This window comes from Loxodonta africana, chromosome 7, assembly GCF_030014295.1.
Source record: "Loxodonta africana isolate mLoxAfr1 chromosome 7, mLoxAfr1.hap2, whole genome shotgun sequence".
Classification (NCBI taxonomy): Eukaryota; Metazoa; Chordata; class Mammalia; order Proboscidea; family Elephantidae; genus Loxodonta; species Loxodonta africana.
Genome location: NC_087348.1, coordinates 121,075,456 through 121,363,813, shown reverse-complemented (window position 1 = coordinate 121,363,813; position 288,358 = coordinate 121,075,456). Strand labels below are relative to the sequence as shown.

At 38.7% G+C, this 288,358-nt stretch overlaps 1 protein-coding gene across 1 annotated transcript; it reads left to right on the top strand.

The window, feature by feature from the left end:
- The first annotated feature begins 117,225 nt into the window (after positions 1-117,225).
- On the top strand, positions 117,226-272,746 carry TRPC6 (transient receptor potential cation channel subfamily C member 6). Its single transcript, XM_003415597.4, has 13 exons — positions 117,226-119,041; positions 207,732-208,506; positions 221,824-222,009; positions 224,297-224,461; positions 241,942-242,158; positions 248,406-248,639; positions 250,621-250,885; positions 252,508-252,703; positions 253,432-253,635; positions 256,799-256,873; positions 265,306-265,389; positions 269,955-270,030; positions 270,741-272,746. Exons 1-13 carry the CDS (start codon positions 118,881-118,883, stop codon positions 270,890-270,892), a joined length of 2,790 nt encoding a protein of 929 aa, XP_003415645.1. The 5' UTR covers positions 117,226-118,880; the 3' UTR covers positions 270,893-272,746.
- Positions 272,747-288,358: the final 15,612 nt, after the last annotated feature.

The following is a 288,358-nucleotide window of genomic DNA, read 5'->3' as shown; positions in this document are numbered from 1 at the left end:
ATCAGTTGTGGCGGGGCACCATCTAGTTCTTCTGGTCTCAGGATGATGTAAGTCTCTGGTTCCTGTGGCCCTTTCTGTCTCTTGGGCTCATACTTATCGTGTGACCTTGGTGTTCTTCAATCTCCTTTGATCCAGGTGGGTTGAGACAAATTGATGCATCTTAGATGGCCGCTTGTTAGCATTTAAGACGCCAGACGCCACACTTCAAAGTGGGATGCAGAATGTTTCCATAATAGAATTATTTTGCCAATTGACTTAGAAGTCCCCTTAAGCCATAGTCCCCAAACCCCCGCCCTTGCTCTGCTGACCTTTGAAGCATTCAGTTTATCCCGGAAACTTCTTTGCTTTTGGTCCAGTCTAGCTGAGCTTACCTTCCGTGTATTGAGTATTGTCCTTCCCTTCACCTAAAGTAGTTCTTATCTACTAATTAATCAGTAAATAACCCTTTCCCACCCTCCCTCCCTCCCTGCCTCGTAACCACAAAAGTATGTGTTCTTCTCAGTTTTTTCTATTTCTCAAGATCTTATAATAGTGGTCTTATACAATATTTGTCCTTTTGCCTTTGACTAATTTCACTCAGCATAATGCCTTCCAGGTTCCTCCATGTTATGAAATGTTTCACAGATTCATCACTGTTCTTCACGGATGCGTAGTATTCCATTGTGTGAATATACCACAATTTATTTAACCATTCATCTATTGAAGGACACCTTGGTTGCTTCCATCTTTTTGCTATTGTAAACAGAGCTGCAATAAACATGGGTGTGCATATATCTGCTTGTGTAAAGGCTCTTATTTCTCTAGTGTATGTTCCGAGGAGTGGGATTTCTGGGTTGTATGGTAGTTTTATTTCTAACTTTTTAAGAAAATGCCAGATAGATTTCCAAAGTGGTTGTACCGTTTTACATTCCCACCAGCAGTGTATAAGAGTTCCAATCTCTCTGCAGCCTCTCCAACATTGATTATTTTGTGTTTTTCGGATTAATGCCAGCCTTGTTGGAGTGAGATGGAATCTCATCGTAGTTTTAATTTGCATTTCTCTAATGGCTAATGATCGAGAGCATTTTCTCATGTATCTGTTAGCTGCCTGAATATCTTCTTTAGTGAAATGTGTGTTCATATCCTTTGCCCACTTCTTGATTGGGTTGTTTGTCTTTTTGTGGTTGAGTTTTAACAGAATCGTATAGATTTTAGTGATCAGGCGCTGGTTGGAGATGTCATAGCTGAAAATTCTTTCCCAATCTGTAGGTGGTCTTTTTCCTCTTTTGGTGAAGTCTTTAGATGAGCATAGGTGTTTGATTTTTAGGAGCTCCCAGTTATCTGGTTTCTCTTCATCATTTTTGGTAATGTTTTGTATTCTGTTTATGCCCTGTATTAGGGCTCCTAGGGTTGTCCCTATTTTTTCTTCCATGATCTTTATCGTTTTAGTCTTTATGTCTAGGTCTTTGATTCACTTCGAGTTAATTTTTGTGCATGGTGTGAGGTAAGGGTCCCTTTTCATTTTTTTGCAAATGGATATCCAGTTATGCCAGCACCATTTGTTAAAAAGACTATCTTTTCCCCAATTAACTGACACTGGTCCTTTGTCAAATATCAGCTGCTCATATGTGGATGGATTTATATCTGGGTTCTCAATTCTGTTCCATTCGTCTACGTGCCTGTTGTTGTACCAGTACCAGGCTGTTTTGACTACTGTGGCTGTATAATATGTTCTAAAATCAGGTAGATTGGGACCTCCCCCTTTCTTCTTCTTTTTCAGTAATGCTTTTACTTATCCAGGATCATATACTTTTTTAATACCTCCATAAGGCAGTGTCACTCCCATGGAGACTCATTGGGCTATAGTAACATTATCACAACGCTTTGTAAATCATTCAGAAAGATTAGATAAATAATTCGACAAGTTATTCTAGGTGCTTGTTAATTTAAATATAGCAGTTGCAAAGATATCTAAAGTCTCTCACAAACTTTGTAATCTAATTCTTAATTGGTGAGTATAGCACTTCACAAACCTCCATGAGAAAGAGTCTTCAGTTTCTACTTAAATTTCTCCAGGGCCTAGGGATTGACTACATTAAAAGGCAGTCCATTTACTGTTACAGAATCTTACTTTTAGAATGTCCTTTCATATTAGTGAACCTATTAAAAAAGAAAACCAAACCGTTGCCACTGAGTCGATTCCGAGTCATAGCAACCCTATATGTCAGAATAGAACTGCCCCATATGGTTTCCATATGCTGCCCCATATGGTTTCCAGGAGTGCCTGGTGGATTCAAACTGCTGGCTTTTTGGTTAACAGCCACCGCTCTTAACCACTGTGCCACCAGGGTTTCCAGTGAACCTGTTTGAATAACTAGATCTGCCTGCTTGAAGTGTCCAGGTGTAGAACAGAGCCCAGGTGTAGAACAGAGTTCAGGTGTACAGAGGAGGCAAACAAGTCAAATGAAGTTCTTTTTAGCTAAGGAGCCCTGGTGGAGCACCAGTTAAGCTCTTAGCTGCTAACTGAAAGGTTAGTGGTTCAAACCCACCCAGCAGCTCTGCAGGAGAAAGAGCTGGCAATCTGCTTCCATAAAGATTACAGTCTAGAAAGCCCTGTGAGGCCGCTCATCTCTGTCACATGGACTCACTATGAGTTGGAATCGATGCAGTGTCACCCAGTAATAACTTTTTAGCTCTATTTTTGTGCCTGTCTAGTACATGGCCTATTCTGTTGACTTGATTTAGGTTATCGCTCATATTACGGAGTTAGACAAATAGGTGGTTTTACCCAAACAGCATCTTTCAAGCCTGAGCTCCTATGTGATAGTCCAGATCTTACTTCTTGGGCCTCCCCCACATGTGAAACCATAGGACTTTTTCCAGCTGAATAGGTGTTACTCTTTCCAGGGCAAGAGTCCAAAGGAGGAGTCTACATCTCAAGCTGCTTTTTCTTCTCCCACCTTTTAAATGTCACTGTTTTCCAACCTGTCTTTTCAGCCTTCAGCCCTTACTCATCCATATGCGTGGCTTCACCAGCCACCTACATGCTGATTCCTGAGTCAACATAACCAGCTTAGACTTTTCTCTTTTGCTCAAGATCTGTTTATCTACCTTTCAACTGGATAGGAAGGGATATATAAGATTAAATGTGTTCAAAATCTAGACCTCTTCAGGTTTTGTTTGCTTTGTTTTACCTTGGTGATTATTTCAACATCCATTTAGTCACCCAAACCAAAAAACTGGAAGTAATATGATTTTTCTTGACCTCACAATTCACTTTCATTAATTTATTCAATTATATCAGAAATCTCTCTTAGCTGCCCTGGTTTCTCCAACTCCAATCTCAGTGCCTTCATAATGATGGTGCTCAGTAAATAATAGCTATTGTTTGCCAGGAACAGTGCTAGGCCTTTAAAAAAAATTATTATGGTTATATATATATATATATATATCCCAAACTTTCCATTTTAACCATTTTTAAGTGTTCACTTCAGTGACATTAATTACATTCAGCATGTTGTAAGACCATCACCACTAACCATTTTCAAAAGGTTTTCATCACTTCAAAAGAAACTCAGTACCCCTAAAACAACAACTCTCCATTTTTTCCTCTCACCCATCCCTAGTAATCACTAAAACACTTTGATCTCTATGCATTTGCCTATTCTAGATATTTCATATAAGTGGGGTCCTACGGTATTTGTCATTTGTGTCTGACTTATTTCACTCAGCATAATGTTTTCAAGGTTCATCCATGTTGTAGCCTATGTCCAAATTTCATTTCTCTTTATGAGTGAATAATATTTAGTTGTATGTATATATCACATTCTGTTTATTCATTTATCTGTTGACGGCACTTGGCTTGTTTCTACCTTTTGGCTATAATGAATAATGCTGCTACGAACATTGGTGTATAAGTAACTGTCTGAGTCCCTGCTTTTGAGTCTTTGGTGTGTTAGGCTTTTTACATGAAATTTTATTTAACCCTCACCAAATACTGAACAAAAGTAATATTATTTAATCTTACCAAGAAGAAACTAAGGCACAGTAAGGTAAAATAATTCCCTAAATGTCACTTATCTGGTAAGAAATGAAACTAGGATTGAAACTTAATTTATCCTTTCTCCAAATCCTGTTTTCAACTTTATCATCAACTCCCACCATGAGAACTGAAAAGAGAGAGTGGAGGGAGAGAGCGGGCTGTCTCATTAGGGGGAGAGTAATTGGGAGTGTGTAGCATTTTTTTTTTTTTTTTTTAGCAAGGTGTATATGGGTTTTTGTGTGAGAGACTGACTTGATTTGTAAACTTTCACTCAAAAAAAAAAGTTATTAAAAAGAAAAAAAAAAGTACTTTCCTAGTTCCCCTGACTCCCATTCATCTTTCCTCTAATCTCACCTCTACTTTGCAGTCAAAGTAATCTTTCTGAAATAAAAATCTGATAGTATGACTCCTGTTTTTAAAGTCTTTCAGCATCTCTGACTCTCTGCTATTTCAAGATAAAATCCAAGCTCCTTGGCTTAGCACACAAGGTAATTCATAAGGTGAACTCAGCCTAGCTTTCTAGCTTCATCAGCTGCTTTATCAAGGACAAGTACACCTCACTCCAGTTGCGGAAACAATTGGTAGTGCTCCAAATATATCATGCTATTTCACACCTCGGTGCCTTCAAATGGGCTTTTTGTTCCATCTGGGCCAACTCCCCCACCTTTCCTGCTTGGCCAATGTCTTCAAGATTTACTCGTGTCACCTTTTTTAAAGAAACCTTCCATGATAACCCTGTCTTTTATTTAGATATCTTCATTTTCTCCCATGACGCTCTGTGTATGCTTCCACTTTAGAATCTATGATATTACTTAGTTTGGATTCCCCCCAAAGAAGACCTCTGAGACAAGGATTCAAGTACAAGTAGTTTCTTCGGGATGTGAATGGAACACTGGCAGGGGAGTGGGGAAGTGATACAGGGAAGGGAAGTCAGGCTATAAAGGGTGTATGATCAACCACAGTGGGCCTGTGGAACTTAAATCCTGCAGGGAAACTTTTGGGAATTGGTACAAAACATACCTCTCAAAGCTAAGCCACCTGACAGGGGGAGGGAACTGGGGTATTATGCACCAACACCTGTCAGTCATTGATTGAGATTGTCTGGAAGGTGCTAATTCTCATATTCTTTGGGATTACTGCTCTGCAGACAGAGCAGACTTGTGTGGTTCCAGAAAAATCAATCAGATTCAGACATGCAGGGTTATGGTTAGGGTTAGGCAGTTGGAAGTCATCTGGAGCACAATGAAGAAAGAATATGAACTGAATACTGCCAGGCCTACTACACTCTTTTACTGTGACCTTTCATTTACTTGTCTGCCTCCCTTGCTAGACTATAATGCAAGAAACTACCATTATCTACCTCTACATTCTCAGCATTTAGGGTAGTAGCTGCCACAGGATGGATCACTCTCCAAAGGAGTGTTGGGTGGAAGAGTGAACAAACACGAGACTCATGGGATGTGCAAATAGGTACAGAAGCTCCAGGCACAACACAGAGGTTTAACACGAGCCCTTGCAAAGTTTTGTATCCACTAAGAAGAGTTCTTGTCCTTTGTGGATTCAGGGAATTTGTGAAATACCTGAAATTCTGTGCAAAAGTATTTGAAAGTGTGCTAGCATTTTTATGAGAAATGAGATTTACAGCTTTTATTAGAGTAGAAAAGGTCAAGCATTACTCTTCTAGAGTGTTTATTTTTAATTTTATGTCTTGAGTCGTATATTATGACTCACCTACTAAAGATGTTTAAATGGAAATTTTGCTTTGATAATTGTAACAACAGTATATTATACCTGCTTTATAGGACATAAAACTCTTTCATGATCACAACTGCATTGGATCATTGCAATAACCCTATGAGAAAGAAAGAGCAGGTTGGTATGTTTTTATTTTACAGATGAGAAAAGTAGAGTTCAGGGAAGTCATTTGCTCAAGGTCCTCATCTAGCAAGTAGCAGCCTATGTTCTGAATTTTCCGAGTCCAAATCCAGTGCTCTTTCCATTATATTCCACTGTTGTTATGATTAGCTTTGTCCAGATTCTTTGTTAGGAACCCTGGTGGTGCAGTGGTTAAGAGTTCATTGTTAACCAAAAGGTCGGTAGTTCAAATCCACCAGTCGCTCCTTGGAAACCCCATGGGGCAATTCTACTGTGTTCTACAGGGTCGCTGTGAGTTGGAATTGGCTCGACGGCAATGGGGGTGTGTGTTTATTAACCATTAACATTAAAGCTTAAATAGGTATGTATACGACTAAGACATAAACACTTTCATTGTCCAATTATTATTGGTGACATCTTCAGACATTAAAAAATTGTAATTCAGTTTGTCTTGAAGACTCTACTGTGACATTAGTTTCTACTCCTGTGACACAGAACAGACCTTACATCTCTTTGTGTGTTCAGAAAAACTCTTTATTATCTATCTCCTGCCTAACTTTCTGCCTCATTTCCAGTTCCTTTCTCTCAAAACGCACTATACTTTAAACAGGCTAGACAGTTCCCCAAACACAGGATACAATTTTGCTTCCTTCTGCTGTAGCACTTCCTCTTCCTTCAGGCTGGAATGATTTTCTTCTTTTTCTTGGCTTACTGAATAAATCCAAGAATGAACTCAAATGTCACTTCCTTTTAGTAGCTTTCTCTAAATGCCCTAGGAAGAAACTCATTGCTCCCTAAGCTATATTTCTAGAACACATCGTGGGAATGTGTCATAGCTCTTTTCACATTGTTTTATACAAGTTTATGTGTCTTTCCGCCTAGTTGAACTCAGTTTCTTGGGGGCAAAGACCATGTCTTTTTCATCTTTGTATTCTCAGTGTTTAGCTCCATTCCTAGCATGTCCCAGTGCTGTCAATCATGTCTGCCAAATTAACTGCTTAAAAATTGCACTGATTCTAAACCGCAGTGATTCCAGGCTATAAACTTACTTGAACTTTCTGTCCTTGGTATCTCTTACTCAACCTTGTTTAATGACTTTGTATTTGCCTTGCATTTTCCCCCAGGAAATTATCAGTTTTGCGTCTCTGTCTTTAGAAAACATAATTTTTTATTTACTATTAATTGCATTTTTCTTTTTAGTTAGGTGACAAAAATTAAGAACATACATTAATTTCAACTTTTAAGACTGTGCTTAAAATGGACACATTGAAGAATTTATTAGCTCATTCCTATCTCTGAGGATAAATTCCATTATTCTTAGAGATTCCTTTACATCAATGCTTGATATTTTACATATGTCTATCATAATAATTCAGAATTCCTCTTCATTTATTTGTCTTATCTGACTAAATACAGAATGGAAGTTGCTTTCCTTAATTTTTAATTGTGAATTTTCTGAAACAAGGTCCAATTATTTCTTTTTTTTCTAGAATATTGTTTTTTTTCCTTTCCATAGTTTAAATTTTATTGCTGTGTCCTTTATCAATTCTCTTTGCACGTGATATTTAACAACCTGTTGTTGTTAGGTGCCGTAGAGTCAATTTTGACTCCTAATGACCCCATGCGACGGAGTAGAACTATCCCATAAGGTTTCCTAGACTGTAATCTTTGTGGAAGGCAACCCTCCAGGTCTTTCTCCTGTGTAGCTACTGGATAGGTTTAAGCCACCGACCTTCTGGGATCACCTTAAATGCCACAACGCTTAGAACATAATTATTAAACATTTTGATTTCACAGAATAAAAACAATGGGACATAGAGATCAGAGACAAACTGGCCTATTTTACTATCATTACACTTGTGAAACAGTGGATCAAGCTTTATCAGGTCCAACCAGGAAAACACCAATCACTCTTAAGCATTTAAATCGCAGGAATGAAATAATGTATTAATCGTAGAGGTGAGCAGCTGAGACGATACTGATGAGATAGTGAGGCAACTGAGAAATTAGCAACAGCTGGAGCTGCTCTTACCTCTTGGCTGAAGAAACAAAGGAAGGAGGTGTGTTATGAAGGCCAAGGGACAGGATCACTCAGCAGACATTGGACCCATGGCATCTTATCTAATGGGAGCTGAGCCACAGAAGGGATGCAGACTGAGGCAGAGAGAGAAGGCAAGAAATTGGCTTCTCCTTAACTCCCACCCAACGATCTACTGATAATATGCCTTAGTGTCCAAACCAAGTTGGAAGCCTGGGAAATACAGCTTGAAAGGGAGAAGGGGAAGGCAGAAGAATGGATGTGAGAGCAAATAACTGGGACCCACATTATTATTATTTTATATCATAATGTGTTTTTTTTTATTTTTATTGTGCTTTAAGTGAAAGTTTATAAATCAAGTCAGTCTCTCACATATAAACTTACGTACACCTTACTACATACGCCCATTTACTTTCCCCCTAATAAGTCAGCCTGCTCCCTCCTTCCAGTCTCTCCTTTCATGACCATTTTGCCAGTTTCTAATCCTCTCTACCCTCCCATTTGCCCTCCAGACAGGAGATGCCATCACAGTCTCAAGTGTCCACCTGATACAAGTAGCTCACACCTCATCCTCATCTCTCTCCAACCCATTGTCCAGTCCATTCCATGTCTGATGAGTTGTCTTCAGGAATGGTTCCTATCCCGGGCCAACAGAAGGTTTGGGGACCATGACCGCTGGGATTCTTCTAGTCTCAGTCAGACCATTAAGTCTGGTCTTTTTATGAGAATTTGGGGTCTGCATCCCACTGATCTCCTGCTCCCTCAGGGGTTCTCTGTTGTGCTCCTGTCAGGGCAGTCATTGGTTGTGGCCAAGCACCATCTAGTTCTTCTGGTCTCAGGATGATGTAAGTCTCTAGTTCATGTGGCCCTTTCTGTCTCTTGGGCTCATAATTATCTTGTGACCTTAGTGTTCTTCATTCTCCTTTGATCCAGGTGGGTTGAGACCAATTGATGAATCTCAGATGGCTGCTTGCTAACATTTAAGTCCCCAAACACCACACTTCAAAGTGGGATGCAGAATGTTTTCTTAATAGAATTTATTTTGCCAATTGACTTAGATGTCCCCTGAAGCCATAGTCCCCAAACCCCTGCCCTTGCTCCGCTGACCTTCTAAGCATTCAGTTTATCCAGGAAACTTCTTTGCTTTTGGTCCAGTTCAGTTGAGCTGACCTTCCCTGTATTGAGTGTTGTCCTTTCCTTTACCTAAGGTAGTTCTTATCTACTATCTAATCAGTAAATAACCCTCTCCCACCCTCCCTCCCTCCCCCCTCTCATAACCACAAAAGAATGTGCTCTTCTCAGTTTGTACTATTTCTCAAGATCTTGTAATAGTGGTCTTATACAATATTTGTCCTTTTGCCTCTGACTAATTTCACTCAGCATAACGCCTTCCAGGTTCCTCCATGTTATGAAATGTTTCACAGATTCGTCACTGTTCTTTATTGATGCGTAGTATTCCATTGTGTGAATATACCATAATTTATTTATCCATTCATCTGTTGATGGACACCTTGGTTGCTTCCATCTTTTTGCTATTGTAAACAGTGCTGCAATAAACATGGGTGTGCATATATCTGTTCGTGTAAAGGCTCTTATTTCTCTAGAATATATTCTGAGGAGTGGGATTTTTGGGTTGTATGGTAGCTCTATTTCTAACTTTTTAAGGAAACGCCAGATAGATTTCCAAAGTGGTTGTACCGTTTTACATTCCCACCAGCAGTGTATAAGAGTTCCAATCTCTCTGCAGCCTCTCCAACATTTATTATTTTGTGTTTTTCGGATTAATGCCAGCCTTGTTGGAGTGAGATGGAATCTCATCATAGTTTTAATTTGCATTTCTCTAATGGCTAATGATCGAGAGCATTTTCTCATGTATCCGTTAGCCGCCTGAATATCTTCTTTAGTGAAGTGTGTGTTCATATCCTTTGCCCAATTTTTATTCGGGTTGTCTGTCTTTTTGTGGTTGAGTTTTAACAGAATCATATAGATTTTAGAGATCAGGCGCTGTTTGGAGATGTCACAGCTGAAAAATTTTTCCAAATCTGTGGTGGTCTTTTTACTCTTTTGGTGAAGTCTTTAGATGAGCATAGGTGTTTGATTTTTAGGAGCTCTCAGTTATCTGGTTTCTCTTCGTCATTTTTGGTAATGTTTTGTATTCTGTTTATGCCTTGTATTAGGGCTCCTAACGTTGTCCCTATTTTTTCTTCCATGATCTTTATCGTTTTAGTCTTTATGTTTAGGTCTTTAATCCACTTGGAGTTAGTTTTTGTGCATGGTGTGAGGTATGGGTCCTGTTTCATTTTTTTGCAAATGGATATCCAGTTATGCCAGCACCATTTGTTAAAAAGATTATCTTTTCCCCATTTAACTGACACTGGGCTTTTGTCAAATATCAGCTGCTCATATGTGGATGGATTTATATCTGGGTTCTCAATTCTGTTCCATTGGTCTACATGCCTGTTGTACCAGTACCAGGCTGTTTTGACTACTGTGGCTGTATAATATGTTCTAAAATCAGGTAGAGTGAGGCCTCCCACTTTCTTCTTCTTTTTCAGTAATGCTTTTTTTTTTTATTTTTACTTATCCGGGGCTTCTTTCCCTTCCATATGAAGTTGGTGATTTGTTTCTCCATCATGTGAAAAAATGTCGTTGGAATTTGGATCGGAAGTGCATTGTATATATAGATGGCTTTTGGTAGAATAGACATTTTTCCTATGTTAAGTCTTCCTATCCATGAGCAAGGTATGTTTTTCCACTTATGTAGGTCCCTTTTAGTTTTTTGCACTAGTACTTTGTAGTTTTCTTTGTATAGGTCTTTTACATCTTTGGTAAGATTTATTCCTAAGTATTTTATCTTCTTGGGGGCTACTGTGAATGGTATTGATTTGGTGATTCCCTCTCCGATGTTCTTTTTGTTGATGTAGAGGAATCCAAGTGATTTCTGTATGTTTATCTTGTAACCTGAGACTCTGCCGAACTCTATTAGTTTCAGTAGTTTTCTGGAGGATTCCTTAGGCTTTTCTGTGTATAAGATCATGTCATCTGCACATAGAGGTAATTTGACTTCTTCCTTGCCAGTCCGGATGTCCTTTATTTCTTTGTCTAGCCTAATTGCTCTGGCTAGGACCTCTAGCACAATGCTGAATAAGAGCGGTGATAAAGGGCATCCTTGTCTGGTTCCCGTTCTCAAGGGAAATGCTTTCAGGCTCTCTCCATTTAGAATGATGTTGGCTGTTGGCTTTGTATAGGTGCCCTTTATTATGTGGAGGAATTTTCTTTCAATTCCTATTTTGCTGAGAGGTTTTATCATGAATGGATTTTGAACTTTTTCAAGTGCCTTTTCTGCATCAATTGATAAGATCACGTGGTTTTTGTCTTTTGTTTTATTTATATGGTGGATTACATTAATTGTTTTTCTAATATTGAACCAACCTTGCATACCTGGTATAAATACCACTTGGTCGTGGTGGATTATTTTTTTGATATTTTGTTGAATTCTATTGGCTGGAATTTTGTTGAGGATTTTTGCGTCTATGTTCATGAGGGATACAGGTCTGTAATTTTCTTTTTTTGTGGTGTCTTTACCTGGTTTTGGTATCAGGGATATGGTGGCATCATAGAATGAGTTAGGTAGCATTCCATCGTTTTCTATGCTTTGAAATACCTTTAGTAGTAGTGGTGTTAACTCTTCTCTGAAGGTTTGGTAGAACTCTGCAGTGAAGCCATCCGGGCCAGAGCTTTTTTTTTTTTGTTTGGGAGTTTTTTGATTACTTTCTCAATCTCTTTTTTTGTTATGGGTCTATTTAGTTGTTCTGCTTCTCATTGTGTTAGTTTAGGTAGGTAGTGTCTTTCTAGGAATTTACCCAACCATTTCTTCTAGGTTTGCAAATTTGTTAGAGTACAGTTTTTTGTAATAGTCTGATATGATTCTTTTAATTTCATTTGGGTCTGTTGTGATATGGCCCATCTCATTTCTTATTTGGGTTATTTGTTTCCTTTCCTGTATTTCTTTAGTCAGTCTGGCCAATGGTTTATCAATTTTGTTAATATTTTCAAAGAACCAGCTTTTGGCTTTGTTAATTCTTTCAGTTGTTTTTCTGTTCTCGATTTTTTTTTTTTTTTAGTTCATTTAGTTCAGCTCTATTTTTTATTTTTTGTTTTCTTCTGGTGCCTGATGGATTCTTTTGTTGCTCGCTTTCTATTTGTTCAAGTTGTAGGGACAGTTCTGTGATTTTGGCTCTTTCTTCTTTATGTATGTGTGCATTTATTGATATAAATTGACCTCTGAACACTGCTTTTGCTGTGTCCCAGAGGTTTTGATAGGAAGTGTTTTCATTGTCATTACATTCTATGAATTTCCTTATTCCCTCCTATAACCCAGTCTTTTATGAGCAGGGTATTGTTCAGTTTCCAAGTATTTGATGTCTTTTCCCTGATTTTTCTGTTATTGATTTCTACTTTTATGGCCTTGTGCTCTGAGAGGATGCTTTGTAATATTTCAATGTTTTGGATTCTGCAAAGGTTTATTTATGACCTAATATGTGATCTATTCTAGAGAATGTTCCATGTGCACTAGAAAAAAAGTATACTTTGCAGCAGTTGGGTGGAGTGTTCTGTATAAGTCTATGAGGCCAAGTTGGTTGATTGTAGCAATTAGGTCTTCCGTATCTCTATTGAGCTTCTTACTGGAAGTCCTATCATTCTTCGAAAGTGGTGTGTTGAAGTCTCCTACTATAATTGTGGAGGTGTCCATCTCACTTTTCAGTTCTGTTAAAGTTTGTTTTATGTATCTCGCAGCCCTGTCATTGGGTGCATAAATATTTAATATGGTTATATCTTCCTGGTAAATTGTTCCATTAATCATGTAGTGTCCTTCTTTATCCTTTGTGGTGGATTTAACTTTAAAGTCTATTTCGTCAGAAACTAATATTGCCACTCCTGCTCTTTTTTGATTGTTGTTTGCTAGATGTATTTTTTTCCATCCTTTGTGTTTTAGTTTGTCTGTGTCTCTAAATCTAAGGTGTGTCTCTTGTAGGCAGCATATAGACAGATCGTGTTTCTTTATCCAGTCTGAGACTCTCTTTACTGGTGCATGTAATCCATTTACATTCAGCGTAATTATATATAAGTATGAGTTTAGTGCTGTCATTTTGATGCCTTTTTGTGTGTGTTGTTGACAATTTCATTTTTCCACTTACTTTTTGTGCTGAGATGTTTTTCTTTGTAAATTGTGTGTTCCTCATTTTCATAGTAGTTGAATTTATGTTTGCTGAGTTGTTATGTTTTTCTTGGTTTTTATTTTGAATTATGGAATTGTTAGACCTCTTTGAGGTTACCTTAATATTTACCCCTATTTTTCTAAGTAAAAACCTAACTTGTATCATCCTATATTACCTTGTTTTCCTCTCCATATGGAAGATCTATGCCTCCTGTGTTTAGTCCCTCTTTTTGATTATTGTGATCTTTTACATAATGACTTCAATGATTCCCTGTTTTGAGCATTTTTTTTCTTTTTAAAATTAATCTTAATTTGTTTTTGTGATTTCCCTATTTGAGTTGATATCAGGATGTTCTGTTCTGTGACCTTGTGTTGTGTTGGTATCTGATATTATTGATTTTCTGACCAATTTCCTTTATTAATTCTTGTAGCTTTGGTTTGGTTTTTGCAAATTCTCTAAGCTTGTGTTTTTTTTGTGTGTTTATCTGTAAATGTTTTAATTTCTCCTTCATATTGGAGAGAGAGTTTTGCTGGATATATGATCTTGGCTGCCAGTTTTTCTCCTTCAGTGCTCTGTATATGTCATCCCATTGCCTTCTTGCCTGCATGGTTTCTGCTAAGTAGTCTGAACTTATTCTTATTGATTCTCCTTTGTAGGAAACCTTTCTTTTATCCCTGGCTGCTTTTAAAATTTTCTCTTCATCTTTGGTTTTGGCAAGTTTGATGATAATAAGCCTTGGTGATTTTCGTTTTGGATCAATCTTATATGGGGTTCGATGAGCATCTTGGACAGATATCCTTTCGTGTTTCATGATGCCAGGGAAGTTTTCTGCCAACAGATCTTCAACTATTCTCTCTGTATTTTCTGTTATCCCTCCCTGTTCTGGAACTCCAATCACTCGCAAGTTATTCTTCTTGATAAGATCCCACATGATTCTTAGGGTTTCTTCATTTTTTTAAATTCTTTTATCTGATTTTTCTTCAACTGTATTGGTGTCAATTGCCTTATCCTACACCTCCCCCACTCTGCATTCCAATTCCTCGAGTCTGCTCCTCTGACTTCCTATTGAGCTGTCTAATTCTGTAATTTTACTGTTAATCTTTTGGATTTCTACATGCTGTCTCTCTATGGAATCTTGCATCTTATTAATTTTTCCACTATGTTCTTGAATAATCTTTTTGATTTCTTCAACTGCTTTATCAGTGTATTCCTTGGCTTTTTCTGTAGATTGCCTTATTTCATTTCTGAGGTCATCCCTGATGTCTTGAAGCATTCTGTATATTAGTTTTTTATATTCTGCTTCTGGCAATTCCAGGATTGTATTTTGGGTATCTTCATTTGGGAAAGATTTTGATTCTTCAATTTGGGGAGTTGTAGAAGCAATCATGGTCTGCTTCTTTATGTGGTTTGATATCATCTGCTGTCTCCGAGCCATCTATAAGATATTGTAATGATTTATTTTATATTTGCTCACTGAGTCTTATCTTGTTTTGTTTTCTTTCAGTATACACAGATGGGCTACTAGATTGCGCTGTCTTGATTGTTGTAGCCTTTGAATTACTTATGCCCTATTACCAGCTGGTTTGGGATGTTACCAGATATATAACCCTAAGAGTCCATTCACTATTTTTGAATAGAGTCAGCTTAGGTGTTCTGATTTTGGGTCACCAAGTGTGTGGTGTAGACTGTCACTTATTAACTTAGAGGAGTAGTGGTGATAGTTGTGTGCACCAGATTCTAGTAGTATCAGGGGGTCACCCTCCGGGGGAGGGGGGAAGGATGCTGACAGCCTTCCCCCATGTGCCAGTGAGGTAGGTATGTCTCTATTCCTAAAGCATTTTGGTGGGTGGGCTCTGCAGCTGTACCTTAGGCACCCAATGCTTGTACCTCTAAAGATTGGTAGGTGTCAGTATCCTCAGACCCCTTTGGCAGGTGGCTAGGTGGTTTGGGTGGAGCTTTGGCCCTCAGTTCCCCATTGTGGATCAGTGAGGGCTCTGTTTAATAGGTAGAGATATCAGACCTGGAAAGCTTGTTTAAAACAATTACAGTCAGATCTCTATCAAAATTGCCTTTGCATTATAATAGCCACCTTGTTCCCTGTAGGGATGAAAGCCAAAGACTGTGGATCTCATATGCTTGGCTGCAGCTGGTTCTGTATTTTTATTCCAATTTAGAAAAGTCAGGGAAGGATTTTTCATATCTGGGTTTTTAGTAGCTACTTTTCTCAGGCCAGGAGAATGGGTTAGGAAAAGAAAAAAAAAAAAAAGAAAAAAACCTCACCCTTCAGAGCACATCACTCCCTGGCCCAGGAAATTCCAATGTTAATGAAGCCACCTGGGGCAGGGAGGGGAGGCATCAGGTAGATAGGAGAGAGGAGCACCCAGCAATATAGACAAAGTTACTTACCTTGCTTGGTGATGACTATTTTATCTGAGATTCCTGAGGGGCGTGTAGCCTGTGTGCGCTGGCTGGGTCTAGATTGCCCCTGAGGGTCAGGCTCGTGTCCTGCTTGTGCTGTATTAGAAGTGGTCAGCTCCTCTGCTCCCAGTCCAAAGCCCAGCGCCAATGTTCCCCAGCTGAGAAGCTGCACTCCAGGCTCCAAAACCAGTCGCTGCCACCCGGTGACTTCTCCTGTTAGCCACGTCGCTGTGCTGCCTGCCTGTGCTGGCTGGGCTTCCTCCGAGGTCACTTCAGGGGGCTAGGGCTGCGTCCCTTGTTTGCGTCATCTCAGGAAGCCGTGCTCAGCTCCCCTGTTCCCAGTCCAAAGCCCAGCGCCAAGGTTTTCTGACTGGTACGCTGGCTCCAGGCTCCAAAAACAGTTGCTCCTTCCTCATGGCTGCTTGTTCTCTCGTTAGCTGGGTCAGTGTGCAGCCTTCTTGCACTGGCTGAGTCTCTACTGAGGTTACTCCAGGGGGCTAGGGGTTAGGGCTGTGTCCCGTGCCTGCTGTGTCTCAGTAAGCCGCAATCAGCCCCGCCACTCAGCACCAGGGAACTGCGAGGGCTCAAGACTGTGGAGTGGGAAGCCGGTTCCAGAGGTGGTGGCTGCTTCAGGGTGCAGCTTTTCGCTCCCCTGTCACTCAGGTCAACTCTATAGATCTGTGTTTGATGGTGAGGGTTCATAGATTGTCATGTATGTGATCGATCCACTTGTTTTTCCGAGTCATTGTTGCAAGAGGGATCCAAGGTAGCTTCTACCTAGTCAGCCACCTTGGCCCTGCCTCCGGATCCATAGTGTGTTTTTTTTCTTTTTATTGTAATTTAGATGAAGGTTTACAGAGTAAACTAGTTTCTCATTAAACAGTTAGTACATATAATGTTTTATGACACTGGTTAACAACTCCATGACATGTGAATATCCTCCCTTCTCAGCCTTGGGTTCCATATTACCAGCTTTCCTCTTCCCTCCTGCCTTCTAGTCCTTGCCCCTGGGCTGGTGTGCCCCTTTAGTCTCGTTTTGTTTTATGGGCCTGTCCGATCTTTGGCTGAAGGGTGAACCTCAGGAGTGACTTCATTACTGAGTTGAAATGGTGTCCAGGGGCCATACTCTCAGGGTTTTTCCAGTCTCTGTCAGGCCAGCAAGTCTGATCTTTCTTTTTGAGTTAGAATTTTGTTCTATATTTTTCTCCAACTCTATCCAGAACCCTCTACTTTGATCCTTGTCAGTGCAGCCAGTGGTGATAGCCAAGCACCATCTAGTTATGCTGGACTCAGCCTGGTGGAGGCTGTGGTAGATGTGACCCATTAGTCCTTTGGACTAATCTTTCTCTCGTATCTTTAGCTTTCTTCATTCTTCCTTGCCCCTGAAGGGGTGAGACCAGTGGAGCATCCTAGATAGCCACTCACAGGCTTTTAAGACCCTAGACGCTACTCACCAAAGTAGAATGTAAAACATTTTCTTCATAAGCTATGTTATGCCAACTGAGCTAGATGTTCCCCGAGACCATGGTGGAACCCACATTATTTTTTAGTGCCTAAATTTACATGCTCTTAACATCTTATGAATTGTTTAGGCTTGGGACATGGATTGCCTGAGATATCAAATTTGCCGATTGCTAAAGTCTTTACAAGAACTTAGTAGAGCAAACTGCTTGCACGCTATACTTCTTTCATGTTTTCTAACCCTGTTTTTTGGTGACCATTATGAAATTGCAAATGATGGACTAAAATTAAAGTAAAATTTTACTGCAGAAATTATACATTTGACAAAGAATGCTCCCAAGCAGGGAAATGAGCCCCAAAGTCATAGGTCTAGTTAGTTCAAAATCTGCTATTTAAGAAATGTTATGTGAGCCAGTGTTCAAAATTGGATGCATTGTTCTCTTTTTGAATTTCAATTGTATTTTGTTACCTTTCATTCTAGTATTTGAGGGTGGTGGCACTTAAGAGTGACAATAGCAAGAACATATGTGGGTATTTTTATTATTATGTAATAATACTGAAAAAGATGCTTAAAAAGAAATATGTCCAATATGTTTATAAGTTATAAAGCATAATAATAAAAAGAATATGCCTGAAACCACTGTCCAACTTAAGAGCTAGAACATTGCCCCAATCACTGGAGCTACCCACGTGCTTCCTCCATATCCTAACCCACTGACTCACTCCCAAGATAAACATTCCCCACAACATGGTGTTTAAAATGTATGCTTTTAAAACTATAATTTACCATGTAAGTATGCATCACTGAACAACATATCATTAAGTTTGTTATTTATTTATTTTTTGAGGTTGTAAAAGTGACATCATGTTATATGTAGTCTTCTGTGAGTTTTCATTTTCATCATATTTTTCCTAGGATCCATCTATATTTTGGCATATACTATATAGTTCGTTCATTTTTGTTGCTGTACAATAATCCATTGAGTGTATGTGCCATACTTTATTCATCCAGTCTCCTGTGTCTGGATATCTAGGTAATTTTTGGTTTTCTTTGTTGATTTTTTTGAGCAGTGAAACTATGAACGTTTTTTGCATGTCTACTGATGAGCACGTGCAAGTATTTCTTTAGTAAGTGGAGTGGAATGGCTGAGTTATACAATAAGTGCGTATTCAAATTTACATGATAATGCCAAATTTTTTTCAAAGAGGTTGAACCAAATTATTAGGAACAAAAAGGTCTCTATGTAAGATCTATTTTGGCTGACAATAGTATTGCTACCCAGCTCTACTTGCTTCAGTATTTGATGATATTCATTTTTATCGTTTTACGTTCACTGTTTCCATGTCCTTATGGTTTTCAGCATGTGTCTTGTCGAGAGCGTATAGCTGGATTTTTTAAAATCCAATATAGTAAAATTGAACTATTTACATTTATTGTTTTTATTGGTACACATGGACTATTTTCTGTCATTTTATTTTGTATTCTTTATTTGTCCCCAATTTTTTTCATGCTTTTTTCTCCTTTTTTGCCTAAAACTGGTTAAGTTTAGTTTTCCTATTCTATTTTTTTTTCAAAACTGGTTTAACTTATATGCTCTATTTTATTTTTTTAGTATAAATACCTTATAATAGAATACTTAACCTTCAGTCACGATTCTACTGAGTCATAAGCTATCTTTGTCCAAATATTTTAATACTGCCTTTTTCTCCATAAATTAGACAGTATTTATTATTTCATACAAATAATATTTGTTTGTAATTATCTATAGCTTCAGAAATTTCTTTAACTCAAATACTCCTTCTGGGTAATTTCCCTTCTTGTAGACTACATAAATTTTGTTTTGTGAAGGTCTAGAAATCTGGACTTTTTCCCCCCTTGAGAGCCGGTGTACTAGTACACCACTGGCCTTGCTGTTTGTTTTACTCCCTGTATCTGTGGATTCATATCATTCATCCACACCATTCTGTAAAAGCCATAGGCGTTATCTCTTGAAATATTGCTTCTGTGGCATCCTCTATTGTCTCTTCTGGGACTCTGATTAAAGCTTATCTATTCTTTATGTCTTTTATCCTCTCATTCAAGACTTCATTCTCCTTGTCTTTCTGGGTAATTTCTTTATCCATTGAATTTTGATTTTAGTGATTATATTTTTCGTTTATATAAGTTCTATTTGGTTCTCTTTCAACTTTGCCAGGTCATTTTCATGGCTTTTTGCTTCTTGTTTATTGTATTTCTTTAAACATTTCGTAGTTAGTAATGTTCTGTATCTAATAACTCCAGTATCTGTATAATTGATAATCTAATTTTTCCTTTCATTCGCCATGTCTCTTACTAACTGTGGCTTGTTCCTTGTGTAGTTGGTAATTTTTATCATGATTTTCTGTTTGGTTGAACTTACTTTATGAAACTGGAAATTCTGAGGGCATACATTTTAGATGACTTCCTCCTAAAAGGATTTTTGTTAGTTTCTTCCTGCAGCCAGGGGTAATACTGATTTAGGGCACTTTTACTGTCTTCTGAAGACCCCTCATTCATAAGCCTCAAGTGTAGCTGCCAATGTTGCAGAAAGCCCATGGCTTGGTTCTCCAGCCCCAATGATACAGTAATGCTAAAGTTATTTGTCTCTAAGGGAAACTTAGCCTTATAGTCCTTAGAGCTTACCCTTCTCATTCCAGTTCACTGCTTATTATGGTTTTTACTGTTCTGATAACTAATTTGATTAACCCATGGGAGTTTTCTTTATTTATTTGTGGGTGTGATATACACTAAAATGTGCTTCTGTTTTAAGTTACATTGGATCCAATTTTTTTGTTTTTTGGTAAGAAAAAAAAAAAAGCTCTTTAGATAATTTAATCTGCCCTGCTGAGAGTAGAAGCCTCCAGAATATCTTTAAACAAAATAATATTTTATTGCTTCAAAAGACATGTTCATCTCTTACTTCTCTTTGTATTTTAACCACCTTACACTATATCAGCTGGTGATAGCAATGGACGGTGTGTTTTAAAAAATACAGTAGCAGAGAATGTAAATCTTCTCTTGGATGTTACTGGTAAGTACTTGACTATGTCTATCTTTCTACAAAATTAATAAACCCTGTAATTTTTATGACTACTGTGAATACTGTAAGGATTTTTTTTTAATCATTCATTTCGCTTCCTAGTATTCACCACCTGAGAGAATTTTATTCCGTCTTGAGTTCATGAGGCACGTCTTATGGCATAACAAGATTTTCCATCTACCATGGTTCATTTAGGATGAGGCACCGGCAGGCATTATTCATAGATTTTAATTTTATATACAAAATCAATAACCTGAGAAAGGCCTTGCTGCCTATATACAGTTATCAGTAATATTGCAGAGTTGAAACAAATGAAAAACTTTTAAATTGAATATAGTAAAATTGCTTTGTAAATGGAATTTCCTATAAATTTCTCCAAGTCAGCTCTTGACTAAACCAAATTTAAATTTTTTAGCCATTAAAATTTCCCAGGAAATGAGATTGCTTCATTGTATCTCATATAAATTAAGGAAGTAGTTTTTCATAGACTTCGGATGCAAACGCTGTCAATAAACAAGGTAAATAACTCTTAAAACTCACACAGGCTGAGCTGACTGTATTTATGGGAATAAATGCTCTCTCCTAGCTACTGATTAATCTAGACATACCATCCACTGTTCAGAACATATAGAATTTAAGGATGCTAAAAAAGTATTGTACAAGAGGTAGGGGGAAGCACCTTGAAAGGACTGTACCAAGTAGTTCACATCGTTTGGAAAGAGATTATTTGATTACTGAGATGTCTGTGAAACTGGGATAGTATATTATCAAGGGCCAGGACTGGATGCCTAAAGATATTCCTTGCGGTGTGAAACAGTAGTACTCCTGCAGGAGATCCAGTCCACCCTTCAGAGGTCTCCAGCTTAGCTATTTGTCTCCTACCCCACAAATCTTCAAAATTTATCAAAGACCCACCAGGATTTCAAGTACTCAGAGCCATGACCTAAGATGAGGGGCAAACCTGAGATAGACTAAATTTTTCCAAAACTACAACAGGCTGTAATTCATGGAAAGCAGGACCCATAGTACTGTCTAACAGAGGAAAGAAACATTACAAATTGCAGCAAAAAATAAAAATTACTAGACGTGAAAAGAGGCAAGACCATATGACAGATAACCAAGGGAAAAAACAAATGGTAGAAGCAGGCTATTGATCCAGATAGTGAAGTTAATAGGCAAGGACTTTAAAATAACAGTGATTAATATATTCAAGAAAATAGAGAAAAAGTGGCCTGAAGTAATTAAAAAATGGAGAATTTCATAAGAGAATTTGACTATGTATTAAAAAAATCTGTTGGACATTCTAGAATTGACTATTTGATTTATATATCCAAAATTAAGAACAAGTGGGTGTGTTTAAAAGCAGATTGGAAACAATAGCAGAAGAGATAGGAAAGCAAGTCACTGGAAATAACTCCAAGTGAAGCATGGAGGAGGAAACTGAAAGTAAAAACCAGATAGGAGTATAATAAACATAACACCTATCCAAAAACTCTAACATACGTATGATCAGAATCCCATGAAGATAAGAGAACAAATGCGGCAGCAGCAATATATGAAGAAATAATGGTTATGATTTTCAATTCAAAGACTCAAAAACTACATAGTGGCTTTCAGCAGTTTGACTATGCTATGCCTAAGACAAAGAGAAAAATCTTTAAAACATTCCAGAGAAAAAACACATTACTTTCAAAGGAGCAACTACAATGCTGACAGCTAACTACTTAACAGAAATGAGGGAATTCTGAAGATAATGATATCTTTAAATTCTGAAACAAAATAAATGCCAGTATAGAATTCTCTACCTAAAGAAAATATCCTCCTAAAATGAATGTGAAGTAAAGAATCTTTAAAAGAAACACAAGAGGGAAGTATTTACACCAGAAATCCAGACATAAAGAAATCCTAAGGGAAATTCTTCCAGAGTATTTCTCAACAGAAACTTGAAAGTGCAGGAGGAAATGAAGAACACAAGAAAGTGTGAAACTGTTAGTAAACATAAATTAATATTTTCTGCCTAAAACACTAATAGTTTAAATTATGAGTAGAAATAAAATGCATGGCAACAATAATGCAACAGGAGGGAGAACGTTTAAGACTATCAGGAAAGTGGTAAAAGCCATTTAGGCTATAAGAGGTGAAGAATTCATATTTTAATCTGTCTGATAACCACTAAATTTATATCTAACAAGTTAATTGAAGGGTATTTGATTAATGCAAATAAAACCAATTAAGAAGAGAAACCAAAACCAAAGAACTAACCCCATCGTTGTCAAGTCGATTCTAACTCATACTGACCCTATAGGACAGAGTAGAACTGCCCCAGACAGTTCCCAAGGCTGTAAATCTTTATGTAAGCAGACTGCCGCATCTTTCTTCTGCAAAGAGGAGAAAGGGGGCATCAAATAAGTGCATCTGACAGAAAACAATCAGTAAGATGGTAGATATCAATCCAACTATAAAAAAAAAAAAGTGATTAAATTAATTCTCCAAGAAAAAGACTAAGATATAAAACAATGCTCAACCAGGGGTGGATTATCCAACAGGCAAGGTAAACACAGTGCTTACCTTACTTGCCAGCTCGTCTGTGAACAATTTCACATTTTTTAGCACATGAAAGAGTCTGCTTCTAGGTATGACTAGCATCTGTCTCTCTCCCAACCCCACAGCACCTTCCTACAGTATCAAAGCCTCTTTTCAAATTTACAATCCCTGGCAAGGAGTAGAAGACCCAGTAAGCAAGGTAAGCATGGGTTTACTTGTACTTACTTACTAACCTGCAATGAACAGTTTCACATGGTTTTTCTGAAAGCCCTGTGAAATTGTTTACTACAGATGATCTGTAAGCAAGGTAAGCAGCGTGCTTACCTTGCCTGTTGGATAATCTGCCCCTGTGTTCAACTATGGTGGGCTGTATCGGCCCCAGAACTTCCCCTGACCTATTTCAGGGCAGAAGTTTCAATCTTCTATTTGTTTTGAGCTGAGAGTTCACAGTTAAGCCCTCCCCCCAGGTTGTTTATGTCAGCTGAAGAAAACCACTTTGCCCAGTGGTTCTCAAACTCCATCATGCACCAGAATCATTTGGAAAGTTTGTTAAAGCACAGATTGTTGGGTCCCAACTCTAGAGTTCCTGATTCAATGGGTCCTGTATGAGGCCCAACAATTTGTATCTCTAGCAACTTTCAGATGGTACTGATGCTGCTAGTCTAGTCCAAAGTTATACCCTTTTCCAGAGGATAGCTTTTATTCAATGAAGTTGGTAAATTTAGGGACATAATGGCCCGGCACCCTTGCCTCAGTTTGAGATAATTCTCTAGGGTCATCCACGCTTTTGTTGTGTCTTCGTTGCAGCCCACCCTTTCCCTCTGCTCAATCATGCTTTCCCCATTCTCGCATAGGTATTGTTCCCAAAAGCACTTCCCAATAAACTTCCTGCATACAAATTTCCATCACAGAGTCTTCTTTCTGTGCATCCAACTTCTAACACCATCTCTATGTTGCTTACAAAAGACACACTTTAAATACAGGGTCCATTTTTTTTATTAAATAACTGATGTGAGATACATGTCATGCTGATGATAAAAAGAAAGCCAGTGTAGTTATACTAGAACTTTAAGGCGAAAATCATTACTAGAGATTAAGAGGGACATTTTATAATGATAGAGGAGGTCAAACCACCATGAAAAAATAACAATTCTAAATCTGCATGTATTCAGTAAAATAGATTTAAAATATTTCAATGAAAAATTGGTAGAACTAAAAGGAGGAAATGCCTTCATTGTGAATTTGTCTACTAATATATCTCTGACAGTAATTAATAGAAAAAGAAAACAAAAAATCAACAGGGATGTAAAATATCTGAACATCATAATTAACTAACTTGGCCTAATTTATACAAATAGAAAACTGAATCCCAAACAATAGCATACATGTCATTTATAAAACACAAAGAACATTTAGCAAAATTAAATTCTTGAGACTTCATGATATTATAATTGTATCACTAATAGACTTGAGACATACTTTCTACTCTCCAAAATTAAAGCCTACTCCATTATCCAAGGTGTAATTGAGCCTCGATTGTGGAGACACAGGAATTTAATACATTTTCCTATTTGCATATCTTAAATATTCAGAATACATTTTAAGGGTGAAAAAGGCTCTACTTCTTTGTTGTTGTTGTCAAGTGCCCTCCAGTCGGTTCTGGCTCATAGCCACACTATGTACAACAGAAGAAGATACTACCCAGTCCTGTGCCATTCTCACAATCATTATTATGCTTGAGCCCACTGTTGCAGCCACTGTGTCAATCCAGCTCATTGAGGGTCTTCCTCTTTTTCACTGACCCTCTACTTTATCAAGCATGGTGTCCTCCAGGGACTGGTCCCTCTTGACAACATGTCCAAAGTATGTGAGAGGTAGTCACCATCCTTGCTTCTAAGGAGCATTTTGGCTGTACTTCTTCCAAGACGGATTTGTTTGTTCTTTAGTTTAGCCAAATATTTTATACACTTAGGTGGGATATCGTATTTACATTTATTTCTTTCTTGAAAGTTAAGGTGGTGACCCATAAGGAAAGTGTTAAACCCCAGCCCACAGGAAAGATTGTTACTTTAAGACTGAATGTGGCTGCCCCATGAGGACAGAGCTGTCCAGGATGTTTCAACCACCTCGTTAAAATGTAACTTCTTCACTTTGCCAAATTCTATTCTTCTGTGTTGGAATTGCACATTTTTTCTTTTGGATATGTGGGAACGCCACTCCAGAATGTACAACTAAGGAAGAGAATTCTGGAAACTCATTTAAACATGTCCATCCCTGTTATAATGGAACACACATAATGATGAAATAATGTTCAAGGAAAATGTTTATTCATGTGCATTTTTAAAAAATGTAGGGAATCACATTTTGGTTAGGACACTTTCCTAAGTCAGGGTGCAACACCCTCCACACTTTTCTTAATTCTGCCATGAAGCTAGCCTGTTTTCATAGTCAACCTGGAGAAAAACCAGGAACGTGGAGGAAGGGAAGTGGTGTTTTAATGCCCATTAGTTCGTGTAATTTTATACTTAAATGGTGACTATCCTCAATTCCTCGAGGGGAGCTATTTCAGTGCTTTTGTATTTATGGTTCACTGGGAGGCATTTCATTATTTCTTAGAAATAAAACACAGTGAATCATAAGATGCTGCAAATGTGTTTCTCCATTATGCATACTAAGAAAACAAGGAATATCACGTATGACGAGAACTATGGCCAAGGCAGAGAGTTTGTTTCTTAGCTTTCTCTCTCTCTTTTCCCTTCTTTCTCTGTCTCCAGTGAATACAAATTTTGGCTTATGAATTTAAACAGCTCACATACTTAGAATCCTCACTGAGATACTAGATACATCAAAACCGCTGCTGATTCATTACGTTATAATGGTAAACGAAACAATTTTAGCACTTTAAACTTAAACCCTTAAACCAATGAATTAAGAGGGGGTTTAGATTGTAGGTGTAAACCCTGTTAACCAAAGGGTCGGCAGTTCGAATCTGCCAGGCGCTCCTTGGAAACTCTATGGGGCAGTTCTACTCCGTCCTATAGGGTCGCTATGAGTCGGAATCGACTCCAGGGCACTGGGTTTTAGATTGTAGGTGGTTATTTTTCAAAATTTTCTTTTACATGGAAAAATGACCACCAAGAGAAAATTCTTATGAGATGAATTTAATTAACTTGGCTCTTGCCAGGCAACCCCTTTCCACTTCCCTAGAAAGTGACCTCAGCTTGCTAGGACTTGACCGCCTGTTCTGTTATCTGTCACAGGGCTCAACTTCAGTTTATCAAGCCAGCCAGGTTGCTTTGATATGAGTCCCAGGCAGGGCTTCAAACAAGTTCACTACAATTCCACCCCTGCTGAGAATCTGCATTTCTAACAAATTCCCAGAAAATTATACAAAAGGATCACCTAGGAATCTTGCTAAAACTTAAATTATAATTTGGTGTATCTGGGGTGGAAATGTAAATTCTCAGCAGGGGTTTGAACCAGAAGGAGCCAGTTCAAAGCCCTGGTCCCAGGTTTTATTCCTGCAAATGTTCCTGCCTCTGCACCTACTGGTCTCTGACTTCTTAAATCTTCTGCCTTAGAAGTCCTAGCCACTTTGATCTCCTCATCTGCCCTGCTTAGATCCATGTCCTTCAGTTTGGGAGCTTCTGTTAACCTGCCTTGAAATCCACAAAGACTGAAGGCAGTAGGCTTGCTGCATGTAGTCTTGATAGAATGTTTCCATTTAACAGAAACCAAAATTTCATCTGGGGTAAACCCAGGCATATGTCATCTCACATTAAGGGCAAATCCAGGGGTAGAGTTGGCCCTAGGGTTGCTTAATTGGCTGGTTCCATCAGATCTTTAAGAACCAAGGTTGTTTTGTTCCTCTGTTCAGCTCTCTTTGGCAGAGGCTTTAACCTCTGACTGGTACCAAGTTGGTGGTAGCAACTCCTGGCATCATTTCCAGACATATCCATATCCCAAGGATGAAGAGAATTCAGTCTTGTTTGGTTCTTTCTAAAAAGAGAAAGGAGGTTTTTTCAAAGCCCTTCCCACCTCCAGTGGATCTTCTACCAGATTTCCTCTCATATGTCACTGGCCAGAATCGAATCACAGTCCCACCCTATACCAGTTATTGTAAGAGGAACAGTGATGCCCTTTAATCAAACTAGCCACACTAAGTCGGAGATGAGGCCCACTTAATGTGAACTACATGGTGATATGGGGCCAGCGGACACATCAATAGCATTTAGATTTTATTAAGGAGGAAAAGGGAGGATGGATATTGGATAGACAACCAATAGTATCTACCTTGTCATTATGCACCTGTCTGTCATTCATAGACAAAGCCTGGGCTGGAGATCCAGGCAGACCTGGATTCAACCTCTAAATAAATCTTCTGTCTAGGTGACCTTGATCAAATGTCTTAACCTTAGTAAGGCTCAGGATTTTTTCATCTTTAAAGTTAATATAACTATCTTTCTGGGTTATTCCAAAACCAACCACACCTGTTACCATTGAGCTGATTCCAACTCATAGCAACCCTATAGGACAGGACAGAGCAGAACTACCTCAAAGGGTTTCCAATGAGTGGCTGGTGGACTTGAACTGTAAACCTTTTGATTAGCAGCCTGAGCTCTTAACCACTAGGCTGCCAGGGCTCCTTCAAGTTTATTAAACTGATTAAATAATAGTAGCAACCTTAACAATAAACAAAAAAATTTATAGAGTTACTGGCCTTAGTAAGTTCTCTATTTTCCCTGGCACTTTTTAACCTGACCAACACCACGCATCCACTCCCCCTGCACCTTCAGATTTTACAAATTATGTTCGTTGATTTTCTGCCAAAGATTTTCCTTGAGAAGCACAATGTTAAAGCTCTTCCCATAGCATCCCATTTCATTTCCTTTCTATTGAGTATGAAAGTGTTCACTGAGTTGGAGTTAACAAAATTTTTATCTATAAAATGAAATATTAGTGGTTATATAACCTGCCTAGCACCAAGACAGTATCACACTGTCTTGAGGAGGAAACTGTAAATTATGCAAAAATGTGACAGCCAGATAAACTAGATGTAACATGTGTGTCGACTTGTCAGAAAACCTGAAACAGGTACAGAACCACTCCAACACCATGAAATTTCATTTGACCTAGTTTCAAACAATGTTTTGAAGTAAAATTTGTCTCAGGCCAATCATTCCCAGATTGGATTGAGTGATAGCCCTGTAATGTAATCCCATACATATTTACCCTTGCAAATGAATCTGATGGTTCTCTCTAAAATATTTGACCTCACTCTTAATGAGTTGGAGCTCATTGAGTGGAAAGATGTAATATGTGATGAGTTATGAGGGTAGATTTAGGGGAGTCAGTCTTCCCAAGATTAAGAGCTGTAATACCTATTTTGGAAACCCTGGTTTTGTGTTGGTATAGTGCTTAAGAGCTACAGCTACTAACTAAAAGTTCAGCAGTTCGAATCCAACAGGCGCTCCTTGGAAACCCTATGGAGGCAGTTCTACTCTGACCTATAGGGTTGCTATAAGTTGGAACCGACTTGATGTTGATTTTTTTTTTTTTTAATTACCTATTTTGGTGATTTTGCTCTTTTTAGGTGTCGTCAAGTGGATTCCAACTCATAGTGACCCCATGTGATAGAGTAGAACTGCTCTACAGGTTTTTCTAGGTTGTAACCTTTACAGAAGCAGATTGCCAGTTCTTTCTCCTGTAGAGCCCCTGAGTGGGTTTGAACTGCCAATCTTTCAATTAACAGCAAAGCACTTAACCATTTGCACCACCAAGGATCCTTTTGGTGAGTTCGCTAACCACATTTAAAATTTTCTGGGAAATGTATTTCGAGAGTGCTACTTCCCTTCCTTTTCCAGGCTATAATTTTTACCTTTTCACTCTAGGGCAGTCAAACACTCAATCAGAGAATAAAATAAAATTAATAAAATAAAATAAGATAACTTTCTCCTTTTCCTGCTTTTGGGAGTATTGGAGTCTCAAGACTATGAAGAGGAAAGTGTTTTCCTATGGGCTCCTGTACAGACAGACAAAGCAGAGCGGGGAGGCAGCTTATCAGAGCCCTAGCTGGTCCTCAACAACTACCATCTCATTGGTGTAGGAGGCAGCTGCCTGTCAGAAACAGCTGTGTCCTCCAGGCTAGGACGTCCTTGAGGCTTGGCCTCACAAGCCACGCTTTGAACTTTCACTCTTACCTCTTTTCTCTAGCTTTTGTCCTGTTCCTCCTCTCTTCTGAGTCCCTTTGGATTAGTCCCTTTGGACTAACAAAGTTATATTCTTTCAATACCAGGTTCTCTTAATGATGGAGGTTCTTTCGTGTTGCTTTTACTTTAGGAGACAGTGCAGAGCCATGTAAAGATACCCAATCACCATGTTCCTCCAGGTTCTCCAGAAGCCAGCTCCTTTAGTCCAAGCCCTGCTCCAGTGTTCCTATTTGTGTTGGTGGGGGATTCGGCATAGCTAAATTGTAATAAATCATGGATACAGTGTGATGTTGGTTCTAGTCCCAATTCTGCTATTTTCTGTGTAATCATCAGCAGGTTGTACCCATTCTATAAGTCTAGACATCCTCATCTGTAAAATGGCAATAAATGGACTTACCTCACAAAGTTGTTGCTGTTAGCTGTCGTTGAGTTGGCCCCTAACTCGTGACAAACTCAAGCACAATGGGACAAAATGCTGCCAATCCTATATCATTCCCATGATCAATTGAGGATTGGACAGTTGTGCTCCATAGGGTTTTCAGTGGCTGGTTTTGGAAGTAGATAGCCAGGCCTTTCTTCCTAGTTCATCTTAGTCTGATAGCTCCACTGAAACCTGTTCAGCATCATTCCATTGATGTCAAATTGATCCTGACTCATAGCAACTGTACAGGACAGAGTAAAACTTCCCCATAGGGGTGGGATAGGGTTTCCAAGGCAGTAATCTTTACAGAAGTAGACTGCCACATCTTTCTCCCACAGAGCGGCTTGTGGGTTCGAACTCCTGACCTTTTGGTCAGCAGCTGAGTGTTTAACAACTGCACCACCAGGGCTCCTTCTTCAGCATCACAGAAACACACACATCTATACTGACAGGGGGGTGGTGGCTGTGCGTGAGGTGCATTGGCCAGGAATCTTACCCAGGTCTCCCTCATGCAAGGCAAGAATTCTACCACCAAACTACCAATGACTACTTCACAAGGTAAGCTTTATAGAGTTTGCGAATATCTTCTCATTCAATCCTCAAAACTGATACGTAAATAGAATGTACAATATTATTTGACTTTTAGTATAAGGGCGAAGTAATACCTAAATACACCCACCAATTCCCTCTTATTAGAGTACAAGGTTGAATTCTGGAAAAGCTGGGTATTGAAACTGTTATTCTATTGTGAGTATAAGCACCCTTACTGCTTGAAACATCATGATTTTATATCCTTGTGGACATTTACTATAGGCAATTCTTCTTCTGTATAAATGCAAAGGATGTAGAAGAAGAAAAAAAACCCTAAACCATTCTCATGTGTATTATTGTTTGTTAACGAGTCAGGAATTCACGACCTGCAACCAAGACACCTAAAGGTGACAGCCTTCCATCTGTTTCTGTCATAAAAGGCTCCTTTGTTTTGTCGTGAAAAACATTCACTCCAAGCTCAGGAGATAAAGGTCAAACTGTTCTAAGCTACCAGCAGACCTTCGGTATATACAGCAGCATTTCTAACTCCTAGAGGAATTATTATTATTTTTTTAACCATTGGTCCAATCATTCAACACACATTTACAAAGCATCTTCCATATTTCTGGCACTGTGGATAAAAAGACATAATTTCTGTCTTTAAGGACCTGGGATTCTGACAGAAAGTTAAAATGGTATGTGACAATGACACAGAAGGCTCAAAAACAGCATAAAGGCAGGTGAGTACTCCCTCTGGTATGAAGAGTAATGATCTGGGAATTGTTTTAGACTCAGGCTTTCAGGTGGCATGTGAAAAACTCTGAAATGAGGGGCCTAATCAGGTCATGCTGGAGATGGAGCCAAAGGTGTATAGGAGAGGATGGGCAACCAGAAGGGCTTATCTTTCAATTGGACATAAGATGACACTTTTATGACCTAGCAATTAAAACCTCCCCTGACTCATCCTGTACATGCTTAGGTCTATTTCTGGACTCTCTCTGAAGTTGCATTAATCTGTTGATTAGTAGAGATGAGATGGTGTGCTTCATGATTAAAGATGTAGACTCTGGAGTCAGATTGCCTGAGTTTCAATCCTGACTCTGTCTCTAGGACCTATGTGAACTGCGGCAAATAACTGAAACTCCCTGTGCCTCAGTTTCCTCATCATCACTATAATTGAAATAATAATAGTACCCACTTTATGACATAGCTAATTAAGTAAATTAATATATGTAAAACACATAGAAATATACACATAGATTTCATATTTAGCATTGGATACTGTATTATGTGTTTTCTATTATTATCTACCTATCTTTTTTGCTAATATTAAAAAAAATTACATTCTTTAAATTACTATACTTTCATAACAAAACTAGATATATGGTAAATAGAGTTGCCTACCCTTGTTCTTCTTTGTCAAAGTTGACCTACATATAGGCTTCTGCTTCCAGCCATGGTAGAGTAACAGGGTTTGGGTTTACCCTCCTGTCTTAAACAGTTAAGTATATAGAACAACAGTGTTTAGAGTGTGTGTGTATACATATATAGATTGATTTATTTTAAGGACTTGGGTCATTTGATTGTGGAGGCTGGCAAAAGTGTAGGGAAGATGACAGGCTGGAACCTCTCAGAGTCTTGAGTCTGAAATCCATAGGGCAGGTGGCTGGCTGGGAACTCAGGAAGGGTTTCTATGTTACAATCTTTAGGTGGAATTTCTCCTTCCACTTACACAGATTAAGTAAGTGTTTAGTAGTCTTTCCATCTATTTCACTTCTGCAGACATAACAATCAAGTAGCCAGTGCCAGTCAGATAGTTCTGATTACTGCTTTTACTCTCCTATCCATTATGGTAACCACACTCATTTTGTCTTTGGTGATTAAGTTGACTACTACCCCTGAATCTAATTATCCCCACTTCATTTGAGGATTGCAGTTCAGTGGCATAAGTTCCCACTCATCTTTTCTTTGGTGATTAAGTTGACTACTATCCTTGGATCTAATTATCCCCACTTCATTTAAGGATTGCAGTTCAGTGGCATAAGTTCCCGCTGTAATTCCTGACCTACAGAGAAGAGTGACCACAGAGCTCTTCAAGGATGTTGGGGCTCCTCTCATAAATTTATTCCTCACACTCGTGGTGAAAAGTGTGTCCTCTGGACCCTACCAAGTGTGAGTAAGTCTTATAAGATAAATTTATTCTAATGTTCTCATCTCCATAAACCTTTGGATACCTTCATCTACAGTATACCAAGGCAATTCTGGCATTTAAACTTAATTTAGCATAGGTCAACTTTTGGTCCATGTTTGAGCCAATCAACCAAACGGTTGGATCCCTTTCTAACCCTTCAAGCTGAAACAATGAATGCAGAATCTCTGCTTAGTGGGTCCATATCAAAAGTTTAGCTTGATTCAACTTCGTTTCTTCCACCACTATCCCACATCCTTAATATTCCTTCCCACACATGTATTCTCCAGATTTCTGTTTGTATAAATTGGAAAAATCAAGCAGTTCTTTTAGAGTGTAGTGTACCAACTCACAGGTCACACTATGTGCTTCACCTTTTGGGTCCTGTTGGGACTCGAGTCTAGTTATAGGTCTTAAAGCAAAGAGGGGAGTGGAGGCGTGTGTATTGAGAAGAATCAGAAATGTTTTGCAAGGCAACTACCATATTTTATGCAAATAACACACTTATTATACGTTTTTGCCAACCATGCCTTCTCCCACCCCATGAGGTATTTTCGTAAGTGTGCTATCCTAATTTTTTTACAGCAATATGTAAAAAAAAAAAAATTAGTGTACTATGCTTACAAAAATACCTTGTGGAGAGAGGGCGTGGTTGGCAAAAAAATGTATAACACATGCATTATTTGCATAAAAATACATGCCATTAAAGGTTCTTCAGGCAAAGCTGGATTAATCTCTTCAGATGGAGGTGGCTGTGCTACTTCTTCTGCAAAGAAGATTCAGCAGAATTTAGGGGTCCAATATTCCCAGCTTTATCAGGATCTGCCTATATGTCAACATTCCAATTTTCCATTCTATGTCTTCTCAATCAATGCTCCCATTTCAATAACCAACACACTGTGAAGTCGTGAATTTAGTTTGTGTTGTTATTCAGTCACTTGCAGGATGAGACTGCTGAGCTCTCTGCAATTTCAGCTCTGTGTGGCTACAGGAGGTAAGATTTTCTCTCAGGCAGACACAGAAATTTTCAGGTCATTTATCCAATGTTTGAGCTGGCAGTTTTAAGGCCTGAGCTCATCTTTTTCTTTCTTCACTTTGTTCAGTATAATTAGGAACAACCAGCCAATATCATTATACTTGTCAGTTTGACAAAAATGTTCTAAGATATCAAGTACATGGTCCCTTAGAATCTTGCCTCTTGTAAGTATTTCATTAAGAGTATCCACTGGTGATATTTTGTGTTTCAGTTGCCACGTCCCACCATGGACCATCGGTATCCTCTTTAGTACTTGAAATAGCATCATTAGTGCCTCTAATCTAACCAGATTAGAAAACCAATCCACAAATCCCAGTGGCAATTCAGAAGACTCATCCTTAAGATTCTATTTTTTCTAGAGTCACTCTCAGTACCAAAATCTGCACTAGTTTCCTGGGTGGCTTAAAACAACAGAAATTTATTATCTTAGAATTCTGGAGGCTAGAAGTCTGAAATCAAGGTGTCAGCAGGGGCATGATTTCTCCAAAGCCTCTAGGATAATTGCCTTCTTTGCCTTGTCCTAGCTCTGGTGGTTTCCAAAAGTCTTTGGCATTTCTTGGCTTGTAGATACATTGCTCCAATCTTTGTTTCCAATTTTACATGGCCTTCTTCCCTGTGTGTCTCTTCTCCTTGTCCTATAAGGACACCATTCATATTGGATTAGGTCTCTGGTGTGACCTCATGTTAACCGATAACATCTTCAAAGACTCTATTTCCAAACGAGGTCACATTCATAGATACTGGGATTAGGACTTCATACATCTTTCAGAGAGACATCCATAATAGACTTTAAAACAGTTATTACATAAATATTTTTTTAAAAGTAGAGGAAATTATGAGTATGTTAATAAAAGACAGGAAATATTTTTAAGAGATGAAAATCAAACTTCTAGAGATGAAAAATACAATGACCGAGAAGAAAAATACACTGGCTGGTATTAATAGCCTACTAGTCACTTTAGAAGAAAAGAGTAGTGAAACTTCAAGACGTAGTGATAGAAATGATTCAGAATTAAGTACAGATGAAAAAGGACAGAAAATAAATGAACAGCCTCAGTAAGCTGTGGGACAACTTTAAGCTACTAATATATATGCAATCATGGTTTCCCAGGAAAGGAAAGTTTGAGGAGGATGGGCAGAAAAAATATTGGAAGAAGTAATGACTGAAAATTTTTTCAAAATTGATGTAAACTATAAACTCAAAGATCTAAAAAAACAAAAACAAAAAAGCTCAACAAACCCCAAACACAGTTTTTAGTTATCTAGTGCTGCTACAACAGAAATACCACAAGTGGGTGGCTTGAACAAACAGGAATTTATTTTCTCACATTTAAGAAGCGACAAGTCCGAGTTCAGGGTGCCAGCTACAGAGGAAGGCTTTTTTTTTTTACCTGTCAGCTTTCGGGGCAGGTCCTTATCTCTTTTCAGCTTCTATTCCTCAGTTTCTTGGTGATCTTCATGTGGCCGGGTATCTATCTCCCCCTATCTTTGCTTGCTTCTCTGTACCCAGTCTGTATATATATCTCAAAGGTGGTTGGCTTAAGACACACCCTACACTGATATAGTTCACTAACATAACAAAGAAAACCCTATTCCCAGATGGAATTATAGCTATAAACATAGTGGTTAGGATTTACAACACATATTTGGGGGGAACACAATTCAGTCCATAGCACACAGGAAACATGAAGAAAACTTCACTAAGGCATGTCATAACTAATTGCTTGTAATCAATAAAAAGAAAATCTTAAAAACAGCACATTGTGGAAGGGAAAAAAGGCACATTATGAAAAGAGGAATGAATATAAGAATGACAGCTATTTCTCATCAGAAATAATAGAAACAATGCAAGCCAGGACATAGTGGCTCAACATTTTTAAAGATCTAGGAGGCGGGGACGGGGGGCAAGGGGAGGGAAACCTATTGACCTAGAATTCTATACACAGTAAGAATATCTTTCAAAAATGAAGGTGAAATAAAGACTTATTCAGACATACAAAAACTAGAAGAATGTAATACTAGAAGAATGCAGACCTGCAATACAAGTCCTTCAGGCTAATTAAAAATGATGCCAGATGGTAATCTGAATCTACACACAGGAATGAAAAGCTCTGGGGATGGTAAATATGTGAGTAAATCAATAGATGTTTTTTCTTATTAAAAAAAAATCTATTTTGGAGTTAACTGACTGTATAAGGCCAAATAATAATAATAATATATTATGGAATTCAAAGGCTAGGATTGGTGAAATGGAAGTAAACTGCTGTAAGTTTCCTATACTATAGATACTATACTATACTATAGATAAAGTGGTGTAATTCACTTGAAGGTAGACTGTGAAAAGTTAAAGGTATGTACTATCACCTCTAAATCAACCACTTAAAAAAAAGACACGTATCAAAGAAACCAATAAAAGAGAGAAAATGAAACGTATTAGTTTTCTATTGCTACATAACAAGTTATCACAAATGTAGTGACTTAAACAACACATACTTTCCTTCTAACAGTTTTTGTGGATGAAGAATCTGAGAATGGCTTAGTTTGATCCTTTGCATAGGGTCTGATATAGCTGAAATCAAAGGTTTGATCAGGCTGTGTCTGGAAGCTTGACTAGGGAAGAATCTGTTTCCAAGTTCATTACAGTTGTTGGCAGTATGTATTTCTGTCATGGATTGAATTGTGTCCCCCCAAAATATGTGTCAACTTCGTTAAGTTGTGACTCCCAGTATTGTCTGGTTGTCCTCCATTTTGTGACTGTAATTTTATGTTAAAGAGGATTAGGGTGGGATTGTAACACCCTTACTAAGGCCATATCCCTGATCCAATGTAAAGGGAGTTTCCCAGTGGTGTGGCTTGCACCACCTTTTATCTTACAAGAGATAAAAAGGAAGGAAAGCGAGCAGAGAGAGGGGACCTCATACCACCAAGAAAGCAGTTCCGGGAGCAGAGCATCTCCTTTGGACCTGGGCTCCCTGTGCGGAGAAGCTCCTAGTCTGGGCGAAGATTGATGAGAAGGCCAACAGAGAAAGCCTTCCCCTGGAGTTGACACCCTGAATTTGGACATTTAGCCTACTTTATTGTGAGGAAATAAATTTCTCTTTGTTAAAGCCATCCACTTGTGGTATTTCTGTTTTAGCAGCACTAGATAATGAAGATAATTTTCATGTGGTTTTATGGCTGAGATCATCATTTTCTTGCCAGTTATTGGCCATGGACCACTCTCAACCATCAGGTCCTTGTCATGTGGAGCTGTCACAGGCCTCATATTATGGCAGCTTATTTCTTCAAGGCCAGCAGAAGAATCTCTCTGGCTTCTAATATCTCTCTTCAGGGAAAGCCTTGATTTTCTTTTAAAGGATTCATCTGATTAGGTCCAGCCTACACTTTTGATTAAGTCAAAGTCAACCGATTAGGGTCTTAATTATATCTTCAAAATCTCTTTTATCTTTGATATATAATGTAACCTAATTTTTAATTATAGGAGTAATGTTCTATCATGTTCACGCATTTACACACTCTCAAGGAGAGAGAAATATACAGTGTATATACACTGGGGGCAGGAATCTTGTGCGTCTTCTCAGAATTCTATCTACCATGTGGAACAATTAAAAAACTTAATCCAAAAGAAGGCAGGAAAAGAAAGAAATGAATGAAGAAGAGATGGGACAAATAATATGATGTTATCTTGAAACCCAATCCTATAAAAAACAGTATTAAACTTACGTGGTCTAAAAACCCCAATTAAATGGCAGAGATTATTACATTGTACCAAAAACAAAAACAACAACAACAAAAAAAAAACACAAAGCCCAACTATCCGCTATCTAAGAGAAACCTGCCTTAAATAAAAAACAAAAAAACAGGTGTCATGGAGCCGATTTTGACTCATGGTGACCTCATGTGTGTCATAGTAGAACTGTGTTCCATAAGGTTTTCAGTGGGTGATTTTTCAGAAGTAGATTGCCAGGCTTTTCTTCTGAGGTACCTCTTGGTATACTTGAACTGCCAACCTTTCAATTAGCTGCTGAGCAAGTTAACCATTTGCACTACCCAGGGACTCGAAATATAAAAACAGAATAGATCAAAAGGATAGAAAAAGATATTTCATACTAACACTAAACAAAAGAAAGCTGGAATAGCTACATTTATAACAGACAAGGTAGATTTCAGAATCTCACTAGGGATACATAGGGTACTTTCATAATGATAAGAGGGTAAATTCATCCAGAGGACATAATAGTCCTAAATGTCAATGTACTTAATAACAGTGTTTCAAAATACATGAAGCAAAAACTGATAGAACTATAAAGAGACCAATCTCTAACTATAGTAAAATAATTCAACACCCATCTCTTGATAACAGATAGAACAAGTAAACGGAAAATCAGGAAGCACACAGAAGCCTTGAACAACACTGTCTTAGGCTAGGTTCTCTGGAGAAGCAAAACCTGTGCAGTATGTAAATACATACACCAAAAACAAAACAAAACAAAACAAAACAAAACAAACCCATTGCCATCAAGTTGATTCCAACTTATCGTGACCCTAAAGGACAGAGAAGAACTGCCCCATAGGATTTCCAAGGAGTGCCTGGTGGATTTGAACTGCTAACCTTTTGGTTGGCAGCTGTAGCTCTTAACCACTACACCAGCAGGGTTTCCATAAATATATAAAGAGAGCTTTATATTGAGGGAATGGCTCATGTGGTTGTAGAGGCTGAAAAGTCCCAAGTCTATGGGTCAGGCTGGAGGCTTCTCCTGACTCACATAGCCACAGGGGCTGGTGAACCCAGGATAGGCAGGTCAGACAGTAGGCCTCTGGCTCATGGGCTGTAGAGGCCAATGAATCCCAAGATCAGCAGGTAAGCCATTAGCTAAAGTCCCAAGAACTGGATGTCAGAAGAATAGGAGCCAGCTGCAGGATCAAGAGCGAGCAAAAGCCAGCAAGCCCTGCCAGGAAGTCCGCCTATATTGGATGCAGACCACACCCCCAAGGAAAATTCCTTTCAATTGATTGGCTGCTCACAACAGATCACATCATGCAGGTGATCACATTATATCAGATCTCATTTAGAGATAATTACATCATTAAATAGCTGTCAAACTACATCGTAACTGCTAAACCACTGAGTCAAGTTGACACACAACCTTAACCATCACAAACACTATCAATCAACATGATTGACTGTACCCAGTCATAGCAGGATACACATCTAAACCTTGGCACTACTGAAGCTGTCTTGTGTGTTATAGGGTATTTAGTTGCATCCTTGAGTCTTCACCCAATAGATGTCCATAGCACCCTTCCTCTAGCTGCAATGATCAAAAATGTCTCCAGACATTGCCAAATGTCCCCCATGGGGCAAAATTACCCTCAGTTTAGAACCATGGGTTAAGAAGATATCTCTGTGGTGAAGTGTATGTTTTGAGAGGAAAGGAAGGCAATGGGGGAAGTCTACCTAGCCTTCTCACTTTCATTCCACAATGTCAGTTTGGGTTTATTCATGGATCTGAATGATACGTTAATTAGAAATTGATAAATGATGAATCCAGCACTTTTAGCTCATTCATTTAATTTAATAAGGATTTATCAAGTGCCTACTATTAGCTAGTTGCTGTCCTAGTACTGGGAATACATACTTAAAGAAGAGAACAATGTACTTCCCTTAGCAGAGCTTACCTTTTAGTAGCAGGCATCAAACAATAAACAAGTAAACAAGTAAATGCATAGTGTATTCCATGATGATAAGTGCTATCATATGATAAAAGCATATGATTGGGAACTGATGGTACTGAAGGAAGAGGTCCAAGCCAAACTGAAGACATTGGTGAAAAACAAGGCTCCAGGAAGCGATAGAATACCAACTGAGACATTTCAACAAACAGATGCAGCACTGGAAGTGCTCACTTGTCTATGCCAAGAAATTTGGAAAACAGTTACCTGGCCAACCAACTGGAAGAGATCCAGATTTATGCCTTGTCCCAAGAAAGGTGATCCAACTGAAGGCAGAAATTATCAAGCAATATCGTTAATATCAAATGCAAGTAAGATTTTGTTGAAGATCGTTCAAAGGCAGATGCAGCAGTATATCGACAGGGAACTGCCAGAAATTCAAGCTGGATTCAGGAGATGTGGAATGAGAGATATTGTTGCTGATATCAGATGGATCTTGGCTGAAAGCAGAGAATACCAGAAGGATGTTTACCTGTGTTTTATTGACTATGCAAAGGCATTCAACTCTGTGGAGCATAACAAATTATGGATAACATTGTGAAGAATGGGAATTCCAGAACACTTAATTGTGCTCATGAGGAACCTGTACATAGATCAAGAGGCAGCTGTTTGAACAGAACAAGGGGATGCTGTGTGGTTTAAAGTCAGGAAAAGCGTGCATTAAGATTGTATCCTTTCACCATACTTATTCAGTCTGTATGCTGAGCGAATAAACCAAGAAGCTGGACTATATGAAGAAGAATGGGGCATCAGGGTTGGAGGAAGACTCATTAACAACCTGCATTATGCAGATGACACAACCTTGCTTGCTGAAAGTGAAGAGGACTTGACGCACTTACTGAGGAAGACCAAAGGCCACAGCCTTCAGTATAGATTACACCTCAATATAAAGACAACAAAAGTCCTTACAGCTGGACCAATAAGCAACATCATGATAAAAAGAGAAAAGACTGAAGTTATCAAGGACTTCATTTACTTGTATCCACAATCAATACCCATGGAAGCAGCAGTCAAGAAATCAAATTATGCATTGCATTGGGCAAATCTACTGCAAAAGATCTCTAAAGTGTTGAAAAGCAAAGATGCCACCTTGAGGACTCAGGTGTGCCTGACCCAGGCTATGGTATTTTCAGACACGTCATATGCATGTGAAAACTAGATGATGAATAAGGAAGATTGAAGAATTGACACTTTTGAATTGTGGTGTTGGTGAAGAATACTGAATATACCATGGACTGCCAAAAGAACAAACAAATCTGTCTTGGAAGAAGTACAACCAGAATGCTCCTTAGAAGCAAGGATGGCAAGACTGCATCTTACATACTTGGATATGTTGTCAGGAGGGGTAAGTCCCTGGAGAAGGACATCATGCTTGGCAAAGTGCAGGGTCAGCGGAAAAGAGGAAGACCCTCAATGAGATGGACTGACCCAGTGGCTGCAACAATAGGCCGAAGCATAAGAAAGGTTGTGAGAATGGTGCAGGACTGGGCAGTGTTTTGTTCTGTTGTATATAGGGTTGCTATGTGTTGTAACCAACTAGATGGCACCTAACAACAAGTGTTATGTAGAAAAGCAAAGCAGACTTAGAAAGACCAGAGGTTAAGTGGGAGGAGGTGTTCAGTGACAGTGACAGTAATAAAGTGACAAAGAATTGAGGGAGTGAGTAACGTAGATTTCTGCGTTCCCATTTCAGGTAGAAGGAAAAACAACTGCAAAGGCCTTGAGGCAAGAGCACAAGTGAGAGTGTTCTAGGAAGAACAACAAGACCAGTGTGAGTGGAGCAGAGTGAGTGAGTCAGAAACTGGTAGTAGAGGAGGTAAGAGAAGTAGCAGGAGGGCAGATCATGAAGATCTTCCAGGTCATTTTAAGGAATCTGCCTTTTGAGTGAAGTGGAAAGCCATTGCAGACTTTAGAGCAGAGAAGTGATACAACATTTCTTATATCTTAAGACAATCTCTCTGGTTTTTGGGTTGTGTCTAGATTGTAGTGGAACAAGGGTTCCAATTTAGGTGGTTGTTTTAATATTTCAAGTGAGTGATGATGGTGACTCCATCCTGGGTGGTAGCAGGGAAGGTGATAAAAAAGTATTGGATTTTGGATTTATTTTGGAGGTCCAGTAAACAGAATTTCCAAGAGTGGAGCTACAGTGGCCCTTTACTGTATGGCAATGGCAGAAAATGTAGGGAAAATGGCAGAAGGGCTATGATAAATTTGAGATGTCTTTTAGGCATTTAGATGAAAATGTCAAGTGAGATGTTGGCTACAACAACGTGGAGTTTAGGGAACAAGTCTGAACCAGAGAAATATTTTTGGAAGTCGTAAGTGTTTAGCTAGTATTTAAAGCCAATATTTGAAGCCATGAAACTGGTAGGCTGTCCTTAAGGATGAGGATAGATAGGGAAGGAAAAATATTCTAGAGATGGGTCCTGGGGCAGGCTAATATATATAGAGGCTGGAGTGAACAAGACTGTATCAGTTTTCCTATTGTTGCGGTAACAAATTATCACAAATTTAGTTGCTTAAAACAACACCAATTTGTTCTCTTACAGTTCTGCAGGTCAGAATTCTAAAACCAAGGGATTGGCAGGGCTGTGTTCCTTCTAGAGGTTTCAAGTGAGAATTCATTCCTTTGCCTTTTTTAGCTTCTAAGAGCCTGCCTGAATCCCTTCGTTCATGGCTCCCTCCTCACATTACTTCAGACTCTTGTTTCCATAGTCATATCTCCTACCACTATTCTCATCCTTCAGTCCCCCTCTTAAAAGGATCCTTGTGATTACATTGGGCTCATCCAGATAATCCAGGATAATCTGCCTATCTCAAGATCCGTAATCACATCTGCAAAGTCCTTTTTACTATGCAAAGTAGCATATTCATAGGTTCCGTGCATTAGGACACGGTCATCTTTGGGTAGCCAATATTCAGCCTACTACAAGGAAGAATCAGCAAATAAACACTAAAGGGAGAGCATCCAGTGACGTCGACAGAGAACGCAGGGAAAGTGGTGATCTGGAACTAGGTAAAGGCTGCTTCAGGAAGGAGGGAGTGACCAACTCTGTTAAATACCATCATGAATCCAATAAAACAGAAGGAGAATTGACTATTAGATTTAAACTAATGGAAATCAGTGCTGACATTGACAGAAACTATTTTAGTGTAATTGCTGGAGAGTGAGAGCCTGATTGGTTCAGAAGGTACCCACACGTGGGTTAATGCCCTGGTGTCATTAATTTGAAATTCTGAATAGTTGTTAAACAAGGGTCCTGTACTTTTTTTTTACACTGGGTCCCACAAATCGTGTAGCTAGTCCTACAATGCAAGAAGAGGAATTGGAGACAGTGATATGGACAACTGTTCAAGGAATTTCATAGTAAACAGGATCAGAGAAAAATGGAACCAGAGAATGTGGGATCAAGGAGGGTTTTTAAATTTAAGATGGTTGTTCTCCAGTATTGTGCTTACTGTGCAAAATGGAGAGCCATTGCTAAGGACCTGCGTTTCCTATTGACAGATGTCCCACGTGTGATTTTGGATTAGCTATCAGAGTTTTTTCATCAAAGCCCTGTATAGGAGGACATACCTGTTTCCCTGGCTTGCCTTCATTATTTTTCCAGTGGGTTGGGGGTATCACACAGGGAGGATCAAAATCCATATAAAGTCAAACTCCAACACATCTTCCTAATCTACCAAGCCTCCTGTCACTCTGAACACTGGCACCAGAGATTCATTTTCCAGGCTTTGTTCTTCACAAAGCCATGTTCTTTTAGAAACATTTGCAAATTGATTTTATCATGGCCTGTTCTAGCATTTTCCCAGTTAAGCTGACACAGGGCCAGAGCCATTCATTGCTGTCCTTAGGAAAGGCACGCTGTTGGCATTCAGTCATGCTACAGGCATTTCTCCCATCTATCATTGTCACTGGAAATGAACTTCACTATGAAGGGCTGCTAACTACACTTAACAAATAACCATCCAAAGAGTTGCACCAGAGCACCAGAGCAGCAAACATATCAACCCTCTCTTCTACAAAGTGAGCAAACTATAACACCCCTTCCTTGTGACCCTGTATAATAATTTTATTTTGACCATTATAGGTTAGAGACTCTCCAAAATTGCTGAGATGAATGCTATTGAAATTATGAACTGGAAAAAGAAATGACGAGTCTCTCAAATCATCTTCAATACTTCCCTACAAGTGCTCATCTTGTTGGTGCATATTATTTTTTTGTGTCACTTTTTTAATTTTGCATAAATGATAACTAATCTTCAATGCACTCTACATTAGCAATTTTAATAAAGTTTAGATGAATTACTGGTATCTGATATTTGGGAATTTGAAATTTATACAGTACTTCTTTCCTCTTCCCTTAATTCCCAGCACTCACTGCAGTGCCTCCTCTTAGTACTTACTGTAAGTGTCTGAAGGTTGGAAGGCAACAAGGGGAAAAGAAGGGAAGAATAGACAAATGGATGGTTGCACAAGACTCAAGAAAACTGAAACAATTTTTTATTGATTCACTAAGTTGTTGATTGTATTATATACAGTGACACAAGGTTAGAAAATATAATTCTTGCAATCAAGGTGCTTATACTTTATTTAGGGAGACAGATAAATGAATAGCAAATTATGTACTGTAAGAGGTGCTATGTAAATGCACAAAGGACAATTAAGGGATAAAGGAGGCAAGAAGAACATAGAACTTTGAAAACATTCTGGAAACTTCAAAATCTTATATAAATGTAAGGAATTATTATAAATTGTGTATGCCCCTGAAGCAGGTGTTAATTTGGGGGTAGTTATGCCTGTAATCAAAGTCTGAGTGACTGGGACGCTCTCCTTCCTTCCCAGGTGTCCTCAATCTTGAATTTGCTCGTAGTGCTCAGACTTCTCTCCTTGGTTTAACTTCTCTTACTTTTCTTTTCCCTCCTTCTCACGCTTTCGCCGGTACTCCCCTGTTTCCATTTCATTCCTTCAAAGTCTTTATTCTTTATTCTGAATTGATAAGAAAAAAAAATATTCCTAATGTGCTTGGTAGAGGATCAGCAAAAAAGAGGAAGACTCTCAACGAGATGGATTGACACAGTGGCTGTAACAATGGGCTCAAGCATAACAGTGATTGTGAGGATGGTGCAGGACCGGGCAGAGTTTCATTCTGTTGTATATAGGGTTGCTATGATTTGAAATCAACTTGACGGCACCTAACAACAACAACATGTTAGTGAGTGTGTTATCCTTCGCAAATAACATAGTTATAAAATTTTAATTATCAATCTTAAAAGACGTTTTCCCATCCCAACATTCACTTAAACTTTAATGGTAACAACTTCAAGCATTTTGGTAGACAAATGAGGTATTCTAAAATAATTTATAGTCAGCCAGGACCAATTAATATTTGATTTGGGAACATATTCAATTGATGATAATTTCTTAAATTTATATAAGATTTTGAAATTTCCAAAAGTGATTTCAGGCACATTTTATCTTTTAAAACCATTCCACTCCCAAAAGCCAAGTTTCTGAAAGTACTTAGCCATGTATCTGATTTTAAAGAACAGAAGGAAGGAAAGTAAGAAAGGAGGGAGGGAAGGATGAAGGAAGCAAGGAAGGAAATAATGTAACTTTCAATTACTTAGCAATTAATGTAAGGTGAGCTTTGAACCAGGGGACTGAAGATGCTCTACTCCCAGTGTGGTACCAAAGAGGAGCTGTAAGTTTCTTCCATAGATTCTTCCTTTATTGCATTGCCCAGCATCAAGTCAAAAGTAAAAGGATCTAGTATATTAAAATGGTCGATTAAGTACAGAATTTTCTTTGTCATACAGAAGCTTGAATTAATAAATTTGAAAAGCAGCAGCTGGAGAGGCATCTGTAGCTTCATAGTCTAAAATCTGTAAAGCAGTATGGCGTATTTATCAGACGGATTAACTTAGGAGTGCACGTACAAAAGATTCACTGTGTGCTGTTTGATGGTCTTTGATCAAGACAGAATAGCTTTAGCTCTAAAAGATAAAATTAACAAAGTAGGTTTAATATATTATTCATATCAATAAAAAGAATGATCAGAAGTAGAAAAGTTCAGTGATTTGGGTACTAATCTATAAGGAACCTATTTTTGATCAAACTAACTTACACATGTCTTTTTTTTTCTTGTTTTTCATATGTTATTGAATTGACATCATAGATATCAGTATTATGCTTGTAGTTTCTTGTGTTAATTTTATTTCCCTCTTATGTACTTATCTTGGTGTCAATTGAATATACCATGGACTACCAGAAGAATGAATAAATCTATCTTGTAAGAAGTACAGTCAGAATGCTCCTTAGAAGCGAGGATGGCAAGACTCTGTCTCATGCACTTTGACCACGTTATCAGGAAGAATCAGTCCCTGGAAAAGGACATCATGCTTGCTACAGGGTCAGCAAAAAAGAGGAAGACCTTCAACAAGATGGATTGACATAGTGGCTGTAACCATGGGCTTAAACATAGCAATGATTGTGAGGACGGTGCAGGACCAGACAGTGTTCTGTTGTACATGGGGTCACTATGAGTCAGAACCAACTTGATGGTACTTAATAACCTGATGTCAGTGAGTTTTCAAAAGCTTTTTAGGAATGCCTGATAATATCTACTAGGTATTACATAAACCAGTTCAGAAGTATTTATTTTAATTGAAATGGATTAAAAATTTTGTCAAAAGAACAACTTTACTTCAAAGGAAAAAATCAAATAAAATCTCTTATGTTTCATCCTCTTTCTTATATAAGAAGACAGTTTCAACTAAACCTATCCATCAGAGTTGCCTGCAGTCATCTGATTTTATTTTTAACATTGCATACAGTAAAACTTCTTTAAACTAATATTGCTATTCCAATTAATTAATAACTAGGAAATGTGCCATTATTCCAAATAATTAATGACTAGAAAAGACGCTATTCCCTGTTGATTTGCCCTATTGTTCTTTAATAAAAATACTGATAATCTAAATTGACTTAATTCTAAACTTTTGTCTTATTTTCTGTTCTCTTAAATTTATGTCAGTATATTTTCATGAAATATCTTTTTGGGGGTGATCAGCAGTGTTATTACTTAACTTAAACAAAATGGTCTTTTTCCCTGAAATTAACTATCATCTTCAAAGTAAGTTACTTTGTGGAATAGCTACTGCTTTACATAGTGATAAACAAACTAATGACAAATGAATATATATTTTCTTTTAAAATGAGAACATTTGGTCGGTTATATTTAATCATCTTGCTGACACCTTAAATACATGAGGAAAGTCCACTTCAGAAAACTAAAATGTCTGTTTGGACGTTTACATTTTTTCATATATCTGTATTAATAGAGAAGCTTAAAAAGAGGTTTATCAAGTTGGATATAGCTCTAAATCTAAGCTGATAAATTTATAAATATTTTAAGTAGCAACTTGGAACGACTGATAAGAACAGTTGGATTTGGCTAAAAAACCGGTAATAATGAACTCAGTTATTTAATTTTTCAATATCATCTTGTCAAATAATTATGTATCATTGCTTTACTTTCAAGATGTTTTGTTTTTCTGTCCTAAGAGAAAGAAAAATATTATCCTGTACAATGTACCTAATGGATTATACAAACATAGACTGTAAACATTTAAGCATTTCTCCATTTTAGGCAATATATCTTTTTAGGACTAACTTATCTTGTGACTTGAAGGGTACATTCATATTAAATGAACCAGATTTCCACTCTAAGTAGGAAAATTTGATCATATATTTAAAAATTATTAGCTACTAGAACTTTTTTTTTTTTTTTTAATCAAGTTTCTGATTAGAATTAGCTCAGTGAACCAAGAGGCGAGAACTGTAGGTTTCTGTCCCAGTTCCCCGCACCCTACGGTGTGATATGGTGGCAGCACAACCTGGTTCTCTGATTTCACTAAGATGCAAAGCTCCTTCCTATGACCTGTGATGTTGACATCACAGTTCTGCCCTTCATTTTGTGTTCATCTTCATTGTAAGTAGTCTAACATACTTTCAAGATAAAAAAAAACGACAACAAATTCAATCCAAACTGCCAGACTGCGTAAAAGCTATCTTAAACAAGCATAACGTGTAGGCTATAATAGAAAGATAATCTTATTTGTGTCTCTCATTATCCTTTTAACATTTGTTCAGTCGGGTGAATTTTGTACTTGTGCCTGGATGAAATATTTGTCTCAGGCAGGCCCTATAACTGTTCTGGAACCTTGAGGTGGCATCAGGATCCCTGGGTGAAGAGTTCAGGAGTTAGGAAACTGGGTGTTGTACTCCGGCACCTCATTTGGGCACACAGCTTCCATCGTATCACAGTATTTTGGTGGAAACCTCAATGTTAACATCCTATTTCACTGGTTTCCTACAGCTGTCAGGATTGATAAAGGTAACAAACTATAGCAGGTGGGTAATGAGAGGAAGTACAGCCAGGAAGGACCAATCCCTGGAGAAGAATATCATGCTAGGTAAAATTGAGGGTCAACGAAAAAGAAGACAACTTTCAATGAGATGGATTGAAACAGTGACTGCAGCAGTGGGCTAAAACACAGCAACGATGATGAGGATGGTGCAGGATCCGGAAACATTTCATTCTGTTATACATGGTGTCACGATGAGTAGGAGCTGACTCGATGGCACCTAACAACAATAATGTGCTTCATGAATCTTGAGTTTGGCTTAGAGATGCCCTCGTTTCTTTTTAACTCTGCCTCAAACCCCAGCATCTTCTCAGTCCAGGACTCTCTTTATTTCCCTGAATGCCACCCTAATTCTCCATACGGTGCAAGGTGGTACCAGCTGTGTTCTCTGGGTAGCCAAAAAAAATCAGCTTTGTTTTTTGTTTTAAATAAAAAAAAAAAAAATGCAATTTTCAGATTCGATTAATTCTATTTCTCAGCTATGTGGGAAACCCAAGGCCCATAAGACAGATTATACCATTTAGATTCTTACAGTTTAGTTTGTCTATTAATCCAACAAAACTTTACCAGTGTTTTATTGTAGAAATATATGCAGGTATAAGAATATTAGAAAAAATACACATACACAAAATATGCTTTAAGTAGTAAAATATTTGGGGCAAGTGTTGGTAGCTATGGAAGAGGAGAGAGAAGAATGTACAGTCAGTGATGGAAAGAGCACTATATCTAATCTAGAAGTTTGCCAAAATGTGGTCCACATGGACCAGCAATGTTGGCATCACTTGGAGCTTGTTAGAAAGGCAGAATCTCAGGATCCACCCTACGGCTACTGAATCAGAATCCATATTTTAACAAATTCACATTTAAAGTTTGAGAAGCACTGCTCAAGAAAACTTGGATCTAAGTTCCTTTGTATCCTTTCTTGAGTGTATGGTCATGAACTCCTGTATGATGGGAACGGCTAATGTCCGCTTGCAGGATTACAATGAGGCTCAAATTCAAGACAGTGAATACGAAAGCTCTTTATAAAGAGACAAATGATATACATTTTAAAGTTACCTGTATTTTCAGAAAAAATTTCAGTGTAGAACCTGAGAATTAGCTGTGTAATAAGCTTGCAACCTGAAGATCCCTTTTGGTTCCCAGCTTTCGTTTAGCTAACCTCTCTTTTTCTCTCCTAACGTCATACTCTTTGGCCTACATTCCTGAGTTCTTATTTGAGGTGTTTTTGTTTTTCCATTCTAGAACTTGTAAGCCATTCTACCACTCCTAGAAGAGTCAGCACAATCATTCAAAAAAAAAAAAGTTTTATAGTTCAAGACTCAGCAATTAACTATTAACATTAATGTGGATAATTACTTAAACAATCATATCAGAAAGTTATCACATACTGAAGCTCAGGAAATGGGAGTAATAGAGCACAAATGTGTGTGACTCATACATTCTAATGCATTACAAATTCAGACACATACAGAAATTTAATATTAGTAAAATTAATATTACATCCCATTGGTATGTTGGTATGTGGTGAACAACATCTGATTCGTTCTGTCAATTTCTTCCTCTCTACTTCTGACTACATCAACTTCTTTTGAAGGTAGAAAAAAATATTAAAAACTCATACCATCACTGACAACTAAGAATGATGGTGAACTTATTGCCGGAATATGAAGAAATTTCCCACTAACCACATGGCTTATGGAATGGAACTACGATTTACAGTTGCTGGCTAAAGTATCTTCCCATTCAAATAATTTATGTCCAGAGTCTCACAGAATGTTAAGGACCACAATACCAATTTTCCTAGTTATTTGTTATTTTTTGGATGCAGGATGGAGGAAGAGGCAGAGGCTGCCATATGTCACACATTGGAGGCAAGCTTGATAAAATTTCTAGTTAAAAAAAAAAAAAATTGAAACCCAGATAATTAAGCTGCATGTCAAAAGGCTTGTTTTAGTGTAAGTATTGGACTGACAACTAATGCTTTCCATATTTCATCTCTAACTGGGACATAGTGGGTGTAATTGACATACTCAGAAAGAGTGCTTCTTGAAAAAAAATTTTAGTACCCTAAATTAAATATATACTTTGATCCTCATTCTTCCTTCCTCCTGTGTATTACCTCAAAAGGAAGTGGATGTATCTCTGTTGTCTCTGGCTCTATGACATTTATATTACCTAGTTATTATGACCAAGAGAACAAGTACGTTAGATGTGATATGATGCATTTGTCTGCGGTGTCATTGTTATATCTGTGTTTATTAGGTCATTTTCCCTTTTTCAATACCACTGAGAGGTGAGGAGCTACTGAACTGAATTGCTCACGTTTGGAAAATCAAGATACATCCAATGTTTTGTTTTCCTTAAGAAAACTGTTTATTTAATAGAAATACTTGCTTTCAAGATTTTTCTGTCCCTGGAACCTGAAATTTTTTAACTATGTTAATTAATGCCAATGCTTTGCAGTTCCATGGCACCCTTTCGTCTGAGAATCTCAATGTTTACTTTAATCTTCATCATATTGTTGGGGAGCTGTGAATCTGGGATGTTTTCTTTTCTGCTTCCTCCTTTTTGAACATAAAAAAGCACATTAATTAAAAACATCTACTTTTCGTCCAGCACTATATTTGCATGGTATATTGCAAAAACAAAAAGGAGGGTCTCACTCACCTATTGTCCTCAAAGAGCCTGACTGGGCTCTAACTACACTCCTGCCTGACTTTGGTGAAAGTACCAGTGAGGTTTACCAGTGAAGGCAGAGCTAGAAGTGGTGGTTAGTAAGCAGACAAATGCATTTGAAAAGCTTCTAGTGAGTAAAGATCATACCTTTACTTTTTAATGTTTATTTAATATATTTCACATAATAGTGATGTCAAGTAACTATGAACCTCATATGTGCACATCCCACTGGATAGTGAAGTAATTTGTAGGCTAAGATGAACTACAACCATGGAAAAATTTGAGAACCACCGCTTAAGTCTAGCTTCCTTACATTAGTTATTTATTGCTATGTAACTAATTACCACAAACCTAGGGGCTTAAAACAGCACATATTTATTATCTCACCATTTCTTTGGGTCAGAAATCCGGCCATAGCTTAGCTGGTTCTCTGCTTAAGCTCTCAAAAGACTGTTATTAAAGAATCAGATAGTTACCCTGTTGCTATCAAGTCGATTCTGACTCATAGCGACCCTATAGGACAGATTAGAACTGCCCTATACAGTTTCCAAGGAGTGCCTAGTGGATTCAAACTGCTGACCTTTTGGTTAGCAGCCTTAGCTCTTAACCACTGTGCCACCAGGGTTTTCAGCTAGATGGTTAGCCGGGCTGTATTTTCATCTGGAAGTTGGCTGGGGAAGAATCTACTTCAAGTTTATTCAGAATTCATTTCCTTGTGATTGTAGGACCGAGGGCCCTGGCTTTTTGCTGACTGTGGCTGGAGGCCATCTCAGCTCCTTGTGACATGGACCTTCTATCATCGCCACTTACTTCTTCAAAGCCACCTAGGGAGGCAGAGTCTTTGGAGGGAATCTGCTAGCAAGACACAGTCTTGTATAATGTGACATAATCATGGGAATGAAATCCTTTCACTTTACTTTTGCCATTTCCTATTAGCAGGTAGTGACAGGTCCAGCTCAAACTCAAGGGAAGGGGATTGCACAAGGGTGGGAGCACCAGGAGGTCAGGATCATGGTGTAGGGGAGAACCCTAGAGTCTGCCTACCTCACTTCTTAAGATGTCTATGTCAATTCAGATTAGGGAGAGCTGCATTTCATGAAAAAGCCAAGTTAACAGCCACTAAAGCAAAATAGAACTATAGTTGAGAACCACTGGATTAAGGAGAAGACCATTCCCAGGAAAGGCAACAGCCAGTACAAAGGTATATCACTGGGGATTATTCTGATGTTTCCAAAGAGCAGAAGAAAGAGTAGTATGTCTGTGGCATAGTGGTCAAACAAACAGTGACTGATACTCAATGCAATAAGAGAGATAGGCAAGGACCATGTGAAGAAGGGATTGTAAACTAGAGTAAGAATTTTGGGTTTTGTTCTAAGTCTACTGGGAAACCATTAAAAATTTCAAGTAGTGGTAAGATATGATGAGATTTACATTTTAAAGAATTATTCTTGTTGTTTTATAGACAATTAATTATAGGGAAAGCAGGAGTGACCATTAGATCCCATGGTGGCTTGAGCTAAGGTGGTGGTGAATATAGTGAGGAAAGGAAGGATTTGAGATTTATTTTGGAGATAGAATAGACAGGAGTTACTCAGAGAATGGATGTGGAGGTAAGAGAAAAAATAAGCAACCGTGGTAATTTTTAGATTTTTGTCTGAGTAATTTGGTAATAGTGAGATCATTTATTGAAATGGGCAAGACAAATGAGGAGCAAGTTCAGGAGGAAAACACGAGTTCTAGTCTGGCCTTGTTAAGTCTTGGCTGTCTATTAGACCCCACAGTAGAGTTGAGATGTAGGATAGTGGATATAGGGAAAAGACAGGACTGCAAATACAGACATAGAAGTCATAGTTTTTATGTGATTTTTAAAGTAAGGGATGAGACTAAAAGAGATCACCTACGACACCGTGTAAGAAGAGAAGAAACAAAAGCCTAGCACTGTGCTTTGAATATTGCACCATTTAGAAATTAACCAGAAGAGCAACCAGCCAGGGAGTTATGAAGGAATTGCACATGAGGGATCCCAAGGAAGTGTGGAGTCGCAGAAGGCAAGAGGGGAAAGTTGCTACTGCTCTCACACCAAAGCTTTTATGCCGCCCACTTAGTTACACCGAAATGTTCTTCCTGGGTCTTGTAAAAGTTCGGATTGTGGAATCAGGGCTTGGGATCACACCCTGACACCAATACTTGTTGTTGGCCTTGGAAAACTTGATTTCTTTGTATCTCAGTTTGTCATCTGTAAAGTAGGAATAATCATAGCTCCTACATTTTGGAGTTATTATTAAACTGAAATGTGGACCGAAAAAAAAAAAAATTGCATTGCTGTCAAGTTGATTCAGACTCATAGTGACCCCCGATAGGACAGAGTAGAACTGCCTCATAGGGTTGCCAAGGCTGTAGTCTTTATGGAAGCAGCAGGTCACATCTTTCTCTCAAAGAGTGGCTGGTAGCTTCAAAATGCCAACCTTTCTGTTAGCAGCCAAGTGCTTTAACCACTGTGCTACCAGGGCTCCTTAAATGTAGACAATAGTGTAAAATGCTTATGAACAACTCCTGGCAAATTTTCAAAAATGTTAGCTTTTATCATCATCATTGTTATCGCTTATACTCAAATTTTTAGCTAAAATGTGAGGAAAATCCTACATTTGGGTAAAGAGAAAAATGTTTGTTCTGTATGAGTGTGAACGTATATTGGTGTGTGTTTTTTTTTTTTTTTTTTTAAGTGTAAGCAACCAAATACTTACAGTGACTATTTCAGGGTGGTGAGATTAAGGGTAACCTTTAAAATTTTTCTTCTTTCTAGATTTTTTGTTTGTTTTACCTTTTGGAATTTTTTTTTTTTTTTTTCTCTTTTGCACTGTATAAGATTTTCTCTTACAGGAAAAAAAGAAACACAAAGATGTATTACAAAAAATGGAGAAAAAGGAACGTGACAGGCTGCCTCTAAGCATCTCCCCTCTGCAGACAGAGGTTAACGACCCTTCACCATTACACAGAGGAGCCGCTGCTCTTACTAATCTTTTTTGTTTTTGTATTTATTTTTGCAACAAGATTAAGTATTACTCAAGACTAGGTTTATTAAAGGTCCGTCTAAGCAAGGATGGAGCCAAGTGTAGCTTGTAGTTACAGGGAACTGGAACTTGAGATAAGCTAACGAGAGAAGAAAGAAACAGGCCACTGAAGATGTCTGCCTGTCGCTGAGGTATAAATTTTTTCACCAATTACTTCTCTTCTGCCAGCTGTGCTCTGTGACCCAGTGCTTTCCCCAGGAGACCTTCTATGTTCAGTGGATTTTGGTAGTGCAACTGTTCACTCAGGCAGAAGTGTTCATATGTTTCCAAAGAGGGGCATTATTCAAGTTCAAGAACAATACGACTTCTATACTGTCCTGATCTCTTCTTTGTGTACACACACACTAAAAGCATGCTCATTTATTATGAAGACAAAATACACCAGACTGATTCTGCTAAAGGAAGTCAGACAAATTATTATATGACTATATTTATCCTGTTTTTCAATTTTACTATACTCCAGGGTAATTAATAATGTGTCTAAACTGCAGTCTAATATGTATTGCAGTACAGTACATTTTGTACTAATATGTTATACTAGACCATGACTTTTGGAGCCAGAAACACCCGGATTCAAATTCCAAGTTCTACCTTTCCATAAGCAGTGGGATCTTTCTTCCCCATCAGATTCCTCATCTGTTAAATTGGGATAATAATAGAGTGAAGCCTGTGAGAGCCAGAACTCGATGGGACTGCCTTGTTTTTCTGGGTCTCACAAGTTTTCTGTCTTTGACAGGGTGCACAGTCTTACTTCTTTTCTATAGCTCTCTATTGAAAATATATGACTTTTCTTTCTTTGACAGGTTTCCGCCTTACATAGGTTCTGGCTTTCTCAGGTTTTACTGTACCTGTTATGTAGCTTTTTTGTAATCATTAGAGATCATTCTTAAGGTGTTGGGCATGTAGTATGTATGCCATAATTTTAAATCTAATTTTCTTTTTTAACCAACCAACATGCATTATAAATTTATAGAGCCAGTCATTACATATCAAAAGTCCACTACTGATAGTGACTACTAGTGTGTGTGTGTGTGTGTGTGTGTGTGTAAACATGCACCATTAATGAAATTAAGAAGGAATTTAGAGAATTTGGGGGATTGTTTCAATTTGGCATCTTTTTTTTTTTTTTAATTTCCATGGTAACATGGAGCTGTGCAGTCACTTGGAAGGAGCAATGGACTTGGGGTCTTGGGTTTTAGTCCCAGCTCTCACGTTGATTAGAGGTGTAATCCCATAAACCAAAAGCAAAAAACACAAGCAAAACCAGTTGTAGTCTAGTCTATTCTGTCTCATGTCAACTCTATGTGTTACGGAGTAGAACTGTTCCGTAGGTTTTCTTGGTTATAATCTTTATGGAAGCAGACCTTTAGGTCAGCAGTCAAGTGCAAACACTTTGCACCATCCAGGGACCCAGGTGTAACCCCTCAAAGTTATAAAATTTCTGTGGACCTCAATTTCTCAAATCTAAAATGAAGATGAAAAACTTGCTCACGGTACTTCCTGGGGAATTGTGAAAATCAAATGAGAACACATGTGATAAAGTGTTTTACAACTTTCAATAGAAATATTAGGGAGGTAGTAGAATTGACGAGTCTCTGAGTGGTACAAATGGTTAACATGATTGGCTGCTAACAAAAAGTTGGAGGTTTGACTCCATTCAAAGATGCCTTGGAAGAAGGTCCTGGCAACCTTCTTCTAAAAAGTCGGCTATTGAAAACCATATGGATCACAGTTCTACTATGACACACTTAGGGTTGCCATGAGTCGGGATCCACTCAACAACAACTGGTTTGGAGTCCTTGGGTATTGCAAACAGTTAGGATAAAAGATCCTGCCTGAACCAGAGAAGTTTGGGTTTAAACACAGGCTCATGTGTATTACATTCTTCTTTCTCTTGAGAACAGAGTTAATTTATGAAATAGGGAACTGGTGAAATGCAAAGTCAACAGGTGGTAAAAGACTGCGTTCTCAACAGTCAGTCCTGAGTCTAAGATAACAGGCAACGGAATGGAGTTGGATATCCCTTGGGAACAGGTGAGTTGAGGTATTGGGAGGAAGTCCAAGCAGGCCAGCATACCATGATTTCAATGGTAACACATGAGAGGCTGAAGTCTAGGCAGACACCATGGGATAACCCATGGAAGTGCTTGGCAGGCTGTTGATCACTGATTTCAAGAGCTGAACACATGCAAATCCAGGGCACTTGGAACAGGAATCAGAATTGAATGGCAAAAATTAGCACAGCCCAGCTAAGAGGTCAGGACCAAACCCCAAAGTCTATGGGACTAAAAAATAGCAAGGCAGGGACAGTGTGGGAGGATGTGAGGCACTAAGCAGCTAGTGGCACAAGAGCTTGGGATAGGATTTGCGAGATTTGGTGCAAGGTTAAAAAAAAAAAAAAAAGCCACCACTTTAACAGGGGAACAATATCAGATACAATAACAAGATGACCTAGATGTTATGTCACTGAGCAAAAACCAGAGCTTCTTAATTGCTTGAGACCAAATGCCAAGATTGGACCTAAAAACAGATCTTAAGGAAGCATTCACCAGTTAAATGTTAATTGAGAGTTGTATCTAGGAATACACAATGAACGCAGGCCTTCTGGGAAATAAAACTAAAATCTGAATAGTGGCCTTGTGCTCTGTGATCTGGTCTGCATCAATTTTGTGAAGATAGAAAGACATAAATATCATCATGAAACCAAAACACTTGATTGATTTTTAGTGACAAAATGACACCGCCCAAAGAAACTGCCATGCCTGAAGGTCACCATTCCTTCATGAATGAATTTGGCCACCTACGATTGCAGGCAGCGAATGGTAACATGGGGGTATTACTATTGCACATGGTTTGTTGGAGTCTTTAGATGTTTAACCTTAACTTATCAGTTGATAATATATGTCACCTTTCCCTTCCCAGTCTCGGGGGAATTCTCCAAAGCAGAAATTGTACAATCGTAGGCATTCTGAAAGGTCACCGTTGCCCAAATAATATTAAATAGTATTAAGCTACCATCAGAGACCTTTACATAGGATTAAACATTGTACTATTACAAGTCGTTGGTAAGTATTCTGGAAGGCTTTAGACAGTAAGTCAATAGCACTTCAGCGTGAATATGCTTACTCATTGTATTAGTTATCTAGAGACATAAAGCAAAATATTCCAAAATTCAGGGGTTTAAAATAATGAACATTTATCATCTAATAATTTCTATTGGTCAGAAATCTAGGAGTGACATAACTGAATGCCTCTACCTCAAGTTTTCTCATGAGGTTACAACTAAGCTGTTGGCCAGAGTATCAGTCATCTCAGGCCTTGACTGAAACTGAAGGAATTACTTCCAAGATCACTCATGTGATTGTTGACAGGCCTCAGTTCCACACTGAAATGAATCTTATAATATCCACCATTATAGAATTTATTATAAATCTGGAAACACATTGAAATCATGGGCGTAATCAAACACGAGCCAGAAACTATCTTGTGGAATCTAAATCTTCATACAAAAATAGATCTTCAAAGGTTGCAGAATGTATACAGAGATTATTTTTAAAAATTGCCATGACAATAGCTTTATAAACAGGAGTTGTAAAAATATTTCTCAGAATATAAACAATTTAAAGTACAATATCTTAATACATTCATAGCTCACATGCCTTATCCTAATTATATTAGTAAAGAGAATAGTAATCTAATTTTTTTTTCTTAAAGAAATAAACCCTCTAAACTGATATCATATTAATAGCTACTTTCTTAGAATAACACCTTAGATAAAAAAAAAAAAAAAAAATTTTTTTTTTTTTTTACATAGGCCCCAAATAAATCCAGTAAATGTCTATGCCATGTTAATTTCATATTCCATGTCTCGGAATACTTTTAGCAAGGGGTTGGTTACAGTACACAAGCAATGAGATATTCAGGGTGTTAATAAGTTGATAAAATTTGAAATAAATGAGAGGAAGTAGTAAGGATCCTTGAGAAGGGAACAACATACAGAAATCAAGTCCAAACAGGTCATTACAAATTCAGGTTTCCTCTAGGTTGGTCATCAAAAGATATACAAGGTTGAGTAAAACCAAATCAAACCCATTGCCATCAAGTCGATTCCTGCTCATAGCGACCCTATAGAACAGAGAAGAACTGCTCCACAGGGTTTCCAAGGAGCACCTGGTAGATTCAAACTGCAGACATTTTGGTTAGCAGCCAAACTCTTAGCTACTACGCCACCAGGGTTTCTCTATGCCACCAGGGTTGAGTAGCGTCTTAGTTATCTAGTGCTGCTATAACTGAAATACCACAAGTGAGTAGCTTTAATAAACAAATTTATTTTCTCACAGTTTAGGAGGCTAGAATTCTGAATTCAGAGCTCTGGGTCTAAGGAAAGGCTTTCTCTCTCTCTCTCTTTGTCAGCTCTGAGGGAAGGTCCTTATCTCTTTTCAGCTTCTCTTTCTCATTTCTTTGGTGATCTACAAGTGGTATGGCATCTATCTTCCCCCATCTCTGCTTGCTTGCTTAATTTGCTTTTTTGTATTTCAGAAGAGATTGACTGAATACACACTCTACGCTAATACTGCCTCATTAACAGAACAAAGAAAACCCATTCCCAAATGAGCTTATAACCACAGGTATACCCGTTGCTATAGAGTCAGTTCCAAGTCATAGCAACCCTATACGGCAGAGTAGGACTGCCCCATATGCTTTCCAAGGTGTAATATTTACAGAAGCAGACTGCCACATCTTTCTCCTGAGGAGTGGCTGATGAGTTTAAACCACCGACCTTTTGGTTAGCAGCTGAGAGCTTAACCACTGCACCACCAAGGCTCCTTTAACCACAGGTATAGGGGTTGGGATTTGCAACACAAATTTTGGGGGGACACAATTCAATCCATAACAGATAGTCAGCCTGGGATGAATGAGGCAAGGTGTGTGTGGAGTGTTGGGCATGTCAATGTCAGATACCAAGGTATCTTAAAGTGGGAGAAACAAGTCAGTGAGAAAAGATAGGATCTAACCCTCATTTTCCTATGGTTTCAATAATGAGTATCAGTCTCCTTTGCTCGTCCTTTATTTTTGGCTTGTACTCTAAAAATTGCAATGCCTCAAGGTTGGATCCTAAGTCCTCTTCACCTCTTTACCTACGTTCTCTCCGGAGGCAATCTTATCAAACTCCATTATTTTAAATATCACTGTATTATAATGACCTCCATACTAAATCCCCGCATTTGACACCTCTCCTAAATTTCAGACTTACATGTCTAACATCCTTTTCAACATTCCTACTTGGGTACTAGTAAGAGTCTCAAATTTAAATGGCCAATATAACACTCTAAATTACTCCTTTCCTAAAATCTGTTTCTCCTCCAGGCTTCTAGTCTCAGTGAATGACATCATTGACCCAATCACTCAATCCAAAAACTAGGAGTTATCTTCACCTCTCATAACCAGACTATAAGTAAGTCATGTTGGTTTTGTATCTGGTACTGCCCTTAGACCTAGGCAGGTGGGGGCTCTTATCCTATTCCTATTCCTCAGGGGATCTCACAAAAAATATTTGCCTGGGAAATTTTCTAGGTCCCCCTTTAGTGCCTGGGACAAGCCTGGGCTGGCTTGGGTGGCCCAAACCCAGGCCTGGATGCATATGAATCCCAGTCCCTATTTCTCTCCCTTGTGGGCACTCTTCACTCCTTTAACCTCTCCAGCATATCAGTTGGGCTTCATGAGTTGCCCCTCATAACTTCTGGAACTTGCACTTACAGGGTAACCCAAGGCTCCATGGCCAGGCTTTGATTCCAGTAGATCACCTGTAATTCCAATCTGGCAAACAGATCTCTCCCACAGGCTTTAGGGTTGGTCCACCAGAATTATGGTGACATACTGCTTTGGGGTAATTCTCGCTCAAGTTGGACATAGGACAAATTCAGGGTTTGAGCTGTGTTGTTGTGTTGGTGCACTGGCTCTCACTGTGTTCTGACCAAGCTGCTGCCTCCAGGCTACAGTGCCTGAGGATGCCAGGGGAGCAGCAGGCACTTTTTACCCTGTATGTCCCCATTGCTAGGACCCAGAGTGTTAAACTATCCCTTCTGCAGGCTCCATGACACATGTCAGGCAGTGGTCCCGGAATGGCTGTGCCTATTGCTTCCTAGGGCCTTTAGGACTGTTGCTCCACAACATCAATAATTGATATCTCTCATGGATTGAATTGTGTCTCCCCAAAAATCTGTCAGCTTGCCTAGGTTTTTTCTATACCATCTTTTTAGTTTTTAGTTTTTAGTGTAATGATCTTTCATATCTTTTGTGAGATCTGTGCACAGAAAATTGATGTTTTAATGTTCTCTTAAGTGGCCTCATTTGATTTTCTAATAGTTTATTGATGTTATACATCAAAAACTTTGTGCATTTCGTCTGGAATGATTATATGATTTTTGTATTTCATTTGGGACTGTCATGATTTTTCTCCTTTATTATTTTAATGCCGTCAAAGGTGTAGATTACTTTCCGTTAAACCAATCTTGTGTTACTGGGATAAATATAATTTAGATGTGATGTGTTACCTTCTTATTACTAAATTTTATTTGCTAATATTTGCTGCATTATGCAGATGATACAACCTTGCTTGCTGAAAGTGAAGAGGTCTTGAAGCACTTACTGATGAAGACCAAAGACCACAGCCTTCGACATGGATTACACCTCAACATAAAGAAAACAAAAATCCTCACAACTGAACCAATAAGCAACATCAGGATAAACGGAGAAAAGATTGAAGTTGTCCAGGATTTCATTTTACTTGGATCCACAGTCAACACCCACTGAAGCAGCAGTCAAGAAATCAAAAGACGCATTGCATTGGGCAAATCTGCTGCAAAATGCCTCTTTAAAGTGTTGAAAAGCAAAGATGTCACCTTGAGGACTAAAGTGTGCCTGACCCAGGTCATTGTGTGTTCAATTGCCTTATATGCCTGTGAAAGCTGGACAGTGAATGTGAAAGATCTAAGAAGGATTGACACCTTTGAATTGTGGTGTTGGCGAAAAATATTGAATATACCATGGACTGCCAAGAGAATGAACAAATCTGTCTTTCAAGAAGTAAAACCAGGATGCTCCTTGGAGGCAAGCATGGCAAGACTACGTCTCACATACTTTGGACATGTTATCAGGAGGGATCAGTTCCTGGAGAAGGACATCATGCTTGATAGAGCATATCAATAAGATAGGTTAACACAGTGGCTGCAACAATGGGCTCAAGCATAACAACCATTGTGAGGATGGCACAGGACCAGGCAGTGTTTTGTTCCGTTGTATATAGCGTTGCCGCTATGAGTTGGAAGCGACTCGATGACACCTAACAACAACAATATTTACTTAGAAATGTTGCATTCCTATTTTTTTTGGATATTAGTCTATAATTTTCATTTCCTTTTCTATTACGTTGATGTTATTTCTTCCTAAAGTATTTTTGAAAGAACCAGTGGTTAAAGCCATTGGACCCAGAAATTTCTATGCAGTAAGGTTTTTAGTGGAAACCCTGGTGGCGTAGTGGTTAAGTGCTACAGCTGTTAACCAAGAGATTGGTTTTTAGTTACTTTGAAATCACTAATAGCTATATAACTATTCAGGTTTTCCTGTTTCTTCCTTGGTCAAGTATGGCAAACTGCATTTTTCAAAACATTTGTCCATTTAATCTAACATTTCACTTTTTGGCATTATTTTTAAAAATAATATTCTCATATAATCTTTTTAATATCTGTAGGATATGTTGGGGTAACCCCTTTTTGCAGTGTCAATATTGGCAATTCGTGTTTTTTCTCTTTATTTCTTATGGGCATATCAACTTGATTAGTCTTTTTAAAGAAACAACTTTTGGCTTCATTGATGTTCATTTGTTTTCTGTTTCATGGGATTCTTATTATTTTTTTCTAGTTTCTTTGAGCTTATTTTATAGTTTGCTTTCTATCTTCTTAAAATGGATAATTAGATCATGGATGTTCAGTCTTCTTATCTAATATTGCATTAAGGCACAGTGAGACTGTCAAAAACTCAAGCCTTGCTAGTCTGTCAACTGCCATTAGTGAATTGGCAAAGTACCTGGAGGAGACAACCAACACAGAATGTCCGGTTTACCTCTCCTTGCTACGTTGCTCTTTGTTATCTTGGCCACTCAAGTGTTGGTTGCTTTGTTAGTGCTTGTATATTTTCAGATACATATCTTAAAATATTTTACCCAGCTTTGTCAGTTGTTCTTATCTGTAAGATTGGTCTGATACAAGCTAATCCTCTGTAGACCAAAGCAGAGTTTCCTATGAGCCTTTTTCTACAAAGCAGCCAAATAATCATTACAAATCGTGAATGAGATCAAATCACTTTTCCAATTAAGATATTCTGAAGGATTTTCAGAGCACTTGGGATAAAATCCAAACTCCTTACCATATGAGGAACCTAACATGACCTGCTCCTTGCTTACCCCCTGATCTCATCCAAGACTATCTTCCTCTTTTATGATGCTCCAGCCACTATGGTTTGCTTTTTGTTCTCAAATGCACCAAACTCTTGCCTGCCTTAGAATCTTGTGTTCTGTTCACCTGGAATACACCAGAAGGCTGTGTGGATAATATCTTCTTGTTATCCAGGACTCCAATCAAATGTCATCTCTCCAGAAAGGACCTTTCCTGTCAACCCAGGGCTTCTGTGCAGCACAGCTCAAGGGAATAAGATTCACATTACAGCCTATGCAAATGGCACTGGAGTTGACCAGTGCACAGCCTGTTGTAGCTTTATGCATCCATCTTGGATCACTGTGTCTAAAATTGTTCCCCCATCACTCTTGGGCATAGGATCTTATCACTATCTGAAATTATGTTATTTATTCATTTTTATCCCAAGAAGGTAGGAACCTTGTCTCTGTTGTTCACTGCTATATTTATAGAATTTAGAACAGAAACTGAAACATGGTTTGGCACTTAATACATATTTGTGAAATTAATATGGGTTGTAAAGGTATCTGTATGTGATCAAAAGTCATGTCTCCCATGTCTTGTTTGCTTGGCTTCTATAAGGAGCTCAGATTGGTTTCTTGTACCAGGTTGTTGTCGTTAGTTGCTGTTGAATAAGCTCCAACTCATGACCACCTTATGTACAACAGAATGAAGTATTGCCTGGTCCTACATCACCCCCACAATCGCCAGCATGTTTGAGTCCATGGCTGCAGCTCTTGTGCCAGTGCATCTCACCAAGTGTCTCCCATGCCCTACAAATAACTGATTGGCCCCTACTTCACCAAAAGTGATGTCCTCTTCCAGTGATTGATCCCTCTTGATGATGTGTCCAAAGCGAGTGAGTCAGGCAATGTTCTGTTGTGCTCCATAAGGTTTTCATTGGCCAGTAATCAGAAATAGATCACTAGGCCTTTCTTCCTATTCTGTCTTAGCCTGGAAGTTCTGCTGAAACTTGTCCACCATGGATGACTCTGCTGGTATTTAAAATACCGGAGGCATAACTTTCAGCATCATAGCAAAATGCAAGCTAGCATAGTATGACAAACTGACAGATGGGTGGTAGTCTTGTCCCAGGTATCAGATGATTAATAAATATTTATGGAATAAAATTACTATAAAAATACAGTAATTAAGATGCTATGGTATTGGTTCAGGATAACTAAATAGATCAGTGGAACAGAATAGAGACTCCAGAAATAGAACACACAAATGTAGATACTTGATTTTTTAAAAGATATCAATGTAATTAAAGGAAAAATGAGAGGTTTATCAATAAATGGTACTGGAGAAACTGGATATTCATATGGAAAAAAATGACCCTTTACCCCATAACTTATGCCATATATAAAAATTAATTTGAGATGGGTCATAGACCTAAATGTGAAAGCTTATTATGAGTTTCTAGAAGAAAAAGTAAGAGAATAACTTTAAGACTTGAGGTATTCAAAGGTTTCTTAAACAGGAAACCAAAATCCTTAGATGTAAGAGGGGGGGAAAAGATACATTAGATATCATCAAAATTGAAATCTTTTATTCATCAGAAGGCACCATTAAGAAAGTAAAAAGGCAAGCTACAGACTGGGAGAAGGTATTCATAATACATACATCTGACAAGGGTCTCATATCTAGAATATATAAAGAAAATAAAAACAACCCTATTTTTCAAACATAAGCAGAATACTTAAAAAGGAATTCACAAAAGATATCCATATAAGGAAATTTCAATATCATACGTCACCACAGAAATGCAAATTAAAACCACAGTAATATACCAGCACATGCCCACCTAAATGACTAAAATTTAAATGGCCGACCACAGAAGAATGTTTCCAAGAATGTGGAGCAAACAGAAACTTTTCTTTATAATAGCCCCAAACTGGAAACAACCTTAAGTGTTCATCAACCAGAAAATGGATACTGGTGAAGCAGTGATTAAGAGCTCAGCTGCTGACCAAAAGGTCAGCAGTTCAAATTCACCAGTCACTCATGGGAAACCTTATAGAAAGTTCTAGTCTGCCTATAGGGTGGCTATGAGTTGGAATTGACTCCACAGCAATGAGTTTGGTGTTTCTTTGGGTAAATGTGCTACAAATAACTGATACATGCAACCATATGGAAGAATCTTAGAACATTGCATTGAGTGAAAAAGCCAAAAAAGTCCATAGTACATGATTCTTTTTATAAAGATCAAGAACAGGCAAAACTGATCAGTTACGGTTATTGATTGGGAAAGTGTGCAAGGATGTGATGAGAAGGTTCTATATTTTTATTTGGTTACTGTTACATGGATGTATACTTTAGAAAAATTCATTGAGTTATGCAATTAGGACGTACGCATTTTATTGCATATAAATTATAGTTCATAACATTAAATAGTAACATTAAATTTAAAAATATTAAGTGAAAGAATAATTTAATATACAAAAAAATAAGTAATGAAGGATGTGATAATTTTTTTCTTTAGAACCACATTCTTTTCTGTTGATTTTCAAACATACATTAATGCTGCATATTGTTTTAAATAGTAATTATACATGTTAAAGAATCAACATCAATTTCTATTCAAAATTCCAAGCCCAAAGTTTAAATTCTTTTTCACTGAAGAAAGAAAACCGTGATGTCCAGTCTATAAACAACGGAAATTGCCCTTAAGTCAGACTATTGCACAGACTATATTATATTGTGGATGGGAGTTATGAACCTATAGTAACAGCAAGATGACCTTCCCTTCTGGTTTCATGAGATAAACAGCTTAACATCCTAAATAAGTTACACAAATGCTTATCTCTGGTAGCAGCAAAAATGGAACATATTTATAAACCATGCTTTGTATGTTTCACATTCTTCTCTTTATGGGTTTCAAATTCTGTCATTTTCCTTCTCACTGTGTCTCTCATATTCACTCCCTACTTCCGAATTCCCAGGGTCACACCATAATGCAAGACCTTAAACATTTCTCTTGGAGAGTGATGATGGTATAATAAATAAGCATGGCAACACTCCCCAAATTATCATTTGATTCTACTTTCAATAATGGCATCCCCAGCTTGAGGAGCCATTCAACTGACCCTACTAAGCATATGTTATGAGCATGACCCAGGATATTAAACCCTTTCCCCATTTTATTACCCATATTTTTCACATGTATCGTCCTTTAAGCACTCATAACATTGTTATCCCAACCTTTTTCTTTATAACCTGATGATTTTTTCTCATTTTTCTCATGCCTCTCTCAACCATGCTCTACAATTCAAGGCAATGCTTTCCTGTTGAATTTTCTATTGGTGCCTTTTCATTAGGTCTTCCTGAATTTGTCTAGTTTTCTACTGTCCTTCAAACACACTTATTATCTTGACAGATGGTATAAATATAGGATCACCTAATGTTTTGGATATATCTGTTTGCCTCTCCAAGCTCACTCTCTGCTTTTGTCATGGACTCTGTGCCTTGGGAGGCTGACCTTTATAACTGTATCAATAACACTCCCTTGCTCTTCAGCTTCTGGTTGGATTTTATAGGTGACTTTTATTGGCCAGATTTTGCCAAATGGGAGGAGGGAGAGATGGGTGTATTTATTTTGGGGGTTTTCTGGTGGCTGCATTCCTCTGTCTAAGACCACACTATTGTCAGGTGGCCCCTCTCCCATAGCTATGGTTTTGGCTGAGTTCTATTAACAGCAACCTCACTTTGACCCTCAGACCAAAGAAGGGGTAAAGGCTTCCTGCCATTTCTAGTTGTAGGATGCTTCACTATTCCTTGTAGGTTTCTATAACTTGCCCACAGACTTTCAAATTGTCTTATCAATTTTTTTTGCTTTCCTGTTTGGATTTACTATCTGTTACCTCCCAAGACCCTGACTGATACACCTAGTTAATGAAAAAAAAAAAAAAAAAGGCTTGAATACATGACCATCTAAGATGACATGGGTTATTTTCCTCTGTTAAAAAAAAAACAAAAAAACTTGTCTCTTCCCATGCATCTATGGTCAACTGACTTTTGAAAAGGGTGCCAAGTCCTTTTCATGGGGAAAGAAGGGCATTTTCAATAAACGGTGCTGGGAAAACTGGATTTCCGCATGCAGAAAAAGGAAACTGAATCCATACCTCATACCATACATAAAAATAAATTCAAAATGTATTAAAGTCCTAAATGTGCAAACTAAAACCATGAAATTCTTAGAAGAAAAAGCAGGGGCAATGCTGTTAGGCCTAGCTTTTAGCAATGGATTATCTAATATAATAACAAAAGCACAAACAACAAAAGACATGATAAATAAATAGAACTTCATATAAATTAAAAATTTTTGTTCATGAAAAGACTTTACCAAAAAAGTGAAAAATGAAAAGACAAGCCACTGACAGGGAGAACATCTTCAGAAACTGTATATCCAACAAGAATATAACAACCAAAAAATTATATATCTATATATCTTTGACAACTTAACAACCAAAAGACAATTAAACCAATCATAAAATGGGCAAATGACTTAAATAGATATTTCATCAGAGAAGGCATTCAAACAGCCACCAAACATGTGAAAAGATGCTCAGAGTCATTAGCTATCAGAGAAATGCAAATCAAAACTGCAAGGAAATACGAAGTCACTCCCACTAGGATGGCTAAGATTAAAAAAAAAGAAAAAACTGAAAATAACAAACATTGACCAGGATGTGGGGAAATTGGAACTTTTAGCCATTGCTGGTGGGAATGCAAAATGATAGAGCTGTTGTGGAAAACAGTGTTGTGGTTCCTCAAAAACTAAAAATAGAATTACCATATGACCCAACAGTTTCACTTCTAGGTATATACCTAAACAACTTGAAAGCAGAGACTCAAAAAAAGACTTGTACACCAATGTTCATTGCAACATTATTCACAATAGCCAAAAGGTGGAAACAGCATGAATGCCCATCGACAAATGAATAGATAAACAAAATGTGGTCCATACATACAACAGAGTACTACTTAGCCAGTAGGAGAAATGAAGTCTTGATACATGGTACAATATGGATGGATCTGCAAGACATTATTCTGAGTAAAATAAGCCAATCCCAAGTGGACAAATATTGTGTAACCTCGCTTATATAACAAGATAAGAAAAGGCAAATGTATAGAGACCAAAGTTTATTAGTGGTTACCAGGGATGGGAGGGAGGAGGAAAGGCAGCGGTTAACAGTGATAGAAATATAGCATTGATTAAGGGTAGGGTTGCACAGCTGATTATTGTAATTTCTGTCAATACGTTGTACAAAAAGGTGAATTGGCAAAAGTTGTGTGATACACTTACATCAACAACAACAAAAGAGTAGCTGTTGAGGCTGCTTATGTACAACCGAAAACCTCATGCGATTTGCTTCCTTGGTTTGGAGGTATAAGGTCATAGTTTCATGGGACATCCCCATTAATTGGCCTAGTAACATGTTTAGTGCTTCTGTCCTACCACCTAGTTGGTTGCATAGTGCCTGGGGTCATAAAAGCTTGCAAGAGACAATCCAAGGCACGATAATTGGTCTCTCCTGTTCACCTGGAGCAACAGAAGTAGAAAGAAAGTCAGGAATAACCTGGAACAACAGAAGTAGAAAGAAAGTCAGGAATAGGAGGGGGACATGTAATGTGTGGCTAATTGCCTCCATGAACAACTGTCTCCTTTGCCATGAGACCAGAAGAACTGGATAGTGCCAGGCTACCATTACCGAATGTTTTGATCAAAGATTCTATAGAAGAATCCTGATCAAAAGTGGGAAAATGCAGAACAGAATTGCAAATTCCTGGAGTCATGAAATTTGAATAAACTCCTGAAACTATTGCCCTAAGATAATCTTCATACCTTAAAACAAAAACATCCCCTGAAGTCTTCTTAAAACCGAACAATAGTTTAGCTCAACTAGTAAAAAATATCTACCTTGAGCATTATGCTCAACTGTATGGGATCAAATTGATAAAAACAACTCTAAAGATTAGATTGGAACCTTAGGGAACAGTGAATTTACGTTAATGGAGCAAGAATAGAGGGTGAGAATGGTTGCACAATTTGATGAATGTAATCAATGTCACTAAATGGTACATGTAGAAACTGCTGAATTGGTGTATATTTTGCTGCATATATTGTTAACAACAACAGCAAAATAAATAAAATAATAATAATAAAAAAAGACATCTCTTTTGTATTTCTAGAGGGTGTATGTGGTAAGAGCACTCTGGCTGTACTTCTTTCAAGACAGACTCGTTCATTCTTCTGGCAGTCAGTTTATGGTGTATTCAATATTCTTCACCAACACCATAGTTCAAAGACATCAATTCTTTTTTGGTCTTCCTTATTCATTGTTCAGCTTTTGCATGCATATGAAACAACTGAAAATATCACGGCTTGGGTCAGAGGCACTGTAACCCTCAAAGTGACACCTCTGCTCTTCAACACTTTAAAGAGATCGTTTGCAGCAGAACAGCCAGAGTGCTCCTTGGAAGCGAGGATGGTAAGACTTCATCTCACATACTTTGGACATGTTATCAGGAAGGATCAGTCCCTGGAGAAAGACATCATGCTTGGTAATGCAGAGGGTCAATGAAAAAGAGAAAGGCCCTCATTTAGATGGATTGACACAGTGGCTGCAACAATGGGCTCAAGCATAACAACATTCATGAAGATGGTGCAGGACTGGGCAGTGTTTTGTTCTGTTGTACATAGGGTCGCAATGAGTTGGAATTGACTCATTCCAACAACAACAACAACAACATATGTAGTAGAGCTCAACTCTTGCATAGAAGCCTCCGGGACTCTGTCTAGCATTCTGTTAAGCTGAGGATTTACCCATTCTGAAGGTTTGGGTTCCAGATTCATTGGAGTTTTGAATCACAGAACCATGGAATCAGACCCAGGAGAGACTTCAATGACCATCTAACGTATACTGATTTTCAGCTATATTCACTAGAAGCAGGTAGAGACCTAAACTGTGAGGCTTATGCAATATCTGGGTAGAAAACATTCCAGCATTTCATGCAAACCCCTCTCTGTGAGTAGCTCCACCTTTATCTATTTTACAGCATAAGCTTTTACAAATATTTCAGTTTGAAGGAAGGATTATACTTTTAAAATGGAAATGAAAGCTACTGATATTATCTATTCCTTTTATTTTACAGAGGTGGAAACCAAGCAGAAAATTTAGGACTGGCCATTCCTGATAATGAAACATGGATGAGTGCTTTCTTCACTAAAACTTTGTTTTTAGTATTTTGCATGATCTTGTTAGCACTTAATAATCTCTATGAAGTTGGGGTTATTTTTATCCCCATTTTACAGTTGAGGAGACAAGCTCAGAAAAGATTGCACTCAACCTAGGTCTTGTTACACTATTTGCCACAGTCTTTCTACTCAATGACACTGCTTATCTTGACCCACGTACCTCAAAGTACCTCCCTATGGCAGGAGACAGTAAAAGAGCCATAGCTTGTCAACCAAAACAATAATGAGGAAACACTAGATTTGGAGCCAGAAGAGTTGGGTCTGAGTCCTGGCTCTGCCACTTGCTTGGGCAAGACAACTTCCTCTCTGAGCACTAGTTTGCTCATCAGGGAAAAGAAACGATTGAACAAACATTTATGCAGTGTTTACTATGTTCCAAACACTGTTCCACACTTTAAGTATATTATCTCCTGTAATCCTCACAATGAGCTGCCATTTTACAGATGGCAAGCCATTTAACCAATCTGTGCCTCAGTTTCACAAGGTTACACAGGAAGTAAATGTTAGAGCCTGGATTCAAACCCAGACAGCCTGTCTCCAGACTCCACATTACTAATTTCCATGTGCCTTGAAAGATTGTCCCACGGTAATGCTTGGTCTCAGTTTCAGACAATAACAGAAAGGGCTGCAACTATCTCCACTCTGTTGGAGACAATTCAACAAGCCTCAGTGCTTTTGCACTGTAGTAGCCCCCTCAAATCACTCCAAATCAGGAACATTTTCAACCCATTCAGTTTTAATGACGAGGCTTGGAGGCAGAAGGAAAGGAAAGAGAGAATAACTAAAAATGAATGATTGTTTAGTGTGGATAAAATATGTAGCATAAACCTGTTGCCGTCAAGTCCATTTCAACTCATAGTAACCCTACAGGACAGGGTAGAACTGCCCCATAGGGTTTTCTAGGCTGTAATCTTTATGGAAGCAGGCTGCCACATCTTTCTCTTGCAGAGCGGCTGGTGGGTTCGAACTGCCAAACTTTCAGTCAGCAGCTGAGCACTTAACCACTGTACCACCAGGGTTCTGTGCTCCCCACAGAATTGATCTGCACATACACACTTGCCTAAAAGTTGACCTACGTATACTTTGAAAGCAAGCAATTCTTACCTTGAAGGAAATACAAAGCATTTATATAAACACTGTCATGGAAGTTTGGGATGATAAAAAAGAAGACTAAAATTCCAGATTTGAGCTCCTTTCATACTTCTGCTTCTTGTGAAACTAACAACAATATATCCTAAAATAACGAACAACATAGAAAGAATATATAGCTATGAAAAGAACTCGTGATTGCTTTTCAAGCTATCCTTCAGGATTAAATTCATGAGATCATCATCGTCAGATTCATGAGATTACCTCAGCAGTTCCACAGGTTAGAGGTGGGAAATTAATCCTGACGTTATCTCAAGATTCCTTTTATTACCATTGGCATGGGGATCCATTAGGCCTCCTCCTAGAAGGACTTTTGCATGTACTATGTCATTTAAGGTCAAAACTCTGGACACAAATTTATAGAAATAGTAATAATGTCTGATATTTATGAAATGCTTACTGTACACTGGGATAACTGCTTTGCATTCATTATATCATTTAATTATGACTCTTAAAAAAGCTTACCTTAGACTCTGAGGATTGCTATGCATTTGAGTGTATAACTCTACACTGTAATGTTTGGTCCCTTTGGTTGACAGTCAACTGTCAAGAGAATGAGAGAATGGAAAAGGCACATATCAACATATCTTTAAAACTTATTTATTGGAAATGTTTTATTTCTCTAATTCAGTCACCTGAAACAGTATACAGAGATGAATTTTCTTCATGGTAAACTAACTTATGATTACAGATTTTTTCAACAAATACTGAACATTTATTGCATATCTGCTATGTGTGAGGTACTGCTCTGTTAGGAATAGAAAGATGAACAAGGGAAAGCTCATGTCCTCAAAGAGCTTACAAACATGAACACAAAGTGGCCATACAAATATAAAGTGCTACCTGGATCCCCAGAGTTTAGTTTATGATAACCAAAAAGACCCCAAACCCATTGCCGTCAAGTTGGTTCTGACTCACAGTGACCCTATAGGACAGGATAGAACTGCCCCATAGAGTTTCCAAGGAGTGCCTGGCGGATTTGAACTGCTGGCCTTTTGGTTAGCAGCCATAGCACTTAACCACTATGCTACCAGGGTTTCCAGTACATCCTTAGAAACTATCTAATCCATCTGTGACATTTCAGGTTGTATGTCAACTTGGCTGGCCATGATTCTCAGTGGTTCAGTAGTTACGTAATGATGTAGTTTGGCAGTTATGTAATGATGTAGTTATCCTCCATTTTGTGATATAATGTAACCACCTCCATGATGTGATTTGATGTGATCAGCCAATCAGTTTTAAGGGGAGCTTCCCTGGGGTTGTGGCCTGCATCCAATATACATGGACGTCTGGCAAAGCTCACTGGCTTTTGCTCACTCTGGATCCTGTATCCAGCTCTTTATCATCTGATCTCTGCTTCTTGGGACTTGAGCCAGTGGCCTGCTATATTGCCTGCTGTTCTTGGAATTTGTCAGCCTCTACATACTATGAGGAAGAAGCCTACCCTCTTACCTGCCAATCTTGGACTCAGTCTGTCACCTGATTTGCCAATCTAGGGTTCACCCCCGCAGCTAGGTTAGTCAGGAGAAGCCTCTATCTTGCACCAGACCCATGGACATGAGACTTGCCAGTGTCTACAACTGCATAAACCATTTCCTTGAGATAAACTCTTTCTCTCTCTCTCTCTCCACACACACACACACACACACACACACACACGCTTCACCTAAGACACCACTACTCATTCTGTTCATGAAACCCACCTATAAACTGCTTATGTAGTCCTCAGATTTTCTGAATCCTTGGGGCACTTTTTGTCTAAATTTCACATTGAAATGGCTGGAGGTCCCCATCCCATGCATTGAGGAGTCACACATCTTGCCCTATGACTGTTTTGTCCTGTTTCACTGATCAGCCTATCTCTGAGCTGATCAAGGCATGGAGCACTGTCCTCCCTCTGTGGTACCTTCAAAGCATCACCCACAAAAAGCAGCCAGTCAGCAGTTTTGAGGGAAAGGGGAGATACATTGCAGCACACCAAACCACAGAAAAAACTCGTTGCTGTCAAGTTGATTCTGATTCCTAACGACCGTATAGACAGAGTAGAACTGGTCATATGGTTTCCAAGGTTGTAATCTTTGTGGAAGCAGACTGCCACATCTTTCTTCCATGGAGCAGCTGGTGGGTTCAAACCACTAACCTTTTGATTAACACCCAAGCACTTCACAACTGTGCCACCAGAGCTCCGTCCAAACCACATACAATTTAATATTAGCATCCTGGTACGTAAAAGTCACTTGGACATTCCATACATGAGGAATTATGTGAAAGAAATAGCATAATGAGCCAGACCTCAAAGAACAAAATGATTTTTCCAGTTAGAAGTTGAGAGAAAAGGCATTCAGAAATGATATAGTAAGAGCAAAATACAAATAGGGCATGGAGCATGAACAAAGATCTTTCCCAAACATGCCTTTCAGATTGTCCACTACAATTGACTTGATGGCAACGGGTTTCGGGTTACCCTTACACTGTTCATCTGCCACAACAGGGTCCTGAGCCAGCTCAAAGAATGGTGGCTAAATTGAGTGAGTTCTCTGGATAAATCTCAGAGAGGTGGTTTGGGGGGAAATAATGGACAGCTAGCAAAATTGAATTTGCATTGCGTTTGGTAGCCAGATGGAAGCCTATGAAGATTTTTTGAACAGTTGAGTGCTGCGGTCAAACCTAGGCTATAGAAATATTAACATGGAAATAATGTGTGTAATGGGTTACAATGGGGAGAAGGTGAAGGGAGGGAGGTAGTGTGGTGAACAATGGAATGTGCTCCCATGTCCCCCCTTCATTGCTGCTGGGAGTGCTGTTCATAGACAGGTGTCAGATGCTGTGGATTGCCTCAGCTGCAGAAAGCTACCTTAGCCAAGGTCAGGCCTCTTGCAGGAGCTTCTTGCATCCAATGATTGATTTACGCAAAGGCTTCTACATCTTGTCCCAACTCAGGAAAACTCTGAAGAATCATCCTAACTTCAAAGCTTCCATTGTGATAGGGGTGGACCAATGCTGTTCTTGGACTCAACTGCAGCCTAACTTCTCTTTCTGCCTACTTTTACTTCATTGCCCTCCCTTCCACATATGTTAATCCTAAGAACACTCTTTAATAAATATCCTGCACTATACACTCCATCTCAGGGTCTGTTTTCTAGGAAACCCAGTCTGTGATATTAGTCAGAACATGATTACAGGAGGGGCTATAAGGATACAGGTTAGAATAGTGTCATCTGGAGTAGGGTTTCTCCAGCTTAAACACCTGGCTGCTAACCGAAAGGTTACTGATTTGAGTCCACCCAGAGGTGTCTCTGAAGAAAGGCCTAGTAATCTACTTCTGAAAATTCAGCCATCAAAAGCCCAATGAAACAGTTTTACTCTGACACACATGGAATCACCCTGAGTTGGAATTTACTTGGTGACAAATGGTCTTTTTTTTTTTTTTTTTAGATCTATAATAGAAAGGTCAGACAAAAGGAAGGAATAAGCTCCTCCATGAAACAGTTTTGCTGTCGTGTAGATGTAGTTGGGAGTCCTTCTGGCCCAGTGGTTAAGAGCCCAGGCTGCTAACCAAAAGGTCGGCGGTTTGAATCCACCAGCCACTCCTTGGAAACTCTATGGGGCAGTTCTACCCCATAGAGTCAACTCGAGGACAACAGGTTTTTTTTAGATAGTTAGGGATTCTGTAACAAGGATTTCACTAGGGCTGAGACTATGTGACTGCAAGAATGATTCAGCCTAGCCCATTCAAAGCATTTGTGAAAACCTAAATGAGTGATTAAATCAATGAATGAATCAATTAGTGCAGCAGATGTGGTAAGTCCATTTATAGTCCCATGAATAGAGTGAGTCCAGAAATACTGGTTCGACTGTTCGTAGGGCTATAGCAACACGACACAGAGAAGCTGACGGACTGTCATCACGTCTGATTTCTGCTGTACTTGTATATACAAAGACTGTGATGAGGGAAGCAGTGCAATGAATTTTCAATGTAAAATTTACTGTGCTATGATTGCAAGTCCCATGAATGCTGATCAGGGGTTTGAGATACCCTAAATAGGTACATCTCACCACAGCCTACTGTGTCTACAGTCAGCTGGAAGACATTAAATAGCCCTTCGTTTCCCATTTAAGGCACCAGATTTATAAAAGGGTACATACACTGAAGCTTCATCTAACCAGACCTCAAATATTTGTAACTTTGAATCAGCTAAGAAATTTTTTTCAATTGATAATTTGATTTTATGAGCTAGTAAAAATAAAATACAGTGGTACAAAGAATTTACTGTAAATGAGCTTGTTCTGTTGTGGTTTTTCTCTTTCTGCTAAAAATAGAGAGCAAATAAAACCTGGTTAATATTAAATATTAAATATTGTTAGCTGCGTATTGGCTAATTGGCTTTTTATCCTATTAAAAAAAGGCAGTTCAGGTCTAATTTCTACACTGATGCAGGCAGCTTCCTTGCTGAGCATGTCCATAGCCCAAACACAACAGTCCTCTGACACTGAAATACACTTAGTCTCCAAAGAACTAATTTTTGCTCAATATGTTATCCTTATCAAGGCAATTTTTATTAATTCTACAAATATTTATTGAGTGATAGCCATGTTCCAGATACCATGCTAAGCAAGGGGAGTTTAAGATTATGAAAGAATAAAATCACCTAGGGAGAAAGAGAGAAAGCAGGAGGAAGGAAAAAAGAGTGATGTCAAGAAGGAAAGGATTCCTGACAGTGTCAATATTCCTGAGAGTTAAAATAACATAAGAACAAAAAAGCATCCATAGGGCTTAGTATATCATTCATCATAATAACTTCTGCAAAAGCAGTTTCTGCAGGATGGAGGCCAAAACATGATGGGTTCATATCAAGAGAAGGAAGTGGACACAGCAGGTTGAATAGCCTTCAAGAAGCTTGATATGAAGCAAAAGAAAAATGCAGGGTGAGAACTTGGAGGTGACTGTTCCAAGTCTGCTCAGCATGGCCATAGAGACAGGAAACTGGTGAAAGCGAAAGAAGAAGCTTTGATTTGGTTGGCCAAGCAAAGGAGAACACCGGAACTTGGGTAGCCAAGATAGCTCCTAGAACAATAGCTGAAGGGTTTTATATGTGCGAAGTAAATCGGCTCTGGGGTCTTCAGGAACACCTCAAGGCAGGGCCAGGTTGCTGATTGGTGTGGCCCAAAATGGTGTTCCTGGGGCAGTCCAGCCTTTCCGAGCTTGCTCAGTGTAAAGAGGGAGGTCTCTCAAACCGGATCTTAGGCTGGGACCCCTTGCTTCTGAAAGCCTGCCCCCAATCTTGGGCCACTAAAGTTTGGTTCCATTGGGTAGGAGAAGAGTTCTGGGGTCATCCAGAGGATGGGATCGATGGTTCTGTGCACGTCAGGCAGGCCAGATCAGGTTCTTGCTAGTTTTAGCTGGTTCTGTGACCCCAGTCTCTTGTTTTCCTCAACTGGGCCAGGAGTTAGATCCTATTTCACAGAAGATGGTGGGCGGAATGCTGGTTTCAGAAAAATAGATGAAGCAGAGGAAGAAGGATTTTCTCAGGTGTAAGAAAATTGACCTTATATGCTGAAAGGAAAGAACTACTAAAGAGGAACACGTGAATTTTAGAAGCGAGAAGAGATAAGTGATGAAGTATGGTCCCTGAAAAGGCAGCCTGAGATGGGACTTTGAGCACAGGTGATAGGATCAGGTTTGGTCAACCACAATAACATCAAGAATTAAAGCAGATCTGCCTTGAGCATTGTGCACTTTTAAGGTCTGTCTAGAAACTCTGGTGGTTCAGTGGTTAAGCACTCAACTGCTAACTGAGAGGTTGGCAGCTTAAACCCACCAGCCACTCCTCAGGAGAAAGATGTGACAAACTACTTTTATAAAGATTTACTGCTTTGGAAGCCCTGTGGGTAGCTCTGCTCTGTCCTACAGGGCTGCTATGAGTCTCAATCAACTCGACAGCAAGGGTTCGTTTTTTAAATTTATCCATATGGGATTAAATTGACAACAGCAACTCAAAAGATTAGATAGGAAGCTAATGTTAACGTTAATGAGGAAGGAACAACTCAGAAAAGGAGGGTGAGAATGGTTGCACAATTCAAAGAATGTAATCAGTGTCACTGAACTGTATGTGTAGAAACTGTTGAATTTATATAAAAACATGTAAAAATAATATCAATAATAATAACTAATAAGTATTATTATGTGCCACAGCATGTAAATACTGTATATGTTACTTAATCCTTCCCTATAAGCATTATTAGATGCGTATCGTTATGACCTCATTTTTACGGCTGAGGAAATTGAGACACAAAGAAGTGTGTAGATGTTGACATGTTTGTAAGTGGGGAAATAAATTAAGGTATTTACTGCTTGTGGACCTCAGTTTGTGCCAAAGGTGAGTAAATCATCTGAGAATGAGGAGGAAGCTGATATAATAAAGGACTGAAGTTGAGTTGTGAAGGCGTAAAATAGTTATGGTGGAGTCGGCAGTGAGATCTAATTAGAAATGAGAGGAGACTTCATGAGCAGCTCTGGAGCCAGATAAGGTTCAAAGTCATGGATTTTGACTAGTTCCAATCAGCTTAGCTGATTTTCTTCAACAATGTTTGGTCCCTAGGAGCATAAATAGACTCTTGACCTTGGTACCTTGGCACCAGGATCACAGTCTTTCTCTGCACCTCTAAGAAATTCCAACATCCTGGGTGACATCAGTGTCCTCACAATGGCCCATAGAATACTCTCTATCACCAAAGTTCCTTGACACTTTCTATTCCAATGATCTTCTCTCCACCCCATTTCCTCCACTTCCTCTGTGATTCATACCATAACCTTTTCCTGGGATGCAGCAGTTAAGAAATTAAATGACATATTGCATTGGGCAAATCTCCAAAAGACCTCTTTGAAGTTCTAAAAAGTAAAGACGTCACTTTGATGACTAAGGTGCAGCTGACTCAAGCCATGGTCTTTTCAGTTGCCTCAGATGCCTGAAAAAGCTGGACAACGAAAAAGGATGACAGAAGAAAAACTGATGATCCGTGAAGAATATTGAATATACTGTGGACTGTCAGAAGAACAAACAAATCAGTCTAAGAAGAAATGCAACCAGAATACTCCTTAGAAGTGAGAATCGTGAGACTTCAGCTGGCTTATGCTGGACGTGTCATCAGGAAAGACCAATCACTAGAAAAGGGAATTAGAGTTGGTAAGATAGAAAAAAAAAAAAAAAAAAAGATAGAGGGTCACAAAAATGAGACAAACCCTCAATGAGATGAATTGATACATCAGCAGCAAAGGACTCAAACATACCAACAATCATGAAGATGGTGCCAGACCATGCAATAAAAGGTTATACAGGAGGTCACCATGTATAGCCTGACTCAAGGGAATGAACAAATCTGTCTTGGAAGAAGTACAACAGTATCATAACCTTATTCACATGATATATATTCTTGGATTTCATTAAGACTTTCGGTAAACTTAATCTGTCTTTTCCCAATCCATGAGATTCCCCCTAGCTAGCCCTGGTCCCAATATTCACCATTTTAATGACTCATTGATGCTGTCCAAACTATTGTCACCCTACATCCCTGCACATGCTCCTCCCTCTGTTTCATGTGTGCTTTTCCTACTTTCCTTGCCAGGCAAAAGCTGTACCATATTTCAAAATTAGCTCAATGTCAGCTCCTCTAGGAAGCCCTGCTTGATATTCCACAACCTTATGCATGTCTTAGTTATGTCTCCTACTGCTCCCTCCCATGTGACTTCTCACATCCTGTAAAGTGATTATTATGTAATTATTATTGTATGGTCTCCCACACAACTAAATCATGAGCCTCTCAAAGACAGGGATTGTGTTTTTGTTTAATGTCTGTATACATACAAGCTGGCATAGTGACTCATGAAGAAATTAATAAAGGCTTGAAAACATTTCTTCTTAACATCCGTTTAAAAGTGGACAATTATTCCTCAGCTCAATATTTCTTAAGAACTTGAAAATAATCGAAGTCTGAATGCAGAGACATATTCATTGTGTAAGGATTTATGGTGATGCAGTGGTTAAAGCACTCAGCTGCCAACTCAAAGGTTGACGGTTTGAGCCCACCAGCCACTCCATGGGAGAAGGGTGTGCCAGTCTGCTTCTATAAGGATTTATAGGCTTGGAAACCCTATGAGGAAGTTCTACTCTGTCCTGCAGTGTCACTATGCATCAGAATTGACTTGAAGGCAAGGGATTTTTGGGTTTAGACTAACATACTAATTTTCAGTAACTCACTTCAGCTTTAGAAATCTTAAGTCTGTGTTTATCCTCTTATTTATGGCTTCATAGACAGTGATGCATCACACATCATTCCTGAGACAGTATATCAATATGAATAGGAATGATGTTAGAACTTGACTAACAAAATTACCCTTTTTCAAGTAAGATATTAAAGAAGGAATAATTTTTAGGTTCCAAAGCTTTGTGTTAGTTAAATTTTGCAACCACAGAGAAATTGACTATGAGATCCGGACAGGCCCAGCTGCGTTCTCTGCATTCCTTTTATCTTGGTGTTGCTCAAGTTTTTCTTCAAGGGAGCTAGAACTTTGTTTTTGTAAATTTGCTGTTTAAAAGTGGTGATACAGCAGTCAGTCTTTGAAAGTTAAACTCTCAGTGATTGAAGTGTTACATAGCATTTCTAAGACAAAAGTAACAGTAGAAATAACCTAGAATTCAGGTTTTAAGAAGGTTAGAACTGTATCATTTAAATCTGTAAATTCAGAGGAAGCCACCAGATTATTTTATGTTACCTCATCTCATCCTCACACACTACTGCAATGTAAGTATTCCCTAAAATTTAGAGAAGGAAACCGGCCGGCTTTATTAATTAGAAGCAGTGAGGTAATGGACTGATTTATGTCTCCCCAAAAGTTATGCTGAAGTCCTAACCTCTGTGCCAGTGAATGTGACCTTGTTTGGGGAAACAGGGTTTTTCTTTGCAGATGTTCTCAGTTAAAATAAGGACGTCACATCAAAGTAGCGTGGGTGCTAACCCTAATCCCTTCTGAGTGGTATTTTATAAAAGAAAAGGATAAATACAGAAACGGAGCCACACAAGGGGCCAGACAACATCTACAAGCAAAGGAACGCCAAGGATTGCCAGTAACCACTAAAACATAGGAGAGAGTCGTGGAACAGTTCCTTTCTCAGAACCCTCAAAAAGAATTGGCACAGCTGAGACACTGATTTGGACTTCTAGCTTACATACCTGTGAAAAAATGAAGTTCTGTTCTTCTGGTATTTTGTTTTGTCAGCCCCAGAAACTAAGCTAATCATGGACCATTGAAAGGGGCACAGGCTTTGGATTCAAGCACTAACCCAGCTATTTGCCAAGATAATCACCTTGTACAAATCACTTACCCTTTCTAATTCCCAGTTTTTTAATTTGTAGATGAGGATAATAAATACCTACTTTAGTGCACAGTTGGGAAGGTTAAAGGTAACATCCAAAGCATTTGGCATGGTGCCAGGCACATAGTTAGGACTAAACAGATCTACATTAGTAAAAAAAAAATGTATGTAAACTTATTTACACTCTAACATCATTCTAGGCAATAGCAAAGTTAACTCCAGTCTCCAAAGTCCATGACCCTGACCCTCTACAATTCCATATGACCTCACTAAACACACCATAACCCATGCAGAACGCACTTCTCATTAATGCCTATGATTGGTGGGGCTGCTTGTTTTAGTCGAAAGTACAGAGGATTTAGAATGTGAAGGCATGTAAGTCTCATCTCTGGTACTTGCCAACCTGATCTTGAGCAAGGGACTTAACTTACACAAGTTTTTGTTCCCTCGTGTGAAAGATGGCGACAATATAAATATTGATCTAGTTAGATAATTTATATAAAATTAATTGTAATAATAATATTTCAGGGTCTTCCACAGATTATTATTACTGCGTTTTATATCTACTATCAAAAAACCCGTTGCCATCTAGTCAATTCCAACTCATAGCAACCATATGGTTTCCAACGGGTGGTTGGTAGATTCAAACTGCCAACCTTTTGGTGAGCAGCCAAGCTCTTAACCACTGTGCCCCCAGGGCTCCTATCTACTACTAGTGTTTCTATAACCACGCCAAGAACTGTCTATACACTCTCTCAATCAAACCTCACCGGAAACCCAAACCGGTTGCCGTCGAGTAGACTCCAACTCATGGCAGCTCCATGTATGCAGAGTAGAACGGCACTACATAGGCTTTTCAAGGCTGTGACCTTTTGGAGGCAGATTGCCAGGCCTTTCTTATGAGGCACTTGTGGGTGGGTTTGAACCACCAACCTTTCAGTCAGTAGTCACACAGCTTAACCGTTCATACCGCCTAGGGACTAAACCTCCCGGAAACCTCATGTAATTACCTTTATTATCCATATTTTACAGATGAAGAAATTGAGGCTGAAGGAGTTTGGGTAACACAGATATGAAGTGGTAGGGCTGGGATCTGAACCTGAACGTGCTACTCTAACCTGGTACAGAAAGGCACTATACAAATTAGTTTGCCAGAAGACAGACATGATGTGAGCAGAAGAGAATTGTATCCTGTAGCAGAATATTCCTAGGTGGGCATTTACAAATTTTCTCAAGAATCCAGATTGAGGCTACATCCTTCAGAATTAGCAAAACCTGGGAGTGCTTATGAGCATCCCGTTATCATCGCTCAGTCTGGAAGGAGAAAATGTCCACTGCTAAGGCAATAGGAGGGAAACTGTCACAACATGCCCAGAGCAGCGAGGGCGCAGACTTTGATGGAGGCCGTGTCAGGTACTAGAAAGAGCCCCCACCTTGATTCAGACACAAATGGCCCGGAAACCAGCTTTACCATCTTATGACTTTAGTAAGTTAGCATTCTGTACTTCATTTCTCTTAACTATAAAATGAGAAAGACTGTATATCAGTGACTTCATTAACTTGATAGTACAGTGATTCATAGCCATAAAATTTCCAAGGCATTAACTAAAAGGCCAGGGTAAGTGTGCAAGTCCTCATCAGGCAGGTATCATCAAAATAATCACTCATCGGTACAGGCCACCTTATGATCCAAATATCCAATATTGAACTAAAACCCCAAAAACCAAGCCCCTTGCTGTAAAGTCGATTCCGACTCATGGCTACCCTGTATTGAATTAGGGCTAGTGGAGAAGTGTTTTTAAGACGAAGACCTGAGACTAGTAGCAGGCCCACTCCCTTTGTTTGGAGTCAAGATTCACAAAGAAACTTCTTGATTCAGTCGTAGATCTTCCTACATAGGAAAAGTGTGTTGACCAAAGGTCTTGAGATATTTCTGTTCCCTAAAGCAGAGATATTCATGGCTTCTCAACAGCTTTACATGTTGCTTACCACCGGAAGATAATGTCTTAACTCGTGTCTTCTGCGTCTGTGGCAGTTGCTTCTCGCTGGGTGACACTGGTCTTTTGTGTATTTTAGAAAGCATGAGTCAAGTTTCCAGGGTGTGATCTCCTCAAGGCCCTGACCCGTACATGTTTCTGAGCCTTCAAAGCAGAAAGCTATGTCCAGCAGCATTTTCTCGGAAGGCATTGCTCCCACACATGTCAGCTAACTCCCACACGCAAAGCAGGCAAATCTTTGATGAGAAAAATAAATTTTGGAGAACAGCTTGGATGCTGTGGAAAGAAATCTTAGAAATCTTAGAAATCAGCATGTGATTGCCCAGAAAAATGGCAAGGGAATGAGCTCTTAAAAAAAAAAAAAAATCCTTTTTTGCCCAAGGCCCAAACCAAAACCAAACCCAGTGCCGTTGAGTCGATTCCGACTCATAGTGACCCTATAGGACAGAGTAGAACTGCCCCATAGAGTTTCCAAGGAGCGCCTGGCGGATTTGAACTGCCCACCCTTTGGTTAGCAGCTGTAGCACTTAACCACTACTCCACCAGTGTTTCCAAGGAAAAAGTGACCTATACTCTGTAATACTTCCCGTCATTCCCTTTTTAATTTTTTGGGGGCTTTAAGTGAAAGTTTACAAATCAAGTCAGTCCCTCATACAAAAATTTGCTATATACTCCTAACTGCTCTTCCCCTAATGAGACAGCACATTCCTTCCCTCCACTCCCTCTTTTCATGTCCATTCCAACAGCTTCTGACCCCCTCCACCCTCTCATCTCCCCTCCAGGTAGGAGAAACCAATACAGTCTCATTCTTCTACTTGATCCAAGAAGCTCATTCTTCACGAGCATCATTTTCTATCTCATTGTCCAGTCCAATCCCTGTCTGAAGAGTTGGCTTTGGGAATGGTTCCTGTCTTGGGCTAATAGAAGATCTGGGGACCATGACCACTAGGGTCCTTCTAGTCTCAGTCAGACCATTAAGTCTGGTCTTTTTACGAGAATCTGGGGTCTGCATCCCACTGCTCTCCTGCTTCCTCAGGGGTTCTCTTTTGTGTTCCCTGTCAGCGCAGTCATGGGTTGTAGCCAGGTACCATCTAGTTCTTCAGGGGTTATGCTGATGTAATCTCTGGTTTATGTGGCTCTTTCTGTCTCTTGGGCTCATAATTACCTCATGTCTTTGGTGTTCTTCATTCCCCTTTGGTCCAGGTGGGTTGAGACAAATTGATGCGTCTTAGATGGCCACTTGCTAGCGTTTAAGACCCCAGATGCCACTCTCCAAAGTGGGATGCAGAATGTTTTCTTAATAGATTTTATTACGCCAATTGACTTAGATGTCCCCTGAGACCATGGTCCCCAAACCCCTTCCCCTGCTACACTGGCCTTTGAAGCATTCAGTTTATTCAGGAAACTGCTTTGCTTTTGGTTTGGTCCAGTTGCGCTGGCCTCTCCTGTGTTGTGAGTCTCTTTCCCTTCACCTAAAGTAGTTCTTATCTATTAACTAATTAGTGAATACCTCTCTCCCTCCTTCCCTCCCTCCCTGCCTCCCTCCCTCCCTCCCCCCTCTCATAAAAATCAAAGAATATATTCTTCTCTGTTTAAACTATTTCTCCAGGTCTTACAATAGTGGCCTTATACAATATTTGTCCTTTTGCAACTGACTAATTTCACTCAGCGTAATGCCTTCCAGATGCCTCCATGATATGAAATGTTTCACAGATTCCTCACTGTTCTTTATCGATGCATAGTATTCCATTGTGTGAATATACCGTAATTTATTTATCCATTCATCTGTTGATGGGCACCTTGGTTGCTTCCATCTTTTTGCTATTGTAAACAGTGCTGCAATGAGCATGGGTGTGCACATATCTGTTCGTGTAAGGGCTCTTACTTCTCTAGGACCTATTACCGGGAGTGGGATTTCTGGATCGTGTGGTACGGTAGTTCTATTTCTAGCTTTTTAAGGAAGTGCCAAATCGATTTTCAAAGTGGTTGTACAATTTGGCATTCCCACCAGCAGTGTAGAAGTGTTCCAATCTTTCCACAGCCTCTCCAATATTTATTATTTTGTGTTTTTTTGGATTAATGCCAGCCTTGTTGGAGTGAGACGGAATCTCATTGCAGTTTGGATTTGCATTTCTCTAATGGCTAATGATGGTGAACATTTCCTTACGTATCTGTTACCTACCTGAATGTCTTCTTCAGTGAAGTGTCTGTTCATATCTTTTGCCAATTTTTTAATTAGGTTATTTGTCTTTTTGCAGTTGAGTTTTTGCAGTATTATGTAGATTTTAGAGATCAGACGCTGATCAGTAATGTCATAGCTAAAAACTTTTTCCCAGTCTGCAGGTAATCTTTTTACTCTTTTGGTGAAGTCTTTGGGTGAGCATAGGTGCTTAATTTTTAGGAGCTTCCAGTTTCTGATTTCTCTTCTGCATTGTTGGTTATGTTTTGTACACTGTTTATGCCATGTATTAGTGCTCCTAGCATTGTCCCTATTTTTTCTTCCATGATCTTTATCGTTTTAGATTTTGTATTTAGGTCTTTGATCCATTTTGCATTAGTTTTTGTGCATGGTGTGAGGTATGGGTCTTGTTTCATTTTTTTGAAGATGGATATCCAGTTATGCCAGCACCACTTGTTAAAAAGACTGTCTTTTCCCCCATTTAACAGATTTCGGGCCTTTGTTAAATATCAACTGCTCATATGTGGATAGATTTATGTCTGAATTCTCAATTCTGTTCCATTGGTCCGTGTATCTGTTGTTGTACCAGTACCAGGCTGTTTTGACTACTGTGGCGGTTTAAGAGGTTCTAAAATCAGGTAGAGTGAGGCCTCCCACTTTGTTCTTCTTTTTAAGTAATGCTTTACTTATCCAGGGCCTCTTTCCCTCCTATATGAAATTGGTGGTTTGTTTCTCCATCTCATTAAAAAATGTTGTTGGAATTTGGATCAGAATTGCATTGTATCTACAGACTGCTTTTGGTAGAATAGACATTTTTACAATGTTAAGTCTTCCGATTCATGAGCAAGGTATGTTTTTCCACTTATGTAGGTCTCTTTCGGTTTCTTGCACAAGTGTTTTGTAGTTTCCTTTGTATGAGTCTTTTACATCTCTGGTAAGATTTATTCCTAAGTATTTTATCTTCTTGGGGGCTACTGTAAATGATATTGATTTTGTGATTTCCCCTTCGATGTTCTTTTTTTGATGTAGAGAAATCCAACTGATTTTTGTATGTTTATCTTGTATCCTGATTCTCTGCTGAACTCTTCTATTAGTTTCAGTAGTTTTCTTGAGTATTCCTTAAGGTTTTCCGTATATAAGATCATGTCATCTGCAAAGAGAGATACTTTTACTTTTTCCTTACCAATCTGGATGCCCTTTATTTCTTTATCTAACCTAATTGCCCTGGCTAGGAACACCAGCACAATTTTGAATAAGAATGGTGATAAAAGGCATCCTATTCTGGTTCCTGATCTCAAGGGGAATGCTTTCAGGCTCTCTCCATTAGGATAATGGTGGCCATTGGCTTTGCATAACTGCCCTTTATTATATTGAGAAATTTTCCTTCTATTCTTATTTTGCTGAGAGTTTTTATCATGAATGGGTGTTGAACTTTGTCAAATGCCTTTTCTGCATCAGTTGGTAAAATCATGTGATTCTTGTGTTTTGTTTTATTTATATGATGGATTACATGAATTGTTTTTCTAATGTTGAACCTTCCCTGCATACCTGGTATGAATCCCACTTGGTAATGATGAATTATTTTTTTTGATATGTTGCTGAATTCTATTGGCTAGAATTTTGTTGAGGATTTTTGCATCTACGTTCATGAGGGATATAGGTCTGTAATTTTCTTTTTTTTGTAGTGTCTTTACCTGGTTTTCTTATCTGGGATATTCTGGCTTCATAGAATGAGTTTGGGAGTATTCTGTCCTTTCCTATGCTCTGAAATACCTTTAGTAGTAGTGGTGTTAACCTTTCTCTGAAAGTTTGGTAGAGCTCTGCGGTGAAGCTGTCCTGACCAGGGCTTTTTCTTGTTGGGAGTTTTTTGATTATCTTTTCGATTTCTTCTTTTGTTATGGGTCTATTTAGTTCTACCTCTGTTTGTGTTAGTTTAGGTAGGTAGTGTGTTTCTAGGAATTCATCCATTTCTTCTAGGTTTTCAAATTTGTTAGAGTACAATTTTTCATAGTAATCTGATATGATTCTTTTTTAATTTCAGTTGGGTCTGTTGTACTATCGCCCATCTCATTTCTTATTCGGGTTATTTGCTTCCTCTCCTGTTTTTCTTTTGTCAGTTTGGCCAATGGTTTATCAATTTTGTTAATTTTTTCAAAGAACCAGTTTTGGTCTTCTTAATTCTTTCAATTGTTTTTCAGTTTTCTATTTCATTTAATTCCACTCTAATTTTTATTATTTGCTTTCTTCTGGTGCCTGAGGGTTTCTTTTGTTGCTCTCTTTTTGTTTGTTCAAACTGTAGGGTTAATTCTTTGATTATGGCCCTTTCTTCTTTTCGGATGTGTGCATTTATTGATATAAATAAATCAATTGATATAAATAAATCACTGCTTTCGCTGTGTCCCCAAGGTTCTGATAGGAAGTGTTTTCATTTTCATTGGGTTCTGTGAATTTCTTTATTCCATCCTTAATGTCTTGAGTAATCCAGTCCTTTTTGAGAACGGTATTTTTTCAGTTTCCAAGTGTTTTATTTCTTTTCCCTGCTTTTTCTGTAATTGATTTCTACTTTTATGGCCTTATGGCAGGAGAAGATGCTTTGTAATATTTCAACATTTTGTATCTTGCTAAGGCTTGCTTTATGAACAAATATGTGGTCTATTGTAGAGAATGTTCCGTGTGCATTAGAAAAGAAAGTATACTTGACTGCTGTTGGGTGGGTGGAGTGTTCTTTCTATGTCTATAAGGTCAAGTGAGTTGATTGTGGCATTTAGATCTTCCGTATCTTTATTGAGCTTCTTTCTGGATATTCTTTCCTTCACCAAAAGTGGTGTGTTGAAGTCTCCTACTATTATTGTGGAGCTGTCTATCTCACTTTTCAATGCTGTTAGAGTTTGTTTTATGTATCTTGCAGCCCTGTCATTGGGTACATAAATATTAATATTGTTATATCCTTCTGGTATAGTGTCCCTTTAATCATTATATAGTGTCCTTATCCTTCGTGGTGGATTTAATTGTAAAGTACATTTTGTCAGAAGTTAATATTGCCACTCCTGCTCTTTTTTGATTGTTGTTTGCTTGATGTATTTTTTTCCATCGTTTGAGTTTTAGTTTTTTTGTGCCTCTAAGTCTAATGTGTGTCTCTTGTAGGCAGCATATAGACGGATCATGTTTTTTAATCCATTCTGCCACTCTCTGTCTCTTTATTGGTACCTTCAGTCCATTTACATCCAGCGCAGTTATGGATAGGTATGAATTTAGTGCTGTCATTTTGATGTCTTTTTTCTGTGTGTTGTTGACAGTTTATTTTTCCCACTTACTTTTTTGCTGATTATCTTTACATATTGTCCTTTCGTCATATTTGTTGTTTTTGATTTTGTTTCTGCTGAGTCTTTATTTTTTTCTTGTCTTTCATTTTGATGAGTAGGATAATTTGTCTCCTTTGTGGTTACCTTATTATTTTACCCCTATTTTTCTAAATTTAAACCTAACTTTTATTTCTTTGTATCACCTTGTCTTCCTCTGCATATGAAAGGTCTATGACTACATTTCTTACTCTTTATTGTTTTAATGTTGCCTTCTTTTACATAATGACATCATTGTTTCTCTGTTTTGAGCTTTTTTTAATCTTGATTTATTTTTCTGATTTCCCTGTCTAGGCTGACCTCTGATGGCTCTGTCCAGTGTTCTAGTCTTGGGTTCATACCTGATATTATTGATTTTCTAACCAAAGAATTCCCTTTGGTATTTCTTGTAGTTTTGGTTTGGTTTTTACAAATTCCCTAAACTTTTGTTTATCTGGAAATGTCCTAATTTCACCTTCATATTTGAGAGACAGTTTTGCTGGATATATGATTCTTAGCTGGCAATTTTTTTCCTTCAACTTTTTAAATATGCATCCCATTGCCTTTTTGCCTGTATGGTTTCTGCTGAGTAGTCTGAGCTTATTCTTATTGGCTCTCCTTTGTAGGTGACTTTTCATTTATCCCTCGCTGCTCTTATAATTCTCTCTTTATCTTTGGTTTTGGTAAGTTTGGTTATAATATGTCTTGGTGACTTTCTTTTAAAATCTATCTTATGTGGAGTTCGATGAACGTCTTGGATAGATATCTTCTCATCTTTCGTGATATCAGGGAAGTTTTCTGCCAACAAATCTTCAACAATTCTCTCTGTATTTTCCGTTATCCCTCCCTCTTCTGGTATTCCAATCTCTCGTAGTTTGTTTCTCTTGATAGAGTCCCACATGATTCTTAAGGTTTCTTCATTTTTTAAAATTATTTTATCTGATTTTTCTTCAAATATATTGGTGCCAAGTGCTTTATCTTCACGTTCACCAATTCTGCCTTCCACTTGCTAAATTCTGCTCCTCTGACTTTCTATTGAGTCGTGTACTTCTGTAATTTTATTGTTAATCTTCTGAATTTCTGATTACTGTCTGTCTATGTGTTTTTCCAGCTTATTAAATTTTTCATTATGTTCCTGAATAACCTTTTTAATTTCTTCATCTACTTTATCTGTGTTCCTTTGGTTGTTCTGCGTATTGCCTGATCTCCTTCCTAATTTTGTTACTGATGTCTTGAAGAGTTCTGTATGTTAATCTTTTGAATTCTGCATCTGGTAACTCTGGGAAGGTTCCTTCATCCAGAAGATTCACTGGTTCTTTATTTTAAGAGCTTGTTGAGGCGATCATGATCTGTTTCTTTATGTGACTTGATATTGACTTTTGTCTTCCAGCCATCTATGTTATTGTATTAGTTTATGTTTGCTTACTGTATCCTAGCTTCTTGCTTTGTTTTGTTTTGGTATATTCCCATCGGTTGCTTGAGTGAGGTAGCTTGATTATTTTAGCCTTTGGAGCTCGGACGTCCTGTCCCCAGATGGCTAGAGCTGTTATCAGGTATATCAGTCTAGGAGTCCATTCACTTTTCTTGTATGAATTCAGCTCAGATGTCCAGGTAGGTGGTCATCGAGTATGTGGTACAGGTTCTGTCCTACAGTCTTAGAGGGGCAGGTGTGATTGGTGTGGGTACCGGTATCTGGTTGCAACAGGAGCTCATTCTCTGAATAAAACAGGAGCTCATTCTCTGAATAAGGCAGGGGGATGTAAATCCAACCACAAGTGTCTCTGAGGATAGTGCATCTCTGTTCCCTACAGCATACAGGTGGGTGGGTTCTGCAGATGGACCACGGACACCCAATGTTTTTGGTTGTAAGGACTGGGGGGTACCAGTTATCCTTGGGCCCCTGTCACGGTGGCTTGGTGACCTGAGTGGAACTACCAGTCCTTAGGCCCCTGATGTGGGTAGGTGAGGTCCCTGTTTCATAGGCAAAGGGGTGTCAAACATCAAACACCCATCTCTTCACCGCACAGCTAAAACAGTTGTAGTCTCCCAACTAGGGCCTATTCTGAAATAGGCTCACACAGGTGCATGCAGTGGGGAAGGGTATTCAACATCCATGGACCATTTATGCCTGAACAGGAGCTGCTTCTGTCCTGAACTCCCCAGGCTAGTGGAGCTGGCAAATTATCTTTTCCTCCAACTGCAAATTTATTGCTTCTCCAAGGCCAGGAGGATGGCTCCAGGTGCTCAACAGGACCTATCTCAGGCCCAAGGAAATCAACAGCCACTGAAGCCAGCTAGGAAACGGGGGGCGTGGTAAAATATATGCAAGTACCTAGGTTTTGCTGAGAGCACCGTTCTTCTCTGGTTCTGGGGGTGTGAGTAGGCTGTGCGGCTGGCTGCTTCTCCCTGGGGAAACTGTGTCTGAACACTAGTACCAGCCTGCCGCAGTCACTTCTGGGAATGGTGCCTGAGGGATCCTGCAATTCAGGTCCGGCAACTCCTCCCCACTTCTGAACCGTATCTTCCTTCCCTTGCCGCTCAGTCCATTTTCTAACTTTGCCTTTGATGTTCAGGGCTCAGCTTGTCATAAATATACTCGTTTCACTTGCTTTTTGGGCTCTTAGTTGTAAGAGGGTTCCCTGGAAGCATCTGGCTATTCTGCCATCTTGGGCCCACCTCCTGTCATCCTCTTTTGAGACCTTGTTCCCACTTGCTGATTTCTCAGATTTGGGTGTGAACTAGAGTTGAGTTCAAGTAGTACAACAAAATTTCATGCAACAAAATCCAAGATTGCCATGAATATTTCAGTCTGACAATAATTTTCCACCTCAAGGTGCTCAGTGTACTTGTGTCCATGCCACATTTGGGGTCATGGAGATTACCATATGGATGAGTGAGTGAAATCTTCTACTTATGCCTTATTTCATAAGCTCAAATTCAGAAGAGCTCATAGTGGACAATACACACATAGAAGTTCAGTTAAACACTTTTTTTTTTTTCACTTAAAAGCTGGCTCCTTAATTATCACCTTTCTTTTATTGAACTCTTTGAATTCACTTACATAGAAACATGAGTAAGAAGCAAAAATTTTTTCTGAATAGGCGAGACAAACTTATACATATCAAAGCCAACAATTTGAACAGACATGTCAATTGAATTTTTTCCAGTTTTTTTCACAGCCAGGGTCACTGGAGCTAGAGCAAGGGAGTAATTCCTTCCTTTCTTCAAGTATCACCTCGTTGGTACTTGTTTCCTTCTTTCCAGAGTTCTCCTCTGAGAATTTGACATCCTCTAGCCACTTCGGAGGATTCATTTCCCATCTCAAGAGATTTATAAGTGGTTTGTCCACAGAGGCCAACCTTGCTGTGTGATTAGTCCTTATACTAGCTCTTAAGAGACAAACACCACGATGTACCAACGTGGAGAATATTTTGTTATGTGAGTGTGCAGTAATATTATACTATAAAGTGAAGAAGTTTCTTTTTGAAACTTTAAAACTATTCAAAATAAAGGTAATTTAAGGCTTCTATTACTTATAGATTACAGATTTATCTAAAAATAGCACTATACGCTCTTTGGTGGAATTAATGGAAATTTGTATTCAATAATTGAAGATTAATTAAAAAAAAAAAACTAGTATCTGATGTCCTAACAATTTATTGTCAAATTGAAGATTAATTAAAAAAAAAATAGTATCTGATGTCCTAACAATTTATTATCTACAGTGACTTTGGACAAGGTAAAAATAATAATAGCTGGTGGTCTATATTTTAAAAAAGATTTGACTGTAGTTGAGTATGTTTCTCAGAAAGTGTACTTAGAAAGTATATGATTAAGGTTAGTCAGCTTTGGCACTGGCATCACACCATAATGTGGTCATATAAAATGATTTAGAGGGATGGTTGCCTTATCAGTCGGGGTCCAGCTGGGAAAAGAGAAATCACTCTAGCTCTTTCAAACTGAGTGAATTTAATACAAGAAATGGGTAATGCAAGGACAGGAAAGTTGAAAAGCCAATAGGAGGTAGTGAGATTAGCAGCAGCAGCAAGAAAACAGGCGGAGTGATGATACCAGACCCCAAAAGCCAGGGCAGTCTGGAAGGTACCAGACAAAGGGTGGGGTTGGTAGACGAGAGCTGGGAACACAGCTTGGTAAGATTTTGAGCCGTGACAAAGGTATAATTGCTGCTGGACAACATAAGAAGCTGAGAGAAAGGGGAAAAGAAAGAAATACCTTGGTTTCTCCCTTCCTCTTCCATTCCAATCTTCCACTATAGTACCACCAATTACCAAAACTTACCATAAGGCCAAAAGGAAGAGAGATCCTAGGAAATCTAGCTCCCACTGATACATGGCATAGAAAAAGTAGAGTAAGAAATGGATCTAAGAGAAAACAGACTGTTGACCTGAACAGATTCTATTTTAATAATCTGTATTTGCACTAACATGTGTGTTGTTGTTTACTGTCACATCTATTCTGACACATAGCGACACTATAGGACAGAGTAGAACTGCCCCATAGGGTTTCCTAGGCCCTGGTCTTTTCTTCCATGGAGCTGCTGTTGGGTTTGAACCTCCGACCCTTCTGTTAACAGTTGCACGCTTGACCATTCTGTCACCAGTGCTCCTAATAATAAGACATAAATGTAGTGAAAAGCATTTATAGGGAACCTGGTCATGATCTTTCCCCAATGTCCTTTACCAGTATACGAGACTCTTTTCCATCACACTCATCCTTAGACTTTTATTTCCTTTTTGAAAGAAAGAACTGTCCTTCCTTAATCCAAGACTCACAAATCTACCTGGGCTTGAGATGTCATTCTGCAATGGTTATGTTCCATCAGTTATCTCATCTATCTTCCTCTAATTAGCACCTTCCTTTTCAGTTGTTCTTTTCAGCAGAGACCCTTTAAAAAGGAATGTACATATGATCATTCCACTTATTCTTAGTCATTAATTCACTTTTGATATGTCTTCTACTCTTAAAAAAAATTTTTTTTTTTCCTACTCTTACTGTCTTTAAATCTGGCAAAGGTTTCCAATGACTCATATCTTACCAAATCCAGTGGGACTTTTTCTTACAAACTTTTTTGCTGAATTCAACTCTATTGACCTCTTCTTCCTTCAAATTATTTCCTTACTTGTCTCTGTGGAGGTAGTTCCTCTAAGTTTTCACCTTTCTTCTTAAATGGAAAAGGGCTAAAAATGTTATCTTGATGGGAAAAGAACAAGAAGTGGAAGACAAGGCCAGGTGGGGAAAGAATGGACAAGTCTTTTTTGGAAAGAGAAGAGCTGGAAGGTAGATTTCAACATCGCTAATAATCTTGCAGGTCATTTCCCCTATTTTGTGCCAACTAAATGGATGCCAACAACTGTGAGAATTTTGGGAAAACTGCCACATTTCTCCTGAAAAGGAAAGGAAATTTAGTAGAAGTTCATATAATCCCCAAATAGAGTGGATACCGTTAACTCCCGTGCTCAGGCTTAGCTACAAACCAGCTGCCATATGCAAGCTGGCTTTGTGATACAATGGGCATGAGCTCGCCCCAGCCAAAACTTCATAGCACAGAACTATAGTATCGGAAGAAATTAAGTTCTTTAATGAAAGTTCCAGCAATGCTAATGAATAGCCACTCAAATGGACAGTCTGCCCAATTTTTTGGGATGAGAATTTCTCTCCCTCTGCTAGGTCCTTGAACTCCATCAGGCATTTTGTAGTGCATCCAAGCCAGTTGGCTGGGACTTGCATTCCTTTCTCATTCCTGCCCAGCTCTGTTTCTTTGGGTTTAGCCCTGCTTTGTGTCTTCCATGGCTCATCTCAGAAAGAGGTTATCCAGCACATATCTTCACTGTCTGGTTGCTATTCCTGTCTCTGCTCTGCTGTCCTGAAATCAAACATGTCCTTAGTTCTTGAGCCTGTATGCTTTGCCATTTGATGTGAACCTTGATGGTCACCCTTTCCTAGGATCAACCATTTCTGGCCCTGGTGGTGCCTTCTCACTCCTGTTAATTCTCTCCTCCCTGATAGGTCTTCCTATGTTTACTGAGATGAGAGGACACGAGCTAGAACAAGCAACTGAAATAGTGAAAGCATGCTCTTAAAGATAGGTTTCCTGTGGCAGAATACTTCTTAAATAAACTCATTGATCAGTATTATTGAGTCTCCACCTGTGTGTTCCTAATTGTGCCAAATACCATGGAGAAGACAAAAGAAGGATACTGGTAGGCTCTGATTCTAAAGAGCTTATGATCTAATTAAGTAGATAAATAAATGGAAAGTGAATATAAAATAATTATACCTTGGTTATAACCTGGCAACCCTGGGGACGTAGTAGTTAAGAGCTAAGGCTGTTGATCAAAAGGGCAGCAGTTCAGATTTAGCACTTGGTAGATTTGAAACCCTATGGGGCAGTTCTACTCTGTCCTACAGGGTTGCTATGAGTCAGAATCAACTTGATGGCAATGAGTTTGGTTTTTGTTTTGATTTATAACCTGGACTCTGTCACTAACTGTGTGACTTTGAGGCTTAGCGAGGTTAAGTGGTTTTCTTACCTATACTGCATATGAAAATAAAACCTACACCCTGGATTATTGTGGAGGTTAAATAAGATGATGAATATAAAATAGAATCGTGGCTGGAACATAGTGGAAAACCCTCGTTTTTTTTGAGCACTGCCTCAGTAAGTTTCCAACCAGGTAACCACTTTGAATACTTGAAACATGAAATGTAACACTTATAATAAGTTACACCAAAAAAAACCACCAAACCCGTTACCATCAAGTTGATTCCAACTCATAGCGACCCTACTAAGTTACACAGGTGGTAGAAAACCTGCAAAGACCACAGGGGAAGGTGAGACGGCACAGAGATTAAACAAGCCATTAGCACCCTTAGTCTTGAAAGAAGGGGGAAGAGTCTGTTATAACATGGGCCAGGCCACTCAATGAAACATGGAACCATGGTACGTCTATGGAGCAGGAGCTGAAGCCACAGAGGAATTGCCCCTACTGCTGGAGAAGGAGCTCCTGGCCCACCGGAAGGGGAAGAAATACTTTGGTTTCTCTTTCCATCTACCTCCCTGTCTCCAGTGAATGCCTCCCATTAGCTGAATTCAGCTGGGCACCGGCTTACTCAGAAATGGAAAGTGTAGCTGGAAGGGTTTCACCTTATTCCTCTGCTTCTTCCTGCATTATAGGCCCATCAGGAGAAGGGTAAGAGGATTAAGGGCAAACATGTCCAGCACTGGCACAAGCATTTGCTGTGGGTATGTGTGTGTTGGTTGGGGTGGAAGGTAGGGCTAGGGCTGTGTAGGATGTGCTCTGGAGAGAGGGATGACACTGCAAGGGGGATGCAAGGTGATGTGGGGGGTCATAGGGAAACTAAGTCTAGGCCAATAGTAAGTGGCCATATATTAGAAAACCATTGTAGGGATAGGAAATGGGGAGTCATTGTTGATTACTGAGCAAGTACAATGACAGAATAATTACAGTATCTAAGCCAGGGCCTTTCAAGCACTGATTGCTTTTAGAGTAAAATAGATTAAGTATTTAAAATTTAAATGACAGCTGTTCTTAATAATTCTACATGCTGGTCTATTTGGATTGTAAGAAACAAGAACCCATACTTTTCATGGGAATAGTATATGGATGCAAAGGAGACTCTATCTTCTAAGTGTTTTCATGATTTAGTCATAATTTTAAAAAAAAGTCTTTACCCAGATAATATAGAACACGGTTCATTATATTTCTAATTAAAAGATTATTTACAGAGTTTTTTTATACAGCTGCTTTAATATTTTATGGTGTCATACAGCTTAATTTGATATCCTAATTAATTTTTAGCTGCCTCTGGGTAACATAAATCTGGTTATCTCACATTGCAGATTATGAAGCAGAGAAGTCTGTTTTTTTGCCCACACAGCAAATTGGTAGAGTCGCACTCAAGAGTTCCTGCACCACCCTGAAATCTTGTTTACTCATCATCTGTCTTACCTGCCCAGCAGGCTCCGAGCTTCTACAGGGTGGGATGTAGCTTATTTATCTTTCTATGCCCAGGACCAAGTCAGTGGTCATTCAGTGGTAGAATTCTCACCTTGCATGCAGGAGCCAATGCACCTCACGTGCAGCCACCACCTCTCCGTCGGTGGAGGCTTGTGTGTTGCCACAATGCTGAAAGGCGTCATCGGATTTGGTGGAGACTCCAGACTAAGACAAACTAGGAAGAAAGGACTGGCAGTCTCCTTCTGAAAATCAGCCAATGAAAACCCTTTGGATCTCTGTGATCTGGTCCCCAACTGATCATGGGGATGGCACAGGACCAGGCAGCACTTCGTTCCCTTGTTCACGGGGTCACCATGAGCCTGGGGCTGACTCGATGGCAGCTAACAACAACATGCCTAGGACCTAGCACATGTCCAACACATAGTAGGAGCCAAGTACATGTTTGTCAATTTGCTGCCGTTAAGTTAACTGCAGAATGTTTTTTTTACCAGTGATGAGTTATCCAAATAGAAAAAGTAGTGTTACTGAAAGACTTCCTCTGCCTCTCTTATTGCGCTCTAACCTGTATTCAGATCTCTACTTCGTTACTTTAGTGGCGTGCACGTAGCTTCTCTGAACATCAACTTCTGCCTCTGTAAAATGGGCCTCCTGTACCTACTTTTGGAGAGTTGTGGGGGGTAAACACAATCACATATCTGGAAGTGAATAATAGTTACTGAGCACCAACTATGAGGCTGGCACTCAGCCATTAATCTGCCGGAATACTGCCGATCGATGCTCATTGGGGCTGCCCTTTGGGCTGCTTCCCTCACGGTTGTCAGAAGCCTACTGGCTTTGAAGCTATGGGCTTAATTTGTACTAGAGCTACTCTGATTAAACCCTCAGTACATGCATTTAACAATTCTTTTCTTCTGTTTATTTTCCCTGGCACGAAGCGCCACTGACTGTTCCTCTGAAATATGCCTCACATTCCAGCTCTTCTCTCTATTCCTACTAAAAAAAAATACCACCATATAATTACGGGAGCCTCTGACCCTGTGCTGAATGATTGCAATGATTTCTTAACAATCTCTTCAAACCCTGTATTTCTGCCCTTCCATTTCTACATACATTTGCTAGATTCATCTTCACGATCATCATTCTGAACCTTGCGTCAGTTAGAACTATGGTTACAAAGCTTCAGAATTTCAAAAGGTTTTTCCACTGAGCCCCCAAAGCAAGCCAAAATAAAGATTTAAAAGTACTTTTATTTGTTTAAATTTTACATCTTTGAACTCCATGATTTTGAAAATAGTAGAACGGGCATCTTCCAGACTGTAGGATATGACATAGGTTTAGTACTTTTAGTTTTATGTAAAACTCGTTAGATACCATCTTTATTTTCCTCTTATAACTGGGATCATTAAAAACTCCATCACAGATTAGTATTCAGAAACAGTACACATCTCCTGTAACAGGTGTCTGGAGCCAAGGCCAGTCTCTAAAACCAAGCCCCAGTGGGTAGTTGAGGAAGTGGAGGGAGAAGGTAGGATAATGGATGGAAATAATTTCCCTCATCAGTGGTACTTAGTCTCTTTGCTCTCTTTCTCCTCTCTCACCTTCATAACCTGGTGAAACATCCCGTTGAATCATTCACCCACTCCCACTGGAAAGGTTTCCATCCCTCACTATCTCTGATCACACATACCCTGCCTAGCTCATCACTTGAATTGGGGTAAAAAATAGGAAGAAACTGTGTATCCTAGATCATGGGCTTTGGACTCGTGCAGCTCTGCATTAGAAATCTCGAGTCTGTCATTTAATAATCTGAAAAATTCAGCCAAGTTTCTTAAAATAAAAGGATAAAATGCCTAGTGCATATAGTTACTTGTCTATCGAAATTGCTCAATAATTGGTAGCTATCATACTATAATTTTATTTTGGGAAATGAGAACAGGAACGGAAAAGGTGAAAGTTGTTCCCAAACTGTAGGTGCTTAGTCATGAACAAAATAGAATCAAAGGTTCTGAGTCATCTTCTTTTCTTCCTTTCTCTTGAACTATCTTGACGCTATTCACATTGTCTACTCCTGTACAGAGCAGAAACTGTAGGTCCTTTTACCATTTTTTAGAGAATGATTTCCTGATTTTTCCTAACATCTATGTTAGTTATCACCAGGACTCTGACTTGCTAATGGAATATGTCACGTCATTTCAGAGAAACAAAAAGTAATCTAAAGTCCTCCCTTAAGTGTTGATTCCGTGTATATGAAAAGGCAAGCTGAGGAGGATGGGAGCAGGGAAATCCAGGAAATAGGGATTAGAGGACTAGTGCAACATTCAATAAATTATCAGGGCGAAGCTCAAAGACAACAGTCAGCTTCCATTTAAGTGGAATAGTAAAGGTTATCCTTGCTTATTCTTTGCTGTTTCAGGGGGAGAAGAGGTAGACCTAAATATATCTAAGGGCTTAAAGCAGAATGAAGTTGAGACTGTCTGGGTTATCTGACTGCTGGACTTTTTTTACCTTCCCTGGATTCTAAACAGAGTCCATCTGTGTGAAGTGTTCTCAACCTACATTGAGAAAACAGGCAGTGAGCATAAGAACCACAAAAACGCAGTGGAAACAAGCCAATGTTAAAAGAGTGGATATGCAGGATTTATGGCCTTGCATATATAAATAATCATAAAATCAGGTACATCCTGAGCCCAGCACTATGCCTAGCTCCTTACAGAACTTAGTGTGATACTCTTCCTGAAAAATCTGTCAATAGATGAATTTTGATACAATATCTGAGACAGTGAATTTTGAGACACTGAAGCATTGCACTAAATTTCTGCTTTAAACCGGTATTTTAACGTGAACAAGCTTTATCTAATACAACTTATCCAGTACTGATTTGTCCATTATCTATTTTGAGATATTTATATAATAGTAGATAGATAGCTAGTGTTGAGTAGACTCCGACTCATGGCAAGTTTATATACAACAGAATGAAATGCTACTAAGTCCTACATCATCCTCATTATTGTCGGCATGTGCTTACTGTGTCAATCCATCGCACCAATGGCCTCACTTGTCCTCGCTGGCCCTCTAATTCACCAAAAACGATGTCCTTCTCTAGTAGTTGATCCTTCTTGATGATGTGTCCAAATCAAGCCAGGCAGTCAATGTTCTCTTGTGACCTGTAAGGTTTTCACTGGCTAATTTTAGGAAGTAGATTGCTACGTCTTTCTTCCTAGTCTGCCTTAGTTAGAAGCTCTGCTAAAACCTGTCTACCGTGGGTGAGCCTACTGATATTTGAAATACGGGTGGCTTAGCTTCCAGCATCACAGCAACACCCAAGCTACCACAGTACAACAAACTGAGAGATGGTGGTGGTTACATAATAGTATATTTCTTTAAATGTGTGTGTATCCCTTATATTACCAAAGTGTGTGATAGTGAAGACTGGATGGTGAGAGAGATGTTGGTGGCTCATTCCCTTACCAAGAGGAAAGCTGCCAAATGTGAAAAGCCAGACTCAGGAGAAGGCACTGGAGTGAAGGCCAAGAATGACAACCCCTTAGATCAGATCATGAGCTGAGGTGGCTCACATCTGTGCCCTTTACTTTCCTGGAACTCTAAGCCCTTTGGATGAAAAATGGGAGCCTAGGCCAAGCCCAGGAAGAACAAAAGTATAGGAACACAGAATTGTAAACAGTTCATTATACTGTGCTGGAAAGAAAGTGATTTTTAAGCCCCCAACAAATTTGTGGGTGATGCAGAAAGGCAGGATGGAATTAGGAAACATTTGTGGTATGCTTTGAGTTTCCTGGAAACCCTGGTGGCACAGTGGTCAAGCGCTACAGTTGCTAACCAAAAGGTTGGCAATTCGAAGCCACTAGGCGCTCCTTGGAAACCCTGTTGTATAGGGTCGCTATGAGTCAGCATGAACTGGACATCAATGGGTTTTGGTTTTTTTTTTTTAATGAATTTCCCTGAATGGTTCCCCTGGTGTCTGAAAAGCACCACCACAGTTTCTTTCCATCACCATTGGCCTGACACTGATGGGGGAGGGAGCCTCACCAGAACCGATCCCTGCCTATAAGCCAATGAAGGTCATACTTATATCTTATCCACCTTGAATCAGAGCTTATATTTCCATGCTCAAATTTTTATGAAGAGAATACATAAGTGACATCTAAGATAGGCGACCACAACACGAAAATTTGAAAGAAAGTTTCTGAGACAGTTCTACATTAGCAAAATGGGAAACTGAGGCTTTTACCCAGGTAGATTAGGGCACTGAATTCTCCTCTTGTCACAACCAGGTAACAAAAAATAAGGCTATTAAAATATTTTTATTTGACAATTGGTTTAATTATTTATTTATTTTGCTCAAAAGGGTTTAACGGAAGGTTAGGAATGAGCTCTGGAAAGAATTCTTAGCTTAGATTGTACCATTTTTAAGTTATAAGGGGTCTTAGAAATCAAATAATCCAACATATTAATTTTGCAGCAGAGAAAAAGAATGTTCAAAAAGATGAAAAAACTCAGTCAAAATCACACATCCATTTCATTTATTTACTATGCTCCAGACTCCGTGCACCAGATAACGACAACCAGAGTCAAAAACCCAGGTATTTTCTGCCCTAACTCAGTGACTTTCCTATTGAACCTTTAGTACAATGAAGCCCCCAGAGCCTTCTGGTCACATCATCTTCAGAGGAAAATGGCTCTGAGTAGTTCTTTTTTGTGCAAAGAATAGAGCACTTGAAGTCTACCTTCCTGGCTATAACTAATTGGACCAAATATACACCAGGTTACCACAATCTGACATGAAGTGCCTCTGACCAGGTCGAATTTGATCTTTGGCAAGAATAAAACCCCATTGCCATCAAGTAGATTCCGACTTAGAGTGACCCTACAGGACAGGGTAGAACTGCCCCAAAGAGTTTCCAAGGCTGTAAATCCTTATGGAAGCAGATTGTTGTATCTTTCTCCTGTGGAGCGGTGGTAGGCTTGAACCACAGACATCTCAGCTAGTAGCCAAGTGCTTAACCATTGTGCCGCCAGGGCTGCTTGGCAAGAATAGATACTGGGAACAAAAGGTGGGTCACTTAGGCTTTATTGTCCAGTTTGGAGAGCACTAGGCCCAGATTGACTGTATGGTGGATGAGGCAATTCCCAGGGCTACCTGTATTTTTATTATTTCTGACATAAACCCAGGTGTGAAACAACTTGATGCAGACAATACATTGCATCATGGGCTGAGGGCTCTGAGGAACCCGCATAGATGTGTTCAGTGGGACTGGCCACAAACAGAAAGGAAGGTGTACAACATGAGAATGAAGAAGTAAAAGGAAGCCAGAAGAGGTAACAGGTAAGTTTTTTGAACGATGGCAAGGAGTTGGATTTTATTTTGTCAAAGAGTGACAAGATCAATTTACAGCTTTAAAAGATCTCTCAACAAAGCCAAAAGCAATATGCAGTTTATAATTTGTCATTGAATTTCTATAACGTTTTAACCAATTTTAATTGAACGCATGTGGAAAAGATAATATTGCATTAAATTAGTAATTATTAAATGTAACTATTAATTATTAAGTTAAAAGACGTATTTCATGTAGCCAAACATTATAGAAGTAAATAGAGATTTTAGTACATCTCATTACCTCATCAAACCCAAAAATGTCCTTTTGGGATCAAGCTTAAGATTTTTGTAAGAATGCACAGTTTTATCAGTGTAGCATTGAGAATTTTGGGAAAAAACATGGTTATGAGTTAAGTTCAAATAAACTTAACTTATGACAATTCTCCTATGCATACATACGGTTTCCATGAGTCAGAATAGACTCAAGAACAGCTAACAACAATAACAAATATATCCTCTGTCAACGGAACCATATTTAGCAAGGGGGTTAAATAAGGTGGAGAACAAAGTTCAAACCACCTCTTTCATTAAAAACTCCTTAGATGATTATTTTCTAAGTCTTTATTTCCCTCTGATGAAAACGCATATAGATAACTTTTGAGATTGCTTGCCCTGTTAGAATAGCGAGGAAACAAGTAGTTTGTAGCTGATCTTCAGAAACCTAAATCTCTCATGGTCTTTGGGTATTATTCAAGTTTACTTGCAACCTCAGGCAGACCTCGCTTTTCAGAATGTTCTGGTAACATTAAGTAACATGGCAAGAGAAGTCAGGAGAAAGAAAACATTTTACTCCTTATTAGATTTCATTTCATATTTCTAGGTTTCTTCTTTTTTGATAGAATTACTGGTAGATCGGGAGAATCCTTTCGATTTTAGTAGATGTTGAGCCCACCACGATAGCACTATCAAGTAAATGTGGAATGCAGACACGAGTTTAGTGCACCTAGATGATTTCAAAGTTGAATGAGCAATCATATTAAAAGAGCGCTTATGAGTGAACTGATGCCAGCTTGGAAGGTGGTATCCAGTGAAATGTCAAAAATCAATATTATTTGCAATTGACTTGAATCAGGGCATTAGATTAAGTATTCCTGTCCCTTCTCAGCATGTTGCTGCTTAGTCCATTGGCCACACTCTTAACAGAGTGGTATGTCGAAAACCTAACTGTCATTTGCCTGCTTAACACTTTTCAATGGAAAATGAATCTCTGGGCATAGTTTGACCCTGTGTTTTTCTGCAATATTATCTTTCTTGGAAACCCTGGTGGCATAGTTAGGTTAAGAGCTACCACTGCTAACCAAAAGGTTGGCAGTTTGAATCCACCAGGTGCTCCTTAGAAACTCTATGGGGAGTTCTACTTTGTTGTATAGGGTCGCTATAAGTTGGAACCACTCGATGGCAGTGGGTTTTTTTTTTTTTATCTTTCTTATCCTTGCCCTCTCTTTTACACTTTAGGGATATTGAACTAGCTTCCAGATAATTACACTCTCTTATTATGGAGGTTTTGGACATATGGTTTTCTCTGCCTGAAATACCACTTTTCCTCTCTTTTCACCTGGCGAACTCCAAATCACCTTTTAAAATTCAGCTCAGATGACTGCTCATCATGGAAATATTCTCTGAAGCCTTTCTTCCACGAGTAGGGTAAGGATTAGAGTTAAGGGTTCAGATTTCTTTGTAATCTCATAACTTCTAAGAAGAGCATTTAATAAATATATTGGCCTTTGTCTTCATTAGGCCTAACTAGTACCTTATACCTAGATTAAAAAAAAAAAAAGGTTGCCATCAAGTTGATTCTGACTCATAATAACCCTATAGGACAGAGTAGAATGACCCTATAGTGTTTCCAAGGAGTGGCTGGTGGATTGGAACTGCCGACCTTTGGTTAGCAGCCTGATTTCTTAACCACTATGTCACCAGTGCTCTGATACCTAGATAGAATTGTCCAAATATTTATTGAATGAAAAGAGAGAAATATAATAAAAATTGAAATATTCAAACCCTCTGAGACAGTCATCATTCAAATATTTGAAACTTTTTAATCAGTATAAAATTAATGGGTAAGACAGCATTCTTAATCAATTGTCATACAACCAGACAATGGAATACTGTACAGCCATTAGGAATGTTATTATAGAAGAATATTTAAATTACATGTGGAGATATTTACCACTTTTTAGGTGAAAAAAGTAGAACACAAGACATTATAGAATATGTCATTTTTGCAAAAGAAAAGTATAAATGTAAAGGTAAAATTTTGGAAGCATAGACATCAAAAGTTAACAGTTGTTTTGGGGCGGTAGGATTATGATTTCTTATTTTTAGTGTTTTACCTGTCTATGTTTTCTAATATAAGTAGGAAATGAAAATATATTTTAGGAAATAGAACAAATTCCTGCAAAGTCCATTGTGAAGAAGGTTCTAGAGAGGCACTCATGGATTGATAAGATGCAGATCCCTCTGCTTAGGAGTCAGTGGACGTTTGCTCCCAGGCCATCCTCACACAGAGATGGAATATTGGACTTGACAAGCAAACATGGTATATGCTTGGTGGAAGTGGGGCACAGTAGCTTTTAAAACAGAATGCTTCAGGACGTGATCCCTAAAGTCCATGAGAAAAACACACCAATAGTAAAGCCACTGTACAAAGATTCTCTTGTGGATACTTTCTGGAACTTTGCTGTGCAAACACACTCTTTGCTCCATGTTTCTCCCAGAGAATAAATACTCCTTCAGCCCTCCAGAATGGGAAACCCCACCCCACACTCCCAGCAGCTGCTTGGGCTCTGGAATTCATCATCCACTTCCCAGCCAAGGACTGTTAAATAGTGTTGGAACACAAATCAGAGAATTTGTCCTAGAATAGAAAAAAAAATTATGTGGGTGTGGGGTAGTGAGGTGGGGAAGGGGAATCTCAGCAGAACATTCCAGGAATCTAGAGATGTGTTAGCTCAAGTCCAGTCCCATTAGAGCTTTCCTTGCTGTACACACACATACACATTGAAATGTTTTACCTGTTGCTCTGGGCTAAGAAAATCTTGAAAGGGCACTTTGTAGGGCATGCTCTGTTATCATCTATACCTGAGCAGGGAAAGCAGTGAGGATCTATTATCCTAATGTTGAACTAATCTCCAAGAAATGAGGGGATGGGTTTGCTTACATTTTATGAAAACAAAAGTATTTCTAATGTTCCTAGTTTCTGAAAGATTGCTTAGCTTTAGGATACAAAAAAAAAAAAACACCATTGCCATCGAGTTGATTCTGACTCATAGCAACCCTATAGGACAGAGTAGAACTGCCCCATAGGGTTTCCAAGGAGTGCATGGTGGATTCAAACTGCTGACTGTTTGGTTAGCAGCTGAACTCTTAATCACTACACCACCAGAATTTCCAACAGAGAGTAAATAAACCACATGTGGAAGGGTATAAGGAAAAAAGCTAGCAAGAGAGGTTTTGAGTTTGGGCAACACTTGTGAAGAGACAAAAATTTTCAGAAAGAAAAGGGAGATATTTCTAAAAGAGAAGCTAGATTTCCCTGAGTCAGGGAACCTCCTCTCTCTCCACTTGCTGTTTTGAATTCTGCTTCTAGCCATCCTGAGCTCTTGAGGGTCTCTGAAACTTCCATGCTACCTTTCACATTCAGGTTATTCTCTCCTCCTGGACCACTCCCCCCAACTCCTATTGATATCAGTCTCCCGATATCAGATGCTATGGATGTCTCCTCTGATGCTGAAAACAAATTACATCTCCACCCCAGACACCCCCATTCCACTTTGCATTTCCCCTTATCATGGGTTCCCTCACAGTGCATTAATTTCCCCACAAGATAATAAGCAGCCTGAGGCCTTAGAGGCAGTGCCATACACGTGGTTCACCATTGTGTTCTTGGTGCCTCCAACAGTGCCGGGAACTAGATGGAACTCAATGTTTTCTTTCTTTCTTTTTTTACTGTTGAACGAGTAATGAGGGGCCTAACTATCTGTATTTGAAAAATCATCCATCGCCAACCCGATGGAGAACTGTTCTACTCTGACACATATGGAATCACCAGGAGTCCGAATCGACTCAACGGCAACGAGTTAATGTTGGATTGAGAACAATCAGCATGTGGATGTGGGACAGTAATCAGAGATATCCAGACAAATAAAATAAGGAGGTTTTTTACCCCCAAACTGTACAAAACCAGATTCTTTATTTAATTTACAGATGGTAAATTTACTCACAGTTTTCATATCTCTATTTATTTCCACCGCCTGTAGTAAGGCGCAGTAGTTACGCTAGAGAGAGCTGGCTGGAGGAAATGTTGTGTTATAAAAATAAAATTTCCACCTTTCTATTTTCTCTGTGACTGACAGAAACTGAATTATCTTTGGGACGTAAAGCCTTTTAAAATGTATTTCAGGACTATCTTAGTATCATTCAGCTGGGAAAAAAACAAATTTTCTCTATCCATCTTTCCCTCCAATTCCCATGGGCCTGCTAGGGCAGAATCACAGACTAAAATAGCTTCGGCTAATTTAGTCTCAGTTAGGCAAGCTATTTCTCCTGTTGTACATTTTCATTTTAACATCTAGTCATTCCATTAATAGCCACTATGAAAACATCTGTGCAGCATGAACAAGATGGCTGTACATATTGAGTCACTGCCTTGAAAGTGATTCTCAGAATCCAGTTTTTGTTGAGCATCTATTATTTGTCTCTCCATCTGAATTTTATTACACACTGAATTATCATATTGTAGCCATTAATCTTTTATTGTCTGCCTAATTATTGGCAAATACATTCAGCTATGCAAACAAGCACATTCCCAACACCTAAACATTTTGGGTGTAACTGAAGAAAACTAAGTAGTTTTATACATTTTTCTTTCTTTAATTTCTAGGTTTCATAGAATACTTTATATTGAGTGAGTGACTCTAGTTCCTGTTTTATTTTTAAATATTTATACATTTTGTTTGAGTCAGGATACTTCCTTCATTTTCTGCCTTGCACACTGTGATTTTTGATCATTAATGCTTCATCCATGCTTATGTTGCTTACTCACTGTATCTTTGAAGTTTTTCTTCGAAGTTCCTTCAAGTACTCTAAAAATATCACTATCCTCTCTATGCTTTCATATGGGTTTTTATGAACTTTCAGTTTGTGATTATCTCAGTGTGGGATAGCTGGAAAAAACAATACCAAGTACATTTATATCACTTTAAGTACTTTTAAAGCAACATTTTAAGTAACGATTCAGTCTTTCGGCAACTTTTAACTCCCACTTCACTTCAATGACTCCATCCCCAACCTGTGTCAGGTTCTGGTGCTTTTGTATTTTGCTAAAAAAGGTATAACTTGTATTTGGATAGGATAACTAAATAAAGATGTCATTTTTGCTCTATTTATAGATTTAATGTGATCCCAATAAAAATATGAACAATCATTTTTTTTCTAGAGTTGGAAAAGTAGATACCAAAGTTCATTTGAAAAAATAAGCACACAAGAATTGCTAGGAAAACACAGAAAAGAAAAACTAAGAGAAAGGACCCAATTTATAATATATTAAATGTACTACACATCTTCCATAGTTAAAACAGTGAACCCACAAATGAATTAAAACATACCAGTGAAATAGAATAGCAAATTTAGAATTACACTCAGGCATTTGTTACTCATTGCGTCTAGTTGATTCTGACTCATAGTGACTCTATAGGACAGAGTGGAACAGCCCAGTAGGGCTTCCAAGGAGCAGCTGGTGGATTTGAACTGCTGACCTCTCTTGAGCAGCCGAGCTCTTAACCAGACCCAAGTACCCATGGAAATTTAACATGTAATTGATGGATTGATTGATTTATCATGGTATCTTAAAACACTGGGCAGAAGGTGAAGTTTCTAACAAACGTTGCTAGGTTAAGTGGATAGTAATTTTGAAAAAGATGATTGAATCTACAGTATACACAAGAATAAGCTCCAAAATGGACCAGATATACAGATATAAAAATGAGCCAGTGCAAGAGCTAGGAGAAAATGTGGATAAATTCTCCCACACTCTGGCTGCAGGACAAGGCAATCCAACTATGACTCAAAATCCAGATTTGATAAAAGGAAAGATTGATGAATCTGACATTAAATTAAAAAAAATCATATTGCATGAAAAAATACTGTAAGAAAAATAAAAAATAAATAATAAGTGATGAGAAAATATTTTTAATATATATCTCAGATTAATGGCTAATATAGTTAATATACAAAGAGCTCTTAAAAACTGATAGAAAAAAAGAACAAAAACCCAATAGAAAAAAAGGCAAAGGAGATAAATAGACAAATCAAGCATGTGCATATTTTTAAGCCTATGAAAACTGTATAAAAAAAGTTCAACTTTACTCATAATAAGAGAAATTCATATTAAATTCAAATTGAAAATCATATTGAGATTTCTCACTGCCAGTCTTAAAGACTTTGGTGGAATTATGAGGAAACAGGTACTCTCATAAGTTGCTGTTAGAAATCCAAAATGAAAAAAGAAACAATATCTAAAAAGCCAACGTGCGTTTATACTTTTTTCAACATTTTAACATACAGTTTTTCAAATATATAGAAAAGTTGGCAGAATTTTATAATGAAAACCAGATCCTACCACCATTAACATTTTACTAAACGTGCTTTATTATCTTTATCCATATATGTACCTCTCTGTTGTTGTGTGCCATCGAGTCAATTCCGACTCACAGTGACCTTATAGGAAAGAGTAGAATTGCCCCATAAGGTTTCCAAAGAGCAGCTGGTGGATTCAAGCTGCTGACCTTTTGGTTAGCAGCCTGAGCTCTTAACCACTTCGCCACCAGTGCTTCAATATTATGCCTCTATCCATCCATTAATCCATCTTTATATTTTGAGGGATTTCAGAATAAATTGTAGATACTAGTATGGCTCCCTAACGATATAGTTTAATATTGCTTACAGATTTTTCTTCTAGGATAAAATTTCTAGACAATGATATGCACAAATCTTAAGTGAGTGCTTGCTGAGTTTTAACAAATCCCTAAATCTGTGTACCCCAAGTCCCTATCCAGATATAGAACATGCCCCTTCCTAGACAATTCTCACCACAACCCCCTACGGATCACTTTGATCTGTTCCAGAAATTCATAAAATGGAATCGTACATTATGTTCTTTTCTGTTGTAAGGCTTCTTTCACTTAGAATAATGTTTTTGAGATTCACGCGTGCTGTTGTATGTATCAGTAATTCATTCCTGGCTGCCTAATATTTCATTGAACATTTTGTCTATCCATTATTCTATTGGTGGACACCTAGGCTGGTTTAAGTTTTGGCTATTACGACCAAAGAGTCTGTGAACATTCCCATACAAGGTTTTTGCTAAACATATTTTTGTTTATATTAGATAAACAAACACAATGGCTGAGTGGTAGGGAAAGCATAAGTTTAGTTTTAAAGAAACTGCTGCCAGACCTCTTATCAAAGTGGTTGTAACGTTTTACATTCTCACTAATAATGAATGAGAGTTCTAGGTCTTCCACAATCTCACCAAAGTTTTGTGTGGTTAGTCTTTTTAATTTTAGCCATTTTGATAGGTGTATAGTAGTATCTCAATATGATTTTAATTTTCATTTCCCTGATTTCTACTGATGTTGAGCCATTTTTCTTTTGATTAGTGACCATCCATGTATCTTCTTTTGTGAAGTGCTCTTGTAAATCTTGAGTACTGTTTATTAGGATCATTGGTACAGCAAAAGAAAAGCCTGATGATCTGCTTCTGTTAAGATTACAGCCAAGAAATTTCTACAGAACAGTTCTACTTTGTAACATGTATGGTTGCCATGAGATGGAATCAACTTAGTGGCAAAGAGTGTTTTTTATGTTTTTATTATTGAGTTTTGTGACTAATCTATTGATTGATTTATCTATCATCTACCTATCTGTCTGTCTATCATCTCTCTCTCTCTCTACCTACCTACCTATCTACCTACCTTTCTATCTACCTACCTACCTATCTGTGTCTGTCTGTGTGTCTGTGTGTCTGTCTGTCTATCTATCTATCTATCTATCATCTACCTATCATCTATCTATCTCTCTCTCTATCTCTCTATCCCTCTATCTATCTCCTGGATACTGGTCAGAATCAAGAAGGACAAGTTTGTACGAGCAACAAATCAACAGTTATTGTTTTATGTCACTGCAATTTTTAGTTTTTTTTTTTTTTAACCACAGCATAATCCTCATTTTCAAACAAGTGTTCCTTCATGGGTAATCTATCTTTGCTCTGTCTGTTTTTAGGATTTCTAATTGTTTGATTGTGTGCCATTTCACTATGGTGGATCTAGGTATGAAGTTGTTTTCATTTTTCCTTCTTGGGGTTCACTGGACTTTTATAATCCAAGGATTATATTCAACCATTTGCTCTAAGAAATTCTCAGCTAATTATCTCTTCAAATACTGACTCTGCTCTATTCTTTCTGCCTTCTTATTCTGAAATTGTATTTAAACATTTGTTAGACTTTCTCACTGTACCGTCTTATACTCTCATCTATTTTTCCCATTTTTACATGTTCCTATGCTTCCGAAGAGGTTAGGCGTTGGGCTGTTAACCAAAAGGTCAGCAGTTCGAATCCACCAGCTACTCCTTGGAAATCCTTATGGGGCGGTTCTACTCTGTCCTATAGGGTCGCTATGAGTTGGAATTGGCTCGACAGCAACAGGTTTGGCTTTTTTTGTGTCACTAACAGCTTTGCTACTAACCAAAAGGTTGGCTGTTTCAATCTATCACATACTTCTTGGAAACTCTATGAGGCAACTCTACTCTATCCTATAGGGTTGCTCTGAGTTGGGATCAACTCAATGGCAACTTTTTTTTTTTTGAATGCTTCACTCTGGATGATATTTTTTGATTTTTAAGGTTTGCTAATTTTTTATCCAATTATATCCAATATGTTTTTAAACCCATCCATTGAACAAACTAGTTTCTCATCAGACAGTACACATGTTGTTCTGTGACACTGGTTAACAACCCCACCACACGTCAACACTCTCCCTTCTCAAACCTGGGTTCCCTATTACCAGCTTTCCTGTTCTTTCCTGCCCTCCAGTCCCTGCCCCAGGGTTGGCCCTCCCCTTTAGTCTTGTTTTGTTCCGTGGGCCTGTTCAATCTTTAGCTGAGGGTTGAACCTCTGGAGTGAACTCATTACCGAGCTTAAAGAGTCTCTGGGGGCCATACTCAGGGTTCCTCCAGACCCTGTCAGGCCAGCAAGTGTAGTCTTTGTTTTCGAATCAGAATTTTATTCTACATTTTTCTCCAGCTCTGTGCAGGACCCTCTATTGTGATCCCTGTCAGAGCAGCCAGCAGTGGTAGCTGGGCACCATTTAGTTGTACTGAACTCAGTCTGGTACAGGCTGTGGTGGATGTGGTCCATTAGTCCTTTGGACAAATCTTTCCCTTGTGTCTTTAGGTTTTTTCATTCTTCTTTGTTCCCGAAGGGGTGAGACCCGTGGAGTATCCTAGATGGCCGCTTACAGGCTTTTAAGACCCCAGACACCACTCACCAAAGTAGAATGTAAAACATTTTCTTTATAAACTATGTTATGCCAATTGACCTAGATGTTCCCGGAGACAATGGTCCCCACAGCCCTCAGCCCAGCAATCTGGTCCCTCAGGAGTTTGGATGCGTCTATGGAGATACCATGACCTGCCTTGTGCCAGTTGTGCTGGCTTCCCCAGTGTTGTGTACTGTTTTACCCTTCACTAAAGTTACAACTTATCTATTGTTTTTCTATCCCCACCTCTCCTCTACCCCGTAACCACCAAAGATCGTTTCTTTCTGTATGTACCAACCACTGAATCCTTAATTTAATGTTACCTTAAAAACCTTACTAAATTTTATTTTAGTTCTTTTTTGCCATCTTCAAAGTCACTATGTTGACGGCACTGGCACTGGTTGTGTTGCTGGTGGCGTAGTGGTTAAGTGCTACGGTTGCTAACCAAAGGGACAGCAGTTCGAATCTGCCAGGTGCTCCTTGGAAACTCTATGGGGCAGTTCTACTCTGTCCTATAGGGTCACTGTGAGTCGGAATCGACTTGACGGCAACGGGTTTGGTTTTGGTTTTTTATGTTGCTGCAATTTTAAAACACCACTTAATCTCTGTGAACGTAGGAACCATAATTATTTTCAGGATGTGCAAGTTAATTGCAGTATTTGGAGCGCTTAAAGTTTCATTCCTGTCAAGTGTTTTTGTTTGTTCTTGATTATATTGTTTCTTCTTGGGTTTTATTACCTTTGATTATTGTATAAAATTTAAATAATTGAAATTTTGTTTTTTAAATAACTTACAGAGATAATTTGAAGCCTCAGATGATATTTTTTCCCTCCAGAAAGGATTTTAACTTTTTTCTTCTAGGTGACTATGGGCCTAGAAGAACTAGAGATTTCCTGTGCTACCCAGATGACACATTTAGCTCATCTGGGTGCACTGTGTAGGGACAGAGGCCAAAAAGGGAATGGTTTGCCAGTTCCCAGTGGTGGGCAGAGGTGAAGAACTTGGCTGCTAACCAAAAGGTCTGCAGTTCGAATCCACCATCCTCTCCTTAGAAACCTTATGGAACAGTTCCACTCTGTCCTATAGGGTCAACTCAACAGCAATGGGTTTGGTTTGGGTTTTGGTGGACATGATACTCTTATCCTTTTCACAACTCTGGGCATATGCTTACAGTAAAGCTCTAAATTTTGGCTGACTTGTCTTTGAAGGACCCCAGGGATAAAGTGGCTTAGGTGGGTGGGGCTGGTCCAACTCTAAGTAATAATGTTCCTCTGATTTTGATTGGCACTTTCTCAGTATCTTTTAGGATTTTGGTATTTTTAAAAGAATATTAAAAAATTTAGTCACGTTTATTTTATTTGTCTAAGGTGGGAAATTAGTACAAATTATCTAGTCCATTATATATGTTTTTGAATTGTGTAATCCTGTTCTCTCCCCACGTTTTGTATGGAACTTTTTCCTAATCTGTAAGACTTCTCCCTAAATTAAGAAGAAATTGTTATCTTTAAAGAGTATTGCAGATAGTTTTCCCAGATTACAATTTAAAATTTATGTAATTATTTTGACATATGTAAGCTTTTGCCTTTATTAGTCAATTCTATAAAGCTTTTCCTTTGTTGTTTCAGGTCTTGGTGAATGCTTAGAATGGGCTCATTCACCTGAATATTATGCGTTTCTATCACCTGTATTTCTCTATAGTGGGTTTTAGGGTTTCTTTAATTACATGTAACTTCTTAGTGCATTACATTTACTTTAGCAAAGGTGTAAGATAGAAACCTCTTAACCAGTTCCATTTATTCAATATTCCTTAATTTCCCCCATTGAATCAAGATATGTTCTTTATCACATCATAAAATATTTTATATTCTAAAGTCTTTTACTGAACACTCTATTCTATTCTTTTCATGTTTCTATTTTGTAAGTACCAACCTATTTTATTTATTGTGGCTTTATTAAATCATTTGATATTTTATACAGTAAGTCCCCATCATTGCTTTTATTTTTTTGGATTTTCTTATTTTTGTCACATTTATTCTTAGAAAAAATAAGCAATAGAAAAAAGCCTGTATATAGATGAGAAGAAAATCCTGGCGCCATAGTGGTTAAGAGCTATGGCTGCTAACCAAGAAGTTGGCAGTTTGAATCCACCAGGCTCTTCTTGGAAACCCCAAGGGGCAATTTTACTCTGCCCTTCAAGGTCAGTATGAGTCGGAATCTACACGACAGCAATGGGTTTGGTTTTTTTTTTTGGCCTAGTTGGGAAAATATTGATAATAGTAAATTCTACCCAAATTAATCTATAAAATTAACCTAAATCTAATGAAACTATCAACAAAATGTATTGTGCTGTTTGATGTAAGCCTTTGACCCATTTTCCAGCTACATTTTAGTAAAAAGCTTTATAATTTTGTTTATATTAAAAAAAAAAAAAAAGAATCTGTTGCTGTCAAGTTGATTCTGACTCACAGCGACCCTATAGGGCAGCGTAGAACTGCCCCATAAGGTTTCTAAAGAGTGGAATGTAGATTTGAACTGCTGACCTTTTGGTTAGTAGCCAAACTCTTTACCACTGTGCCACTAGGGCTCTATTTCTTTATTTAGGTCTTACAATTCTTTTTTTTTTTCTGAAAACTTTTATTCAGAAAATGTTCAAATACACACAATAAAATAGAAGAGAGTAATAGTATAAACCGGAAAAAAAAAAAAAAAGCCCTCAAACCCATTGTCCTATCAGGTCAACTCATAGAGACCCAATAGCACACAGCAGAACTGCCCCATAGGGTTTCCAAGGCAGTAATCTTTAGGGAACCTGACTGCCACATCTTTCTTCCAGGAGTGGTTCGAACTGCTGACTTTTCGGTTAGCAACTGTCTTAGTTATCTAGTGCTGCTGTAACAGAAATACCGCAAGTGGATAGCTTTAACAAAGAAAAATTTATTTCCTCACAGTAAAGTTGGTTAAAAGTCCAAATTCAGGGTAAAGTTGGTTAAAAGTCCAAATTCAGGGTGTCAGGACCAGGGGAAGGCTTTCTCTCTCTGTTGGCCTTCTCATCAATCTCCGCAGGACTAGGAGCTTCTCCACGCAGGGACTCCAGGCCCAAAGGACACGCTCTGCTCCTGGCACTTTCTTGGTGGTATGAGGTCCCTGTCTCTCTGCTTGCTTCTCTGTTTTATACCTCAAGAGTTTGCCTCAAGACACAATCCAGTCTCGTAGATTGACTCCTGCCTCACTAACACATCCTCCCTCATTAACATCACAGAGGCAGGATTTACAACATATAAGAAAATTACACAATACAGGGAATCATGGCTCAACCAAGTTGATACATATTTTTGGTGGACACAATTCAAATTCATAACAACAACTATGCACTGAACCTCTGTGCCACCACCAGGGCTCCTTAAATAGTATAATGCCCCCTCATATATGCATCACCCAGAATCAACAGTTATCAATATTGCTTCATCTATTATTTTTGTTGTTGTTCTTTTTTCTTTGCTGAATTATTTTAAAACGCATTCCACGTATTTTCGTCTTATCACCCGTATATATTTCAGTGTACATCTCTAAAACCTGTGGTGTGCTGGAGCCAGCTGGTTCCAGCTACCAAGACCTGATTACAAACATCTCTTCCCAACTTTGTGTTCAGTGATGCCATCTTGGTAGCTTGAAATCAGCCGTGAGTATTTACACTATGGAAATTGGCAAACACTACAAACCAGGGCTTTCCCCCACCCCCAACCCAAGCCTGGAGAGCTGGTTTTAAACATTTACCAGCATACCACTGTATAAAACACATGGGTATTTTCTTACATAATCACTTAATGAAATTAACACTAACTCCCTGATTAAAAGTCCCCAATAGTTTCCAAAAATGTGTTTCCAGATGGTTTGTTCTAATCAGGAAACAAGGTCCACTCATGGCATTCGTAGTCATGTCTCTTGATTTTTCTTAATCTAGAGCAGTGCTCCCCTAGCCCCAGCATTTTTATGCCTTGATTGTTGCACCCTTCAGGTCAGTTGTTCTGCAGAGGGGCCCCAGTCTGTGTTGTCTGTTTGGGCTGCCGGTTAACATACTCTTCTGTCCCTGTATTTCCTGTATATGCTCCAGCATCTGAGTAGATTTAGTTTGGCTTTTTTTTTTTTTGGTTGGACGATTTCACAGATGGTGCTGGGTTGTAGAATTAATTTTTCAATACTCGTAGATGATTTTTACAATTCTTTTTCAAAATTTATTTGTATTTGTTTTATATTTTGTAGCTTTTATCATATTTTGACTATGAAGGAAAACCACTGGATTTTCTGTGTTTACATTTGTAACCTAACACCTTTCTGCACGCATTTCTCATCTCTCAATTCTAATAATTTACCATTAAGAGTCCTGAATTAGATCTATGGAGATGGTGATTAATTTTTGAATTACAGATTTTTTTTAAAGGCCTGATGGCCATTTAATTTGTCACAGATAGATAAATTTATTTTCTAACACATTGGAAGATTCTGGTCCAACCGGCATTTGACCATGTCCAGTGACAGGAAGCTGCCTACCTGTAAAGCGGCCCAGTCCATTCTTGAAATGTCTCTGTTTACTAAACCTAGGTGATGTTGTTAGGTGCTATTAAGTTCCTTTGACTCATAGCGACCCCGTGTGACAGAGTAGAGCTGCACCATAAGGTGTTTGTTTTTAAATACTATTTTATCATTGGTAAAGTTTACACAGCAAGTTCTCATTTGACAATTTCCTCACAAATTATTCAGCAACATTAGTTACATATTTCATAATGTGTCATTATTCTCTTTAATTGTGCTCTGGTTCTTCCCATAAAGTTTTCTAAGCAGCAATCTTTATGGGAGCAGATCACCAGAGCCACGGGGTGGGTTCAAACCGCCAATCTTTCAGTTAGCAGCCGAGTGCTCAAGTGCTTAACCATTGTGTCACCAGGGCTCTTTACCTGGGTGATACTGATCCATAAATCAGCAGTCTTCCCAATAGTTTTCTATTTATGAATCACTCCTCTGCTACCTAGTCCATAATTTACTATCTTGCTGACAAATATATCACATGATGCCCTTGGAAAATAGTTTACTTAAAGCATTCTAATAACTATCAAAGGAGAAATTTATTCCAACATGACTTGTTGTAAGTGAAACCATGTTAAAATACCAAAATGATAATGTTTTAGAATTTTGGATATGTATATTAAACTAGAGGAGCCCTGGTGGTGCAGTGGTTAAGAGCTCAGCTGCTAACCAAAAGGTCGGCAGTTCAAATCCACCAGCCACTCCTTGGAAACCCTATGGGGCAGTTCTACCCTGTCCTACAGGGTGGCCGTGAGTTGGAATCAACTCAACAGCAATGGGTTTGGTATTTTTGTTTGTTTTTATGTTAAACTAGAAGGAACCCTGGTGATGTTGTTAAGCTCTTGGCTGCTAACTGAAAGGTAAGTGCTTTGAACCCAGGAGCTGCTCCATGGGAGAAAGATGTGGTAGTCTGCTTCTGTAAAGATTTATAGCCTTGGAAACCCACTGGGGAGGTTCTGCTCTGTCCCACAGGGTCGCTATGAGCAGGAATCAACTTGACAGCAGTGGGTTTGGTTTTCGGGTTCATATTCAGCTAAAATTAAAGCAAATATTAACATAGTCTCTTTTTTTTTCCTTAGGTGCTTTAATTTTTCATATGTTTTTAATATTTAGTAACAAACTTCTAGTGGCAAAAGAAATATCAAATCTAATTATTCCACCCCCTTTACTTGAAAAATTAGAAAAATTGAGGTTCAAAGATCTGTTAGCAACTGTTCTTATTTCACTCAAGCCAGAATTCACAGAGAATCTGAAACTTTTAAGGGGTTTGGTTTTTCCCCTGTGGATTCTACACGCTTTAGGAGTCAGGGCTGAGGGCTTCCAGGCTTTAAAAATTATCCAGATAAATTCATGACAAAACTATTATTTGTAGCTTCTGGCAGAACAGCTCCTATATGCGTGGTTCTCCATCAGCAACAGTGTTGCGTAAACTGCAGCGGCCCTGAGTCTTCCATGTAATTCCTGAAGCTCCTTAGCATCTTCTTGAGTCATTAAGCCTTGAATAATGGTTTTTCAACCTTTGGTTCCTGACGCCAGTAGCAATTTCTTTTTCTTCTGTCCTGGGATCCTAGCCTGAGATGTTCTAGAAATCAAGCCTTTTTCTTTACTAATTTTACTCAAAATACTGTTATAATAGCAATAGTTTTTGTTAAATAAATAAGTAGTAAATGGAACTGTACAGATGTGTATAATGAGTCTTCTCGCAACACCATTCCTACCTCCATACACAGAGACACACAGTAAACCCTCTTTCCCATTTCTGAGTTCTTTTTTATTTTAATACCACAAAACACACTACATAAATGTACACAACATAAAATTGCATAGTAATTTTAACGTTGTGAGAACTACGATTTCTTCATTCACCCAACTTTCTTCATTACTCCAGATCCACTCAACATTTCTGTACTTGATTCAAAAATATATTACTCCGTCGAGAAGTTGTCTCATTTTTGTTTCTTGTTTCACTGTGCTCACAAAGTAATTGAAGAAAGCCACATAGATAAGCATAGAATGTAGAAAGTTAACAGACCGAGGGGTCCTCAAAAATTATCTATAAGTTTACTGATGAGTAAATTGAGTCAGAGAGAAATTAAATGCCCTTTCTGAAATCACACAGCTTCAGCTACGGGAATGACTGGAATCAGAATCCAGGCTTTCAGGCTTCCAATCCAATGCTCTTTCCACTTCATCATATTATAAGCTCTTTTAGAATCACTTTCTCCTCCTGGGGCCTCCATAAATACTCCTGGGATTTATTGGTCCAGTGCTAACTATGATTTGACTAATAGAAAAAAATTATGTCTTCTTTTGCAAAATGATAGGTAGACATCACATTATAAGTTTACAGTAATTTTTTTTTCAGTATGAATGTTGTTATCTGTATGTTATCAGTATGAAAAACAGTGTTATAAGGAAAGGCAGAAACAGCCCAATTATAACAACAATAAATTCTCTCTCAATTTTTGTTTTTAAGTTAAACTCTAACACTTGAATTAACACCATCAATGTTTTATAATTTGCTGTAACTCATAGATGTTGTCAGTTAGAAAACATTTGAATATTAGTTTCCCCACTGAACTGTTTCCCATGTTTGGTGGTGTCTTTAAACAGATTACCTATTTAAAGTAAATATTTATTGACTAATTCCTTCAAGCATCAAAGCTGTTGAGTACATACAGACAGCAATTGCAATAAACAAGTGGATTTCAAGCAGAGTATCTTATTGCTATATATAATTACTAGGAAATAATACAAATTTTCAATCATGGCTTCGCATGTCGAGAGATCAGAAAAAGAGATTCTTAAATCAGGAAAAACAGACTTCAGAAAAATTGAGGTTAGTTTTTCAGGGTAAATGTTTGTTTGGTGTCTAAGAATGTTGCCGTATTTTTTCTATACATTTTTCGCCCATCCATTCATTCATTCCACATGCCTGTGCCAGATACAGAACCAGGTCCTGGGGATACAATGGCTCCTGCCCTCGCATAACTTATTTCTTAGGGTAGTGGCAAAAAGAAAAGCTTCTAAATTTGTAGAAGGCAAAGGTTATGACCTCTTTTTCCCTCTATCAAGTTGATTGCTTTTGTTCACAATTCCAGCATCCATTTCATTGTCTACCTGTTCGTGGGCAGCAAAGAAAGGTATCTTTAGTGAAAGGATTTTAGTCTCTCTGGCATCTTCCATCCAATTGCAAGGAGCTCCAGATGTTTTCCTGATTGGCTCCTGTCATGTATGTCTCCACTTGACTAGCACCTCCCTGAAGATCACCTAATATGAAGTAGTTGCTGCCAGTTACGATCACACCCACCTGTTTTATTTTCATTGTAGCTTTTGTCCCTGTCTGATACTGTCTTATTTTCCTATTTAATCTGTGTCTCTCTTTTCCATGGAAGCTCCATGAGGGTAGATTGGTGCCTTATGCAGCTTGTTATCTCTGAATTCTCAAACAGTGCTTAACGCCCGGTTGGCATCATTAGATACTTGAATGAATGGATTCCTAACCGTCTGTTGCTTGGGGATACCAACACTGCTACAGATAACTGATTCGTCCGTGTTGAGAAATTTTTAGTTCTCACATGTAGGCAGATTAATCAGAATTTAAAACTAAGTTTTAAAACAAAAAAACAATTTGGAAATGTGAGAAACGTGTACAAGAGAAATACTTGTAGCATTCATGCCATCAGAAGCACTGTACTGGAAGGACAGTTCTTCTCTGACACGGATACTCTTTACTGTTATCACTGGAAAATCCTTGCATATTTTTGTCGGTTTGCTCAGGAACTGGAAACATCTGTGCAGATAAAGAACATTGTTCATTTTAAAATAAAGAGTTGCAATAACTCTTGAGGTTGGGAGTGGGAGAGAAAATGCCCTACGCATTGCCATCGAGTTGATTCCGGCTCATAGCGACCTTGTGGGACAGAGTATAACTGCCCCATTAGTCTGAAGAAAGTTAGGGGAGGCCCCTGTCCCTTGTAAAAACAAACAAACAAACAAACAAACAAACAAACAAACAAACAAACGGTTTCCTTAGCTCTTCAACAGTCTTACTCAAGCGAAGCTTCCTAGAAAGTTCTCAATTTGCGTCATTTTTTAAAATAGGTAGACTCTGGAAGCAATAAAGCCCCCAGAGTGTCTGGCTCTTCCTAGTTTAAGTTCACCCTGGTCTCGAAAGTTGCGGCTACAGGACAGGCTTTGGCTGTTTTCTAGAACGTCCTTCCCATCCCTTTAAAGGTGGGGTTCATGACGGAGGACGCGGGGGAAGAAGGCGGGAGCGGAGGGCTGGAGAGTCTCGGTTGACATAGTAACTCTTCAGCTCTGTCTCCCTCTCAGGCTCCGTTGTCACCAGCGGCCCCGCCTGTGCTCTCGGTCGGGAGCGGTGGCCGCCTCCTTGCTGGGTCCCCTCGTCTGTACGCACTCAGGTTAAAGCTCCGGTTCTGGCCCCCGAAGTGGTGGTTTCTTACCGGCCAGCGGTGGAGCCACTCGCGGAGCCCAGCCCGCCAGCGTCCCCACCCCCTGCCTGCAGCTCGTCCCCTGGGCATTCGCCTGCCCCAGGCCCGTCCGCCCGGTGAGAAGACCCTCCGCGCCGGGCCCCGCGCTGGATCCCCGCTCGAACTGCGGAGGCTCCTCCCCCGAGAGCGGAACCCAGGCCAGTGCCGCGTTCCCACCATGAGCCAGAGCCTGGCGTTCGGGCCCCGGAGGGGCACCTCTCTCCCGGCCGCGGCCGGGGCCGGGGCGCGGCGCAACGAAAGCCAGGACTATCTGCTCATGGACTCGGAGCTGGGAGACGACGGCTGTGCGCAGTTTCCCTACGGCTACTACCCCTGCTTGTAAGTCGGGCTCCGCGGGCGGGTGGCGCGGCTGAGCCGCGGGGAGCTGTGCGCTCAGGAGTGTACGGACGAGGGTCCGCGCGCCTGTGGTTTGGTGCCTGACTGAGGGCAGGGGTGCGCGCCGGGCTGGGTTTGCTTTCGGTGAGTACGCATAGGTATGTTTGCCCCGGAGAGTGGGAGACCACCTAGTGATCGGACCCGCAGGTAATTAGATGTCTGGTCAATTTTTTCGGCCCAGAGTTCACTTCGCGCCACTCAAAGAGACCCAGTGTCGCTGAGCAAAAGGCATAATCTGGGCAGGGGACTGTTTCGAATTGGCGTTCCCGTGACTCAGACCATGCGGGAGAGTTGACTCTAAGGGGTCCTTGGCGTCGCCTTGGTGCGTCTGGAAAACAAGGGAGCCCGCGCACCCGGCCGTCTACACGCTCTGCCAGCCCTCCTCTTTCAGGTGTCGCGCACAGGTCCGCAGCCCGCGGAACAACCGGAAAGGCCGAAGACGCGCGTGGGAGTGGGTGGTCTTGGCTAGTGGTCCCGAGGACATCCCCTTCCCCAACCCTGGGCGTTTAGGTTGAGACAGAGAACGTTGAGGTTAAGGCAGAGAAATAGAACCTCTAGGCTTCTGCACTGGTGGTGCGAAGCTTTTACTGAGAAACAAGACTGTTACGGGTGCAGGTGGGGAGACTCGAGAACTGTAGAAAGGATTGTTTGCAGTGGGCTTCACGTACTTCGGAGACTTTGTCGGCTTTTTTGGGGGAGGGGTGGATGGTGGAGGGTGAAATAGGGAAGAAGAAAAAAGTCTTCCCTCCTCCACAGGCCTGTGACTGCACGTGCAGCTAGCAGATAGCGTTTCTGTCGCTTTGCCCCTTTTCTTAATTGGGTAGTCAAGTTTCCTGACTTGTCACAGCCATCCACGTGCGGTTTCCCGAGGAAAGCATTTCTCAGCTCTCTAAGCAGCTCTAGGGGGAGGGGTGTTCCACCCCATGCATGGACCCTCTTGATGGCTGGGTGGCCCTTAGGGGTACTGGCCAGGGCTTCTGGAGCCAAGAGCCGCTCTGGATCCCTTTCGAAGAGCTGAGCCCCAGGTAACAGTACATCTGCCCCCCCCCCAAGATAAAAGACAAAAGTTGGAACTGGTTCTATTCATCCGTGGGCTATGGACTTTTAAAACATTGACTGTAGCTTACTTTTTGCCCTCCTTTTTTAAAAAACAATTGAGATGTTTGCGTACCATAAAAATCCACTTTAAAAGTGAACGGTGCAGTGGTTTTTAGTATATACACAGAATTATGCAAGCATCACTGACAGCTGTAGCATTTCAGGACATTTTCATGTTCACTTCAAGAAAAAACGTGGACCTAAGGTTAAATTGGAAAATATTTCTATTTCTCATAGTTCAGGGCTTCGCAAACTTCAACAGGCATGAGAATCACCTAGGGATCTTGATAAAATGCAGACCCTAAGTCAGATTTTAGGTACAGCTGGGGATTTTCCATTCCTAACAATCTCTCAGATGATGTCGATGCTACTTGTCCACGGTGCACACTCGGGTAGCAAGGAGACAGATGATAAGAAAAAATAACAGTAGAAAGAAAAATAAATCAGTCTTGGATATTCTTAATGCGGCCATCTTCAAATTTGCTTTGTCAGAGGGTATATATTTAAAATTTAGATGGAGTTCTTTTTTGCTGGCTGAGACTTCCAATCTACTAAGCCTGAGGGTTTTATGTTAGGTAAAGTTACCTGCAGGCTAAATTAACTTTAAAACGCCATACCCCTTTTTAAAAAGGAACACAATCTTTTTTATTTTTATCACCAGATCACCCAATAAACAGTTTTTACTGTGTTCATGGGAAAAATAATTTGATTTAAACAATTGTGGTTATTTTTTATTAGTAGCCATAGAGAAATAAAGTCAGAATTCCAAGTTGTACTGAAAACTTTTTGCCACTGCTTTCTTCAAATGTGGTTTACTGCCAAATTGATTTATCTAGTTTTTTTTTTTTACATTATTTGCTATTTAGAGAATAAGCTTTTTCTCCCTTAGTTCCGAAAATACAGACCACTCTTAATAGATGGACCTGAGCAGCAGAGAAATGAACAGAAATTCTTTTTTGTGTTTTCAGTTCATAATGAGCACCCTTTGTCATGTTGGCTGAATCATACTAGGTTGGAGTGGACCAAGTCCCAGAATCGAATTAGTCAAATTAGTCTCGTCTGAGTCTATTATCTCCAAAAGAGTCTATAGTTATTTTTCATGCACTGTTTTCTCTGGCAAGGTGGTCTTTTTTTTCTTCCCAGTTTAATAATCAAGTAACAAAAATGTAACCAATAAACAAAACTATTTCATAGCTATGATTTGTGGGAATGGACTAAATAAAATTACTTCTCTGGTAGAGAGTATAAATAAATCCTTCCATATGCTTTTGACATTGTGATTTAAACAATTTCATATCTTTTTGCAAAATTGAAGGTGTAATATTCATGAAAGTGGCAATCACTAGTAGATTTTGGTATATATATTGCCATTTTCCCGAGGAAACCCTGGTGGTGTAGTGGTTACAAGCTATGGCTGCTAACCAAAGGGCGCTCCTTGGAAAGTCTATGGGGCAGTTGTACCCTGTTCTATAGAGTCACTATGAGTTGGAATCGACTTGACAGCAACAGATGTTTCCCCAAACTTGAGATTTTTCTTGTAACATCCTAAATTTTTGTAAATTGCCATTTTTGTGGGATAAATTCTATGACTCTTAAAAAAAACTCCTGTTTCAGAGTTTACTGATGTAGAAAGATCTTTGCATATATTCAAGCAGCTTTTATTGCTGAAATTATGGTAAATTAACTCAGTTGAGAGCAATTAAATATTCTCAGGTCTTAATAGTGTAAGTAACAACATTTGGAAATGGTGTTTAGGGAATTATTCAAGTTTTCTTTTTCCAACTTTTCACTTGGAAATCAGTTAATCGTTCTATTGTGGTCAGTTTGCAATGGTGATTAGCAGGATAGGATCCAAGTCCTGCCAAGATCCCAGAAGGTGTAACACAAAGTTTCTTCATTTACTCAGAAAATATGCTTCTAAGAAGTCATCACTTTTGAACATAGGGAAGAACCCTGAATATAAGAAATATCAAGCACTTCTAAATTCTCAAGATCGGAAAAACATTCCAACTAAACTTTCTTCGTGAGAAGTACTCAGTGACTAAGTAATTATGAATAATGAGACAGTAAACTGTTTCTAAACTAAAGCTTTGGCAATGCGATAGACTGAGATTATCTAAAAACCTTATGTTTACAAACATCTAGGAATACTGGATAAAATATTTAAAGTGATTTTAAAACATTACCCAATTCTAAAAGAAATAGAGGGAATTACCATGTGCCGAAAACAAAGAAATGAAAGCCAAAGTGTAGACTGAACTGATGCTGTGGTTGGCTTTGGGAGTTAGGGTTCTTGGTAATCAAGACACTGGAGGCTGTTGTCCTTGTGGAGAGAAAGAAACTAAGGTCTTGGTCTCAGACTAGGCAGAGAGTTGGAACCAAGACATTCCTATTCCTGTAAGGACTGTTAAAATAGGCCCTTTATTTTAATGAAAAGTTAGGCTAGAGAATACGCCTACCAGCTCGAGTAAGAACAAGAAACATTAATAAGAGGAGAAGCAATCTTCGACTAAGAATTTCGTTCCTTGGCTTGCATGGTTTTTCTTTGTTTTGTTTTTTGTTGTTTTAACACTACCTAACTGACCTTTTTTTTTTTTTTAACGGACCTAGAAATTCTCTAAGGAATCCTCTAATCCTTAGAGTATGGACTCAGGCCTATGATTCATTAAATTATTATATACTTGTTACCTCTCCCTTATTTTTGCCTCCGTATGTCTGGAATATATGTCTATGCAAGCTGAAAAACACCCCTCAGGCTGCTAGAAAAGTAAAACGCAGTACCACCAAAGAATGGTACCAACCATGTAGACTGCCAAGAATTTTTAGGAAAAAGTAAACCCTGATAAATATATACTCACTAAAATAAATGACAAAACATATAAGGAAGCAATCAACCATGAATGAGAGTAAGCAGATTATACAAACCATAAGTGAAAGTTAGTATAAGACATAACAGCAGTATTGGATCCTTAAGAAGCTGAGATTGTTGTGGATGGGATTCTGTCCCCCCAATATATGTCTTCTAAATCCTAACCCCTATAGCTGTGAATGTAATGTTTTCTTTGTGATGTTAATGAGGTCGTATCAGTGTAGCGTGTTTTTTTTGTGTGTGTGTGTGTGCTTTAGGTGAAATTTTACAACTCAAGTTAATTTCTCATTCAAAAATTCATACACACATTTTTTTGTGACATTGGTTGCAATCCCTGTAATGTGACAGCACACTCCACCTTTCCACCTGGGGTTCCCTGTGTCCATTTGTCCAGTTCCTGTCCCTTCCTGCTTTCTTGTCCAGCTTTTGGACAGGAGCTGCCCATTTGGTCTCATATATTTCATTGAACTAAGAAGCATGTCCCTCACATATACTAGTCCAAAGGACTAAAGGACCACCTGAACCAGAGACTCCACCAGCCTGAGACCAGAAGAAGTAGGTGGTGCCCAGCTACCACCAATGACCACCCTGATAGGGAACACAGCAGAGTCTCCCAGACAAAATAAGAGAGAAGTGTAGAACAGAATTCAAATTCATGTAAAAAGACCAAACTTAATGGTCTGACAGAGTCTAGAGAAACCCCCAAAACTATGACCCCCAGATGCTCTGCTTACTTAGAACTGAAGCCATTCCTGTAAGGTGTTTCTTAAGCCAATCACTTTTGAGATGTAAAAGAGCAGATTAGGCACAGAAGAAAGCAAGCAGGAATGTGGAAAGGTTGATGTCACATGGAGATTACCAAGAAACCAAAGAAGAGAAGCTGAAAGAGACAAGGGCTTTCCCACAGGGTGAATAGAGAGAGCTTTCTCCTAGAGCTTGTGCCCTGGATTCAGACTTATAGCCTCCTAAACTGTGAAAAAATAAATTTCTTTTTGTTGAAGCCATCGCTTGTGATATTTTTGTTACAGCAGCACTAGATAACTAAGATAATATAGCAGCATGGAAGAGAATATAAAATTATTGCATATAAAATGTCAATATGAAGGAAGAAATCAAACCCTAAGAACAGAACAAGACTTATTTAAAACAACAAATGTTCTAATAGATAGAACATCACTAAATAAAAAATGTAGTTATTGAAATAAAAAAACTCAATGGAAGGGTTAAACAGCAGGTTAGGCAGAGCATAGTTCAAGATAATGCCCAGCATGCAATATAGAGACATTAAGCAATGGAAAATATAAAAAATATTGAGTCATGGAATGAGAAACTAGGAGCTCCAGAAGGAGAGAATACAGAGAATAGGAGAAGGGCAACATTTGAACGGATGATAGGTGATAATTTTCCAAAAATGATGAATTCTCATGCTCAAAAAGTATAATTATTAGTGGGATACAGAAAAATAAACTCAGTTTTAAACACACTGTATTGAAATGGCAGAACACCAAAGATAAAATATTAAAAATGAGTAAAATACAAGGGATTTGAACCAGTAAGTTTTAAAATTTAAATTACTTAAAATAGAAATGCACTCATAATGTATTTTGATGTTTAAGTTATATAGTGCGTAGCTTGTGAAAGCTGTTTTTTTTTCTTTTACATGAAATTATTGTTTACACTGTAGTTCTTAACACAGTGTTTTATACAAAGTAGGTGCTTGATTGCTGACAGAATTTTTTAAATGTAGATATCCCCTATTTGACATGACCAAAGAAAAAAGACTTTTTTAGTAAGTCATGGATCCATTAAAAATTTGGTTTATTTCAGGAGGATTTTATATTACCCATTGATGAAACTTAGGACTCACTCAGACTTAGAACTGCTGATTTAAAAGAATCAACCTACTGTTAGAGACCACAGATAAATAATATCCCCTAAATCCAACCTTCTTCAAGCAAAATAAACTCAGTCACTTGAACACATTTACTTATAGATAGAGTGGTGGTGATAAGGGAATGAAAAATTCAGACCTTGGGCTACAAAATTTTTTCTGTCGTTATGTGCTGATAGAACAATTCCCTCTCTTAAAGAAGTTAAAGATTGAAGTAAGAGTATGGACCTGGCTTGTGAATCACAGTAAAAAAAATTCTTTCTCCTGTATTTTAGATGAAGGTTTAAAGAACAAACTAGTTTCTCATTAGACAGTACACCTATTGTTTTATGACATTGGTTAATAACTCCACGACTTGTCAATGCTCTCCCTTGTCAACCTTGGGTTCCCTACTACCAGCTTTTCTGTTCCTTCCAGTCTTATAGTCCTTGCCCCTAGGTTGGTGTGCCCCTTTAGTCTTGTTTTGTTTTATGAGCCTGTCCAATCTTTGGCTGGAGGGTGAACCTTAGGACTGACCTCATTACTGAGCTGAAAGCGTGTCTGGGGGCCATACTCTTAGGGTTTCTCCAGTCTCTATCAGGCGAGCAACTCTGGTCTTTCTTTTTGAGTTAGGGTTTTGTTCTCCATTTTTCTCCAGCTCTGTCCAGGACCCTCTATTGTGATCCCTGTCAGAGCAGTCAGTGGTGGTAGCTGGGTACCATCTAGTTTTACTGGACTCAGTCTGATGGACACTGTGGTAGATGTGGGCCCTTAGTCCTTTGGACAAATTTTCCTCTTGTATCTTTAGTTTTCTTCATTCTTCCTTGCTCCTGAAGGGGTAAGACCAGTGGAGTATCCTAGATGGCCACTTACAGGCTTTTAAGACCCCAGACACCACCCACCAAAGTTGAATGTAGAACATTTTCTTTATAAACTCTGTTATGCCAATTGAGCTAGATGTTCCCTGAGACCGTGATCCCCCCAGCAATTCGTCCCTCTGGGAGTTTGGATGTGTCTATGGAGTTTCCATGACCTTGCCTTCTACAAGTTGTGCTGGGTTCCCCAGTAAATCACATTATAGGCTTATTACCTCTCCTTCATTTTTTGCCTTCATATGTCTCATATATGTCTATTCGAGCATCTGTTAACACTATTTTTACAGTTATTTATTCACATATCTCTTTCCCCCATTAGACTGTAAGCCTCCAGAAGTGTGGTTATCCATCATCCTACACTTGCCATAGTTGGCTAGTAAATAAAAAAACAAGTAGAAGGTACTAATTAATTTATTCCTCAACAAAGACATGGTCCTTTTCATCAATATTTATCCTAATAAGGATAAAGTGGTGCTGGCTATTTTAAAGCAATAGCATCTGGCAGAAGGTGAGTCTCCACATGGAAGGAGGTATCTACATCTTATATTCCAGCTGCCTGTCCACTGAGATTCGCCTCCTGGGGGATCTCTCAGTAATCACTGCTGTCACTACCATGTTTTCCTTTTATTCCTCTAGCCCCAGTCTCCTTTAAAGTTGTCTATGTGCACCTAAGATGAGGCTATTTGTTTATCAAAACCAGTTGCCATCAACCCCATATGTGTTTGAGTAGAACTGTATTCCACAGGATTTTCAATGGCTGATTTTTCAGAAGTAGATTGCCAGACCTTTCTTCCAAAGTGCCTCTTGGTGAACGTGAACCTCTAACTTTTCAGTTTGTAGCCAAGTGCATTAAAGCTTGGACCACCCAGGGACTCTTGTCTCTTTACCAAAACCTGTTGCTGTTGAGTTGATTCTGACTCATAGCAATCCCGTAGGACAGAATAGAACTGCCCCACAGGGTTTCTAAGGCTGTGATATTTATGGATGCAGACTACCACATCTTTCTCCCATGGAGTGGCTGATGGGTTCGAACCACCAAGCTTTCAATAAACAGCCAAGCACTTAACCACTGTGCCACCAGGGCTCCTTTGTAAACCTGTTAAATGCTCAGAGGTAACCAAAGAGAATTAACACACAGACGAAACTCTTAGCTGGCTGTAACTGCTCATCCAGTTCATTTTTGGAGCCCTCCTAAGGCCTGACTCCTGCTGAGCCTGAGTCTTTGTCCAGCTAGCAGAGAGCATTCTTCTCTCCCATCCGCACAGCATTCTCAAACAATCAAATTATCCCTTAGGAGTCTAGCCCAGGCAGAGAAGGGACTCCCCTCTTTTTCTCCTGTCCAAGATCTGCCTTTCAAACTGCATTTATTTTTCTATGGTCTCCTTCTTTCCTGGATGAATGACATTAGGTATGTCCTCTCTTTTAAAGAAAGACCCCACCACTTACACAAGTGCAGCTTTACTGTCTGGCCCCAAACGGACAGTCACATCACAACATGACAGCTGAGGAACAGTATAAAAGATTTCCAAATGAATTCAAATAAAATAAACTCATTTTCTTACCAGAACATATTCATTAAATGAGAGATAAAATCAAAGAAAGCTTGTGTTATATCATGATTTCTTATACGTATGTAGTAGTTTAGAATTCAGAGAGAATTCAAGTATCTGTCATGTCCTTTGAAACAACATCTAAGAACCTGGACCTTGGCTAAGAGTTTGTAGTTTGGAAACTACTCTCTAGGGAAAAGCAAGGTTAACAATCACCTCTGGAAACCCTACCCTGCTCCATTTGGGAATCAGCATTTTCCCTAGCCACTTGGATTAACCCTGGTGGCGTAGTGGTTAAGTGCTATGGCTGTTAACCAAAGGGTCCGCAGTTCAAATCCGCCAGGCGCTCCTTGGAAACTCTATGGGGCAGTTCTACTCTGTCCTGTAGGAGTCAGAATTCACTTTGGAATCGACTCGACGGCACTGGGGTTTTTTTTTTTTTTTTTAATTGGATTAATGCTGAGTTTCTTATAAGTAATTGCTTTGGAGGTCTGTGTTATGTGTGACTGAAACCATGTAAGCTCACCTGGCTGGAAGTAATTAACATCCCTTGGTAGCAGATATTATCATGAAACATTTTTTGGGGGGGGATCAGCGTTCTAGGTTGTGGCGTTATTGCCAGATGTGCTTAAATGCTCACATTTATTCTGTAACCGAATGTTTGTTTATGGCTAGGAAGACATTACATAAATTTTTGTAGACAGTTATGTTCTTTGAGTAATAAGAAGTAACTGTGTAAGACAATTCATCTTTGCTTCTTGAAGGGTAGAAATCATAAAAGGAAAACAGTTTCTTGAGTCTATTCTTGTTTTTCTCCCTCTCTCATGTAAAATGCTAAAAGTAATTGGATCCAGTGGGATATAATTACCATTTGTGATTGCTCTTTGTTTAGGCACCTTCTGCCAGCTTTCAGTACATGGGAAGGTGCTCATCTATATGCCAAATTTCAGTTAAACTTCAGCATCTAAAATTTGGTATGCTGTTCAAGGCTCTTTAAACCGTTGGAATGGATTGAATCACATTCCTTCTAGAATGTCTGTCTGTTTAGAGCAGCGTATTGAAATAAGTGTCACAGATATCTGAACAACCTCTATGACTGGGGCATAACTGTTCTCTACTTAATTCAGGCACCTCAGCCAAGACAAAGAGGAGAAACAATGTTAAAAAGAAATATTTCCATTTCAATGCAATTTGCTATTTCTCTATAGGACTGTTCCAAAACATTTACACATATTTGGGAGGACTAACATTTTTTGAATACCTATTGTGTAGCAAGTTCTTTGCTAGTCATCATACAAATACGTTTGTTCCTCAGAGCAGCCCCTTGAGGTGGCTATTTTTTTTTTTTTTAATGTACGTTTAATAAATGACAATGGTGAAATTGAGAGATGTTAAGCAACATTCAGAAGGTTACACAGCCAGCAAGTTGTTTTCAAGTGGGCAAAAGCGTATACCTGTCAAATAGTGCTAGCTGGGACTCCTGAATGGAAGAGCTGGCAGGGTGCGGTGTTCCCGACTCTCTCAGCATCCCATATAATCAAGCTTGGCCAGGCTTAGCTGGATGCAAGGTGGGTGGTGCTCCTGGAGGGCACACTCATCACTCCTGCTCCTCTCCCTTTCCATAGGTACTTGGGAGCCACAGGTTGGCTCTGATCCACTGAAACAAGATTCCTTGTGCTGTGCTCATTATATCTCAGTCATGTTCCAGGTTGCAAGGGAGAAGACAGGAAGAAAAGGTTATGAATAGTGTTAACCGGGTAGAATCCTAGGTTCTTGCTCAGCATGACTCGTATTGGCCAATAAGCGAGAGACCGAGGTGGAAGAACAGGAAATACACCTTTATTTCTTTGTATAAGGAAAAGGAGTCAGTGGGAGCTGTTGCTGCCAGGACTGCTCTTCAAGGGCCGGTAGGCAAGTTACTTTTAAGGGGTTTACAAGTAGGGAGTTCATATAAGTTATGTGAACAACATTCTTAAATCACACTATACAGGCGCTATGGGGTTTACATATAACCTCCAAGCAAAAGAAGGATTCGAATGCAAAGCTGGGGAAGAGGAAGCCCAGCAAAGGAAACAGGATTTTTAATTCAACACTGTGGGGGAGGAAGCTCAGCAAAGAAAACAGAATTTTTAATACAGCATCGTGGGGGCTCTGTCTCAGTAGCAGCAATTCTGCTCAGCATCCCTACCTTCTCTTTGTATTGAAATCTTAGCTACCCTTGAAGGGCAAGCCTTATGTTCCATTTCTTCTTTTTATTTATTTATTATTATTTTTAAATAATATTTTATTGTGTTTAAGGTGAACATTTACACAGCAGATTAGGTTCCTATTTAACAATTTATGCACAAATTATTCAGTAATATGGTTACATTTTTCACAAAGTGTCATCATTCTCATTTATTCTCTTCTGGTTGTACCATTTCCAGTATTCTAGTTTCCTGGCCCCCTTACATTCTAATCTTTGCTTTAGAATAATATTTGTCCATTTGGTCTCGTATAGGTGGTTTTTTAAAGGAGCTCATTGCTCATGGGTGATACTCTTTATTTATGAGCCAATCTGTTATTTAGCTAAATGGTGACCTCAAGGGCTAATTTCAGTTTAAGGTTTAAAGAGTGTCTCAGGGCGATAGTCTTGGGGAGTTGTCTAGTCTCAATCAGTCCAGTAAGTCTGGATTTTTTAAGAATTTGAGCTCTGTTTCACATTTTTCTCCATTCTCTCAGGATCCATTTCTTGTGGCCCTGCTCAGAATGGTCATTAGTGGTAGCCAGGCACCATCAAGTTCTTCCAGTCTCAGGGCAGATGAGGCCATGGTTCATGTAGACTATTAGTCCTGTAGACTGCTTTCTTCTCCGAGTCTTTGGTTTCCCTCTTTCTCTTTTCTGGATGAGTAGAGATCAATAGTTGTATCATAGATGGCTACTCATAAGCTTTGAAGACCCCAGACACTGTTCACCACATTGGGATGTAGAACATACCCTTTATCAACTACATTATGCGAGTTGACCAAGTCGTCCCACGAAAGTATGGTCCTAAGCCCTCACCAGAAAACCAATCTCATGAGGTGTGATTATGTTTAAGAAGTATCTGTAACTGTGTCCCCTATGTGATTTGTTATATATATGGATATACAAGCATGCACACATACCTGTATGTATATATGCCTATAAATACATTTATCTGTGCACACATAGAAATATATGTACCCACATATTCATATCATACATATATATGCCTATGTACATATTTGTGTAACCACACAGATTTTTTTTATTGCTGTTGGTGATGTTTCAAAATTATATTCGTCATGTCCTTTACCAAAAATATCCTTTTCTCTTCCACACTTTTAGTGACATCATTTACCTTGATCAAGCTGTGTGGACGTCACCCACTCTCAATGCTACTTTTCCCATCACCAAAAATAATAAGTGCCTGCTGTCTCAAGAGTGCTTCTGCCTCTCTCCCTTCCACCCATCCCTTACTTCTTTCACTAATTCATTTATCTATTTTTTAATTCATCTCTGTTGACCTTATATGATTATGTACAATAATAATAAAAATAGTAGCTAACATTTATTGGGCTTTGATGTCCTAGGTTTTTCCTTTAAGTGCTTTATAGGTATTGACTCATTTAATCATTTTAACAAACCTTTTATGTGATATGTGCTTTTACGATTCCAATTTTATTGATTAAAAAAAAAATACCACAACAAAGAGAGGTTAAATGACTTACCAGAGGTTACACAGCTAGTAGCTGGCAGAGATAAGAAAAAAGGAGATTTCATCTTATCATTTATTTCAATCAGCAGTGTAAAAAAAATAGGATTTGAGAAACTGACAATCTTTGTCTCCAATGGAAGAACATGAATGTACCAAAACCAAGTAGTCTGTATATTACTTATTGATTCTACCAAATGATCCACAACTGATCATGACTTAAAGAGTACCAGAGACAAAACTTTCTTTTAATTCTATCGTGTGGATGGGATTGTTTCTATGATATAATGCAGTTTTATCAAAGATTCTTATCTGATATAAATGATAGTGTGAAACTGGAGATATTATTGCAGGATTAGAGTAATTTATTTGAAATCATTTTACATGGAACCCATCTGAATGTGTATATTGCCAGATATCAATTACAGTATGTATAATCTTGTCAGGATTGATTGCCTATTCAAGGCAATATCATGTTTCATTTACAGCTGCTCTGGTTTGCAGCACAAAGAACATTTTGTCCTAACATGTAGCAGGTTAGTACCAAACCCTTGGCCAAAACTGGTAAGAGTTTTCTTCATGGGAATTACTAACAAAATTATCTTGAGAGTTATAATAAGAACTGGAAATGACATGACTTTTAAAGTTATTAAAAAAAATTTTTTTTGGGCAGTTAAGCTAAAACTCATTTTTATTCTTACAATGTTAGCTTCCTTTGAAACAGAATTTTGCACTGGGTGGGTTGAAGGGCGGCAGTGGTGACTATGAATGGCTGATCCTTGGGTAGCGTGAGAATCCCTATTACCACCCAGAGGAGTGGTTTCTGCAGGAATCCTTTTTTTGAGGGGCTTTCAAGACCAGACAGTATGTTCTATCCTGAAGAGTTAATTTCATTCAACAAATACTTGTTTATGTTCCTTCTGTGTGGCAGGCACCATATTTAGGAACAGTGAACATCAGATTTCATTAAGTCTAAGCTTCTATTCATTGTAACCTACCCTGATATATATATATTTTATAATTTATCTTATTTTTGTTGTTATTGTTGAGAATATACACAGCAAAACATTCTAATCCTCCTTTTCCCAGTTGTTTCTTTTCCATTAACGTAAACTCACCGCTTGCCAAATTTCCTATTTAGTCTTTTGAGTTGCTGAATTTGATCCCATATAGATGATCTTTGGAAACTCTGGTGGCGTAGGGGTTAAGTGCTACAGCTGCTAACCAAAAGCTTGGCAGCTTAAATCCACCAGGTCAATCAGGTAGTACTACTCTGTTCTATAGGGTCACTATGAGTCGGAATCTACTTGATGGCAGTGGGTTTTTGGGTTTATGGGTATAGATCTTAAAAGAACACAGTGCTCAAGGCAGACGTTCTTTACTAATTAAGCTAAAATACAGTTCGGTTTTAAGAAAACATCAGAGCATTTTTTTGGCTTAAGGTTTAAAGATAATCTCAGAGCAACAGTTTTGGGGATTCATCCAGCTTCAGTGGTTCCAGAAAGCCTGAATTCCATAAGATTTTGAAATCCTGTTCTGCATTTTCTCCTATTTGATCAGGATTCTTCTATAGAATATTTGGTCAAAATGTTCAGTAATGGTAGCTGCTGTCCTGATATTTTATGTTCCTTTAAGAAACCTATTAAAACATCTCTTTATGGTTAATTAGATATGTATTAGAATCATGTGTTACTCTTATACACATATAAAAAGGAAAATATCAGCAAAATTAATTCGTTAAGATATTCCTACAGCTCCTTCACGTTCAGGAATGGACTCTCTTCATTCACTCTTCAACCCACAATCTTCGGTGTTCATGTTTTTCCATATGGTATTGTCCTCTGTACCAAAAAGAACATTAGTGATGCATTTCATTAAAGAGCCCAAAGAACCCATGGAATATCAAAAAGCTTTTGGTACTAGGCAATTTGACTGGCTTTGTAATTGTATGGAAATAACTCTATTGACTAATAGTTCCAGAATTTTGCTAAACAAGTCTGATTCATCTCTGCTTCCTACATACTCTCTGCCCTCCCTAACTCATACATACACAAGCACAGACATACCCACACACATTTATTTCTTAGGTTTGTAAGGAATGCTTTACAGCTGTTTCCAGGATTTATTTTCCAGCCATTGAAATTTAATTCTAAAACTTTGGATGCCACTGCTTTTTTTTTTTTTTTGACTTTTTTTTTTTAAATTGTGCTTTAAGTGAAAATTTACAAATCAAGTCAGTCTCTCCTACAAAAACTTATGCACACCTTGCTATGTACTGCTAGCTGCTCTTGCGCTAATGAGACAGCACACTCCTCCTCTCCACCCTGTATTCCCTGTGTCTTATTCAGCCAGCTGCTGTCCCCCTCTGCCTTCTCATTTTGCCTCCAGACAGGAGCTGCCCACATAGTCTCATGGGTCTACTTGAGCCAAGAAGCTCAGTCCTCACCAGTATTGTTATCTGTCTCATAGTCTAGTTCAATCCCCCATCTGAAGAGTTGGCTTCGGGAATGGTTCCAGTCTTGGGCTAACAGAGGGTCCAGGAATCATGACTTCCAGGGTCCCTCCAGTCTCAGTCAGGCCATTAAGTTTGGTCATTTTACGAGAATTTGAGGTCTGCATCCCACTATTCTCCTGTTCCATCAGGGATTCTCTGTTGTGTTCCCTGTCAGGGCAGTCATCGGTTGTAGCCAGGTACCACCTAGTTCTTCTGGTCTCAGGGTGATGTAGTCTCTGATTTATGTGGCCCTTTCTGTCTCTTGGGCTTATAATTACCTCATGTCTTTGGTGTTCTTCATTCTCCTTTGGATACCACTGCTTTTAATGCTTGTACATGCACTGGCAATGAAAACTGTCACAGTAATGACTGACACCTGACTGACAGCAATTAAAGATGGCTTAGATAATAAGATAAACTCCAATTCCAAAGAAATTAAAATGGGAGAAACGTGTGCCTTAGAGTCAATGAAATATGGTGTTAATTGTGCTAGAGTTAGTGTAAATGGGAATGATTGCAAGGGAAATAATATCTTTTATGATCTGATTAGAATTTAATAGGTTTGGACTTCATTTTCCAGCCGACTTTTAAACACAGATAAGTTCATGCCACTCTTCTACCTTATTTACATTAGCGTATTTGATCCTCAGAGCAAAGCCGTGTTGTAGGTAATGTCATTTCCTTTTCTAAATGAGGAAACAGAAGTTCAGAAAAGTAAAGTAACTTCCCAGAAACTTGCGGCTCTTAAGTATCCGAACCACTATTTGAACTCAGATTCAACTGTCGTTGGTTTATTTTGACCCTCGTAGTTCTGCACTGGGTCGCAGTGATAAAGAGATCGGCTGTTAACCAAAGGTTGGCAGTTCGAATCCACCAGCCAGTCCTTGGAAACCCTATGGGGCAGTTCCACTCTATCCTATAGGGTCACTATGAGTTGGAATTGACTCAATGGCAGTAGGTTTAGTTCCACACTACTTCTCCTCCAGTAGAATGATAGCTCCATTAGGATAGGTATTTAGTCTATAAAGAGTGGCTAGCATTTGGCAGGGACTCAATAAATATTTGTCGGATAAATGAATTAATGCCTCCCTCACACAAGCGATTTCAGTGGGTTGACCTTAACTCTAAAATTTTGCCCTCTAGGGGCGCTTGTATGGTGTTGCTAGACCTTGCCTTTCGGGTGCCATGTTTTTATATTAGCCATTTCAGGAACATTACAGTATTAGAGTTTTATATTTTTGCAGCTCACATTATTTGATGCATTTTTGATAGCTCTGTTCATTCACTCTTCAACCCAAAATCTTCATCCCTAAAATGGTGTCTTTTCAATATTTTTTACTAACTCCACAAACAAGAAAATATTAATACAAAAACTTTTTTCCTTATGTCATTTTAATGGAACACCCATTGGAATATTTTATTAAAATGGCAAGAGAAAAGGTACTTGAATTTTTATTTAATTTAACTCGAAATGATTTGAAAAAACCCAACTTCCTGAGGTCAAAACTTATTATTTAAGAAAGTCTTAAATGCTTAAATGAAGTACACAACTTAAAAGCAAGAGAGTGAGGAAAGAGTGATTAAGTGAAAATGATCTAAAAGTCACAAATTATTGATAGTAAAATTTTTATTTGGACCAAATTGTACCTGGGCAAAACTTACAAAGTCATTTAGTAGATTTGCATTGTAATCTCTTTTCTAGAAATTAGGTCAATTAGTTTCAAATTGGATGACAGTTGCTCTTATGCCCAGATGGACTTGGAAATTATCTTCAACCTCATTTCTTACTCACAAGAGTCTGATACAGCCCTCGGGAAAAAACAGAGAGCAATATATAGAGAGATATATTACTGCAGGAAGAGAGTTGCACATTAAATGATGTGATCACAGGGGAAATACTAGGAACCTCATGTCTAAACATGTATACCAGGTGATTTGGATTGAAATATATTTAAATCAGTGGTTTTCAAATCTGGCTATGTATCAGAATCATCTGGATGATTTGGAAAAATATAGGACCCCTAAGCCTTACTAGAGTTCAACTGAATTAGAATTTCTGGGGGTAGGGCCTAGGAACCCATATTTTTAAAATTTTCCCAGATGATTCTAATATGTATCAGTTTTGAAAGCCTGTTGTTTCAGCTATTTTAGATTCACTATGAAAATCATAATTATAAAATGGACCTAATTTTAATCAAGAAAACCATTACTGTGTATTTATTCATACAAATTAACACAAATATGAGATTAGAAATTCCTTTTTCTGACTAGGATCCAATGACCAGATGTTATCAGAAAATTGGGAAATACTATAGTTTAATTCAGCAAATGCCCATTGAATATCTACTAGATGAAAGGTAGGAGCCCTGGTAGCACAGTGGTTAAGAGCTTGGCTGCTAACCAAAAGGCTGACAGTTTGAATCCACCAGCTGCTCCTTGGAAACCCTGTTGGGCAGTTCTCTTCCCTATAGTGTCACTATGAGTTGGAATCAACTCAATGGCAATTTTTTTTTTTTTTTAAATATAAAAGGTAAAGGAACCCTAGTGGCACAGTGTATTTCTTAAATAAAAACATAATACAGTGATTTCATATTTAAACTAGGGAGTAAAGGAATTTGTTTAACTTTTATTTTTATCCAAATGTTGACCTTCTTCCTCATTAAGAGTCTCAGTATAATCTTGAGTTCTGTAATTTCAGAAAATATAGAGGAAGTTTATCCTGTTTCAAATCACTCAAGATTTTATGGAGCAAAATCCCCCAAAGGGTGAATTTTCTGCTATTAACTAAACTTATTATCACTTAACTATGTTTTTTTTTTTTTCCCCTGATATTATAAGGTTTAAAGAATACTTGTTTTGAAATTGTACCTCCAGCAATATAGTGGACTAGATAATCTTGGAGGTCATCCTAATATAAAAAAGAACTAGATTCTTCATAAAATATATTTCTGTCCTCGCAGGCAGTAATGGAAATCTTCAACCCAACAACTGAATATACACATACACGCACGTATACACAAAGCTGTTGTGAGCAGTGAGCTCTCTTGAAAGATAAGAGTTTCTTAAAACAATGACTGTAAGACTATGACTTGTACCTAAGACTCCTCAGTTAATTCCTGGTCCTTGGGTTATCTACAAATCTGTGCTGTTTCATTATGAATGCACATTTAATTTGTATTAAATACACAAGAAAACAGCCATCATGAGTGAGAGTCAGTAGAATTAAAAAACAAGATACTAAATCTCCAAGGACTTCAACATATGGAGTAAAGATAAAAAACATAAAATAACTTTGCATGAATTGTATAAAAAAATAAAAGATGGCATCCCCAAAATAAACAAGCAAAGGAAACTATAAAAAATGAGCAGCCATATTTGAAAGTAAACAAAACCAACAAATACAACTTGCAGAAAAAAAAAATATATATATATAATTTAAAAAAATCAATAGATTAGAGCTATTTGTGGAAGATTAGACACAGCTGAAAAGAATTAGTGAATTCAAAGATAGAAACTAGAAGTTTTTCAGAATGCAGCACAGAGAGATAAGAAATGTAAAATGTAAGAGAGGTTAAGAAATATGGAGGCTAAAATGAGAAAGACTAGCTTACATACAATCAAAGTCCCATAAGCAAAGATAAAGAGAATGTAATTGAGGAAATAACTGGCAAAATAATGGCTGAGTACTTTACCAAAATTGGTGAAAGACATGAAGCTATAGACAGGAGGCACAACATATACCAAAGAGGATAAATAAATAGAAATCCACACCTACATACAGTGAAATTAAATTGCCAAAAATATAAACAACCAGAGAGAAAAATGCAGATCAGCTATCAAGAAAAGACATTTTTTTTTTTCCAGCAGATTTCTCAACAGCAATAATGAGAGACAGAAGATAATAGAATAATAAGTTAAAAGCCATGTCAAATTTGTGTACTCAGCAACATTTTCTTTCAAGGAAGAGGCTAAAATAAAGACATTTTCAGGAAAATTAAAAAAGAATTTATCACCAACATTGTTTTTGTGGTTGTTAAGTGCCATCAAGTTGGTTCCGATTCATAGTGACCCTGTGTACAACAGAACAAAATACTGCACAGTCCCATACCATCCTCACAATCATTGCTATGCTTGAGCCCATTGTTGCAGCCATTGTGCCAATCTATCTTGAGGGTCTCTCTTTTTTTCGCTGACTCTTTACCTTACCAAGTATGACATCCTTCTCCAAGGACTGATCCCTCCTAATAACGTGTCCAAAGTACGTGAGACTCTCGCCGTCTTCACTTCCAAGGAGCACTCTGGCTGTACTTCTTCCAAGACAGACTTATTCGTTCTTCTGGCAGTCCATGGTGTATTTAGTATTCTTCCCAACACCACAATTCAAAGGCATCAGTTCTTCTTCGGTCTCCCCTATTCATTGTCCACCATGCACATGAGGCAATTGAAAACATCAGGGCCTGGGTCAGGCGCATCTTAGTCCTCATGGTGACATCCTTGCTTTTCAACACTTTAAAGAGGTCTTTTCCAGCAGATTTGCCCAATGCAGTGCATCCTTTGATTTCTTGACTGCTGCTTGCTTTAATTGTGAATTCAAGTAAAATGAAATCCTTGACAACGTCATTCTTTTCTCTGTTTATCATGATGTTGCTTATTGGTCCAGTTGTGAGGATTTTTGTTTTCGTTATGTGGAGGCGTAATCCATACTGAAGGCTGTGGTCTTTGATCTTCATCAGTAAGTGCTTATAGTCCTCTTCACTTTCAGCGAGAAAAGTTGTGTCATCTACATATTTCTGGATATTAATGATAACAACCCTGACATACACCTTTCCTGACTTTAAACTGCACAATATCCCCTAATTCTGTTTGAACGACTGCCTCTTGGTCTAAGTACAGTTTCCTTGTGAGCACAATTAAGTATTCTGGAATTCCCATTCTTCACAATATTATCCATAATTCGCCATGATCCACACAGTTGAATGCCTTCGCATAGTCAATAAAACACAGGTAAACATCTTTCTGGTATTCTCTGCTTTCAGCCAAGATTTATCTGACATCAGCAGCGATATCCCTCTTTCCATGTCCTCTTCCTAATCCAGCTTAAATTTCTGACTGTTCCTTGTTGATGTACTGCTGCAACCATTTTTTAATTATCTTCAGCATAATTTTACTTGCGTGTGATACTAATGATATTGCTTAATTATTTCTGTATTCTGTTGGATCACCTTTCTTTGGAATGGCCATGAATATGGATCTCTTCCAGTCTGTTGGCCAGGTAGCTCTCAACATACTTACACTACATGAACTTATAAAAGATGTACTTTACTTCAGAAAGATTGAAAAATTATCCTAGAGAAAGGCTGAAATACAAAAAGAATGGTGAGCAATGAAATTGATAAATACGTAGGTAAATTTAAATTAATATTGTGTATTTAATAAGTAGTATAAAAAAAGTAATGCTTAAATTATGGGTTAAAAAAGAGAACAGACTAAAATACTGAACATTATCAAGTAAGCTGGTAGGAAGTTATCAGATTTAAAAAATTCTAAAGTCCTTGTGTTGTCCAGGAAGGAGTGAGACTTGAATGAAGTATGTATTGACAACTGACAATGTATACATATCCTGAAAAATGGGCAAAGGCACATGCAACTTTCTCCAAGCACCAGAAACACAGATGACCAATTATCATGCTTAGTTTTACTAATAATCTTGAAAATGCCAAAACAATCTCAAGGACATATAATTTTACACCACAAATTGGCAAAAAAAAAAAAAAAAAAGCGTTATCTGATGATACAGATCAATGAAACCCTATACGCAGTTGGTGGGAGTGTACACCAAAGGGGCATGATCTCATTAGAAAAAAAAAAATTGTCAAAACTTAGTAAAGGTGCAGATGAGAATATTTTATAACCCAGTAATCCCACTCCTTGGGATTGTTGGTGGTAACCCTGGCGGCTTAGTGGCTAAGAGCTACGGCTGCTAATCAAGAGGTTGGCAGTTCAAATCCACCACGTACTCCTTGGAAACTTTATGGGGCAGTTCTACTCTGTCCTATAGGGTCGCTTGTGAGTTGTAATCGACTTCATGGCAGCAGGTTTTTTGAAGATATTCAGTTTGTGTTTATCCTAAAAGAGTGTTGAACAGTTGTATATCCCACACATCTTATGTTACTATCTAAAAGTTTTCATCGTAAGTTTAGTTACAAAGAATGTTAATTGTTAACATACTGAGAAAATTAACATTTGTGAACAAAACTGTTCTATCCCTTTAAAAATGTATTTCATTAAATCTAAATGCTTTAAAAAAAAAAAAACCATTGCTGTCTAGTCAATTCTGACTCATAGTGACCCTATAGGACAGAGTAGAACTGTCCCATAGAGTTTCCAAGGTACCTCTGGTGGTACCTTTTGGTTAGCAGCCGAGCTCTTAACCACTATGCCACCAAGGCTCCCTAAATGCTGTAAAAAAATAAAAGCAATGTAATATTCATCACCATTAAACTACACAAACTCTTTTTAAACTAACATTTTACATAAAATCGTATCTCCATGTAATTTAACCCTCATGCTACATGTATTTTTTTCTTGATAGCCTTTTATTGATTACTCTATCAACATTTTCTGAGACAAAACAAAGCTACATAAATTAGTTTTAAATAAAATAATTCTCTGCTGCTAACTGAAAGGTTGGTGGTTCGAACCCACCAACTGCTCCACAGGAGAAAGATGTGGCAGTCTGCTTCCGTAAAGATTATGGTCTTGGAAACCCTATGGGTTGTGCTATGAGTTGGAATTCACTTGAAGGCAATGGGTTTTGGGTTTACAATCCTGTAGAAGAAGCCCTGGTGGTGAAATGGTTAAGCACTTGGCTGCTTATGTAGGGTCAGTGGTTGGAATTGACACATAGGCTGTTTGGGAGACAGAAGTAGTGATGCTTCTGTAAAGATTACAGACTAGGAAACCCTTTGGGGGAAGTTCTGCTGTGTCCTGTAGGGTCACTGTGATTCAGAATTGACTTGATGGCAACAATTTCTGACTCTCCTACGGGAGCCCCTAGGTGGTACGTGTGGGTCCTATTATCTCCATTTTAAAGATTAGGAAATGAAAGCACAGACATATAAAGTAACTTTCCCAAAGTCACATAAGTAATTGGCATAGCTGGAATTCAAACCCAAGCAATTTGACTCCAGAGTTTATACCCTTAATTACTACTCTATCCTCTTTTGGACAAAGTATTTTTAAGATCCATTCTCCAGTATCATAGTTCAAAGGTGTCAGAAACAAGGACAAAGGCACTTTTCCTATTATGCTTCTACTCACAACGGTAGATAACTCCCCACACAGAGTATGGCTTAGATTATTTTATTAGGCAAACTAGGATTTTTGGTATACATATGTGTGAGAAAAATTTAATCCACTTGCTCTAGAATTTCAGTTGTACAGAAATAAGCATTTTCATGTAAAGAGAAGAGTAAAAAGGAAAGAGAACAGAGAAAGAAATAATTTTAGAGCGTGTGATTTGCCAGGGAATGTACCCTGGAATTGTTCTGGGAATCATGGTGAAATCATAACTTCTTCAATTTAGGGACTGCCCCATATTGATGTTTTTTCTAAGTACGTAACTGCTAATTCCCATCCTGGCAAGTGCCTTTGAAATTAGGTGATTTCCACTGTAGTTGCTTATCTTCCTTTTGAATCTCTTTCTTTCTTCAGTTATAATCTTTATTTTAAAATCTCTTATGTCTCTTCTTCCTTTCTATGACCTGGCCTATCCATTTTCAGGAGGATAAGAGGAGGAATAAGAAGTCAGGATTAGGAGCCAAGATAGTCAAAGCAGGTTTGAATTTTTAGTGCCTCAGAATGGTTATTTCACCACAAATTCACTCGCCTAATCCAAGCAACCATGGCCTCCTTTTTGTTATGCCGTGGTGCGTTTTAGGCATTTGCGAGGTGTATTCCAGGCAGGCAGTTCATCAATAATAAGAGTTAAAGGACCACAATCTTAAAGGAATTACTTTTATTTAAAGTAAAATTTTTGAAATTTAAGTTACCCCCAAGATTCCTTTATATGGATATCCTTCCCATATGTTTTCCTGAGTGAAAGAGAGAGAGGGGTAAGAATTGTGTATAACCCAACTTATGCCATCTATAGGAAACCCCGGTGGTGTAGTGATTAAGAGCTATGGCTGCTAACCAAAAGGTTGGCACTTTGAATCCACCACGTGCTCCTTGGAAACTCTGTGGGGCAGTTCTACTCTGTCCTATAGGGTCGCTACGAGACGAAATTGACTCGACGGCAATGGGTTATAGTTATGGTTATACCATCTATAACCAACTCAGTCCCTTTAGGCTGACATCTGTCAGTTTATTAGATGTAGATTAGAAGGATATACAGGATGAGAACCACTGTTGTCCAACCTACTCAAGAATCTGCAACAAGTTTAAAAAATTAGGGGAGCAGGGCTTCCAGGTAAATAAATGGGTTAGCATAAAGCTTATGCATACAGTTTATAAGAATGATCATCCTAATTTTATATATTTCTAATGAGCTTGGTCATTTAGTACCAGCCTATAGTATATCCAAAACAACATATTAGAAGAGGGAATCACTACTGGAGACTTCTTACTTTCTATTACTGTCAGTTTGCATAATCTTTCTCCATAAAAATAAGAAACTTCTCAAATAGAATATTATTAGCGTAGGTGGAGAAGTCCCATAATCCTCAGATATACTTATAGCATTGATATCTTATTGGCAGCTCAGTATTTAATATAATGATTGACATTAATAATGGTACCATTATGCCATCAAAAGAAATAAATTAAGTATTCTGTATGTAATTTAAGAAAGGAGAGAAATACATAATTCATTTTAGAAAGTTTTTAAATTCAAATTAGTTAATGATAGTGAATGTTCTTATATGTGGATTAACTCACTGGCAACAATTAAATGTAACCTGAGGCTCTACTGTGGGACAACCCAGTAAACTGGCTTCTACAGTCTGTCTTTGTTTTCCGTCTCCAGCATTACCCTCATCATCTTCCTTGGTCTTTGTGTTCCAACAATAACTATAGCAGTGTTTCTGACTTCTGTGACTTTATCACATTATTCCATCTGCCTAGATTACCCTTGCTCCCTTTTTTGTCAGACACATCCCTTCAGAGAATTCTTCCCTGAGCTCTCTCTTTGCATTTCAGATGGAGTTGCTTCTCCTCAGAACTGTCATAATGTTCTGAGCAGATCTCTGTCATTGCTCTTACCGCACAGTAGTACAGGCAGTTCCTCGGTTTTGAATATCCAGTTGAAGGACAACTCCTCCCGTTGCCTTAGAGTCAATTACCAACTCATAGGACCCTATAGAACAGAGTAGAACTGCCCCATAGGGTTTCTTGTCCTTTAATGTTATGTAAATTTGCCCTCACTTTGAAATGATTGAACCAACCCCTACCCACAAAAAATTCTTCATTAAAACCACCTTCACTTCCTGCATGGGCAGCTTTTAAAGCACTGGAAAGACTTCAAGCCTTTTCTTGCACTAACGTAAGAGTAAATAGGAACCACGTGCACCTGTTCGACTTACCTACAAATTCTTAAAGACACAGGAATGGATCCCGTTTGTAACCCGGGGACTGCCTGTACAGTGATTTGTTTCTGTGTCTGCTTCATGGAGCTTTGGGGTATTCGAGAGCAGGGGCTAGGGCTTGGTAATACACCCATTAGTTGTAGAACAGTACATAGCACACAGAATCCAAAAATGTTTGATGGATGGAAGTATGGCTGCATGAATCAGTCTTGTCAACTGAAATGCCTAGGCAAGTAATGTGAATGAGTACACTAAGTCTGATGTAAAGACAGGGAGTGTTGGGGACATAGTGATCTTGACAGGATGCTTTATATAAAAATGGCAGTCTGGATTCAGCTCTGGCCAATTGTAGCCATGAGGCACTAGAGGCCAGTGTTCCTAAATCCTCTGATGTTTTAAGAAAAGCCAGAAATAATGTTTATGTGTGAAGTGTTCTGATTTTTAGAACACCAGATGAGCCAAGAGGACTATAGACCAGACCTAACCCACAGACCATTTTATTTTTAAGGTTTAGAATAAAAAGTCAATTTTCATGAAACCCTTAAATTAGAGGTTGAACAAATTTTGCTCGCTAATATGTCACCATAATGAAATCTACCACTCTATTGATTAAAAAAAAAGTTATCATCTTGGTGTCATACAGGTTTTATTTTTATTTCTCATCTTGGGCTGATTGATGATACTTTGCCACAAAGATACCAGCTGTTGCTTTAAAAAGGAACAATGAAAAAAAAAAAAAAGGCAGACTGAATTGATAGTAGACTTTTTTAACCTTATGAAGAAATAAGTCTTGAAAACTCACTGCAATAAAATCCATCCAGATTTCCAAGAAATTCTGTTAACTCCCTGTTTGAAAAAGCCTGTCTTTACTTAGAGGTCTGTCTATGATATGTCATGGCTTTTAAGGTTTAAAGTATTTATTCTGTTAAAATCTATAGTGATAACTTCTTAGAAAACCATTCCCTAGGGAATAGCTGGAATAGTGCACCTCAAAGTTTTATAAATAAAGTTTTATATTTATAAAAGTCTCAACATTTTATATCCCAATAGCAAGGAAAAAAAAAAAAACTGGTTCTCACAGAAATCTGGCACAGTCCACTGTAAGAACAAGTATTCTTTAACATCTGTTTTGCTTTAAAGGTTTGCAACTTATTCCATAATGTACTCATGTTCATCTGAAAACAAAATTGTTTTTCACCTCCCCTTCTTCCAAAACAATGTCATGTTTAACCATGACTTTGTATAACCTTAGGTCATGTCATATACTCAGGAGTATAGCAGGACAGGAAAAAGCTGATGACATGAATGAATTGATGACTATGTACAGGAAATATCAACTCAGCCACTCACCACATTCAGACCATGAGAAAATACACTGAGTACATGGGATCATTCACATACGGGAAACGGAAGTTAGGATAGCCAAGAGGAAGGCTTTTTAAAAATAGTAGAAGAGAAAGAAGGTTCTTTTCAGAGTGGTGAAAGAGTAGGATGCCACCTGGCAAAGTTGCTAAGAGAGTTATTTGGAACAGAGGAAGCAAAATGGAGCTCCCTGCCTGTTTCACTACCACTTGACACCAAGCCTAAAGCATCCACAGAAGGAAAGTCAGGTGCACAATCATGTATGAGATGCAGAGAATGAGCTCCTAAGCCCGCGACTCTCCTGTTCTCTGCAGTCTCTCAATGGCCTGGCACATGGTGAGGGCTCGGTGAATATCAGCCCACACTGTCCTAGCACTGAAAATCATAAGCAGTACTATCTAGGTAAGAAGTAAATGCTAATACAGGGTGGAACAACCGAAACCCACAGAATGAAATTCTGTGGCCTTTTTAAGACTCGGAGGCATAGAGGACAAGATTAGAAAGGAGAGAGAGGGGTGGGAGCCAAGGGGAGGGACAGTGTGCCTACACCTAGGGTGCAGATATAGGGCTGGGATCCACTGAGGGAGCCCCCAGCTCGAAAGCTGGGCCAGCTGTTATCTGCCTCGGCTTGGAGTTTAGAATAACTTTCTTTAACTTTTAGTTAATAACAAATTGTGTTGATCGGTTGTTTTTCAGTATTGTTTTTTTTTTTTTAATTTTTTCACACTGTGTGAAGCAGGTAAAGGTTGATAATCTACCTCTTCTTATTGCCTGACCCTGGGTAGTCACCAGGTGAAACTGGCCAGGGCACTGAGGAGAACCGTAGAGGTCAGTACCTCTTATTGGTGCTGGGACAACCACATGTTCCCAGTCTATATATGTTCAATATGTAGATTCATATCGGCACGGGAAACATTTAAGGATTCCAGCATAGTCAGGCTATTGCTTATTCTTTTAATAGATTAATTTTCCTTTGTTGTTCAACTTTGGAGAAAGCTTATGTGCCTAGGAAATAAACCAAGAATAACATGAATGCCAAAAAAAGCTTGAAAAAAATACATGTATGCAAATTTAAAACATTTCTTTTGTCCAGCTTCTCTGCAACTTATCCCTTAATAAAAGAGCAGAAGTGAAATAGAAACAATTTCCATTTTCACTTCTTCCTGTTGAGAAGACACATTGTCTCATACATCAATTTCATTGCATATACTGGTCCATCTAACCGGAAAACTGATCCTTCTTCCCCTTTACTTTTAGGCCCCTTTGAACCTTGATGGGAAACCCTGGCGGTGTAGTGGTTAAGAGCTACTGCTGCTAACCAAAAGGTCAGCAGTTCAAATCCACCAGGCACTCCTTGGAAACTCTACGCAGCAGTTCTACTCTGTCCTATAGGATCGTTATGAGTTGAAATCGACTCGACGGCAATGAATTTTTGGCTCCCTGACAAATTAAAAGTTGTCTCCCTTGTGAATTCAGTTTCAACTCAGGCAGAATTCAGTGTGTCTGTTTCTGTATTTTATTCCGCTCTATACATATCTCTATAGGCGGTGCAAACGGTTTGTGCACAACTACTAACCTAAATGTTGTTGGTTCAAACTCACCCAGTGGTACCCTGGAAGAAAGGCATGGCAATCAGCTTCTGTAAAGATTCGAGCCAAGAAAACCCTATGGAGAAATTCTACTCTATAGCACATGGGGTTGCCATGAGTTGGAATTGATTTGATGACAATGGGTTTGGTTTTGGTTTTTATATAGTTTTTAAATCAATTGTGAAAAGTACCCATGTGAACATTTCTCCCACAGAACTGTGAACACTTAGGGCAACATCTAGTACAAAGCAGATACATAAAGATGGTACTTTTTCGCAAGTGTCTTATTTTCCTTCGTATACACTCTATTGTTGGGCTTGGTCTCTAGAACATTACTAATGTTAAGTATATTTTTTTTGGAGAGAATGATGTATGGGACCAGGTGCTCTTCTAGAACTACCTAGAGGAGCCAAAGAAGATGAGAATAAAATAGAGGAGCTTTTTCACAGATATGTAATAGACTTACAATTCTTAGTGGATCTGACACAATGAATTTTAGGATCTCAGCAAGTAGGCTGGTTGAGAAAGAAGAAAGCTGGAAACTATCGGGAACACAACCTAGGTAGATACTTTTTTTATTGTGCTTTAAGGGAAAGTTTACAATTCAAGTCAGTTTCTCATACAAAAACTTATACACACACTATTATGTGACCCTAGTTGCTCTCCCTATAATGTGAAAGCACATTCCTCCTCTCCACCCTGAATTTCGCATGTCCATTCAACCAGCTCCTGTCCCCCTCTGCCTTCTCATCTCGCCTCCAGACAGGAGCTGCCTCATGTGTCTACTTGAGCTAAGAAGCACACTCCTCACCAGTATCATTTTATGTCTTATAGTCCAGTCTAATCTTTGTCTGAAGAGTTGGCTTTGGGAAAGGTTTTAGTTTTGGGCTAACAGAGAGTCCAGGGGCCATGACCTCTGGGGTCCCTTCAGTCTCAGTCAGACCATTAAATCTGGTCTTTTATTAGAATTTGAGATCTGCATCCCATTTTTCTCCTGCTCCATCAGGGATTTTCTGTTGTGTTCCCTGTCGTTAGTGGTAGCTGGGAACCAGCTAGTTCTTCCAGTCTCAGGCTGATGGCAGTCTCTGGTTATGTGGCCCTTTCTGTCTCTTGGGCTCATATTTTCCTCGTGTCTTTGGTGTTTGTCATTCTCTTTTGCTCCAGGTAGGTTGGGATGAATTGATATATCATAGGTGGCTACTTGCAAGCTTTTAAGACCCCAGCTGCCACTTGCCAAGGTGGGATGCAGAACATTTTCTTAATAACCTTTGTTATGCCAGTTGACCTACATGTCCCCTGAACCATGGTCCCCAGGCCCCAGCCCCAGCTACTTTGTCCCTCAAAGTGTTTGGTTGTGTTCAGGAAACTTCTTAGCTTTTGGTTTATTCCAGGTGTGCTGACTTCTGCTGTATTGTGTGTTGTTCTTCCCTTCACCTAAAATAATTCTTGTCTGCTATCTAGTTTTTATCTAGTTAGTGAGTACTCCTCTCCCTTCCACCCGACCCTCATAACCATCAAATCATATTTTCTTCTGTGTTTAAACCTTTTCCTGAGTTCTTATAATAGTGGTCTCATACAATATTTGTCCTTTTGTGACTAATTACACTCTGCATAATGCCTTCCAGATTCATCCATATTATGAGATGTTTTGCAGATTCATTCTTGTCCTTTATCATTGGGTAGTATTCCAGTGTGTTAATATACCATAAATTCTTTATCCCTTCATCCTTTGTTGGTCACCTTGGTTGTTTTCATCTATTTGGTGTTGTAAATAGTGCTGCAACGAACATGGGTGTGCATATATCTATTCCTCTGAGGGCTCTAATTTCTCTAGGATATATTTCAAGGAGTGGGATTGATGGATCCTATGGTAGTTCTATTTCTAGCTTTTTAAGGAAGTGCCAAATCGATTTCCAAAGTGGTTGTACCTTTTTACATTCCCACCAGCAGTGTTCCAGTCTCTCCACAACCTCTCCAACTGATTATTTTATGTTTTTTGGATTAATGCAAGCCTTGCTGTGGTGAGATGGTATCTCGTTATAGTTTTGATTTGCTTTTCTCTAATTGCTAATGATCATGAGCATTTCCTCATGTATTTGTTAGCTGCCTGAATGTCTTCTTTGGTGAAGTGCCTGTTTGTACCCTTTGCCCCTTTTTTAGTTGGTTTATCTGTCTTTGTGTTGTTGAGTTTTTGCAGTATCTTGTAGTTTTTAGAAATTAGATGCTGATTGGATTTGTCATAGCCAAAAACTTTTTCCCATTCTGTAGGTAGTCTTTTTACTTTTTTGGTGAAGTCTTTGGATGAATCTAAGTGTTGATTTTTAGGAGCTCCCAGTTATCTAGTTTCTCTTCTGGTGTTTGTGCATTGTTAGTAATGTTTTGTATAGTGTTTATGTCATGGATTAAGGCTCCTAGCATTGTCCCTATTTTTTCTTCCATGATCTTTATTGTTTCAGGTTTTATATACAGGTCTTTGATACATTTTGAGTTTTTGTGCATGGTGTGAGGTATGGGTCTTATTTCCTTTTTTTTTGCAGATGGATATCCAGTTATACCAGAACCATTTATTAAAGAGACTGTCTGTTCCCCAAATAATGGACTTTGGGCCTTTGTCAAATATCAGTTGCTCAAGAGTGGATGAATTTACGTTTGGACTCTCAATTCTATTTCATTGGCCTATGTATCTGTTGTTGTACCAGTACCAGGCTGTTTTGACTACTGTGGTAGTATAATAGGTATAATCAGTGAGGCCTCCCACTTTGTTCTTCTTTTTCAGTAATACTTCACTTATTCAGGGCCTCTTCCTTTTCCATATGGAGTTGGTGATTTATTTCTCCATCTTATTAAAAAAATGTCATTGGAATTTGGATCAGGATTGCATTGTATCTATAGATCGCTTTGGGTAGAATAAACATTTTTACAATGTTGAGTCTTCCTATCCATGAGCAAGGTGTGTTTTTCCGCTTATGTAGGTCTCTTTTGGTTTCTTGCAGTAGTGTCTTGTAGTTTTCTTTGTATAGGCCTTTTATATCTCTGGTTAGATTTATTCCTAAGTATTTTATCTTCTTGGGGGCTACTGTAAATGATATTGATTTTGTGATTTCCTCTTTGATGTTCTTTTTGTTGGTGTAGAGGAATCCAACTGATTTTTGTATGTTTATCTTATATCCTGATACTTCCCTGAACTCTTCTATTAGTTCCAGTAGTTTTCGTGTGAATTCTTTAGGGTTTTCTGTGTATAAGATCATATCATCTGCAAATGGAGATACTTTTACTTTATCCTTACCAATTTGGATGTCCTTTATTTCTTTTTCTAGCCTAATTGCTCTAGCTAGGAACTCCAGCACAGTGTTGAGTGAGAGTGGTGATAAAGGGTATCCTTGTCTAGTTCCCGTTCTCAAGGGGGATGCTTTCGGACTCTCTTCATTTATGCTGATGTTGGCTGTTGGCTTTGTGTAAAAGCGTTTTATTATGTTGAGGAATTTTCCTTCTATTCCTCTTTTGCTGAGAGTTTTTATGAATGGGTGTTGGGCTTTGTCATATGCTTTTTGTGCATCGATTGATAAGATCATGTGGTTCTTCTCTTATTTTATTTATATGATGGATTACATTGATTGTTTTTCTAATGTTAAACCATCCCTTCACACCTGGTATGAGTTCCACTTGGTCATGGTGAATTATTTTTTTGATAGTTGTTGAATTCTAGTGGCTAAAATTTTGTTGAGAACTTTTGTGTCTAAGTTCATGAGAGATATAGGTTTGTAATTTTCTTTTTTTTTTGTGGTGTCTATCTGGTTTTCATATCAGGGTTATACTGGCTTCATAGAATGAGTTTGGGAGTATTCCATCCTTTTTTATGCTCTGAAATACCTTTAATAGTAGTGGTGTTAACTCTTCTCTGAAAGTTTGGTAGAATTCTCCAGTGAAGCCATCAGGACCAGGGCTTATTTCGTTGGGAGTTTTTAAATTACGTTTTCAATCTTCTTTTGTTTTAGGTTAATTAGTTGTTCTGCCTGTGTTTGTGTTAATTTAGGTAAGTAGTGTGTTTCTAGAAATTTGTCCATTTCCTCTAGGAGTACAATATTTCGTAGTATTCTGTTATGTTTCTTTTAATTTCCATTGGGTCTGTTGTGCTATTGCCCATCTCATTTCTTATTCAGGTTATTTGCTTCCTCTTCTGTTTTTCTTTTGTCAGTTTGGGCAGTGGTTTATCGATTTCATTGATCTTTTTAAAGAACCAGCTTTTGGTGTTGTTAACTGTTGCAGTTGTTTTTCTGTTGTGTATTTTGTTTAATTCTGCTCTAATTTTTATTATTTACTTTCTTCTGGTGCCCAATGACTTCTTTTGCTGCTCTCTATTTGTTCGTTTTGTAGGGATAATTCTTTGATTTTTGGCCTTTCTTCTTTTTGTATGTGTGCATTTATTGCTATCAATTGACCTCTGAGCACTGTGTTTGTTGTGTCCCAAAGGTTCTGGTAGGAAGTGTTTTCATTCTCGTTTGAGTCTGTGAATTTCTTTATTCCGTCCTTAATTTCTTCTATAATCCGTTAGTTTTTGAGCAACGTGGTATTCAGTTTCCATGTGTTTGATTCTTTTTCCTTGCTTTTTCTGTTATTGATTTCTACTTTTATGGCTTTATGGTCAGAAAAGATGCTTTGTAATATTTCGATGTTGTGACTTCTGTTAAGGCTTGCTTTATGGCCTAATATATGGGCTACTCTGGAGAAGGTTCTGTGTGGGTTAGAAAAGAAAGTATACTTGGCTGCTGTTGGGTGTAGTGTTCTGTGTATGTCTAGGAGGTCAAGTTGGTTGATTGTGGCATTTAGATCTTCCATGTCTTTATTGAGCTTCTTTCCGGATGTTCTGCCCTTCACTGAAAGTGGTGTGTTAAAGTCTTCTACCATTATTGTGGAGCTGTCTCTCTCTCTTTTCAATGCTGTTAGAGTTTGTTTTATGTATTTTGGATCCCTGTCATTGGGTGCATAAATATGTATTACGGTTACATCCTCCTAGTATATTGACCCTTTAATCATTACATAATGTCCTTCCTTATCCTTTGTGATAGATTTTAAAGTCTATTTTGTCAGAAATTAATACTGTCACTCCCTGCTCTTTTTGATTATTGTTTGCTTGATATACATTTTCCATCCTTTGAATTTTAGTTTGTTTGTGTCTTTAAGTCTAAGGTGTGTCTCTTGTAGGCAGCATATAGACGGTTCATGTTTTTTATCTCTTCTGCCATGCTCTGTCTCTTTATTGATACATTTAGTCCATTTACATTCAGCTAAAAAAAAAAAATTTTTTTTTTTTTTTATGAGTTTAGTGCTGTCATTTTGGTGTCTTTTTTTATGTTGTTGACAGTTTCTTTGTTCCACTTAATCTTCTGTGCTGAGTTTTTCTTTATGTATTTTCTTTTCCTCTTTTTCATTGTTGTGGCTTTTGTATTTGCCTTTTTTGTGTGTTTTCCTTGTTTTTTATTTGGTGTGTAGGATTGTTAGTTTCCTTTGTGGTTACTTTAATATTTACCCCTATTTTTCTAAGTTTAAACTGATCTTTTATTTTTTTATATTGCTTTGACTTCCTCTCCATATGAAAGATCTATGACTACGTTTTTTAGTCCCTCTTTTTTGTTTTAATGTTTTCATCTTTTACTGTTTTGAGCATTTTAGCTTTGATTTATTTTTGTGATTTCCCTATCTGGGTTGATATCCGGTTGCTCTGTCCTGTGTTCTAGCCCTGGGTTGCTATCTGATGTTATTGATTTTCTCAACAGAGGACTCCCTTTAGTATTTCTTGTAATTTTGGCTTGGTTTTTACAAATCCCCTAAACTTCTTTTTATCTGGAAATGTCCTAATTTTGCCTTTGTATTTGAGAGACAGTTTTGCTGCATATATAATTCTTGGCTGGCAATTTTTTTCCTTCAAGGCTTTGTATGTGTCATCCCATTGCTTTCTTGCCTGCATGGTTTCTGCTGAGTAGTCCAAGCTTAGCCTCATTGAATCTCCTTTATAGGTGAATTTTAGTTTATCCATAGCTGCTCTTAAAATTCTCTCTTTATCTTTGGTTTTGACAAGTTTGATTATAATATGTCTTGGTGGTTTTCTTTTGGGACCTACCTTGTGTGGAGTTAAATGAGAATCTTGGATAGATATCTTCTCAACTTTCATGATATCCAGGAAGTTTTCTGCCAACAAATCTTCAACAATTCTCTCTGTGTTTTTTGTTATCTGCCCAGTTCTGGTACTGTGATGACTTGTAGGTTATTCCTCTTGATAGAGTCCCACATGATTCTCAGGGTTTCTTCATTTTTTTAAATTCTTTTATCTACTTTTTCCTCAAATATGTTGGTGTCTAGTGCTTTATCTTCAGTCTCTCTAATTCTGACTTCTCTTGCCTCAGTTCTGCTCCTGTGACTTTCTGTTGAGTTGTCTACTCCTGAGATTTTATTGTTAATCTTCTGGATTTCTGTTTGCTGTCTCTCTCTGGATTCTTGCAGCCTATTAAGTTTGTCATTATGCTCTTCTCTAATCTTCATTATATATATGTATACAATTTAACTTTAGGTGAGGGTTTACAGAACAAACTAGTTTCTCATCAAATAGTTAGTATACACATTGTTCTATGACATTGGTTAACAACCCCGTGACACGTCAACACTCTCCCTTTTCAACCCTGGGTTCCCTATTACCAGCTTTCCTGTTCTCTCCTGCCCTCCAGTCCCTGCCACAGAGCTGGTGCACCCCTTTAGCCTTGTTTTGTTCCATGGGCCTGTTCAATCTTTGGCTGAAGGCTGAACCTCAGGAATGGCCTCATTACTGAGCTGAAAGGGTGTGTGGGGGCCCACGCTGTCAGGGTTTCTCCAGTCCCCGTCAGTCCAGCAAGTCTGGTCTTTCTTTTTGAGTTAGAATCTTGTTCTATGTTTTTCTCCAGCTCTGTCCCGGACCCTCTATTGTGATCCCTTTCAGAGCAGTCAGTGGTGGTACCTGGGCACCATCTAGTTGTACTGGAGTCAGTCTGGTGGAGGCCGTGGTAGATGTGGTCCATTAGTCCTTTGGTCTAATCTTTCCCCTGAATCTTTAGTTTTTTCATTCTTCCTTGCTCCCGAAGGGGTGAGACCAGTAGAGTATCCTAGATGGCCACTCACAGGCTTTTAAGACCTCAAATACTACTCACCAAAGTAGAATATGGAACATTTTCTTTATAAACTCTGTTATGCCAGTTGAGCTAGATGTTCCCCAAGACCATATGTCCTTACAGCCCCTGGCCCAGCAATTTGTTCCCTCAGGGAGTTTGGTTGAGTCTATGGAGCTACAGTGGCCTTGCCTTGTACAAGTTGTGCTGGCTTCCCCAGTATTGTGTACTGTGCCTTTCACCAAAGTTACTGGTTGTCTTTTGTCTATTAAGTGTTTTCCCATCCCTACCACTTCCCTCCCTAGTAACCATCAAATATTGTTTCTTTTTGTATGTAAACGTTCCCATGAGTTTTTATAGTAGTGGTTTTATGCAATATTTGTCCTTTTGTGATTGAGTTATTTCACTCAGCATAATGTCCTCCGGATGCATCCGTGTTATGAGATGCTTCACAGATCCATTGTTGTTCTTTATTGTTGAGTTTATTGCTGTCATTTTGTAGTGCTTTTTTTTTTTTGTGGTGCTAACGTTTTCTTTGTTCCCCTTACTCTCCTGTGCTGAGATCCTTTTGTTTGTGGATTTCCTTTTCATTTCTTTTGTTTTTGTTGATTTTGTTTTTATCAAGACTTTTTTTCTACTTTATTTTCATGAGTAGGTTTGTTAACTTTCTTTGTAGTTACCTTGACATTTACCCTGTCTTCCTAGGTAATAAAAAAAGCCCAGTAGGTTCCTATTATTTCTTAGTATCACCTTGCCTTCCTCTCCATTAGAAAGTTCTATACCTATACCACGTTTATTCCCTCTTTTATTGTTCTGACATTGTTGTCATTTACAGATTAACCTCCCTGGTTCCCTGTTGCAATTGTTTTGGTTTTGGGTAGTTCTTCGGAGTTCATTTCCTATGTTGGTATCTGGCTGGTACAACCTTGAGTCCTAGATTCAGGCTATGGTCTGATGTTGTTTGTTCTCAGACTGAAGGACTCCCTTTAATAATTCTTGTAAGTTTGGTTTGGTTTTTACATATTCCTTTAATTTCTCTTTATCTGGAAATGCCCTAATTTCGCCATCATATTTGAATGACAGTTCTCGTTTGGCAGTTTTTTTTCTTTCAAGGCTTTATATATGACATCCCATTGCCTTCTTGTCTGCATGGTTTCTGCCAGATAATCAGAGCTTAGTCTTATTGTCTCTCCTCTGTATGTGACTTTTTGTTTTTCTTGAGCTGCTTGTAGGATTTTTTTTTCTTTGTCTTTGGTTTTAGTGAGTGTAATTATGGTATGCCTTGGTGTTTTTCTTTTGGGGTCTATCCTATATGGGGTTCATTGAGCTACTTGGATGGTCAGCTTTTCATCATTCATGATATTAGGGAAGTTTTCTGTCAGCAACTCTTCAGTCTGTGTTTTCTGTCCCTGTTCTAGAACTCCTATCACTCCCAAATTTTTGCTTTTGATTGTATCCCACATAATTCTCAGGATTTCTTCATTTTTCTTTGTTCTTTTTTCTGATTTTTCCTCTAACAGAGTTGTATCCAAGTATTTGTCTTCAATATCACTGATTCTGTCTTCCATCGTTTCAAACCTGCTCCTCAGCCCTTCTATGACACTGTCCATTTCTGAAATCTTGTTGTTTATCTTTTGGATTTCTAATTGTTGTTTTTGTGTGTTTTCTAGTTATGAATTTATTTTGGCATTTTATTCCTGTATTACTTTCCTGAATTATTCCATTTTTTGTCTGTATTTTCCATGAATTTGCCTGCCTTTTCCAAAATTTTGTCTGTTTTTCCTCATTTTTGTTTGCTTTTTGCTTCAATTCTTGGATTGTTCTGAATATTAGAGATTTGGATTTCCTGTCAGGTAGTTCTAGTGCCTTTTCTTCTACTGGAAAGTCATGTGGTGTTTTATTTTGGATGCCTACTGGACCCATCCTTTCCTGTTTTTTATGTTTTGATATTGTCTACTGTCTTCGGGACATTCAGTAGTTATTTTCTTTTTTCCTGATTGTAGATTTGTTTGTTTTGTCCTACTTTTTTGTTTTATTAGGTTATGTCTGAGCAAGTGAGCTGTGCGTTCTTTGTTGTTTGCTCATCTGTAGTCATGATACTTTTCACCTTGTCCAATGGGAAGGGCCAGTCATTCAGCTATGGTGCAGCAGGGCAGGTCCAGCTGAAGGGAAGAGGCTGGGATGGGTTGTTTATGGCATGTCCTAGGGCTGATAGAGCTGGCCAGAAATCAGTGCTGGGCAGTTTCCAGTAAGCTGTGCCTGTGCTGCTCAGAGGTGTGATATTCAGCACATGGTACAGGTAGGCAGGAAAGGAGGGGGAGGTTGTGATGTGTGGAGCTAATAGGGGTATGAGAAAGAGGAGAGAGGGGAGAGTAAAACAGGAGCCAAGAACAAAGAATGAAACAAAGAGAGAGAGAGAAAAGAAGTGCTAAGGGAGCATGCCATTGGAGTGGAGAGGTGAGAAACTGAGAAATGGAGAAAAGCAAAACAGAAAAAAAAAGAAAAAGGGAAAAAGAAAGAAAGAAAAACTAATAACTAGATAAAAATTTGGAAAAGAAAAGTCCCCAGGAGTCCTGGAGTCCCACCGGTGGGGCTGCTAAGACTGGGAAAGTGGCTCCAAGGCTGCATGGTTTAGCCTGGCTAGAGAGCGCATAGATGTCACACAGCACCAGGTATTCAGGAGACAGGAAAAGAAGATAAGCGTATAGAGACAAGAAGTCAGCAATGAAGACAGACAGAAGGGGAAAAAGAGAGAGAAAAGGAAAAAAAAAGAAGAAAAAAAGAAATGCCCCCTCAGGATCCCACCCACACAGCTGTGCAGATTGGAGGAGTGGCTCCTAAGCCATGCAGTGCAACCCAGCTAGAAGGGGCTCCTAAGCTGTGAAAAGAAAAAGCAAACAAGCAAAACAAAATAGAACAAAGCAAAACAAGGGGGAAAAAAGCCCCAGGGATTCCACCAGTGTGGTGTCATGGGCCAAGGGAGTGGTTCCCCAGTTGAGCGTGGCTTCACAGCCTTTCAAGAAGAAGCAAAGATGGCACACGGAGCCAGGTGTTCCAGAGAAAGGAAGGGGAGTGGTAGGAGGCACAGAAGAAATCGAAAGAGATGGAAAGAAGTAATATCAGCTCAGGGGCCTGGCCAGTGTGGACAGGGCGAATCCAAGCAGCCTGAGGCTGGTGAGAAGCAGAGGAGGCTGAAGTGGGGGAGAAGGGGCGGTGCTAGGAGAGCATATATCACCCATTACTGGGTGCTTTGTCTCCTGCTGGGAACTTCGTGAAGCTGCTTTTCTGTACTCCCTGTTCACTGATCTCTGACGTGGGTGGGGCGAATCCAAGCGGCATGGATGCTGCACTTCCCAGCTGGCCAAACAACCACAGCCAGCCAGGAAGCTCAGAAGTAGAGCAGCCGGGAGAAAATGGGGGATGGGAAAGCACATATTGCTGGTTACTGGGTGCTCTGTTTCCTGCTGGGAGTTCCACGAAGCTGCTTTCCCATGTTCCATGTCTGCTGATCCCCGACAGGAGTCCAAGATGGTGGATCTGTGCTGCATTAGCTGATGGGGCCCTCCATATGTATCTAGCCTTGCTTTCCATCCTCTCTCAGTTTCTTATTCCATTGGTGCTTGGCTGAGCTCTCTATCTCTTCATTTGGCACTGCAGTTTCCAGAAATGACATTTATCTGTGCTTTACTTAGTTTTTTGGGCCTTTGCTGTGGAAGGATGGCATGGTGCTTCTCTCTATGGCACCATGTTGGCTGGAAATCCTTCTTCTCTAATCTTCTTAAGTTCCTCTGATTTTTGTCTGTGTGTTCCTCGGCTTGCTCTGTGTTTTGCCTGATCTCCTTCCTGTTCTCTTGAAGAGTTCCATATATTAATTTTTTATAGTCTACTCCTGGTCCAGGAAGTGATCTTCATCCAGAAGATTTCTTGATTCTTTGTTTTGGGAACTGCTGAAGCCATCATGATCTGCCTCTTTATGTGATTTGATATGGACTGTTGTCTCCAAGCCATCAATAAGTTTTTGTATTTACTTATGTTTATTTACTGTGTCCTAGCTTCTTGTTTTGTTTTGATATGCCCAAATGAACTAGTTTGATTATTGGCACCTTTGAAGCTCTAATGTCCTGTCACCAGGTGGTTAGAGCTGTTACTAGGTATATGAGCCCAAGAGCCTGTTTACTTTTCTTGTATGGATTCAGCTCAGGTGTCCATGTAGTTGGTCACCAAGTGTGTGGTACAGGCTCCCACCTACTGTCTTAGATGAGCAGGGGTGATTGGTGTAGGCACAGATATGTGGCTGCAGTAGGGGGTCGTGTGCTGAGCAAGGCAGGAGGCTGACAACAGTCTCTGAGTGTCTGTGAAGAAAGTATGTCCCTCTTTACTAGAGCGCATAGGTGGCTGGGTTTTGCAGCCAGACTATGGACATCCAGTACTGTCAGCTGTAAGGACTGGAGGCACCACTTATCCTTGGACCCCTGTTGTGGGTAGCTAGATGGTATGGATGGAGCCACCAGTCCTCAGGCCCCTGATGTGAACAGGTAAGGACCCAGCTTAATAGGCAGAGTGGTGTCAAACATCTTGAACCTACCTCTCCATCATATAGTTGAAACAGTTGAAGTTAGACTTCAGGTATATACCCTGTCGTATTGTGCTAATGAGGGCCTATGCTGTTGAAATGGGCTCATATAGGTGTACGCAGCGGTGAAGGGCCTTTGAAATTCATGAACTCCCTATGCCTGTGCCTAGGCAAACGAGCTCTTTCTGCCCTGAGTTCCTGGTTTAGGAAAGCTGGCAGATTATTGTTCCCCGGTTTGTTAATTTGTTCCTTCTCCAAGGCTGGGAGAACGGTTCAGGTCATGCAACAGGTCCTACTTCTGGCCCAGGGAAAGTGGCTATCACTGATGCTGGCTGCAGAGCAGAGAGGGGTCAGGTAAATGGGAGAGAGTTTTTTCCCAAAGGAGTGCTTTTTTGGTCTGTATGGTAGATCAGATGCATATACTTATCCTTTGCCGAGGACGCCCCTTTTTGCTGATTCTGGAGGCGTGAGTGGTCTTAGCTGCTTGGTCTCTCCCAAAGTGGAAAACACTTTCCAAATGCCACTGCTTGCCTTACCGTGTTCACATCAGTGGATTCGGCCTGTGGTGTGCTGGTTCCCGCCAGGTCAGGTCCAATAACTTCTTCCTACTTCTGAACCATCTCTTCCTCCCCCTGCTGCTCAGTTCGATTTCTCAACTTTGCCTTTGATGTTCAGGGCTCCTAGATTGTCATATATAATCGATTCACTTGTTTTCTTCTGCCTTTGTTGTAAGAGAGACCACAGGAAACATCTGACTACTCCACCATCTTGGCCCTGCCTCCCCCTAGGTGAATTCTTGAAGTGTATTGGTCAATAGTCTAGATTATAATATTCAAAAGCATGACACTAATATAACTTGATTTAGCTAAGTTTGGCATCGAAAAGGGTCTAATCTGAAGGGTGGGGAAGGAAACGAGAGTTAATTGGCAGTGAAATATTTGGATTAAACCTATGGGGTCATCTTAATCAAGGAGCCCTGTTGGCACAATGGTTAAAGCACTGGCCTGCTAACCAAAAGGTTGACGGTTCGATCCCACCAGCTGCTCCTCAGGAGAAATATGTAGCAGCCCGCTTCTGCAAACTCTGCCCTATAGGGTAGCTATGAGTCAAACTTGACAGCAGTGGGCTTGGTTTTGGCTTGGTCAGCTTAATTAGTTTTTATTCATCTAGTCTGAAACAGGACATCAAGAATGCTGGAGGTTCAGGGAGAATTACAAAACCTAGTCAGGGGGAAAGAAAAAGCAAAAGCAAAAAAATAGACTGGCAGGGGAGTGGGCAAATATAAAATAGGTTATAGGGAAGAGTACAACCTGAGGCCATTTGATATCTGCCCCAGACCTTTTTCAACTCTAAACTTCATTGGCTAGAGTCACTAACTACAGTGGTCAGGACTAGCTCAGGTCGATGGTCTTGAGCACCAGCTTCTAAGTCAGGCACGGAAGGAAGAGACGGACACTCTCTTTTTTGATTATGCTTCACCCTGCAGCCCCTATCTTACTTCCCATTAATACCCCACTTCCTGAATTTCTAAAAACCCAGCCTTTGAGGAAACGTCTCTTTTCACATGAACTGAATACCACATAGTTTCTTTTCTACTTTTGGAGAAAAGAGCAATTTATCGGTCCTGATGTTTTCACTTCTCTTCTGCCTCTCGAAACAGAAAAACCCACTTGATAAAGTCTTACAGTGTTTGTAACTATCATTCATATTCATGCTGTATCATTTATACATATGTTGATCTAGGCACAGCCCAGAACCCAGAATTAGAACTGATCCTCATCCTCTGGAGTAAGATCTAGACTCAGTACAAACAGAAAAACAATAATGTAGAAACTTGTGGAAATCTGCAGAGTTTAAAACATTTATGGTGTTAAGCACAAAAGTTTTTTTTTTTAATTCAATAATATAATAAAAAAATATGTAATAAAAAAATAGTTAAGACTAAATCTCTTTTAGAGTTTGTTGTTGGAGCATTATTATCCAATGGTCTCTTTTTGATTTGGGCAACAGATAAACAAACCTAGGTAGGGAGAAAAAATATCTCAACTGCAAATTGTTAAGTTTCTGGCTTACCTTCTTAGTTTCTGTTTTGTGAATTCCAAAATGGATTGGCTAAAGCTTTATTCTTTGGTTCAAATGCTTCCTGGACCATTTTGTTCTTGACATATAAACTACTGAGACGGAAGGTGATAAAAATATTTATAGCCAGGTAATACTGAATGATTAGAAATATCTATCTCCTGTTGTGTTGTTATTATTTTTCTAATACAGGTCATCGTGTGCTCAAAATGTGGGTTATGTTGAATTCTCTTCATCCTCTATTTATCTTGTCTCTTACAGCTAAGGTGACTTGCTGCACAATGAAAAATGTTCATTGAGTGACTCTGACTTCATTTAGTTAAAGAAAATCATAACCTTATAGATTTTGCAAATAATTTGTAAATTATAAATAAATTATATGATCTAATTGCCATCAACAACTGTGAAGGGTCTGAGAATTTAATTCATTTGCAAGCTAGCAAGATAGGCTATCACAGTTCTATGGATGCTTGGAAAAGATTCAAGCCTCCTGGGTTAGAGGTGAGGGATAGTTTATTATCATAGCAGTAATAGCATCCAGTGCATTGTCATTTTCGGAGGAGTTCTCCAAGCCGTAATTTCTACAAGGAAACATGAAAGGACTACATGACACCTTTGCTCACAGTGGGCTGTGTTCTAGGAGAGGAAATCTTAGCTTAGGGTATCCAAATTTTTTGAAATGGGCAATGACTATGACTGTTCTATGGTCTAGAGGAAGGCACTGTATCTTCCAAGACTGTGTGCCATACAAACGTCCTTGAAAATATAGCTTGGAACAAAGGACAGTCACTGTGTTGCACACAACACAGGCAGAAACTTGAGATCCATGGTGAGTTGTCTCTGAATAATTGGACTTCAGGGGTCTTTTTGAGTACTCATTAATTGATAGAGACAATTTATTGGGAAAAAGTTTATTTAAAATTATTTAGAAATTTGGAAATGGATAATGATGATGATTGCATAGCATGGTGAATATAATTAATGTCACTGAATTATAAAAATGGCTGAAATGACAAATGTTATATATATTTTACCACAAAAAAAAAATTACTTAGAACTACAGGAAAAAAAAAGTTAACAGACTTAAAACTGTATGAGAAGGCAACAAAAACAATTTACCTTAGGTTTGAAATTGATATATCAGGTTTTCTCTGTTTCTTGGGAGAGTAATTTAAATAAAATTCGTTATTTTAAAAAAAGAAAAATTATGTCAAAGAAAAGAAAGATAACTTAAATGGTAATCTAACATTTTTGGCTTTCTTTTTGACTTCTATTACTAAGGTTGTTGCTCTAGTTTGGCCATAATTACAGTTCACTCCTTAATCCTTTAAAGTACGTCATGCATAATGAGTGCCAATTCATGATGTTCATTTAGTGCTTTTAATTCACTTTGTAGTTTTAGTGAATGTATTTACTGATTAAATATTAAATACTCATTTTCAGGAAGTTTGAAATGGAATTATTATTTTTATAGACGTTTGCCGACTTGAGAACGTGCTCTTATCTGAAGAGACTATTTCCTGATTACTAAAGTACAGAAACATTTTATCTAAGCTGACTATAGATACTGATTCTACTTTGTCCTATATACATGTATATTTGTAGTCACGTGACTGCTCATAACGGACATGATTATTTAACTTTGGTTAATGCATCACCAAAATTAAGTTTTTTTTTAAATTACGTGGTTTAATTTTTTTTTCTTAATATTAGAATCTAAAAAAGATATAGGAATCATCTTTTACTCCACAATGTTAGGTGAACCTTATTTCCTTAGTTACCTAGTGTTGCCATAACAAAAAAATGCCATATGTGGGTGGCATTAGAGAACAAGAATTCATTTTCACCCAGTGCTGGAGGCTAAAATTCCACATCAGGGCCTCAGACGTGTCAATTCCTTCTATAGCCCTCTCCTTTAGTTTCTGGTGACTGCCAGGAATTCTCGGTGTTCTTTGCTTGTAGACAGGTCCTCCTATGGCAGCTGTCTTTCCCTGTGTGTGTGTAAGAGCGTGTGCGTGTGTACTCCCCTTTATAAGACGCCACACCCAAGTGATTAGTGTTAGGACTCACCCTACTCTAGCATGACTTCATTAACATAACAAAAGAAAACTCCTATTTCTAAAAAGGGTCATATTTACAAGTACAGGGGTAGGACTACCACATTTCTCTTGGGGGGACAAAATTCAATCCATTATACCAATGAGCATATGATCTTATTTTTAAAATACTTCTATTATTTTTTACATAAAAAAACGAAATACATCAGTATGGATTATTAAGAAGTGCTACTTTTTTTTAAAATAATTTTTATTGTGCTTTAAGTGAAAGTTTACAAATCAAGTCAGTCCCTAACACAAAAACCCATATACACCTTGCTAAAAAAATACTCCCAATTACTCTCCCCTTAATAAGACAGTCTGCTCTCTCCCTCCAGTCTCTCTTTTCGTGTCCTTTTCGCCAGCATCTAACCCCCTCATCTCCCCTCCAGGCAGGAGATGCCAACATAGTCTCAAGTGTCTACCTGATCCAAGAAGCTCATTCCTCACCAGCATCCCTCTCCAACCCATTGTCCAGTCCAATCCATGTCTGAAGAGTTGACTTTGGGAATGGTTCCTGTCCTGGGCCAACAGAAGGTCTGGGGACCATGACCGCTGGGGTCCTTCCAGTCTCAGTTACCGTTAAGTCTGGTCTTATGAGAATTTGGGGTCTGCATTCCACTGCTCTCCTGCTCCCTCAGGGGTTCTCTGTTGTGTTCCCTGTCAGGGCAGTCATCGCTTGTAGCTGGGCACCATCTAGTTCTTCTGATCTCAGAATGATGTAGTCTCTGGTTCATGTGGCCCTTTCTGTCTCTTGGGCTCGTAATCACCTTATGTCCTTGGTGTTCTTCATTCTCCTTTGATCCAGGTGGGTTGAGATCAATTGATGCATCTTAGATGGCTGCTTGCTAGCACTTAAGACCCCAGACGCCACTAAGAAGTGCTACATTTCGATAAGATTGGCAAAACTACCAAAATTAAAATGCTGATCGGGAAGCCATTGTAACAAGTAAAATCAGAAGTTCATATTTTTGTAGCTTTAAAAATTCACTTACTAGTTTTTTCAGCTTATGAGGTGCCTGCCAAACCTTGATCGAGATGTTATGAATACATCGGTTTACATTCTAAACAGGAAGGTGCAATTCCCTTGTAGCTGCTCACTGTATTTCATCTCTAGAAGAAGATGCTTCTGACATCTGTCATTCATTCTGGTCTAATGAGTAATAACTGAGCACCTACTGCCTGCCAGGCAGTTTTCTAGGTGCTGCAGAGAAAGCAGTGAAAAGGAAAAACAAAACAAAAACCTTCCAATAATCACAACAAAAATCTCAGCCCACATAGAGTTTGCTTCATGCGACAAATTTTTCTTCCAAAAAAAAGTATTGATAAATTTATTAAATTGGTTTCCTCGTTGAGATTTCATTCAATGTGCAGTTAATATAGGCAAATAGTTTAAACCAAAAAACCAAACCCAGTACCGTCGAGTCGATTCCGACTCATAGCGGCCCTATAGGCCAGAGTAGAAGTGCCCCATAGTTTCCAAGGAGCGCCTGGCGGATTCAAACTGCCAAACCTTTGGTTAGCAGCCGTAGCACTTAACCACTATGCCACCAGGGTTTCTGGCAAATAGTTAAAAGGGAATGCATAATATACATGTTTCTGTATTTATATATGGCTGCTTGTGAATACATCAACATCAGAATTTTTTTTTTTTAATTTTGAAGTCCCCATTAGCCATACGGTGGAGCCCTGGTGGTGAAGTGTTTAAGTGCTATGGCTGCTAACCAAAATGTTGGCAGTTTGAATCTGCCAGCTGCTCCTTGGAAACCTATGGGGCAGGTCTACTCTGTCTTATAGGGTTGCTATGAGTCGGAATTGACACGACGGCAACAGACATCAGCCATCCAAGTTGTGATTAATGGACTGTTAACTGGTCAGTGTTTTTGCTTCTTACTGAACAGTCTGTTGAAGGGCATTTTTCTCCTATAGGATTCCTCATGAGGCAGAAGCCAACCAGGGCTCCAGAATGGTTTCATGTTCAAGGCCGTGATACTAATTCAAATGGTATAAAACAATGAAAAGAAGGCACACCTTGCCTCTACTCTTGAGTCAGCCTTAGTTGGTGATAATATTACTCTAACTAGAGGAAGGTCTTTTTGAATTTAGCCAAAATCTGAGCCTGGAGATCCAGACTCCATCTGGAAAGATTAAAACCCTTGGTTCCTCCTGTAGGTAAAGAAAAAAAAAAGAAATGCTACATTTGATAAGGGCACATTTTCTAATCGAGGTCATATCGCCTGCTCTGAATGTAGCACGTATGTTTGTACTTAATCTCTATTTATGTTTTATGATATATTAGATTACAATGAAGGAAAAATTTATATATATGCAATGTAGCTATTCAAGTACCTTTTGTCCCTGTTTATTAGTGCTATGACAATGATTACACATTTTACCATTGAAATTAATTTTTCTTTTTCCTTTTTGTTGCTTAAAAATACTACTGCTTTGGGGGGCTTATGAAAATTATTATTATAAGTTGCAAGAATATCTTCATAATGACATTAATGGAAATCAAATTAGAAGTAGGAAAAAGTATCAATACATCTGAACTCTAACACATTAAATTGTATTTCTCCAAAAACAAAACAGAACAAAAAAAACTGTATTAGTTTCTTATGGCCACCAGAACAAAGTGTCACAGACCAGGTAGCTTTTAAGAACAGAGATTTATTGTCTCACAGTCATGGAGGCCAGAAGTCTGAAATCAGAGTGCTGGCCATGTTGATTCCTTCTGAGGCTCTGAAGGAGAATCTGCTCCAGCTTCTGGTAATGGCCAGTGATCTTTGGCTTTTCAGTCCCTGCCTCTGTCTGTACATGGCCATCTCCCTTCTCTGACTTTCTCTCTTCTCCTTGTTTATAATGACACTGCTCATATTGAACTAGGACCAACCCTATTCCTGTATGACTTCATGTTAACCGATAACATCTACAAAGATCCTATTTCCAAGGAAGATCATATTTACAGGCACCAGGTGTTCAACATATCTTTTTGGAGTAATTTCATAGCAGTAGGAGTAAGATTATATTTTATTCCATAAAGAAACCACTTGTCTGTGCATCGTTTATTAAATATTCTGTCTTTTCTCCAAAAATCTATAATATCATTTATGCTATTTATAAAAGGTTCATGTCATTGTTGTTGTCATTAGGTGCTGTTGCGTCAGTTCTGACTCATAGTGACCCTATAGGACAGAGTAGAACTGCCCCATAGGGTTTCCAAGGAGTGGCTGGTGGATTTGAACTGCCGACCTTTTTTAGGTTAGCAGCCAAGCTCATAACCAGTATGCCACCAGGGCTGCAGAATGTCCATAGGTCTGTTTATATTACTCTACTCAGTTCTATGGTCTATTTTTGTTATCCCACTGTCAATATTACACTTTGTTAATTGCCAACATTTTTTTTTTTTTTTAAATTTGATATCTGGTAGGGCAAGTTCTTCTAAAAAAAAAAAAAAGTTCTTCTAACTTGTTATATTTCTTCAGTAGTTTCTCAGCCACTATCGACCATTTGCATTTACTAGTTTTTTTTCTTTTCTTTTTTTTAATTGCTCTGCTTTATTGGGCTAAGAAAGTTTTCTTCTATTCCTGGTTTGCTAAGAAACTTGTCTTTTTAAAAAGCATGACTAGAAATTGAATTTTATGAAACATCTTTCCTGCAGCTGTTCTTGATTTTTTTTGAAAATCCACTACTTGGCAAATAGTGTGATAGATGCTTTATATAAATCATGTCTAATCCTCAAATCAGTTTTGCAAAGTAAGTATTCTCATCTTGTAAGTGAGGAAATCTCATTTACAAGGCTCAGCAAGGCGAAGTAACTTGTCTAAATTTTCAGTTACTAAGTAGCGGAGCTGAAATTCAAACTCGGGTTTCTCTGGCTGAGTTTCTCTGGTCACTTCATTCACTCATTCATTAATATACAGGTATATTTATTCAACAAATAGTTATTGGGGAACCTCTGTGTTCCCTTGAAATCTTTGCAGTTGCCGCCTTACCACCTGGGTCAGAGTATAAAGAGTTCCAAAATGTGATGCTAGAGCCATTACTTTTCTATTTCCTGTAAACTTGAGTAATTTATCTTCATTTTCTTCTCTTCATTATTACCCCAGTCATAAAAGGTCTATCAATCTTCAGGCTGATAGTCACAGGCAAAACAAATATGGAAGCCCCATCTGTGTAAAAACTAGATGGCGCCAGGGATGCTCCAAGGGTAAATAGGTCAGATAAAATCAATGCCTCTGTTTAGTAGCAATATGAAAATAAAGTCCATTTCAGTAGAGTAAGGCAAATGGATGGATGTAGTTGTCAAAGGAAAAAAACAATTAGTAAAAACCTCCCTCATCTGTTTAAAAATCACTTTAACTAATGGTGAAAAACTTCTAAGCTTTTAGCTGAACTTTAAGAAATGTTATCAGGGCTGCAGCTTTATTCAACTGTTTGGTTTTCATCAGGAGACTGCATGATATATAGTTAATAGACTACTGGTTTGCACCCTAACAGAATGTATGCCTCAGGAAAGCTATTTTGTGGATTATAAAACAGAAACTGATATGCCTTGTGAACATTATCAGTTTTGTTTATTTCAGATATGATGGTAATATTACAAATGCATACGTATGAGATGTATGTGTATAGAGGTAATGCAGACCTTTATTTTATTCAGAATCGTATCTCTTATAACCCTTTGCCGTCAAGTTGATTCTGGCTCACAGTGTCCTTATAGGATAGAGTAGAACTGCCACGTAGGGTTTCCAAGGAGTGGCTGGTGAATTCGAACGGCTAACCTTTTGGTTAGCAGCCGAAGGTCTTAACCACTGCGCCACCAGGGCTCCAAATATCTCTTGTAAGAATCACCTAATTAAATGGCCAGGTGATGATCTTCATGATTCAAACAGAACAAATTGCTAAGATGCTATTTAACAGGGCAGAGTCTGTACGTACAACAGACCACTCATCATTCCTGGAAAAGTTCAAAAACTATCTATTAACGAAGGCGACTACAATATATTTGCTTTCTGTGTTATCCTGGTGGGGCTAGACATTGATGTGTGAGGTCCAGACAAGTTAATAATTTGACTTTCCTTCAAATATTTTACTTTTTAAATCTAAATAGCATATAATCTACTGCAAATAAAATGCTATTGGGTATGTGATGATTTACGAGAATTAAACAAAATAAAATCTCATAGCGTATTAAAGAATCTCAGTGATTTGACTAGTATTAATCCTAAATAAAAAATTATCATTGTAATTCATATACAATAAAATTCACTGTTCTTAAACATACAGTTCAATGAGTTTTGGGACATGTATGCAGTCATGCAGCCACCACCAAAATCAAAACATAGTACATTTTCATCACCTCAAAATTTGTTTCTTATCCCTTGACAGTCAATTCTCTTTCCTGGTCCCCAGCCCCCAGAAGCCACAGATCTGTTTCCTGTCCCTACAGATTTGCTTGTTCTAGAATGTCATATAAATGGAATCATACATACTTTTCGTCTCTGGATTCTTTAGGGCAGAAGAATGTTTTTGCATGCCCATGTTGTTGGGTTTCTCAGTAGTTCATTTATTTTTATTGATTGGTGAGTAGTATTTCATTGGATGGATGTACCATAATTTGTTTATTCGTTTACCAGTTAATGGACATTTGGATTGTTTTTGTGGTTGTGAATAAAGCTGCTATGAACGTTAGCATACAAGTCATTGGATGAACATGTTTTCATTTATCCTAGATAAATACTTAGGAGTGGAATTGCTGGGTCACAGGGTAAATGTAGGTTTAAGAACCTATAAGGAACTGCCAAAATACTTTTCAAAGTGTACCATTTTGTATTCTCACCAGCTATGTATGAGCCCTGGTGGCACAGTAATTAAGAGCTCAGCTGCTAACCAAGAGGTTTGCAGCTTGAATCTACCAGCCACTCGTTGGGAACCCTATGGGGCAGTTCTCCTCTCTCCTATAGGGTTGCTATGAGTTAGAATCGACTCAACAGCAACCAGATTTTATGTATGAGTTCTAGGTGTTCCACACCATTGCCAAAGTTGGTATTGTGTCTTCTTAATTAGTTGTTTGATGATTAATGATGCTGAGCATCTTTTCATGTGCTTTTTGGTCATTTGTGTATTTACTTTGTCAAAGTGTCTTTTCAAATCTTGCCCATTTTGGGGGGTTGTCTTATTGATTTGTGAGAGTTCTGCATGTATTCTGGATACAAGTTCTTTATAAAACATTTGTTTTGTAAGTAGTTTCTCCCTGTCTATAGTTTGTCTTCACATTTTAAGTGTCTATCAAAGACTGGAAGCTTTTAAATTTTGATGGAGTCTAGTTTATCAATTTTAAATGGTTCATACTTTTTATATCCATCTCAGAAATCTTTGCCTAATCTAAAGTCACAAAGATTTTTATCAGATATTTTCTTCTAAAAGTTCTAGCTTTTACATTTAAATCTAAAGACCATAGCATTTTAGGTTACTTAGGTTCATCTTTTATTTCCAGTTTTTATCCTCACATCACATGACATCACATTCACTAAGCACAGTGGTAGCTTACATATATGTAGCTCTAAAGACTTGTTCAAAATGTAAAGACTTATTTTCCTGGCCTTCAGAATGGCAAAATGTTTTCTGCTTTGTTGTAGACACTGTTCTCTCTTCAGCTTTCTTTTGTATTTTTCTTAATAGTGTAGTTTTTAGGGTCTATAAAGAGTTTAAATTTTAGATAATGGATTACTCATTTTAGGTGAAAAGCATAATGCAGGCATTATTTGGTTTCTGAATATCAGCTGAGTTTGATTCCACTTTGGTGGTGACTATCAGCTTGTTGAAATCAGTGTTTACACAAGAAAAACTTGCAAAGCTACTCAGCAGAGTTAGGTCCATCTCAGAAAGATGTGTTTTTAGATTTTCACTTAAGGGCACTATCTTCATCTTCATGAGACCGAAAAGAATGACCAATTTACGTTTTTCTAGTCATGAGGAGTTAATTGGCAACTTAACTTAGTTATGATTGATTCCAGTATAGCATTGCCTGTTTAGGTAAGTGCCCCAGGCAGGTGCCCAACCAAACCCGTTGTTGTGGAGTCAATTCCAACTCATAGTGACCCTGTAGCACAGTGTAGAACTGCCCCATAAGATTTCCAAGGAGTGGCTGGTGAATTCAAACTGCTGACCTTTTGGTTAGCAGCTGTAGCTCTTAACCATTGCACCACCAGGGCCCTTTAGGTGCCCAACAGACTGTGCAATTCTATTTGACTCTGTATCGCAACTGTTTGTATCCTTGAAATTACAATGGTCAATACAGTATAGATCAAAATGCCATAAATTAAATACAATTATGGTTGTGATTTCAAAATTCTATCTTTCAATTCTTTTGAAAATCTCTCTTAGTTGGAAGAGTTCCACTTGAGGTCCTCTGTCTAGGCAACTTGAGAACACATTGTAACCAGGAATGCTAACATGCGTACACATTTGTATCCTTTGAGCTTCAGTTCTTAGGTAATTACTAAGAGTATTAATAGGATAATACTTTTTTTTTTTTTCTAGCACTGAGTCACCATTGGAAATGATATCCTACAGCCCAACATCCTCCAGTGGCAAAAGAAGGTATTAGTGGAACCTCTAATCAGGAGTTGCCCATAGAGAATCCCCTCATCATAACCCAACCACTCGACCTTCACCTGGCCTAACTTACTGTCTCACATAGTCTATGAGAAATACAGTCATCCTAAGAAAAAACTGTGCTTAATTAAAACATCATGACTCCCCTGCCCCACTCTGCTAAAAACCTCACATAAGTAGATGATGGATAGCGAGGAAATGGAGTGGTTTCGAAAAGTTCTGACATGTTTTGATGATAGAAGAAAATAAAAATAATTTGCCTTTATCTATGAAAGAGACTTGTTTCTGGAGTTGATACAACTAAAAAAATGTCTTTAGTATCACCAAAGTTCCAACCATATTTCCTTATTTGTGAACATTAGTATATTTTCCGTATTAATAAAATATGTGTTTGTGCGGGTAAATTTTTTACATCCTGGGTCAGTTAGACTTTGGTGATTAGTGTAGGTGTATTCACAGCCTGATTTTATTTCACTTATGCACTAAGCAACATTCCAAAAGATTATTTTAAGGTTAAAAATTTATATACGTGGAGGGTCTTGTAGTTTTTTTAAGATTTTTCTGTAGGTTGTTAGATCTGCTCCTTGTACTTCCTGTGTGATACAAACAGGGCGTGTGTCATTACCTGTGTTCCACAAATGTGAAAAGAAAAAACTCAGAAAAGAAAATAGACTCAAATAAAACCACACCTGGTGGTAAAACTGGGACTATAGCCAAAATATTTTTGATTCTTAGCTCCACTTTCTTTAGCTCAAATTTGTTTTGATATTTCAGAACAAAAAAATGATTATACCAAATTCATTCGGATTTTTCAGATCATAATTTTTATTGTGGTAAGTATATATACATGAAGCAAAACAGTTGCCAAGTCAACATTTTTTTATATGTACAATTCAGTGACATTAATTACATATATCATGTTGTGCGACCGTCACCACTATCTGTTGAGATAAAAATTATTTTTCATTTTCAATTATACGTAAACACCTTCTCCTTATCAACTATCTTGTTATCCAGCATTTTGTATTTACGACAATAATAAAAAATCTACTCTCCATGTATTTTGCTCCTTAGCGATGTACACTGGGCAGTAATGAGTGCTGAGGTGCAAGGTGAGATTAACGCTGACTTTGATGGTTAAGGTTATGTGTCAGCTTCGCTGGGTCATGATTCTCAGCAGTTTGGCTGTTGTTAATGATGTAATTTGGTGGTTATGTAATGATGTAGTCATCCTCCATTTTGTGGTCTGTTGTGGTCATCCTCCACTTTCGCATAACACCGATTTTGTGTAACAACCTCGTCTTTGGAACCTAGCCATGTCAGTAAGTGAGGAGAGAGTGTACATTTCTTCTACCATTTTTACATTGGTGAAATGGTTATGGCGTCTGAATTATACATTTAGTTGCCTCAGATGTCTATTTCACATTACATATGGCAACAGAATTAAACTAGCAATGAATTTCAATACATTCCAAGTAAGTATGTGAGTATTTAACACTACATAAGCCTGGAAAAATTCCTGTGATTAAAAAAAATTTTTTTCTTTTAATATATGCTAGAGTAATTTTTTAGAGTAATAGTACACATTTCCTTTTCTCCATATCTTTAAAAATAATAAAAAATTAAAAGGTAATTGCTCTGAGCATATACGTCTACTTAGCTCTCACATTGTTCCTTAGACCCTGTACTGTTTTTCTGTTTGATCATCTGCTGTTGCTCTGCTCATATCCTTCCCATCTCAGCTGGAAGGCAGAGGCCTTAGGCTGCCCTTTATGTGTTTACCCCATCAATGCTGCCTCATTTCCACAGCTGATAATTGTTGCAGCATTTCCTGGAGAATAGGAAGTTTTACACATATGCATTGCTCAGTGCTAAAAGGACCTAAAGGTATTTTGAGTAATGTTTTCATCTTCTTATATAATTCACTCAATTCTTTGCTGTATTTTGACATAACTGGAGGCTTAAAAGTGATTTAGTGTTTCAAATTTATAATTAATCACAGAATAAAACTAAATGATCCCATTGAAACTTCTATGATTGATGCCAAATGGCGGTTGCCTTCACCACCTGGCAATTCCTCAGCATCAGTGCACCCCCCCTGCAGTTCACAGGTGGGTCTCACTTTACATACCCCCCACATTCACAAAACAGATAACCTAGAGCATAGCTATATATATATTTTTTAAATAACTCTCTTTACAGAGAAACTTATTACTAAATTTATTTGCAAGGGGAATTGTCATTGGAAGATTGAAATATGGACTGATTTTTAAGAATAGTATTTACAAGCAATTTTTCATTTTTTTGTTATGTCTAGAGTAGGTTCAGGATTCTTGGGAGATGCTGGCAGCAGAAGAGGCAAGGTTTTTCAGATTTCTCCAAATCCCTAAATATAGACAAACAAGGCAACTATTTAGCAAAACCAAAAACTGATGGACAGCGTTCACAACAACATTTGTGACAAGGCCTCTTACAGACTCCAAAAATACAGACTGATGGGACAATCCAGCAAAAGGCATAGGCCTGCCTGGTACCAGTGTCTTGTGTGCAGCAGAGGGGAGCTCACTGTGGTATCTGAGAAACTGAGAACAGCTTAGCTCCACAAGAGCTGATAGTATTTACTAGTAAGCCCAGGCCAATTTGAGAGCAACAGCTGAAACGGAGGATTTTGTTCACTCTAATAACAGAGTGCAAGGGGCCTACAGTAAATTCTAAATGCTGGAGCAGTCTAGCCCCTGTGAATGGCTGGGTTGGAACAGTCTAACCTCTGTGAAATTCCAAACTGAGCCATTAGAACTCCTTTCTATGTGGAGATCTCACAGTCAATTTTGAGCTTGATAAGGATGACAGAGAGGAAGGAAAGAACGTTCAAATAAAATAGGGTGTATTCATTTTCTATTGCTGCTGTAACAAACTACCACAGATGTAGTAGCTTAAAAAAATAACAAATTTATTATTTCACAGTTCAATAGGTCAGAAGTCTGGGTAGGCTTGGCTGATTTCTTTGCTCCGAATCTCACAAGGCCAAAACCACGGTGTCAGCCATCTTGGCTTTTATCGGGAGAGTCTGGAAGAATCCACTTCCAGGTTCATTTAGGTTGTTGGACTGAGGTCTCTGTTTCCTTGGTGGCTGTTCTGGGGGTCATTCTCAGCTTCTAAAGCCTGCCCATATTCTCTGGCTTGAGGATCTCTTTATCTTCAAGGCCAGAATGGTGCCTCAAGTCCTTCTCATGTCTCCGATCTCCCTGACCTTGATTTCTGTCTCGTATCTTTTGCTTTCAACTGGAGAAAATTCTACTTTTAAGTGCTCATGTGATTAGATTATATTTACATAGATAATCCAAGGATAATCTCCCTAGATTTTATTTTATGGTCCATAACCTTAATTACATCTGCAGAGTCCCTTTTCTCATGTAACATAACATATTCACTGGTTCCAGGGATTAGGGCACAGGCATCTTTGGGTGACCATTCAGCCTGCCTCAGTGGGGGAGGAGCACAGAGCCAGAGAATTTCAGGAAGCAAACTGCTGTCCCAAAACGACAGAAGGGGGAGCTATGTGATATTAAGAAAGTTACCCTGATCTGTGCTTCCGTCTAGAACTGTGAGGAAATTAATTTCACATAAAGACAGGCAACAATAACAAAAAACCTAGACAGACTTTTGTTTCAAAATAAGCTAAAAGCCTTTTAAAATATGAATAAGACATGAAAGAAAAATATTAATCAGAATGAGAAAGACTCATAAAGAGGTAACAGAATTCAGTTATGAGAAATAAAACAAAACAAAAAAATCACTCCACCCAAGAGAGAATAAACAGAGAGTGCTTTAAGAGGAATAGATGGTGGAAAAGGACAACATACTTAAAAAAAAAAAAAAAGAGAGCTAGATTTAAAAAAGGATTAGAGAGGAAGTTAAAAATATGGAATTCAACATAAAAGTAACTGATGAAAAACAAAGCAAGGGAACAGAAAAAAATACTAATAGCTATAATTTAAGAAAACTTTGCTAAAATATGTATATATTTGTAACTATATATATACTGTATATACCCCACTGCTGTCGAGTCGATTCCAACTCATAGCGACCCTACAGAGCAGGGTAGAACTGCCCCATAGAGTTTCCAAGGAGTGCCCGGCAGACTTGAACTGCTCACCTCTTGGTTAGCAGCCGTAGCACTTAACTGCTACACCACCAGGGTTTTCCATACTATATATATAGCATATATATGCTATATATGTGCTACATATATACAATAAAAAACAAAAATATTGTATTTTTGGAAACCCTGGTGGTGGTGTGGTTAAGTGCTACGGCTGCTAACCAAACGGTCGGCAGTTCGGATCCGCCAGGCGCTCCTTGGAAACTCAATGGGGCAGTTCTACTCTGTCCTATAGGGTCGCTATGAGTTGGAATCAACTCGACAGCACTGGATTTGGTTTGGTTTGGTTTATACTATATATTGAGAGCACTCTGAGTAGGAATATCAAGCATGACCAACTTTAAGGCATATTCTAGTAAAATGACTGCAGTTTAAACAAAAAAAATTTTGTGACATCTAGGCCAAACCAGAAAGTGATTTATAAAGGGGAGAAAATTGTTATCATCAAACTTTTTCTGACAACAATGTTTTATGCCAGCACAAAATGAAGTAACATTTAAGAATCTCAAGGAAATAAATGTAAGCCAGGGATTTTATGTTTAGCAAAACTGATTTTCAACTGTATGGGGGTATAGACTGTGAACAGTAGGTAAATTCAGGGAAATAGCTCCCAAGAGCCTTTCCTGAAGACCCTTCTAGAGGATATGCTTCAGATGACCAAAATAATCAGAAAAACACCAACCTAAGCACATGTGGTGGCATTAAACATATAGTTACTTATAGAATCAAAATGAGGTTGAAAGCAAGAGTGTAGTACATAATGACAGCATGCTCAGACAGAATATCATACAACTACAAAAAAATGGAGAATAAAAAGCATATATGTAAAAAAAAAAAACCTGTTCTCAGTAATTATATAGGTGATAGTAGCATTAGTAGTGTTATTTTGAGACTGTGTGTATGTAATGTGGGATAAAGTAAAGGAATATTCTATTATTTATGGGATATTCTATTATTCCCTGTGTACTTAAGAATCAGGATTTTTGGTGTAGATGAAAAGAGATACATATAAAATATAAAAACCATAAAAGAAAAATATTGTGTAGTCCTTAATTTCGATTTGAATTGGAATTTTATGTTTTTAAAGATTTTCTAAAGGAAGTAACACTAAGTGATTGCATTATCTTATACCAAGCCCAATTTTTACAAGTGTAGATGAGTCCACTAAAATGCTGGATGTTCAATCTAGAAAATTAGCAAACACACTTAACCCCTTCAGGTCCTTAACTCCTTCCTCACTCTTTTAGCCAATCAATCTGCAAATCTGAATGATTTTACCTTTCAAATATTTCTCAAATCCATCCACTTCCCACCATCCTAATGGCATCATCCTCTCACCTGGAGTACTGTCATAGTCTCCTAACTGATCTCCTTACATCTGTCCTTGCTACCCCTCCAATCCATTTCTCATGCTGCAAAATGATCTCTATAAAACAAATGTGATCAGGTCACTCCATCTTTAAAACTCTTCAATGGCTTCCCAAAGATCCGACTACAAGGGCCTGAAAGGTCTGGTGTCTGGCTAATACTTCAGCCATAAGAGGCATTATTCTCTTTTCAGTGCTCTGATTCTCCAGCCTTAGTGTATATCTTTTGGTACCTCAAATATGCAAGTTTTAAGGAGCATCGTACTAGAATACTGTTTCCTCATGCTGCTATTGTTGTTAGTTGCCCCTGAGTTGATGTTAACTCATGGCGACCCCGTGTGTGTAAAATAGAACTGCTCCATAGAGTTTTCAAGGGTGAGACTTTTAAAAGCAATTCGGCAGGGCTTTCTTCTTAGTTGCCTCTGGGTGGGTCCAAACCACCAACCTTTCAGCTAGTAATCTAGCGCTTAATAGTCTGTCCCACCCAGGGGCGCCCTCCTCCTGCTACTACATCTTATTCTTCCTTTGGGTTTCAGCTTAAATATCACTTCCTTCAGGAGGATTTTCCTGATCCCCACGATTCTACTCACAGAATCCATCAAGCAGGGAGGAGGGGGAGTGGGTGATCATCAACCAGAAATCAATGTATTATGGAGCCCTCAGTTGCCTGAGTGGGACTGGCCCTTGATATTGGGCTGAAGTTCAGGGTAGGACCAAGGCCTAGAAGGGAATGAAGGGCTAGGCAGACAGCTAGTTAGAGTAAAGGAGCAGCAGGGAGCAAGACAGAAACCCATTTCTATGGACTGAGATACCATAAGAAAGGAGGGGGTGCTCATACAGGCTGACTCAGCCTTTCATATTTAGAAGAGGTAACCCTGGATGACTACCAAGATAAGAGGCAATGCATTATAGAGGTTAAGCATGTAGACTCTAAGGTTAACATTCCAGATCGCCCAAACTGTAAAAATTTGGATTTGTTCCGTGTTGACTTCGTTGGCCATGGGTGAGCTGGTTTGAACTGGTTTAAAAGCCTGATTCAATTTTGCCCAATCTTTACCATTGTTTTACTTTGCTTGCAAATTATTCTGTACCAAGACAAAAAAAAATTTTTTTTTAAATACTATATATATCATGCCTGTGGCTGCCGAGTCGATTCTGACTCATAGTGACTCTATAGACAGAATAGAACTACCCAGTAGGTTTTCCAAGGAGCAGCTGGTGAATTCCAACTGCTGACCTTTTGATTAGCAGCCAAACACTTAACCACTGCACCACTATAAAAAAAAAAAAACCACTACAGGACCTGGTTAAAGGACAAAAGACAGCCCAGTACACACTCATGCTTTTATCTAGCCTATGTAATTCTCTTAATGAAACAGCATCTACTGGTTCCCTTAGGAGAACGTTCCAAAAGTTGAGGCTTTCTCCGCCTGGTATTTAGGCTGGATTAGCATTTCCTATGTCTTTCCACCGTTCCTAGTCATTAGTCTTCATGTGCAGTGTCCTACTCCTGTCTCAGCAGTGTGTATCAGACAGTGAACAAAGATCTTTCTAGGCTTTTAGTGAAGTTTGAAGCTTTTTCTAACCTTTTATCTGTAATCTTTTGATCTCTGTGTCACAGACTGAACTCTTGTGGATCCACAGTCTGATATTTAAAGTACATGGAAATTCCTCAGAAAATACACTTATTCCTTACTTCCAACTGAAATTCAGTTCATTAGCCACTAAGGGAAGGAAAACAAAGCTTGTCCATAGGTCATGCCTCCTGCTTGCCAATATTTCTGTTCACTCATTAGCTGGAATTTTCCATGATCTGTGCCTTGGGAAGAATCATTAATATTTTCATGATTCCAGATGCCAATTGGCCTGTAATATTTTTCATAGGTTATTTCCTCCTACACACATTTTGATTAATTTAGCCTTCTAGAAAACATTTAAAAACCTTTCAGGCTGTCAGAATTCTGTTTGGCTCAAAGAATTTTTATTGGCACATTTATTAATCACCTCACACGTCTACTCATGTTTGTATTTTTCCAATATGCAAAGGCTAAGAGAGAACCACACAGCAAATGCAGTATAAAGTCCTGCATCCCCACTGATTTCTATAAGAGACAACAGACTACATATGAATTATAACAACAAAAATAATACAAGTAATAGTAATAACATTAAAAAAAAAAAAAAAAACCAAACCTGTTGTCATCTAGTCAATTACGACTCACAATGAGTGTTTATTTTGTGCCAGACGCCAAGGTAAGCAGGCCTTTATAATGTGTTACCTCATTTAGCACTTTCAGCAGACTTCTAACATAATATCTGAATGTGAAAGATAAGAAAGTTGTATTTTTAAGCCAAAATAAGGTATTACATATACTGCCTTATGACTTTTATTTTTTTGCAGGTCATATATGGGGACATCTTTCTGTGTCAGTACTTCAAGATCTAATGTTTGAATAATACTCCTTTTAGTCTGATCTTTTCCTTTTCCATCATACCATGCTTTAAGATAATAAAGAAATATTTTGAGCATAGATTTATTTGCTTTTGTAGATGGATATAAATAGAGCTATATATTTTTATATATATGGATATAGATACAGACATAGATAAATGTATTTTATTTTCCCTCACATTCCAGTAAAGATTTGAGGTAGTAGACATTTAAACAAAGAGCTAAAAAAAACCCTTAAACTATTTATTTACTTCACTTGAAAACTTGCCCATTTGCACATAAATAATTTCTTGAAGTTAATTAGTAAATTTCACATTGTGTTTCACTGTTCTTGTAAAAGCTGCAAAGTGTCCATGGAAAGAATTAAACAATATATCACACACACACACACACACACACACACGCACACCCCACATCGCATATGTATATAGACTCCGTTAACCTAATATATAGTATTGGGACTTGGTCATCAAAAACTGTGAATTGTGAATGGAATACTATACAGCGATAAAGAACAATGAAGAATCTGTGAAACATCTCACAACATGAGTGACTCTGGAGGGCATTATGCTGAGTGAAATAAGTCAATCGCAAAAGGATAAATATTGTATGAGACCACTATTATAAAAACTCATGAAACACTTTCTATTTACACACAAAATGAAATAGTCTTTGATGGTTATGAGGGAGGGGAGGGGTGGGGGTGGGACACTAAATAGATGATTGATAAGTGGTAACTTTAGTGAAGGGTAAGACAGTACACAACACTGGGGAAGCCAGCACAACTTGGCCAGGGCAAAGTCATGAAAACTTCATAGACACATCCAAACTCCCAGAGGGACTGAGTTAATAGGCTGAGGGTATTGGCTCAATTGGCATGACATAGTTTATAAAGTTCTATACTCTACTTTGGTGAGTAGTGCCTGGGGTCTTACAAGCTTATGAGCAGCCATCTAAGACACTCCACTGGTCCCACCCCATCTGGAGCAAGGGAAAATGAGGAAAACCAATGACACAAGGGAAAGATGAGTCCAAAGGACTGATGGACCACAACTACCACAGCCTCTACCAGACTGAGTCCAATACAACTAGGTGGTGCCAGGCTAACACCACCAGCTTCTCTGACAGGAATCACGACAGAAGGTCCTAGACAGAGCTGGAGATAAAGGTAGAACAAAACTCTAACTCACAAAAAAAGACCAGACTTTCTGATCTGACAGAGACTGGAGAAACCCCAAGAGTATGGCCCCCAGATACTCTTTTAACTCCGTACTGAAGTCACTCCTGAGGTTCACCCTTTAACCAAAGATTAGACAGACCCATAAAACAAAACAAGACGAAATGGGCACACCAACCCCCGGGCAAGGGTGAGAAGGCAGTAGGCGACAGGAAAGCTGATAATGGGAAACCCAAGGTCAGGAAGGGGAGAGTGTTGACATGTCATGGGGCTGGCAACTGATGTCACAAAACAATATGTGTATTAATTGTTTAATGAGAAATTAATTCACTCTGTAAACCTTCATATAAAGCACAATAAAAAAAAAACATAAATTGTGAAATCCATGTTTCCCCTCAATGTTATATAAGAACACTTGCTTTCGAAGTCAAATCATTATGGGCCTAAAATGATCAACGAAAAGACTTTGCTTCATAAACTTTTTGAGTGTCCTAGAGGCTTCTATTTTAATTCAGTATAGCAGTTTCAAGTGTTGTTTGTTAAACTTGAGAGTAATTTGCAAAAGCATATTTAACACAGGCTTAGAGGCAGTGATTCAACAGAGCTTTGCAAAACTGAGAAACCCCATTTGGCGTTTTTCAGAGAAGTACAAATTTCAGAGGGAAATTAATATGTTGCATGACCTGAAAAACAAAAAGATGAAATTGTTTTTATTCCTGAAAAATTACAAATAATTAAAATTTCTCTTATATTGGTAGGAATTTTTTTTCTCCAATGTCATTACTATGCTTTTTAAAGTGCTGCCTAGCTTTGTACATATAAAATATCTTCTGAAATTTTAACCTTTTCATCACTTCAGCACTTATGTATACAGTGACAATATTGCTTATTAGAAATGATTTTGTCAGTTATTCTTTAAACAATATATTCCCTATAGTTTGGGAGCTAGAGTCCCTAAGTGGTACAAATAGTTAAGCGCTGGACTACTAGCTGAAAGGTTAGTGATTTGAATGCACCCAGAAACATGTCGGAAGACAGGCCTGGCGATCTGCTTTCAAAAGGTCGCAGCCTTGAAAACCCTATGAAGCAGTTCTACTTGGCACACATGGGATCACCATGAGTTGGAATTAACTTGATGACAATTAACAACAACAGTTTGGGAGCTGTTGTTGTCATGTGCCCTTGAGTTGATTCTGACCCATTAAAAAAAAAAAAAAAATTGATGTGGATTCGATTTCAACTCAAAACAACCCTACAGGGTAGAGTAGAACTGCCCCATAGGATTTCCAAGGCTGTAATCTTTACCGAAGCAGCCTGCCACATCTTTCTCCCGTAGAGATGGCTAGTGGCTTCAAACCTCTGACCTTTCGGTTAGCAGTCCAGCACTTAACTACTGTACCACCAGGGCTCCTCTTCTGATCCGTGGCGAACCTACATGAGAGAGTAAAACTGCCCTATAGGATTTCCTAGGCTGTAAATCTTTATGGGTGCAATCACCAGGTCTTTTCTTCTGTAGAACTGCTGTGAATTTAAACCACAGATCTTTCAGTTAGCAGCCCAGCCCTTAAACTTTTTACCACCAGCGCTCCTAGTTTGGGTGCTAAGCCTATTTAGTTAAATCATCTTTTGATATTCAGAAGATCTTGAAATGATTTACATATACAACTAAAGAGCTAGTTTAGGAATAACACCTGAAAATATCATTCAAATAATCCCCCAAAAATCCATACTAACTGATTTTGACGTTAAAAAGGAGAAGGGAAACTAAGGCATACCCAGATTTATGTTTTTGCTTCAAACAGCAGAAAATATGTCACATTTAACTTAATGTTCAGTATCTAAAGCAGTATAACATGGAAACTGATAATCAAAGAAGGCTTTCATGAAGATAATGGTGGTCTGCCCGTTGAAGGAAACATTTCTGGTAATTGAACGTGTCTGCATTATTACCATGAGTGGTCATTGTTAAAAGGACAGGGACGTAGGAAGAGAGAAATTTATATTTATATTCTCCCATTAATATATTTGTACTGAACACCCTTCAAGTGCCAGAAAACTGAAAAGAAGATATGGTTCCTGTGCTCTGGGAATTTCTCTTCTACCGTGTAATTAGAATATACTGTGATAGATATCCTGCAGTGAAAGTTGTGAGTACAATGGGCTATGCAATACAGAAGAGAACAGCCTCCCCAGTCCTAGGGATTAGGGAAGGCTGTTCTGATTTGCTTTCTTCGTGCTCACTGTCATTACTTTAGTTGAGGTCAGAGTTGTCCCTCGCCTAGCTTATAGCTATAGTCTGAACTGATAGTGGTATCTCCTGTCCTTTGCTTCCCTCCACTCCAAATCTCGTTGTACTGCTCCCCAATTTAGAAGCTTTCAGTGTCTGCCCAATCCCCTCAGGATAAAGTCCAAACATTGCCTCCAAGCTCAAAAGGTCTTTCATGATTGGGCTGTTATTTTCCTCCCATCTTTTTCTCTAGCTACCCTGGTGCACTTGACCCTCAGGTATACTAAACAACATCAAGCTTCAAGAACACGTTATGTTCTCTACCACCTTCTGCCCTTGGACATATGCTCTTTCTTTCTAGAATATTCTCTTCCCTTTCACCCAGATTTTACCTGGCTAATTCTTGTTGTTGTTAGCTTCCATGTAGCCGGTCTCTGACTGACTCATGGTGACCGCAAGCACAATGGAACAAAACACTGCCTAGTCCTTCGCCATCTCCACTATTGGTTGTGAATTGGACCATTTTGACTCATAAGGTTTTCATGGGCTGATTTTCTGAATAGATCACCAGGCCTTTCTTCCTAGTTCATCTTAGTCTGAAAACTCCGCTGAAACCTGTTCAACATCACAGCAACGTGCGAGCGTCTATTGGCAGATGGGTGGTATCTGCACATGAGGTACATTGGCCGGGAATTGAGTCTAGGTCTCCCACGTGGAAGGCTAATTCTTACTCACCCTCTAAGTTCAGGTGAGATCTGTTCATCCAGGTTAGAAATGTGGGTGTCATTCTAATCTCTTCTTTCCACTTCCTCCTTTCCATCTAGTCCGTCACCAAATTATGAAAATTAAAAGGCTAAGCAACTTTGGTGTGGCTATTTTAATTTTTTCCCATTATTAAAACAAACCTGCAAGGTTGGTATTCTTGTTCCTCCTTCACAGTTGGTGAAAATGAAGCTAAGAGAAATTAATTACTCAAGATTACGTACTTACTAAGTCACAAATCTGGGATTCAAAACACATTCTGACTCCAAGACCAAAATGATCTACCACATTGCCTTTTCAATGCTGATGACCATTATATGGTTCCAAAAATGTTCTTACTTTGATACATTCACTTTTATTTTGTTTAATTGATTCTTTAATAAAAAAAAAAAAAGTCATTCAAAAATCAGAGGTTAACATAATTGGGCTCTAGACTTTTAAACACTTTCATCTCTTCAATAATTCCTTTAAGATTTCTACTTAAAGCAGACACAGTTTTAAGAAGCAATGAGACTTGATAGTTACGCATGTTTCTGAGGCATAGAAAATGAGAAATAATTGAAAAGTGAATGAAGCAGGTTTTCATTTTGTAGCTAGGAAAACCAAGTTATTTAAAAAATATTGCAGGCACCCTGTAGGAAATTCATAAAATATTGACAAAAACAAGTGAAAAAATAAAATCGCCTCTTATGCCATTCATAGATAACCATGGTTATTGTATACTATATACACATATACATACAGTTATGTGTATGTATATGTATATATATGTACGTGTATGTATATACATATGCACATATGGATACACACAGGCAGTCAGTGGGGTTATGTTGAATTTACTTTTTTTGAAATCTGCTTTTTCTCACTTTATATATCATGAGCAGATTCTTTCCAAGTCATCTAGAAAGGCTTCACTTCCCTTTCAAATTTCAGAATTTGTTAATTCAGCAAAATATCTACTTCCTGCTACTCACTGTTTTGAGAAACGAGGAGTATTGAGGGGAAAGACCCAGTCCTTCAAATCAAAGCTCTTGCCCTGTGGTAGAATTACTTCTGATGGTAGAGTTACATTTGTGACTTAAGAACCTTGATATCTAAAGGGATAAAAAACAGCTGGAGAGACGATGAAGCCCCAGTCTCTCCGTATTGGCAAATTCACTAGAGTGGCAATGATGGGCCTACAGTCCCAAATTTGTAGAAGACAGACTATATAGTAAGGATAAAAAGTAATATGAACGAGAAGCTACTTCTAAATTGGAGGAATGCTGACTAACCAATCTGTCATAGGCAGCTGGCTGTCTTTGAGTAATCCTGTGTTGACTTCTGAAGGACAAAGCCTGCTCCTCTTAGAAAGATGCCTCCCAAATCAACAACCATTATCATTTTAAAACTGCAGAGGAAATAGGAGCAAGAGAAGTAAGAGAAGAAAAAATGTTTTACTCATGTATTAGGGAAGGAGCAGAAAATTTCACATGGAATCACTGTATCTACTCTTCATCTTTTTATGCAATAATTAAAAAAAAATCTCTAGACGATTTCATTTTCTGCTCACACATAAATGATTATTGCAAGTAGAGCAAAGTATTTGAGTAGAGACTGGATATATTTTTATCTCAAATGTAGACCACTGAAATGGTCTAGGCTTTTTCAATTTATTCTATTCAATTTCAGCCAAAAATGAGTATCTGTGAAATGAGCTCTTGTCTAACCTAACGAAAAATATAGAAGCTTTGTCTTTTCAGTCTCCACTGAAGATTGAAAATTATTTGATTGCAAAGTTACCCTCTAAAGTTTAGTGGAATCTCTGTTTTATTTCTGCTATTACTGATTTAAAAGTATCTTATAACAATGACAAAAGAACAGAGGATTCCAGGTAGTTGAAGACCAACAGCTGACTAGCTTCCTTGTTGTCTAGTATATATTGTAAACAATACAGAATGAAAGAAAGGAGGTATAAAACTTCTCAGAAACCATGCCCGTGGCAAAACTTAAAGACATAGAATGACCACACTTCAAAATAACAGTAAGGAAAAATACACAACTAAATCCTAAGGCAGGATTTCTCTTGCTCCTAGCTCCCAACCCCTACCCAGGCCTGCTTTGGGCTGAACCAAGACCAAGAAAAACTGCAGGGAAGAGAGAAGGAAGCCAGTAACAGTCCACAGGTTGATCTAAAACCATTGCCAGAAAGACTAAGTTGACTCTAAGTTTGAAAAATACTGAAGATGGTGCCCTGTAGACTAGTGAATGGACTACAGGTAAGGAACTTAGAAGTATGCATGATTTGAAGGGGCCGTCTTCAAAATGCATGAATTCTGGTGGAAAAAGGAGAAAATGAAGTTGAAAGTGCTCTTTGGCTATTAGGTACCGAAACCAAACCAAACCCATTGCCGTTGAGTCGATTCCAACTCACAGTGACTGTAAGGTGGTAAGGGAGAAATAAGCAAAGGGAAAGAGTCTTTGTCCTGTAACAGAGAAGATAACCAGAAAATTGGAGGTCATACATCTTTCTCCCCAACACAAAAATCAACAGCCAGCAATCCACTACAGTATATGAACTTCGCAAAACTGACAGAAAAGTGTGCCATTGAACTAGGAATCTTTGACAACACAAAGGACAGAAAAAAGTTCCAGTTGTCACACAGCTTCACGAAACATGGTATGATCAATCTTTTCAATTATAGCCATTCTAGTAGGTGTGTAACAGTATCTCAGAAAGGGTACAATTTGCATTTCTTTAATGATTAATAACACTGAGAACTTTTTTGGTGCTTATTTTTAATCTCTATGTATTCTTTGACTAAGTATCAAATACGTGTCCATTTTTCATTTTTTTAACTAGGTTCTTTGTTTTACTGGATTTTTTGGTACCCATTTTTTTTTTTATTTTTATAGAATTCTTATTATTGAGTCTTTTTTTTCTTAATGATCTTTTATTGTGTTTTCGGTGAAGGTTTATGGAGCAGTTTAGGTTCCCATTCAACAATTTCTACACAACTTGTTCAGTGACGTTTGTTATACCCTTCACAATGTGTGAGCATTCTCATTATTTTCATTCTGGTTGTTTCGTTTCCATTAATCTAGTTTCCCTGCCCTCTTACCTTCTTATCTTTATTTTAAAGTTAATTGTTGGCTGTTTGTTCTCATATAGGTAATTTCTAAAGGAGCCCAGTACTTACAGGTGTTATTCATTATTTTTTGAGCCAATTTGTAATTTAGCTACAAGGTGACTGTAGGGGTTAGTTTTGATTGAAGGTTTGAAGAATATTTCAGGGCAATAGTCTTGGGGAGTCTCTAGTCACAATGAGTCCAGTATAGGTCTGTTTTTTTTTTTTTTTAGGAATTGAGCTCCTGTTCCACATTTTTCTCCCATTCTGTCAGGGTCCACCTATTGTGGCCCTGCTTAGAATGGTTGGTAGCGGTAGCCAGGTACCATCTAATTCTTCTGGTCTCAGGGTAGATGAGGCTGTGGTTCTTGTAGACTATTTAAGATGAACTGTGTATGACAAGTGGTGCTGTCAGCCCTCTTACTTAAAGACTAGTTATCATTTGCCTTGAGAACATGTGTGAAATGGATTGCATCTGCTTGGCTGTATAAAAGGATAAAATTCCCTTCTGTCTTTGCAGTCTCTTTAGCAGATTGCCTGTGATGCTTGTTGCATTCTGGTTTAATGCTTATGCAATAACAAAACTGTGTTCTTTTTCTTCTACTTTTGTGGAGAGTTCTCTGTGTTGGCAGATGGCTTTGTTTTTAATTATATTTCCCCAACAATGCACCTGATGTACACATTTCCAGTTGAGGTCAAACAAGGAGACTCTCTGCCTTCTTTTAGTTCTTACACTGTAAACAAGTGTCCATTTTGTGGTCTGTTTAGTGCCACTTTGTCTCATTTTTGTGCTTTTGGTTGGTGATCTCACTATTTAAAATGGCCCCAAGCACAGTATTGAAGTGTTGTCAGTGTTCCTCAGTGCAAGAAGGCTGTGATGTGCTTTATGGAGAAAATACGTATGTTAGACATGCTTATTTAGGCATGAGTTACAGTGCTACTGGCTGTGAGTTCAGTGTTAATGAGTCAGCAATACACACTACATTGCTGTTGTTGTTATGTGTTCTCACATTGATTTTCAACTCATAGTGACCCCTTGTGACAGTGTAGAACCGCCCCATAGGGTTTTCTAGGCTAATCTTTACCGAAGCAGATAGCCCAGGTCTCTTCTCCTGTGGAGCCACTGGGTGGGTTCAAACTGCCAATCTTTCAGTCAGCAGGTGAGTGTTTAGCTGTTGCCTCACCAGGACTCATATATTAAATTAGATGTCCTTAAACAGAAACACACATAAAACAAACTGATGTGTTGATCTCTTGGTGAAAGTATTGTGACCACAGGCTCGCAGGAACCTAATCCTGCATCTACCATAGAGCAACAGTCCAGCATTCATTAATTCAGTGTTTGTGGCATGTTATAGAACATGCCTACTGCAAATAATGAGAATCAACTGTATTACTCTGATTGCTATAGTAAAAATGGGCTTTCATGGGGATTGGGAGACTACGTGGAAGCAAGGAAAGCTGGATGGAGACTATTCCAAAATTAAGATGATACGGTCCGGACTAGTGTGGTTGCAAGAGGTGCTCAGATTCTGGATAAATTTTGAATTACAGTTGACAGGATTTCTTAATTAAATGTTTTTGGGGCATGAAACAAAGAAACAAGTTAAGGATGACACCAAGACTTTTTTCTTGAGCAACTAGAAAATTGGAGTAACATTAACTAAAACGAGGAACAAGATGGAAGGAACAGATTTTGGAGAGATCACGTTATAGCATTTTTTTCCCCCAAGTTCTCCACTGACTTCAGGTTATTCAGCTTATTCTCTATCTTCAAAGCTATTGAAAATGAGGGTAAATATTCCACTTAACTTAAAGAAATAGAATCAAACATCGTATTAACTGAAAGGGCCTTTAGAGATTGCTTTATAAGCAAGGAAATAGAAGACCAGAGAAGGTAAATGATGCTTTTGTTTGAGTTGAACTGGTATTAAACATTGTGGCCAAGTGCCACAATAACATCACATGAGCAGATAACTTGTGGTTTATAACACTACTCTGGGCTTCAACGAAGAGCTGAGGAATATTGCCCCGACCAACATTTTGGCCTAAGCCAATTCTTCTGCTTTCATCTGATTACAATCTAAGTGGGAATAAATTTAAAACTAGCTGTGGGAATATCTGGGAAACAATATGTTATCTGTTAAATTTGTTCTTCATCATAAGAAAAATCCTTCTTAGCAGGATGAGAAACTAATTTTCTTTCAATAACTAATTTATTTTAAGGTAATATTATCCCAGAATGAAAATGAGTCAATAGTTCAAGGCTATAATCAGCTGTTTAACATTGGGTAAGTTACTTAGAGCCTCAGTCTCCTCAGGTAGAAGATAACTATATAATTTTTTAAAAATAATTTTTGCACATTCCCTTTCCCAGAAAGAGTTAAGGCATGTACTTGAAAAGTAAGAATGTTAAAAAAGGCAGCTTCTACAGGCCCTTCTGGCACCTCCAGTTTGTGGTTCTACTACTATCCCTTTGGTGGGTAAAGTGAAAGTGATGCAGAAATATATCCCAAGCTTTCAGATATTTAAGTAAGTAACACACACTCCCTCAATAATTAATGGCATTAATAAAGAATAACAGTAGGGTACATAGAGGGAATGTGAACCTTGGGCAGAAGCTCTTAATTTTAAATTTGTTCACATAGCAATACAGTGCAGTTAATAAAAAATAGCTTGTGTCATCAGTACAGGGACTGAAGAGTCCATTTTTACTGTAAAGGAGGGCCAGATAAGAGTAAATTCTCTGTGGAAAAGTGGAACCTTCTTTTTTGTTCATGTGTTAATCAAAGCATACCCCCAAACCCACTGCCATCGAGTCGATTCTGACTCAGAGAGACACCACAGGGTTTCCAAGGCTGTAAATCTCTACTGAAGCAGACTACCATATCCTTCTCCCCTGGAGCCACTGGTGGTTTCAAAGCACCAGTCTTTCGGTTAACAGTGGATCGCTTTAACCACTATACCACCAGGGCTCCTTCGTGTTATGTAACCAAAGCAAATGATTCACTGAGGTTGTGTTTTCCTTTTCACCTTACTTTAAGGAAGTCATAAAACTTTTATAGCTCAAGTCACCTTGGAATTCCCATTTTAAGTAGAAGCTCATTGGCCACATCCCTGAAAGTTGCATAGCTGCAAATAGAAGTAGACACATTCCAGCCTTTGTTTGACGTAATTGATACCTTTCTGGCAACTGGCTGGTCATACTATGTAGCTTTCAGTATAATTCAGTCATTTTTGGTTTTTAATCGACCTTAAAAGATAAAGGAAAAAAAGAAGAGACAGGCAAAAAAACTTTGGTTAATGATCTTATTCCTAAAAGTAATATGGAATAGTAGAAAGAGAGTGAGCCTTCTCTCCTCTGCAGGGTAATTTGACCCGGTTTTTTACTCCTTAGTAGCGGAGAGCAGAAAGCAGCAGATGCCCTGCCAGATGCCTCAGCTCCAGTGAGCCCTGTGCTTCCCAGGCCTCACTTGTGGTCAGCCTCTGACTAACCCACAGTGGCCCTTGCGAACTGTCCGGGAAGCTGGAGCCAGAAAATGAACCACAGATGCTGCTGTCCTTGCCTCATTTTAGGAGCCTTCCACCGATTGTCTAACAGTGGCGATACTTTCCTTATGCTGCTGGGTTTCTGCTTAATACTGTTTCAAAACTAGTCTATATTGTTTAGGGTTTTTTAATATAAAAAAATAAAAATCTATATAAAAAATGGTTAATTGCTGAGAAGCAGGGGAAGGTACTCTAAAGGGGCACACAGAGGTCTTCAAAGTTGTCAGTGATCTCATTCTTAGGCTGGGGGCAGTTAGGTAAGTGGTATTAATTTTATTACTAATCTTAAAATTGTAGCTCTCATCGGCATGCATATGTTTCACAATAATGTAAATAAGATTTCAAAAAAATGAAATGTGACACCTGAAACCTAAGTATGAAATCTGACTCTACCATTTATCAGTACTATGAATTTAAGAAGGATCACTGAGCATTTCTTCACGTGTGAAGAGGAAGTAAGGAAGCCAACATCACCTAACTGCAGTGAAAATTAAATAAAATAAGATCTATAAAGTGATTGGCACATAGTACACCTTTAGTTAATGTCACTTCCTCACAGTTTTAGTCAAATTAATTTAAAATATTTTCACAAGAGTTTATCCAATAGTTTTATTTATAAATCTAGGAAAATAGGGGTAAATATATAGTGAACTTATAATTTGCCTGACACATTTAGTATGCTCAAAATCAAATTACCACATTTCATTTTCACTGAAGGTGGATAAATACACTTGAGTTTATGTTGTCGTTGTTAGCTGCCATCAAGTCGGCTCTGACTCATAGCGACCCTATGTACAACAGAATGAAACACTGCCCAAGCCCTGCTCTGTCCTCACCATTGTTGTTATGCTTGAGCCCGTTGTGTCAATCCATCTTGTTGGGAGTCTTCCTCTTTTGTGCTGACCCTCTGCTTTATCAAGCATGATGTCCTTCTCCAGGGACTGATCCCTGCTGGTAACATGCCCAAAGTATGTGAGACGTAGTCTTGCCATCCTTGTTTCTAAGGAGCATTCTGGTTGTACTTCTTGTTTATGACAAGTAAAAATTAGTTTAAAATCCTGTAGAATAATAACATTATGACTGCTTATTGAGCACTCACTATTATCAAACGGTGAATGCCTTCCATTACCTTTACCTGAATGAGAATAATAATAATTCCTACTGAATAGGGTTGTTATGAAGATTAATTGAGTTAAGACCTATAGTGCACTTAGAATTATGCCAGGGCTATAAGAGGTTTTTAAATATTTTCCAAATAAAAGGACACAACACAATTGTAACCCTCCTGTGAAATGAGAACATTTTAATTCTCATTTTGGAGGGAGCCATACAGCCAATAAATAGCGATGCCAAAGCTTGAATCCAGGTATGGGTTAGTCCAGCATCTGTGCTTTTAATTGACTGTGAATCTGGGGTGTTTGAAGAAAATTTATGAATTTAGGCACATAATGAGAAAAAAAAAGTAACTTAAAAATATCTGACCTTTTGATGCTTGGAATAGTATAAAGGAAAAAGCTGTAGAATATAGATTTGAGAGTTGTTCGGCTGCTAACCAAAAAGCCAGCAGTTCAAATCCACCAGCTGCTCCTTGGAAACTCTATGGAGCAGATCTACTCTGTCCTATAGGGTTGCTATGAGTCAAAATCGACTCGACAGCAATGGGTTTGGTTTTGTTTTTTGGGCAACATTTACTGTTTATTCTGCTTCCTAACACAAAGGATCAGTCCATTTAAAAGAGGGCGTTATAAATCATTGGAAGACCTTAGTTGTACCAAGTGAGTATGTAAGAAATGGTTGATTTATTTAGTATTGTGACCATTTTCACATTCAGATATGATTTTTTTATTCCCACAGATTTATGATCTAAAAACTGGTGTTTTATTAATTAGATTACATCCTTTTAGTAGAACAAATCCTAAATGAATAGATTGTAATTTAGTGGGGGAAATGAAGCAAATGCAGTTTAATCGACAGTATGGTCTGTCTCCCTTCCCTTCAGCTGCCTGAATGATGCAGGAATGTTTTGAAAAATTATGCTTGATTGATCAATACAGAATATACTTTTCAAAATTTAACTCTAATGGCAGAGGTGGTATGTATAATATAATTTTTACACATTTGATTGCTACTGGTAAATGAAATTATAAAAAAGGGGTATGCCTAAAAATATGATGAAGCTATGTGCTCTTTTTTATTTTTCTTTATAGTGTTTATTTATTCATCTGTAGGGTCATAAGACATTCTGTACCTGGCCCTGTGCTTGGCATTGGAATGCAAAGATGAGTTCAGGTTTTAAGAGCATGTAGATACAACAAGGGTATGGGAAATATGCAGCCAGGAACTAAGATGAAAGAATAAAACATGTATTTTAGAAACAGTATCGGCAAGGCCAAGGAGCCCTGGTGGTACAGTGGTTAAGTGCTGGGCTACTAATTGAAAGATGAGTGGTTCGAACCCACCAGCCACTCCAAGGAAGAAAGATGTGGCAGTTTGCTTCCATAAAGATTACAGCCTAGTGAATCCTATGAGACAGTTCTACACTGTCCTATAGGGTCACTGTGAGTCGCAATCGACTCAATGGCAACGGGTTTGTCAGCAAGGCTAACGCATAAAATACACTGAAAATTAAAAAAAAAAAAAAAAAAACTAAGGCAATGAGAATGACCTTTTAAGACACATTTATGTTCAAAGCAAGAAGAAAACCAAGGAAGGGGCAGTCTGTTGTTTGGGCAAATGGTGCAAATTTAACAGATGACATTGGGGAGAGGAAAGCTATTTAACTGCCACTTAGCTTCCATCTTTTCTACTAGCAGAACATTTTCAAACTGGAACACACTGAACAATTATGATTAAAAGGGTTTGAAGCCCATAGTGAATGAGTCACCTAATTACCTTCAGCTGAATTCCACAAAGCAGCAATTTCTTAATAACCCTACAAAGTAACTACTATGCCCCAGCTAAGGAAACAGACTCAGAGAGATGACGCAGTTAGTCACAGCAGAGTCAGGATTGCCTATAAAGCTTGTCTTTCATCAAAGCTGTTGTTCTCAATATTTCACACGGCTCCCCAGAAGTGCCTCAATTCCAGATCCCTAAGTTCTCAGCTTCCCTAAACTCGTTCTTAATTATTGCAAGCATAGGACCTTGAATTATGTAAGCTCCAAATCCTTCGCAATAAAACTTGTCTTGGAGACCTGAGTTCTGAAGCTACCCACCACATGAAGCTACAGCCCTCTAAATTGGAATCTTGAGCCCCAAATCCTGAACTCTTGAGGGGGTATCTAAATTTTCACCTTTTTGACCCAGATGTATGTCCTAAGTGCTGAACTTTGAACCACAGTGGAACCCAGGCCCCAGCTTCTAACTCAGAGCCCTACACCTTCAGGTAGGAGCCAGAAGCCAGAGCCAGAAATCACTTGGTAGGGAGGAGCACTTGTGTGTTTCAGCTATAACTGACATCTTTCAGTTTGCTATGACCCACTGACTAACACAAGTGTGGTTCTCTCTGCCTGAAGGGCTTCTTCTATCTTCCTTCCTAATTCTCTATCATTCTTAGAAAAAGTGACATCCCCTCCAAGATTTTCCCTGACCTCCACGTTGGCTTGAAAACCACTTGTTATTCATTTCCCCAGCACACTGTATCTTCACTTTGATAACATTCATCATCTCGTAATCTTTTTATTTCTCTCTTTTCTGTCATACTTGGTCTGTCACTGCTGTATCTCCCATGCACCTAGCACAGTGCCTGACACATGTCGGTGTAAACGATCAGTCAATATTTGAACTGCTAAATGGATGAGCAGTTAAGATCCTAGTTATGGGTGTAAGGCTTGGCAGTGGCATCAAAGCTCATACCACATCATCAAATAAAGGCATCCTACAATTTTGGTTCCTAAATAAATAAAACCTATGTACTGGTTGGCCCAACCTTTTCTTTCTATTTGTACTTTCTTATTCATCCCAGGCTGTTCTGATTTAAGCCTACACTCTGAGCGTTTGGATCTAGCCCGCATGGTAGAGATTGAGAATATGTTTTAGGCCCATTATCGAGGTCTGTTTCTTCAGCACTATGATCACAGGGAGTTGGCAACGTCAGCCTATGCTCTTGTCAACAGTTCGTATGTCTATGGCATCAGATTGCCCTCCTTCTCACCCTCAGACTCAGAGGTCTTCATCCGAAGCCTTATATGAGCATCAACTAAAAATACAGATGGATGACTTAGTTGCAGACTCATTTTTTAAGTTAATGGACTGCGTGAAATTGAACGTGGGTGTCTTTCTTGACAGAAAGCTTATAGAAAGGAAAGTTAAGCCCAGAAAGGTGAGAACTGATGATGCATCAGTGACTCATAAGAAAAAAATTATACACTTACCCTTTTCTCTGTGCATATGTTTTCATCAGTAATGTTGATAGAGCTAATCATGGTAAAGTCAAATTCACCTATAGAGGTTGTGCTCCGTGTCATTGGCTTGGCCCTTCGGGTGCACTGTCCGTTCTCTGCACGCTGTTCTCTGCCTGGGCGGGTGGCTGGCTGTGTGGATGCATCAGTGAGTTCCTTTTCTCCCAGGCTTTAGGCTGGCTTCAGCTAATGGGAGGCACCTGTAGGATATTGGAGGCTAGGGGAGTGAGGTCAGGGTATTGATTACTCTGGCTCTCTCCCTAAGGGTTGACTGTTAATCTCCACCAAAGGTCAGAGCCAGAGTCAAGTAACCCCTGCCATACTGCTACCCTATTTAAATCCTGGTAACTGCTCCCTGCTTATGCCCTTTCAGGCTTAAACCTACAGTGTAGCTAGACCTGGGGGACTGCATCGTGCCATGTTGCGTTTGCCTAACTCCTACCTAACGTTCCGTAAGTCCCTTCATTAAACTCCTCAGATTGCCCATTCTGAATGCACTGTCTTTTTTTTTATTCCCAGAGTCTGTCACATACAGAGTTTACTTTTGAACTGGGGAAATAGGCTTGTGTAATACACAGAACTATGACAGCTGTTGATAACAGAAGCAAAGGGTTTAAACCTCTTCCTCTGATGAGATAATCGGGGTATATTTTGCTTGTATTGCACAAACTTTTTAATATTCCTAAGAGTACTTGTTATGGATTGAATTGTTTCCCCCCAAAATATGTGTTGTAAATCCTAGCGTCTTTATAGGCCCACTATGAGTCAGAATCGATTCTACAGCAATGGCCTTGCCTTTTTTTTTTTTTTGGTTTATGCCTCTAGTTATAATCCCATTTAGGAATGGGTTGTCTTTATTATGTCAATGAGACAGGATAGTGTAGGGTGTACCTTGAGTGAATCTCTTTTGAGATATAAAAGAGATTAACCAAGCAAGCTGGCAAGCAGAAATGGGGAAAAATTGATGCCAATCCACATGGAGATCTCCAAGAAGCCGGGAAACAAGCTGAAGAGACAAGGACCTTTCCTCAGAGCTGACAGAAAGAGAAAGCCTTCCCCTAGAGCCAGTGCCCTGAATTTGAACTTCTAGCCTCCTAAACTGTGAGAAAATAAATTTGTTTGTTAACCTATGGATTACACGGGCCAACCTTTTCTTTCTATTTGTACTTTCTTGTGGTATTTCTGTTATAGCAGCTCTAGATGACTAAGACAGTACTCTATCAAAATCGATCAAAATAAATGCCTGTGCTCAAAGCTCTGCCTTAGAGTATCTCAGAGAAGGAAGACAGGGCACATGAGATAAATTAAGCCACAAACTGGAGGCCAAAAAGGAACGATTACATTTCAGACACAGATATTTTCAAAAGTCAAGATTCTGCAGCTGTCCCATTATTTCCTCCTGTTTTCATTCTCTCGCATGCTTAAATTTCTATTGTACACAAAGGAGATGTCAACTGATGGTAAAAACAAAGAAACAAAGTGTATGTGACATGCATAGGACATTTTTCAGTTACACTTTTCCTGGCTTCCAACAAAAAGTGACAATCTGTTCCAGCTTCTAAAATCTCACCTGTGGAGTAATAAGATGGTGGTGTGACTGATCAAGCAGAAAGTTAATATTTGATGCAATGAGAGGAGTCTACAGGGAAAATCGAAGCTAATTGAATCAAAGTAAAGAATTGTTATCTGGAAAACTATCTGAAAGTTAAAAGGATTCAGTAGTGCATCGGGAAGACGGGTGGTTCTGTGCAGTGTCAGGGGTAGGCAGAGGGAGATGGGGGGGACTATTAGTGCCGCCTTCACGGACAAGAAGAACTCTATTTCTGTATCAAAGACAAAATGCAGAGGATGCTGTTAAAAAATATGCCTTTCAACTTCCTTTGTTTCCTATCAAGTATGTTGTTTATTTGAAATGAATATAAAATATTATATATACACCAGGACTCACTGTGGTTCAACCTTTATGTTTTGTTCCGTTTTAATTTTTATGGTTGTACGTTTTAGGTTTTTTTTTTTACATTTTAGTGGTTTGGTGTAGGGTTAGGAGAGAAGTTTATTCCTTTGGGAGGAAAGATTCATGTATTCGACAGGTGTCTCCTGGATGCTTGCAATATTCCCCTCTCTTAAGCACTGGGGGTCCTGTGGCAAATAAGGCAAAATAGTCTTTGCTGTCATGGAACTTAAAAACAAACAACAACAACAAAAACCCTCTAATTTTTACTGCTTTCTGCACCTGGGAGGAAGGGCCAGGGGATGAGGCCAGAAATTAACAAACCAAAAAACCAGTTGTAGTTATGTTGACTCCAACTTCTGGCGATTCCAGGTGTGTCAGAGTAATAATGTGCTCCATCGGGTTTTCAGTGGCTAATTTTTCTCAGAAGTAGATCACCAGTCCTTTCTTCAGAGGTGCCTTTGGTTAGCAGCTGAGTGCTTAACCCTTGGTATCATCCAGGGACTTCAGAGATTAAGTAGACAGTGTGAGAATAGTCTCATTGTCGTAAAATTAGAATAAAAAGACTTTCGTCATTCATCCTCCTAAATTTCATTTTTACAACCTTGCCAGTTGTGTGCGTTGGTAATCTCTAATTATCTAACTGTAATTTTTCCCATGGGTAATTGTGCATGTGATAAAAAGTGTATTCTGGAATTTCCTTTATTTCGATTTCTACGATGAACCTAGCAAGTCTATTCTTGTGCCTTTTCCATGCCATTTACATTTTTAACAGCCTGGCTTTAATAGAATTGTGTTTTAATTCCAATATGTTTAACATTTTTGAGCAAACAATGAAATTTAAGCTGGGTAGTTAATAAAAAACCAAAAACCAAACCCATTGCCATTGAGTCAATTCCAACCCATAGGGACCGTACAGGACAGAGCAGAGCTGCCCCACAGGGTTTCTAAGGAGTAGCTGGTGGACTCAAACGGCTGACCTTTTAGTTAGCAGCTGAGCTCTTAATTTGTATAAGAGCAGTTCCATTTGATAAAAGTGCATCATATTTGAACAGAAAGTAGAGAAAATTACTGTACATGCTCTGGACACAAGCATACAGTCCATTCTACTTAGAAGCTAATTTGCATTGCTGGCGTTTTCCGTAGACATGGATTATTTCATTGCTCACTATCTAGGGCAATAGGCACTATTTCAACAGCTAACAGAATCAGAAAGATGACGTATGTAAAAACTATTGATTTTCATCACCTAGTCAATATTTGGGTACCATGAGTGCAGTGGCTAATTACAGTCTTTCTTAGAACCTCTATTTACATATTGTGATAAAATAAATTTTAAAAATACAGACAGAAAGATGTAGATTACTGAACTTTCACCCGTGCTAATCGTGGCTAAATGGATGAAGAAAAACTCGCTTAAATATTTTCTTAAATAGAAGAGCTCACTTTGCAAAAGTGTGCCCTTTAGCTAAAGTGAAAATATCTCGTTTGTTGACACAGAGCTGTGGACTGAGTTGTCCTCTTTTTAGCAGATAATTTTTCTAGGTTGTGTCTGCAAGTATTATATAATTCTACCATAAAAAAAGCTTAAAAATCCTTTCTCAAGAAGGTAATACAATCTAACAGCACTTAGTGTCTTTCTTGAAAGTCTTCAAATGTTTTGTTATTAAAATATTGTTTAACATATTTTGCTTTTGAATTTGAAACTCACAGATTAAGCAACAATGGTTGTGACAAAATAATGTAGACCTAGTCTTTTTTTGCTTCTCTAGACTGCTGTTAGGGAAGACGAGGAAAGCAGCAAAGCATGCATTTTGTTTTGTCAACATTCGCACTGCTTTCACTACATACCTCGATACCCACACACTGCCTACTGACTTCGTTGTGTAGGCATGTGTTATCTGCCTAAAGAAATCTCAAATGCCTGTCTGGCCTTTCTGTTGAAAAAGAACTAATGAAATGATGATAATCCAGGCCTTTTTACAAAATTGTATATGAATTTATGTCGCTGCATATGATTAATATTTGTGGCCACAAGGACTGAGAAAGAAGAGGCTTTAAAACTCAGAAACTATTTTTTATGGAAATGTCTTTGCAGCTCCTGTAAAAGAAAGGAAGTTATAAGTATGGAAGTCATAATAGTTTCGAGGGAAATAGGACCTATCCTTAAGATTAGTGGCTTGCCTATATAGAACTTGCCATTATCAAAATAAATGGGTATTAAAATCATAAAATGAGATTTTGGAATTTTAGCATTAAAAACTTCACAGCTCAGACTTATTTTCTCTCAGTGTAAATTTAGAAGTTTTCCATTAGCATAAAAATTTAGAAAGCAGATTAAAAATTGAGATATAAGTAAAATAACTGACCATAACTTTTCTTCCTGTAAAAAGACAAAAACCACTGGCATTAATTTCCAATACAGTCCTAGCTTTTTCCATAGATCTTCTAATTGAACAACAGCTGTGTTACAGATTGAAATGTGTCCCCCCAAAATGTGTGTCAACTTGCCTAGGGCATGATTCCCAGTATTGTGTGGTTCTCCACCATTTTGTGATCTGATGTGATTATCCTATGTGTTATAAATCCTAATCTCTATAATGTTAATGCTGTTCATAAGGTTTTTACTGGCTAATGCTTTTCAGAAGTAGACCACCAGGTCCTTCTTCTTAGTCTGTCTTAATCTGGAAGCTCAGATGAAACCTGTCCACCACTGGTGACCCTGCTGGTATTTGAATACTAGTGGCATAGCTTCCAGCATCGCAGCAACATGCAAGCCCCCACAGTATAACAAACACACCTGTAGGGTTTCTCCTCATTTTGAATCGTGCCATATCAGCAGATGAAAGTCCCAAAAGCTTGACTCCATCTGCTACTAAGACTAAAACTAGGAAGAAGGATCCAGTGATCTACTTCGGAAAAGGACTAGCCAGTGAAAGTTTTATGAATAGCAGTGGAACATTGTCTAATACAGTGCCGGAAGGTGATCCCCTCAGGTTGGAAGGCACTCAAAAGATGACTGAGGAGAAGCTGCCTCCTCAAAGTAGAGTCCACCTTAATGACATGGATGGAGTAAAGATTTCGGGACCTTCATTTGCTGATGTGGCATGACTCAACATGAGAAGACACAGCTGCAAACATCCATTAATAATCAAAACGTGGAATGTATAAAGTATGAATCTAGGAAAATTGGAAATCATCAAAAATGAAATGGAATGCATAAACATCAATACCCTAGGCACTAGTGAGCTGAAATGGACTGGTATTGGCCATTTTGAATTGGACGACATATGATCTCCTATGCTCGGAATGACAACTTGAAGATGAACGGTGTTGTATTCATCATCAAAAAGAACATTTCAAGATCTATCCTGAAGTACAATGCTGTCAGTGATAGAAAAATATCTTTACGCCTGCAAGGAAGACTAGTTAATACAACTATTACTCAAATTTATGCACCAACCACTAAGTCCAAAGATGAAGAAATTGAAATTTTTTACCAGCTTCTGCACTCTGAAATTGATCAAACATGCAATCAGGATGCATTGATAATTACTGGTGATTGGAAATAAAGAAGAAGGATCAGTAGTTGGAAAATATGGCCTTGGTGATAGAAATGATGCCAGAGATGACATAATAGAATTTACAAGACCAATGACTTCTTCATTGCAAATACCCTTTTTTCACCAACATAAACGGCCATTATACACATGGACCTCACCAGATGGAATACACAGGAATCAAATTGACTGCATTTGTGGAAAGAGACAATGGAAAAGCTCAATATTATCAGTCAGAATAAGGCCAGGGGCTGACTACAGGTCAGACCATCAGTTACTCATATGCAAGTTCAAGTTGAAACAAAAGAAAAATTAGAACAAGACAATGAGAGCCAGAGTACGACCTTGAATATATCCCACCTGATTTTAGAGACCATCTCAAGAATAGATTTGACACGTTGAACACTTAATGACCGAAGACCAGACAAGTTGTAGAATGACATCAAGGACATCATACATGAAGAAAGCAAGAAGTCATTAAAAAGACAGGAAAGAAAAGACCAAAATGGATGTCAGAAGAGACTCTGAAACTTGCTCTTGAATGTCGATTAGCCAAGGCGAAAGGAAGAACTGATGAAGAAAAATTGCTGAACAGAAAATTTTGAAGGGTGGCTCGGGAAGACAAAGTAAAGTATTAAAATGAAATGTACAAAGACCTGTAGTTAGAAAATCAAAAGGGAAGAACACGCTTGGCATTTCTCAAGCTGAAAGAACTGAAGAAAAAATTCAAGCCTCAAGTTGCAATATTGAAGGGTTCTATGGGAAAACATTAAACGACAAAGGAAGCATCAAAAGATAATGGAAAGACTATACGGAGTAGTTATACCAAAAATAATTGGTTGACATTCAGCCATTTCAGGAGGTAGCATATGATTAGGAACTGATGGTACTGAAGAAAGAAGTCCAAGCTGCACTGAAGGCATTGGCAAAAAACAAGGCTTCAGGAATTGACAGAATACCAACTGAGATGTTTCAACAAATGAATGCAGTGCTGAAAGAGTCTGCTCATCTATGCCAAGAAATTTGGAAGATGGCTACCTGGCCAACTGAGTAGAAGAAATTCATATTTATGCCTATTCCCAAGAAAGGCAGTCCAACCGAATGTGGAAATTATGGCACAATATCATTAATATCACATTCAAGTAAAATTTTGTTGAAGATCATTCAAAAGCAGCTGCAGCAGTATAGCAACAGGGAACTGCCAGAAGTTCAAGCTGGACTCAGAATAGGACGTGGAACGAGGGATATCAGATGGATGTGTCAGATGGAGCTTGACTGAAAGCAGAGTACACCAGAAAGATGTTTACCTGTGTTTTATTGACTATGCAAAAGCATTTGACTGTGTGGATCATAACAAATTATGGATAACACTGTGGAGTATGAGAATTCCAAAACACTTAATTGTGCTTCTGAGGAACCTGTACATAGATGAAGAAGTAGTCATTTGAACAGAACAAGGGGATGCTGCATGGTTTAAAGTCAGGAAAGTGTGCACTAGGGTTGAATCATTTCACCATACCTATTCAATCTATCTGCTGAGAAAATAATCTGAGAAGCTGGGCTATATGAAGAAGAACAGGGCATCAGGATTGGAGGGAGACTCATTAACAACCTGCATTAGGCAGATGACATAACGTTGCTTGCTGAAAGTGAAGAAGACTTAAAGCACTTACTGATGAAGATCAAAGACCACAGCCTTCATTATGGCTTATACCTTAGTATAAAACAAAAATCTTCACATCTGGACCAGTAAGCAACTCCATGATAAATGGAGAAAAGATTGAAGTTGTCAAGGATTTCATTTTACTTGGATCCACAATCAACACCCATGGAAGCAGCAGTGAAAAAACTCATTCCATTGGGCAAATCGGGTGCAAAAGACCTCTTGAAAGTGCTGAAAAGCAAAGATGTCACCCTGAAGACTAGAGTGTGCCTGAGCCAAGCCATGGTGTTTTCAATAGCCTCATATGCATGTGAAAGCTGGACAATGAATAAGGAAGACCTGAAGAAGAACTGACATCTTTGAATTGTGGTGTTGGTGAAGAATATTGACTATACCATGCACTGCCAAAAGAAAGAACAAATCCGTCTCGGAAGAAGTACAACCAGAATGCTCCTTAGAAGCAAGGACGGCAAGACTATGTCTCACATACTTTGGACATGTTATCAGCAGGGATCAGTCCCTGGAGAAGGACATCATGCTTGGTAAAGTGGAGGGTTAGTGAAAAAGAGGAAGGCCCTCATCTAAATGAATTGACACAGTGGCTGCAACAATGGGCTCAAGCATAACAACAATTGTGAGGATGGCGAGGAACCAGGCAGTGTGTCGTTCTGTTGTACCATAGGGTAGCTATGAGTCGGAATTGACTCGATGGCACTTAACAACAATGTGATGTTAATGAGGTAGACTTAGAGGCAGTTACGTTAATGAGGCAGGACTCAAATCTACAGGATTAGGTTGTATCTTGAGTCAATCTCTTTTGAGCAGAGAAGAGAGGGACCTCATTACCAGTAAGCAAGAACAGTCAGGAGTGGAGCTCATCCTTTGGACCCAGGGATCCTGCACTGAGAAGCTCTTCGATGGGGGTAAGATTGATGACAAGGGCCTTCACCCAGAGCCAACAGAAAGAAAGCCTTCCCCTGGAGTTGGAACCCTGAATTTGGAGTTCTAGACTCCTAAACTGTTAGAGAATAAATTTCTCTTCGTTAAAGCTATCCACTTGTGGTATTTCTGTTACAGCAGCCCTAGATAACTAAGACAAGCTGAAAACAACAAAGTCAAATTGTGTTTCTTATTCAAATATGTGCATAATCCTGTTGTAAAAAAAAAAAATCAGAACCCAAATTTAAGTGCTTTCCACATTCATAATTTCATTGACCCTAGAAACAATTTTTTTTTCACATTTTTATTGATTAAAAAGAAAAGAGTAGCTTGGTTCTTGGTATGATTTTGTGTCAAAGTTGCATAATTTTTTAGTTACAGAAGAGAACTTTTCTTGCAAGTTCTCACTCCCAATACTTTTTATAAATCTACTGATCCTAGTTCTTTCCTCCCCTGATTTATACTTCTTTTCCAAGGCCTTGTCAGTGTTCAGCAGATACCTCCTCTCCCCCTAATCTTTGATCTTCCTCTTGTCTACAACAGAAGCTAAGAAAAGAAGTACATACAGAAGACAAGTGAGGAAGTGAAAGGCTACAGAGGTTATTAGAAGCCAGAAAAGTGACAGAGAGAAGGGAAGAGGGTTTGAATTTGAGGAGGATGATGGATGATTGCTCATCTAACCAACCTCAGTGACCTTCAGTGTCTTCTACCTCATCCATCCTATTAACTCAGAGATAGTCCTGCTCTTCTAGAAACGTATCCCAGCACAAGAATCACCTTTTGGCAAAACCAACAGTAGACTAAATTGTGCTTTCTGATAAATGACATTAGAAGTAATTTTTATTTTTTTTGAAAAATAGTAAAGAATATCTACCAAGCATCACCAGTCATTTGAAGAAAAACTCTGATGTAAAATATAGAGGCCAAAGCAAACAAACATAAAATAGCAACTTAAGTGTAATTTCCCTGAAATATTCTGACCTGTGCAGAGTTTTCATCACTAATATTCACAGAGAGATAAGAGAAGATACTGCATACTTGAAAGAAAAAAAGTACTATAAAAAGAAACATTTGAAGAACAAAAAGGTGTTCTTAGGAATTAAAAATATAGCAACAGAAAAAATTTTATAGACATATTAGAAGATAAAAGTTGAGGAAATCTCCCAGAAAGTAATGCAAAAGGATGAATAATTGGAAAATAGGAAAGAAAAGATAAGAACATTTAATGACAATTGAAGAATGTCCAGCATCCATAGAGGAGTTCCAGAAACAATGAACACTGAAAGCAAGAAACAAAATCATTAGAGGAGTAGGTCAAAAATATTTCTCAGAACTGAAGGACATGTTTTTCCCAGATTGAAAGGGCTTTCTGAATGCCCAGCACCATGAAGAAAAAAAGGCTCCTTCCTATAAACAATTCTGTAATCTTAGGAAACCAAAGACAAAGAGAAGATCCAGAATGAATATTGCACTGTATTTCTCAACAGCAACTATAAAAACTGGAATCTAACAGAGAAAGGCCTGCAAAATTATGGTCAAACTAGAATTCTCTTCTAAGCCAAACTATCAGTTAAGTTTGGAAGCAGAACAAAGTCATTTTCAGACATACAAAATCACAAGAAATTTAAGTCCTGTTATAGATTTTGTCTCCCAAAAATATGTGTTGAATTCCTAACCTTTGTACCTATAGATATGATCCTGTTTAGAAATAGGGTTTTTCTTTTTTTATGTTAATGAGGCCATACCAGCATAGGGTGGGTCCTAATCCTAATCACTTTTGAGTTATACAAAGATAAATTACCCCTCCTGATAACACGTCCAAAGTATGTGAGATGAGGTCTCACCATCCTTGGTTCTAAGGAGCATTCTGGCTGTACTTGCTCCAAGACAGATTTGTTCATTCTTCTGGCAGTCCATGGTATATTCAACATCCTTCACCAACATCATAGTTGAAAGGCATGTTGTGTCATCTGCATAACGCAGGTTGCCAATGAGTCTTCCTCCAATCCTTATGCAGAGTTCTTCTTATAATCCAGCTTCTCGGATTATTTGCTCAGTATACAGATTGAATAAGTATAGTGAAAAAAATACAACCCTGACACACACCTTTCCTGACTCTAAACCACACAGTATCCCCTTCTTCTGTTCAAATGACTACATCTTGGTCTATTTACAGGTTCCTCAGGAGCACAATTAAGTGTTCTGGAATTCCTATTCTTCACAATGTTATCCATTATTTGTTATGATCCACAGAGTCGAATGCCTTTGCATAGTCAACAAAACACAGGTAAACATCTTTCTGGTATTCTCTGCTTTCAGCCAAGATCCATCTGACATGAGCAATGATATCCCTGATTACACATGCTCTTCTGACTCCAGCTTGAACTTCTGTTGATATACTGCTGCAACCACTTTTGAATAATCGTCAGTAAAATTCTACTTGAGTGTGATGTTAATCATATTGTTCAATAATTTCCTCATTCTGTTGGATCACTTTTTCTTTGGAATGGGCACAAATATGGATCTCTTCCAGTTGGTTGGCCAGGTAGCTGTCTTCCAAATTTCTTGACAAACAAGAGTGAGCACCTCCAGCGCTGCATCTGTTTGTTGAAACATCTCAATTGGTATTCCATCAATTCCTGGAGACTTGTTTTTCACCATTACCTTCTGCGCAGCTTGGACTTCTTCCTTCAGCACCATAGATTCTTGATCATACGCTACCTCCTGAAATGGTTGAACATCAACCAGTTCTTTTTGGTATAGTGACTCTGTGTACTCCTTCTGCCTTATTTTGATGCTTTCTGCATCGTTCAATATTTTCCCCATAGAATCCTTCAATATTGCAAATTGAGCCTCGAATTTTTTCTTCAGTTCTTTCTGCTTGAGAAATGCCAAGCATGTTCTTCCCTTTTGGTTTTCTAACTTCAGGTCTTTGTACATTTCATTATAAGACAGTCTTCTCAGGCTGCCCTTTGAAGTCTTCTCTTCAGCTCTTTTACTTCATTATTTCTTCTGTTTGCTTTAGTTACTTGACTTTTAAGAGAGCAACTTTCAGAATCTCTTCTAACATCCATTTTGGTCTTTCTTTTCTGTCTTTTTAATGACCTTTTGCTTTCTTCATGTATGACGTCCTTGATGTCATTCTGCAACTCTCCTGGGCTTTGGTCAATAGTGTTCAGTGCTTCAAATCTATTCTTGAGATGGTCTCTAAATTTAGATGGCATATAATCAAGGTCGCATTTTGGCTCTCATGGACTTACTGTAATTTTCTTCAGCTTCACTTGGATTTGCACACGAGCAATTGATGGTCTGTTTCACAGTTCTGTGATACTGAGCTTCTCCATTGTCTTTTTCCACAGATGTAGTTGATTTGATTCCGTGTTTTCCATCCAGTGAGGTCCACATGTATAGTTGCTGGTCAAGATTAGCATAACAGAATGTTATAGGAGAGATTCCTCAAGAAGCTGAAGTTCAAAAAGCGCATAATATTTTGACCATATTGAAAACTTTACAGAATTGAAGAAGAGGGTTTGGGCTGAATTAGTGATATGTATATGGAGCATTAAGCAAATAAATAAATAAATAAATAAACTTTTAACCACTGGATTTGCAAAATATAGGGAAGCTGTACCAGAAAATGCATGATAGTATACTACTTGTCTTAACTATGACTAGCATTTGCATTGCCGTAATGTAAACAGTAAGTAGTCATCTAACAAGAATTATGATATAACTGTTCTAGAATGATAAGGGACCAGGAAGTGTGTTTGTGTGTTTCTGTGTGTGTGTGTGGGAGAAAGGGATGTGAAGGTATTAAAAAAAAAAAAAAAAACCCATTGTCATCAAGTCGATTCTGACTCATAGCGACCCTATAGGACAGAGCAGAACTGCCCCATAGAGTTTCCAAGGAGCACCTGGCAGATTTGAACTGCCAACCTCTCAGTTAGCAGCTGTAGCACTTAACCACTACGCCACCAGGGTTTCCTGTGAAGGTATAGCGGGCTAAATTTTCAACTTTCATAGTGGAAAATCTATAGATAAAGCAAAACTTAAAAATCAATAAATAGCAATATAATATAGATATAAGGATTTAAATGATAAAATAGCCAGCCAAAAGAGTTAAAATTTATTGCCCATTGGAGCCCTGGTGGTGCATTGGTTAAGAGCTTGGCTGCTAACCAAAAGGTCGGCAGTTTGAATCCACCAGGTTCTCCTTGGAAACCCTATGGATCAGTTCTACTCTGCCCTATAGGGTCATTATGAATTGAAATCAGCTCAACAAGAACAGGTACAGGGATCAGGAAGTGAAGGACAAGGGGCTGGTGTTTCTTATAACAGTTCTTATAAAGAGTTCTTAAAATATGTGCATGCATAATTTTATTTTGATAAAAATAAAAATGAGACTGAAAACAATAGTCATACAAAACAAAATAGTTGTAAAAATCATTCTTTTATTATTTAATAAAAGTTACATATACATTATCTAAAGGGCTGTCTTTGAAATTATTATCATGCTGTTTACCCAGCTATTTGCTTCCAAATCATTTTTTAAATTTGCAAACTGACTCTTTAATAAAATATCAATTTGCTTGGTGTTGAATAGGCCTTGGATGTCTAAAGGAATCACTGCTGAATGAAAATCTACAAAAAATATTTGCGAATATGGCAGTATACTCTTTAGGCTCCTTGGAGAACCATAATCTATTTCTGAAATGCTGAAATTTTACTAATTTCCTTTCTATTGCTGGATGCCACATTACCTCAGACAGTGTCATGGACTGAATTGTGTCCCCCCAAACTATGTGTCAACTTTGTTAGGCCATGATTTCCAGTATTGTGTGGTTGTCCTCCACTTCGTGATTCTCCTGTGTGTTACAAATCATAATCTCTGCCTGTGGTTAAGGAGGATTAGGGTGGGACTTAACACCCTTGCTCAAGTCACATCCCTGTCCAATGTGAAGAGTTTCCCTGAGGTGTGGCCTGCACCAGCTTTTATCTTACAAGAGATAAAGGAAAGGGAAGCAAGCAGAGAGCTGGGGACCTCATACCACCAAGAAAAGAGTGCAAGGTTCAGAGCACGTCCTTTGGACCTGGGGTTCCTAGTCTGGGGGAAGATTTATGAGAAGGCCAATAGAGAGAAAAAGTTCTCCCCTGGAGCTGCACCCTGAATTTGGACTTTTAGCCTACTTTACTGTGAAGAAATAAATTTCTCTGTGTTAAAGCCATCCACTTGTGGTAGTTCTTTGATAGCAGCACTAGATAACTGAGACAAACAGACAATATTGCCTGGAGATATAGTGTCAAAATGGATAAGGACTAATAGATAAAGAATTTTAGGTTCTCTAAGCCTGGTCACATTGGAGGAGAAGACAGCTTATGGGGTATTTGGATCCATATAAGTTCTCATCATACTGGAAGGTTTGTGACAGTCTTTAAAGAGGGATGACTCTTAGGAAATTTATAAAGAGAGGAAACAATCCTCACCCATCACACCTTTTTCTTCTTTTCAGGCATCCCCCATAATCTGGTCCCTCCTTCATTCTGCAAGGTCTTGTTCTTTTGGGTTAGTGATAGTGGTAAGGCTTGAACCTCTAATTTTACTGAGAGACTTTCAAACTCAAAAATATTTTAAGACATAAAGTTATGCATCAGTAAGGAAAGCATTCCAATTAGAGCATTGATTAGGGGAGAAATCCCTTTCCCTTCATTTCGAGAGATACTTGCGTTGAAGTGGCCACCACTTCGACCACTGTCTCTATCACAGAAACATTTTTTCCCACCTGGCACCTAGATCACACTTTTCTCAGGTTTCCAGTGATTTTTAGACAACTCCTAGCAGAGTCCAAGCCAAGTTATCACAGAGAATGTTGAATTAATTGTCTCTGTTAATGACACCTGTGCTCTTGCACTTAGTTGATCCCTCTGCTGGAGAAAGCTTTCCACCTGCACCTTACTCCTGCTCCACCCTCCCAGAACATATTCTCACTTTACTCCTACTCATCCTTCCATTTTCGGCATGTTACTTTAGCCCAGAAGCTAGGTTAGTTGCCCCCACTTTAGGCTTACCATGACAATTAAGCAGCTGATAACAAGACAATGTGCTAATTCCCCATTTCTTCCTCTAGACTGTAAGATTGGTAAGGACAGAAAAGTTTCTACTTTTTTCCCCATTAGGTTTCCCAGGCCTAATGCAGTCCCAAGCCCTGGCACAGGAGGGACTCAATAAATGTGCGTTGACTTGAGTGGATTTGCTATTGTCTCTATGTTTTTTCACATTCGATAGTATATTGGGAAACCCTAGTGGTGTAGTGGTTAAGAGCTACGGCTGCTAACCAAAAGGTCAGCAGTTTGAATCCACCAGGTGCTCCTTGGAAACTGTATGGGCAGTTCTACTCTGTCCTATAGGGTCACTATGAGTCAGAGTCCACTCAATGGCAATGGGTTTGGTGTTTTGATAAGGGGTGACTGGTGACTGAGTACGGTAAGACAGTTAGTTTTTCTTATGTTTATACTACTCTGTGATTGAAAAACATACTAATCTCTATGTGAATAACACAGAATGATTATGGGAATTGCCAGAGCCCCACCCCAAACTGGAATGTTAAAATCTGCAAAGTGCTTGGCTTTCATAAAGAAGTTCTTGGAATCCATTAATGCATAAATGCATCTTCATTTTGTAATAGGGTGGTCTAGAGATGATGAGACAACCATCTAATATACTTGAAGATTGCATTAGACGAACGGCAGGTCATTTGGCCCGCTAAAATGCTCTTAATATGATTTTTTCACAATCTTTCTATTCCATTGCAGCCGGGGCACTGACAACAGACTGGCTCACCGGCGGCAGACAATTCTCCGTGAGAAGGGGAGAAGGTTAGCAAATCGAGGGCCAGCCTACATGTTTAGTGATCGCTCAACAAGCCTATCTATTGAGGAGGAACGCTTTTTAGATGCAGCCGAATATGGCAACGTTCCAGTGGTGCGGAAGATGTTGGAAGAATGCCTTTCGCTCAACGTTAACTGTGTGGATTACATGGGCCAGAATGCCCTGCAGTTGGCAGTGGCCAATGAGCATCTGGAAATTACAGAACTTCTTCTCAAGAAAGAAAATCTGTCTCGAGTTGGGGATGCCTTGCTTCTAGCCATTAGTAAAGGTTATGTTCGCATTGTGGAAGCAATTCTTGGTCATCCAGCTTTTGCTGAAGGCAAGAGGCTAGCCACCAGCCCCAGTCAGTCTGAACTCCAGCAGGATGATTTTTATGCTTATGATGAAGATGGGACACGGTTCTCCCATGATGTTACTCCAATCATCCTGGCTGCCCACTGCCAGGAATATGAAATTGTGCACACCCTCCTGCGGAAGGGTGCTCGGATTGAACGGCCTCATGATTATTTCTGCAAGTGCGGTGAATGCAACCAGAAACAGAAGCATGACTCCTTTAGCCACTCAAGATCTAGGATTAATGCCTATAAAGGCTTGGCAAGTCCTGCTTACCTGTCACTGTCCAGTGAAGATCCAGTCATGACAGCCTTAGTACTTAGCAATGAGCTGGCAGTGTTGGCCAACATTGAGAAAGAGTTCAAGGTAGGTCCTTAACAATAGGGACGGCACCCTCCACATGTTAAAGCCAAGGTATATTTACAAGCTTTCGCTATGTGCTCAGAACTGTGCTAGTTACTGTGGACACTATGTCATTTTATATGTTTACTCAACAACCTCTTTTTTACATTTATTTGTAGTACAATTTGTGATCGCTAACATTTAGTGACTATTCTATAACAGACATTTTACATTTATTATGTCTAATCTTTATTATAACCTTGAAAAGAAAATATTGTTAGTTCCTATTCAGATGGAGAAAGGGAGGCATAGAAAGGTTAAATAAGGCCAAGGTCAAGCAGCAGGTAAATGACAGAGCTGGGATCAGAATTCCTGTATGCTGCCCTCTAAATCTATGTTCTCTCTCCAATAAAACACTACTTCTATATCCAGGGTATGGCATTAGATGCTGCTGAGGTCAGAAAGATGAAGTAAACCTAAGTAAGTCACAATTTGACTTGAGAGACGGATGCATACAGTGTAATGCAAAATGAAGTAAATATTAAATAGTGCTACAAGCAGTGTGCCCTAGGAGTTCAGAGACGGTCATATTTAATGAAGATTAGGTTTCGGGGAAGTTATAAACAAGATGGTATTTAGGCTGGGTCTGGCAGAATGAGTAGGATTTTAGAAGGGAGAAAGTAAAGGGCATGATATTTTAAGCCAAGGGAACAGCAAAAGCAAAGACTTGTAAATAAGAAAGAAGTTGGCACTTAGAGGGAACTTTGAGCAGTCTCTTAATACAAGCAAGGTATGGTATCAGATGCTGCCATCATTCGCATATTTTGTTGCATTTAGAAGAATGAAAGCTCAGATTCCTAGCCTGAGGTCATCCCCACACACACCTCTGACCTCCCCCCACAGGTTGTCTGACCTATCTTACAGTGCTCATCATGTTCTGCCATGCATTATTGTTATTTATGATGCACTTTTCTCTTTTACTAAATTGTCAGCTCTTTGGAATCAGGTCTGATTCGTCTAACAAAGTGTTTTGTAAAACAGTCCCACTAAGCAATGCATTGCCAAAAGGATGTTGTGTAGTATATTTAAATTTTATTTTTCAAAACTTGTAGATATTTGTGTTATTTTGAACACTTGTGCTCAATTTATATAGTTTTGACCAAACATACTACTGATGATAAAAACGGTAATTTTTTCCAGAACATTTTTTTATACCTAGAGCTTTATGATCACAGGAAATAAAAGCATAACAGTTTAAAAAATGTGCAAAAAGTATATCCTAGAACTTGAAAATCAACAGTTTTTCTAATTAGAAACCTAACTCAAAAAGCCCTTCTTGGCTTTTTTTTTTTAAGCCTTTACAAACATAAAACAAAAAGAGATTGTGTTTACTTCCTCACCAGACAGCAAGCATTAAAACAAATGTTCTACTCTCTGAGATTACTTTGGTCTTCAGAGGTATGAACAGCCACGTAGGAGGATCAGCCGCCATTTCCTTTGTGTGCAAACGCTTAGGAAAACCACATTCTCTCACCACCCATAGGTACCGTGATGCTAAACCTGTCCCCAGCATCCCAGCCACAGTTTACAGCAGGGTGGGACCTGACAGAGCTACCGAAATTAGCAGCTCAGGTGTGAGCTTCCTTGCTAGGTCTCCTGCTTCTATCATTCAAAAACTTCTTTTTCCTATTTTAAAATAATTATATTCATTTTATAAAATTTGAAAATAATACCGTAAATATGAGGAAAAAATGCAAAGTCATTCCTAATTCTGCCACCAAGAAAGAAACACTGATATCCTGTGAACATGCTGGCACGCATCCTCCTAGTCTTTCAGTAGTCAAGGCCTTTAGAGAATCAGGAAACAAGACCACAGAGGCTGGACCAGCGCAGAGAAAGGCATGCCTCACGGGGAGATGAGAGACTGTATTGGCTATAAGGAATTGTCTCTTCAAATTCTTGGCTCCCTTTCATTTGCATATTTTAAAATTGACACCTAATTTTTATTCTTTTGCAAATTTAGATATTCTTCAAGGGTATAATTTCTGTATGCTATAAATATTGGCATTTATAAATAATACTGTAAATTGCTCCTTCAAATGTATCTAAAAAAACCCATTGCCGTTGAGTCGATTCTGACTCATAGCAACCCCATGGGACAGGATAGAACTGCCCCATACGGTTTCCAAGGAGCAGCTGGCAGACCTTTTGGTTAGCAGCTGAGCCCTTAACCACTGTTCTACCAGGGCTCCATCAAATGTACCCAAGGGACTTTAGATACTATAATCATTTGATGTCCACCATTCCCGGGTGGCATAAATGGTTAAGTGCTTGACTACTAGCTGAAAGGTTGGCAGTTCAAACCCACCCAGAGGCGCCTCAGAAGACAGGCCTGGCAATCTGCTTCTGAAAGGCCACAACTTTGAAAACCTATGAGAGCAGTTCTGCTCTTATGCGTGAGTTGCCATGAGTTGGAATCGAGCGGACAGCAACTAACAACATCACCTATTTTAAAAACAAATGAACAGTTTCTTCTTTTAACATTCAGAATGTATGCATCTTTCCTTTTTCTCCTGGGGTTCATGTTTCCAGTCCATTTTCCTCCACAAATTTGATTCCTAATGTAATGTATAAAAATATCATGATGGCATCAGACCTCCTTGTCTAACATAACAAGAGGGAGAAGAGAGAATCAAGATCTTGAGGCCAAAGCTAATTCCTGTGAGATGGAGTTCAGACTCAACTCCTTTTTCCAACCTTTTTTTTTTTTTCACCGATTCTGACATCAGCTGTCCCTTCCACAGTGGTCTCTACTTTTCTGCGTTTGATGATTTGTTGCTATGGCCACACAGAACTCACAGACCATACTCACAGTTATGGGGTTTATTAGGGAAATAACAGGTACAACTCAGGATACAGCTCTTCTATGAGGGCAGCTTCTTCTCCGCCATGCCTGCAAGCAGGCCTATCTCTCAGTCCCTTGGCCCATTGTCCCTGTTGAGCCTCCACCTGGCCTCTGCCCCGCTAGGGCAAATTCTACCACTTTTTAGCTCCACCAACAAGTGCTCAGCGACACCCCACTCCACCAGCAAGCCTCCTGCCCGAAGGCACTCATTTCTCTTGCACTGTGGATCAGGACATCCACTGTAGCCATTTCACTCTGTGGTCCGAGAAGCCCACTGCATCATCTCATTCTGGTCTCCTGGTTCTGCTGCTGCTGTTTCTCTGCCATGCTTGCTGCCACTTCTTACAGTCTCATGCCTTCTCCAGTGTTACAGTTCTCTGTCCCCTGGGTCTAGAAGTTTCTCAGTGCAGAGACGCCGGCTCCAAAGGAAGAGCTGCACTTCAGGCTCTTCTTCCTTAATGGCAGTGAGGTCCCACCTGCAGCCCCTGGGATCAGCTCATTTTAAGCCTAGTGGGATGGCAAAACTGACCAATACTCTTGTTAAGGTTTCATACACTTTATTTGCAAGGAACACCTCCACAAGGGTTCCATGCACCGTATTTGCATTATTAATAGGCTGTCCAATCTCCTTAGTGGGCCACAAACACCTTATTTGCATATTCCCACCCAATCATTTTGTTGGGGTCTCGAGGCCATGACTAGCTAGAAGGACCATATTAAATAATTCACAGCACCAAAAACAGCTTTCATTGTTAAGTTTCTTATGGTCAATTTATCCCATAGTAAGTAGGATAAAATGGATCGTAAGAGACTTTACAATAAATGTTGCTGTGTTCTGTCGAGTCGATTCCCACTCATATCAACCCTGTATGACAAATTAGAACTACCCCATAGGGATTCCTAGGCTGTAACCTTTACTGGAGCAGATTGCCAAGTTTTTTCTCTCATGGAGCTGCCGGTGAGTTCGAACAGCTGACCTTTTGGTTAGCAGCTGACTGCTTAACCATTGCACCACCAGGCCTCCTTATACATATATATAAAAAACCATACCCACTGCCATTGAGTCAATTCTGACTCATAGTGACCTATACACATATATACAATGTATATATTATAATATGTACACACACACACGTATACAGTGTGTATATTATAATATATATGTAAATTGAAATTTATGACCCAAGTCCATGATATTTTCAGTCATTTGATATGTACCCAAAAGAAGCTGGACAATGAATAAGGAATACTGAAGAAAAATTGATGCATTTGAATTATGGTGTTGGCAAAGAATATTGAATATACCATGGAGTACCAGAAGAACGAACAAGTCTGTCTTGGAAGAAGTACAGCCAGAATGCTCCTTGGAAGTGAGAATGGTGAGACTTTGTCTCACCTACCCTGAGCATGTTATCAGAAAAGACCAGTCCCTGGAGAATGGTATCATGCTTGGTAAGGTGGAGGGTCAGCGAAAAAGAGAAAGACCCTCAACAAGAGAGATTGACGCAGTGACTACAACAGTAAGCTCAAACATAGCAAGGATTGTGAGGATGGCGCAGGGCTGGGCATTGTCTCGTTCTGTTGTAAATAATGTTGCTATGAGTGGGAATCGACTCGACTTCATCTAACAACAGCAGATTGAAATTTTACAGTTTCTTTTACTTCCTATTATCATAAAGCTCTACCCATAACCCACTGCTGTTCAGTTGATTGCAACTCATAGCGACCCTATAGGACAGAGTAGAACTGCCCCATAGGGTTTCCAAGGCTATAATCTCTAGGAAAGCAGACTCCTACATCACTCACCTGCAGAGTGGCTGGTGAGTTTGAACCGCAGACCTTTTGGTTAGAAGCCAAGCATTTAACCACTGTGTCACCAGGCTCCTTCATAAAGATCAAGGTATTAAAAATATTCTGGAAAGTGTTACCATTACTATTACCAGTAGTACGTTTGGTCAAAACTACATAAATTGAGCACTATTGTAACTAACACAAGTATCTACAAATTTTGAAAAATAAATTTCAAATATATTACATAAAATTCTTACTAGAAATGCATTTCTTAGTGGGGTTAATCATGTTCACACTTTTCTATGTATTTAATGAAAGAAAGTTATATACCACTAAAAACTAATTGGCATGGCAGCAAGCATGTTATGCTTTTGTTAATAGGATGTAAAAATTACTGAAGATTTTTTAGGGAATAAAATTAGTAGAGAGTTGACTATGATTGGAATAAATATTTTATAATAAATTTTATAACTATCTTATTGAGTTACACACTGAATCTTAAATCACATAAAAGTTTTCTATAGGTTTTAGTCAATGTCTTGTGAAAATTTTGAGTCCTGGAAAGGATTCCAGTCATATTTAAAAGAATTTTCCTCACTGACCTTTTCTGTATTACCTGTTTAAGATGATTTAGTTGCTAGTTAATGATATCTCCTAAGGATATGGTTTAAAAGGATCACTTATGTTTAAATACATGAAAAAAGCAATTTTTAGTATTCGATACTCCTTACTGTTGTTTTCTTTTTCTGTTATGACTAGACTGTCACTCAAGAGATGCCTTCTTTGACAGTTGTTGGGGAATAGAAGAGGTGAAGTACATTGAACATATGTTATCATTGTTCGTACCACCACACAGCACCATGTATCTGAATTCAGAGCATCCCAACATGTGCCAACATGCTTCATTCCTATCACTAAGCTTCACCCTCAACAGAAATGTGTCTTAAGAAAGGGAAGTACAGGAAGTCCCTCAAGATGTATGGTACTTGGATTAATCACAAAAATGGGATTCCCTATTGTTCAGTACCTGGGTGGGTGAGAATGGGAACTTTTTTTGTAAAGGTGTAAAAGATCTATTTTCAAGGAAATCCATTTTAGAAAAATCAAGGATCTGGAAATTGATTCCTTTAAAACTATTAGTGTTCTGTAGCCCCCTGGAAAGTCTTCATGTACCTCTGCTTGAAGATAACTACTCTGTGAGAATCAGAGAATGTGAATTTTCATAATGATTTTGAAAGTCCCGATATGTAGTGTCCCTAAACTCCTCCTAAATTCTCACCTTCCGTAGCAACCCATAGACTGTTGAGATCAGAGGATTTACTACTACATTTCTCAGGATATCTTGCCATTGTTCTTTGAATATTCAAGCTGAATAAATTGCATATATTACTCATATCATCAGGTCTATAGCTGCCTCCGTAAACCCTGGTAGTGTAGTGGTTAAGAGTTCGGCTGCTAACCAAAGGTTGGCAGTTTGAATCCACCAGGCCTTCCTTGGAAACCCTATGGGACAGTTCTGCTCTGTTCTGTAAGGCTACTATGAGTCAGAATCAACTCAATGGCAATGGGTTTTTTTTATAGCTGGCTCTGAGAAGAGATTACACAAGACCACAGAAGTGAAATCTGACAACTAGATGAGGCTATAAGGACAAGGAAAAAGATCAGCATGCGTTAGGTGGTTGCAAGTCTTTAAATAAAACGGGAAGAAAACATTTAGAAGTTTTCGATCTATTCAAATTAAATTTTTATATTCACTCCTTATCAAGAGTTTTGGGCTTTGGTAGCATGAGACCTCAGCCACCTTAAGCTTAAACTTGGGTCAAGCCTAATTTTGGCAACAAACACAAAATCATTTGAAAAAAGAAAGAAAGAAAACCTAGAAGGTTGGCTGTTTCTGACTCCAAAGAGGAAGAACTGAATTCCTGGGTTCTCTCCTTCAGCCATGTCTAAGCTCAGTTATGGCAGAAGAATCTTAAAGACAAGAAGATCAATACCAGGGCCAGTCTTGTCAGCAAATGCATCCCCTAAATCCCTTTTCTTTTAATATCAGTATGAACCTATGATTTATGTCTCTAAACCTGTTTGAACCTGTTTATATTTTAGGTTGTTTGTATTAACAAACAATGTTTCCATTTAGCTCCCTAAAATCACCACTTTTATACATCAGGGATTGTCTTCTTTTCTGTCATTCTAGATACCTAGCTTTTCTGGAGCTTTTCCAGCTCCTTTATGTCTTCCTTGGGGTCTATGCCTAGATACGCACATGGCCCTCCAGATGCCTCTGCTGCTGACTTTGAGAAAGGGGAAGGTAGAGGAACTCTCCTGCTGTGTGTTTTTAAACTATGACTATGTTTTGGTGTGTATGTCTGGCATTAGTTTGGCTTGTCTGGAATTGTCTGCAAGAGAAACATCCTATAATAAACTGAGTCAGAAAAGTAGTTTTTGTTAGCATAAGGACAGTGTGATTATTATCAGACCTTAGCAGGGTAGCAAAAGGTGTCACTTACATGCTAAGTGGCCTGCAAGGAACAGTCACAGCACCAGAAGTAAGGATTGGAATCCTGACCAGAAGAGAGGGAGAAGTTTACCTTTATTGAGCTTTATGCATTCTAAGTAATTTGCTCTATAATTGTATGATATAAAAATAGAAGTGTTTAAATTACACATAATAGGAGATATTAGAGGAAGGCCAAAAAATAAAGTCATTAAGTGGCTGAGCAGGAATTCAAATGTTTAATACACAGCCCATGTTTCTTTCCTTACATCGTTCAACAGAAGTTATTGATCATCTACTATTTGCCACACACCGTGCTAGGATGTGAGGATTCAAAGATGGGTAAGACATAGTTCTTGTCCTTCAGGATATTTGAGTCTATCAAGAGAGGCAAATACATAAATATGGTAAAACCCATTGCTGTCAAGTTGATTCCAACTCATAGCGACCCTATAGGACAGAGTAAAATTGCCCCATAGGATTTTCAAGGAGCGCCTGGTGGATTCAAACGGCAGATCTTTTGGTTAGCAGCCAAGCCCCTAACAATTGTGCCATGAGGGCTCCAATTATAGTAAAGTGAGTATATAAGTAATATACAGTAATATACAGTAGAAGGGTGCTATTTGAGTGAAAAAGAAGGTCACATACCTTCAATGTGGAGCAAATAGATCCCAATTCCTCTGGGTAAAATACAGTGTTAGAAATCAGAGGGGTGTGTGTGTGTGAGTGTATCCTTATATTTGAATTTTTTATCGTAGTTTGAAAAAGATGGGCAGTGATACACTGTAGAATAATTTTAAATTTGTGACAAGCCAAAGTTAGGAAGTTAACAACAACAACAAAAAAATTGCCATCGAGTTGATTCCAACTCATAGCAAGCAACCCTACAGGACAGGATAGAACTGCCCCATAAGGTTTCAAGGCTGTAAACTTTATAGTAACAGACTGCCACAGCTTTCTCCCGTTAGCAGCAGAGCTCCTACCCGCTGTGCCACCAGGGCTCCAAATATAGTAAAAAAAAAAAATATATATATATATAGTAAAGTGACTCTATAATACACAGTAGGAGGGAGCTATCTGAGTGAAAAAGAAGGTCACATACTTTTAATGTGGAGCAAATAGATCCCAATTCCTCTTTGGGTAAAATACAGTGTTAGAAATTGGAGGGGTGTGTGTGTATGTGTTCTTATATTTGAATTTCTTATCGTAGTTTGAAAAAGTTGGGCAGTGATATATTCTGGGATAATTTTAGATTTGCGACAAGCCAAAGTTAGGGAGAGAAGTTAACCAAAAAAAAAAAAAAAAAATGTCATCGAGTTCATTCCAACTCATAGCAACCCTATGGGACAGAGTAGAACTGCCCTATAAGGTTTCAAGGCTGTAATCTTTATAGAAACAGACTACCACAGCTGTCTCCAGTAGAGCAGCTGGTGAACTTGAACTGCCAACCTTTTAGTTGGCAGCTGAGCACTTAACCAGTGTGCCACCAGGGCTCCTTGGGCGGGAAGTGAAGTGCACCCTGTGAAGCCGCCTGTTTACTTTCACTGCTACTTTCCTGTGAGGCCTGAAAATTCCTGTGCTAAGGGAAGAATAAAAGCTGGTTCCAAAAAAAACCAAACCTGTTGCCATCGAGTCAATTTTGACTCATAGCGACCCTATGGACGAAGTAGAACTTCCCCATTGGGTTTCCAAAGAGCGCCTGGTGGATTTGAACTGCTGACCTTTTGGTCAGTGGTTGTGGCACTTAACACTACACCACCAGGGTTTCCAAAAGGTGGTTAGCAACCCTTTATTAAGTTAAATAAGCAGCCACTGCTGATGGTGACAATCAACAGGGAAGTCAATAGCATCTGACATAGCTAGAAAAATGTTTTTCTTTAATATTTGTTTTGAAATTGTACCCCATTTCTCTTCACCTTTTTTATGAAAGAGTGTCTGATCAACTTTTTTAGGTCCCTCACAGCTCCACATAGTAAAACCAAAACCAAACCTGTCGCCCTCGAGTCAATTCCAACTCATAGCGACCCTATAGGGCAGAGTAGAACTGTCCTATAGGGCTTCCAAGGAGTGGCTGATGGATTCAAACTGCTGACCTTTTGGTTAGCAGCCTAAGCTCTTAACCACTGCACCACCAAGGCCCTATAAAACCTGTTCCTATTGAGTCAATTCTGACTCATAGTGACCCTATATAGTAGGTGCTGTATAAGTGCCTCTAACTGGAACTCAGATTAATGCGCCATTTAGTAACAGTTATCCTGAAGAGCAGAAAACCCCCCGAGTTACCTTTAATTCAAGAAGTATGGCTGGCTAATTTACCGCTATGTGGATAATAATATTCTGCAGTTACCTAACTCTTCAAATACACAATCTTGTTTTACAAAACTCCCATAACAGTAAAACTGCAGTGTCTATCATAACACCTGATGCATAGAAGATTTATTAAAAGAATGCATGGATGAATAATTGTTTTACTTTCATGTATTTTAAGATGATAACCAGGAATCCCAACGGACCTTTGTAGCATAGCTTTTGTGACAAGGGATTGAGAAGAGCTGGATATTGTTTGTGAAATAATTAAAATAATAATAATTACCATTGATTTTGCACTACCCTGTGCCAGGGACTTTGTATTTATTATCTCGTTTAATCTTCACAGCAACCCTAGGAAGCAGATACTAGTATTATCCCCATTTTACACTTAAGGATTTTGAGGTTTAAAGAGATTAAGTCATTCTCCCAAAGTCACGTAACTGGGAAGTGGCAGCCTACTTTCAAACCACCCAGGTCTGCTCTTTTCCAGAGCCCATACCTTTGATCACTAAGAATCAAGGCGTGTATTTTTCGCTACCCCGTTAATTTTTGGAGCTCTCGTGGTATAGTGGCTAAGAACTCGGCCGCTAACCAAAAGGTAGGCAGTTCAAATCTACCAGCTACTCCTTGGAAATCGTATAGGGCGGTCCTGCTCTGTTCTCTAGGGTTGCTATGAGACGGCAGTGGTTTTGGTTTTGGTTTAGTTTTCTTAATTTTTATGAAGTAAACTTCATTACCTACATGGAAAGAAGAGCCAGATGTTAAAATTGCAGATCCTAACATCTATTCTACTATGTAAACTCCAACTTAGATTGCCCTTTGAAAGGATCATTTTAGCAGGGAGAGTTCTATTAGTCCATGATCAGTCATCACTTTTCACCTCAAAGGCTAGTAGGCAAGTTCCTGCTTTTAACTTAATCGTGTATGGTGTGGGTGTGTGGCCCAAAGACGTGATTCAGAATTAAATCAGTCCTCCAGCTTCACTTTTCCTCTCAAAGAACCGAAACCACAGTGCTGCATTCTGGTTGAAAAAGGACTACGGCCATTTCATTTTGAGGGAATGTGAAATAGGGATTCCTACTCGACAGCAATAGGTTTTTTTTTGTTTAAGGTGAAAATGTGTGTGCATTTCTAAAAAGCAGAATGGTATTCTTGCTTTTTCTTTTTCCTTTTTTTTCTAGTTGCATATTTTTGCTTGAGAATACATCTTGAGAATTAACAGTGAGTTAGAAATAGTGTTTAAGGTCAAGGTACTAAATAGCACAAAGTGCGTGCACTTTCCTCTCTACAGAAGTGTTTCTCCGCATTTGAAGGCTTGTCCTCTCCTTTTCAGTATCCGATTTTACCTGAGCTTTCTTAGAATTCGAGAGCATTGATTTTGACTAATATTTTGTTGTCTTTATAAGGACAAAGGATATTCTAGAATTGAGCTCTACATATAAGAGAAGACACCAGGTACATTGAATTTTTTTTTGATGGCAATATCCAAACCAAACATATATCCATTCACAATTTCTATGTGTACACTCCAGTGACATTGGTTACACACTGCACAATGTGTCCCCATTGTCACTATCTGTACTCATATGTTGTATCATCATTAATTTGCACTGCTCCTTAAAGTTCTCATCTGTGCTTCCGATGAACTGTTGTCAGTTTGAACTCATATAGATAAGTCTTTATAACAGTGCAGTGTTACCTGGTATCTTAGGGCTCTCGAGAAATAGCCTACTTTCATATCTTGTCATTAACGGCCCAAAGTAAAATAATTATGCTATTTTGAATGGTCACTGTATGCTTGGCACCATGCTAAGTACTTGCATGTATGCTGTCTTCAATACTTAATCTCGCTAAGGTTCAGTTTTCCCATCAGAAAAATGAGAACACTTCCATCACAGAGTGATTTTAACTTATTTAAGCTTAAACCCAAAACCCAGTGCCATCGATATTTGGAAGAATTAGGCTTTGATTTCAGCTCTCTCTAGCTCTGAAGGAAACCCTGGTGGTATAGTGGTTAGGTGCTGTGGCTGCTGACCAAAAAGTTGGCAGTTCGAATCCACCAGGCGCTCCTTGGAAACTCAGTGGGGCAGTTCTACTCCTGTCCTATAGGGTCGCTATGACTCAACGGCAATGGGTTTGTTTTTTTGGTTTTTTTCTAGCTCTGAAAGCTAGAGCTCCTAACCACTACCCTATGTTGCCTATGGACAACATGTGCATTTCCACATCTGAAAGTTTGTCCCCATGACCCTGGGGACAGAGGTAAAGCTATTTCCTTGTGACCCTGCTTATGCTCTCTGACCAAATACCTGTTTAAAAGTAGTTTGAGCCGTTCTCAGCTAAGACATAATTTGCTATATCAATTTACTTCTATAAAATCTGTTTGGGCCTCCAGTTAGCAAAGTCTAACCTGTTTAGCAGTTACTAAACTATATTGAAAGTTCACTTGGCATCATTTAGAGAGAGAAGCCCAAGTAGGTGTTTATACATACCCAGACTCCCCCAAAACATTGCATTGTTGCCCAACACCCAGAGCCACACGTATTTCTCCATCTTCCTCTCTTGGCCCTTCCAAGGGAGCTTTTCACTCTCTAACACACGGGTAACTTCAGGCAACTAACTAGCTCTGAATCTGCACAGCTGGGTTTAAGATCTGACTCTTAACATGGGGTTGCCAGGAGTCAGCTTAGACTTCGCTGCAGCTGGTTTGGTTTTCTAGACTGAAGCTGTATGACCTCAAGGGATCTTAGTCTTTTCATGTGCAAAATGGGAGTAGTATTTGCCCTGCTTCCCTCCCAACTGATTCAAAGATCAAAAGAGAAAAAAGCTTTCTACAAAGAAGAGACACAGTTGCATAATTCTTAAAGGCAAAGGGTTTGGAGCTAAAAGGATACAGGTTTCAAGTCTTATTTTAATACTGACTGGCTGTGTGATTTGGGACCCATTGTTTAATCTAGGTGAGCAAAATTATCGTGAAGATTAAATGAGGTAATACAAACCACGTGTAACATACCAAACTAGCTAATTGGTTTCCTTGATTAACAGTGTATTATAAATCGTCTTATCCCAGGATAAGAAAATAAACGTGAAAGAAATATTAGAAAGACATGAATAAAGATGTAAATAGATGCTGTATATAAGGATGACGTGAGATTTTTGGTATTTGAATATGACCTACGCTCTGTAAATCTTCCAAACATGACCTTCGGTCATCAGCAATAAATGACAGCAGAAGAAACATTTTCATTAAACTTTCTTTTCTCTAAAGAGAAGAATCTCAATTTGCAGACTTTAGATCTACATCTTATTTCCTGACCCTTTGCTTGGCACAGAAATTTCCTTAATTACTAATTGTTAAATAGATATGCGTTTGCTTTTCTCAATACCTCTCTGAATGTTGTTTATCAAGCTTATCAAGCCCCCGCCAAGTCTTCCAGAAAGCTATCAAATGTATATTATGCTTCTAGCTGAAGTTAGGAGCATAAAAGAGATGAGGTATGAAAACCACTATGATTGTGCTGTGAGAAAAATTGTTTTATATTTATTCTGAATCAACAGGTGAGTTTGGCACAACCACACTAAATTTTCATAACTTAGATTATGCTTAAAGCAAATTTCCTTTCTTAAGGTGTGGAGACAGTCTTTATGGTGCTAGAAAATTGCAGAGGTCACTCAGCAGAACAGCAATAGAAAGATGTTAAAAAAAAAACCAGTAAAACTTAAAAATAGACTTTTTCTCTTGAAGTGTATGAACTTGCAAGTCACTGAAAAATTCTGCTGTCTAGCATAGTAAAATTCACTACTTCTACATTATTGTCTTATGTTTTGCTTTGTCTCTCCCTAGAATGACTACAAAAAACTGTCAATGCAGTGCAAAGATTTTGTTGTTGGACTTCTTGATCTGTGCAGAAATACTGAAGAAGTAGAGGCCATTCTGAATGGGGATGTTGAGATGCGCCATAATGGTGGAGATCACGGCCGTCCAAACCTCAGCCGTTTAAAACTTGCCATTAAATATGAAGTAAAAAAAGTAAGGTCAGGCATGGAGCCCAGTTTACATTATTTCAGTTTTTATTGGTGCTAAATAAGGATGAAGTGTTGATATAGTTAGATTGAGTTGGGTTTTTCTAATTAATAGTCACGCTAAGCAGCATTTTCTCTAACACATCATAAGAGCCTAGTATGAGGCACTTAACCTACAATAAATATCATTCTTTAACATGTAGACTTGTTTATACAGAACACTGCAGTGATTGCCAGTTTCCTTGACTTAAGTAATGACATAACAGTAACTTTGTGCCTCCAAATTAGAAAGCATTTGTTATATGATGGGAACATCATTATTTAAGTCTCAACTCCATTTTCTCGTTTTTTTTATATAGTCCAATTTGGGGCCAAATCCTTCAGTTCCTTCTCTAGTGCATTTTAATCCCTACCAACTGTATCTGTGGGATACTTTTAACTTTCCTTTCCGTGTAGTGCCTCCACTTGGCTGCTTTCTTAAATTATGTAAGATATTATTTTAAAAAAAGTTCTTAAAAGCTAGTTTTTATAATAAAAATAAAACATGCGTAGGGTAAATTTTCAAACATTGCAGTAATGCGCCCTTTTTATCTCCCCAGTTCCTAATGGGGAATAGTTAAATGCCATCATGTTTATCTCCACAAATTTATCTCTGAGACATCTTCAAATGTCAGTCAGCAGCATCCATTTTATCTTTTCAAAGACTGCACTCGGTACCACAGAAGAAAAGTCCTGTCAATCTGCTTCTGTTAAAATTGTAGCCAAGAAAATCCTATGGAGCAGTTCTACTCTGTAACACATGGGGTTGATGTGAGTCAGAATTGACTCAAGTATCAACAACAACAGTGTTATATCATTATATTCATTTAATCAATTATTTATGGATGTTTTTTATTTTCTTTAGATTTTAGTTATTACAAGATACTGCAGTAGACAGCCTTGTTTATATAGCTTGCTTACTTTCATGAATTTATTTTTAGGCAGATTTCTAGATGTAGAATTACCGCATCATTTTTTTTTTGCTATACATTTGCTAAATATCCTTTTTAAAAAGGCATGCCAGTTCGCACGTACACCAACAGTGTATGAGAGGGCTTATTTCCCCCACCCACAATGGGTATTATCCAACTCTTTAGTCTTCACCGTTTTCAGAAGATAAAAATTGTGTCTTGTTTTAATTGTCTTAGAGGTTAAGCATCATTAAGACGCAGTTGTAATTTCTTTATATAATCTATCTTTTAATATTATTTTCCACTTGTTATTTTGGATATTGTTTTTTGTATATTAAATAACTTGGCCCTGTCTAATGTGCAAAGTTTATTTACAAAAAATAAGTATATGAAAAAAATCAAAATTTCACTCATGAAAATAAAAAGTGGTAAAGACTTGAAAGTTTATGATAAAGATTTTTAATTGAAAGCATTTGTGGCACAGGAACAAAAAGAGATCAGTGAAACAGAATAGACAGTCCAGAAACAGATCCTTTGTTGTTGTTGTTAGGTGCCATCGAGTCGCTTCCAACTCATAGCAACCCTGTGTACAACAGAATGAAACACTGCCTGGTCCTGCACCATCTTTGCAATCATTTCTATGTTTGAGCCCATTGTTGCAGCCACTGTGTCAATCCGTCTCATTGAGGGTCTTCCTTTTTTTTTTTTTTTGCTGACCTTCTACCTTACCAAGCTAAATGTCCTTCTGCAGGGACTGATCACTCCTGATAACATGTCCAAAGTAAGTGTGATGAAGACTCGCCATCCTTGCTTCCAAGGAGCACTTTGGCTGTACTTCTTTCAAGACAGGCTATTCTATAATAATAATATAATATAATATTGTAATACGTATGCAAATATAATATAAAACAGTATAGCACTTTAGGTCAGTGAAGGAAAGGTAATATATTAAAAATGTAGTATTTAGACGTTTTGGCTAGCAGGAATTTTACATTATGTCTTCTAGATGGGAAAATAATATATAACCATAAAAGCACTTGTGTAAAACATTGATAAATCTTCTTATAATGTTAAATTTCAAAAGTGCTTCTCTGCTTTGAAAGAAAGCCCATTAGTCACAGAGGGAAGGTTTGATGAATTGAAATCTTCTAAATTATGTAATACGTATTTAGAACTTTCTGCCATCCTGATGCCTGTTAACTAGATGCTTTATGTTTGTTCTTCAATTCTAACAATATTTTTTCCACGGGAAATCACAGAACTAAATATTAAAACACACAAAAGTAGTTTATGCTGAAGCTTTCTTTAATCAAGCTGTTAAACGTTTTGTCATTTCCCTGCTAGTTTGTTGCTCATCCAAACTGCCAACAGCAGCTTCTGTCCATCTGGTATGAGAATCTTTCTGGTTTACGGCAGCAGACCATGGCAGTCAAGTTTCTTGTGGTCCTCGCTGTTGCCATCGGACTGCCCTTCCTGGCTCTCATCTACTGGTTTGCCCCATGCAGCAAGGTATGTCTGTAAAGCCTGAACCACCATCTTCTTCTGTTAGTATGGCTAGTTGTATATGTCAGAACCAGTTAAGCAGGGGAAAATTCTATTTCCAAAATAAGATTTTCAGGGAAATCATACCCATTGCCATCGAGTTGATTCTGACTCATAGTGACCCTATAGGTCAGAGTAGAACCGCCCCACAGAGTTTACAAGGAGTGCCTGGTGAATTTGAACTGCCTACCTTTTAGTTAGCAGCCATAGCACTTAACCACTATGCCACCAGGGTCCCCAGGGAAATCATAGTTGTGTTTAAATAATTTTTATTATTTTAATATTATAAAAATAATACATATTTGCTATAAGAAAAATACAGGAGAGAAAAAAATGAAAAGAAGAGAAAACTCATACTATTAATCATACTATTAATGTGTGAAAGAAAACCTCACTGTGTTGATGTATGTCTTCATCACCAAGTGCTGCTATAACAGAAATACCACAAGTGGATGGCTTTAACAGAGAGAAGTTTACTCTCTCACAGTCCGGTAGGCTAGAAGTCTGAATTCAGGTGCCAGCTCCAGGGGAAGGCTTTCTCTCTCTGTCAGCTCTGGAGGAAGGTCCTTGTCATCAGTCTTCCCTTGGTCTGGAAGCATCTCAGCAAAGGAATCCCAGGTCCAAAGGATGCACTCTTCTCCCGGCTCTGCTTTCTTGGTGGTGTGAGGTTCCCAAGTCTCTCAGCTTGCTTCTCTCTTTTATGTCTCAAAACAGATTGGCTTAAGACACTATCTAATTTTGTAGGTCTCATCAATATAACTGCCACTAGTCCATCTTATTACATCATAGTGATAGGATTTACAGCACACAGGGAAATCACATCAGAAGATAAAATGGTAATCATACAGTCATACAAGGGAATCATGACCTGGGCTAGATATTTTGGGGGACACAGTTCAATCCATGACAGTGTATTTCCTTTTAACCCTCTCTCTAGGCATATATATGCATATATTTTTATATATCTTAATGAGGTTATATAATACATTGTGCAGATACTTCTCCAGAAAAAAATTGAGATGCAAGTTTTCATTTTGCATTTATTCGAGCTAATGTGACCAAAAAAAAAATCATAAGTTAAATGAAGGACAATCATCTAAATGCTAATGTAATGTTTGTTTTAGTGAAGAATATATATTTTAGGGGTAGAGTACACTGGAGCCTGAGAGCAAAGGTAACTTTTTTTTTTTGTTGTTTTGTTTTTTTTATTAACTTTTATTGCGCTTCAAGTGAACGTTTACAAATCAAGTCAGACTGTCACATATAAGTTTATATACCTCTTACTGTGTACTCCCACTTGCTCTCCCCCTAATGAGTCAGCCCTTCCAGTCTCTCCTTTCATGACAATTTTGCCAGCTTCCAACTCTCTCTATCCTCCCATCCCCCCTCCAGACAGGAGATGCCAACACAGTCTCAAGTGTCCACCTGATATAATTAGCTCACTCTTCATCAGCATCTCTCTCCTACCCTCTGTCCAGTCCCTTTCATGTCTGATGAGTTGTCTTCGGGGATGGTTCCTGTCCTGGGCCAACAGAAGGTTTGGGGACCATGACCGCCGGGATTCCTCTAGTCTCAGTCAGACCATTAAGTATGGTCTTTTTATGAGAATTTGGGGTCTGTATCCCACTGATCTCCTGCTCCCTCAGGGGTTCTCTGTTGTGCTCCCTGTCGGGGCAGTCATCGATTGTGGCCGGGCACCATCTAGTTCTTCTGGTCTCAGGATGATGTAGGTCTCTGGTTCATGTGGCCCTTTCTGTCTCTTGGGCTCTTAGTTGTCGTGTGACCTTGGTGTTCTTCATTCTCCTTTGATCCAGGTGGGTTGAGACCAATTGATGCATCTTAGATGGCCGCTTGTTAGCATTTAAGACCCCAGACGCCACATTTCAAAGTGGGATGCAGAATGTTTTCATAATAGAATTATTTTGCCAATTGACTTAGAAGTCCCCTTAAACCATGGTCCCCAAACTCCCGCCCTTGCTCCACTGACCTTTGAAGCATTCATTTTATCCCGGAAACTTCTTTGCTTTTGGTCCACTCCAGTTGAGCTGGCCTTCCGTGTATTGAGTGTTGTCCTTCCCTTCACCTAAAGCAGTTCTTGTCTACTAATTAATCAGTAAAAAACCCTCTCCCACCCTCCCTCCTTCCCCACCTCGTAACCACAAAAGTATGTGTTCTTCTCAGTTTATACTATTTCTCAAGATCTTATAACAGTGGTCTTATACAATATTTGTCCTTTTGCCTCTGACTAATTTCGCTCAGCATAATGCCTTCCAGGTTCCTCCATGTTATGAAATGTTTCACAGATTCGTCACTGTTCTTTATCGATGCGTAGTATTCCATTGTGTGAATATACCACAATTTATTTACCCTTTCATCCGTTGATGGACACCTTGGTTGCTTCCAGCTTTTTGCTATTGTAAACAGAGCTGCAATAAACATGGGTGTGCATATATCTGTTTGTGTGAAGGCTCTTGTTTCTCTAGGGTATATTCCGAGGAGTGGGATTTCTGGGTTGTATGGTAGTTCTATTTCTAACTGTTTAAGATAACGCCAGATAGATTTCCAAAGTGGTTGTACCATTTTACATTCCCACCAGCAGTTTATAAGAGTTCCAATCTCTCCGCAGCCTCTCCAACTTTGATTATTTTGTGTTTTTTGGATTAATGCCAGCCTTGTTGGAGTGAGATGGAATCTCATCGTAGTTTTAATTTGCATTTCTCTAATGGCTAATGATCGAGAGCATTTTCTCATGTATCTGTTAGCTGCCTGAATATCTTCTTTAGTGAAGTGTGTGTTCATACCCTTTGCCCACTTCTTGATTGGGTTGTTTGTCTTTTTGTGGTTGAGTTTTGACAGAATCATATAGATTTTAGAGATCAGGCGCTGGTCGGAGATGTCATAGCTGAAAATTCTTTCCCAGTCTGTAGGTGGTCTTTTTACTCTTTTGATGAAGTCTTTAGATGAGCATAGGTGTTTGATTTTTAGGAGCTCCCAGTTATCTGGTTTCTCTTCATCATTTTTGGTAATGTTTTGTATTCTGTTTATGCCTTGTATTAGGGCTCCTAAGGTTGTCCCTATTTTTTGTTCCATGATCTTTATCGTTTTAGTCTTTATGTTTAGGTCTTTGATCCACTTGGAGTTAGTTTTTGTGCTTGGTATGAAGTATGGGTCCTGTTTCATTTTTTTGCAAATGGATATCCAGTTATGCCAGCACCATTTGTTAAAAAGACTATCTTTTCCCCAATTAACTGGCACTGGTCCTTTGTCAAATATCAGCTGCTCATACGTGGATGGATTTATATCTGGGTTCTCAATTCTGTTCCACTGGTCTATGTGCCTGTTGTTGTACCAATACCAGGCTGTTTTGACTACTGTGGCTGCATAATAGGTTCTGAAATCAGGTAGAGTGAGGCCTGCCACTTTCTTCTTCTTTTTCAGTAATGCTTTGCTTATCCGAGGCTTCTTTCCCTTCCATATGAAGTTGGTGATTTGTTTCTCTATCACCTTAAAAAATGACATTGGAATTTGGATCGGAAGTGCATTGTATGTATAGATGGCTTTTGGTAGAATAGACATTTTTACTATGTTAAGTCTTCCTATCCATGAGCAAGGTATGTTTTTCCACTTGAGTATGTCCTTTTGAATTTCTTGTAGTAGAGCTTTGTAGTTTTCTTTGTATAGGTCTTTTACATCCTTGGTAAGATTTATTCCTAAGTATTTTATCTTCTTGGGGGCTACTGTGAATGGTATTGATTTGGTGATTTCCTCTTTGATGTTCTTTTTGTTGATGTAGAGGAATCCAAGTGATTTTTGTATGTTTATCTTATAACCTGAGACTCTGCCAAACTCTTCTATTAGTTTCAGTAGTTTTCTGGAGGATTCCTTAGGGTTTTCTGTGTATAAGATCATGTCATCTGCAAATAGAGATAATTTTACTTCCTCCGTGCCAATCCAGATGCCCTTTATTTCTTTGTCTAGCCTAATTGCTCTGGCTAGGACTTCGAGCACAATGATGAATAAGAGCGGTGATAAAGGGCATCCTTGTCTGGTTCCCGTTCTCAAGGGAAATGCTTTCAGGTTCTCTCCGTTTAGAGTGATGTTGGCTGTTGGCTTTGCATAGATGCCCTTTATTATGTTGAGGAATTTTCCTTCAATTCCTATTTTGGTGAGAGTTTTTATCATAAATGGGTGTTGGACTTTGTCAAATGCGTTTTCTGCATCAATTGATAAGATCATGTAGTTTTTGTCTTTTGTTTTATTTATGTGGTGGATTACATTAATAGTTTTTCTAATATTAAACCAGCCTTGCATACCTGGTATAAATCCCACTTGGTCGGGGTGAATTATTTTTTTGATATGTTGTTGAATTCTATTGGCTAGAATTTTGTTGAGGATTTTTGCATCTGTGTTCATGAGGGATATAGGTCTGTAATTTTCTTTTTTTGTAATGTCTTTACCTGGTTTTGGTATCAGGGAGATGGTGGCTTCATAAAATGAGCTGGGTAGTATTCCATCATTTTGTATGCTTTGAAATACCTTTAGTAGTAGTGGTGTTAAGTCTTCTCTGAAAGTTTGGTAGAACTTTGCAGTGAAGCCGTCCGGGCCAGGGCTTTTTTTGTTGGGAGTTTTTTGATTACCGTTTCAATCTCTTTTTTTGTTATGGGTCTATTTAGTTGTTCTACTTCTGAATGTGTTAGTTTAGGTAGGTAGTGTTTTTCCAGGAATTCATCCATTTCTTCTAGGTTTGCAAATTTGTTAGAGTACAATTTTTTGTAATAATCTGATATGATTCTTTTAATTTCAGTTGGGTCTGTTGCGATGTGGCCCTTCTCATTTCTTATTCGGGTTATTTGTTTCCTTTCCTGTTTTTCTTTAGTCAGTCTAGCCAATGGTTTATCAATTTTGTTAATTTTTTCAAAGAACCAGCTTTTGGCTTTGTTAATTCTTTCAATTGTTTTTCTGTTCTCTAACTCATTTAGTTCAGCTCTAATTTTTATTATTTGTTTTCTTCTGGTGCCTGATGGATTCTTTTGTTGCTCACTTTCTATTTGTTGAAGTTGTAGGGACAGTTCTCTGATTTTGGCTCTTTCTTCTTTTTATATGTGTGCATTTATCAATATAAATTGGCCTCTGAGCACTGCTTTTGCTGTGTCCCAGAGGTTTTGATAGGAAGTATTTTCATTCTCGTTGCATTCTATGAATTTCCTTATTCCCTCCTTGATGTCTTCTATAACCCAGTCTTTTTTCAGGAGGGTATTGTTCAGTTTCCAAGTATTTGATTTGTTTTCCCTAGTTTTTCTGTTATTGATTTCTAGTTTTATTGCCTTGTGGTCTGAGAAGATGCTTTGTAATATTTCAATGTTTTGGATTCTGCAAAGCTTTGTTTTATGACCGAATATGTGGTCTATTCTAGAGAATGTTCCATGTGCACTAGAAAAAAAAGTATATTTTGCAGCAGTTGGGTGGAGAGTTCTGTATAAGTCAATGAGGTCGAGTTGGTTGATTGTTGTAAGTAGGTCTTCCGTGTCTCTATTGAGCTTCTTACTGGATGTCCTGTCCTTCTCCGAAAGTGGTGTGTTGAAGTCTCCTACTATAATTGTGGAGGTGTCTATCTCAGTTTTCAGCTCTGTTAAAATTTGATTTACGTATCTTGCAGCCCTGTCATTGGGTGCATAAATATTTAATATGGTTATGTCTTCCTGATCAATTGTCCCTTTTATCATTATATAGTGTCCTTCTTTATCCTTTGTGGTGGATTTAAGTCTAAAGTCTATTTTGTCAGAAATTAATATTGCTACTCCTCTTCTTTTTTGCTTATTGTTTGCTTGATATATTTTTTTCCATCTTTTGAGTTTTAGTTTGTTTGTGTCTCTAAGTCTAAGGTGTGTCTCTTGTAGGCAGCGTCTAGATGGATCGTGTTTCTTTATCCAGTCCGAGACTCTCTGTCTCTTTATTGGTGCATTTAGTCCATTTACATTCAGCGTAATTATAGATAAATGTTTAGTGCTGTCTTTTTGATGCCGTTTTATGTGTGTTGTTGACAATTTCATTTTTCCACTTACTTTTTTGTACTGAGACGTTTTTCTTAGTAAATTGTGAGATCCTCATTTTCGTATTGTTTGACATTATGTTTGTTGAGTCGTTACATTTTTCTTGGCTTTTATCTTGAGTTCTGGAGTTGTTATACCTCTTTGTGGTTACCTTAATATTTACCCCTATTTTTCTAAGTAAAAACCTAACTTGTATTGTTCTATATCGCCTTGTATCACTCTCCATATGACAGTTCTATGCCACCTGTATTTAGTCCCTCTTTTTGATTATTGTGATCTTTTACATATTGACTTCAATGATTCCCTGTTATGAGCATTTTTTTTTTAATTAATCTTAATTTGTTTTTGTGATTTCCCTATTTGAGTTAATATCAGGATGTTCTGTTTTGTGACCTTGTGTTGTGCTGGTATCTGATATTATTGGTTTTCTGACCAAACGATATCCTTTAGTATTTCTTGTAGCTTTGGTTTGGTTTTTGCAAATTCTCTAAGCTTGTGTTTATCTGTAAATATCTTAATTTCGCCTTCATATTTCAGAGAGAGAGTTTTGCTGGATATATGATACTTGGCTGGCAGTTTTTCTTCTTCTGTATATGTCATCCCATTGCCTTCTTGCCTGCATGGTTTCTGCTGAGTAGTCTGAACTTATTCTTATTGATTTTCCCTTGAAGGAGACCTTTCTTTTCTCCCTGGCTGCTTTTAAAATTTTCTCTTTATCTTTGGTTTTGGCAAGTTTGATGATAATATGTCTTGGTGTTTTTCTTTTTGGATCAATCTTAAATGGGGTTCGATGAGCATCTTGGATAGATATCCTTTCGTCTTTCATGATGTCTGGGAAGTTTTCTGTCAGCAGATCTTCAACTATTTTCTCTGTGTTTTATGTCTTCCCTCCCTGTTCTGGGACTCCAATCACACACAAGTTATCCTTCTTGATAGAGTCCCACATGATTCTTAGGGTTTCTTCATTTTTTAAAATTCTTTTATCTGATTTTTTTTCAGCTATGTTGGTGTTAATTCCCTGGTCCTCCAGATGTCCCAGTCTGCATTCTAATTGCTCGAGTCTGCTCCTCTGACTTCCTATTGCGTTGTCTAATTCTGTAATTTTATTGTTAATCTTTTGGATTTCTACATGCTCTCTATGGATTCTTGCAACTTATTAATTTTTCCACTATGTTCTTGAATAATCTTTTTGAGTTCTTCAACAGTTTTATCAGTGTGTTCCTTGGCTTTTTCTGCAGTTTGCCTAATTTCATTTCTGATGTCTTGAAGCGTTCTGTAAATTAGTTTTTTATATTCTGTATCTGATAATTCCAGGATTGTATCTTCATTTGGGAAAGATTTTGATTCTTTTGTTTGGGGGGTTGGAGAAGCTGTCTGCTTCTTTATGTGGTTTTGATATCGACTGCTGTCTCCAAGCCATCACTAAGATATAAAAAAAATGGTTTATTTTATAATTGCTCACTGAGTCTTGTCTTGTTTTGTTTTCTTTCAATATACGTGGATGGGCTACTAGATTGTGCTGTCTTGTTTGTTGTAGCCCTTGACTTACTTATGAGCTATTACCAGCTGGTTTGGGCTGTTGCCAGATATATATGCCTGAGTCTATTCACTATTCTTGAGTAGAATCTGATTTTGGGTCATCAAGTGTGTGCTGCACCCTAACACCTATCCACCTCGATAAGTAGTGGTGATAGTTGTGTGCACCAGATTCTATTAGCAGCTGGGGTTCACCCTCCAGGGGGAGCAGGGTGCTGACAGGCTTCCCCCAAGTGTCAGTGAAGTAGGTGTGTCTCTATTCCTATAGCACCTTGGTGGGAGGGCACTGAAGCTGTACCTTAGGCCCCCAATGCAAGTACCTCTACTGATTGGTAGATGTCACCCTCCTTAGACCCCTAAGGCAAGAGGCTAGGTGGTCTGGGGGGAGCTTCAGCCCTCAGTTCCCTGCTGTGGGTCAGTTAGGGCTCTGTTGAATAAGCAGAGATATCACACCTGGGAAACTTGTTTTTCCAGAAAAATCCGCTAAAAAAAAATGCAGTCAGATCTCTATCAGAACTGCCTTTGGATTATAACCGCCACCCTGTTCCCTGTAGGGATGAAAGTCCGAGATTTGGATCATATATGCTTGGCTGTAGCTGGTTCTGTGTTTTTAGTCCAATTAGGGATGAATTTTTGGTCCCTGGGTTTTTTGTGGTTCTTTCTCTCAGGCCGGAAGAATGGGTTAGGAAAAGCTGCCGCAGAGCCAGAGCTGTTCTCCCTCTGGCTCAGGAAATTCCAGTGTTAATGAAGCCGCCTGGGAGGGGTTGGGGAGGGTTTAGAGAAATAGGAGAGTAGCACTTCAGAATATAGCCAAAGTTACTTATCTTGCTTGGAATGACTATTTTATCTGAGATTCTCGAGGGGCGTGTCGCCTATGTGTGCTGGCTGTGTGGAGATGGCCCCTGAGGGTCTGGCCCACTGAAGCCGTGGTCAGATCCTCCGCTGCCAGTCCAAAGCCCAGCGTCAAGGTTCTCCTGCTGGGACCCTGCACTCCCGGCTCAAAATCAGTCGCTGCCTCCCGGGGACTTCTCGTCCTGCCAGGCGCGTCGCTGTGCCGCCTCCGCGGACTGACTGGGCCCCCTCCCAGGGTGAGTTCAGGGGGGTAGGGCTGCTCCCCTTGTTTGCGCTGTCATAAGATTTTGCGTCCAGCTCCCCTGGGCCCAGACCTAAGCCCGGTGCCAAGGTTACCTGACTGGGACGCTGGCTCCAGGCTCCGAAAACAGTCACTGCTTCCCTGTATTTGTTCGTTCTCCTTCTCTAAATCTGTGTTTGTTGTTCAGGGTTCGTAGATTGTTATGTATGTGATCCATTCACTTGTTTTTCCGAGTCTTTGTTGCAAGAGGGATCCGAGGTAGCGTCTACCTAGTCCGCCATCTTGGCCCCGCCTCTCCTTTTTTTTTTTTTTTAAAGGAAAATCTATCTTCCAGGGTTTTCTGAAGATAGTACATTCGTATGGACCTAGTTTTTCAAGCATGAGAAATGTTGACCCATCAATCTGTTAAGAGGCATGAAAGTTTTTCTGTCCTACCTTGACAACAGTCTTAACCTTCATGTTCTTGAAGCCACCTTTCTGGGTCTGCTTAGGCAGATGGAAATAATTCTAAAGTTTTGTGGCTAAAGTGGCTACTGGACCTCCTGTTTGTGTGCTGTGTAGAAATAATAGTTGGATCACTTGCCATTCTTAAATATGGACGGGGCTTGTTTTCACACATTTGTAACACGTGGGTGCAGATACACACACCACATTACCAACATGTTACCTTCTTATTACTAATCCATGAATTTGGTGCTTTAGCCATATAGGGACCCTTCTAAGTAGCCCATGCTATAGAAAACCTTTTCCGTAGTGGAAACCTCAGAATGACTTCTGTTGGTGGTGATAGGATGTGTTGGAAATTGGGGGTTTTCTCACAAGAGCTAAAATCCATCATCACGATTTTATTTTTCCTTTAAAATATCGTAAGACCCACAATGTACCTCATATAAATAAAATATAAATGAGCAAAAATAAAATGAAAATAGTGGGATGCCCTAGGGATAGAAATGTGTAGCACAGATTTTCCTCTAGAAAAATTTTTTTCTTCTTCCTTTTTCATGGGAATAACAGATTTCACTTAGAAAAAAAAAAAATGAATTTTTCTTACTAGAACATAGGCCATATCTGTGTTTGTAGTCTCTTTGTACGGTTCCAACTCACATTTCCTGAGTCTGCAGAGATTAAAGCTGAATTAAAAAGGTGGAAGTTTTGAATTATCCTCATTAATCACTCTGTGATCAGTTAAATTATAACATCTTTTCTAAACTGAATAGTCATCCTTTCCCATATCCAGTGAGTTCAAAAGCATAATGCCTTACAGAGTGTCTGGTGCTTTGACAGAGACTCTTTGGCAGTCTTTAGAGTTACAAAATTAAAGATTTACATGTTTATTTAATTTTGATTGAATCCTAATTAACTTGATTTCCTTCACTATTTCTTTTCTCTGGCCGTTTTTCTTTCTGGCATCTGTTCCCCATCTTTATTTACGAACGTTGAGGCAAATAATCAAATTAAAAGGATGCTGTCAAGGTTTTTTTTTTTTTCCTTTCATGTCTAAAATCTATTATTTGTCATTTGAAGCTTGGTGATAAAATCTGTTTCACAATTTTCCCCTTTAGCAAGCACATAATTATTATTTACATGTTACAGAATTAGTTTTTGTGTGTGTGTGTAGTGGGATGAGAGATTGCTTAAGCTAAATTGAAGCTCTTATTTAAAATTCTGTTTTAAATATTTTAAATTTTCCGATACACCCATAATAACTAACCCTGATCAAATTATAGGCTTATGTATCTTGACTGAGTCACTGTTTCTGTTTAAATTTGGTCTTCTTTCCTCAAGTTTGCTCTCTTCCCCTTTCAGAAAGTTTTTTGTCCTTACTTGTCCTTTTTTTTTCCCTCCTCTAACCAAAATATCAATTAACCAAAATATCAATTATTTTATGTTCATGTCAATAAAAAGAGGCCATACTGTGATCGTAAATCATTTTACTTTAAGCTAAACAGTTAACCAGCTACGATTGAATTGACCCCAACTCATGGTAACCCCGTGCATGTCAGAATAGAACTGTACTCCGGAAGAGTTTCTGTGGCTCATTAGCAGATCAGCAGGCCTTTCTTCCGAGGTACCTCGGGGTGGACGTGAACTTCCAACCTTTCAGTTAGCAGCTGAGTGCATTAATCGTCTGCTCCTACTAGGGACTCCTGGTAGGCTCACCCTTTTCCATTTTTACATGGTGCTGGGCAAATAGGTATTTTGTCACCGATAACCTGTTAAGTTATCCCTTTTACAGTTATTTTTCGGAGATCTGCGGAAACCCTGGTGGCATAGTGGCTAAGGGCCGTGGCTGCTGATCAAAAGTTTGGCGGTTCGAATCCACCAGGTGCTCCTTGGAAACTCTATGGGGTAGTTCTACTCTATCCTGTATGGTAACTATGAGTTGGAATCAACTCGACGGCAATGGGTTTTTTAGGGGTTTACAACCTGGAACAAATATATGACATATTTTACTGAAATGGATAACTCATTTCAGTTCCTAAAATCCACTGAGAGGTGTCAAAATCTCCCTTAGTATTACTCTTTGAGAAGAAAATTAAAGAGGAACACAACTTTCAATTATTTGTAATGAGAAATAAAAGACACGATGATCAAAACACACCACCTTAGTTTCCTGCTAACCAACTTTCGTTTGTTTCCTTTTTGTTAAAAAAAAAAACAAAAACTGGAAGTTTTAATAAGCAGAGAAATGCTTGGTTTGATTCTCCTCTCAACCTTTGGAATAAAATAAAGGTGGAGTAAAATTACGTAAGGGCTGATAGCTCAGTGGAGAAGGAAGGTAAGCCAGGTCAAGAGTGAAGCACAGATAAGACACCCTACCCTAAATAGTGAACATTGTTGACTTTGGTTGTGTTCTGGATAGCTAGACTCAAGTTCCAGAGCTACCAGTCTTGTGGCTCATTCTAATGTGCTCAGCTTTATTCTCAACTTCATTTTATTTTACTTTTATGGCTCCTACTTTAATTTATCCTCTTTTATATTTTGTGCGCCCTTGAAGGCTGCCTCTTATTCTTTCTGGAACAGTGTTTTTGTTGTTGTTAGCAGCTGTCAAGTCAGTTCCAACTCATGGCGGCCCCATGTACAACAGAACGAAACACTGTCCAGATCTGTGCCATCCTCACCATCATTGCTATGTCTGAGCCCATTGCTCCAAGCCAGCCATAAATAAATTTTCCATGGATTTCACAACTCACAGCCCTTGCCACCAATGTCAGTTTTCCTGCAACAGGCGAAAAAAAAAGAAAATTTTAACAAATTTTTTTTTTAAGATTTATAATACTAACTTTTCCCATGAGGAAGATACTGACTCTTGCAATGTATTTTTCTTTTCTCTAATACATGGTTAAAATAAATCATATAGAAAACATTATAGAATTATAATTGTGTATGTTGAATACACTATGGAAAAAGAAATTAAAGATATGTTAATGTTAATCTTTTAATTTTTTTGTATTTAAAAAGAAAAACAGCTGAGAACAATAGGGAAAAAAATCAGAAATCAAACCTACTTTGTCTCCCATTTGTTTTAACTTTGCCCTCATTTGACTGAGAATTCTTTTCAAACTGAATATAAAAAATAATACTCGTTGAATCAACGTGTCGAGCAATCTTATAGAAGTATGCTTTTTAGAAATCATTTCACAGCAAATTTTTATAAGGTAACATTGAATTGTCTCTGTAATGAATCCAACTAGATGAATCCATTGCTTAAAACCCAAGATAAACCTCTTTTAGCTTGAAGGAGACTATATATATATATATATATATATATATATATATATATATATACATACACATATTTAGGCTAGGGAGAAGATATACATATATATATATATACATAAGATATATATATGTACATATATATGTACATCTTCTCCCTAGCCTAAGAGCCTGAATACTAAGAGCAAAGGGACTGGACTACATATATACTCCAGCTCTAACTTTTATGACTTTTCAGAACCAAATAGACAGATAAGCCTTATAGGAACAGAGAACATTAATTGCATTCTTTCCTTATAACATCTAGCTTCCAAATAAGATTTTCAAGTATATATTCAGCTCTTATGATTAAAGAAAAACTTTTTATTCTTTAAGAGTTTACGTATGTATGCACTTTAATAAGAAAATACAATACTGACTTATAAAGCAAATAGAAGTATAACATAGTGGTTATGGGCATAGGCTCTGGAACAAGATTGCCTGGGTTCAAATTCCAGCTCTGCCCCTTATGAGCTGTGTGTTCTTGAACACGTCCTCAGTTTCTTCATCTTCAAAACGAGCATTTTAGTAACAATTACATGAGTTAACATGAGGAAAGCACTTAGAACAGTACTGGACATATAAAAGTACCAGCTAAGTGGCAGTTGTTGTTGTTGTTGTTGTTGTTAGGTGCCTTCAAGCTGGCTCCGACTCATAGCGACCCTATGCACAACAGAATGAAACACTGCCCGGTCTTGTGCAATCCTCATAACTGTTGCTATGCTTGAGCCATTGTTCCAGCCACTGTGTCAGTCCATCTCCTTGAGGGCCTTCCTCTTTTTCAGTGACCCTGTACCAAGCATGATGTTCTTCTCCAGGGATTGATCCCTCCTGATAACATGTCCAGAGTATGTGAGACATAGTCTTGCCATCCTTGCTTCTAGAGCATTCTGGTTGTACTTCTTCCAAGACAGATTTGTTCATTCTTTTGGCAGTCCATGGTATATTCAATATTCTTCACCAATGCCATAATTCCGATGCATCAATTCTTCTCTGGTCTTCCTTATTCATTGTCCAGCTTTTGCATGCATATGAGGCAATTGGAAACACCATGGCTTGGGTCAGGCGCACCTTAGTCCTCAAGGTGACATCTTTGCTTTTTAACACATTAAAGAGATCTCTTGTAGCCGATTTGTCCAGTCCAATGAGTTTTTTGATTTCTTGACTGCGGCTTCCATGAGTGTTGATTTGGTCTCAAGTAAATGAAAACCTCAATCTTTTTTCCGTTTATCATGTTGTTGCTTGTCGATCCAGTTGTAAGGATTATTGTTTTCTTTATGTTGAAGTATAATCCATACTGAAGGTTGTGGTCTTTGATCTTCATTAGTAAGTACTTCTAGTTCTCTTCACTTTCATAAGCAAGGCTGTGTCATCTGCATAATGCAGGTTGTTAATGAGTCTTCCTCCAATCCTGATGCCCTGTTCCTTTTCATATAGTCTAGCTTCTTGGATTATTTGCTCAGCATATAGATTGAATAAAAAAAAAAAAATTTTTTTTTTTTTTTTTAGGTATGGTGAAATGATACAACCCTGATGCACACCTTTCCTGACTTTAAACCATCCAGTATCCCCTTGTTCTGTTTGAATGATTGCCTCTTGATCCATGTACAGATTCCTTGTGAGAAAAATTAAGTGTTCTTGAATTCCCATTCTTCACAATGTTATCCATAATTTGTTGTGATACACACAGCCGAATGCCTTAGCATAGTCAGTAAAACAGAGGTAAACATCTTTCAGGTATTCTCTGCTTTGAGCCAGGATTCATGTGATATCAGCAATGATATCCCTGGTTCCATCTCCTCTTCTAAATCCAGCTTGAATTTAGAATGTCAATACACTGCTGCATCCCATTTGAATGATCTTCAAAATTTTGCTTGCATGTGATATTAATGATATTGTTCTATAATTTTTGCAATCAATTTGATCATCTTTCTTTGGAATGAGCACAAATATGGATCTCTTCCAGTCAGTTGGCCAGGTAGCTATCTTCCAAACTTCTTGGCATAGACAAGTGAGCACTTCCAGCACTGCATCCATTTGTTGAAACATCTCAACTGGTATTCCATCAATTCTCGGAGCCTTCTTTTTCACCAGTGCCTTCGGTGCAGCTTGGACTTCTTACTTCAGTACCATCAGTTCCTGATCATATATTACCTCCTGAAATGGTTGAACATCAACCAATTCTTTTTGGTATAGTGACTCTGTGTATTCCTTCCATCTTCTTTTGATGCTTCCTGAGTTGTTTAATACTTTCCCTGTAGAATCCTTCAGTATTGCAACTCTAAGCTTGGATTTTTTCTTCAGTTCTTTCAGCTTGAGAAATGCTGAGCATGTTCTTCCCTTTTGGTTTTGTATCTCCAGGTCTTTGCACATGTCATCATAATACTTTGTCTTCTCGAGACGCCCTTTGAAATCTTCTGTTCAGCTCTTATACTTCATCATTTTTTCCTTTTGCTTTAGCTACTCGATGTTCAAGAGCAAGTTTCAGAGTCTCTTCTGACATCCATTTAGGTCTTTTCTTTCTCTCCTGTCTTTTTAATGACCTCTTGCTTTCTTCATGTATGATGTCCTTGATGTCATTCCACAACTCATCTGGTCTTCGGTCATTAGTGCTCAGTGTGTCAATTCTGTTCTTGAGATGGTTCCTAAATTCAGGTGGGTTATACTCAAGGTTGTGCTTTGACTCTCTTCGACTTGTTCTAATTTTCTTCTGTTTCCACTTGAACTTGCATATGAGTAATTGATGGTTTTATTGCAGTCGGCCCCTGGCCTTGTTCTGACTGAAGATATTGAGCTTTTTCATTGCCTCTTTCCACAGATGTGGTTGTTTTGATTCCTGTGTATTCCATCTGGTGACGTCACCGTTTATGTTGTTGAAAAAAGGTATTTGCAATGAAGAAGTCATTGGTCTTGCAAAATTCAATCGTGATCTCTGGCATCATTTCTATCCTCAAGGCCATATTTTCCAACTACAAATCCTTCTTCTTCGTTTCCAACTTTTGCATTCCAATCACCAGTAATTATCAGTGCATCCTGATTGCATGTTCCATCAATTTCAGACTGCAGCAGCTGATAAAAATCTTCAATTTCTTCATCTTTGGCCTTAGTGGTTGGAGCATAAATTTGAATAATAGTCCTGTTAACGGATCTTCCTTGTAGGTGTATGGCTATTGTCTTACCACTGACAGTGTTGTAATTCAGGATAGATCATGAAATGTTCTTTTTGATGATGAATCCAACGCCATTTTTCTTCAAGCTGTCATTCCTGGCATAGTAGACCATGTGATTATCTGATTCAAAATGGCCAATACCAGTCCATTTCAGCTTACTAATGCCTAGGATATCAATCTTTATGCATTCCATTTCATTTTTGACGGTTTCCAATTTTCCTAGACTCATAGTTCTTACATTCCAGGTTCTGATTATTAATGGATGTTTGCAGCTGTTTCTCCTTATTTTGAGTCGTGCCACATCAGCAGATGAGGGTCCTGAAAGCTTGACTCCATCCACACCATTAAGGTGGACTCTACTTTGAGGTGGCAGCTCTTCCCCAGTCATATTTTGAGTGCCTTCCAACCTGAGGAGTTCATCTTCTGGCACTGTATCAGACAATGTTTTGCTGTTTTTAAGGTTTTCACTGGCTAATTGTTTTCAGAAGTAGACTGCTGGGTCCTTCTTCCTAGAGTCTCTTAGTCTAGAAGCTCAGCTGAAACCTGTTCACCATGGGCATAGCCTCTAGCGTTACAGCAACATGCAGGCCCCCACAGTAGGACAAATTGACAGGTGTGTGGCAGTGGTATTACTATTATTGTCATAATATGTCCTAATAATGAACTCATTTGAAAAGCTGTTGAAAGCTCCAGGCCATCTCCTCAGAAAAAGAACTGCATCCTTGTACTGGTTTTGCTTACCACTTCAGGGGATGCACAGAGCCCCTGAGAAACATCCTGGACATGCACCCTCTTGGTGGTGCAGTGGTTAAGCCCTTGCTGCTAACCTAGAGGTCGGAGGTTCAAACCTATATGAGAAAGATTTGACAGGCTGCTTCTGTAAAGATTTATAGCCTTGGAAACCCTGTGGGGCAGTTTTACTCTGTCCTACTGGGCCACTACGAGTAAGAGTTGACTCGACTGCAGTGAGTTTTGTTTTCTGCCCAGGTTAAGATTCATGCATTTCAGACTGAAATGAATCCCGTGCTATAGAGGAATAATAACTTTTAGTTTCCCTACATTTTATACGAAGAGCCTGATTGTCACATAAGTTAGGTAATTTATTCGTGTTCATTCAGCTAATGAGGTAATAAAACTGGGAACAGAACGTAAAATGTTGGACTTTAAATTCAGCATCATCCCAGGACATTGTTCCAACACAATCAGAACTACCCTGCTGCCTTAGCCCTAGTTGGGGGTTCTCTTCTTCGTACTCATGACTTTTACTCCATTTACAGCATTACCAAGATAGCAGCATCAGCTGAGGCCTGAATTGTACTCATATAAATGACATAAACATGAGGACAACAAGCACTGTAATAATCAACCAAGACCATTGCAAAGTGACTCAGTTTAATATTTTTATTGCTGCTTCCTCAATGCTTCATGACCAGTATACTAGTTTGCGTTTTTAAATAATGCTGATACTGTTCTGCATTTTGTCATTTAATAGGAAAGTTAATTTATATAATTATTAACAAGAATATCAGCACATGTAGGTATGGAGGAAATCCTGGTGGCGTAGTGGTTAAATGCTATGGCTGCTAACCAAGAGGTCAGCAGTTCGAATCCCCAGATGCTCCTTGGGAAGTCTATGGGGCAGTTCTACTCTGGCCTTTAGGGTCGCTCTGAGTCAGAATCGACTTGATGGCAGTGGGTTTGGTTTGGGTTTTGGTAGGTAAGGCATGTGACTGAAATTTTATAACAGATTTTAGGAGAATATTGGAGTATGCAGGCGTTTATTCTTGTGCGTGTGTGTTTTGTAAAGTGTACAATACAAAGTTGATTTTCTTATGGCAGATGGGGAAGATAATGCGTGGTCCATTCATGAAGTTTGTAGCACACGCCGCCTCCTTCACCATTTTTCTGGGACTGCTAGTCATGAATGCAGCTGACAGATTTGAAGGCACCAAACTCCTGCCTAATGAAACCAGCACAGATAATGCAAAACAGCTGTTTAGAATGAAAACATCCTGCTTCTCATGGATGGAGATGCTCATTATATCCTGGGTAATAGGTAAAGACTGATTTTCTGTCGTCCTTTCTTTTTGCAGCATTAGGAGCTAGACTGAATGCCACTGATTCCTGCACGCATCAGTTATACAAATGTGTGCAGCATGACAACGCTCCACACACCATGATTTCTTTTGTGTTGTTGAAAGCAGTTGCCGTCTGTTTATTTTCAGTGCCATAGTCTTCTCACATTCTCACATACCACGTGCTTTTTGCATTTCCAAGAAAAACCCAGGAAGAAAACCAACAGCATAGTATTAATCAAGCCTTACTAGTGACAAAAAATCCTGTCATTTAAGTTTTGGGAGAACTAAGACATCAAGCTTAAAAACAGTCACACGGTTGTATATTGAGGTTTAAGAGCAATTGAGGTTTAAGAGCATATGACCTTGATAGCTGCTTACATTTATTGAACATTTATCATGTACCAGGAATTGTTCAGAGCATTTTATATATATGAAGTCATGTCATCTCTCTGTACCTCAGTTTTCTAATCTGTAACTTATAATAACGTCTACTTTATAAGGTTTATGTGAGGGTTAAGTAACTTGCTTTAGATTTCCCAGATGGCAAATGAAAGAGAAGGAGTTCCTGGGTGGCACAAATGGTTACGTGCTTGACTACTAGCCAAAGGTTGACAGTTTGAACCCACCCAGAGGTGCCTTGGGAGACAGGCCTGGCGACCTGCTTCTGAAAGATCACAAGCCTTGAAAACCCTATAGGGCAGTTCTACTGTGCTCATTTGGGGTCGCTGTGAGTCAGAATTGACCCAACAGCAACAAACAACAACAACAAAGTGAAAGAGAAGAAATTCAGTCTTAACTACTACACCATTTGTCTTTAGAATCCATCATACCTATGCCTCATCATTAAATATAATGTAAATTAGAAAGATATTTTAATCAAATATTTATGAATGAGCAAGCTCAATAGCTAGTAGATTCTTTTATTAAGTTATGATGATACTGAGGTGAATGAGACACAGTCCTTTCCCTCAGGGAAGCTAAGTCTAAAAGGTCAAATCAGTTAGTAAATCAGTAATTAAAACTCAATGTGATGAATCCTATAATTGAGGTGTTGTGAAGGTTTTGTGAGGACACACAGATTGGGCATCTAAATCTGAGTGAGGTGGGATGTAGAATGGGTAATACCTTCAATCTGAGACTCTGAAGATAAGGAAACGTTAACTAGACAGACTGCTTGGGGGAATAAGGACAGTAAAAGGCATGGAAACATTAGATGCCAAGATGTGGAACTATGGCAACACCTTGCACATTGAAAATACTATAAATTAGGCACAGCTGGAATGCAGGGGCATTTGTGGATATGGGTGATGGGCGATAAGGGTGGGGAGATGGCAGGTGGATGAGTTTAAGCTGTTGGTGATGTGATCAGATCACATTTTTTAGAAATGTCACAGTGGTTGTGAGATAAAGGGTGGCTTAGAGAAAGGGTGAGTCTAGAGGCTAAGAAATGATTGTAGTGATGCTCATGAGGAGGATGTACACGAGGAACAGGGGAAGGGAAGAGACTGGAGAGCTAATTAAAGGATAAACTCCAAAGATCTTGGTGATTTATCACATAGAAAGGCAGAGGAAGGGTAAGGGAGCCATGGATTCTGGGTTGGATTACTAGGTGGATGACAGCAATTTTTTAAGATTGGAGAATACAGAAGGAAGATGAAGTTTGAGACTGAGGGAACCAAAAGCTATTAAGTTCAGGGTGTGATTCATTTTGAAATGGCCGTGAGACCTCCAGGTGAAGGTGGCCACTAAGTGGTAGAAAGTACAAATCATGGGAGATGTCTGGGCTGTAAATACAGATACAGTAAAATCCTCTGTCCCAGGTGGTACTTGAGGCCCTAATTATGCTTGAAGTTTTCTAGGGTGGAAATATGAAGGGTGTACAGAGAAGCAGGCACAGGGAATCTTCATGCAAAACCTTTAATATTCTATGAACTTGCCCACCTCCATCCCATCTACAATTAGTTTTATATCACTTCCAGGGGAGGGGATGTCCTCGTGGCTTCTCTACACTGGGGCCCAGTGGGGTGATCTATTGAAATATTATGAAACACTATGCAAATTACCATGTATTTTAAATGGATGTGAGGTACTTTACAGCAATTCAGAGTTATTTGAAAATTATGAATAACTTCATTTTTTGATTTGATTCTTGGGAAAATATGGATAGTGGCTTAAAATGTGAATTACATTACCAAGGTAATGATAAACCTTAGATGAGCCCAGAAGAAGGCTTTAATTTTCTACTACTTTCTAATTTAGTTGGTTGGTATTTACCTTATACCATAAAACTAAAACAAATTACATTTCATCTCTAATGTTTGATTTAAAAGAAGAAAAAACAACCATATGGACTGTTGCCACTCATCATTGCCTTTATTTTATTAGACTATAAGGCTGTGAGTTATAGTTTATTTTTTTATGCATTAGTATATGTAAAGTGCATAGTACAGTGCTTGGCAAATAGGAAGTGTTCAATAAATTTAGATAATTATAATTAAGCTTTTCACTAAGAGTTTATATACTGCTTTTATATAAAATTATTATTTCCTACTGAAGACATATTAAACAAAATATGACTCTTTTAGGATCACAACATGAAACTTTGAAAAATTAGTTTTTATATGAAGGGATTATGTATAACTAATATTCCTTTTTATTATAATTTACTATTCTCATGCTAATGTAATTTTAAATATAAACTTTAGAAGTTTTTCCTTTTTAACCTAGAAACCCTGCAAATATTAAATTAACCTTTAATTTTATGAATAAGAATATTTTCCTTGGAACTATTGATCTGCTAACCTTTATATTTGACTTCAGAGATTATCTCACAGTATTGATTTATTTAACAACTCAAAACTGATGTCTGACGCTTCTGTAACGTGTTAGACTCCTGATTCAGTACTGACACTGTAGATTTTTCTTTTTGAAGTCACTCTTGAAAGAAAGTTGCTGTGCCTTTTGGAAATACTAATAAAAAGTGGCCTACTTAGGTCAGCCGTTGGGTGTATTATGTTAGCTTCAGGAAAAAGACTCACATGTTGGTCACAGAGGCAGATCTAAGTTTTAGTTGAAAGGTGGAGTGACAGAATCGACAGTCAAGGAGATCTTGACAAGGCAGGATGGCGAGCCCAAACCAAGGAGATGAGGTGTTATAGGAACACAAGTACACTTCATTGCTGGAGGCCACTTCAGGTGAAAATGCCGTAGTAGCAAGCACTTTTCGCTTAATGCTCAGTGTGAGCTGCTGAGAAAGCACGTGCAACCCTGGGTTGACTCTTCAACAGAAGGAGAGTACCACAGCCAAAGGCTGTAATCAGCCCGCTGTTTCCTGCTGTGGCCAGCCCACATCTGCAAGATTGTGCATGGCTCTGGGTACTACATTGGCAAAATAGGGCACATCCCAAGGGCAGCAACCAGAATAGTGAGTGGCCTCTCCACCAAAAAAGCACTTGAGGGGACTGAGGAAGCTTAGCCTGGAGTGGGGGCTGGGGCGGAATCCAGGTATTGTGGAGCCTGAAGCTTATTTATTTGGAGGACTCTCTTTAGAGAGAGAAGGAGCCCTGGTGGCACAGTGGTTAAAAACTTGGCTGCTAACCAAAAGATCGGCAGTTTGAATCCACCAGCTGCTCCTTGGAAACCATGTGGGGCAGTTCTACTCCGTCCTGTAGGGTTGCTATGAGTCGCATCAACTTGAGGGCAGCAGGTTTTTTTTTTTTTTTTTTCAGAGAAAAAGAAGACCAAACAGGGCTCTAGAAGGGGCCTGTGCAAGTGAGGCTTCCTAAGCTTAAGCTTCATTAGCCTCGTGGTAAACCTGCCTCTGCTGGAGAAGAATAAATAGATTTAATGAGCACACAGGTGTTTCTCCCTGTCCGGCTCTGGAAATTTAAAAGCAGAGAGAGCAGATTGATTCTCTACTCAGTAGAAATAGGACCATCAGATCCACATTGAAGGGATACATGCTGAGAAGGCAACAAAGGAATGAGCAGCCTTTAGAAGTATAAGCACCTCATCTCTAGATGTACTCAGGAAAAGGCTTGATTCCTGTGGAGAGCTTCCCTGCTTACCAGACAAGTTGGACTCGATGGGGGATTTCAGACTACACATAGCAATGCCCTGGGGTCCTCAGCGGAAATAAGAGAGGAACTCTTCCTTCAGGCAGAGTAGGTCGCTGTGTCTGTTTTATTTTTGAAGCTTCAATAAGGCATCACTTTTGCCAAAAATTCTGCTTCTTAAAGAAAGAAGAAAAGGAGGAGGGGGGCCGGGGAAGAAGGAAACATTGAAAGTCGCTAGACTGTATTAGTTTAAAGGTCTCCTTAATCCCTGTGCTTCAGTTACTCTAAAGTATCCTTGTCTCCTGTTGAAGAGGAAGGGTGCCAGGAACCCAGGGACCACCAAATGAAATAAGCCTTCAGTTTTTTTCATATCTTCTCATAGTCTTTGTGTGTGTGTGTGTGTGTGTGCATGCATGCACATACAGGATTTCCTGTTTTAAATTTGATCCATCCAAACATATAAATTCAATCCCAGTTTATTCTTGAAGTAATTCAAATAAGTAATGAATTGGTCTCTTAAAACCATTATCTTCTGTGCTCATTGAGTGCTCGTTTTGAGAGAAGCACAAGCAGGAACCACGGCATTTTCTTAATTCCTACAGGGCTCCACAGCCATTGGCATTGAAGGCAGCTTCCATAACAGAGGTTTATGACAAACGTGAGAATGTTTGGTTGGTGGGGGGAAAGGGAGAAGATTAATTTCAACCAGGGGATTGTAAACACTTCTCGATGGAGGTAGGCCTTATCAGTTGTTGGAGTTTGGATTGTATTTTTCCAGGTGGCTCTCGGAGGAGGTACTATGGCAGAGAGTAGGCTATCTTAAAGGTATTAGGGGTAAAGTTACTTCTTTTTAATTAAGTAACATTCTTCAAATTAAGACAGGAAACATATGCCAATTACAGAATATTTAAAATAGTAAATATTCAACAAAGCTGTTATTTTTTTCCAAGTGCCAGACACTGTGCTGTGTACTTTACGTTTTATTTTATTTAAGTCTTGTAACAACCCTATGAAGTAGGTGCAACTATTATCATCCACGTTTTACAAATGGAGTTGTAGGATATCCAGATACCTTGCTACAGATTACAACGTTAGCAAATGGAGCATCCAGGTCTCGAATCTCTGGTTGCTCTTAAGCACCACACTAAATGTTAGAAAGGATATGCCACGTTATTAATAATGCAAGAGACAACTACCATTAATATGTTCCTGTAATTCCTTCTACTCTTTTCTGGGTTTATTTTAAACATAAAGGCCTAGAAGAAGTAACATTTTTCATTTTTTTTTTTCTTAGCATTATGATAGAAACATTTTCTAACATGTGTTAGTCCAGGTTTTCCAAGAAGCAAATGTAAAATAGGATTAAACATATTAGGATTTTATTAAAGGGAATGCTTGTGAGAGAAAATAAAGAGGGAGTCAAGGAAGACTATGAGAGTAACAGACTGAGATGCAAGTCTGACCCCAAGGGAAGAGGAGAGGGGAGAAAGGTTGGGTAGGAGCTTCTTGGATCATCTCCATGCAGTCTAAGGGAAGTTCAGCAGGGCCATCAGGAAGTCCTTAAGCCAAAGTGAGCCATCAGAGGAGTTTCATGTCTCCCAGGAACGAGTGAGCTCAGCCATTGGTTAGGAGCAGCCCGTGGGAAGCATGACTTTGAGGCAAAAGCAGCAGTGGTTTTCAGAGGTCAGTAGCTGAGGCTCATGGTCAATTAAAATTCCTATAGTTGGAGGTCTGTGAGACACACTTTCATGGCCATCAACCATGGTAAATAATAAAATATTATGTCAAGTGACTTCATAATACTCCATCTGTGCAAGTCCCATGATTTCTTCTTCTATTTTGGGTGTATTGGTGTGTTTTTGTTATTATAAAGAATCCTAAAACAAACATTTTAAATATTTTTTTTAAGTCAAGAATTAACGGATCAACAGAATATTTGTTGTTTTAAGGCTGTAGATTAATTTTGTCAAATTGCTTTCAGCAAATGCTCTGATGTTGCTAGACTGTGGGATTTGTGGAAATGTGGGAATTATGGTTGGATAGGCAGGTTAGAGCCACATTTTGAAGGGTTTTGAATGTTAAGCTGAGACCTTTCATATTTATGGTGTTTCATTGAAGCACCAAGGCTGAAATGAAATCGAATTGATGTTTAAACCTCTTTTTAATGCAGGAATGATATGGGCTGAATGTAAAGAAATTTGGACTCAAGGCCCCAAAGAATACTTGTTTGAGTTGTGGAATATGCTTGATTTTGGCATGTTAGCAATCTTTGCAGCATCATTCATTGCGAGATTCATGGCATTTTGGCATGCTTCCAAAGCCCAGAGCATCATTGATGCAAATGATACTTTGAAGGACTTGACCAAAGTTACATTGGGAGACAATGTGAAATACTACAATTTGGGTGAGTTCATAGTACACAGACAAGATAAGTTAATAAAAAATGCAGAATTTTCTTATGAAGCAGATGTCAGTAGTAATTTGATTATTGCTCGGTTTTCATAAAATTGTTGGTCAGTTTCCAGCTTCTAATTATCAGTATCTGAAGAAGAATGCTTTCTGTTTCTTGCTTTGATATCTCTACTGGCCAGGAACCTCTCTTAATCGCAGGAACCCTTTCTTTTATCTCTTGGATCAATTGGCTAACTTCCAATTGTCTAGGATTTATTTTTTTCTCTTGTATACTAAAAATAGTTCATAGTTGAGTATCATTTCCTTTTGTGACATACAGACTATTTCAAAGCAAGAAATTGTTATTGGGGACTTTGAGAGGACCCACTAATGAATAACAGTACTATTTCCCACCCAGGCTTTGAACTAGTTGAGAAATAAAAAAGTTAATATAGAGGCCAGATTATCACCTAATATCAGTAAAGTTAAGATTGGATGACGTGGTTCCAAGTCTATTAGCCAATGAGCTCACTTATACCATACCCTAGAATTAGGCAGATGTACTCTCTAATTTCTAGTCAGACCACAGGGCGCAAGAGCAGCAAGTGCCTGGCCAGGTGAGACTCCTCCCTGAGGGACAATCCTAATTTAGAATCAGATAGGTCACCCCACCTCCCCAGGAGGAACATGACTAAGGGATGGGAATGGGTTCAGTTATTTGCTTAGGGAAAATCTCTCCTCATAGAAACCTGGAATGAAGGAAATATATTCCCTTTGAATATTTATTTTGAATCATCTGATCAGAAATCAACTAACATTTAATTGGCACCTGTATGAGTTTGTTGGCTATATCACATAAGGGTTCCTATTTTATTAGTAGTTTTTAGTGTTCATTTTGTTGTTTGTTGGCACCCTGGTGATGCAGGGGTTAAGCACACTGCTGCTAACTGAAAAGTCAGCAGTGTGAATCCACCAACTGCTGACCAGGAGAAAAATGGGGCAATCTGTTCCCTTGAAGATTTACAGCCTAGGAAGCCCTATGGGGACAGTTCTGCTCTGTCGTATAGGGTAACTCTGGGTCAGAATCAACTCAATGGCACACAACAACAACACAGTGTTTATTTTAATGTTTAACTTATTTTTTAAGAAATATACAAAGTTTAAATTTTTCAAAGCTATCTATTTATATTCAGTACTTATAGTCAACACATTGTAAAAAAAGGAAATTGCTTTTATTAGTTTGTTATCCTTTCCTAATTCCATTTCTCAGGAAATAAGCAAATACAAATTTGTAATCCTATTTTTTCTCTTTCTTACATAGCTTTACATTTTTCTTCCTAATGGTTTCTGGATTGGGTTTTTGATGACCTAATGTAATAATGCCAGAAAAATTCATAAATGAATAATTGTTTCATTTTTATGATAAAAATAGACTTGCTTGAATGACCAATAAAAATTACTCCTAGTTTGTTTAAATAAAAATCCACAAGCCCAAAATTACATGGACTGCCCTTCTCTTTCATTATAGTTGAATATTAAATAATAAAAGCTACCATTTAATAGGTGCCAAGTACTTTCTCAACGCTAAACGTATATTGACTTATTTAAATCTCATAACAAATGAGAGATGTGGGGTAGGTATTATGTCATTTTTAAAGGTGGGAAAATGGAGCTAAGAGAGGTTAAGTAATTTGTTCAAGTTTGTCCAGTTGGTATCCATAAACTGGAATTTTTACAGATACTTATCTGAGTCCATAGTCTAAGGCCTTAACCATTATGCTCTGCCCTTATAGAAAATTGTCAGCAAACCAAAGGGTTGTGTTCTCAATAAATTCAGAAGTTCAAATGTGGCTGACACATAAGAAACCCTTAAATAACAGACTTTCATTAAGAAACTGAACTGTTAAGTAATTATGTTTATTTCCCAGAAAAGAAGTTATCTGCATAATGACTTAAAGAAACTCACCAAAACCCTCTTGTTTCTTTTTTCCTAGCTAGGATAAAGTGGGACCCCTCGGATCCTCAAATTATATCTGAAGGTCTTTATGCAATTGCTGTGGTCTTAAGTTTCTCCAGAATAGCTTATATTTTGCCAGCAAATGAAAGCTTTGGACCTCTACAGATATCACTTGGAAGAACAGTGAAAGACATCTTTAAGTTCATGGTCATATTTATCATGGTGTTTGTGGCCTTTATGATTGGAATGTTCAACCTGTATTCCTACTACCGTGGTGCAAAACAAAATGAAGCCTTCACAACGTAGGTGCTCTTAGACGTTTTGATGATGGTGATTGCAGATTAAATAAATGTTAGTTTAACAGAGTAATGTATGTCCATGGGATAAATAATATTTTGGTAAAGACTTCATCTCTAGTTCTTTTTCAGAAAAATGAGTTAAAAGAACTCTAAAATGTAAAAAACGAAAAAACAAACCCACTGCTGTCAAGTCTATCCTGACTCACAGAGACTTCACAGAGTTTCCAAGGCTGTAAATTTCTGCAGAAGCATACTGACACATCTTTCCCCTAAGGAGCCACCGGTGGTTTCAAACCGCCGGACTTTTGGTTAGCAGGCCAGCACTGTAATCACTGCACCACCAGGGCTCCTAAAATGTAGATATCTTCCTAATACTAAATATTAATAGCTAACATTTTTAGAACCAGGTATTGTGGTAAATAATTCACGTCCATCATTTTATTATTCCCATTTCACAAAAAGAAGACACTTAAATTCAGGAAAGGTAAATAATCTGCTGAGCGTTACATAGCTAGTATGTGGAAGAGTGAGGACTAAGAGAGGTTAAGTAATTTGTGCAAGTTAGTCCAGTTGGTATCTGTAAACTGGAATTTTTACAGATATTAACTTGTCTGCTGCCTCTAGCTCTGCGCTTACCCCGTGCCCCGCTGACTACTGGAGACTCCTGGGGCACTGGCTGTGAGAACAACCCTTTTTCTAGTTCATCTTCTTGCACCTTATCATTGAGAATAGCCAAGTTATTCACAGTGACATGAGTTTGGACTTATGTTCACCATAGCACATCACTTTTTTATAAAGTATTTTTGAAATAGAATACTTAAACATTAAGCCTTCAGCATCACAATGAAAGCATCAACTGAATGGAGCATAACCTATTGTTTTCCATATTCTCTAAAGCACAGTTTGTCAGAGAAATGAAACCACCTGGGTTAAAAGCATATGGCTTAGCTTTGGTCAGGAATTATGCCCAAAGCATTCAAATTCCTACCAAAGACACGTCAGCGATTTTGGTAACATTTTCTACTTTTATATTGGCTTTTTTTTTTTTTTTAAGACATAGACTGTTCTTACCTATTTATTAGACACAAGTGGAAGTGTAGATGAGCGGTCTCAGAAGTAAAGCCTTGTGATCTGCTTCTGAAAGGTCGCAGCCTTGAAAACCCTGTGGATCAGCTCTCCTCTGCGCACGTGGCATCACCATGAGTCAGAATCAACTCTACAGGAACTAACAACGATAGATAAGGGAGACCTAAAAGGGCTCTAACAAAGCGTATTATTTTTATAATTGTATTTATTGTATTACTTCCATTGCCAAAGTTATAGTTTATTTAAATATTAACATCTGTGGTAACCCACTTATAGTAATAGCATTTATCGAGTGCTTATTGTGTGTCAGATATTGAGCTATTTGCCTCCCATACACAATATTATCCTTGCAACAACCCAGAAAAATAAGTATTACTGTACCCATTTCACAGAGGAGAAAACTGAAGCTCAGAGAGTAAAGCATTATTTCATACATACCTAGTAATTTGCAAAGACACTAAATAAACTCAGTTTATCATGGTACCATTGCAATTTATTTATGCTTTCTTATTTCCTTTTTTTATTTTATTTTTCCCCAGAGTTGAGGAGAGTTTTAAGACACTGTTCTGGGCTATATTTGGACTTTCTGAAGTGAAATCAGTGGTCATCAACTATAATCACAAATTCATTGAAAACATCGGTTATGTTCTTTATGGAGTCTATAATGTTACGATGGTCATTGTTTTGTTAAATATGTTAATTGCTATGATCAACAGTTCATTCCAGGAGATTGAGGTATAGTAACAAAATAAGCATCTCTTTATGTTTTTTAACTCTTGTAGGGATCAACTCAACAATGGGGTGAAAGTATGGACTACTTTCTGTCCTTTGTTCTTCACCTGTTTTATGTATTTGACCAATAATCTAGAAAGTTTTAACTCTTTGCTTCCAAATGCAACATCGATGGCATGTGCTGGGGTAGTAAGGCATAGGAAGCAGAAACATTGTCTAATATATTTTTTAAAACCTTTAGAAATATGATTTCAGCATGAATTTTTATTTTCTACAAAAAATTCTTGCTTGCAGATTCCATGGTTTTGCAAGTCTGTTTTTCAACACTGTTCAAAACTGACCCTTCCTCAAATTGAGAGTGATATCCTAAATTTTTTTCCAGAGATTTTGGCCTATGCCCCAAATTAATTGATAAATGATGATTGGCAGAATAATAGAATAATTTCTTTTATTCTGTGTTTTTCAAAATGTAGGAAAATACATATGTATCTGCCGGTGTATTTATAAACATATGCAGGTTTCAAGATCTGTAGTCTATAAGGCTGGTAAAATTTTAGAAAGATTTAGAAAAGAGAATCTTGGTAGGACATCAACATTTTGAGAAATCTTTGAGCAGTCTTTGGGGCCTGAGAATACTGACATCATTACTTCCATCTAGCCACTCAATGTCAGAAGCATCTCAGTAGCTCTGTTTTGCATTTCCTTGCTAACTGTCACATGTGTTTGTACAGGATGACGCTGACGTGGAGTGGAAATTTGCAAGGGCCAAACTTTGGTTTTCCTACTTTGAGGAGGGAAGAACTCTACCTGTTCCCTTCAACCTGGTGCCAAGTCCAAAGTCCCTGTTCTATCTCTTACTGAAGCTTAAAAAATGGATTTCTGAACTGTTCCAGGGCCATAAAAAAGGTTTCCAGGAAGATGCAGAGATGAACAAGGTAATTTGACTTGATAATTTATATTTTTTAAATGTGTCCACTGTAACCACTGTGCCACATCCATTTAAAAATAAGCAGTTTGTGATGACATGTTCATCAACTCCCAGATGTCATCACTAGCTCAGCATGATCCTCTTGCTTGTGTCTGTTAGACATGAACACATTGGACAATTCCAGTTTAAAAGAAATATAACAAAAATTCATGAACTGTAACTAAAATATTATATTATACAGGTATATCTGGGATGGTACTGAAACAGATAGCTATTCTAGGTCTCATTTTTGCTGTTATAGCTACATGACCTTCACCTTCAATTCATACAGCTAGGTTAAGCATCAGTACCTGATTTGATTCAGAGGAACTTAGCAGGCCCTCAAGTAACTTTGCTGGGGGAGTAAGTAGGCCTGGTAGTGCAGTGGTTAAGTGTTCATTTGCTAACTGCAATGTTGGCAGTTTGAACCCACCCAGAGGCTTTGTAGGAGAAAGACCTGGCCATCTGCTCCTATAAAGATTACAGCTTACAGAGCCTTATGGGGCAGTTCTACTCTGTCACATGGGGTCACTATGAGTTGGAATCAACTCAACAGCAGGTAACAACAAGTCTGTGCAAAGAGCTCTACCAGGCAGAACACTATATCCTGGAAGAGCATTGAGATACTAGATCCATCCAGAGAAGGAGGACCAGGGTGCAGACAGATTGGACATGGTGTCCTGTAAAGAAGAATTGAAGGAGTTGGCTGTTTTGTTTAAAGAAGGAAGATTGAAGGGGAACATGATGGCTGTCTTTAGAACTCCCGCCTTTGACTACGGAGTATACTTGTTTTGGTTCCTTCAAAAATAGGCAGAGACATTAGAGAAATGCAAATGAAAACTACAATGAGATTCCATCTCACTCCAACAAGGCTGGCATTAATCCAAAAAACACGTAATAATAAATGTTGGAGAGGTTGTGGAGAGACTGGAACACTTATACACTGCTGGTGGGAATGTAAAATGGTACAACCACTTTGGAAATCAATTTGGCACTTCCTTAAAAAACTAGAAATAGAACTACTATACAATCCAGCAATCCCACTCCTTGGAATAACTCCTAGAGAAATAAGAGGCTTTACATGAACAGATACACGCACACCCATGTTAACTGCAGTGCTGTTTATGATAGCAAAAAGTTGGAAGCAACCAAGGTGCCCATCAACGGATGAATGGATAAATTATGGTATATTCACACAATGGAATACTACGCATCGGTAAAGAACAGAGATGAATCGATGAAACATTTCATAACATGGAGAAATCTGAAAGACATTATGCTGAGTGAAATTAGTCAGTTGCAAAAGGACAAATATTGTATAACACCACTATTATAAGAACTGGAGAAATAGCTTAAACAAAAAATAAAAAATTCTTTGATGGTTATGAGAGGGGAGAGAGAGGGAGGGAGAGGGGTATTTGCTAATTAGATAGTAGATGAGTTCTATTTTAGGTGAAGGGAAAGACAATACACAGCACAGGAGAGGTCAACACAACTGGACTAAACCAAAAGCAAAGAAGTTTCCTGAATAAACTGAATGCTTCAAAGGCCAGTGTAGCAAGGGTGGGAGTTTGAGGACCATGGTTTCAGGGGACGTCTAAGTCAATTGGCATAATAAAATCTATTAAGAAAACATTCTGCATCCCGCTTTGGAGAGTGGCATCTGGGGTCTTAAACGCTGGCAACTGGCCATCTAAGACGCATCAATTTGTCTCAACCCACCTGGAACAAGGAAGAATGAAGAACACCAAAGACACAAGGTAATTTTGAGCCTACGAGACAGAAAGGACCGCATAAACCAGAGACTACATCAGCCTGAGACCAGAAGAACTAGATGGTGCCCGGCTACAACCGATGACAGCCCTGACAGGGAACACAACAGAGAACCCCTGAGGGAACAGGAGAGCAGTGGGATGCAGACCCCAGATTCTCATAAAAAGACCAGACTTAATGGTCTGACTGAGACTAGAAGGACCCCTGTGGTCATGGCCCCTAGACCTTCTCTTAGCCCAAGACAGAAACCATTCCCAAAGCCAACCCTTCAGACATGCATTGGACTGGACAATGGGTTGGAGAGGGATGCTGGTGAGGAGTGAGCTTCTTGGATAAGGTGGACACTTGAGACTGTGTTGGCATCTCCTGTCTGGAGGGGAGATGGGAGGGCAAAGGAGGCCAGAGGCTACCCGAATGGACACAAGGAGAGAGAGTGGAGGGGAGGACTGTGCTATCTCATTAAGGGGAGAGCAGTTAGGAGTGTATAGCAAGGTGTATGTAAATTTTTGTATGAGAGACTGACCTGCTTTGTAACCTTTCACTTAAAGCGCAAAAAAAATTAATTAAAAAAAAAAAAAAGGCAGAGAGACAATGGGCAATAGTTACAAATAGTTCACTTCTAGTCCTCTGTAAGAACAAACTTGTAACAACAAGGTCTGCCTAAGAAAGTGATGGGCTGCCTTAAAAAGTCGTGAGGTCCACATCATTGCACGTAATCAGACAAATGCTGGATGACTGATATTAGGGAATTTTAGAACATTTTCCTACATTAGGCAGGCAGTTGGGCTTAATGATTGTAAAGGTTTCTTGTAGACTGTTTCATTCAATAAAAGGGAAACGTTCTAATTCCTGCTCTGTTTGCCACTTATTTTAGGGTCCTGAAGTATGTAACAAACCCTCAGAGCCATGGTTTCCTTAACTGTAAGAGGGGTATAACATGAATACCTATATCATGAAGATCAAATTAGTGAATATGTAAAAGTGCTTTGAGAATTCTAAAACTCTCTTTACATGTAGTTATTACTATGATTATTTTATGTAGGAATTTTGGGAAAATATTCTATCTATAGCATTATTCCAGATGTATAATTTACAGAACTCAGTGAGTTCAGTGGCAAGAAGTTCCTTCACTTTACTTAATGTATCTAAGTGTGTAGTTTACAGGTCCGATTAGAATTGCAACCTGAGAGAACTCTGCCAGAGGAAATGTCCAAGAGCTTGCCAAAGGGAACAACCCAATAAGAATATGTTTCTCTCATTAAAACTCACTGGGGAATATGGAATGAATAAAGAGAAATTGGTTTTGTAATTAAAAATGACTATGCAGTTATACTTATTTTATTGTCTATCTTTAAAAGAGAAATGAAGAGAAGAAATTTGGAATTTTAGGAAGTCACGAAGACCTTTCAAAATTATCACTTGATAAAAAACAGGTAAGATAACGTTTGAAAATATGAGTTAATGCACTTCATCAGGCTTAGCTTTTCAGAGAAAGGGACAGATGTTGAGAAGCAACGTAAAGAAATAGACATTAGACGCATTAAAGGATTTAACAGTTTTAATAACTCTCAAAGAATCTGTTACTGAGAGGTGGGAATAGTATATGTCTAATCAGCAAAAAGAATTGCAGTTACATGTAATACATATGTTAAACACATATTGTCGATACTTATGGGTGACGGAACACAAGAATAGTGACATAAAGAAGGAAAAGCAAAGAGAAACCCATCAGGGACCCGAAGGAAGGTATGATTAACCTAACTCTGCAGCAGGGCCTACTTATTTGTCAGTTATCAAGAAACTGTCAAAAGGGCGCTATGGAAATTGAATGCTGAATGAACAGTGTGCCCTAGAGATGGGCCATCTCCCTAATTTGGAGTAGCAAAATCTTCAACGATGAGCATATTTGCTTCCTTTCTTGTAAAATGCACATAGTCTGGGTGCAGTAAATGCGTGTGTCTAAAGGGAAGTTATAAATGATGAATTAGAGGAGGGCAATGTATCACATAGGATATGCTTTGCATCCAGCTGCACGTAATAGAAAGCCCACATCATGGAGGTTTTAATGAGACAGTTGTTTTTGACCCTCTCATTTAAAAATTGATCCAGACTTAAACAATTCAGGACTGTTGTAGAGGTGAATCTCCGTGATTCTCCTAGATTCGTTTTGTCAGAGTCAGGAGAGATGACAGCTTCTCCTCCAGCTATCACGTTCATTTTCAGGCATGAAGATGGAATAAGAGCAAGCATGCAAAAGCCACCCCTGGTCTAGTGCATCATGAGTAGAACACTTAGGAAATCCCAGAAAAATTAAATTCAGATATTTTAGAAGCAATTTTTATTGATATGCAATGCATGTCTGTATGTGTCCTACTTAGATGCCGTCTCGCTAAGACCCTTTAATCATTTGTGGGATGTGGACAATAATAGTTGTAGTATCCAAGGGTTGTTGCGAATCTTAGATTAGCTCATGTATGTTCAGCTCTTATAACAGTGCTTGACACCTAGTTGGTAAATAACAAATATTTACTATTTCTATTGTTATTACTGGAGCCCTGGTGGTGCAGTGGTTAAGAGCTCAGGCTGCTAATCAATAGATCTGCACTTTGAATCTACCAGACACTCCTTGGAAACCCTATGGGACAGTTCTACTCTGTCCTGTAGTATTGCCATGAGTCAGAATCAACTCGATGGCAAGGGTTACAGGTTATTGTTATTTCTAGAGAGCAGGAAGAGTGACTATAACCACATACAATTTGGTAGTGATATTAGTCCGGTAAGGATAGAGATATAACATCAAGCCAAAAAGCCTTAGTGAAAGAATACAAATTGAAAATGAAAGAATGGATGTATCTGGGGAAAAAAATTGAAAGAAATGAATTAATGAGTGAAAGAGACAATAAAAGTAATAAAAAATAAGGAGTCTCCAAGTGGTGCAAATGGTTAAACGCTGGGCTATTAGCGGAAAGGTTGGCAGTTTAAACCCACCCAGAAGTGCCTTGAAAGAAAGGCCTGGCAACCTACTTCTGAAAGATCACAGCCATGGGGTTGGTTGTCATGAGTTGGCATCAACTCGACAGGAACTGGTTTGGTTTTTTAATGGAAAACAGTAATGCCTGAATAAATTTGAAAATCAGCCTATATTAATTGCGGTGGCAACAAATGAGCATTTATGTGTGGTAGCAATACACACACACACATGAATTACCTTGGTTTTCCTACCAGTTTCCAGCTATGAACTTAGGCAAATTGTTTTCTTTCTTAAGCCTCAGTTTCCTTGTTTGTAGCCACTACAGCCTCAAGGAGTTGGTAAAGTAAATGAAATAAAATACCTAGCAAGGCCCATGGTAACCAGTTGCCTTTGGGTCGATTCCAACTCATAGCAACCCTATAGGACAGAGTAGAACTGCCACATAGGGTTTCCAAGGAGTGGCTGGTGGATTTGAACTGCTGACCTTTTGGTTAGCGGCTGAGCTCTTAACCACTGCACCAACAGGGTCCCAAGACACATGGTAGGTAGTGTATTTTTACTATTTACATGTCAGTTTCTCCTTCCCATTCCTCTTCCTGAGATGATATAATGTTTTTATGATATGTTAACTATTCCCTTATACCAAGAGGAAGTAAACTAACTGATGAAAGTGTGGGCATCTGTAAGGAAGAGCCAATGTCTTAGTTCATCTTATTACCATAGTTGCCATCAAGTCACTTCCAATGTATGGCAACTGCATAAGTGTGAGTAGAATTGCACTCCATAGGGTTTTCAAGGCTGTGACCTTTTGGAAGTAGATTGTCAGGCCTTGTTTCCAGGGTGTCTCTGGGTGGGTTTGAACTACTAATCTTTCGGCTAGTAAGTAGTCCAGTGCTTAACCATTCACACCATCCAGGAACTCCTTCTCTGATCCTTAATGCTTCCATATCATTGGTGTCTGTGAAATGAAAGAAAGCATGAATGGGAAAAGAAGGGTAAAGGGATGGACAGGAGAATGAAGGGAGGAAAATTTATTTTAAAAAAGTGTGAGCAACTTGGCTTGTCTCCAGAAAGTACTCATCTCAAAAGATTTTACAATTTGTCAGTTTGTTTTAATAAACTGTTTTTATGTGAGTTAAATTATCCATGTGTTTCAGATAAGAAAACTGGAGCAAGGTGAAGTGATTTAATGATTTTCAATTTTTTGGAGAGAACGTATATTTATGTATTAGTCAGGAACAAAGCTTGCATCTAGTTCTTCCTGTTTCCACTAAAAAAACTCCTTCTCTTCCCACCCTATCACATTTTACATATCAGTAATATCTATAAACTCTCCAGCACCTAAGATTGAACTACTATTCATATTGCAAGTTGAGTTCTCCTTTAAGCACAAAAGTGTTGCAGATACGAGTTTTCAGTCTTTAAACTGTTTTAGTAGCAAAGATTAGCAGTTCGAATCTACCAGCCACTCCTTGGAAACCCTATGGGGCGGTTCTTCTCCCTGTAGGCTTGCTATGGGTCTGAATCTACTCTATGGCAATGAGTTTTGTTTTTTTTTTTAGTAGAAACAATGATGTTTTAGAATTTTCTGCCACCCAGTGGTAATAATGCTTCTTTGCACCTTTGAGTAAGTTTTCGTTTACATACTGTTTCTTTGTATTATTTAATTTTTAACAAGTATATATTAAATAGAAACTCTGGTGGCGTAGTGGTTAAGTGCTGTGGCTGTTAACCAAGAGGTTGGCAGTTCGAATCCGCCAGGCGCTCTTTGGAAACTCTATGGGACAGTTCTACTCTGTCCCATAGGGTCGCTATGAGTTGGAATCGACTTGACGGCACTGGGTTTGGTTTGGTTTTGGTTATATATTAAATGCCTACTATTTTTTTTTTTTTATGTAGCATAGTAGGCATTTAATATATACATATATATATCTTATAGGGTCGCTATGAGTCAGAATCAACTCAATGGCAACGGGTATGTATTAGATACTGATTAGAAGTTTTTGCTGAAAAAATAATATATTTGCATCCAGAACTTAGTATTTCAGAATTAGAGCAGAGCTGGTCACATCAGAATGACCCAAATGAATTATAGCTGCTTAGTCATATATCAAATGGCATAGTGGTTAAGAACTTAGCTGTTAACCAAAAAGTCAGCAGTTAAAATACGCCAGCCGCTCTTTGGAAACCCTATGGGGCAGTTTTACAATGTCCTATAGGGTCCCTGGTGGCTTAGTGGTTAAGCAGTTCAAATCCACCAGGCACTCCTTGGAAACTCTATAGGGCAGTTCTACTCTGTCCTATAGGGTCGCTATGAGGCAGAATCGACTCGATGGCAATGGGTTTGGTTTTTTTCATAGGGTCACTGTGAGTTGGAATCAACTTGATGGCAGTTTTTTTTGTAGTCATATACCGGTTATTTTGCCCCCCAGGGTGCATTCGGTAATGTCTAGAGATAGTTTCAGTTGTCACAACTCAGGGAAATGTGGGGGCGGGGGGGCGTTGGTACTACTGGCGTGTAGTGGACAGAGGCCAGGGATGCTGCTGAACACCTACAAGGTAAAGGACAGCCTCCACAACAAAGAATTATCTGGCCCAAAATTTCAGTGGTGTTGCAGTTGAGAAACTGTATGAATAAACTGTAACTGTGAAAATTGATGCCTTAAAGTTTGCACTCTGGAAAAATCTACAACCATACACATTCTCAAATTGATTTGTGGCTTTTCCTTGCACCGTTACCTCTTGTGTGCTATCTGGGCTGTAAAATACTTGCCTCGTGCCTTAAAACCAATTCCCCATGTTTCAACTGTGTCTTTACCATGTGACTGAGCTGCAGTCAACTGGTTCATAAACCCAGACAGTAAACATCTTGTATAGCAAGGTGTCTAGCAACTGAGCAAAAGTCCTCAGTGACCAAAAAGCACTCCTGCCTTCATTCATTCGTTTCACCAGCCAATGGTTTTTAAGCACTTTCCATATGCCAGGCAATACTAACACTAGGGGCACTGGGCTAAACTAAACAAAGTCCCTCCTCACGTGGAACCTAGGGGAGTGTAGACAGTAAACGTACTCAGACCAGTGAATAAAATAATCGTTGACTGTGATGTGTATTATGAAGGAAATAAAGGCCGAGCTTGCTCAAGGTTAACAAAGAAAACCTTTTTTACATGGGTTGGGCAGGGATAGCCTCCAGAGGCCTAGCAAGGGTAAGGAGTGCCCGGGGCAATCTCTAAATTGTGTCCCCTCTTCAATTCAAGTGTCCAGGGGTAATCTCTGGATTGCCCCCCCCCCCATTCGAGTGCCCAGTGGTAACCTCTAAATTACAGCCCATGCCCCCAATTTCAAGATGAATAGACATTGATAGCAGCAACGCATCAGCAGAACGGCCTTCCCCTCTCTTTTCTGGCTGCCTTACTCAGGCACCTTTAATATTGGTGGCGCCTGGGAATGTCACTCAGCGCCTTGTCTGGCGCCCCCTTGAACTTGCACCCTGGGGCAAGTACTTCCCTCTGCCCCCCACCCGCCGCCCACACCTCTGATTAGCCTTTCTGCAGAGCTAAGATCCAAAGGATGAGACCTGACGAGGCAGCTAGCGAAGACCCAGGAAAAGAATGTTTCAGGAATTCAGAACAGCAAACACAGAGGCCTTAAATTAGAAAAGATCAAATGGAATAAGGCCTGTGTGACTGGAGGTAGCACATTAATAAAATATTAGGTTTAAAAGAAAAAAAAAGGATTATTTCCATAGGTACATATGTTTTAGAGCCCACTGCCGTCAAGTCGATTCTGACTCATAGCGACCCTATAGGACAGAGTAGAACTGCCCCGTAGAGTTTCCAAGGAGCGCCTGGCAGATTTGAACTGCTGATCTCTTGGTTAGCAGTCATAGCACTTAACCACTACACCACCAGGGTTTCCATGTGTTTTAGAGCCACCTTAATTGGTGCTGACTCCCACATTTGAATATTAAAGACTGCTAATTAGCCTTCAAAAATTCCAAAGAAGCATAATTTCTCACTTACCTATTTCCATAAACACTTTTTGGGTGTACTGATGTCTTTTAATGAATGATTAGAGACATGGTGTGTCAGATTAAAGATCTGCAATCATGAGGTCATGAATACATGGCAAATTAAAGGCGTGATCCGTACATAACGCCTTTGCTGGACTCTGTCCCTCTGATGAGGAACCTGCCCTCACTCTCCTTGGAAACCCTGGCAGCGTAGTGGTTAAGAGCTAGCTGTTAACCAAAAGGTCAGCAGTTCAAATTCACCAGGCGTTCCTTAGAAACCCTATGGGGCAGTTCTGCCCTGTCCTTATAGGGTCGCTATGAGTCAGAATTGACTCAATGGCAACAGGTTTTTTTGTTTTTGTTTTTTTTTTTTGATTCACTCTCCTTGCTTTATCATAACAACTGGGGGATAGATGTGAGTTCGAACCTGGTCCTCATTTTTAATGATGTCCTTAAGGCATAAATCATGGTTTAAAAGCCAGGGTCCATTATATGATTTAAAACATTACGCTGAAGTTTGCATGCATTTCACAGATTTATAAATCAGTAGAGCTTAAAGGACTGTAGAGGTCAATGAAACCACTCCTTCATTGTCAGAAAAGATTATAGAAATTTTAAGCATCTTGCACAGTGCTTCATCAGTGTCCCCAGGTTTCCATCAAGTGCTCTTTTTTGAGAACCAAAATCCGAAAACCAAAACCAAACCCATTACCATCGAGTCAGTTCCACCTCACAGTGACCCTGTAGGACAGAGTTGAGCCATAAGGTTTCTAACACTGTAAATCTTTACAGAAGCAGACTACCACCTCATTCTCCTGTGGAGTGGTTGCTGGGTCTGAACTGCCAACCTTTCTGCTAGCAGCCAAGCACTGAACCATTGTGCCACTAGGGCTCCTTTGAGGACCAAACACCTTGCTTCCTTTAACTTGGTGAATTGTACAATCTGATCCTGATGATTTTTCAAGTCAAAATAAGAAAGAACATATGGACATTTTGCTGACATTTTTAGAGGGAGGTGAAAGAAAAAGGGAAATAGCTACACGAAAAAGAATATCTAAACAATATTTTGAAAATTGTATATTGTTTTTATGGATCTTATCAGCCTTGCCATATTTTCCCTATTATTAGAGCTCAGCTAGACTATCATTGTTTATATTTCTCATTGCAGATCCAGAGCCTAGCACAGCACCTTACAGAGGGAAAACCAAAAACCCACTGCTGTTGAGTTGATTCTGACTCATAGTGACCCTGTAGGACAGAGTAGAACTGCCCCATAGAGTTTCTGAGGTTGTAAATCTTTATAGGAGCAGACTGCCACATCTTTCTCCCATGGAGAGGCTGCTGGGTTTGAACTGCCAACCTTTTGGTTTGCATCCCAGGGCTAAACTACTGTGCCACCAGGGCCCCTCTTACATAAAGAGGGCGCTCAATAAATACTTCTTAAATGGATGAATGAGCTGTCTTAATTCAACATGTGACCATTTAAAACATCAAGACATTGACGTTAAGCAAGGATTTTAATTGAGCTTCATGTAGATGGGATTGTTGTTGTGTACCATGGAGTCGATTCTGACTCATAATGACCCTATAGGACAGAGTAGAACTGCCCCATAGGGTTTCTTAGGCTGTAATCTACAAGGGCAGGTTGCAAGGCCTTTTCTCCCACAGAGCAGTTGCTGAGTTGGAACTGCAAGGAACTGTAGATTATGACTGTCTTTGAATGCAGCCTCAAAGCCTCTCTTGCCATGAAAAACGGTTGTGCTACCCAATGAAATGTACTCTAGAGGCATTTATGGGGTCCCTGGTTGGCACAAATGGTTAAACTCTTGACTGCTGGTCAAAAGATTGGTGGTTTGAATACACCCAGATGCACTTCAGAAGATAGGCCTGGCGATCTTTTGAAGGGTCATAGCCTTGAAAACCTTATGGAGCCATTCTACTCTGTACACATGCAGTCGCCATGAGCTGGTATCGACTCAGAGGCAACTAACAGTAACAGATACATTTGTACCCAAAACATACAAATTTGGAACTTCTCTGTTTTGCTTAGGCTCTTCTATTCTGTTTAAAACTCATTTTTCACTTGAAAAATGAATTTAAATATCTTCTTAGAATGTCAGCGTACTATGTTACTACCTTTACTGAGGATTGCTTAAATTTTTATTTGCCTGTTCATGCATATGTATTATATGGAAAGGGCTGTTCAAACAGAATCGCTTACAGACCCTAAAAATCAAATGGATTCATTAGTGCTTTGTTGGCACCTGAATTCTGTCTTACAATAAAGTCTTACTCTGGTGTTTATTCAGAATTGCCTTCAGACTCTACTATAGGTGTGGATGTTGAACCCTCCCTCATCAACAGCACTCCTGAGATCACCACCTTCTCCACTCGTTGCCTCTCCCTCTCCCTTTGCCTTCTACCTCTGGGAAGAGCACAGCATGACTCTCATGTCACCATGATTGAAGGCCACACAATCTAAGAGACTCCTTAGACAACCTCTAATAGCCACCGGAAGATTGAACACACTTGAAATGCCCTTGGTTTGACAGAACGTTAAATAAGTTAAGCTAAAGTGGCATTAAATACATACATGAGACTAATTTATTTACATATATATGATATTTATTACTTCATAACACTGGAGCCCTGGTGGTTAAGAGTTATGGCTGCTTACCAAAAGGTCGGCAGTTCAAATCCACTAGCTGCTTCTTGGAAACGTTATTGGGGCAGTTCTACTCTGTTTTGTAGGGTCACTATGAGACAGAATTGACTCAACAGCAACGGATTTGGTTTTTTATATATATATATCACTAATAAATAATCTTATTACATTATTTGAAATGAGTACTAAATAAAAATGTCTAATTCTTAAATTACAGCTTGAACACAGTAAGCAATCTAGTATAAGGAGCTCGGAAGATTTCCATTTAAATAGTTTCAATAATCCTCCAAGACAATATCAGGTAAGCATGACATTTTAAAGAAATAAGGCTAGTTGAATAATTTTTTTTTTCAAATTATGTGATTCTTTAAATAAAAATGAATTAGTAGGATTTTTCTGGATCTCAAAATAATGCTTTAATTCACTAAATATGTCTTGAGTAAATACCATGTGCCAGGTACTTTCTAGGTGCAGACGACACATAAGTAAGCAAAATAAATAAAGTACTGGTGTCGTGGAGTTTAGAGTCTACACGCTCATTGTAAAATGCCTAACCCTACCAAAACATCATAAAGAGTGAAATTCGGCTTCAGTGTCACCATTCAGAGATAAAGACTGTTTACTTTTGGTGGATCATATGTATATGTATAATTTTACATACGTTTTATATATATGCACATTTTTTATTTGCATACATATATTTAATATATCAAGTCCCTGGGTGGTGCAAATGATTAAACACTTGACTACTAGCTGAAAGGACCTAGGAACAAAGGCCTGGTGATCTATTTCCAAAAGATCACAGCCATTGAAAACCCTATGAAGCACACTTCTACTCTGAAACACATAGGATTGTCATGAGTTGGAATTGACTTGATGGCTACTGATTTGATTTTTTTTCTAATTTAATATATACGTTTAATATTGTAAATGTGTATGTAATCTTACATAAATGAGTTAATAGTACTTATATACAGTAATAGTGTTGTAGTCTGTGTCTTTTACCTTCACAAAATATATATTCACATTATTTTTAATCAATGTATAGTATTCCTTTGTATAAATATATGATAATTAAAATACTCCCCTATTAATAGATATTTGGAAACCCTAGCGGTATAGTGGTTAAGAGCTGCAGCACCTAACCAAAGAAGTCGGCAGTTCGAATCCACAAGGAGCTCCTTGGAATCCCTATGGGGAAGTTTTGCTCTGTCCTATAGGGTCTCTATGAGTCGGAATAGACTCAACAGCAACGGGTTTTGGGTTTGGAATGGATTCTTAGGGATTTTTTTCCTACTATTATAAGTAGTACTACCGTGAATATGGAGCTCAGGTGGCACGGTGGTTAAGCATTTGGCTGCTAACCAAAAGGTCAGGAGTTTGAATCCACCAACCACTCCTTGAAAACCCTGGGAGGAGATTCTACTCTGTCTTATAGGATCGCTATAAGTCAGAATTCACTCAATGGCAACAGGTTTGGTTTTAGGTTTTTGGTACCATGAATATATTTGTCCATCTATCCATTCATCCATTCATCTCCTTACAATAAGCTCCTAGAAGTGGAATTTTACTGCCCACCATTTAATTTTTGGGCTTAGATAGTAAGATTTAGTTTAGTTACATATTCATCCAGAAACTCCTAAGTACATGCTGAGCCTCCAACTTATCATGAACAGTACTGTACAGTTGATTCTCTTTATTCGTGATACTTATGTTCAGTTAAGTTGCTCCACACTTTGAATTAACAAATACTGAACTATTGCTCTGGGGGAGAGACAAGTTTAGGTTTCTAAGAGGCTCTCATCACATTTTCATCAACCAACAAATACAGAACCTTGTTATATGTGTGTTTCTGTTTAAAGACACCTTGTTTAATATGTATTGCCATTTCATTAACATTGAATTCACAGCCTGTAGCTCGTGCCTGATCAAAGCTTACCTACCACATGTTATTTTTTCCTAGGCATATTACAGCTTTCTTGCATTTAGGAACTCTAAACAGCATTTCAGTACTACGCTTGGGGCCATTTTAAGTGAGTTATCACCAAAAAAAGGAACAAAAGTGCACAAAATGTGGCATTAAATAGACTGTGTCATGGATTGAATTCTGTCCCCAAAAAATAATCTGTCGGCTTGGCTAGGTCATGATTCCCCATACTGAATGATTGGCCGCCATCTTGCTATCTGATACAATTTCCCTTTGTGTTGTAAATCCTGTCACTGTGACATGAATGGGATGGATTAGCAGCAGTTATGCTGATGAAATCTGCAAGATTAGGTTGTGTATTAAGCCAATCTCTTTTGAGATATAAAAGAGAGAAGCAAACAGAGAAACAGGGGGATCTCATATCACCAAGAAAGCAGCACCAGAAGCAGAATGCATACTTTAGACACGGGGTTCCTACACAGAGAAGCTTCTAGTCCGGGGGAAGGTTGATGACAAGGACCTTCCTCCAGAGCCAATAGAAAAAGGCTTCCCCTGGAGCTGATGCCCTGAATTTGGACTTGTAGCCTGCTAGGCTGTGAGAGAATAATTTTCTCTTTGTTAAAGCCGTCCACTTGTGGTATTTCTGTCAAAGCAGCACTAGATGACTAAGACAGACTGCAGAAGGGATCTTTGTCTTCAGCATGAGAACTGAAACAAGAAGGCCGAGTGTCATCTTGTTCGACCTCAGCTGGGAATGTACACGTACAGCCATTCAAATTTTTGGCCACTGTGTGCATTGTTGGGGAAGCACAATTACAAAACAAAATCTCTTAGCAACCCGTATAAACTCTTCACGAAAGTAGAAGAGAATAAAACAGTTTTATTACTGAATAAGCATTAAACCAGAATGTGATGTGTATCATAGGTAATCCGCTAAAGAGAATGCAAAGACAGAAAGGAATTTTATCCTTTTATACAGCCAAGCAGATGTAGCCCATTTCTTACGTGTTCTCAAGATAAACCATTACTAGTATTGTTGTTGTTGTTAGCCGCCATCTAATTGATCCCAAGTCATGCTACCCCCTGCACAGTGGAACAAAACCCTGCCAGGTCCTGCACCACCCCCATGATCAGTTTCAGATTGGACCATGGGGATCCACAGGGTTTTCATTGGCTGATTTTTGGAAATAGATCACCAGTTCTTTCTTCCTGGTCTGTCTTAGTCTGGAAACTTCACTGAAACCTGTTCAACATCATAGCAACACACAAGCTTCCACTGACAGATGGGTAATGGCTGTTCATGAGGTGAATTAGCCAGGAATTGAACCCAAGTCTCCTACATGGAAGGTGGCAGTTCTACCAGTGAACTGCTACTGCCCACACAATTGCTAGTCCTCAAGTAAGAGAACTCGACAGAGTCATTTACATAGTTCAGCTTAAATTCTCCTGGTAATTGAGTTAGCCACATGGGCTTGCTAATGGCCTTTACCGAAAGGAAAAAAAAAAATTAATTCCTCACATCTTTATGACCAGAGGTAGGTTTGTAACTTGGAACCAAGAGCCAACTGAGGTTAGGCTCCTATCCTCCCAGGAAACTGGGAGATAATGGGTGCTTCTTCCTTGACCGGTTACATATCAAACAGATGATTTCCAGGTCTTTGAGGAAGCATTCCTGGGTTGCAAAATTGGCAAGAGGCTTATTTAGCCTTTAAAAAGATTTATGTACATTTCAGAGAGGTAGAGAAAGAAGTGACGGTTTTTCTAAATTTAAATGCTATAATAAAAGGGAGAGAAGGTGAAATCTCTTCCCTTTTGTTCAACAGGGAAGATCAAGCCTCTCTCTCTCTTTTCCTTTCTTACTTCTAATCTGTATTTGCCCTTACAGCCTGTCTGTGAATGACTGAGAAAGTGATGTGAATGTTGATTCTGGGCTACAAGTAAATTTTACTGAGTAGCTGAATTTGTAGTTGCAGAATCCGTGAATAATGAGGATCGACTGTATAAAGTAAAAGCCACATATATGTAGAGAAATTTTATTACTTTCAAACTAGCCATTCCAAAATTACCAGTAAGTTTAAAATCAAAACTGGGTATACATCTTGGTGAGGAGAAAAATGAAAATGTGCACATTTGTCTAATTTCTCACCTCTACAGGCTCCACAGTATTGCATGTCTTTAACCTGTCCAAATGGAAGGCCATGTATTGTTCTACTACTTTTCGAATAAAATGCATACAGTAGACATAGAAGATTAGATGTTTGCTCTACACTGATTGTTCTTCTCAAGAATTAACTTTTGAGTCATTGGTCCAGGTGATTTGAAAATCTCATTAAAAGAGAAAACTTGTAGACATTACATATTCTGTGCCATTTTTATCATCTTTTTTTTAATCTTTGATAGTCATCACTTCCAAAGTGCTTACCGAAGGGAGGATGACTCAAGCTTATTCCAAATGAGAGATTTGTTATGTGTTAAAAATTTTTATAGATCAAGAGTTAAAATGGCTGCCCTGGGCCAAGAGCCAAACAAAAATTAGTCATAAATCCATTTACAAGAAACAAAAATTTTATGCAGAATTGAAATTTAGGCAAGTTTTCCTTATCAGCATAAGTTAGCAGTACTTAATAGCTTGAGTTAGCAACACTCATCCAGTCGATATGTCAGTTTAGCCTTCAGTAGCCAACTTTTCCAAAACAAAAGGAAAATTAAATGTGATTAACCAGTCAAAGCATAGGACAAGATACTTCCTCATCTAAGCTTTGAAAGGGCATTGTAACTGTGCAAACTCAAGCCCCCTCGCCATTTCCATTTTGGGGTGCTCCCTTTTCAGGAGCCGTTTCTTAATAAGCCCTGTTCACTCCAGTTGACTTGTTGATCAAATTTTTTCCTTTCGGCACATGAAAGTAAAACTGAGATGGATTTCTCCTTTCTCTGTCTAGAAAATAATGAAGAGGCTGATTAAAAGATACGTACTGAAAGCCCAGATAGATAAGGAGAGCGACGAAGTGAATGAAGGTGAGTTGAACACAGGGACAAGTAGGCCCCTGAGAGTGAGCCAGAGTATCAGGCCTGATGCAGAGCCGAGGGAGAGCTAGAGAAATGGGTGTGGAAGGGTGAGCTTCAAGGGGAAGGGAAGAAAGAATGTTATCAACCATTAATACTGTTAAATATTGGGGGACAAGCTGTTTCTCCACAATTGGGGGCAGAGGTCGCTTTCTAGATAAATAACTTGTTTCTGTGAGGGGGCTCGTAGGGAAGAGGATGTGGTTGAGAAGACAAGGGACTGCTGGCCCAACCCTGCAACATTCACCAGTAACGTTTCCTTTTCACTTACTTTGGGAAGACTTTTGTCATAATTTGTTCTATAATCTCTTCATTCACTGATACACTTCATTGAGAAAATAGAAACTAGCTCCATTAGGAAGATATTTCCTTTGAAAGGTTTCAAAATACAGATGTGTGTGCAATTAGGACTGTTTTCAACTTCCCCCAGAATTACCAGTGTCTACGCATTATGTGGAAGCCCTGGTGGTACAGTGGTTAAGGACTCAACTGCTAACCAAAAGGTCAGCAGTTCAAATCTACCAGTTGCTCCTTTGAAACCCTATGGGGCAGTTCTCCTCTGTCTTATAGGGTCGCTATGAGTCGGAACCGACTCAACAGCAACAACAACGAGACGCATTATGTATTTACACTTGACTTCTTATCACTCTTGTTTTTCAAAGGAGAACTGAAGGAAATTAAACAGGACATCTCAAGTCTGCGGTATGAACTCCTTGAAGAAAAATCTCAGAATACAGAAGACTTAGCAGAACTTATTAGAAAACTTGGGGAGAAATTATCAATGGAGCCAAATCAAGAAGAAAACAACAGATAATGCAAAGACTTGCTTAGAAATTCATATTTATTTGTCCACTTGAAGCCATATTATTTTCAGATTTATTTTTTTAAGTGCCAATCTGCCCTCCATTTAAACAAGAAAAAGTTGAGATAACTTGGGTCATTCTATCAAAGTGAACCCTGATATTTAATATTTTTGGTGATTAAATTTCATTGTTCAGGTGGAAGTTTGCAGATTGTGATGAGAATTATGACCACTCATTTGGTGCTTGTTTTATAAGCTGCTTTCTTGGGTGTAACTGTTGTGATGATGTGATGGCTGCCTAGTGCAGGCCTGGGAATCTTCTCTGCTGGTAGGGGGCAGACCCAATGCTCCCTGCCTGGTACTTCTCCTGAAAGTGATTTTGGGCACGTTCTGGTCTGCTCCATGGGTCTGCTGCTGGTGACTCCCATCCCTGCTAGGGAAAAAATAACCTATGACTATTCAGAAAATGTGATTTAATCATTGCCTTTCCCTCTTAGCCCCCAAATAATATGATTCTTCTGTGCAAAAAATGGGCTTAAATTTTTCCTAAATTTTCTGATTCACCCCTTTGAAAACATTACACTGAACACTGAAAAAGTATTTCCTCCACTTAACCCTGGAAATTTGGTACAATTGTGGGTATGTGTGCTTCTGCGCATGCACATACGTGCACGTGTGCATGAAATGTTTGCCTGTAATGTTTCAGTAAGGTGTATACTTGAAAGCTCTTTGTTAAAAGTACTGGACAAATAAGAGGGCTTTATTGGAGAACTATCAAAGCCACACACACACACACACAAAAAAAAAAAAAAAAAACGTGGTTATTTGGTCCAATCATAGCACAATTTTTTCTATTTGGGCCTTGGCAGATGTATTCTCTCATGTGACTATTGACTGTAAAGCGGAAAAAGTAAAAATATGGGAACTTGCAATAATCATCTCTCTCTCACAGTATGGTCTAACCTCACCCCCAAAGTATACAAAGTAGGAATTTGCATTCATGAGCATTCATCAAGAGGGTGTTATTATTTTCTGATGATGTGAGACAATATCTGAAACATCTAAAAGAGAGACATGAAGGTTCATCTGTTCGACTGCCCAAAGACTTCCGGCATTTAGTTGATGCTGGATGTTACCTGAAAGTGCTGCTTTAAATTCAACAAAGAGAGGCTTGAAATGCAAAATTTTAGCTTCATTTTAAAGATCAAATGGTCACAGAAAATCTTTTTAGCACCAATTTGACTTAGTTTAAATCAAAGAACCTTTATATAACCAGATCAGAAACTATGGCTGAAAGTTTTTATTCAGCGATTTTGTACTTGTGGTTATTCTTATTGAGAAGTTACTTAGTGTTGCAGGAAAGGTTCGTTTTCAAATGTTTTGTGACAGTATTTGAATCAGAATTTGTAAAAATCATCCTCATACCAAATGCACTTTCAGAAAATTAAAATAGCCTAACATTCACAAAATCTGTGTCCTGTGCTATGCAAGAGCATTGCCTGCATCCCGAGGACTATTCTATGACAGCACATGGACTTGATTGAGAAGACTCTATAAAAGGTATTCAGATCCCTGGGTGTCTTTTAAGTTGGTTTGACTTGACAAGTTATGAAGTTCAGGGAAATGTCAAGGCATGACCAGGAGTTCTTCAGTAAAGGGCACTACCCTACAAGATATCTGTTATTGTTCAAAACCAATTGTCCTGAAGTCAATAAATTTTCCTCAAAGTCCAGCTGAGATGGCATCTCCCAATCTCACTTTAACTGGAAGATGAAAGAGGATCCATCATATTTGAAGGAAGGTTTTTAAAATTCCATCAAGCATTTAATAAAACACATTGTCAAAGGATGGTCATAAGCATGATAAAAGTCTCAAGGTCATTGGCTTTAAAGACTGTGTTCATGTCACAGTTTAACCTTTTGAGTAAGGTGATTAATAAGTTGAAATATATTTATCCAAATCATTCTCTGTGTCATATTTCTGCCTTCAGATTTGATGCTGATGTTTTCTAGGTTTAGGTACTAAGAGAGGGACAGAACAGGAATGTCTGACAGTCACCCTGACTGCAAGCCTAGCCCTGTCCACTTCTCACTGCAGACCTATCACCAATGAACTAAACTTAAGTGTCTCTGTCTTTGTACAGCAATGCCTGGTTTTACTCTTTGCTGCTCTCATTACTTGAACCTGAGAAATAGCCAAACTCAAACTGACTTTACTAGGTATAGAAAATGATTTACAGCATCTCCTATTATTGGCTCAGAAATTTTCCAGTGACTGAAAGGATTAGAAAATGAGTGTCACACCTCAAGGAGTTTGTAACCAAGTGGAGGAATGGGACTTACTACAACTATAAGACGTGTCTTCGGAGCACCTACCATGTGCCAGGCACTGTGGTGTGAGCTTTCCCTGCATTATCTAATTTAATCTACAACAGCTACATAGGTACTATTATTATCCTCATTTTAGAAATGACAAAACTGTGGATTTTAGAGGCTAAGTGACTTGGAAAAAGTGTCAGAGCCAGGGATGAAGCCCAGGCCTGCCTCACTGCAGAGGCCTCACCCTTACTGGTGGTCTAGATCGGCCATATTGCAGTGTGGTTGTCCATTGTGTAGTTTGTTGTCAACTCTAGGTGAGGAAAAATGGGCTGTACCTGAACACCCTAAGTTCTGTGTTACACATCAGAAAGAGACAATAGCACTGATCAAGGAAGGCTAGGGATGCAGAGAAGATTTGACTTCAGGAATATTACAAATAAAAAAAAAAAGAAGAGAAGGAGATGTATATTTAGGGTTAGGGACTGTGTGAGCAAGGCCAAGCTTTGGGCATGAGTGTGGGGCCCTTGAAGAGCTCCTGAGAAAGAAGCAGTTCACTCAAAGGCTGTGGAGGAAAACAGATTGGCTCAGGAGCAATCTGATTTTATTTGGCAAGTTTATCCTACCCATCTAGGATGATTCCACTAATAAAGGACCTTGTCCTTATGTGAATAGTGAAAACAAACCAAACTCTTAATTAAAATGCAGAGACTATATGTCAGTATTTGCCAGTCAGGCAGACTGACTGACCAGTTCCCAATATAATCACTGTCAGGACCAATTTCTAGCTTCAGGCCAAAGAAGACACCAGCCACTGATGATATTTCTCCAAGTAGCAGCTTCTAAGCATGGCCCACATCACTCCTGATTCTAACAAATAATTTAGTTGTCATTTTTACTCTGAAACCTCATGTCTTAGTCATCTTGTGCTGCTATAACAGAAATACCACAAGTGGATGGTTTTAACAAAGAGAAGTTTATTTTCTCACAGTAAAGTAGGCTAAAAATCCAAATTCTGGGTGTCAGCTCCAGGGGAAGGCTTTTTCTCTCTGTCATCCTTCTCATCAATCTCCCCCAGACTAGAAGCTTCTCTGTGCAGGGACCCCTGGTCCAAAGGGTGCGCTCTGTTCCTGGCACTGCTTTCTTGGTGGTATGAGGTCTCCCTGTCCCTCTGCTCGCTTCTTCCTTTTATATCTCAAGAGACTGCCTCGAGACACAATCAAATCTTGTAGATTGAGTCCGCCTCACTAACACAACTGCCACCTATCCTCCCTCATTAACATCACAGAGGCAGGATTTACAACATACAGGAAAATCACACAATACTGGGAAACATGGCCCAGGCAAATTGATACACACTTTTGGGGGAACATAATTCAATCCATGACACCTCCCTTCATAATCGTGTACCAAGCAGGAGTTATGAGAGCCATGCTAGTCATCCTGGCAGCTCTGTTGCTTGGTGCTCGGTCTGAGCTCCTACACTTTCTCTACAGTCTCTGTGCTTTGCTGTAGAGAGCACAGATTGAATTGATGGAGAAGTAGAGAAGACAATGAATTCCTGATCCAGACTCCTGGTTTGTACTCAGGAGTCCTGTTGCACACTTGTGTTGTAGTCAGTTGTGTTTCCAAGTGAGCAAGTCCATCAAAGGCTGTGAATAAGTGTAACCAGTATCCAAAACTGGATGGAAGTTGAAACATCAGCTAAACATCAGTTACTGTGCAGACTCTGATGCATAGTACGAGTCTTTACTTTTTCCATGTGGCTGAGGTCAGAGATATACCACGAACTCTCTGAAAGACCTGGGTAATAAAGGTAAATGGATCTTTCTTTCTTGAATCATTAGAATGATTGCTTGAGTTGTCTCCTTTACTATGTTTATAGCTACAGCTGTATTTCCACGTTCTACCCTTTTTAAAACACTTCCCCAGGATGAATTTGATGACAATACCTATTCACAAGTCACAAAAAACTTCCATTTAAAATCAGTTTTTCCAGAGATTTTTATACAACTGAGTAATTAAATAGATTGAGACCCTGGTCAACTATATGATAGTTTTTTTTTTTTTTTAATATTAGTGCCATTTGATGAATAATCGGTTTATCTAGTATTAATGCATATAGGGATTTTGACTTGTTTTTCAAACTTTCATGGAAAGGACATTGAATAGTCAGCTTACTCAGTGATAAAGGTACCTACTCAGGAGATCATATACATTCATAATAGTCATAATAGTTTCTAAGTACAGTGTTACCTGGAACCAAAAACCAGGTTCTGATGCCCATTCTGAAAGGCCCAAAGCTTTTTTAATTGTTCCCTGACAAACTGTAGGGACAGACTGTAAAGGGTGGTTGGATAGGCATGTCCTCCGGAGATGTGCAGAACAACATGAATTTTTTTTCTAAATCATGAGAAAATATTGATGATGACATTCATGAAGTGTATCTTGAACTTCACCACCCTTCATTTTTGTCCTAATTATTGCCCATGAAAATAGACTGTCTCATCACCATAAGAACAATTTCTTCAGAATAAAGTGCGCTTACTTATTATGTCTCAGGCTAAAAGCACTATGGCATTGCTCTGCTTCCGCCTTAACCTTTTCTATATCCTGTGATTCAGCCAGCTGACATTTACTCTTCACTTCCTTCAGAAAATAGACTATCCTTGAGAATCATTGGGAAAGGTCAAATTATAGCACGTTTTCTTATATTTCATGAAATGTTAATGTGTCATATTTTTACTCCTATTTGTTAATGTGTAACAGAATATACACAACAAACACACACTCATATATACTGCCATTATGTATTTATATATGTAAACCATGCTATATATTCACACACATTATGATCAAAGACATTTTTCAAACCATAGCCACGATCCTAGAAAAAAAAAAAATCATGTTTCTAAGTATTGATTTTTCCTGTTTGTTTTCTCACTTGCCCTTTTATTTCTTTTTTTCCCCCTTTCAATAATTTCACCTTTTTTTCCGTTTCCTATATATTATCTGGATCCTTGATGGCACAGTAGTTAAGAACTCAGCTGCTAACCAGAAGCCGGGCAGTTAGAATCCACCAGCTGCTCCTTGGAAACTCTGTGGGGCAGTTCTACTCTGTCCTATAGGGTCGCTATGAGTCAGAATCAACTTGACAGCACCTAACAACAACAACAACATACATTATCTACCTCTTCTCCAAGTTCTCTTTAGCCTACTGGTTCAGAGTACAGGTCTGGAGCCAGAACACTGGGTTTGAATCCCAACTCTGACCATTACTGGCTGTGTATTCTTTACCAAGTTTCTTAACATTTCTAGAATTATCCCAATTCCACAGATGAAAAAACTAACATCAGCTCCTTCATAGAGTTTTTGTAAGAATAAAATGAATTAATACATTTTAGGCACTTAGAAGAATACTGGGCACATACTAAGCATTTAGTTAATGTTAGTAATTATAGTGAAAAGATGTGGTTTCAAAATTCCCTTTTCTACTTCCCCCTTAAGAAACTCCCCTTAATTCATTACCAATTTATTTTTTTTTTTTTTTAATTTTGATGGCATGTGTTTTCAGTATTGGAATGCATGCTTACTAATTGAGTGTGTTTAAATTCTTGGTTGGCAATATGGATTTTGAAAAGTATGATCTGGTAATACACACCACCAATACGGTGAGTGTCACTGTGGTGCTGCCGGTCTGTGGTATAACAATATACCAATAAGAATTAAATATTTTATTGCAGGTTCCTTTCCATTAGGTTATATGCGGACACTCTGGTTTTCCAAATATGACAAAGAAGAACCAAAACAAATCCATCAGACCTCCCTAACTACACACAGGGAAGCTATAGTTATGCTTGCAAGGCTTATCTCACAGAAATAAAGGTAAAAAAGGTAAGTTTACAAAACTAACACATCCAAGCTGCATCGCCTAATAGAATGCTCAACCTACACAACGAGCTTCCAAATGTGGTCTGCTGAGCTTCACGCATTTCAAAAGGGATCCACCTTGATGCTAAATGCATTAGAACCAGAATAAGTACTACTTTTTTTTTTTTTTTTTTTTTACAAGATCCAGCGGATCCCTGATGGCACAGTGGTTAAGAGCTTGGCTGCTATCCAGAAGGTCGGCATCTGGAATCCACCAGCCACTACTTGGAAACCCTATGGGGCTCTTCTACTCTGTCCTATAGGGTCACTATTAGTCGTGATCAGCTTTACAGCAATGTTTTCATAGGATGAGGTCCAGAGGCATAAAAAGTGACTGGTATACTGTTAAACCAATAGTAACTAAAGGATTAAATCTTTTAAAACTTAATGAAAATTAGATTTTAACTTATGTTTCTCTGATTAATTGGTACACTGGGGTGGAACAATAGGCTGCAAAGGATGCTGAGACCTCAAATAAGTAGGAAAGAATGACAAAGACAATTAACAATGCTTGACATGGACATGGGAAGCTGGCCCACTTGCCACATATTCACTATCTGTGAAAGAGATAAATCATAACTGAAGAATATTTAGGAAATTTTCAAGACAATTTTATTTTGATCATAATTTTGTGTCATTTTATAATAGCATTGTGAGATGATTTAGAGCAGGTTTAGATCCCAATCATAAAACTTTTTTTTTTTTTTATAATAACTTTTATTAAGCTTCAAGTGAACGTTTACAAATCCAATCAGTCTGTCACATATAAGTTTACATACATCTCTCTCCCTACTCCCACTTACTCTCCCCGTCTTGAGTCAGCCCTTTCAGTCTCTCCTTTCTTGACAATTTTGCCGGCTTCCCTCTCTCTCTATCCTCCCATCCCCCCTCCAGACAAGAGTTGCCAACCAATCATAAAACTTTTATTTAAAACCTACAATGTTCATTACAACATGCCGGATGCTGCTGACAATAGCAGAACTAGAACCAGAATTCAAGTAGTTTATTATTTTATAAGCAACAGACCTAATTAATACAAGTTGGTCTTGTGAGGCCTATTTAATTTGTTCATTCTGGATAGTTATAAAAAGCTTGAGAAAAAGTCCTTCGACATTTATGAAGTAGAAAATGAAGCTTGGATTAATTCGTGTCAAATTTAATTCACCTGCTACAGTTTGTGGTTTTGTCTTATTTCTTAGGGGACACAGCAAACCCATATACGAAAGTCATGACATTGTCCAGTCACTGAGTGATTCCTAATTGATTTCCATCTTCCTCTTGGAGGAAGCGACTTGTCTGATTTTACTTCACACTTTTAATAGAAAATTATCCTTTGGCTTAAGAAGTAGTAGTTGTGTTGCTAATTGTCATTGAGTCAGCTCTGACTCATGGTGGCCCCATGGCTGCAGAGTAGAGCAGCACTTCATAGGGTTTTCATGGATGTGAGCTTTTGGGAAGCAAATCACCAGGCCTCACTTTCGAGGCACACTTGGGTGAGTTTTAACAGCCAACCTTTCAGTTAGTAGGGCAGCGCTTAACCATCTCCACTACCCAGGGGCTCCTAAGAAGTGGTAATAATAAACTAATAGCAGGCCAGCTTTTTCCTGTTACATCAATTAGGCCGAGTCATTTGAGTTGCCTCAGAGGCATGATCTAGCTGTGTTTCATAATGAACTAAAAGGGCATGATTAACTCTTGGCCTGTGTCATTAGTTCATTCAGCATTTAGCCTCAATAATGAGCAGATGAGCTGAACACAAATAGCCTGTCTCATCTGTCGCTTCTGCCTGACACTGTCCCTTCTGGGGCTGAATTACCTTTGCTCACAAAGCCCCAACACAGTTAAGCCTGACCCCGGAGTATGCTGAAGCTTTTTTCTCTTAAACCTTTGACATCTGGCTGGTGGTGTAAGAACTCAGAGAGGCCTTATAAAGAAGCGTTGGTGTAAGGAACAGTTAAGGCCCTCTCTAGCCTTGTGTCTGGCCCTCTCTCAGGACAAGTCAGAAGCCCTAAAATGTTTGTGGTTGGTAAAGCCATTTAATATGTCACAGGATCAGCACTTTTTTTTTTTATTTTAACTTTTTCCTCTAAGCACTCTAGGCTGAGGTTGTCGCATAACAATTTTTCCAACAATTCACTAATGCTCAGTGTTAGAGAATCTACATGTTAATTGTAACCTATCTGCAGCTGACCATAATCCTGTGAGATAATCTACATCATCTTCTTCTGCCTCCTCAAAGGAGCCATGCCTGCAGCTGCCTTTTGATATTTTATGCAATTTCATGAGAGTTGCAAATATATTCATGTCAAGCACAGTATCATAAAATTACAATAACTCAGCACTCAGTGTGTTTTGACCTGTGCCCTGGAAGTAGAGTGTCTAATGCCACTTTCATTTGAATGACTTTTGTGTATCTCCATACCTGGCAGAGCTCCTAGGACTTTGTGGGTACTCAGTAATGGATGGTTTATTCAACCATTCAAAATTCAAGCAATCATTGCCCTGACAGAGACTGGAGAAACCCTGAGAGTATGGCCCCTGGACACACTTTCAGCTCAGTAATGAAGTAATTTCTGAGGTTCACCCTTCGGTCAAAGGTTGGACAGGCCCATAAAACAAAACAAGACTAAAGGGGCACACCAGCCCAGGGACAAGGACTAGAAGGCAGGAGGGGACAGGAAAGCTGATAATAGGGAACCCAAGTTCCGAGAAAGGAGAGTGTTGACATGTTGTGGGGTTATTAACCAATGTCATAAAACAGTATGTGTACTAACTGCTTAATGTGAAACTAGTTTGTCCTCTAAACCTTCATCTAAAGTGCAATAAAAAAAAATAAATAAAAATTCAAGCAATTATTAAGACACAGTCCCTACATTCCAGGTGTCCATAGTTAAACAGAGGAGTCAGGCGTGCAGCCTGCTAAGCGTTGTGAAAGCCTCCCAGGCAGGCATCTCAGTGTGTTACAGGGAGTTGTACTTCAGGTTGGGGAAGGCTTCTGGTTGGAAGTAACATATATTTTGGAGACCTCTGCATTTAGTCTGAAGCATCATTACTTTCATCCCTTGTGGACAGTGTTGTCAGAAATCTGTTGTTTGGCATGCTGTTTGTCTTCATGTACCCTATCCCTGTACAGTCCCCCAGAAGGAGACCCTGGAATGAGGGTTCATGTGCAAGTGATTTATGAAAAAAGTACTCCTGGGGCGGAGGGGAAAGAGGTGTGGGGGTGGGGGGAACAGGACAGGGAAGGAAAAAAAGTAAGCAAATATGCGATTCAGGCAAAATCCTGATCCTGCAGGGGGATTCTGAAGTTTTACCTCTGAGCTGGGCTCTCATACCTCTTACTCATCAGTCATTGACTGAGGACTGCCCCAGGGGGACATAAAAGGAGCCCTGGTGGTGCAATGGTTAAGTGCCCGGCTACTAACCAAAAGGTTGATGGTTCAAACCCACCTAGCAGCTCTGTGGAAGAAAGACCTGGAGATCTGCTTCCATAAAGATTACAGTCAAGAAAACCCTATGGGGCAGTTCCTCTCTGTCACAGGGGGTCACTGTAAGTCAGAATCAACTCAGTGGCAAACAACAACAACAGGGGGATATGATCTCCCAGGCACTTTCAGCAAAGGCTCCAGTAGCTGGAGTAGCTAAAGCACACAGATACCTGGGAGGGACACACTGAAAAGGGTTCTGCTTGGATCTGGGAAGAAGCCAACCGTGTCTACTCTGAACCCAATGAACAGAAGCTAGGGCGGTATTCTTTGTAATAGTAGATTGCATCAGAATTCTAAAATACTACATGGTTTTTCATGGAGCTACAGAAACTTGAGAAATAGATTCTGCTATCAAGGCTACAGAGGAGATAGACAAGATTCTTTTTTAAGTCAAAGAACACCTGGGTTACTTATAGTTAAACCAGGTAGAGTCTTTACCCTCTAGAAACAAAGCTGTTTCCACAGATAACTGCTCACTCCATTGAACTGCAATAAATTTAGAGTCCCATGGTTATCCTGCACCAACATACCTTCTCAAGAAGCTAGGAATTCCAAATTGTCCTCCAGCTATCATTCCCTTTAGGTTTAGGTAATGTAAAATCATATTTTTTTGAAATGTGATTTTAATGGGGGTAATACATGAACTGTCAACATGAGCCTGAGTCAATTTATCTGCACCTCTAAGAATGAGCCCCTACGTGTCTGTCAGTTTGTCGTACTGTGGGGGCTTGAGTGTTGCTGTGAAGCTGGAAGCTATGCCACCAGTATTCAGATACCAGCAGGGTCACTCATGGAGGACAGGTTTCAGCTGAGCTTCCAGACTAAGACAGACTAGGAAGAAGGACCCGGCAGTCTACTTATGAAAAGCATTAACCAGTGAAAACCTTATGAATAGCAGTGGAACATTGTCTGATATAGTGCTGGAAAATGAGCCTCCCAGGTTGGAAGGCACTCAAAAGATAACTGGGGAAGAGCTGCCTCCTCAAAGTAGAGTTGACCTTAATGACGTGGATAGAGTAAAGCTTTCGGGACCTTCATCTGCTGATGTGGCATGACTCAAAATGAGAAGAAACAGCTGCAAACATCCATTAATAATCAGAACCTGGAATGAACAAAGTATGAATCTAGGAAAATTGGAAATCAACAAAAATGAAATGGAATGCATAAACATCGATATCCTAGGCATTAGTGAGCTGAAATGGACTGGTATTGGCCATTTTTGATCGGACAATCATACAGTCTACTATGCTGGGAATGACAACTTGAAGAGGAATGGTGTTGCATTCATCTTCAAAAAGAATGTTTCAAGATGTATCCTGAAGTATAATGCTGTCAGTGATAGGATAATATCCATACGCCTACAAAGAAGACTAGTTAATATGACTATTATTCAAATTTACACAACAACCACTAGGGCCAAAGATGAAGAAATAGAAGATTTTTATCAGCTGCTACAGTCTAAAATTGATCAAACATGCAATCAAGATGCATTGATAATTACTGGCTATTGGAATGCAAAAGTTGGAAACAAAGAAGAAGGATCAGTAGTTGGAAAATATGGCCTTGGTGATAGAAACAATGCTGGAGATCGAATGATAGAATTTTGCAAGACCAACGACTTCTTCATTGCAAATACTTTCTTTCACCAACATAAACAGCGACTATACACATGGACCTCACCAGATGGGACACACAGAAATCAAATTGACTATATCTGTGGAAAGAGATGATGGAAAACCTCAATATCATCAGTCAGAACAAGGCCAGGGGTCGACTGTGGAACAGACCATCAATTGCTCTTATGCAAGTTCAAGCTGAAACTGAAGAAAATCAGAGCAAGTCCACGAGAGCCAAAATATGACCTTGAGTATATCCCACCTGAATTTAGAGACCATCTGAAGAACAGATTTGACACATTGAACACTAGTGACTGAAGACCAGACGAGTTGTGGAATGATATCAAGAACATCATACATGAAGAAAGCAAGAAGTTATTGAGAAGACAGGCAAGAAAGAAAAGACCAAGATGATGTCAGAGGAGACTCTGAAACTTGCTCTTGAAAGTCAAGCAGCTAAAGCAAAAGGAAGAATTGATGAAATAAAAGAGCTGAACAGAAGATTTCAAAGGGCGCCTTGAGAAGACAAAGTAAAATATTATACTGACATGTTCAAAGAGCTGGAGATGGAAAACCAAAGGGAAGAACATGCTCAGTGTTTCTCAAGATGAAAGAATTGAAGAAAAAATTCAAGCCCCGAGTTGCAATAGTGAAGGATTCCATGGGGAAAATATTAAATGATGCAGGAAGCATCAAAAGAAGATGGAAGGAATACACAGAGTCATTACACCAAAAAGAATTAGTCAATGTTCAACCATTTCAAGAGGTGGCATAAGATCAGGAACCAATGGTACTGAAGGAAGAAATCCAAGCTGCTCTGAAGGCACTGGCGAAAACAAGGCTCCGGAAATTGATGGAATATCAATTGAGATGTTTCAACAACCAGATGTAGCGCTGGAGGTGCTCACTTGTCTATGCCAAGAAATATGGAAGACAGCTTCCTGGCCAACTGACTGGAAGAGATCCGTATGTATGCCTATTCCCAAGAAAGGTGATCCAACCAAATGTGGAAATTATAGAACAATATCATTAGTATCACAGGCAAGCAAAATTTTGCTGAAGATCATTCAAAAACGGCTATAGCAGTATATCGACAGGGAACTGCCAGAAATTTAGGCTGGTTTCAGAAGAGGACGTGGAACCCAGAATATCATCGCTGATGTCAGATGGATCCTGGCTGAAAGCAGGGAATACCAGAAGGATGTTTACCTGTGTTTTATTGACTATGCAAAGGCATTCGACTCTGTAGAGCATAACAAACTATGGATAACATTGCGAAGATTGGGAATTCCAGAACACTTAATTGTGGTCGTGAGAAACCTTTACGTAGATCAAGAGGTGGTTGTTCATACAGAACAAGGGGATACTGATTGGTTTAAAGTCAGGAAAGGTGTGCGTCAGGGTTGTATTCTTTCACCACACCTATTCAATCTGTAAGCTGAGCAAACAATCTGAGAAGCTGGATTATATGAAGAACGGGGCATCAGGACTGGAGGAAGACTCATTAACAACCTGCATTATGCAGATGACACAACCTTGCTTGCTGAAAGTGAAGAGGATTTGAAGCACTTACTAATGAAGATCAAAGACCACAGCCTGCAGTGTGGATTGCACCTCAACATAAGGAAAACAAAAATCCTCACAACTGGTCCAATGAGCAACATCATGATAAACAGAGAAAAGATTGAAGTTGTCAAGGATTTCATTTTACTTTGATCCACAATCAACAGCCATGGAAGCAGCAGTCAAGAAATCAAAAGATGCGTTGCATTGGGCAAATCTACTGCAAAGCACCTCTTCAAAGTGTTGAAGAGCAAAGATGTCACCTTGAAGACTAAGGTGTGCCTGACCCAAGCTTGGTATTTTCAATCGCATAATATGCATGTGAAAGCTGGACAATGAATAAGGAAGATCGAAGAAGAATTGATGCCTTTGAATTGTGGTGTTGGCAAAGAATATTGAATATACCACGGACGGCCAAAAGAACGAACAAATCTGTCTTAGAAGAAGTACAACCAGAATGCTCCTTAGAAGCAAGGATGGTGAGACTGCGTCTTACTTTGGACATGTTGTCAGGAGGGTTCAGTCCCTGGAGAAGGACATCATGCTTGGCAGAGTACAGGGTCAGCGGAAAAGAGGAAGACCCTCAACAAGGTGGATTGACACAGTGGCTGCAACAGTGAGCTCAAGCATAGCAACGAGGTAAGGATGGCTCAGGACCGGGCAGTGTTTCGTTCTGTTGTGCATAGGGTCGCTATGAGTCAGAACCGACTCAACGGCACCTAACAACAACTAAGAATGAGACTCAGAATGACTAGATCGGACTGGCCCTAAGAAAAGATTCTGAATATAGGGTTATTCCATTAGGCCACTTGACAACCGAGAAGACCATAGCCACATCTCTGACCTGAGGGAGGGGTACCAGGAACGTATTAGATACATTTGGGGAATGCAAAGCCAAGGACAGCCTTAGTAAGATCCAGTGAGAAGCATCAGTGACTTTCCCTTACAAGGCCTAGTTCAAGTCTCATGTTCGTGTTGCTACCAAAAATAACTTTGCATGACCTTTAGAGACCCATAACCTAAGGAATTATTTCACTGGCAGTTGCAGAGTGCCTGGCACATATTAAGTGCTCAAAAATATTTACTTAATGAATATATTTGTGGAATGAATCTTTTGGTGCCATTTGCAACTCAAGTAGGGTCTCCCTGGGAGAAGAAAAAAAGAGCAGGCCAGAAGCAGAGAAAGGCTCCTAAGAAAGAAAACTCCAAGGCTTGTTGGCCAAACACCTTGATATGGGTGTCACCACAAATTTTACTAGGTGTTTTAGTTATCTAGTCCTGCTATAACAGAAATACCACAAGTGGGTGGCTCTAACAAACAGAAGTTATTCTTTCACAGTTTCAGAGGTCAGAAATCTGAATTCAGGGCACCAGCTCCAGGCGAAGGCTTTATGTCTCTGTTGGGTCTGGGGAAAGGTCTTTGTCATCAATCTTCCCCTGGTCTAGGAGCTTCTCAGCACAGGGACCCTGGGTCTGATGGATGCACTCTGCTCCCAGCTTTCCTTTCTTGATGGTGGGAAGCCCCTATCCTCTCTTTTTATATCTCAAAAGATTTTGACTCAAGATACAACTTAATCCTGTAGATTGTGTACTGCCTCATTAACATAACTGCCTCTCATCCTGCCTCATTAACGTGATACAGGTAGGATTTACAACACATAGGATAATTACATCAGATTACAAAACGGAGGACAATCACACAATACTGGGAATCGTGACATAGCCAAGCTGACACACAGTTCTGGGGGACAAAATTTAATCCATAACACTAGGGTCTTTATTATTATTTTATTTTTGTAATTGTCAGTTTTATCAATTTATTTTTCCATGAGAAAGAGCAAGATTTAAAGGGTCCAGAAAGAAGCTGATGAAATTACTTGATTATTTTTAAAAGACACTTACAAACTTAGCTCACTGTTTTTTTGAGAGAGAAAATATCATAAAGAGGTAAAAACAACCAGCCTCCTGTACCCACTCCCCCCAGTAACTCCACAAACTATAGATAAAATACTCTAAGAGGAGCCTTCTAATTCATCATTCAGATCTAGAGAAGGACAGGGATTGCCAAGGCTGATGAGGGGTATCTCTGTCTTACTATGATATTTTACCCACAGACTACCAGAAAGAACACTTTAGTTATCTAGTACTGCTATAATGCAAACACCACAAGTGGGCGGCTTTAAAGAACAGAAATTAATTTTTGCACAGTTCGGGAGGCTAGAAGTCCAAATTCAGAGCAAGACTCAAGGGAAGGCCCTTCTTTGTCTATTTCAGCTTCTAATAGCCAACAGCAATCCTTACAGTCCTTGGTTTTAGAGATTCATCTGCCACAATCCGTTGCAGATCAGACCATTGTGATCTATAGGTGTTCCATTAGTCAATTTTCAGAAGTAGATCACCAGGCCTTTCTTTCTAGTCCATCTTAGTCTGAAAGCTCCATTGAAACCTATTCAGCATCGTAGCAACACGCAAGCCTCCCGTGATAGACGGATGGTGGCAGTACATGGGGTGCTCTGGCCAGGAATCGAACCTGGCTCTTCCACATGGAAGGTAGTAATTTTAACATTGAACCACCATGGCCCCCATCAATTTTAAATAGTAACAGTTGCCCTCCATTCAATTCTGTCTGAATTTTAAACAAGGTAGTTATAAAAAGTCTCATGAGAAAAGCCTGAAGAAGGTAAGGAAGAGAACCAAGCAGGTATCTGGGAAGAACTTTCCAGGCAGGGCAAACATCAGTACAGGAGCATGTGTGGTGTGTTTGAGGTACAGTGAGGACAGAGGGAGACTGGAACAGAGTGAGGGATGGGGAGAGCAGTAGAAGACCACATCAGAGAGGTAACAAGAGCTGGCAGGTCATGGAGGGCCTCGTAGGCCGTGGGAAGGCCTTGCCTGTGGCTCTCAGTGGGATAGAAAACCCCATGAGAATTTTGAAGACAGCCAAAGCAACGTGCTTCTCCAGCTGTATGTCTGGGGTCTGTTTCTTGTTTCTTACCCTTATTTTCTAGTTTCTTACTTTTCCACCACCTGAATGGAAGGTGTGGAGATGGTATGAGCATCAGATTTGGCTGGTCAAAGACCCACCTGGTGATGCTCTCCTCAGGAGCGTCACCCTCTGCTTTTGACACCTGCAGGAACAGGATCAACCATGCTTCCACTTACACTCTCTCTGATCACAGCCTCCACTCCCCTGTCCCTTCCTTGTTCCTGCCAGTTTCCACCTGAATCTCTCTTTCCACCTTCTCTTCAGCCTTTATATGGGCTCATTCTCCCCTAAAAAAACAAACAAAAAAAAATCCAGAAAACCAGTTGCTGTCAATTCCAACTCGTGGTGACCCTGTGTTTGTAGAGTACTGCTTCATGGGTTTCCATGGTTGTGACCTGTTCGAAGCCTTCTGAGGCACCCCTAGGTGGATTTGAACCATCAACCTTTCAGTTAGCAGACAAGCTAACCATTTGCTCTACCCAGGGTCTCCTTTTTGTCCCTAGGATGCCACTAAACTGGTACCAACCTCAGCTTTTTCTAAATACCTACTGAAGCTACTACTTCAGTACTAGTTTCCAGGCTGGCTGGTGTTTAACTGGAAACATTACTGCCAAGAAATGACAAAAAAAAAGGGTAGTGTTTGCCTCAGGAATTATAGGCCAAGAGCAAGAATTGATATAAAAAGAAACAAACAAAAAAAACCTCTTCATTTTTCTTCTTGAAATTGCCTGATTTGAGTCAACATCTCAGGAAAAATGAAATGTGATTTTTAATGCAGAAGCAAGCCAGACCCAGAATCAGCCTTGTTCCCAAGTTACTCCCTAGCGCCGCTCTGTGGTGGAGAAGAAGGATGCATGCAGTTATTCAGTTGGCTGGCCCTGCTGTGAGACGCGCTGCCATCAGCAAGGATCAGGTTGTACTCCAGCTTCTGGAGCAGCCTGCCAGACGGCCTGGAGCACTGTGACACAGGCTGGCTGATGGCTTTTATGAGGTCACTTGTAGGCTCTCATAACCCTGCTCATCAGCATGCATTTGAAGTGGGGCCCTGAAGACTGTCTGAAGAGTGAATGCAATTACGGCCTGACTTGTGCAAGGGCCACGCACAATTTAGTCCATCACGTTATCTTCCCCAGAAATGAGTGGGACTGTGCTACAATATTTGGGTTTTGCAAGGAAATGTGGTCAAATATAAAGCATACCTACAAATAATAAGAGTTATTAGGTGACAAAAACCCTTATTACTTGTAGGAGATACAGTAATATTAATCAGCACATCATTTATTATCAGCACATTATATATTAAAAAAAAATTAAACACACATAAATGTCTGAGTCTGTGCTAGGTCTTCTATCTGCATTATCTTGTAATCTTCCTGACAGCTCTGTGAAGTAGATATTATTGTTCTACCAGAGATGAGAACATTCAAGCCCAGTCAAATTAAGCCATACAGCTATAAGCAGTAAAAGCAGAATCTGAATACAGGCTTGCTTGGAAACTACAGTAAAATGTGAAGAGTGTAGGCAAAATTCCTTTAACCCACAGAGCTGTGGTTGTTTTCGTGGATGGAGGGTGAGGGGTA

Excerpts from the sequence above, each read along its gene's own strand:
- TRPC6 (XM_003415597.4), top strand. The coding sequence starts at position 118,881 with ATGAGCCAGAGCCTGGCGTTCGGGCCCCGGAGGGGCACCTCTCTCCCG. Across the intron at positions 224,462-241,941 it reads GGTTTGCCCCATGCAGCAAG|ATGGGGAAGATAATGCGTGG; the intron begins GTATGTCTGTAA and ends TTCTTATGGCAG. Across the intron at positions 270,031-270,740 it reads GAGCGACGAAGTGAATGAAG|GAGAACTGAAGGAAATTAAA; the intron begins GTGAGTTGAACA and ends TGTTTTTCAAAG.